Source organism: Scyliorhinus torazame, chromosome 6 (genome assembly GCF_047496885.1).
Source record: "Scyliorhinus torazame isolate Kashiwa2021f chromosome 6, sScyTor2.1, whole genome shotgun sequence".
Lineage (NCBI taxonomy): Eukaryota > Metazoa > Chordata > Chondrichthyes > Carcharhiniformes > Scyliorhinidae > Scyliorhinus > Scyliorhinus torazame.
In genome coordinates, this window is record NC_092712.1 from 209,424,488 (window position 1) to 209,700,842 (window position 276,355).

A 276,355-nucleotide genomic window follows, 5' to 3' on the forward strand; every position below is an offset into this window, starting at 1 on the left:
CAAATGAGGCAACTAATTCCAAACACCCACCACCGTCTGGTGAAGAAATATTTCCTCAGGTCCTCTATAATCCTTTTACAAATCACCTTGAATCTGTGCTCCCTAGTCATTGCCCTCTCCATTAGGGGAAGGGTAACACAGTCTACTCTATCTAGGCCCCTCATAATCTTGTACACCTTAATCCTGTCGACCCTCAGCCGCCTCAGTTGCAAGGAAAATAACCACAGCCGATCTAATCATTCCTCATAGCTGCAATTTTCAGATCCTGACAACATTACTGTAAATTTCTGCACTTTCTCCAGAGCAATTATGTCTTTTCTGTAATGTGGCAACCAGAACTGTACACAAAATTCCAACTGTGCTCTAACCAGCGTTTTATACAATTCCATTGTTTTATACAATTCCAGGGGGTGGATGGGTTGAGGGTTGAGAGGAGGGTGAGTGGGGGTGAGGGTGAGATTGGGTGAGGGTGAGAGCGGGTGAGGACATGAGCGGGTGAGAACAAGAGTGGGTGAGGGCGAGAGTGCATGAGGGTGAGAGTGGGTGAGGATGAGAATGGATAAGAATGGGTTAGATTGAGAGTGGACAACGGTGAGAGTAAGGGTGAGACTGGGTAAGGATGAGAGTGGGTGAGAGTGAGATTGGGTGAGGGTGAGAGTGGGTGAGGATGAGAGTGAGTGAGGGTGAGAGTGGGTGAGGGTGAGAGTGAGTGAGGGTGAGTGGGTGAGAGTGGGTGAGGGTGAGAGTGGGTGAGGATGAGAGTGAGTGAGGGTGAGAGTGGGTGAGGGTGAGAGGGAGTGAGAATGAGTGGTTGAGGATGAGAGTGGGTGAGAATGAGATTGGGTGAGGGTGAGAGTGGGTAAGGGTGAGTGTGGGTGAAGGTGAGAGGGGGTGAGGGTGAGAGGGGGTAAGAATGAGAGTGAATGAGGGTGAGGGTAAGGGTGAGACTGGGTAAGGATGAGAGTGGTTGAGGATGAGAATGGGTGAGAATGAGATTGGATGGGGTGAGAGTGAGTGAGGATGAGAGTGGGTGAGAATGAGAGTCGGTGAGGGTGAGAGTGGGTGCTTTTCAGGGAGTGTGTGTGAGAAGGTGCGCCCATTTCAAATGACAAAAATAAGGTAAGAATTAAAAGTAATTGTTGAATAACAGAGCATATTTATTAGAATAAATGCATACATATAAGACATAGAAACACCTTTTAAGTTTGTTTTTGTATGTTTATACCAATTGTACAATAATGATCATTTCTTGTGGTTTAATTCTTCAAGGGTTGCATTTTACCCTGGTGCACATTGGTGAGCAATCTTGTATTACAGTCAGCACTGATCTGGTTGTATGTTTTGAGAATACTGTTTAGAGATGATCAGATCCAGCTGGTGCCAATACCGGATCTTGGATGTGTCCAGGACACCTGGTGGCATTGCTTGTTCTGAAATAAGGGGCTGGGTTCTCCGCCGGTGGGATGCTCCATTTTGCCGGCAGCCTAGGGGTTTCCCGACAGCGTGGGGCAGCCTCACAATGGGAAACCCCATTGACCAGCCAGTGTAACGGAGCATCCCGTCGGCGGGGTGAAACAGAAATGTGGCATGGCTGGAGAATCCAGCCCAAGATGTTAATTACACAAAGCCAATGGTAGCAACAAAACTTAAGTTGTCAAAACCATTCTGTTTTATTTTTCCCAGGCCATAGAATCTCAGGATTGTTACATCACAGAAGGAGGCCCACAGCCTCCTTGTCTGTGCGAGCTCTCTGTAGGAGCAATTTACTTAATGTCATTCCCCCACCTTCTCTCCCTAGCCCCGCACAATTGTTCCTTTCCTGATAACAATCCAATTTCCTCTTGAATGCCTCAATTGAATCTGCCTCTACCGCATTCCAGATCCTAACCACTTGTATGAAAACATTTTTCCTCATATCACCATTGCTTCTTTGCCAATTACCTTACCTTAAATCGGTGCCCGGTTGTTCTTGAACCTTTAGTCAGCGGGAACATTTTTTCCATATACCTACTCTGTCCAGACCCACTAAGACTTTTAATACCTTTATCAAATCTCCTCTCAAACTCTCTTACCCAAGGAAATTGGATTGGATTTGTTTTATTGTCATGTGTATCGAGGTACAGTGAAAAGTATTGTTCTGCGTACAGTCCAAACAGATCATTCCATACATGAAAAAAACCCATATGACATACATAAATCCACAATGTAAATACATTGGCACAAGCAACAGGTGAGCATCCGGAGTGTAGTACTACACAGTAGAGAAGATGTGTGAAGACATCAGTTCAGTCCATAAGAGTCATTCAGGAGTCTGGTAAAAGTGGGGAAGAAGCTGATTTTGAACCTGTTAGTGCGTGTTCTCAGACTTTTGTATCTTCTGCACGATGGAAGAGTTGGAAGAGTGAGTAAGCCAGGTGGGAGGGGTTGTTGATTACGCCGCACGCTTTCCCAAGGCAGCAGGTGGTTTACGTAGAGTCAATGTATGGGAGGCAGGTTTGTATGATGGACTGGGCTGTGTTCACGCCTCTCTGTAGTTTCTTACGGTCTTGGGCCGAGCAGTTGCCATACCAGGCTGTGATGCAGGTGGATAGGATGCTTTCTATGGCGCATCTGTAAAATTGGTAAGAGTCAATGCGGACATGCCGAATTTCCTTAGTTTCCTGAGGACGTATAGGTGCTGCTGTGCTTTCTTGGTCGTAGCGTTGACGTGGGTGGACCGGGGCAGATTGCTGGTGATGTGCACACCGAGGAACTTGAAGCTGTCAACCATCTCCACCTCAGCACCATTGATGCAGACAAGGGTGTGTATGATACTTTGTTTCCTGAAGTCAATGACCAGCTCTTTAGTTTTGCTGACATTGAGGGAGAGATTGTTGCCATTATACCACTCTACTAGGTTCTCTATTTCCCTCCTGTTCTCTGACATTATTGTTTGAGATCCGAACCACTACAGTCATGTCATCAGCAAACTTGTAGATGTTGCTGGGAGCCACATTGTGCCACACAGACATGTGTGTATGGGGACTATAGTAGGGGGCTAAGTATGCAGCCTTGTGGGGCCCCGGTATTGGGGACTATCGTGGAGGTGGTGTTTTTGTTTGTCCTTGCTGATTGTGGTCTATGGGTCAGGAAGTCGAAATTTCAGTTGCAGAGTGAGGAGCCAAGTTCCAGGTTTTGGAGCCTTGAAATGAGCTTGGCTGGGATTATTGTGTTGAAGTCAGAGCTGTAGTCAATGAATAGGAGTCTGACGTAGGAGTCCTTGTTGTTGAGATGCTCCAGGGATGAGTGTAGGACCAGGAAGATGTCATTTGCTGTGGACCGGTTGTGGCAATATGTGAATTGCAGTGGATCAAGGCATTCTGGAAGTGTGGAATTGATGTGTCTCATGATGAACCTTCCGAAGCACTTCGTAATGATCAATGTGAAGGCCAATGGATGGTAGTCGTTGAGGCACGAGACCTGGTTCTTCTTTGACACCGATATGATGGTGGTCTTCTTGAAGCAGGTGAGAACCTCAGAACAGATTAAGGAGAGATTGAAGATGCCCGTGAACACATCCGCCTATTGGTCTGCGCAGGATCTGAGTGGGACCAGGGACCCCATCAGGACCGTCGCTTTCCAAGGGTTCAGTGTCAAGAAGACAGATCTAAGTTCGGAAGCTGTGATGATAGGTATGGGTATGTCCAAGGCTGCTAGGGCAGTTGACAACGGTTTGTTGGTTTGCTGTTCAAACCGAGCATAGAATACATTGAGTTCATTGGGGAGGGGTGCGCTGCTGCCAAAGATTCTACCAGCTTTGCTTTGTAGCCCTTTAAGTTGTTTGAGCCTTGCCACAACTGATGCGAGTATGTGACATTAGTCCGTGACTCTAGTTTAGTCTGGTATTGTCTATTGGCATCCCTGATGACTTTCCGGAGGTTGTACCTGGATTTCTTGTATAGGTCAGGGGCCTGTCTTGAACGCCTCAGACCTGGCCTTCAGTAGTGAGCGAATGTCCTGGTTAAACCATAGTTTCCGGTTGGGGAACGTACATACAATCAGTTCCAACTTCTCCCAAGTTACCTACGTCACTAAAGTTCCGCATCCCTGAGAGTATTCTTGTGAATTGTTCCAGCAACCTCTCTCGACCTTCACATTTCTCCTAAAGTGTGGCACCCAGAAATGGATGCAATTCTCCAGTTGAGGCTGAACCAGTGTTCCATACAGATATAACATAACGTCCTTGCTGTTACACTCTATGACCCTAGTGATAAAGTCTAGGCTGCTGCATACTTCATTAAACATTCTATCAAATTTTCCTGCCACTTTGAATGATTTATGCACATATACACCCATGCCCCTTTGCTACTGCACTCTCTTTAAAATTGTGCCTGCGAATTTACATTGGGCTGGATTCTCCCAAAATGGGACTATGCCCCACACCGGTGTAAAAACGGTGGAGTTTTACTCCAGAAATTCCGATAAACAAGTTGAGCTAATTCAATGCCCTGCAGGTGGCCAGCAGGGACCCGGAGTGAATCTCGCAGCTTTAGCTGCGAATACGGCCTCCAGCGGCCGCGCCGAGCTCTGTGGCGGACTCGGACTGCGGAGCCAGACATAAAACTGAGTCCCCCTCCCGGTCAGCCACGCACCCGAGCATCTAACCACGCGGATCTAATCCCCGGCCACCTATAAGGGCCCCCCCAGTGTCCGATCCCCCTGCCCCCGACCAGGGCGGCCTCGGACAGTGTAAATCACAGCTGTATTGCATAATTTATATGTACTGAAAACAGATATTTAGTGGATCAAGTTGTAGAAATATGAGTTCCTGTATTTTAATTGAGTCTGCCGTTGTTCGCAAGTTTATCACATTTTGATATGCTCTAGTCTAGTGCATTGCAGTGATCGTTAATCTATTATGGAACATTAAGGTTTGTCATACATATACTGAAGTAGGAACACCACAAAAATAGTCATAACGAATAACCAGGGATTTATTGCTTACTGCAGTATAATTGCAACAATGGTTGGCATTTGTTTCACTTCAGTTGAAATATTACTAGTGGACAAAAGATTGCTGAATCATAGAACATACAGTGCAGGAGGCCATTCGGCCCATCGGTCCTTGGAAAGAGCACCCTACTTATGCCCACGCCTCCACCCTACCCCCATAACCCGATCTAACCTTTTGGACGCGAAGGGACAATGTAGCATGGACAATCCACCTAACCTGCACAGCTTTGGACTGTGGGAGGAAACCGGAGCACCCCGAGGGAACCCATGCAGACATGGGGAGAAAGTGCAAACTTTGAGTTTAACTCAAACAAATAAATGGTGGAACCAAGTAAATGGACACATTTATTTTAAAGAGGAATAATCAACTGTAACAATTGAGGAAAATATTCCATTAAAGTGCATATAGCCAAGTTGTTAAAATGTTAACATCATACAACTAAATCCTGTGAAGTATAATCTTGGTATTGTATATAACTGACTTGAGAGGAACACGTTGCCTACCATACCTCCAGCACAGCTCCGGGCATCTCTGATCCTGAGGCTAAGTGTTGACGCCGTCGTAAACGCCATCGCGTTTCCTGATGGCGTCAACGTGGACTCAGGATCAGCAATTCTGGCCCCCACAGAGGGCCAGCACGGCACTGGAGTGACCCACGCCACTCCAGCTGCTGATCCCAGCATCAACTGGGCGCCGCGGGGTCCGTGCATGTGCAGTGGCACCAGCACCAACGCATGCATGCGCAGTGGCACCGGCGCAACCTTCTCTACGCCGGCCCCGACGCAACATGGCATGGGGCTACAGGGGCCGGCGCAGAAGAAAGGAGGCCCCCAGCCCGAGAGGCCGGCCCGCCGATTGGTGGGCCCCGATCGTGGGCCAGGCTACAGTGAAGGCCCCCCCCCCCCCCGGCTGACGCCACTTTGCGGAGAATCGCGTCCTGGCGTCGGGCGGCATGGCGTGATTCGCACCGGCCACAGTGATTCTCTGGCCCGGCCCCGGGCTGAGAGAATCCCGCCCAATATCTCTTGGAATAATAGACTGGAATTAATCTCAGATAATTTTTTCTTGAAAATATGATAGAGAGAAACAAAGTTGGCAACATAGTTAATAAATTATTAATTTTAAGATTGGGCTTTTTGGTCAGACAAGCCAACTCCTTTCTCAAAGATCAATCCCAGCCTTTATCTCTCAATTTCTTGTCTGTAATTTTGTACAAGTTATAAAACCTCAAATTGTGCCTGAGTTCACTTCAGCAAAGTTATTTTTCTTTCCCTATCCCTAAGATAACACTAAATTGGCCATTAATGTTGTGTGGTTTTTTTGCATTTCATTTTTGACATTATCTTAGTATGTTCCTATGCCTCTAAAGATAAATTCTGATTTCACACAAAAAGGTTGATGTGCAAGATGTTAGCTGCATACAAACTGTGAGGCAACGAGGTATCTTCTTTCCTCACAACCACAATCAAACCTATTTGGTTGAATGGTTCCATAAACAAAGAATAATATAGCACAGGAGCAGGCCCTTCAGCCCTCCAAGCCGATGCCGACCATGATACCTGCCTAAACTTAAACCGTCTGCACTTACGGAGTCGGTATCCTTCCATTCCCACCCTATTCATATATTTGTCAAGTCCTTTCAGTTATTATTTCAGGTTTTTTATAATTGATGCTTCAAAAATAATCTGAACTGAGTGAAATTGGTGACGTTATAAACATTCATTGTACAACAAAAATGCATGGTTTTGTATGTTTCATTTTTCAATTGTCTGCTGTTCCCATTTGACAAAAGTACAGTCTTGGTGTAGAACTGTAGCTGTTCAAAGAAAAATAAAACTTGAGACCACACCAAGAAAATAAAGTGAAGAATCCAAATTTCATAGTTGGAGAGCTGAAAAAAAACTAATTTGTATTTGGCTCTCAAGTTCAGGTTTAAACTCCAAAAATGATCAAACCTCATTTGAGTTACTTGGTTGATTATAATCTCGATCTTCCGAGCCAATGGTTCAGATTGTGTTGGTCCGCTGAGTAAGGCTTTTGTTTTGCTTATCTTCTTAAAAATAATTATTGTATCCCTATTCCCAAATGAATTTTATAATATAAAGAAGCAACGCACACTAGTACACTATGTGTTAAGCTGCTTTTCAGTTTAATCAGCTAACTCCTTTAAAAAAAATCCTTGCTGTGGGATTCCTGGCTTATGCTTACAAACTGGAGTGTTTATCTGAACTAAAATAGTAACTCAGCTGTGCCGTTTTAGTGCAATTCCCTGTCATGCCAGCATGTCAGCACTAAGTGTTCAGTGAGAATGACTGGCTTCTCGCCCTCTGACAATACAATATGGTTTCAACATTCTGTTCAAAACAATCTTGGTTCCAGCAGGGACAGGGCACAGGCAACTTTGATATTCCCAGTCACTTTAATACCATAACCCATAGATTCTAATATCCACTCAACCTGTCATGTCCTATTGGACTGACTCTCTAGTGGTTTAAATATTAGTAAGGACTTGTCACTGCCTTTTAAGAATGACTCATCCTTTCATGAGAAATGGTGAAGCTCATTTATGTGGAAAGCCAGCTGCTGACAAGAGGTTGTTGAAGAAATATCCTAGCAGGCAATATAGATTAAAATGGTTATGTCAGGTTGACAAACAATTTTTTTCTGTTTTGTTTTATCTTATTCTACATCATTTGATTTGATACAAGTTGGAATGTTTATGAAAATAATGTAAATCTGGCATATAATTGAAAGGACATAACTTTTCAGGAATGATCCATACCAAACATTAGTAGTAGGGATATATCTATATCACCACAAATTCTCTTGTTTGTTTCATGTGTTGCTAATTACACAGAATGAATCCTGTTGCAGTCGGTTAGATAGGAAATAAGGCTCTGTATCTATGAAATATACTTATAAGTAAAATACATTTAGAATAACGTGCTTTGAACAAATACACAATACAGACAGTTCCTCTTAAATTAAATATAATTTCCAAACAGAAAATTTAATTTTAACTGAGATCCTTCTAACATTCCCTTCAATTGTTATCGTTTGAAAAAATGAATAGTCATAATCACTATTGAATTGTTTCCATTTAAAGTGAGCTGCAGTGCAGAACACAGAATTAAAGCAACATTTGAAAGTCATAAGTAAGAAATAGAAATTCCTATGTGTAATTGCTATTGGTAGGGGATAAAACATCATTGCTGGCTGTTGCTATTTAAGCCTTATGGGTTTTGTCATTCAATTATGGGTGAATAATGATACAAGTGACAGGACAAAGGGATCCATGATCACTGGAGGTCCCTGCAGCTGAAAAATATCCATCTGAGTTGAGCTGTTTTCTTTTAACACTAGTGGGGCGAGGAGGGGAGGAGTGTGTGTAAATGCAGATAACTTGCTGTTATTAGGAATGTTTATAAGTGACAGACTGTATTTATATGCAAACATGCACATGCCAAGGAGCAAGGGCAAGACACCTATATATTTTTTTCCTGGGTGTACAGTACTGTGTTTGACAAATCAGACTTTGGCCGCGTTTTTCCGGCCTCGTTGCACTCTCGTTCGAGCAAACCGAGGCCGGTGAATAGCGAGAGACGCAGAAAACAAGAACAGCGCCAGTACCCAAACAGTTTGTGATGCAACTGGCCTGTTCCCGTAGGCGAAATCGGGATCCCGCCGTAGTGTGGCGAGAAACCTATTAGCACCACTGAAACCCTATTTCCATACAATTAACGGGAGACACCCTTTATCCAACAGCCTTCCGTCATTCAGAGGCCTCCCCAGCAAGTGCTCACGCTGGCGGCGATTAAAATGGTTATGTCAGGTTGACAAAAACGTGAATCTGGCGGAAAGGCTTCTGTGGGGACCTTGTCCATGCCTGTCCACCCACCAACCACTCAAAACCCCCACCGACTGCTGAGGCCTCTGGCCATGCGGCTGAAGGTTATTGCTAATAGGGAATTGGCAATTGTGGTTAAGTGAGCACTTCACACAACCCAAGTGGATTCCCATGGGTGGGTGGACCATGTTGCAATGTGGGAGTCATTTCCTAGCATCCCAATCACACCTTGATGCCTGAACTCTGCAGGAGACAGCATCACACATGCAGCCACCGAGATCCGAACACCCGTGGGATGGGACACAGCTCCGGGGTCAGGTCCACGGCCGGAGGGTGGGTGAGTGCCATGGGGAGGGGACCCGCGCCAGGTCCAGGTGACGTTATGACTGGGTGTCCGGGGTACAGGGTTTGGGGTCCGGTTAGGGGAGCCCGCTGCAGCCAGGTCTGCGTGGGAAGGGCGTTCCAGGTGGGAGGGGAGGGGGGATCAAAGGGAGAATGGAGGGTCCCGGAGTGGGAGCTGTGGTGATATGTTGGTGAATGATACTGTACATAGTTAATATTGCGACTTCAACATGCTGGTGGCATCAGACCTTGGTCACCTGATGTGGGACACTCGGCAGTTGGTGATAGGATGTACAACATAACAGCTATTTGTCAGTCTAACACCCTCCCCCAATGCCTTACAGATATTGAACGCTATGGCAGGGAGTTTGGATCTAGAATTTGCCTTAGTCGTGCTGCTGACAGTCTGGGGGTCAGATGCCAGAGATGCAGCAGCAGCAGCATCTGCAGATGCACGAGGCGGCAACCCATGAGCCGGACCCAGCCCCAGACCCTGAGGACCTTCCCGCCATCAGGCCAGAGGGGGAGGCCCACGACGGCACAGGGTGTACAGGCGTCACTGGAGGCTCCGCCTCACCAAGGAGCCGGTGTGCCATGTCCTCGCGGACTTGTACCACATGGAGGAGGAGGACACCTGCTCCCAGTGGTCATCAAGTTCACCGCAGCCTTCAGCTTTTACTACCGGACCATTCCAGGGCTTGAGAGGGGACCTGTGTGGTATCTCACAGGCCACAGCCCACAGGTGCATCCAACAGGTCACGGATGCCCTGTCTGCCCAGGCGGAAAACTACATGGACCAAGCACAGCACGATGCCCGGGCAGCAGGTTTCTCCGCCATTGCCGGGATGCCCCAGGTCCAGGGGTAATAGATGCCGCACATGTTGCCCTGTGCTCATCGGGCTATCTGGGGGTGCCCGATGTTAATAGAAAGGGGTTCCACTCCCTGAACATACAGCTCCTGTGCAACCACCAGATGAAGATAATGCATGTGTGTGCATGCTTCCAAAGGGAGTGTCCCCAACAGCTACATCCTGGGACAGTCACACATCCCCGCCCTCTTCGAACTGCACCCCAGGATGGGCAGCTGGCTCTCGCGGGATAAGGGGTACCCGCTGAGGGCCTGGCTAGTGATGTTAGTACTGAGGCCGGAGACCAAAGCGGACACCTGTACAACAAAGTCCATGTGGCCGCCAGGCTGTGATTGAGCGGAACATTGGATTCCACAAGATGCAGTTCCGATGCCTCAACCGCTCCAGTGGTACACTCTAGTACACCACCCGGAGGGTTGCCCGCTTCGTGGTGGTCTGCTGTGCCCTCCACAACCTGGCACAGCAGCGGGACTACGAGCTGGAGGTTGGTGATGAGGAACATGTGGCCATCGAGGGGGAGGAGGAGGAGGAGGAGCGTTGCTCTCTTTGGTTGGCTCTGAATATGGCGATCAATATGGTCACCTTCCTTAATCCTAATTATGTTTGCTCTAGAGTCGCCTGGTATCTTTCGATACTGCCACAAGTTTCAAACCCGAATACTGATCAAAAGAGCCAATACACCAGTTAGTTAGTTCAAAGTCAATACTATTTATTTACACACACAGTAATATCTACTCATGCACGAAATACTACAGACTAAACTATCACTACTGCTAAAGCCTGTACTTAGCTTCGGGTGCCCACTCAGTCAGAGGAACAATGGCCGTTGTTCAGTTCTGAGGCTGCTGAGGTCGAAGCGGTAGAGGGGAAACAGCTAAGGTCGTCCGTTTGGTAGCGAGCGTTGACCTTGGACTTACTTGCTTCTGGTGCAGCTGGTGGACGGGTCTCTCCGCTGTAAGAGCCAAGTCCAAGAGAGCGATTATCTCTTGGGGCCTTCTTCTTATACCTGAAGGGGGCTTCGCGCGTTTTGGGCGGGCCTTGAACTTGGCCCCAATCAATTGGACCGCATTTTGATCATCTGCATTGATCCTGACTAATGAAGGGGTGGGTGCCCTGATGGCTGGGCGTGTCCTAGGTGGCTGTTGGCCTGCTTTGTTTTCTGCTTTCGGTTTGGGGAACTGGCGCTGCGAGGTCTGGAGTCAGATCGGTTACTTAAGTATCTCCCTTTGTTCCCGGAGATGGGCCATCCATATGCTAATGGGCCTACAGTTTCAGTCTTGTCTGGGAGCTACGGCTCCAATATGCAGACAGGCTCTGTGCCTGCTTGCTTTGTTAACATTGTCCATTTTTCTCTGCAATCTTTGCAAATGTCCATTTTGTATTCTGGAAGTGGCCATCCCAGGTGGCTACACACCCTCCTTGTGATCCTCAATGCAAAGCGTGAAGGATCAAATAACCGCGTTGTCTTCATTCTCCTCCCAAGTTGGGCACCCGTAAGCACTTCATGGGCTCTACACTGCTCTGTCCTATGAATTGCAACTTTTACCTAAATTATTTATGTACATACATCATTATAAAATCCTACGGGGCGCTATGACATTCAGGCATGCATTACAAAATTAAAAATACTGAAACCTCTAACTATCCTTAACTAACTATCCTGACACAAACAATCAAAAGAATTTAAAACTTTTTAAACTGTACCAATAGCAGCAACACAGGTCTCTCTGGCTTGGCAGTCAAGCACAGAGTTTTACATTTCTTTCTATTGGAACGAACAAAACAGACACAAAAAACACAGATGCACTTCAATTTACTTAAAGGGGTTGGGGGGTTTGTTGAAGTCTGAAAATAGGGGATCTGAGGGTGTATATCGGAGTGCGAGTGCGGGAGGCCTTCGGTAACTATCTCGGGGTTTAGTGTATGGCAGGGGTGGGAAACATTTATGGCCTGCGTGGTAGGGGTCAGGGGCGTAGTGTCTGCACGCAACTGGACAGATCCCGCTAAGATCCAACTGTAAAGCATGATGGTTGTCTTCATCTTTCCTTCTTTCTGTCTTCTTCTTTTCTTCTTCTGAGGTTCCGAAGTTCTATGGACACAAGCATAATATCTGTTATTATCTTGCTTAAGATCTCGTATGTCTGTCTGTCCGTTCTCTTATTGCCAATTACCCATTATAATTGGTCACCATCTGTGACTCCCTCATTTTTTTTTTATAAACCAAATATTTTGGACAAGACATCCGAGAAAAAACTGACACAGTGCGAGCCGTCTCGCAGCCTGTACGATCTACCATCCCAGTGTTCAAGGATGTAAATAGCATTTGGAAACAACCTAAGGGTTGCCATAAAGAAACAAAAAGTTTTGAACTAAAGTGCCAAAATGGGTTGCGTATGGGCCGCGGCGGGTAAGAATGGGTGGAATCTCCGGGTAGGACGGTGACCAGTGCCGTGTGTGCTCTATCCGAGCATAGCTGACCAGAGGGGAGTCCTCGGGCAGGGCGGGGACCAGTGCCGTTTCTCCACTGCCTGAGCGGCCGGCAAGAACGGTAAGAGTTTGTGGTCGTCGTGGGGGCTACCTCTTATGATTACCTTCGAATCAGAGGAGTAGCTATGATTGGTTGTCCGCGGATAAACTTGTTCCATTAACTGCCATTGGGTGTTAAAAGAGTGGTGGCGTGGGGCCATGAAAACGTTAAATTAACAAACAACATTTAACATTCATAGTAACAAACAAACATACATAACAAACATGGTGCAGGTTCCATCAGAAACAACACCGTAACTCTCCATCGGTTCCTTTTTACCATCATCTGGACACCTCATTGCTCAATAACGAACGGAGTCGCAGAGGGATTTGTTTGGTGGGAGTCAGACTCTATGTCATCATCTTCTCCCGGCTGCTATACTCTTGACTGGAGTAGGTGCGCTAAAGCTGATTGGGGCAAACTGGGGTCCATCTCATCATTCTGGATGAGCCTGAACGAATTGTCTCGGTGCCAGAATCTTGTGTCGAGTTTGGAGCTGCTAGGTTTTAATCCATAATCGTCGGGCGGTGGGTCTGGGTCAGGGGCTTTAATGTACGTTATCTTGAAGGGGTCGCTGGAATCATGTTCGGAATCGCTGGGAGTGGGGTATGGTGCAGGGGTATAATCGTAGCATGGTGTGCTGGGGTTGTCGTTATCGCTGTCGCTGCTGTTTGATGGAAGGGATGGTGGAGTCGTGCCTCTGGGGGTGGAGTCAAAGTTGTGTCTGAGGATGGGCTGGACTGGTTGGGGGAGGGTAGGAATACGTCATTTGTGGGCAGGGCATACTCACCTGCTGCTGCAAGCGAGATGTGGTGTACAAGGTTGTTCTGCAAGCCATAAGCCTTAAGCTGGTTTATGTGAAACCACGCAGACTTACCATTGGGATGTGTGATCTTGTATACAGAGGGGCTGACTTTGTCAGAGATGGAGTGCGGTCTGGAAAATTTGGGGGAAAGGAATGAACTGGGGTTGTATAGGGATAGCATCACTTGCTGCCCTACTGCAAACCTGGTGGCGTGTACCGTTTTATCAAAGCAAGCCTTGGTGACTTAGCTGGGCTTTTCTTGCATATCTGTCCAGATTGTTCTGGGCACAGATTAAGCAATTCTCGATGTAATGAGTAACATAGGCTTTTAAGTCAGGCTACCAACAGAGAGGTCTGAGGTGGGTTAGGGTGGGTTCAATGCCCTGGTGTCCATGATTGTCATTGAACTGACAAATAATTTGGTTCCTGTCCTGGCTGAGGACTACATAAATGCCGTCTTGTGTGGTTATCGCGTTTTTAAACTTATCATAAGGGGCTGGGAAGTTGCCGTTTAAAATTTCCCTGGGTGATGGTGAGAGGGGCTGGGAGGAAGCAGTCAGTACAGGGATCCCCTGTGGTCGTTCCCCTTAGTAACAAGTATACCACTTTGGATACTGTTGGGGGGGACAACCTACCAGGGGTAAGCCATGGGGTTCAGGTCTCTAGCACAGAGTCTGTCCCTGTTGCTCAGAAGGGAAGGGGGGAGAGGAGTAGAGCATTAGTCATTGGAGACTCCATAGTTAGGGGGATAGATAGGAGATTCTGTGGGAACGAGAGAGACTCGCAGTTGGTGTGTTGCCTCCCAGGTGCCAGGGTGCGTGATGTCTCGGATCGTGTTTTCGGGATCCTTAAGGGGGAGGGGGAGCAGCCCCATGTCGTGGTCCACATAGGTACCAACGACATAGGTAGGAAAAGGGATAGGGATGTAAGGCAGGAATTCAGGGAGCTAGGGTGGAAACTTAGATCTAGGACAAACAGAGTTATTATCTCTGGGTTGTTACCCATGCCACGTGATAGCGAGACGAGGAATAGGGAGAGCGAGGAGTTGAACACGTGGCTACAGGGATGGTGCAGGAGGGAGGGGTTCAGATTTCTGGATAATTGGGGCTCATTCTGGGGTCGGTGGGACCTCTACAAATGGGATGGTCTACACCTGGACCAGAGGGGTACCAATATCCTGCGGGGGAAATTTGCTAATGCTCTTCGGGAGGATTTAAACTAGTTCAGTAGGGGCTTGGGAACCAGAATTGTAGCTCCAGTATACAGGAGGTTGAGAGCAGTGAGGTCATGAGTAAGGTTTCAAAGTTGCAGGAGTGTACCGGCAGGCAGGAAGGTGGTTTAAAGTGTGTCTTCTTCAATGCCAGGAGCATCCGGAATAAGGTGGGTGGACTTGCGGCATGGGTTGATACCTGGGACTTCGATGTTGTGGCCATTTCGGAGACATGGAAAAGCAGGGACAGGAATGGTTGTTGCAGGTGCCAGGGTTTAGATATTTCAGTAAGCGCAGGGAAGGTGGTAAAAGAGGGGGCGGGGTAGCATTGTTAGTCAAGGACAGTATTACGGTGGCAGAAAGGACGTTTGATGAGGACCCATCTACTGAGGTAGTATGGGCTGAGGTTAGAAACAGGAAAGGAGAGGTCACCCTGTTAGGGGTTTTCTATAGGCCTCCGAAAAGTTCCAGAGATGTAGAGGAAAGGATTGCAAAGATGATTCTGGATAGGAGCGAAAGCAACGGGATAGTTGTTATGGGGGACTTTAACTTTCCAAATATTGACTGGAAACGCCATAGTTCGAGTACTTTAGATGGGTCCGTTTTTGTCCAATGTGTGCAGGAGGGTTTCCTGACACAGTATGTAGATAGGCCAACGAGAGGCGTGGCCATGTTGGATTTGGTACTGGGTAATGAACCAGGACAGGTGTTAGATTTGGAGGTAGGTGAGCACTTTGGTGATAGTGACCACAATTCGATTACGTTTACTTTAGTGATGGAAAGGGATAGGTATATACCGCTGGGCAAGAGTTATATCTGGGGGAAAGGCAACTGTGATGCTGTGAAAGTCAATATTTTCGCTTCTGTGAGAGAAAAGTTCAACACACTCGTTAAGACAGAATAACTAGCTTTATTTTCGAAAACAACTGCTTGCAGTAATGGCTGAAACCTGGGGCGAAATTCTCCGTTATCGGCGGAAACTCCGCCGATCGGCGCAAAAAACGGCGCAAATCCCACTTGCGTCACGTCATAAAAATGGGCCGATAGTCTGCGGCCCGAAATGGGCTAGCAGCGACGTAACGGGATCCGCGCTTGCGCAGTGGTTCACGCCGTGCAGCGTCATACGCGCTGCACGGCGTGACGGCTCATAAGGCCGCGCAGCTCCCCCCCACCCGACCGGAACATCCGACCGCAACACCCGACTTGATGGCTGGCCGTCGCTCAGCCCCGAGGTTCGAGTCACGCGATGTGGAGGCGCTCCTGGACGCGGTGGAGCAGAGGAGGGACGCCCTGTATCCCGGGCACGGCCGCAGAGTTGCCCCACGCCACAGCCGGCGTCTGTGGAGGGAGGTGGCAGAGGCCGTCACCGCTGTGGCCCTAACACCACGGACAGGCACCCAGTGCCACAAGAAGGTGAACGACCTCGTCAGAGCAGGCAGGGTGAGCCTCCCCATATCCCCCCCTCCCCATATCCCCCATATCCCCCCTCCCCCATATCCCCCCTCCCCCATATCCCCCCTCCCCCATATCCCCCATATCCCCCCTCCCCCATATCCCCCCCTCCCCCATATCCCCCCTCCCCCATATCCCCCATATCCCCCCTCCCCCATAGCCCCCCTCCCCCATATCCCCCCCTCCCCCATATCCCCCATATCCCCCCTCCCCCATATCCCCCCTCCCCCATATTCCCCCCTCCCCCATATCCCCCCTCCCCCATATCCCCCCTCCCCATATCCCCCCCTCCCCCATATCCCCCCTCCCCCATATCCCCCATATCCCCCCTCCCCCATATCCCCCCCTCCCCCATATCCCCCCTCCCCCATATCTCCCCTCCCCCATATCCCCCCTCCCCCATATCCCCCCTCCCCCATATCCCCCCTCCCCATATCCCCCATATCCCCCCTCCCCCATATCCCCCCTCCCCCATATCCCCCATATCCCCCTCCCCCATATCCCCCATATCCCCCCTCCCCCATATCCCCCCTCCCCCATATCCCCCATATCCCCCCTCCCCCATATCCCCCCTCCCCATATCCCCCCTCCCCCATATCCCCATATCCCCCCTCCCCCATATCCCCCCTCCCCCATATCCCCCATATTCCCCCCTCCCCCATATCCCCCCTCCCCCATATCCCCCCTCCCCCATATCCCCCCTCCCCCATATCCCCCCTCCCCCATATCCCCCCTCCCCCATATCCCCCCTCCCCCATATCCCCCCTCCCCCATATCCCCATATCCCCCCTCCCCCATATCCCCCATATTCCCCCCTCCCCCATATCCCCCCTCCCCCATATCCCCCCTCCCCCATATCCCCCCTCCCCCATATCCCCCCTCCCCCATATCCCCCCCTCCCCCATATCCCCCCCTCCCCATATCCCCCCTCCCCCATATCCCCCATATCCCCAAGTGAATCCAGCCCTAACCTTAACCTCTGCAATGCACGCGCAACCGATGGCGTGCATTCATATACCTGTCTAACACTGTTGCCTTTTACCCCTGCCACCACCCCCCCCCCCCCACAGGAGAAGCGCGCACACAACAATAGGGAGCATGTGAGGACTGGAGGAGGGCCCGCTGATGAGAGGCCACTGACCATACACGAGGAAAGGGCCCTGGAACTGGCTGGCGGACCTGAGGACCGGGAGGTTGCTAATGCAGAGGTCGGGGCCCCACGAGCAAGTGAGCCACCAACAGCCCGTCCTCATATCCCCCCTCCCCTATATCCCCCTCCCCCGTATCACCTGATCACTGCCTGATGTCTAACCATGCATGCTTCATTGTGTATCGCAGGACCAAACGTCCAGGCACCCATCCCCGCAGATGCACACCGCCCGCAGGATGCCCCTCGGAGACCACAGGAGACGGAGAGACCCGCACCCTCCAGCATGCGATGCCCGCAGGATGCCCCTCGGAGACCACGGGAGACGGAGAGACCCGCACCCTCCAGCATGCGACGCCCGCAGGATGCCCCTCGGAGACCACAGGAGACGGAGAGACCCGCACCCTCCAGCATGCGACGCCCGCAGGATGCCCCTCGGAGACCACGGGAGACGGAGAGACCTGGAGCAACAGGGAGACGACACCCCCGTCACGTGCGGGAGCGACCACCCAGCGATGAGGGGGGCAGCCACAGGCCCCCGTCACATCCGAGCCAGGACACCACTACCCAGGACACCACTATCCAGGACACCCCTACCCGGGACACCACTACCCAGGACACCCCTACCCGGGACAGCACTACCCGGGACAGCACTACCCGGGACAGCACTACCCAGGACACCCCTACCCGGGAAGACGAAATACCGGACAGTGATTCAGAGTGGATGGGTGGAGGCGAACCCCCACCCCAAAGTGCCATGGACTCAGAGTGGGACGAAGAGCACGACACAACGCCACTGCTGTCACCAACACCCTCCACCATCGCAGAAACACTCACCACGGTTGGGCACTTTAGTGATGAGGCGTCTGGTACACTCACTGGTGCGCACAACACAGCCGTCCCGGTACAGCAGGTGGAGGTAGGAGCAGCAGAGGGACCGGGCGGTCGGAGGGCAGCCCAGGCCAAGCGAACATCTGCCGCCCAGATGGATCCCGGGTTCCTGCAATTACCACACCCACACATAGATCCGATGCAACCACCGACACGGAGACGAGCGAATAGGGTGACGGGTGGCTTGCGGCGGCTGCGGTCGCAGGTGGAGGAGTCCACCCACGTCCAGGAGCAGGGAGTGGTCCCGGTCATGCGTGCCACCCAGGCTGACACCGCACGGGTGGCGTCCGCGGTGGAGGCAATGGGTGCGACGGTGTCAGACATGGGGAACGGTTTGCGAGGCCTGGGGCCTTCCGTGCAGGCGGCGTCTGTGGCCCAGGAAATGGCTGCCCTCTCACAGGAGGCCATGAGCCAGTGCCAGCGCCAGATGGCAGAGGCGCTCAACGCCATAGCCCAGTCTCAGCAGGCCATGGCCCAGTCTCAGCAGGCCATGGCCCAGTCTCAGCAGGCCATAGCCCAGTCTCTGCAGGCCATGGCCCAGTCTCTGCAGGCCATGGCCCAGTCTCTGCAGGCCATCGCTGAGGGCATTGGTGCCAGTGGCCATGTGCGAGCTGGCGTCGCACTGTCGCAGACAGGGTTCGACAACCCCCTGGGCTCCATGGCTGCAAACCTGCAGACCCCTGTCGATACCAGCACGGGCCTCCAGGACTGGCAGCGCCAGATGTCGGGGGCGCGTCGGATGGCCAGTCCGTTCGCATCCCCCACCCATGTAGAGGCCTGGGGGCCATCGGGCACCCCGAGGGAGGAGGAGGTGGTGTGGTCCGTCCCGGCTCCCTCTGTAGGGGAGGTCCCGGTACACCGCGACACCTCGGACTCCCCCCCTTCCGTCCCAGGTGCATCGGGTGGGCAACGGGCAGGACAGGCTGGCAGCTCGCCATCCCAGTCGCCCGGGCCGCAGCCTGGCCCATCTAGGCCAGGACGCCTCAGGAAACGGCCGCCAAAGGGATCCGGTGTCAGAGGGCAGGAATCACAGGAGTCCACCTCCAGTTCTGCTGTACCGTTTGGGGAACCACGTAGACGTAGTCAAAGGGCCCGTAGGGCCAAACAATTAGACACTGAGTAAGTTGGCACGGGTGCAGGGCACAGATGAGTTTTAGGGGCTAGGGCACGTGCATGAACTCCTTTGGTTATTAAAGTCAATGTTACACCTACCGAAGCTGCCTTTGTGCTCTGTCCAAAGTGTGCGGGCGTGTCATGTACGTTGAGCGCAAGTGTGTGTGTGACGGGTGGTCTTACCTCAGCCCCAGGCGAGTCTGCCCCCTTCCCCCTGGGCCGCCATCAACATCCCCCGGGCAGAGGACGGGACCGTGCGCTGCAGTGTCACAGCCGCATGCAGGGATGGTCCGGGTGGATGGTGGTACTGTGGCCATGGGTCAGACATAGTCCAACGATGTAGAGCCAGGAGCTCATCGGAGGCGGGTTGTCATCATCCTCCATGGCCTGCGATAGACACGCGTCCACCCGCAACTGGGTGAGCCCGGCCCGTTGTGCCGCCGGTGGATCGGCAATTGGGGATGGGGGGGTGGTGTGCATGCGGGTGGGGTGTGTGGGGTTGGGGAGGGGGGTGAGGGTGCTGGGTGGGTGGATGGGTGGGGGGTGTGGGTGGTCGGCTGTTGTCATGGTGTGCGGTCTGTGGCCATACTACCCGATTCCCACGCCCATCTAGTCAGTGAAGCGGGCGTCTATCAGTCTGTCCCGTGCCCGCTGGGCCAGCCGGTAACGGTGGACAGCCACCCGCCTGTGTCTACCCCGTCTGCCCTGACCATTGCCCCCATCCCCCTCATCTGGGGAGGACTGTGACTCTTCCTGCTGCTCCTCCACTCCGCCCTCCTCTGCCTGCGGCACATCGCCCCTCTGCTGGGCTATGTTGTGCAGGACGCAGCACACCACAATGATGCGGCCGACCCTATCTGACCGATACTGGAGGGCGCCCCCAGAGAGGTCCAGGCACCTGAAACGCATCTTCAGCACGCCAAAGCACCTCTCGATCACTCCCCTTGTCGCTACATGGGCATCATTGTAGCGGTTCTCCGCCTCATTGCGTGGCCTCCGTATAGGCGTCATCAGCCACGATCGCAATCGGTAGCCCCTGTCGCCCAGCAACCAGCCCCTCAGCCGGGGATGGCGTCCCTCGTACATGCCGGGGATGGATGACCGCGACAACACGAATGAGTCGTGTACACTGCCTGGGTGACGGGCGCAGACGTGCAGGATCATCATGCGGTGGTCGCAGACCACCTGTACGTTCATTGAATAGGTCCCCTTCCTATTAGTGAACACGGCCCTGTTCTCTGCAGGTGGCCGCACGGCGACGTGCATCCCATCGATCGCGCCCTGGACCATGGGGAACCCGGCAACGGCAGAGAAGCCCACGGCCCGGGCATCTTGGCTGGCCCGGTCCACGGGGAAGCGGATGTAGCGGTGCGCCATGGCATAAAGGGCATCTGTCACTGCCCGGATGCACCGATGCACCGATGTCTGCGATATGCCGGACAGGTCCCCACTCGGTGCCTGGAATGACCCCGTTGCATAAAAGTTCAGGGCCACCGTAACCTTGACGGACACGGGGAGAGGGTGTCCCCCGCCAGTGCCACGCGGTGACAGGTGTGCCAGCAGGTGGCAGATGTGTGCCACGGTTTCCCGGCTCATCCGGAGTCTCCTCCTGCATTCCCGGTCCGTGAGGTCCTGGTATGACTGCCGGGGCCGGTACACACGGGGCGCCCTCGGGTGCCTCCGTTGCCGTGGGGCCACGACGTCCTCCTCCCCCTCCTCGTCCTGTCGGTCAGGTGTCCCTCCAGCCTGGGCAGCTGCCGCCTGCCCCTCTGCGGCAGCCTGCGCCGCCTCTCTGGCACGCTCCTCCTCCTCCTCCTCCTCCTCCTCATCCAGGGCAACATAGACATGAGCGGCTGCCACCACGGCGGCCAACATCGCTGGATGGTCTGAAAACATGACGGCCTGGTGGGGGGGAGGGGATCGACGACATGTCATCATTGCCCATATCCCCTCCTCCCCCCAGCCAGGTGGCATGGACCGCATGGGTCCAACTGTTGGAGGCTGGCACCTGGCCAGGTGGACCAACTCATTTGCCCTCCCATCACCCACCCCGGCACGGACCCCCTCCCCAACCCCCAACCTCCACCCCAGCACGGACCCCCCCCCAACCTCCACCCCGGCACGGACCCCCTCCCCAACCCCCAACCTCCACCCCAGCACGGACCCCCCCCCCAACCTCCACCCCGGCACGGACCCCCTCCCCAACCCCCAACCTCCACCCCAGCACGGACCCCCCCCCCCCAACCTCCACCCCGGCACGGACCCCCTCCCCAACCTCCACCCCGGCACGGACCCCCTCCCCAACCTCCACCCCAGCACGGACCCCCCCCCCCAACCTCCACCCCGGCACGGACCCCCCCCAACCCCCAACATCCACCCCAGCACGGACCCCCCCCCAACCTCCACCCCAGCACGGACCCCCCCCCCCCAACCTCCACCCCGGCACGGACCTCCTCCCCAACCCCCAACCTCCACCCCAGCACGGACCCCCCCCAACCCCCAACCTCCACCCCAGCACGGACCCCCCCCCAACCTCCACCCCAGCACGGACACCCCCCAACCTCCACCCCGGCACAGACCTCCCCCCCAACCTCCACCCCAGCACAGACCCCCCCCCCAACCTCCACCCCGGCACGGACCCCCCCCAACCCCCAACATCCACCCCAGCACGGACCCCCCCCCCAACCTCCACCCCAGCACGGACCCCCCCCCCCCAAACTCCACCCCGGCACGGACCCCCTCCCCAACCCCCAACCTCCACCCCAGCACGGACCACCCCCCCAACCTCCACCCCAGCATGGACCCCCCCCCCCCCAATCTCCACCCCGGCACGGACCCCCCCCCAACCTCCACCCCGGCACGGACCCCCTCCCCAACCCCCAACCTCCACCCCAGCACGGACCCCCCCCAACCCCCAACCTCCACCCCAGCACGGACCCCCCCCAACCTCCACCCCAGCACGGACACCCCCCAACCTCCACCCCGGCACGGACCTCCCCCCGAACCTCCACCCCAGCACGGACCCCCCCCCAACCTCCACCCCGGCACGGACCCCACCCCCAACCTCCACCCCAGCACGGACCCCCCCCCCAACCTCCACCCCAGCACGGACCCCCCCCCAACCTCCACCCCAGCACGGACCCCCCCCAACCCCCAACATCCACCCCAGCACGGACCACCCCCCTAACCTCCACCCCAGCACGGACCCCCCCCCCAACCTCCACCCCAGCACGGACCCCCTCCCGGCACTCCCCCGGAGCCCAGCCTACTCTAACCACCCCCCTCCCCCCGCCGCACACACACACACACAAGCCGAGACACACCTCTCCTCACGCAATCAGTCTGCGGCAACGCCATTTCCTGCCCAGAGCCAACCCCCAGGCCGTCACTCACCTCCTCGCTGGTCGGCGTGAGCCTGGAGCACCGGGTCACGCCGATGAAAAGGAGGTTCAATTCACGTCGACGTGAACGGTCATCACGTCGACGGGACTTCGGCCCATCCGGAAGGGAGAATATCGGCAGGCCGAAAATCGGCTGCCTTGCGCAGACCCGTGACATTCTCCGCGGCAGCGGCGCCATTAACGCCCCGCCGACTTTTCTCCCTTCGGAGACTTCGGCGGGGGCGGGATTCACGGCGGCCAACGGCCATTCTCCGACCCGGCGGGGGGTCGGAGAATGACGCCCCTGAAGTCAGAGGGTGTCAACAAAATTGCTCAGTCTGTCACAAGTTCCGCGCTTTGCGGAGAATTAAGTTAATATTTATACATTAACTTTATCAAGATAATGTGACAACGGTATGGTCAGGAGTTTAATCGGAAATACAAACAGAAGCAAAGACCAGACCATGTTTGGTCATATCACTCATACCATTATTTAGTCCTCGGAGGGAACATTGAAAGGTCAGAATAGATTTGTTTCTTCCTGAACATTTCTTTGTTTTAACTTTCTACGGCCCTGGGTTATGACGAGTTAGTTTTATCAGGAGTTGCCGAGGTCCGGTGTTTTGGAATGGCTCGACCTTCGCTGATCTTTTCAGACTTCAAGTTATGCAGAGTTGCCTATGGCCATACAGCACTGAAAATGGTTAGGGCAGCATTCTTTACCTGGGCCGGGGGAGCTGGAATGAGTAGTTTCAGTCTATCTGGTATTGTCTCAAACCTTTTGACCAGTCTTCCCATTGACCAGTTTTCCCATCATGCCATTACTTAATTCGTACCATATCACAAGATGAGGCAAGACTTAGGATGCATCGGATGGACAGGAAAACTGCAGGGGATGAGCACAATGAAAATGTGGAGCTTGTTCAAGGAACAGCTACTGCGTGTCCTTGATAAGTATGTACCTGTCAGGCAGGGAGGAAGTGGCCGAGCAAGGGAACCGTGGTTTACTAAAGCAGTCGAAACACTTGTCAAGAGGAAGAAGGAGGCTTATGTAAAGATGAGACATGAAGGTTCAGTTAGGGCGCTCGAGAGTTGCAAGCAAGCTAGGAAGGACCTAAAGAGAGAGCTGAGAAGAGCCAGGAGGGGACATGAGAAGTCTTTGGCAGGTAGGATCAAGGATAACCCTAAAGCTTTCTATAGATATGTCAGGAATAAACGAATGACTCGGGTAAGAGTGGGGCCAGTCAAGGACAGTAGTGGGAAGTTGTGCTTGGATTCCGAGGAGATAGGAGAGGTGCTAAATGAATATTTTTCGTCAGTATTCACACAGGAAAAAGACTATGTTGTCGAGGAGAATACTGAGATTCAGGCTACTAGACTAGAAGGGCTTGAGGTTCATAAGATGGAGGTGTTAGCAATTCTGGAAAGTGTGAAAATAGATAGGTCCCCTGGGCCTGATGGAATTTATCCTAGGGTTCTCTGGAAAGCTAGGGAGGAGATTGCTGAGCCTTTGGCTTTGATCTTTAAGTCATCTTTGTCTACAGGAATAGTGCCAGAAGACTGGAGGATAGCAAATGTTGTCCCCTTGTTCAAGAAGGGGAGTAGAGACAACCCCAGTAACTATAGACCAGTGAGCTTTATTTCTGTTGTGGACAAAATCTTGGAAAGGTTTATAAGAGATAGGATGTATAATTATCTGGAAAAAAATAATTTGATTAGAGATAGTCAACACGGTTTTGTGAAGGGTAGGTCGTGCCTCACAAACCTTATTGAGTTCTTTGAGAAGGTGACCAAACAGGTGGATGAGGGTAAAGCAGTTGACGTGGTGTATATGGATTTCAGTAAAGCGTTTGATAAGGTTCCCCACGGTAGGCTACTGCAGAAAATACGGAGGCATGGGATTCAGGGTGATTTAGCAGTTTGGATCAGAAATTGGCTAGCTGGAAGAAGACAAAGGGTGGTGGTTGATGGGAAATGTTCAGACTGGAGTCCAGTTACTAGTGGTGTACCACAAGGATCTGTTTTGGGGCCACTGCTGTTTGTCATTTTTATAAATGACCTGGAGGAGGGCGTAGAAGGATGGGTGAGTAAATTTGCAGATGACACAAAAGTCGGTGGAGTTGTGGACAGTGCGGACGGATGTTACAAGTTACAGAGGGACATAGATAAGCTGCAGCACTGGGCTGAGAGGTGGCAAATGGAGTTTAATGCAGAAAAGTGTGAGGTGATTCATTTTGGAAGGAATAACAGAAAGACAGAGTATTGGGCTAATGGTAAGATTCTTGGCAGGGTGGATGAGCAGAGAGATCTTGGTGTCCATGTACATAGATCCCTTTGGGGCAGCACGGTAGCCTTGTGGATAGCACAATTGCTTCACAGCTCCAGGGTCCCAGGTTCGATTCCGGCTTGGGTCACTGTCTGTGCGGAGTCTGTACATCCTCCCCGTGTGTGCGTGGGTTTCCTCCGGGTGCTCCGGTTTCCTCCCACAGTCCAAAGATGTGCAGGTTAGGTGGATTGGCCATGATAAATTGCCCTTAGTGTCCAAAATTGTCCTTAGTGTTGGGTGGGGTTACTGGGTTAGGGGGATAGGGTGGCTGTGTTGACCTTGGGTAGGGTGCTCTTTCCAAGAGCCGGTGCAGACTCGATGGGCTGAATGGCCTCCTTCTGCACTGTAAATTCTATGAAGGTTGCCAACCAGGTTGAGACGGTTGTTAAGAAGGCATACAGTGTGTTAGCTTTTATTGGTAGAGGGATTGAGTTTCAGAGCCATGAGGTCATGTTGCAGCTGTACAAAACTCTGGTACGGCCACATTTGGAGTATTGCGTGCAATTCTGGTTGCCGCATTATAGGAAGGATGTGGAAGCATTGGAAAGGGTGCAGAGGAGATTTACCAGAATGTTGCCTGGTATGGAGGGAAGATCTTATGAGGAAAGGCTGAGGGACTTGAGGCTGTTTTCATTAGAGAGAAGAAGGTTAAGAGGTGACTTAATTGATGCATACAAGATGATCAGAGGATTGGATTGGGTGGACAGTGAGAGCCTTCTTCCTCGGATGGTGATGTCTAGCACGAGGGGACATAGCCGTAAATTGAGGGAAGATAGATATAAGGCAGATGTCAGAGGTAGGTTCTTTACTCAGAGAGTAGTGAGGACATGGAATGCCCTGCCTGCAACAGTAGTGGACTCGCCAACACTAAGGGTATTCAAATGGTCATTGGATAGACACATGGACGATAAGGGAATAGTGTAGATGGGCTTTAGAGTGGTTTCACAGGTCGACGCAACATCGAGGGCCGAAGGGCCTGTACTGCACTGTAATATTCTATGTTCTATGTTCTAAATTTATCACACGCATCCCGTAATTGGGTTACGGTTAATGGGGTCGTGTACAGGAAATCTGGGTCTCCTTCTGTTGTGGCCCTGCGCTGTGTGGTTACAGGGTTCATAGGGGTGTGTTCTGCCTGTGCAGTCGGGGGTTGGGGTGCTTTTCGTTTCTGGGGTTTTTCCTGTATACATGTTCCATGTACATATCTGTGGGCAATCTCATTTAACTCCTGCCAATCGGGGACGTTTTCCTGGTCTAACTGGTGTCCAAACGTGCTCTGAAACCCATTCTGAACAGAAAGCAGAGATTGCAATTCTGCAATTTGCTTCCAGCACTTAGCGTGATCTACCGAGCTCTGCCTTTGTTCCGTCGTGGAAGTGTGGAGTGCACATTGGGCTGCTTTTAAGTCGTTGCACTGTTTCTGCAACTGCTCAACCTGTTGTTCAGTTTCCTGTCTTACCAAGACCGCGTGTTGCGTGTCTTGATAGGCCTTATCATATTGGGTCTGAAAACTACTCAAATGGGCGAGACAAGACTGGTGTGCCCGCTTGGCATCAGCCGCCTCCTTGTCCCTCGCCGCTAACTGATCTCTCAATTCCCTGTTCTCCTTCTCAAATTCGCTCACATCTCCTTCACTATTCCTGTCTCTCTCTTCAAACTCTCTATGGAGTGTCCTAACGACCTCCTCTGTGCCTCGCAATTGTGCCAAGCAGGACACGATTGCCATCGGCTTGCAAGCTTTCCCCAAGCTCTTCTTATGGATCTCTGTCGGGTTCTCCCACCAAGTGTGCCCTATACGTCCGGGACCTGTTTCATCATTGGCACAGAATTCACTCCAAAGGGGCCGTCCTTTCCCTTTGAGATATTTTCTGATCTCTTCTTCCCATACGGCACACTGTCCTACTCTAATGGTCGCTGCGACCTCGAATTCCTGGGGTTTCATAAGGCGTTCCATTGCCTTCATTGCCATTTTCTCTATCTCTGGGTTCTCTACTGAATTTGGAACAGGGGGTGGTAAAGTGGTGATGTAAACACGGGTACGGCTTATGCTAATTTCCAGCCTACAAAACTCCCGACAGTTTTACACAACAAAATCTCTCAGGTTTACCTTATATTCCTGTTAGTACGCATGCGTTAACACACTTCCGAATCTTGGAGGTTTGATCAGTATCGTTCTTATACTTGAGGTTTTTCTGTTTCCAATTGGATGCAAATTCAAATTTGGGTTCTCTCGGAGTGACTAGGCCACTTCTAGGTCGAGTCCCATCTGGGTCGCCAGTAAATGTTGCTCTCTTTGGTTGGCTCTGAATATGGTGGTCAATATGGTCGCCTTCCTTAATCCTAATTATATTTGCTCTGGAATCGCCAGGTATCTTTCGATACCGCCACAAGGTTCAAACCCGAATACTGATCAAAAGAGCCAATACACCAGTTAGTTAGTTCAAAGTCAATACTATTTATTTACACACAGTAATATCTACTCATGCACGAAATACTACAGACTAAACTACTGCTAAAGACTATACTTAGCTTCAGGCGCCCACTCAGTCAGAGGAACAATGGCCGTTGTTCGGATCTGAGGCTGCTGGGGTCGAAGCGATAGAGGGGAAACAGCTAAGGTCGTCCATCTGGTAGCGAGCGTTGACCTTGGACTTACTTGCTTCTGGTGCAGCTGGTGGACGGGTCTCTCCGCTGTGAGAGCCAAGTCCAAGAGAGCGATACTCTCTTGGGCCTTCTTCTTATACCTGAAGGGGGCTTCGTGCGCTTTTGGGCGGGCCTTGAACTTGGCCCCAATTAATTGGACCGCATTTTGATCATCCGCATTGATCCTGACGAATAAAAGGGTGGGTGCCCTGATGGCTGGGCGTGTCCTAGTTGGCCGTTGTCCTGCTTTGTTTTCTGCTTTCGGTTTGGGGAACTGGCGCTGCGAGGTCTGGAGCCAGATCGGTTACTTAAGTATCTCCCTTTGTTCCCGGAGATGGGCCATCCATACGCTAATGGGCCTTCAGTTTCAGTCTTGTCTGGGAGCTACGGCTCCAATATGTAGACAGGCTCTGTGCCTGCTTGTTTTCTGAACATTGTCCATTTTTCCCTGCAATCTTTGCAAATGTCCATTTTGTATTCTGGAAGTGGCCACCCCAGATGGCTGCAGGAGGACGAAGGTGAGGTGGCGCTGGCCCAGCAGGGGCTGGAGGACGAGGCCAGGGAGGAACCTGAGGATCAGCCCGCAGGGTCAGGGAGGCCTTCATACTCGCCCTCTTCACACAGGACATGGCCTGGTCTGTCATCCCGCTACTCCCGTTTCCCACTCTCCCAGGGTATGTGTTCATAGAATCATGGAATGTACAGTGCAGAAGGAGGCTATTTGGCCCATTGAGTGCGCACCAGCCCTTGGAAAGAGCACCCCACCCAAGCCCACACCTTCACCCTATCCCCATAACACAGCAACCCCACCCAACCTTTCTGGACATTAAGGGCAATTTAGCATGGACAATCCACCTAACCTGTACATCTAGACTGTGGGAGGAAACTGGAGCACCCGGAGGAAACCCACGCAGACACGGGGAGAACGTGCAGACTCTGCACAGACAGTGATCCAAACCAGGAATCGAACCTAGGACCCTGGAACTGTGAATCAGCTGTGCTAACCACTATGCTATTGTGCTGCCCCCACTATGCTACCGTGCTGCCCTGGAATGTTACATCACTCCAGGATGCTGGGACTGTCGGCACCTTCAGCGGGTCACGAACGAGGGCAGAGGGGTGATGAAAATACTAATAATAATCTTTATTATTGTCACAAGTAGTCTTACATTATCACTGCAATTAAGTTACTGTGAAAAGCCCCGAGTCGCCATATTCCGGCGCCTGTAATGGGAACACAGTGGGAGAATTCAGAATGTCCAATTACCTAACAACACAGTGGAATGCCTGGAGAGATGGGCCAAGGGTTGGGAGGTCAGGCTGCATTGTGGAAGAAAGTGACAGAGGCGTCATACTGGTTGTGCTCAAGAGTGCTTATTGTGTTTTACAATTCCCCACTCTGCCGAATGTGCCGCCTTCCCCACTCACCCCCACCCCCCTCACCCCATCCCCTACCCCCCCACCCTCCACCCCTCCCCTACTGTCCCCACCCCTTCCCCCGGTGCCCTCAGTGATCCTCGACGTGCCTGGCACTCCTAGCTCTACCACTACGTCTAGGTTGCCCCCAGGAAGCACAACTGAGATGGAGGCAGCCAGCTGTTTACGTTGCATCCTCTGGAGGCTCTGGGGCCGGAGGGCCCTGGCTCATTTGCCGGCGGCACCTGCACAGCCGTACTGCCCTATCCCGTGTGCTGGCTGTGAGATGCGGCCTCATCAGAGGGGTGGAACTCAGGGCAGCTGGTGACCAGCGCGCTATTCCATGGGACGGGTCTGGTTGGCACCCGGTGCCCCTCCTCCCGCTCAGTGCCCAAAGGGCCCTGGGGTTCACCTTGGGACAGAAAGACATGTGGTTTGGGCCCCGGCCGACCCCACATCATCTGGCTTTGCCAGCCCTGGCGGTTCCCCAAGGCCCGCACCATAGTGTCGACACCCTCGGCGATGCTTGTCAATGACTGGGACATGCTCTGCAGTGCCTCGGCAATGCCCACCTGCAACTGGGACAAGCTTCACATCGCCTCAGCCATGCCCACCTTGATGTGTTATGTACTCTGGGATAACACAGGCTGCAACTTGATGCAGCTTTGACCAAAAGATACTCCAGACTTTGAAGTAAGTTCAATGTGGTTTATTGAACGATTAGCACAGTTCTCTATGAGTTCGACTCTCCTGCTAATCTTGCTGTAGTAACTCAGTCTAACTAACCAGTCTGCTCTCAGCCACGTCGTGGGTGTGATGCTTCTGATCTGCCCCTGTGCTTCTCTCTGAGTGTCGCCTGTGGAAAGAGGAAGAGCATGTGTGCCCTGTCCTTTTATATGGGTTGCCCCCTTGTGGTCGTGTCACCTCTGGGTGTCTTGACTGCCCATTGGTCGTGTCCTATTCCAAGTGTTCATTAGTTGTATGTCTGCATGTCACAACATCTCCGGTGCTCCCTCTAGTGTTTACTTAGTTGTATTGTATTTACATTAACCCCTTGTGTATTTACAGTGATGCATATCACCACACATCTGACAGCGGAACAAGCTCCGCAGCGCCTCAGCAATGCCCACCTGCAACTGGGACAAGCTCCGCAGCGCCTCGGCTATGCCCATCTGATAGGGGGACAAGTCAAGCAGAACCTTATCAAGGTCTGCTTGATACTGGGTGATATCCCCCAGCGAGTCGGACATTCTTTCGAGACTCACAGCCATTGCCGACGCCAACTTCACGACGTCTTGGACACCTCCAATAATGCTGCTGGCGTCATGCACCAGGCTCTCCACTGCAGTCGCAGTGTTGGCCTTGGTGCCACACATTGCCGGCGACATCTCCTGCACCCATAGCCTGTGGGACCCCTCCAGGCGACCATGGACCTGCTGGAGTGTCACTGACATTTCCCTCTGAATGTTCCAGCTGCACCATAACGCCTCCATCAGCTCCGGGTACCTCTGTACCACAGGCTCAGCATCAGGCTGGGACCGAGCAGGTTCCTGGGATCCAGCAGACCTCCAAATGCTGTCTTGCCTGGGGGTTCCTGCCACCACCTGATGTGCATCATCAGCTGTGTGATGCTCACCAGATTGTTCCTCAGAAGTCTGACCACTAGCATTTCCCTCCGAGGAGCGTGTATCTGCGCTGGTGGAGGGTGGGGATGACAGTTGTGACGCAACTATTATGGTGGCATCCTCAGAGCTCTCCTCTGCGTTGGTCTCATGGGAGGCTGGAGAGGGTGCCACCCGGGATGGGCTGGCACCATCGGCTGGAGGATCTGTGGGAGATTGAACATGTGGTCAGTGGGAGTGATGGGTCAGTCAGTAAGACAATAACAACTCACGTGTGACAGTTCCTCTGGCTGGGGCCCGGTGATTCCTCACCTCTGCGGCGTCCACCAGCCTCCGCTTTGGTGACTGCTTTGTCCTCGGCTGCCCCAATGACCTCCAGGGCACGCTCCTCGAAGGAGGTGAGGATTCTTACGTCCGGCATGCACTGCCAGTCTGAACCCTCCCCAGGCGATTGTGGGAGAGCTTTTCCTGAGGAGACACAGAGAGGGCATCATTAGCCACATATGTGGTTCACAGTGGTGTGAGGGGGATGTGACGGAAGGGTTGGGGAGTTGAAGGGGGAGGGAGGTGGAGGGAGGGTTGGGGGTCGCATGGAGAATTGGGGATGGATGCTCGCGTGGGGGCGGAGAGGTCTTGGGGGGGAGGGTCTACTCACTCGTGCTGCCCGGTGTAGAGCGTTGACCTATTTCCTGCACTGGAGGCCAGTCCTCCTGGTCACACGCCCAGTGCTCACCGCCGCCTCCACCTCATCCCAGGCAGCACGGGCTACCCTATGGCTGACCCTCCGGGACCCTCGAAGGAACAGAACATCCCTCCTGGCCACCAATGCAACTAGGAACCTCCCCAGATGTGCATCTCCGAATATTGGAGCCGGCCTCCTCAGTGCCATTGTTGCAAGCTGAATGGGATTGGCTGGGCAAGTGTTGCTTAATGCTGTTCAACCTTGTTAGCGGGAGGCTGGCGACCGCGGTGCCGGTGAATCGGTTAGCGAGCCTTCATTTGCGACAAGAAGCTCGTGGGGCCTCGTTAAGTGGACCAATTAACGACCAATAACGTTGCCAGCCTCGTCAGGCCAAATCCCAGGAAACTCATGGCAGTTCCCGCTCGCTACCACAGTTAGAAAGTTTTCCGAAGAATCGCACCCTTTGTCTTTATGCCATAGCCCCTACCATTAGCAGCAGCACTGTGATACGTATAAGATTTTACTACAGTTTCTAGTATTTCTTTTGTCTTGCTTATTAGAGTGGGAGGCCTCAGGTTCCCCAGGTACAGGTACCATGTAGTCAGGTAGAATAGAGAAAAGAATTTCCCTGGATTTGCTAATGCTAGTTTCTACGTAGACCTGGGTGGGATTCTCCAGTCTGCCAGCCATAGGTTTCTTGGCTGTGCATCATTCGCTGGTGGCAGGATTCTATCTTTCCACCGATTGTCAACAGGATTTCTCATTATAACCATCCCATGCTGTCAAAAACCCGTTGGCGGGACTGCGTTTCAGACGGGAAAATTGAATCGCAATGACTGGAGAATTCCGACCTATCGTAAATGAAATACAAGGGGAGAGATTCTCTGTTTGTGAGACAATGGGCTGGATTCTCTGTCGGCCCCTCCCCGCTGGCAGCAGAATCGGGGTTCACGCCCGCGCGTCAGGGGGATGATGTAAATGGGTCTTGATGAGCCATTTGCATCCACTTAGCAGGCCCAGCACCCTATTCCCCGGCCCTCTGGGCCAAGAATCACATGCGTGGGGATTTCTACATGTCTTACCAAACATGAGCTTGACGTGGTGGTCCTCGCGGTGGGCCAAGGGGGGTAACCCCGAAGATCCATCCGAGGACCATCTTCCCCGCCAAAATGCATAACCTGCCCTCCCCTCCTCTACCAGAACTCCCCCTAACCCTCCCCCCCCTTAAAACGGGAGACCCCCATCCAAATTTATGCACACCGAGGAATACTGGGCAGGATTCTGTTTCAGAGGCTAAGTATAGACCCTGGAACTGAATTGGTGGACTTCTATGGCGTCAGAACTTGGCCGCAGGATTGGAGAATCCTGGCCAGGATATCCCAAAGCACTTTACAGCCAATGAAGTGTACGTTAACAATATGGGGCGCGATTCAGTGGACTGAAGTTAAAGTCTGCTGAACACCAGGTTTAGCGGGATGTTTCTTGGCGGCTGCAGCGCAGAGCAACATCCTGCTATCCAATGGCACTTTGCCATTGTCTTTGGCCTTGGGAGTTTCTTCCCACCGAGGCTGCACTTCGAGGGATTTCCTGCTGACGAGCTGAGCTTCGCCAGCAGAAAGGTTCCTTGTAAATTGGGGCGCCATTTTGTATGGCAGCCCCGATCTTTCCCACTCCCTTTCAGGCCCCCCCCCATCAGGGTGACACTGCCAGTGTGCCAGGCTGGCAGTGCCACGATGCCCGGTTACCAGAGTGCCACTCTGCCCTGTCCCCAACTATCCAGAGGTCTCCAATGGCCTTGGAGACTCCCCCAATGCCGTTATGCCTCTTCCATGTTTACGTGGACCAGTACTAAATGGCACCCTGGCGAGGTCTCTCAGATGTGACTGGTGAACCTGGGCGCTGGGTGAATACAGCGTCCGGGTATTTAAATGAGCCGTTAAGCTCATTTCAATATTCATATCTGGATCTCACTCAGCGAGGGTAAGGTCCAGATCGCAGCTGGGGAAGCGAGTCGGGTAGCTTGCAATTGGCCTGGCACCCAGCACGGAGCTCGATTTGGGGCTTACATGCGATTCACACTTGCGCACAGACACAATGGGGTCGCTGAATCACGCCCAGAGTCACTGTTATAATGTAGGAAATGTGGCAACTGATTTTGGCTCGGAAAGGTCCCACAAAGAGAAAGGGATACCAGGGAGAACTCCCTCCTCTTCTCAGAAATGATGTCATGGAATCTTTCAAATCCATCTGAGATTGCAGTTTAACACTCAATTTAGTGCAACACACCCTGCAGTAAAGCTTCAGTCCAGACTTTATGCACAAATCTCTGGAGTGGAACTCACAACCTTCTAACTCAGAGGTGAGAGCGCTACTAATTATGCCACTGTTGACACCATACTTCACTTATTATACTTCACTAGCTAATTATCACATCAGGAAACCTGAACAATATCTAATGAGATGCTGCAAAACCTTTGCTGTAATGCTGTCACATTAATCAGGAAGCTACCAGGATGTTGGATTTGAAGTTACAGTCCATGAATCTTTGAACATCCACAATATCAATGTAATTATCCGTCTTATTACATCTTGCCAGTCCTACAACCCTCTGAGATATTTACGTTGCTCTATTTCCAGCCTCTTGAGCATTCCCGGTGATAATTGCTCTGGTGACCGAGCCTCCAGCTGCCTGCACCATAAACTTTGGAATTCCCTTCAAACACCTCTCCGTCTCTCTCCCTCATTCCCTCCTTTAAGAAAATGTTTAAAACCTATTGTTTGACCAAGCTTTTGGTCATCTGCCATAATATCTCCTTACGTGGCTTGGTGTCAAATCTTGTTTAATAGTGCCTCTGTGAAATTCCTTACAAGTTTTATTACATTAAAGGTGCTATATAAATACAAGGTGTCGTTGTTTTCATACAGATAAGTCAAGTAACTGAATATAATGTTTAAAGTATGTTTAAGACATATGAGGACAATCTGTGATCTGGGCAAGTAGTCAAACAGATTTAATAGTGGTGTTCAAAAGCATGAATGGTATTGATTGGACAAATAAGAAGAAACTGATTGTAGTGGTGTCATAATATACACCAGTATATCATGGTGCAGACACACACACTGATGGACACACAGCAAGACCAATCAACACACACAATACCGCAGCCAATCACCAGTTAGAGCACACTCACTATAAAGACAGAGGGCATCAGTTTTCCCGCTCATTCGGGATGCAGCCTCTCAGAAGGACAGAGCTTACAGCTTACAGCACAGATCTTCACCATGTGCTGAGTGCATAGACTGGTTAGGACAGGCATAGGTCTTTAGTTTAATCTAACATCGTGTTAACCCATAGTGAAAGTATGTTCAACAGTTTCTAGCTTAATAAAATAGTGTGGTACTATTTTACGTGTTGGTGGCCTGTATGTGTTCCACGGATCCAGAGCACCCAACACATCATGGTACCAGTAGTTGAGGGATGTTAGAATTTCTTAGGCCTACCTGTAAGTGATCTGCCTTCCACCAGCATACAGCCATCCTGCAAAATGGACAGCGTCCCCCCGCCGCCACCGCTCCGCATCACCGGTAACCTAGGGGCCAACTGGAAGATATTCAAACAACGCTTCCAGCTCTACCTTGAAGCCACAGACCGGGAAGCTGCCTCAGACACCAGGAAGATCGCTCTCTTCCTATCCACAGCCGGGGAACATGCCATCCACATTTTCAATTCTCTCACCTTTGCTGATGGTGAAGTTAAATCAAAATTCAAGACGGTCCACCTTAAGTTTGACAGTCACTGCGACATCTAGGTGAATGAAAGTTACGAGCGCTATGTATTCCAACATCGTTTGCAGGGTAAGGATGAACTTTTCCAGTCCTTTCTCACCCACCTCCGCATCCTTGCGCAGTCCTGTAATTACAGGTCCACCTCCGATTCCATGATACGCGACCTGTGGCTCCGCCCATTTAAAGCGGCAATGTCCTGCCAAATCCCGACGATGCCTGAGATGTGGCAAACTTGGCCACTATGCTGCTTTATGCAGATCAGCTCAGCCTGCCAACTCTCATCGCTCCAGCCAGCCTCGCAGGAATTTCCGGGCCATTCAACCCACAGTCACCGAGCCCGATTCGGACCTGCTACTCGATATTGACACTGAGGACCTGAAGGCGCCTTTTCGAGTCGGTAATATTACAAAAAACAGGGTGTCCCCGAAGCAAAGAATCCAGCCTCTACCGGTATACAGCATCGATCCGGACGATGAGTGGTGTGCCACCCTTAAGGTCAACCGGTCCCAAATACGATTCCGCCTGGACACCGGTGCCTCCGCCATTGAAAATGTGGAGGTCAGACCGCGCAATGAGATTGACTTTCGTGTCAAACCAGCCATCCTGCCATCAGCCTGCCAGCTATTAGATTATAATGACAATGCCATTGCTGCCAGCGGCTCATGCCAACTTGAAGTGACGCACAGGTCACGCAAAGCCATCCTTCCCTTTGAAATTGTGGGCTCGTCGAAAGCCTCCCTGCTTGGCACGCAGGGGTGCAAGCTGTTGAACCTAGTTCAGAGAGTCCACTCTCTCTCTCCTGCTGACGCATCTGCCTTTCAGGACACTGACTTCAGGGCGCAGCTCGACGCTATTATCAACCAGTACCACAACGTCTTCGAGGGCATGGGCACGCTCCCCTACACCTACAAGATTTTATTAAAACCGAATGCCACGCCTGTGGTGCACGCACCTCGCAGGGTCCCAGCACCCCTCAAGGACCGCCTCAAGCAGCAGCTGCAGGACCTCCAGGACCAAGGAGTGATTCCAAAGTCACAGAACCGACCGACTGGGTCAGTTCCATGGTATGTGTAAAAAAGCCTTCCGGCGAATTGAGAATTTGCATTGATCCCAAGGATCTCAATCGCAATACTATGAGAGAGTACTGTCCAATTCCCAAGCGCGAAGAGCTCACATGTGAGATGGCTCGCGCCAAGCTCTTTACCAAACTCGACACCTCAAAAGGATTCTGGCAAATCCAGCTCGATAAATCCAGCAGGAAACTCTGCACGTTTAACACCCCCTTCGGAAGATATTGTTACAACAGGATGCCGTTTGGGATCATCTCTGCATCAGAAGTGTTCCATAGGATTATGGAACAAATGATGGAAGGTATTGAAGGTGTTCGCGTCTATGTCGATGACATAATCATCTGGTCCACCACCCTGCAGGAGCATGTTAGTCGCCTCCAGCGCGTATTCAGACGTATACATGAGCATGGCCTCCGCCTCAACAGGGCCAAATGCTCTTTTGGTCAGACAGAAATTAAGTTCCTCGGGGACCACATCTCCCAATTGGGTGTGCAGCCGGATGCGGACAAGGTAGCTGCCATCACAGCTATGAAAACACCAGAGGACAAGAAGGCGGCCCTCCGATTTCTGGGCATGGTCAACTTTTTAGGGAAATTCATCCCTAACCTCGCCTCTCATACCACGGCTCTCAGGAACTTGGTCAGGAAGATTACAGACTTCCAATGGCTCCCTGCCCACGAGCGCAAATGGAGGGAACTCAAGGCAAAACTGACCACGGACCCGGTCTTAGCCTTCTTTGATCCAGCAAAGGAGACCAAAATTTTGACCGATGCCAGTCAATCAGCATTGGGGCAGTGCTCCTTCAACGTGATGAGGCCTCATCATGGGCCCCGTTGCATATGCGTCAGGTGTGATGACCCCCACGGAGCAGCGCTACGCGCAGATAGAAAAGGAGTGCCTGGGCCTTCTGACCAGTGTTGTTAAATTTCACGATTATGTCTACGGACTTCCTCAGTTCACCATCGAGACCAACCATCGCCCGCTGGTCAATATAATACAGAAAGACTTGAACGACATGACGCCGCTCCTCCAGCGTATTCTTCTCAAGCTCCGGCGATACACCTTCCAGCTGGTATATACCCCAGGCAAGGACTTCATCATTGCTGACGCTCTCTCCAGGTCAGTCAACACTTCATGTGACCCAGCGGGATTTGTCTGCCAGGTTGATGCACATGTGGCATTCGCTGCCTCCAATCTACCTGCCTCGGATGAACGCCTTGTCCAAATTCGCCGCAAGACGGCGGCTGACCCCTTACTACAGCGTGTCATGCGCCACCTAACAGACGGGTGGCTCAAGGGCCAATGCCCTCAATTCTATAATGTCAGAGATGATCTGGCGGTAGTAGACGGGGTTCTTCTTAAACAGGACCCCATTGTCATCCCGCATAGCATGCGGCAGCTTGTCCTGGAACAACTACACGAGGGCCACCTTGGCGTGGAAAAGTGCCGCCGGTGGCCCGATAGGCAGTGTACTGGCCCGACATTAATGAGGACATAGCCAACACAGTGCCCAACTGCCCCACTTGTCAGCGCTTCCAGCCGGCCCAACCACATTAGACCCTGCAGCCCCATGAGTTGGTCACGTCACCATGGACCAAGGTAGGCATCGACCTGTTCCACGCGCTGGGTAGAGACTATGTCCTGATCGTGGACTACTTTTCAAATTACCCGGAGGTGATACGGTTGCACGACCTCACCTCGTCTGCAGTCATTCGTGCATGTAAAGAAACCTTTGCTCGACACGGCATCCCGCTCACGGTTATGTCGGACAATGGCCACTGCTTCGCCAGCCAAGCATGGTCCAACTTTGCCAGGTGGTACAATTTTGCCCATGTGACGTCCAGTCCCCTGCACCCCCAATCCAACGGCAAAGCAGAGAAGGGAGTACATATCGTCAAACGGCTCCTATGCAAGGCTGCCGATGCTGGGTCTGATTTCTATTTTGCCTTGCTGGCCTATCGCTACGCCCCACTGTCCACTGGCCTGTCGCCAGCCCAATTACTCATAAATCGCACCCTGAGGACGACAGTGCCGTCCATCCATGTCCCAGACCTCGACCACGTTCCGGTCCTTCGCCGGACGCAGCTGTCTCGTGCACAGCACAAGGCGGCTCATGGCTCCCGTGCAGCTGGTCTCCCTGCTCTGGCTCCAGATGACAACGTCCATGTCCATCTTCTGGATGGTGGCTGGTCTGCAACCGCTGTTGTCCTTCGGCAGGTGGCCACCCGCTCGTTCCTGGTTCGTCTACCGCATGGCTCTATTCTGCGCCGCAATCGATACGCCCTTCGTCTCGTTCCACGCTCGCCACGTGATCCTCCAGTGTCGCCTTGCCCTCCTGCTGACCCTGCCACGGACTATGCAGAGCTCCCTGTCACTCTGCCTCCCCCTGACTTTGACGCAGTCCATCCCGCTCCTGAACCGGCGGCTCTTGACCCACCTTTGAGGTTGTCAACCAGAATTCGTCGTCAACCTCAGAGACTAAATTTATAAACTTTTTGAATTTATGGACTCTCTGAATTGTTTCGTTGCTTTGTTTGATCGTTTCCCTGGTTTGTATATAGTGTTGATCTCGTTACTCTTGTTGCACACTGCTTCTCTGCACCAGGCACCTTCCCATGTAAATAGCTTAGTTCTCATGTACATAGTCCTGTAAATATGTCTTTGTACCCCACACGTAGTTAGGAACATTATCACCACACATTATTTATTGCCACAAACATACATTTTTTTATAAAAGAGGGGATGTCATAATATACACCAGTATATCATGGTGCAGACACACACACTGATGGACACACAGCAAGACCAATCAACACACACAACACCGCAGCCAATCACCAGTTAGAGCACTCACTATAAAGACAGAGGGCATCAGTTTTCCCGCTCATTCGGGATGCAGCCTCTCAGAAGGACAGAGCTTACAGCTTACAGCACAGATCTTCACCACGTGCTGAGTGCATAGACTGGTTAGGACAGGCATAGGTCTTTAGTTTAATCTAATATCGTGTTCACCCACAGTGAAAGAATGTTCAACAGTTTCTAGCTTTATAAAATAGTGTTGTACTATTTTAAGTGTTGGTGGCCTGTATGTGTTCCACGGATCCAGAGCACCCAACACATCAGGTGGCAGACGAGTCATCAGCCAGAGAATACAGATTTAAGGCAATTATCCCACTGATGGTCTCCATAAGCAACCTCAGTGACCTTTCAGCAAGTCCTTCCATCTCGATGGACGGAGCTGGCAAATTGTGCATTCTAAATACTGGCATGCATTCCCAAGGGTGGATGGGAAAATAGAAACCCTATGGCTCAGTTGGTGGCACTCTTGCCTCTGAGTCAGATAGTTCCAGCTTAAAACCCTGCTCCAGGGCATCAGCGCAAAATTCCCCTTGCATTACTGAGGGATTGCTGAACTGCCAGAGGTGTTGGGCGCGATTGAACGGAAATGAAAGAGTCCCGTATCGAGCGCGTTTAGCTGGATGTTTCCTAGCGCCTCTAATGCTGATAAAGACCCTGCTTTTGAACGGGGTTTTGATTCATTTTGGAGCCTCAGCAGGGAACGCGCCACCGAGGCTGCACTTAGTCCCATTTCCTACACTGAGGAGCTCTGCTCACCAGTGCAGGAAGTGATTGGGTCACCATTTTAAAATGGCACCCCAATCTCTAAACCCCCCAATGCGATCCCTGGACCCCCCCTCCACCCCCCCCCTCCCCTCCCCTCCCCCCCCCCCCCCCCCAATGCCCCAACTCTCCACTCAGGAGGTCATCAAGCCCCCACACCCACCTAATAAGGGCAGGGAACCCCTGGGCCCCTTCCCTGGCATGGGAAAAATGCCAGCTGGACACCTTGGAACAGCCACCACCACTTGGGCACCCAGGGTGGCACCCAGATGGCACTGCCAGGGAGACAGGCTGGCAGTGTCAGGATACCCAGGTGGCATCAGGGGTACCTGGGTACCACCCTGCCCGGAGCCCAGCCACCCAGAGGCCCCAATGTGCCGGAGAACCCCCTATGTACCGGTACATCTGATCCCCATTTGTGCAGACCACTACCCAGTACTGAGCGGTGCTCACTTGGGGTCTCCAAGGCGTGGGAGTTTGATCCTGCGCCTTGGGTAACTACAGCTAATGCATATCAAAGTGCTGCTTACTGCAGCATTTTCATATGCAGATTAGCCAGATCTGGATCCCACCCATTGTGGATCCCGATAGATCTCACACAAGGCATGGCAAGCCGGGAAATACTTTTCCAGGGTGGTGGCGTTTGCGGTGGTGGTGGCGATGGTGGTGGGATTCAAAAAACCTGAGGTGGGAGGCTACTCCATGAACAGAGGTGTGGCAGGAGTAAGCTGCAGAGGTGCCATCATCACCAGGCGCTGCCGGTCCTGAAGACCAGCCCTCGTCTGAACCATAGCCTCGATGCCCTCACTGAAACTGGGTCATGTTCCTCAGTGTCTGCCATTGCCTCAGTCATGTCCCTCTGGGATTGTGACATGGCCCTCTGTAACAGACTAAGGTCAGTCAGCGCTTGACCAATGCTCTTGTTGCCCTCAGCCATGATCCTTTGTGAATGCGCCAAGCTCTGGAACACAGTAGCAATGTCCATCTGCATGTCCGTGAGTGACTGGGCTCTCATTTCCTGCGCCTTAGCCATGGACATCACAGAGTGCCCCAAGACTTGGATATCCTGACACATGGCCCGGTGTCTTACCCCAGCCCTTCCACTGTAGACGTCACTTTTTCAGTGTTTGCCTGGGTGCTCGGCATTGTCAGCATTGTCTCCTGTGCCTGAAAGCAGTTGGGCCCCTCCAGCTGTACTTGCTGTAGCTGGAAAGTTGCTGATACTCCTCCTGTAGATCCTGGCTCTGCTTCTGCATCTGCAACAGTGATGGGATGATCTTTCCCAGAAGTGCAACATCTGTCTGGGTGACAGCTGTTCCATGGGATCGGGCAGCCTTCAACTGTCTGCTCCCTTGGGAGTCCCTGCCTTTACCCGGTGTACTGCAGCATATGTGTACTGCTCACCAGAGGGTTACCCAGGAGCCTGATCGTTAACATTACCCATCAAGGTGATAGTCTCTGCGATGGTGGATGGTGCAGGTGAAAGCAGAGCTGAGACGTTGGTGTCTTCCCCGGAGTTATGCTCTGAAGTTGTCTGAGAGCCTGGATGGGAGGCAGCAACCCCGGACGGCCTGATCTCATGTCAAACAAAAGACATTGGGTGAGATCTTGGGAAGGACTGGTCTGTGGGAGAGGAATGACTCACTTACTATAGGGACATTTGTAATGGATTGGACTCTGACTTGTTTGGAGCATACTGAACTCCATTGCAATCAGTGCCCTCTCCTCAACCTCCCCCGCAAATTGCAGTGCTCTTTATTTGAAGGGGCATGGACCCAAATATCTAGGATGCCCCCTCTTGTCCTCAGGTGCTCCAGGTGATTATGGGCTGTTTTATCCTTGGGGACACAAAAAACGATATAGTGAGACACTGGGAGGTGAGCTTTATGAGGGGTTTGTCGCTGGTGGCATGTGTGCAATGTTCCTGACCAAAGAAGATAATACATATGTCGGGGATTTGAAGAGAGTGTGTTGTAAGGGAGTTGCAGGAAGCTGGGTGTTGTTGGCCTCTCGGAGATTGAGGGCAGATGTGAGGAGTGAGGGAAGGGAGTGATGCCAGGGACACAGACGCGATTCCTCACCCCGAGCTGCTCTAGAGTTGTTCATCTTCTTGCAGCATTACATGCCAGTCCTCTTGGTGAAGCTGGCATCCCAGGCCTTGTTCAGAATGGCGAGCTTGAGTCACCTCCCAACCCTCCTCTCCTCAACGGAGTCCAGCATTTGGTCAATCTCTGACTCCAGGAGCCTTGAAGCTGATCTTTTAGCAGCCATCTTCTTTGCTGGAATTACAGTTTATGGTGAGTGGAGCGCTTAAAAGCTGCTCCAGCTTGCCAGGTTCTGAGCGCAATTCCTGACCGCAGCAAATCACTCCTGCAGAGCCGAGAATCAGGCGGGCTGCACATGGGCAGCGTGCTGGCCCATTTGCATCACATGAATTTCTTCTGGCCGGCATTCCTAGCAGAATCGTGCAGTTCCTGCGATTCTAGATTGGCGGCAGCACTTAGTACGGAGAATTCAGCCCCCTATATACCACATTAGCTGTATTGTCCTCATCAACCCTTTCTCTTACCTTATTAAAAAAACTCAATCAAGGTGGCTTAATAAAATTTGCTTTTACCAAATCCACACTTGTCAAAATCACTGTTAATTTAGTCACGGATTATCATTTTGAAAAGCATTCCCACTACCAAGGTTAAACTGACTGACCTGTAGCTGTTGGGTTTATCCTTACACCCCTGTTTCAACAGGTGTGTAACACTTGCAATTCCCCAGTCCCCTGGCACCACACCCATATCGAAGGAGAAATGGAAGATTATGGCCAGTAACTCCACAATTTCTATCCTTACTTCACTTCGCAATCCAAGGTGTATTCCATCCATACTTGGTAACTTTTCTGCTTTAAGTACAGCCAGACTTTCCAGTATCTGGTCTTCATCAATTTTTAGCCCATCCAGGATCTCAACTAGGAGGTGGTTGAGATGCCTTCTCTCTGACTGTAGCTTTAGCAGTATCTTCTTCTTGGTAAGGAACGTTCAATGAGAAGGTTTCCTTTATGATCCATAATCAGCCCACGTCTCCTCTTACTACCCATCCCATGGTTGTGTGCCAGTCAAAGACTTTTGGATTCTCTTTTAGGGTGACAATAGCTATAATCTATTCTTATATGCTGTCCTTACCCCTCTTTTCTCCCTTTTCTGAACTTCTTAATACCAGTCTGCTTCTCACCTATTTTATCAACCGATCTTCAATACTCCCTATTTTTCTGTTTCATTGTACTCTAACTTTACCATCATCCAGGGAGCATTGGTTTGGTTGCCCAAATTTTCTCCCTCATGAGAATTTATTGAGACCATCTCCTCTTGAAACACTGTCATTGCTCATCTACATTTTTGACTCCCAATCTTTCATTCCAAATTACTCTGGCCAGATCTGTTCTCACGCTGCTGAAATTGGTCCTCCTCTAAGTAAGTTTATTCTAAAGTGCTCTTTGTCTTTTTTCATAGCTACCTAATGTTTTGGATACTTTAATCACTGTTCCCTAAATGTTCCCCAGTTTCACAGGACCCACTAGAACCAAGCATTCCCCAGAACCAAATCCAGCATTGCCATCTTTCTCTTTGGACCAAAAACTTGCTGATCAAGAAAGTTCTCCTGAACACACTTTGAAAATGCTTCCTCCGCTCTGCCCTTTACAATATTATTATCCCAGTGAACATCAGGATATTCAAAGTTCCACAATTATCACCACTGTATAGTTCTTACACCTCTCGACATTTCCCTCCAAATTTGCTCCTCTCTATCCCACTAGTTGGTGGCCTTTGAAATACACCCAGTATTGTACTGATAGCCCTATTGTTTCTTAAATCTAACCAAACAGCTTATTTATAGAATCCTCCAAGACATTCACCCTCTCCAGCATTGCATCAAAGAGACCAATAAAATTGAAGTCTGTGGGGATCAGGGGGGAGACATAGCTAACATACAGGCAGATAGTTTTGATTGTTGAAGGCTTATCATCTCAACTTAAGAACATTGCAGCTGGAGATCCTCAGAGTGGTGTCCTTGTCCCAACCATCATAAACTTCTTCATAAATGACCTTCCCTCCATCATAAGGTCAGAAGAGGGTATGTTCGGTGATGATTGAATGGTTTTCAATATAGTTAGATGTGTCACCATATTACATCATAACACTAACTTGACCTAACACTTGAATAACTAGTTAGTTTCACCTCAGTTTAGCATAAGGGAATGTGTCTTAGCGATTTCTTGCATTCTCCTTCCAAGATAACAGAAACTGTTGCAGCTGTATCAATAATGTATGTCGGAATCTCTCCTAATTTCATTTCTATTGTGCATGCTGGAACGATGAGCGCGATTCTCCGCTCCCGCGCCGGTTGGGCGAATCGCCTGGGTCGCCAAATTTTCCCGCGACGCCGGTCCGACGCCCTCCCGCGATTCTCCCAAGCGGCGAGAACGGCCCCGTCGGGTTCTGCGCAGCGCAGGCCGGAGAATCGCCCGAGACACCCAAAATGGCGATTCTCCAGCACCCCTGCTATTCTCAGGCCCGGATGGGCCGAGCGGCCAGCCCAAAACGGCGGGTTCCCCCCGGTGCCGTCCACACCTGGTCGCTGCTAGCGGGAACAGTGCGGGAACGCTGGGGGGGGGCGGCCTGCGGGAGCGGGGGGGGGGATCCTGCACCGGGGGGGCCTGAAATGGGGTCTGACCCGCGATCGGTGCCCACCGATTGTCGGGCCGGCCTCTCTGAAGGAGGACCTCCTTTCTTCCGCAGCCCCGCAAGATCCGTCTTACATCTTCTTGCGGGCGGACTCGGAGAGGACGGCAACCACGCATGCGCGGGTTGGCGACGGCCAACCCGCACATGCGCGGGTGATGCCAGTTATGTGGCGCCAGCCGCGTCATGTATGCGGCGCCGCCTTTATGCGGCGCCAAGGCCTGGCGCGTGTAAATGACACGGCGCCGCTCCTAGCCCATTATCGGGCCCTGAATCGGTCGGGATAGGGGCCGTTTCGCGCCATCGTGAACCTCGACGGCGTTCACGACGGCGCAAAAACTCTGCCTCCATTTCGGAAAATCCCGCCCACTATCTTCAGCCTTAATTTCATCTTTCATCTGCTGTTTCACTTGTTCTCTAAATGAGTACAACTCTTGATCTTCCACTTTGATAACATCAAGTTCGATTCCCAAACCTATCATTTGCGTGTTCCAGGATTTCTACGCCCGTGAACCAGCTTTTGAACTGCCACAACCATATCCTGGTGCATTGCTGTGACCTGGTGCTTTGTTGCAACTTGGAGCATTACTGTTTCCTCAACTCCAGCATCTGGATGTGACTGACTTTCCCACTGCTTTAACTTGAACCATGGCACTTAGATTGTTGGTGGCTACTCTGGCAACAGGAACATTTAAATTTCTGACTTTGAGGTTGCAAAATTGGCTCCTAACATTTGGCGGATCCCCTCTGTAACCTCAGGAAAATAATTCTTGAGTATTTACAACTATCTCTTCCTGCCATATCCATGGCCGTGGCCTCATCACTGGCCTCCTTCCACGTCAGCTTATTGCCTATATTCAAAAACTGGGCCTGGATTTTATTGTTCTTTAGGCCTCCTACAAAGTATCTCTAAGGTTGATTTCTAAGGTTGCACCTGATTTTTAAGTTTGCACCATACCCACAGTGATGAGAGTTTCTTGAACTCAAGAATGTAATCTGCAAGCCTCACTTGACAGTGTTTCCTTTGGAGGAATACAACTTTCAGTGCAATTTCATTCTTACTTGTGCCATAACAGGAGTCCAGAAACTCATTAATTTCAGCATATTCCACAGTACTGGGGCCTCTTGGACAACACTAGTTAAACACTACATCAAAAGGATCCAGGCTCTACAATCACCAGCAATCTGTCACTTCATACTGAAATCAACATACAGATTTCAAAAGCTGCAGCTGTTATGTTCAAGCCGAGTAGGAGAGTCAGGAACAACAGTAACCTGATGGAGAATGTTAAACTGCAAGTCTTCCAAGCTAGTAGCCTCAGCGTATTCCTCTACTGCGGGCAACATACGCTAGGGAGAAGAAAAGGCATTCTACCTTTGCTGTCTTAGATGTATCTTCGGCATCTTTTGGTGTGTCAAGGTCACTAACTCAGAAGTCCTGGAGCATGCTAATTCTGTCAGCATACACTTATTGCTAAGCTAACGATGTCTGTTCGCCATATTTTTCAGCAGATGGATGAGGGTCAAATACCCAACATCTTGTATGGTTAACAGGCCACTGGGTCACATCCTTCTTGATGTGCATATCTCTGCAGAAGAGCACCTGCAAACATGATGTGAAGATAGCAGACATTGGCAACAGAAAATTGGAAGTTAGCAGCCAATGTTGCGACATCTGGAAGCTGAGTATTTGAAGGGGCATTGGAAGGGGTGAGGAGAAACAAACAGCTCAGCTGGCTAAGAAGAGGGCCTATCAAAAACAGAGGCCAGTAAACCTTCCACTTCTCAGGACACTAATCTGCAGCAAGTACAGTAGAGAAAGCCATGCCAGAGTGGGGCACCTGAGCCACACCAGATGATGTTTAACACAGAGTTGCCAACCACAACACAAAGAATGAGAGAGAAGGCTGCCAGGCTGTCTTGTTTTTTTAAATGACCCGTTTATGTATTGCCTGATCTTGGTTATTATACTCGTTATTGCATCTGCCTTATTTGGTTCTATTCATTATTTCACTCATGACCAAGTTAGCTTGTATACACGAGTCTAGTGGTTATTTTTTCACTTGAGGTTACAGAAAAGCAGGGCGAGTACTCCTCCAGTTCCCCAGTAAGCAATTCACCAAGATTAAAGTTTAATTGTGAAACATGGGCGTACTAACCTTTGTAAGATGTGTAACAAAAATACAACATTTACTTCAGGAGAGACCCTGTCTGCTTATTGTCATTTCTGTCTGGATGAAAACATTAAAAAAGCCTTTGGAGAGGAAAGAAAAACCTGACTGTTGACCCTTTCGCCACAATTTCTGATGAGGGTTCTCACCCAAAATGTTAATTGTTTTTCAATTTTCAACTACTAATATACATTTCTAGAATTTTGTGTTGGTTGCTACTAACTTTAACTCGACTCTATTTTTCAAATTCCAGTCTATACTACTCTCAACTTGAATATTTTATGTGTCTTATATTCGTAACAATACACAATGAAACTGTATGTCATGCACCTAATAAGTATTTGTGTTTTGATCTTACCTGTGGAATGAGTGTGATCAAAGAAATGGCGAGGGTAGGATAGGAAACCACCATTACACTAGTGTCATGTGAGAGTACCTTTAAGAAATGGGTGTTTAAGAAATGTATCTTTAAGAAATGGGTGTTTATCAGTGATGTCAGAGTCTGGGTGGAGCTGGGCTGTCTGTCAGCTTTTTACTTTTGTTTTAGGCTGTTTGCTGCAGGATGTGTTTTAGTTTCATTTTCAGTGTTGCAGCTGAAGCCAGACAAAGCAGGTGTACTGCTGTTCCCTCTGCTATGAAAAGGTTATCGCTTGATCATTTGGTGAATTCAGAATTATAAATGTTTTCTGTAGTGAATGTAAACCTGATGTGCTTCTGTTAAAAGGTGTTTCTTTTGTCTTCTGGATGTTGTTTGGCAAGTTATTAAGGATTACTTAATGTTGTATTCTTTGGAGTTGTATTTGAATTAATGGTTGCTAAGATGTTCACTGTATGTTTTAAAAAGGTTAACTTGAGTTCATAGAATAAACATTGTTTTGCTTTAAAAAATACTTTTCCATTTCTGCTGTACCACACCTGTAGAGTGGGCTGTGTGCTCCCCATACCACAATGTATGAATGAAAAGTTGTGGGTCAGGTGAACTCCATGATACACTTTGGGGTTCTCTAAACCCTGACCCATAACAAATTGGGGGCTCGAGGGGGATAAAAGTCTATCGATTGGATTGGCTTAATGAACTTAAAGACTGTGAGGGGTGAGCATATTGTGGTTGCTTTTCAGGTGTGGTATTCCAGTTTAAGAGGATGTGTTGTGGACAATGGCTCTTTCAGAGGCTCTGAAGTTTTGGGGGGTGAGACGGTCACACGCAGTACCTTACGGACAGAGACTAAAAGCAGACTGTTAGATTTGGCAAAAACATTGCAGTTAACATTTCCTGACAAAATGCAACAAGATGAGGTAATTATGGCGGTGGCTATAGATTTAACGTTGCCTGAGATACAGTTTGATTCATTGGAAATGGCAAAATTCAGTTACAAGTTAAACAAATGGAACATGAGAAAGAATTAAAGCAGCTTGAATACGAAAGAGATAGAGAGGAAAAAGAAAAGGAGAGAGAAGAAAGGAGAAAAGGAAGAAAAGCCCTAGCAGAACAAAAAGAAAGAGAAAGGGAGATACAGATCAGGGAAAAAGATAAAGAGAGAGAGTTTGAACTTCAGAAAATGGCCATGAAACATGACAGTCAGTTAAAATTGGCGGATGTAAAGGGAAATATACAGTTGGAGGATAATGATGAGGATAATGAGAAAGAGCGTCAAAGTCGAAGGCTTGGTGGGGATCTATTTAAATATGTCCACACAGTGCCAAGGTTTGATGAGAAGGAGGTAGAAGCCTTTTTCATTTCATTTGAGAAGGTAGCTAAACAAATGAAATGGCCACAGGACATGTGGGTATTACTGATTCAAACAAAGCTAATAGGTAGGGCTAGTGAAGTGTTTGCATCACTACCGGAGGAGGTATCTGGGACGTGTGAGGAGGTGAAAAAAACCACCTTAGGTGCATATGAACAAGTGTCTGAAGCCTACAGACAAAGGTTTAGAAATTTAAGGAAAGAATTTGGTCAAACATACATGGAGTTTGAAAGGATCAAACAGAATAATTTTGATAGGTGGATAAGGGCTTTCAAAATAGACCAAACGTATGAAGCTCTCAGAGAAATTATACTTTTTGGAGGCGTTTAAAAATTCAATTCCTGATGTAGTGAGAACTCATGTGGAAGAGCAGAGGGTTAAAACTGCGAGATTAGCAGCAGAAATGGCAGATGATTATGAATTAGTTCATAAATCAAAGCTTGGTTTCCGACATCAGTTTCAGCCTGTGAGGGATAGAAACTGGGGACATGAGAAATACTCAAGCGGTAAAGGTAAAGGTGATCTGATGGGAGATAATAAGGAGAGTGTACCTCAGACTAAAAAAGAAATCCAGGACGGTGGAAAAGAAATGAAAAATATCAAATATTTTCACTGTCATAAACTAAGCCATGTAAGGTCACAGTGTTGCTGGTTGAAGAAAAGCACTGGGAAGGCTGATGTGGTAAAACAGGATAAGACAGTGGGGTTTATTAAAGTGGTAAAGGAAAGCCCAAGTGAAACAAAAGGGGTGCAAAAGATTGTACAGTCTGATCAAAAGGTGATTGATAAGAAGGTGCCAGATCTCTTTAAAGAATTTACTTGTGTGGGTAAAGTTTACTCATGTGTATCAGGAGGAACAGGTAAAGAAGTCACAATTTTAAGAGATATGGGAGCTAGTCAATCTTTAATGGTAAGAGATGAGGAGTTATGTAGTCTGGGAAGAATGTGGCCAGAAATGGTGGTAATATGTGGAATTCAGGGTGAGAGGAGTAGTGTTCAATTATATAAAGTAAGGTTGGAAAGTCCAGTGAAGAGTGGTGAAGTGGTAGTAGGAGTAATAGAGAATCTATCTTGTCCAGGAATACTGTTTATCTTGGGTAATGATATAGCTGGATTGCAGGTGGGAGTGATGCCTACTGTGGTTGATAAGCCAGTGGAAAATCAGACAACTGAAGTGTTGGAAGGACGAATATCCTGGATTTTTCCGAATTGTGTAGTAACAAGGTCGCAAAGTCACAGGTTAAGACAAGAGGAGAAATCAGAGAGTGAAGATAAAGGTGAAGTGCAATTATCAGAAATGATTTTTGATCAGATGGTTGGAAAAGAACAGGTGGAGGATGAGGTGGCTATTTTTAGTTCAGGAAAATTGGCGGAGTTACAACAGAAAGATATAGAACTAAATGAAAAATGAAATGAAATGAAAATGAAAATGAAAATCGCTTATTGTCACAAGTAGGCTTCAAATGAAGTTACTGTGAAAAGCCCCTAGTCGCCACATTCCGGCGCCTGTTCGGGGAGGCTGGTACGGGAATCAAAACGGATGTATCAGAAAGCATATACGGAAGAGGAATCTGAGTGTATACCAGAGTGTTATTACCGTAAAAGTGATGTCTTGATGAGGAAATGGAGACCTTTATTTATGCAGGCGGAGTGGGCCGTGTGCTCCCCATACCACAATCTATTAAAAGTTGTGGGTCAGGTGAACTCCATGATACACTTTGGGGTTCTCTAAACCCTGGCCCATAACACTAGTAACTGAAACTTTGTGTGATGTGGTACCCTGACCACAGTGACGGTTGTGTTGTCCTTACTTTAGTGCTCAGCCAAGCTGTAGCGGCAAAATTTGATGCCAAATTTTGTCATTACCTTTTTTCGTTCAATCACAGGTTATGACATATTTGGCAAGGCCAGCATTTATCACACATCAATAATTGCCCTTAAGATGTAATTGTGAGCTGTGTTCAAGAATACAGATGAATGGTCTGCTAGACCATTTCAGAGATAACCACATTGCTGTGGTTCAGGAGGACAGATTTCCTTTTGCGGGAAACAGGTAGGTTTTTACAACAATCTGGTAGTTTCGGCGTTACCATTATGTTAGAGACTAAATGTTTAGTCTCTACTGAGGGCGGGAATGAAGGTGGCAGTTGTGGAGTATCACATCTCTGGCATGTGTGCCAGTCGTCTCACTCCATCACGATAAGGAGGCAGAAGAGACACCTGCTCACAAGCAGACGGTGGCCTATTAAGCTAATTACAAATAATAGTTGATGTGTTATGTACTCTGGGATAACACAGGCTGCAACTCGATGCAGCTTTGACCAAAAGATACTCCAGACTTTGAAGTAAGTTCAATGTGATTTATTGAACCATTAGCACAGTTCTCTATGAGTTCGACTCTCCTGCTAATCTTGCTATAGTAACTCAGTCTAACTAACCAGTCTGCTCTAAGCCACGTGGTGGGTGTGATGCTTCTGATCTGCCCCTGTCCTACTCTCTAAGTGTCGCCTGTGGAAAGAGACAGAGCGTGTGTGACCTGTCCTTATATATGGGTTGTGTAATGTGGTCGGATCACCTCTGGGTGTCTTGACTGCCCATTGGTCGTGTCCTATTCTATGTGTTCATTAGCTGTATGTCTGCATGTCATGACGTCTCTGGTGCTCCCTCTAGTGTTTACTTAGTTGTAGTGTATTTACATTAACCGCTTGTGTATTTGCAGTGATGCATATCACCACATACCCCCTTTTTTTGTGTTCCATATTTTCTGTACAGTGTTAAAGAAAAATTGAACTAAAACAGGTAAATAAGTAATGACATGTACAAGTTATGATGACTGTGATGACGATACAAGATCAAAGAATAGTTATGATGACTTTGAGGATTATACAATACCAAATAATAGTTATGATGACGTTGAGGGTTATACAATACCAAATAATAGTTATGAGTCCAAAGTTCATGAATTTACACGGTCGAGTGGCTTTCTTGTGCTGTTATGAAAGTGTCAATGTTGATGTTGTCATTCCCTTGTGAACGCCGTCAGTGTCCTGGTGTGTACGTAACCAAATCAGGAGTTGTTCAAATGGTCAAATCACTTCATTGTCTGAGGTGGACTCTTTTCTTTTTATGCTTGTGGTAGCAATTCTTGATGGCATCGTTCCTGAAAGCTGCTTTGCTTGTCCGTAGTGTAGCAAACGTGAATTGGTAAGATGCGTTGACATGCCATGGTATGTTTGCACTCTCGCCATTGTTCTGAGCTGAGCAGTAACATTGTCCTTCATGGGCAGTGTTGTACCATGTTGTAGTAGTTGTTGTTCTATTGTTGTTGTCATTGGTGTTATTAACGTGCTTGTTGTATTTGTTGCCTCTGGTACGCTTCTTGGTGTTGTCTTTGTTGTTGTTTTTGTAGGTTTTGCTGTTGTGTTTGTTGCGCTCAATGACCACACCGAGTGGAGAATTCGAGTCCTTCACAAAGTTACTTGTGTCAGTGTCCTTTGTGGCATCTGCTGTTTCATTGAGCGTGCTGTCTCTGATTCCTCGGTGCTCCCCATCAGGAGTCATGTCCGGTTCACTGAAATCATTTTTGGCTTGTCGATGTTCCCCGTCTGGAGCCCTTTCTGGTTCATCTGAATCACCTTTGGTTTCTTGATGCTCCCCGTCTGGAGTCATTTCAGGTTCTTGTGGAGAGGCTCGAGTAGATGAGGTTTGAATTAACGTGGTGTCAATGGAGCCACTAGTAGCCTCACTTTGATTGTCGAGTGCCTCTGTATATACTAGCTGAAATCTGTCAGTCTCGCTGAGATGTCGCACATCTTGGATGGGAATTGTCGCACATACAGCGGGTAGACCATCAGCGTCTTCTTGACGGTTAGATGAGCTGGGTGGACTGTCAGAATCTTCTTCTGGTGGCTCAAGTAATCTGGGTAGACTGTCATAGTCTTTTTGTTGTTCACATGAGCGTGGTAGACTGTCATAGTTGTCTTACTGTGTACTTGTTGCAAGTCTGCTACGCTCGTCTGCTGCTGGTTGCTCAGATAAGGTTGCTAGACCTTCATGGTCTTGTTCATGCAAGGACTGTGCTCTGGAGTCTTGCGTTGCTTCCATCGTGGAGTCTGTCAACGAGCTCGCTGTGGAGGCTTGTATCGTTCTCTCTGTGGAGTATGGCATCGTTCCCTGTGTGGAGTCGTGCAGTGGTCTCGCTGTGGAGTCGATCTGTGTGCTCCCAACGGAGTCGTGCAGTGATCTCGCTGTGGAGTCTTTCTGTGGACTCTGTGTAGAGACGTGCAGTGGGCTCGCTGTGGAGTCTGTCATCGCTTTCTGTGAGGAGTCGGGGACTCTTTGTGGTGCGTGGACCACTCTCTTGGCGTCAGGCCGCTCTCTGTGGTCTTGTACCATTCTCTGTCTCTTGGCGTCAGGCCACAGCAAAATTCTGTACTCATGGGTCGGGATGTCATCTATGCTGGGCTGAGGATCCTCAAATCCGAAGAACTCATCCATGATTGAGTAGGATGCTTCAACATACAACACATCTCGTTGCGGTTTGGATTTGGTACGAAGGTCGCGACGTCCAATGATGAAATCATCGTCTGAGTCGTAGTCTTCAAGGACTAAATCATTGCTTAGGGTGATGATAACTGCTTGTTGCAGGGTTCTGCGGAGGTTACTTTCAGCTACTGGTCGAAGTTCAGGCATTGTGCCGTCGTTCCAGGTGAAAGGATTGTGTTTTCTGGCTTAAATTTTTTTTCCCCCTATTTTCGGGCATTTTCCCCTTTAAGTGGGCGTGGTCCGGGGCCTCTGACGTCATGACGCTTGTGACGTAGAGTGTAGGAATGGATTGTCCATGCGCAGATCTGTAGCCATCTGGGAAGGCCACTTCCAGAATACAAAATCGCAAAGAATGAAACTATAGGTCAATTAGCATATTGATGGCCCATCTCCGGGAACAAAGGAAAGACACTCAAGCAACTGATACTGTTTCAAACATCCCGGCGCCAGTTCCCCAACCGAAAAGCACAAACAAAGCAAGGCCAACGGCCACCTAAGACACGCCCAGCCATCAGGGCACACACCCCTTTATTGGTCAAGATAAATACCAGTGATCGAGAAGCGGCCCAATTAATTGGGGCCAAGTTTAAGGCCCGCCTAAAAGCGCGCAAAGCTCTCCGGGTATAAGAAGGAACACCCACGAGAGAATCACTCTCCTGGATTTGGCTCTCAAAGCGGAGAGACCCATCAACCGGCTGCACCAGAAGCAAGGAAGTCCAAGGTCAACGCTCGCTACCAGACGGAAGACCTTAGCTGTTCTCCTGTACCTCTTCGAACCCAACAACCTCAGATCCGAACAATGGCCATTGTTCCTCTGACTGAGTGGGCACCCAAAGCTAAGTATAGGCGTTAGTAGTTTAGTTTGTAGTACTTTGTGCATGAGTAGATATTGTGTGTAAATAAATAGTATTGACTTTGAACTAACTAACTGGTGTATTGGCTCTTTGATCAGTATTCGGGTTTGAACCTTGTGGCTGTATCGAGAGATACCAGGCAACTCTAAAGCAAACATAATTAGGATTAAGGAAGGTGACCATATTGACCGCCATATTTAGAACCAGAGAACCAGAGAAACAGAGCAACAGATCGTTTTTCCTTCACTGTGCGCTCTTTTCGCAACTGCGCATGTGCGGCTTCTCGCGCATGCGCAAAACACTGTTTCTGCTTTTCGCATCTTCTCGGGAACTGCGCATGTGTGGCTGCTTGCGCAAGATGGCTGCCAATCAAAATTGCTGTTTGCTTCTGTTGCAAGCCTACCTTTGCCTCGTGATGAGTATCGGCGCTAGTTTTACCGATTTCTGTTGTGTTCACCTCACAGTAGTTTTCAAACTTGTCCAGGACTCTCTGGAAGTCTCTCTTGTCCTGCCCTTTGGAGTACTTGAAGGAGTTGAAGATTTCTGTTGCACTTTCACCCGCAATGGTGAGTACATCTATCTTCTCAGCATCGGCCACGCCATCTAGGTTGGATGCTACCATGTAAATCTCAAATCTCTGCTTGAATGCACGCCAGTTGGCATTGAGATTGCCTTGGTCCCTGAGCTGCTGAGGAACCGGAATCTCGATCATCTTGCCTGGGTGCTGTTGCTGGTAGTCATGGATCTTGCTGAGTTGAACTATATAGATTCTACAGACACTACCGATACCATGATGTGTTATGTACTCTGGGATAACACAGGCTGCAACTCGATGCAGCTTTGACCAAAAGATACTCCAGATTTTGAAGTACAATGTGATTTATTGAACTATTAGCACAGTTCTCTATGAGTTCGACTCTCCTGCTAATCTTGCTATAGTAACTCAGTCTAACTAACCAGTCTGCTCTAAGCCACGTGGTAGGTGTGATGCTTCTGATCTGCCCCTGTCCTACTCACTAAGTGTCGCCTGTGGAAAGAGACAGAGCATGTGTGCCCTGTCCTTATATATGGGTTGTGTAATGCCCCCTTGTGGTAGTGTCACCTCTGGGTGTCTTGACTGCCCATTGGTCGTGTCCTATTCTATGTGTTCATTAGCTGTATGCCTGCATGTCATGACGTCTCTGGTGCTCCGTCTAGTGTTTACTTAGTCGTAGTGTATTTACATTAACCCCTTGTGTATTTACAGTGATGCATATCACCACAATAGTAGCCTTTTTAAAGTTTATATTTGTAAACGTTAGAGGAATGGGACCTCCCATTTTGAAGCACCTTCTCTCACTTGCCTGTCATGGCACCCTGCTGCTTATTTCGAGCTGAAGAACTTCCTATTGGGCTTCCAAATTTGGGTGCCCACCCACTGTCCTTAATTGAGCAGTGAGCTCACCCTCTGGCCGCTTATTGGCTTATTCAGGGAAAATCGCAGATGAGTGACTATTTCCCACACAGTTCAAATTGAGTTCCAGTGGAGCCTTACAGCAGGGTTCAGCCTACAGAAAAATCCTGCCCTAGATTTTTATTCCATATTTATTTAATAATTTTTAATTTTTAATTCTGCAGCCGCGAAAGTGGGATCTGAACTCATATCTCCAGATCATTAATCCAGGCTATTGACTTACTAGTCCAGTAATATGACCACTATGCTAGGGTAACCCTGTCCTCTTACTGTCTTAAGCAATCAAAAGCAGCTCTGATAAAATTCCTACTTTCACTGGAATACCTGACCATCTAGATTTAAAATGTCAGGAAGTGCTGGGATCAGGTGAGGAGAGGTTTCCCCAATTGGCTCCCCAAATTCTCCTTTTTTATTTGACCACAACATGTTTTTTGAAAAGGTCATACATGTCATTCAATGTGCGGTTAACTGTTTATCATAAAAAACTCAATCAAACAGGTTTCCTTGAGTGTTAAAAAAGGCAATGGGCAGAATTTGCCATTCCTTCACACCAGCGGTCATGCTGCAGTGATTGGAGATTTGGCTGAGCGCCAAATTCTTTGTTCCCCTAGCAGCTATAGTGGGGAACACTGGGATCCGAGAATTCAAGCCAAGATTTTATTGAAGCTTTTATTGTACTTAACCTGGTCTAAAGAAAATAATAAAATACTCTCCTACTTTGGCACACAGTTATCCCACCCAACAAGCAACCCCCCCTCGCCCCCCCCGCCTTATGTCGCGCGAATGTAACTTGCCACTTGTCAGCCCAAGCCTGGATAGTGTTCAGGACTTGCTGAATCTGGACATGGACTGCTTCATTATCTGAGGAGTCGCAAATGGTGCTGAACATTGTGCCGTCATCTGCGAACATCCCCACTTCTGACCTTATGATGGAAAGGAGGTCAATGATGAAGCAATTGAAGATGGTTGGGCCTAGGATACTTCCCTGAGGAACTCATGCAGTGATGCCCTGGAGTTGAGATGATTAACCTCCAACCATCTTCCTTTGTGCCAAATTTGACTCCAACTAGCGGAGAGTTTCCCCCCTGATTACCATTGACTCCAGTTTAGCTCAGGCTCCTTGATGCCATTCTCGGTCAAATATTGCCTTGATTCATACAATTTACAGTGCAGAAGGAGGCCGTTCGGCCCATCAAGTCTGCACCTTCTCTTGGAAAGAGCACTCTACCCAAGGTCCACACCTCCACCCTATCTCCATAACCCAGTAATCCCACCTAACACTAAGGGCAATTTTGGACACTAAGGGCAATTTATCATGGCCAATCCACCTAACCCGCACATTTTTGGACTGTGGGAGGAAACCGGAGCACCCAGAGGAAACACACGGGGAGGATGTGCAGACTCTGCACAGATAGTGACCCAAGCCGGAATCGAACCTGGGACCCTGGAGCTGTGAAGCAATTGTGCTATCCACAATGCTACCATGCTGCCCTTGATGTGAAGGGCAGTCACTCTCACATCAGGTATTCAGCTCTGTGGTCATGTTTGAACCAAGATTGTAATGAGGTCAGGAGCTGAGTGACCCTAGCGGAACCCAAACTGAGCATCCGTGAACAGATTATTGCTGAGTAAGTGCCGCTTGATAGCACTGTTAATGACTCCTTCCATCACTTTTCTGATGATGGAGAAGACTGATAGGATGGTAATTGGCTGGGTTGGATTTGTCCCGTTTCTTGTGCACGGGGGACACCTGAAATGAAATGAAATGAACATCGCTTGTCACGAGTAGGCTTCAAATGAAGTTACTGTGAAAAGCCCCTAGTCGCCACATTCCAGCACCTGTTCGGGGAGGCTGGTACAGGAATTGAACCGTGCTGCTGGTCTGCCTTGGTCTGCTTTAAAAGCCAGCGATTTAGCTCAGTGAGCTAAACCAGCCCCTAAACCAACCACCTGAGGAATTTTCCATATTGCTAGATAGCTGCCAGTGTTGTAGCTGTACTGGCACAGCTTGGCTAGGGGTGTGGCAAGTTCTGGAGCACAAGTCTTAAGTATTATTGCCAGGATATTGTCAGGGCCCATAGCCTTTGCAGTATCCAGTGCCTTCAGCCATTTCTTTAAATCATGTGGATTGAATCGTATTGGCTGAAGACTGACATCTGTGATGCTGGGGACCTCCGGAGGAGACCGAGATGGAACAGTCACTCAGCACTTCTGGCTGAGGATTGCTGCGAATGCCTCAACCGTATCTTTTGCACATAAGTGGTAGGCTCCTCCATCATTGAGGAGGGGATATTTGTGGAGCTTCCACCTCCAGTGAATTGTTTAATTGTCCACCACCATACACGGCTGAATGTGGCCGGACCACAGATCTTAGATCTGATGCGTTCGTTGTGAAATTGCTTAGCTCTGACTATTACTTGCTGCTTATGCTGTTTGGCACACAAGTAGTCCTGTGTTGTAGCTTCATCAGGTCGACACCTCCTTTTTCGGTATGCCTGTTGTTGCTCCTGACATGCTCTCTTGCACTCTTCATTGAACCAGGGTTGATCCCCAGTCTTGGTGGTAATGATAGAGTGGGGGATATGCCAGGTCATGAGGTTGCAGATTGTGGTTGAATACAATTCTGCAGCTGCTGATGGCCCATAGCGCCTCATGGTTGCCCAGTCTTGAGTTGCTAGATCTGTTCGAAGTCCATCCCATTTAGCATGGTGGTAGTGCCACACAATGCAATAGAAGGCACCCTCAATGTAAAGACGGGCTTTGTCTCCACAAGGAATGTGCAGTGGTCACTTCTACCGATAGTGTCATAGACAGATGCATCTGCAGCAGATTGGTGAGGATGAGGTCAAGTATGTTTTCCCCTCTTGTTGGTTCCGTCACCATCTGCTGCAGTCCCAGCCTAGCAGCTATGTCCTTTAGGACCTGGCCACCTCGGTCTGCGGTGGTACTACCAAGCCACTCTTGGTGATGGACATTGAAGTCCCCCATCTAGAGTATATTCTGCACCCTCGTCATCCTCAGTGCTTCCTCCAAGCGGTGTTCAACATGGAGGAGTACTGATTCATCAGCTGATGGTGGCCAGTGCATGGTAACCAGCAGGAGGTTTCCTTACCCATGTTTAACCTGAAGCCATGAGACTTCATGGGGTCCATACTCGATGTTGAGGTCTCCCAGGGCTACTCCTTCCTGACTGTATACCACTGTGCCGCCACCTCTGCTGTTTAGTGATAGTGGTGTCTGGGACATAGTGGTGTAAGGTGTGATTCTGTGAGTATAACTATGTCAGGCTGTTGCTTAATTAGTCTGTGAGACAGCTCTCCCAACTTTGGCACAAGCCCCCAGATGATAGTAAGGAGGACTTTGCAGGGTCGGGTTTGCCGTTGTCGTTTCCGGTGCCTGATTTGATGCCGGGTGGTCCGTCCAGTTTCATTCCGTTTTTGTGTTTTTTGTAATGAAAAGGACATTAGTGAGCCAGATGGGTCTTTACAACAGTCAACAATGGCTTCATGGTCATCATTTGACTTTTAATTCCAGATTTTGTATTGAGTTTAAATTCCATCACCTGGATCCCCAGATCATTATCCTGGATCTCTGGATTACTAGTCCAGCAACAATACCACTGCGCCACCACCTCCCCATTACAGAGTGGGGAAGGATAGATTAAGAAAGTTAGAGACCATTGAAATTAAAGGGGTATAGAGTTCATACAGGTTGAAAGCTTGACTGGCTTCAGGCTGAACTTGATAGTCCTGATGCTTAAAGCTTCAAGATAATTTAACGATGCAGACAGAAGGTGAGGTACCCTCAATAATGACGCTTAGAGATTAAACTGTGAAGAAGGCTTTATTAGACTAATAACTATGCTAAAGCTAGAGACGAGAGCTGACTGTTACACAGACCATGAGGCAGCCCTTTATGTATGGCTCCCAGATGGGCTGAGCCAGAGGCGGAGTCCCCAGGGTTCCAAGCCCGGTCTTAAAGGGGACATTACCTTACATGATGATAAGGCAGTAACTGTTCATCACATTCACCCCCTGTTTAAAAAAGAGTCCGGCGGGGGTGAAGTGCCATCATAGGTCCATCCGTCTCGGTGGCCGGATCGTCCTCCTCGACCTCCTCAAGTCGGGCGGTGGTGCGGCGGGCACGGACGTCCCGGTTGAGGGCACATCCGGGAGCACAGCGGTCGGAGCTTCGGTCCGGGTCGGGGCAGGGGAACTAGGCAGGGCCGGGGGTAGCGGCGCCGGCGGGGTGCGTAAAGGGTGTGCAAGGTAGGGGCTCACCAACGGGTGGTAGGGCCGGAAGGGGGGGTGTTGTAGGGGAGCGGCGCGGGAAGGAGCGTCTGTGGTGGAGGATCCAGCGGGTGCCAGATCCCGGAGGGAAACCGTATCTTGCCTGCCGTCGGAGTACTCCACGTAGGCGTAACTGGGGTTGGTGTGGAGCAGTCGGACCTTTTCAACTAGGGGGTCCGTTTTATGACTTCTCGCGTGCCTCCGGAGAAGAACAGGTCCCAGAGCCATCAGCCAAGGTGGAAGCGAGACCCCGGAGGTAGACTTCCTGGGAAAGAGAAACAATCGGTTGTGAGGGGTCTCACTCGTGGCCGTGCAGAGGAGTGACCTAATGGAGTGTACGGCATCGGGTAGGACCTTCTGCCAGCGGGTGGTTGGGAGATTTCTCGACCACAGGGCCAGAAGGACAGCCTTCCACACTGTCGTGTTCTCCCTCTCCACCTGGCCATTTCCCCGCGGGTTATAACTGCTCGTTCTGCTTGAGGCGATGCCTTTGTTGAGCAGATACTGACGCAGTACATCGCTCATGAACAATGTACCCCGGTCGCTGTGGATATAAGCGGGGAAACCGAACAGGGTGAAGATGCTGTGCAGTGCCTTAATCACCGTGGCTGAGGTCATGTCGGGGCAGGGAATGGCGAATGGGAAACGGGAGAACTCATCAATCACGGTGAGGAAATAGGCATAACGGTTGGCGGACGGGAGGGGCCCCTTGAAGTCCACGCTCAGTCGCTCAAAGGGGCCCGAGGCCTTCACGAGCCAAACCTTGTCTGGCCGATAGAAGTGCGGTTTGCACTCCGCCAGACTTGGCAGGCCCTGACCATGGCCTTGACCTCCTTGGTTGAGTAAGGTAGGTTGCGGGACTTGATGAAATGGACGAGCCGGGTAACCCCCGGGTGGCAGAGGTCATTGTGGATGGCTTGCAGGCGGTCCTCCTGCGCGTTGGCGCATGTGCCGCGGGACAGGGCATCTGGGGGCTCGTTGAGCTTCCCTGGACAATACTTGATATCATACGAGTAGGTGGAGAGTTCGATCCTCCACCTCAAAACTTTATTGTTTTTTATTTTGCCCCATTGCGTGTTATCGAACATATAGGCGACCGACAGTTGGTCGGGGACGAGGGTAAACCTCCTACCGGCTAGGTAGTGTCTCCAGCACCGTACAGCCTCTACAATGGCTTGTGCCTCCTTTTCGACTGCAGAGTGTCGAACCTCGGAGGCGGTGAGGGTTCGGGAGAAGAACGCTACTGGTCTGCCTCCTTGATTGAGGGTAGCAGCCAAGGCGATGTCTGATGCATCGCTCTCTACCTGGAAAGGGATGGTTTCGTCCACCACGTGCATGGCGGCCTTGATGATGTCGGCCTTGATGCGGTTGAAGGCCAATTGAGCCTCAGCCGAGAGGGGAAAAGTGGTGGTCTTTAGGAGTGGGCGGGCTTTGTCCGCATACTTGGGGACCCACTGGGCGTAATAGGAGAAAAGCCCCAAGCACCGTTTGAGGGCCTTGAGGCTGCGGGGGAGAGGGAGTTCCTTAAATGGGGCGCATGCGGTCGGGGTCAGGACCTAGGACTCCGTCTTCCACGACATAGCCGAGGATGGCCAGCCGGGTGGTGTGGAAAACACATTTGCCCTCGTTATAGAACATAGAACAATACAGCGCAGTACAGGCCCTTCGGCCCACGATGTTGCACCGAAACAAAAGCCATCTAACCTACACTATGCCATTATCATCCATATGTTTATCCAATAAACTTTTAAATGCCCTCAATGTTGGCGAGTTCACTACTGTAGCAGGTAGGGCATTCCACGGCCTCACTACTCTTTGCGTAAAGAACCTCCCTCTGACCTCTGTCCTATATCTATTACCCCTCAGTTTAAAGTTATGTCCCCTCGTGCCAGCCATATCCATCCGCGGGAGAAGGCTCTCACTGACCACCCTATCCAACCCCCTGATCATTTTGTATGCCTCTATTAAGTCTCCTCTTAACCTTCTTCTCTCCAACGAAAACAACCTCAAGTCCATCAGCCTTTCCTCATAAGATTTTCCCTCCATACCAGGCAACATCCTGGTAAATCTCCTCTGCACCCGCTCCAAAGCCTCCACGTCCTTCCTATAATGCGGTGACCAGAACTGTACGCAATACTCCAAATGCGGCCGTACCAGAGTTCTGTACAGCTGCAACATGACCTCCCGACTCCGGAACTCAATCCCTCTACCAATAAAGGCCAACACTCCATAGGCCTTCTTCACAACCCTATCAACCTGGGTGGCAACTTTCAGGGATCTATGTACATGGACACCTAGATCCCTCTGCTCATCCACACTTTCAAGAACTTTACCATTAGCCAAATATTCCGCATTCCTGTTATTCCTTCCAAAGTGAATCACCTCACACTTCTCTACATTAAACTCCATTTGCCACCTCTCAGCCCAGCTCTGCAGCTTATCTATATCCCTCTGTAACCTGCTACATCCTTCCACACTATCGACAATACCACCGACTTTAGTATCGTCTGCAAATTTACTCACCCACCCTTCTGCGCCTTCCTCTAGGTCATTGATAAAAATGACAAACAGCAACGGTTATGGGTCAGGTTAAGGGCTCAGGCGGTCTGGAGGAACTTTTTGAGGTTAGCGTCATGGTCCTGCTGATCATGACCGCAGATGGTGACATTGTCCAAGTACGGGTATGTAGCCCGCAAACCGTACTGGTCCACCATTTGGTCCATCGCCCTTTGAAAGGCGGAGACCCCATTTGTGACACCAAAGGGACCCTGAGGAAGTGGAAGAGCCGGCCGGCTGCTTCGAAGGCAGTATAGGGGCGGTCTTTAGGTTGGATGGGGAGCTGGTGGTAGGCGGATTTGAGGTCAACCGTGGAAAAGATTCGGTATTGGGCGATCCGATTTACCATTTCCGTGATGCGAGGAAGCGGGTACGCATCAAGCTGCGTGAATCGGTTTATGGTCTGGCTATAATCCATGACCATCCGTTTCTTCTCCCCGGACCGGACTACCACCACTTGCGCTCTCCAAGGGCTGTTGCTAGCCTCGATGACCCCCTCTCCCAGTAAACGCTGGACCTCTGACTTGATAAAAGCCATATCTTGGGCACTGTAGCGCCGGCTCCTGGTGGCGACAGGCTTACAGTCAGGAGTGAGGTTCACGAATAGCGAAGGGGGTGCGACTTTCAGTGTCGCAAGGCAGCATACGTGAGGGGGGGGCAAGGGTCCGCCGAACTTCAGTGTCAGGCTTCGGTGGCTGCACTGGAAATCCAGTCCGAGCAGCAGGGGGGCACAGAGGTGAGGGAGGATATAAAATTTGAAACGGGTGTATTTGGCACCTTGGATCGAGAGATCCACAATACAGTACCCCGTGATTTGTACCGAGTGGGACTCAGATGCGAGGGCTATGGTTTGAGATGCGGGATGGGTGCGTAGGGAGCAGCGCCTTACCGTTTCAGGGTGGATAAAGCTCTCCATGCTCCCGGAGTTGAAGAGACATGCAGTGTCGTGCCCGTTGACCTGGACCTGCATCATGGAGTTCTGCAGGTGTTTTGGCCGAGTTTGATCGAGGGTGATCGCACCCAGTCCTCAGCCGAGTCGGACTCGTAAAATGGCCGCCGCCGCCGGCTGCGTGTGTCGGGTCGAGAAGATGGCCACCGACAAGATGGCCGCTTCCATGATTCGCACGAGGCTGATGACGCGTCAGAAGAGGGCGTGTCGGGTCGGTGTGCAGCAGCATCGCGAGGCCTGCGGGCCCGAGAGCCTGATTTTCGGGCCGGCTGTTCTTTGTTTTTCTGGCCCCTGGGTCTGGCCAGGCAGACCCTCGCAAAGTGCCCTTTATTCCCGCAGTTGCTGCAGATCGCGGAGTGGGCTGGGCAGCGTGGGCGTGCGTGCTGGCCCTGCCCGCTGAAGTAGCATGGTGTGCCCCCATGGTGAGCGGGTCGCCGCGTGGCGCAGGCCTGTAATACGGTTGAGTCTGAGGAAGGCCGGGGGGGGGCTGGCAGAGTCCGCCGGGTACGTACCCAAGTTATGTCGGGCCACCGCCAGCGAGGAGGCGAGTGTTAGCGTCTCCTGGAGGTCGTTTGCCCCATTTTCGAGCAGCCGCTGCCGGGTGTAGGTCGAGCGGATGCCGGACACGAAAGCGTCCCTGATGTGCAGGTTCATATGGACTTCCCCTGTCACATCCTGATGGTCACAGTCCCTGGCAAGCGCTGTGAGTTTTTCAACAAACTCGTCGAGTGATTCCCCCGAGCGATGCCGACAGGTAGAGAGCAGATGCCGAGCGTGCACCTCATTGATGGGTTTGACAAACCACTTGCGGAGCAACTCGATCACCTCATCATAAGTCATCGCCTTTTCGAGCGTGGCGGAGATTCTGTGACTCACCCGGACCTGGAGTAGACGCAGCTTCCGTGGCCCCAGGATGGGAGTCTCTGCAGAGTCCAGGTAGGCCTCGAAGCACCACAGCCAGTATTTAAAAATTTCCTTCGCCTCTGGCGTTCGTGCTTCCAGATTGAGCTTCTCTGGTTTTAGGCCTGCGTCCATCCTGAATCTAGTTTAGTCTAATAAATTGAGGTACCCTCAATAATGACGCTTAGAGATTAAACTGTAAAGAAGCCTTTATTAGACTAATAACTATGCTAGAGCTCGAGACGAGAGCTGACTGTTACACAGACCATGAGGCAGCCCTTTATGTATGGCTCCCAGATGGGTGGAGCCAGAGGCAGAGTCCCCAGGGTTCCAAGCCCGGTCTTAAAGGGGACATCACCTTACATGATGATAAGGCAGTAACTGTTCATCACAGAAGGTCTATCTGTTCTTCTGGAAAGATTAGTGCTGGGTTGACTTTTTCCAAAAAGCTCTGTCTGCAGAACCTGGATTAGTCTCAATCAGCAGACAGGGTTTAAAAACTTGCAGGTTGGGGAAAGGGAGAGAGAAGGAGGAACCAACTCAGATTCTTGTTCCTTGAGCATCTTGGCTGCTTATCCTGTTCTGCAGAGAAAGTAGGTACTAAAAGATTGGGTTGTCACATGATTTTCCCTTTCCAGCTGCCCAGGGATTCAAATGAAGTCATAGCCAGTGTATTCCAATTGCAGCTTGACTAATTCATGTCTTGATATCCCTCTTTCAGCCAGGTTCCATTGTCCAAGAGGTGATGTCTAATAGATTGACTCCAGTTTCCAGGTGAGTGGATTAAGTGTAGTTCCATCACATTCCTCTGAGGTCATTGCCACTGCTGGGCTTTTGCAGAGGGTAGATTCCAACACAAATAGTATTAGAATGTGTAAGGTACGGTTTTGCTAGCTGTGCATCTATATTTGGCTGTGGGCTCAAGTGACTGGAATGCAGATTTAGGGCGCAATCCAAAGGAAAAGTTTCTACGTGTAGTAGCAAGCGAGAATTGTCGGGTGCTTCCCGATGGCGAGATCGCTACCGGTATCTAATGCCAATTGGAGCAGGTAATGATGCTCCAGAGACTTCATGTGAGAAATGACCGTCCCGCTTGCTGATTTGCTTGGACCACACCAAGCAGCTCCCCATTAGTTAGGGGGGTAGCTCTTAAACTGATACCGCAGAGCAAACCTGAAGCCGCACACAGCCATGCCACCGCGCAAATCAGCTCCACATTTTGGAGATGCCGACCTGACCAGACTGTTGGACACGGTGGAGTACAGACGGGATACCCTATTCCTACAAGGGGATGCACAAACCGCATCTGTTTCCCAGCACACCCTGGCACCCACCAGCAGCGGTGCCCATGTCTGTCCCCTGCTCTAGCACCCCCCCTCCTCACCCCACCAGCCCCTCCTGCCACAATGCATTTGGCTCACAATGCCCTTTCTGTTCCCGCAGGAGAAGTTGGCCCATAACAGATGGGAAAGTGCCCAGACAGGCGGCAGGGTGCCGGACATCAGAGTCCTCACCCCCTAGAAGGAAGGGGCCCTGGAGGTTGCGGGGGTGACCGAGGACAGAGCGGTCACAGACGCTGAGCTTGGTCTGCACCGCAGAGGTGAGTATCCACCGGCCCCCATCCAGATGACCTGCCACACGTGAGTTGTTCATGCCAGACTTAATGAAACTTCCCTCTCTCTGACCACATGTTGATTCTCCCACAGGATCTCCATCCAATGGTGCCGGCCAAACCCCGATTCCCCCGCCCACCCGCAGCAGCCCCTCCGTTCCAAGGTGACCCCCAGGACCTTACGGGCACCAACCGGGAGGAAGGAGCGCAGAGGGCCGACCCAGAGCCTCCTTACAGGCAGACAACGGCAGTCACCAGCTCTCCTGAGTCCCCTCCGTGCTGACAGTCCTATTTTATCATGCACTTCCAAGTACTCCGCGATCTCGTCTTTAATAATGGACTAACAGTGGCACATCTCGAGGTCAATGGGCGGAACAGGGTGGCACAGCAAGGCTTATGCCACCAGCAAATCGGCCAGGGCCCTCCGGTCCCAGGCCCTCTACAGGACGCCCGCCGGGGCATCAAAGGCCACAGGGTACAGTAAGCAGCACCTGCCTCCATCACTGATGTGTATCCTGAGGACACAGCTAGACATAGCGGCAGAGTGCAGAGGACTAAGCAGATACAGGATCATTGAGAGGGCACTGGAGGGGGCAGGAGGGGTGGCACAATCAGAAGCTGGAGACAGTTAGGTTCACCATTGTACACCATAAAAACACGTTACACCCGATACACAAGGGCTGGGATTCTCCCATCGGGCGGCTAAGTGTCGACACCGGCGTAAAAACGGGAGTGTTTTACTCTGGCGTCGACGCCCATTCCGGGACTCCATTCTGCGGCCCACAGGGAGCTAGCACGGCGCTGGAGCAGCCCACGCCACTCCAGCTGCCGATCCCAGCGTGAACCCAGCGCCGCGGGGTCCGTGCATGCGCAGTTGGGCCGGCGCCAACTAGCACATGCGCAGTGGCCATCTTCCCCGCGCCGGCCCCGACGCCAAATGGCGCAGGGCTACAGGAACCGGCGTGGAGGAAAGGAGGCCCCCAGTCAGAGAGGCCAGCCCGCCGGGGTCGGATCCCCCTCTCCCCCCCATCACAAGCCGCCCCCGGACCTTTCAACGTCGAGGTCCCGCCGGCCCAGAGGTTGTTAGAACGGCGCCGGCGGAACTCGGATTTTTTGTGACAGCCGCTCGGCCCATCTCCGCTCTGCGGAGAATTGGGTCCCGGCTTCGGGGTGGCGTGGTGCAATTCGCGCGGCACCGCACCGATTCTCCGACCCGGCGGGGTGTCGAAGAATTCCGCCCGTGAAGCCTCTGTCACATTATTCCGCACTGGGCCGGCCTGCACTCCCCTCCCCAAGTTGCCCTCCACCCTCCCCAGCCCCAGTTCCCCGGGCTGGGTGGTCCTAAATCTACCCCTACCCCGCCAAGACATACCAAATGCAGGTGATGGGTGTGAGTGCCCTGCCAACAGACAGACAGGAGTCAAACTATGGCATAGATTGAGGAGCACCAGAGCTCAACTCACAATGGGTTATCATAAGCTTCCTGACTTCATGAGGGAAGACACCAGTGGGATGCCAGAGCTCCAGGAGAATCACGGGGCAGAGGTGAGTGTAGTGGCCATCAATAAGGAGAAGGTTCTGGGGAAACGGAAAGGTGAAGGTGGATAAATCATCTGGCACGGATGGACTACACCCCAGGGTTCTAAAAGAGATAGCTGAGGAGATTATTGAGGCATTAGTGGTGATCTTTCAGGAATCACAGGAGGCAGGAAGGGTCCAGAGGACTAGAAGTGGCTAATGTAACACCGCTGTTTAAGAAGGGAGGGAGGCAGAAGACGGGAAATTATAGGCCGATTAGCCTGACTTCGGTTACTGGTAAGATTTTAGAGTCCATTGTTAAAGACGAGATCGCGGAGTACTTGGAAGTGCATGATAAAATAGTACTGAGGGAGGTCATGTCCGACAAATCTGTTAGAGTTCGTTGAGGAGGTAACAAGCAAGTTAGACAAAGGAGAACCAGTGGAAATGATTTATTTACATTTCCAGAAGGCCTTTGGCAAGGTGCCGCATAGGAGACTGTTAAATAAGTTAAGAGCCCATGGTGTTAAGGGTAAGATCCTGGCATGGATAGAGGATTGGCTGACTGGCAGAAGGCAGAGTGTAGGGATAAAGGGATCTTTTTCAGGGTGGCAGTCGGTGACTAGTGGTGTGTCTCGCGGATCGGTGCTGGGACCACAACTTTTCACAATATACATTAATGATCTGGAAGAAGGAACTGAGGGCACTGTTGCTAGGTTTGCAGATTATACAAAGATCTGTAGAGGGACAGGTAATATTGAGGAAGTAGGGAGGCTGCAGAAGGACTTGGACAGGTAGAGGAGTGGGCAAAGAAGTGGCAGATGGAATACAATGTGGAAAAGTGTGAGGTTATGCACTTTGGAAGGAGGAATAGAGGCATAGATATTTTCTAAATGGGGAAATGCTTAGGAAATCAAAAGCACAAAGAGACCTGTTCAAGACTCTCTTAAGGTAAACGTGCAGGTTCAGTTGGCAGATAGGAAGGCAAATGCAATGTTACCATTCATGTCGAGAGGGCTAGAATACAAGACCAGGGATGTACTTCTGAGGCTGCATAATGGTATGGTCAGACAGCATTTAGAGTATTGTGAGCAGTTTTGGGCCCCGTATCTAAGGAAGGATGTGCTGGCCTTGGAAAGGGTCCAGAGGAGGTTCACAAGAATGATCCCTGGAATGAAGAGCTTGTCGTATGAGGAACGTTGAGGACTCTGGGTCTGTACTCGTTGGGAGTTTAGAAGGATGAGGGGGGATCTTATTGAAACTTACAGGATATTGCCTGGCCTGGATAGAGTGGGCATGGAGAGGATATTTCCAATTGTAGGAAAAACTCGAACCAAAGGACACAATCTCAGACTAAAGGGACGATCCTTTAAAACAGAGATGAGGAGGAATTTCTTCAACCAAAGGGTGGTGAAGCTGTGGAATTCTTTGCCACAGAAGGTTGTGGAGGTCAAATCACTGAGTGTCTTTAAAATAGGTACTTGATTGATAAGGGGATCAGGAGTTATGGAGAGAAGGCAGGAGAATGGGGATGAGAAAAATATCAGCCATGATTGAATGGCGGAGCAGACTCGATGGGCCAAGTGGTCTAATTCTGCTCCTATGTCTTATGGCCTTGAAGAGTGACCCATTGACAGTGACAACACAGACCCATCATCCTGGAGTGATGTAACACGGATCCTGGGAGGGTGGGCACACGGTCTGTGGGAAGGGGGGAGGGGGTGAGATGAAGGATAAAGCCACATCCTATGAGAAGCAGGCAAGGATGGGGGCCTCCCTGGTCCACCGGGCATGCAGGACCCTTGCCAGAACCGCCTGTCCTCCATCCTCCGGCTCCCACAGGTCCTCCCCGGGCTTGGCCTCCAGGACCTCCTGGTCCTACTCCCCTTCGTCCTTCCCCTCAGATGAGGCCACATGTTCCTCCTCCTCCACCATGTCGCCCTGCTGCTGTGCCAGGTAATGGAGGGCACAGCAAACCACCACAAAGCGAATGCCCCTCCAGGGGGTGTACTGCAGTGCACCCACCAGAGTGGTCGAGGCATCAGAATTGCACTTTGAGCAGTCTGATACTCCGCTCAGTGACAGCTCAGGTGGTCACATTATTGTGTTGTTACGGGCCAGGGTTTAGAAAACTCCAAAGTATATCATGGAGTTTACCTAACCCACAGCTTTTAATAGATTTTAGGGTCCACTCTCCAAGTGTTTTTAAATCAAAACAATGTTTATTCCATGAACCCAGTTAACATTTTACAAACACATGGTAAACATCTTTTCAACCACCAACACACGTAACCCAACACATGCAATACTCTATAGGTAACCCTTAATACCTTTCCGAGCAACATCCATAAGTTAAACCCTTTTCTAACAAAGACAGCATGTTTAAATTCTCTGCAGAAACAGGTATTACTTTGAATGATCAAGTGAGCTGAAGACATTCTTTAGAGAGATCATTACACATCTGCTTGCTTTAAATACAGCTCTCCAACTCTGAAAACGAAACCAAAACAGAGCCACAACGCAGCTTTTCAGCTCAAAACGAAAGTAAAAGCAGATAGACAGCCCAGGTCCACCACACACTGACATCACATATTTGATAAACACCCATTTCTTAAAGGTACATCCACCTGACACCTCCCCCCCCACAAGAAAAAATAAATAAACCATCAACGTTAAGAGGGTTTCATTTTTCACCTTTTCACTTTCCTTGAAGAAATACTGACAGTGGGTATACGTTTTCTTTTTAACAAAACAAAACACGCAAACATTTATAATAACATAGTCCATTTTAGTTCTTCTTCCTCCAACTGGAATCCCTCTTGCTTGACAGTCTCTTTGGACAAGAAGGTCTCTGCATGATCCATCCATTTCTCTATGCCTTTGCTTGAGACCAGTACAGACATAGTGGGTTTGTACCGCCACCTGCTGGTTGGAGGTCACACCACCAGCCATTCCATAATATTGCTTGTAGGCATATCACCAATTCCCCTTCCTCAGAAAACATTATTGTTTGTTTGTTTACAACCACTATTACTATTTTAACGTGATATGTTTGTGGTAGTATGTATTGGGGGTCATGTGGGACTGGAAGCCCTAATGTCATTGGCTGACAGATCCCAGGTCCTGGTTGGCCGTTGACCTCAAGCTCCGCCCTGAAGGCGGAGTATAAGAAGCCGGAGTCTTCCCCCGCAGGCCAGTTTACTATCGAGCTGCGGGGGAACAGACACGCTTAATAAATTGTAGTGCACAAAGACTCCATGAGACGACCTCCTCCACGCAAACCCCCAGTACGCCTACGTGGAGTACCCCGACGGCTGACAGGGCACGGTCTCCCTGCGGGATCTGGCGCCCGCCGGCAACACGCACCCCCCCCCGACACCATCAACCCAACCGCCCCCCTTCCTGCCACCGCCGCACCCCGCGACCGCCCCCTTCCCAGGAGGATCGGTCCCCCTCCCCTTTGCACCGACAGCTGAAACCGTACGGCTCCTGGAGGCGACAACACTGGTACAAGCACCACCACCACCGCCGGGGCCGAGGCGATCGACACGGACAACCAGACCGCCCGACCGACTCGTGGCGTCGATGTAAAACAAAGATGGACTGTTCAAAGAACATTTTGCTTTTCTTTCCTATACCCTCTGTAAATAGTTGCAACAGGACAAAATTGTCCAATACTGTATTGCCATGTGAATATTCTATCCTCCCAGGACCAGCCCTGTAAACCCTTACCACCATACGAAGCATCACCCCGCCGGGTTCATTTTTGACAAGGGGTGAATGTGGTAGTATGTATTGGGGGTCATGTGGGACTGGAAGCCCTAATGTCATTGGCTGACAGATCCCGGGTCCTGGTTGGCCGTTGACCTCAAGCTCCGCCCTGAAGGCGGAGTATAAGAAGCCGGAGTCTTCCCCCGCAGGCCAGTTTACTATCGAGCTGCGGGGGAACAGACACGCTTAATAAAGCCTCATCAACTTCACTCTATTCGTCTCATGGAGTCTTTGTGCGCTACAATGTTCAACAATGTGAATACGTTTAACTTGGGTGTCCATAAACATGATATGCCTGGTCAGTGCCCATCTCTATCGTACAGTTCATTGTGCCTCCCTCACGGAATCATTCCTGTGATTATCTGGGCGTTTGCCAGCCTTTTCAAAGATTGGTTTACATGCCGGCCTCTTACATCGTCTCCTCTTTACTCTGTGCCTTTGGAAGGCATGCATCCATGTTTGCCACGCGTGCATTGGATTGGATTGGATTTGTTTATTGTCACGTGTACCGAGGTACAGTGAAAAGTATTTTTCTGCGAGCAGCTCAACAGATCATTAAGTACATGGGAAGAAAAGGAAATAAAAGAAAATACATAATAGGGCAACACAACATATACAATGTAACTACATAAGCACTGGCATCGGATGAAGCATACAGGGTGTAATGTTAATGAGGTCAGTCCATAAGAGGGTCATTTAGGAGTCTGGTGACAGTGGGGAAGAAGCTGTTTTTGAGTCTGTTCGTGCGTGTTCTCAGACTTCTGTATCTCCTGCCCGATGGAAGAAGTTGGAAGAGTGAGTAAGCCGGGTGGGTGGGATCTTTGATTATGCTGTCCGCTTTCCCCAAGCAGCGGGAGGTGTAGACGGAGTCAATGGATGGGAGGCAGGTTCGTGTGATGGACTGGGCGGTGTTCACGACTCTCTGAAGTTTCTTGTGGTCCTGGGCCGAGCAGTTGCCATACCAGGCTGTGATGCAGCCCGATAGGATGCTTTCTGTGGTGCATCTGTAAAAGTTGGTAAGGGTTAATGTGGACATGCCGAATTTCCTTAGTTTCCTGAGGAAGTATAGGTGCTGTTGTGCTTTCTAGGTGGTAGTGTCGACGTGGGTGGACCAGGACAAATTTTTGGAGATGTGCACTCCTAGGAATTTGAAACTGCTAACCATTTCCACCTCGGCCCCGTTGATGCTGACAGGGATGTGTACAGTACTTTGCTTCCTGAAGTCAATGACCAGCTCTTTGGTTTTGCTGACATTGAGGGAGAGATTGCTGTCGCTACACCACTCCACTAGGTTCTCTATCTCCCGCCTGTATTCGGACTCGTCGTTATTCGAGATCCGGCCCACTATGGTCGTATCGTCAGCAAACTTGGAGATGGAGTTGGAACGAAGTTTTGCCACGCAGTCGTGTGTGTTCAGGGAGTAGAGTAGGGGGCTAAGTATGCAGCCTTGCAGGGCCCCGGTGTGGAGGACTATTGTGGAGGAGGTGTTGTTGTTCATTCTTACTGATTGTGGTCTGTTGGTCAGAAAATCGAGGATCCAGTTGCAGAGTGGGGAGCCAAGTCCTAGGTTTTGGAGCTTTGATATGAGCTTGGCTGGGATTATGGTGTTGAAGGCGGAGCTGTAGTCAATAAATAGGAGTCTGATGTAGGAGTCCTTGTTTTTGAGATGCTCTAGGGTTGAGTGTAGGGCCAGGGAAATGGCGTCTGATGTGGACCGGTTGCAGCGGTATGCAAATTGCAGTGGATCAAGGCGTTCTGGGAGTATGGAGGTGATGCGCTTCATGTTCAACCTCTCGAAGCACTTCATTACGACTGAAGTCAGGGCCACTGGACAGTAGTCATTGAGGCACGCAGCCTGGTTCTTCTTTGGTACCGGTATGATGGTGGTCTTCTTGAAGCAGGTGGGGACCTCGGAGTGGAGTAGGGACAGGTTAAAGATGTCCGCGAATACCTCTGCCAGCTGGTCCGCGCAGGCTCTGAGTGCACGACCAGGGATCCAGTCCGGGCCCGTCGCCTTCCGAGGGTTCACGTTCAGGAAGGCCAATCTGACTTCGGAAGCTGTGATGGTGGGTATGGGTGAATTACGGGCTGCTGGGGCACTCGACGGCGGATTATTGGTTACCTGCTCGAACCGAGCATAGAATGCATTGAGAAAGCAAGGCGCCCCAACACTCTGGTGAGGCCGCAGAAGCGGATGTGGTCACACAAGCCAGTAATGATGGGTCGGTGACACAGGATCCACCTGAGAATCCGCAGACCTCTGAGTACAGGGTGCAGACCAGCATCATCAGCTCCTTTCTTTTCCTCTTTTTGCCACGAGGCTGTTTGCTGCTTCTCTCTGTGTTTACTTTTTCTTTTGTCTCTGGTCTGTCAGTCATGCCCTCATCTTCTTTTTTACTTTTGTCAGTGGGATGAGCTAGCTGGTTTAGCACAGTGGGCTAAACAGCTGACTTGTAATGCAGAACAAGGCCAGCAGCGCGGGTTCAATTCCCATACCGGCCTCCCCGAACAGGCGCCAGAATGTGGCGACTAGGGGCTTTTCACATTAACTTCATTGAAGCCTACTTGTGACAATAAGCGACTATTATTAATATTAGCTCTCCAAGTCTTCTCCTCTTTCTTCTTCTTGCTCTGACAATGGGTTTATGAATGTTTTGTGTTTGTGTTGAGGTTTGGCAGCCTCTGGTTCGGTGCTGGTCTGCACCCTGTACTCGGAGGTCTGCGGATTCTCAGGTGGATCCTGAGTCACCGACCCGTCATCACTGGCTTGTGTGACCACGTCCACTTCTGCGGCCTCACCGGAGTGATGGGGCGCCTTGCTTTCTGATGCCTGGGTGGAGGTCAGAACTACGGCAACAGGTGCTGCCCCTTCTTGGTTTACTGTAGCATCGCTCAATGGCTCTTCTTCACTGGATATTATGATGCTGACACTCTCTGGTCGTGATGTTCGAGGCGTTGGGTCATCATGGTCTCGTTCGGGAATGTATGGGTGATCCGTTAAGCTGCATAGCGAGATTGTCATCAGCTCCTCCGCTGTTTCACTCACGGAGTTGTCAATCTCTTCAACATCAGAGTTGCTATCATCGTATTCATCATCGATGTCTTCCCATTCATTCTCAGCGTCCTCTAGAACCTGGGACCAACTACAGGAACCATTTCAGAGGCCTAGAACGAGTCACCACGTACTTCTGGAGCAAGCTTCTTCAAGATTGGACAATGTCCTCTGATTCTAGCTTGGTCAGCGGCTGGTCCTCCGTGGTATCAGCAGCTTCGATTTGTTTTTATTTTGGAGTGCGCCATCTCCAAGTTCCCGTTCTTCTCAGTGTCCAGCATGGTCTGGACGGCCCCCATGACCACCTCGCCATTGCGTCCAAACCATCAGAGTTGCGTTTATTGTGCCTTTTCATTGAGCGCGTCTTTGCTCCTGCGAAAAAGATCTACAAACAGTTCATACTGGTCTTTATCTGCCTCACCTTCCATGCCATTACTTTCTGTGTCCTCGTTGAAGTCTTTGAACATATATTCATAGTACTCATATATTCATAGTACTCATCATCAGATTCAGCATCGTCTGCAATGATTTAACCTGTAAAATATAACATTGCTCACGGAATTATGTGTTCACGCAGGAGGTCGCCAAGTTCAAAGTCAGCATTGAGTGTGGCTGACGAACTTTGGCTCAATATTCAACGTTGAGGAATTTCAGGGGGACTGAAGAAATTAAAGAACAACTCATTTGGTACAGTTTTTGTAACTGTTCTGTGAGGATTTCGGCCTGTGTTTCAGTTTAGTTTGAATTGTTTTCAACGTTACATTTTTGCCCTCCCTCCAGTTGATCGTACAGCCTGTGCACCCTATGACTTCTGGTTCATCAAGGAATGATTCAAGCGGCCGTGAATCCAGCTGATATACTTTTGTGATCGCCCCATTTGTGAAATACTCATTGGGCTTGAACTTAAACTCCAGAGTGAAGCTCCACGGCTTCTCATGCCCTGTCCGTTTAACATTCACATCTTGTAGATACTTTAATACAGGCTCGTCATGCTCCTGTATCATGCCACTGAGCACATGCTCGTTCTCGAAGACTGTTAACTTCAACAGTCCATCTCTTTGTCTTATTTCTCGTCCTCCGTCTGGATTTCTTCTGAATCCACATCAACCGTGCACACTCTAATATTTTAGAGGGATCGGTAGTATTCAGCTGGCCACCCGTCTTCTGGAACACTCAGTAGCTCAATTAAGTTCAAGGATTCACATGATTCCACTCCTACGACGGACTCAAACTGCATGTTCTCCGCGTGTCTGCGTGGGTTTCCTCCAGTTGCTCCTGTTTCCTCCCACAAGTCCCGAAAGACGTGCTGTTAGGTGAATTGGACATTCTGAATTCTCCCTCAGTGTACCCGAACAGGTGCCGTAGTGTGGCGACTAGGGGATTTTCACAGTAACCTCATTGTAGTGTTAATGTAAGCCTACTTGTGACACTGATGAAGATTATTCTTATTATGTTCATATCAACAATATGAAACAGTAACTTGTACCTCATGTCGTCTACGGAGAGCTCAAGTTCACATGAACTGAAAGTCTCTATTGTTTTTGTTCCGTAGTACACCGGCAGCCCAGGCCGATCAGTGATTTTCAGCTGCGTGTTCAGCTTGTGCAAAGCTGACCGACTGAGGAGGTTATGCCTCATTTTAGTGTCAAAGTTGCATTGTAATAATGAGTTGTTCAGGAACACCATCAATTTCCACCTGGTTTTAATGATTTCCGGAGAGTTCTTATTAGCATTGGTCTTCTTTGAAATTGTGTTTTCATCTTTTGGATCGTACTCTTCTGGTCCTTGGTTGCGATGAGATCGATGAAAAACTGTTTGTCGGTATTTATTTCATCAACCACATTTACTGCTTTTATATGGTCCATTGAAGGATGCGCAAAACATTGTTTTGCAAAATACCCAATACAGCCACACCTGGAACAGACCTTTCCAAAGGCCAGCCATGGCGAGCGCCACACTTTTGGCACAAGATGGCGGCGGCGGCTCATCTCGGCAGCTTAAAATGGCTGCCCACAGTGAGACCATATTTCTTCATGACGTGCGGCAGAGCACTAATGGCGCTGGGGTCTTCCTCTGAGCTGGTGCCAAACTTTTTCGAGCAGAGTGTGCTGAATTGCTTGCAGCTATCTTGTCTGACAAATCTTTATTGCTTGTTCCAGTACCAAATCTTCCTCCCGTAGCAACCTCTCATGGAGCTTATCATTAGCTACACCACAAACAATTTGGTCACGGATGAGCGAAGATTTCAGACTACTGAAGTTGCATGACTGGGCCTTCAGCTTCAAGTCCGTGACAAAACTGTTGAATGATTCACCAGGTTTTGGGGTACACATACGTTACATGCAGCTCTCAAACAAATCATTTTTCTGGGGGGAGGAATGCTGATCAAAATACCAAATGATTTTATCGTATCTCTTGCTAACCTCCGCATTGTCGAATGCAAATGTATTGTAGTTCAATTGCTTGTGGACATGCCATCATTAGCAACAATGCTAACGCCTTTCATCAGGCTGTGCTTGCAGGCCTAGGACCAAAACATAGAGGTTGATCTGCTGCTTCAAGAGCCACCAGTTTTAGTCTACATTACCGAATATCTGAAGCTGGTGGGGGCTTTCAGTCCTTCCATCGCGCGCTCCAGCGTCTTCTCATGCATTGAGTCGCTAAAGGCCGCAGTTCACCAGATCGGTCTTTCTGCCAAGTTTTAACATTGTCACTGCTGTCACTATCTTCAAATCTTCAGCACTCTCGTACCATGTTGTGTTCGGTGTTCGATGTCTAGCAAGGAATCTACCAAACGACTTGAGACTTGTCCAAACCAGGATCTTTATTAAATCACACATGTAATCATTTTCTTATTGTAATCATTGTAACGATCTGTTGCAGAGCAAGTTATCATGGAGTTTCTTTGTACTGCTCTGGAACTACCCCAATGCATGTCTGACCTCTTGTATGTCTTATAACCATCAGAGGATCACTGGATGTGCCCCCACTTACATCTGAGTATCTTGTCACATGACTAATGCCTTGAGATCACATGGTGGATCTGTACCGCCACCTGCTGGTTGGAGGTTGCACCAGCAGCCATTCTATAATATTGCTTACAGGCATATCACCACACACATGAGCCCCGTACACCAGGTCTCTGCAACGGTCTCCGGCTTCCGTCATTGCCAGGACCTGAGCGAGTACCCCTTATCCCCCAAGAGCCAACCCGTCATCCTGTGGTGTTCCTCAGTGATGCCGGGGATCTCCAGGATGTAGCTGTAATTCTCTGAGAAGCGTGCAAACGCTGTCTAGTCCTCCAAGTCTCATTCTCACCCAGGGATACATACACTGATGGAAAGAGAAGAAGGATAGGAGCTTCACTTCTTACTGAGAAGCAGTTGTTGGGTAGGAGGGGCCAGGCAGGGTCTTCAGCCCAGGAGGGGCCCAGAGAAATAAAGTCACCAACCTTGCTCTCCTCATGGTGTTGCTACGCCCTCCTGCCTCATTCTCTTTCCACAGGCAGAGAAGCCTCTAGTCTGTGGGCCCTAAGACTCTGTAGATTGTAATTAGCAGTCCCGGCCTCTGATTCCTCCCTTAATGTTGCAGTCAGCAGGCACTTGTGAACAATCAGGCAGTTCTCAAATCTAGTCCCAGGCCAAGCCCAGTCCCACGGCCTAGCCTGCAGACTCGTCCCTCTCCTTCCCTTTACATTTTCTTTTCCTCACCTCGAAGCAGCAATCGCAGAAAAGGAAGGGAATCAGTAGCAAGCAAACAAACTCGTGGTAAAGGAATCTCCAACCACCAGCAGGAGCAAGCAGCAAACACAACCTGCAGCTGGGAAGTGCTCACATAACTAACATTGGCAATTTCCTATTCGCAATAGCCTTCAGCTGTGTAGCCAGAGGCAGCCATGGTTAGGGGGAGTTAAAGTGACCTGCACCATATTACCACGGACAGAACTCTGTCCTGGGGATGTTCGGTGGGACGGACAGGCAGCAGCTGTGGTTGTCCCTGGACTCACGGGCGCTGAGCCCATCACCCCTCAGCCCAGGGACAACCCCTGCACCCTCCCCAACCCCCACCCCCCGCCAGGCTGATTGCTTATTTTTTGAAGATGGCTACTCATCTCCTCTGATCCCCACAGCGACAGGATCTGGATCTCACCAATGGGAGCGGCCAGTTAGATCAGAAACTGATCGGCAGGGTTTCCGATTTGGCCGCTCCCGCGATTTAACCGGCTCGTGTGGATTCACACCCGGCCCTTAGTCTCTTTTTAAAAACTAAATCAATTAGGGGTAATATGATGCAGGTCACTTTAATTCCCTCTGACCACGGTGGCCTCTGGCTACATAGCTGAAGCTTATTGCTAATAGGAAATTGCCAATGTTAGTTATGTGAGCACTTCCCAGCTGCAGGTTGTGCCGATTCAAAAATCATCATTTGAGATAAAGTAGCTTTTCATGACAGAAGGAATAACGCATAAATTAATTGAGTAAGTGGAACTGGCTAACATATAGAGTGAATCACGTGAAAAACAGAGAAGCCAGATAAATATAATCAGGGAGAAAGGAATAGATCTATATATTAAAAGTGTGTGATTAAGTAAGATGGAAGGAGGTTCCAGTTGAGCATACGAGCATAAACATTGGGGTATTTTGATTGTGTTGAATGACTTGTTTCTGTGCTGTAAAGTTCCATGTGATCTGATGTAATAAATATTGTTTTAGGAATCAACATAAATCTGAATATCAGGTTACAGCTACAGTACCAATTTTTCCATTTGACTTTTGATTATGGCCCTATTGTTGTGACAGATTCAATTTCAAAGTGGACCTACTCAGTCAGGTCTGTGTTTTCCTTAATTTGTGGTGTATTAGCTGCCTTTTTATCAACCAGCACTGTCAACACAGGTGTTCAACACCACTCTGCTTCCACAGTCCAATCCCTAATAATTCTTGCAAAGTTTCTGCATCGTCTCCACAACTACACTTCAAACATACTTCATTGACTGTAACACAGTTTGAGAAGTCCCGGGGTTGGGGAAGGTGCTATATAAATACAAGTCTGTTTTATTTTATCTCCATATACTGATGCTAAATGCAAATATGGGTATTGACAGCTGGTGCTCTGGTGAGCATTGCCTTTTCTAATCTTAAATGTTGACATAGTTCCTGCCTCAAGCACTAAACCTGGGAATGAATTTCACAGCCTCACAACCCTCTGTGTGAAAAAGTTTCTCCTGCCCTCGGTTCTAAATCTGTTACAGTTAATCTTATATCTATAGCCCACAGTTTTCAACCACTCAATTACTAGAAACTAGTTCTCTTTTTATCTATCCTGTCTCATCCTATCATCATTTTAAAAACTGCAATTTAATTGCCCTATTATCTGTGCAGATCTAATGAAAAAAGTATTTTCAAGTCTACCTTTACTCTGTATTTATATTTCGTGTCAAACAACATCCTCTTGATTTTGTGTTAAAACCTCCGTGTCCCTCTTAAAGCCGAAAGATAAGTGCCAAGCCAATTTTTCCATGGAGTTTCAGTTACTGTCAGATTGCCACTCTGCCCCTATTTTCTCACTTTGCACTGGACTCCACATTTCTCACCTGGACCTCCGAACCGGCGTCTCCTCAAACATGCAGAGCTTACTTGTTCTCGGAGTCCTTCCTTTGCAGTGTAGGAACATCAGGGCTTTCCTTGCCCCAGTTTATATTGCTCACTGCCCCTCTCTCTCTCACCTCCCCCACTTTGTGTTGTTCTTTCTCTCCCTTTCTCGCTCAGTCTTGTTCCTTCTCTCTCCCTTCTTTACTTTTTGTTTCTCTTGCTCCTTCCCTACACAGTTTGTGATTTTTTTTTCTCACTCTCTTTCTTCCTCTCCCGGTTGAGTTGCTCTGCCTCTCTCCTTCCGTCACCAATTTGTGTTTCTCCCTCTCTTGGTTGCATTGTTCTCCCTCTCTCCCTTCCTTTCCATGTTTTGTCTTCTCTCTTTTATCCTCCTAAAATGTTTATCTTCCATTCTTGTGCAGATGGCTATCAAATATCCGTTAATGTTAAGTTCAGGTATTGCTGTAAAATAATTATTTCCATTTCCTCCATTCTCCAGCTCCCATACCCTGCACATTGCAATTGATGTATTTTAATATTTGTGTTTTATAACATTACTTTGTTACTTACACCTTTGTCCTCAAGTTAGCCCAATTTCATTTCAGTCTTTTTCTTTTTTATAACTTGTCCATTTACTGTATCCCTAACCCCTACTATTTTCTTTTGTCAGTATATTAACAACTTGCATGGTCAAATATAGCCCATATTTACCGAATAGTCCCCAGAATTCCTATTTTCTCCACAGGCAGGTAGAGTTTCATATGTGCTTAAGACATGGGCTGGACACTTCCAGGTGCGGCGATGACCAGCTAAGTCGCACGTTTCGGCAGCTCCCAGTGGAACGGACTTTTGGGCTCTTAATAGGAGCCCCATCGGCAATTTTAACGGCAAATAACACTGTGCGGTAATCCAGAAGGGAATCCACCCGGACACGGATAGAAAAAAGAAAGGAAAGTTGGGGGTATACTACAGGCCTCCCAACAGCCAGCGGGAGATAGAGGAGCAGATAGGTAGACAGATTTTGGAAAAGAGTACAAACAACAGGGTTGTGGTGATGGGAGACTTCAACTTCCCCAATATTGACTGGGACTCACTTAGTGCCAGGGGCTTAGACGGGGCGGAGTTTGTAAGGAGCATCCAGGAGGGCTTCTTAAAACAATATGTAGACAGTCCAACTAGGGAAGGGGCGGTACTGGACCTGGTATTGGGGAATGAGCCCGGCCAGGTGGTAGATGTTTCAGTAGGGGAGCATTTCGGTAACAGTGACCACAATTCAGTAAGTTTTAAAGTACTGGTGGACAAGGATAAGAGTGGTCCGAGGATGAATGTGCTAAATTGGGGGAAGGCTAATTATAACAATATTAGGCGGGAACTGAAGAACATAGATTGGGGGCGGATGTTTGAGGGCAAATCAACATCTGACATGTGGGAGGCTTTCAAGTGTCAGTTGAAAGGAATACAGGACCGGCATGTTCCTGTGAGGAAGAAAGATAAATACGGCAATTTTCGGGAACCTTGGATGACGAGTGATATTGTAGGCCTCGTCAAAAAGAAAAAGGAGGCATTTGTCAGGGCTAAAAGGCTGGGAACAGACGAAGCCTGCGTGGAATATAAGGAAAGTAGGAAGGAACTTAAGCAAGGAGTCAGGAGGGCTAGAAGGGGTCACGAAAAGTCATTGGCAAATAGGGTTAAGGAAAATCCCAAGGCTTTTTACACGTCCATAAAAAGCAAGAGGGTAGCCAGGGAAAGGGTTGGCCCACTGAAGGATAGGCAAGGGAATCTATCTGTGGAGCCAGAGGAAATGGGCGAGGTACTAAATGAATACTTTGCATCAGTATTCACCAAAGAGAAGGAATTGGTAGATGTTGCGTCTGGAGAAGGGGGTGTAGATAGCCTGGGTCACATTGTGATCCAAAAAGACGAGGTGTTGGGTGTCTTAAAAAATATTAAGGTAGATAAGTCCCCAGGGCCTGATGGGATCTACCCCAGAATACTGAAGGAGGCTGGAGAGGAAATTGCTGAGGCCTTGACAGAAATCTTCGGATCCTCGCTGTCTTCAGGGGATGTCCCGGAGGACTGGAGAATAGCCAATGTTGTTCCTCTGTTTAAGAAGGGTAGCAAGGATAATCCCGGGAACTACAGGCCGGTGAGCCTTACTTCAGTGGTAGGGAAATTACTGGAGAGAATTCTTCGAGACAGGATCTACTCCCATTTGGAAGCAAATGGACGAATTAGTGAGAGGCAGCACGGTTTTGTGAAGGGGAGGTCGTGTCTCACTAACTTGATAGAGTTTTTTGAGGCAGTCACTAAGATGATTGATGCAGGTAGGGCAGTAGATGTTGTCTATATGGACTTCAGTAAGGCCTTTGACAAGGTCCCTCATGGTAGACTAGTACAAAAGGTGAAGTCACACGGGATCAGGGGTGAGCTGGCAAGGTGGATACAGAACTGGCTAGGCCATAGAAGGCAGAGAGTAGCAATGGAGGGATGCTTTTCTAATTGGAGGGCTGTGACCAGTGGTGTTCCACAGGGATCAGTGCTGGGACCTTTGCTCTTTGTAGTATATATAAATGATTTGGAGGAAAATGTAACTGGTCTGATTAGTAAGTTTGCAGACGACACATAGGTTGGTGGAATTGCGGATAGCGATGAGGACTGTCGGAGGATACAGCAGGATTTAGATTGTCTGGAGACTTGGGCGGAGAGATGGCAGATGGAGTTTAATCCAGACAAATGTGAGGTAATGCATTTTGGAAGGTCTAATGCAGGTAGGGAATATACAGTGAATGGTAGAACCCTCAAGAGTATTGAAAGTCAAAGAGATCTAGGAGTACAGGTCCACAGGTCATTGAAAGGGGCAACACAGGTGGAGAAGGTAGTCAAGAAGGCATACGGCATGCTTGCCTTCATTGGCCGGGGCATTGAGTATAAGAATTGGCAAGTCATGTTGCAGCTGTATAGAACCTTAGTTAGGCCACACTTGGAGTATACTGTTCAATTCTGGTCGCCACACTACCAGAAGGATGTGGAGGCTTTAGAGAGGGTGCAGAAGAGATTTACCAGAATGTTGCCTGGTATGGAGGGCATTAGCTATGAGGAGCGATTGAATAAACTCGGTTTGTTCTCACTGGAACGAAGGAGGTTGAGGGGAGACCTGATAGAGGTCTACAAATTATGAGGGGCATAGACAGAGTGGATAGTCAGAGGCTTTTCCCCAGGGTAGAGGGGTCAATTACTAGGGGGCATAGGTTTAAGGTGAGAGGGGCAAGGTTTAGAGTAGATGTACGAGGCAAGTTTTTTATGCAGAGGGTAGTGGGTGCCTGGAACTCGCTACCGGAGGAGGTAGTGGAAGCAGGGACGATAGGGACATTTAAGGGGCATCTTGACAAATATATGAATAGGATGGGAATAGAAGGATACGGACCCAGGAAGTGTAGAAGATTGTAGTTTAGTCGGGCAGCATGGTCGGCACGGGCTTGGAGGGCCGAAGGGCCTGTTCCTGTGCTGTACATTTCTTTGTTCTTTGTTCTTTGAAAGTAGCCGGATTGCGGTGGATCCTCAAGAGCAGCGGCCAGGAAGGCAGGCACAAAGCAAGATGGCGTCGGGAGAAGGCAGTTTAATATGGGGCCCTGACCAACATGAGTTCCTGCGGCGTTGCGTAGATGAACTCAAAAAGGAGATGAAGAAGGAGCTGTTGGCCCCGATATTACAAGCGATTGAGGGGCTAAAGGAGGAGCAAAAGACCCAGGAACAGGAGCTTCGGGTCGTGAAGGCAAAGGCTGCTGAGAATGAGGACGACATACAGGGCCTGGTGGTGAAAACGGAGATCCACGAGGCACAACACAAAAGATGTGTGGAAAGGCTGGAGGTGCTGGAGAACAATGCGAGGAGGAAGAACTTAAGGATTCTTGGTCTTCCCGAAGGTGCAGAAGGGGCGGACGTCGGGGCATATGTGAGCACGATGCTGCATTCGTTAATGGGATCGGAGGCCCCGACGGGTCCGCTGGAGGTGGAGGGAGCCTATCGAGTTATGGCGCGAAGACCGAGGGCTGGAGAAACTCCTCGAGCAATAGTTGTGAGATTTCTCCGATACAAGGACAGAGAGATGGTCCTCAGATGGGCCAAGAAAACTCGGAACAGTAGGTGGGAGAATGCGGTGATCCGCGTGTATCAAGATTGGAGTGCGGAGGTGGCGAGAAGGAGGGCAAGCTTTAATCGGGCCAAGGCGGTGTTGCATAAAAGGAAGGTCAAATTCGGAATGTTGCAGCCGGCGAAACTGTGGGTCACATCTAGGGAAACACCACTATTTCGAAACGGCAGACGAAGCGTGGACATTTATTGTCGAGGAGAAGCTGGAGTGAGCGGGCCAGAAGAAAAAGAACGTTTGGGGCAAAAGGGGGGGGGGGTGAATTTGTGGGATGAAGGGGGGAAAAGGGGGAAGAGAAGACTTCCCAGATTGTTAAACCTGCAACCCTGTAACTTCTCTCTCTTCCCCATGTCATGGGGGAGGGGGTGAGGGAGGATGAGGAGCTGTGGGCGCCGGCCATTGGGGGCGGGGCCAAAAGGGGAAGCACGGGCTTTGTTCCCGCGCTATGGTAATCACGGCGGGAACTGGGAAGCAGGAAGGAGGGGGCCTCGCACAGTGTGAGCCGAGGTCACGGGGGGAAGGCGAGGTCGGCCAGAGTTTGCTGACTTCTGGGAGCAACATGGGGGGTGCAATTACGCTAGCTTGGGATCTAGCGGGGGGGGGGGTTAACTGGGTTGCTGCTGCTGGGGAGAAGGGGGAGCTGGTATGGGAGGGGGGGGGGGTCGGGGCGGGGGGGCGCCGCCTGGGGGGGATACAGCTACGTGGGAACCGGGTGAGGAGCTGGATTGAAAAAGGAAATGGCTAGTCGTCAAGGGGGGGGGGGGGGGGGGGGGGGGGTAAAGAGCCCCCCAACCCGGTTGATCACATGGAATGTGAGAGGGCTGAACGGGCCGATTAAGAGGGCACGGGTACTCGCACACCTAAAGAAACTTAAGGCAGATGTGGTTATGCTTCAGGAGACGCATCTGAAGCTGACAGACCAGGTTAGACTTCGCAAAGGATGGGCGGGGCAGGTGTTTCATTCGGGGCTGGATGCAAAAAACAAGGGGGTGGCCATAATAGTGGGGAAGCAGGTAATGTTTGAGGCAAAGACTATAGTGGGGGCAGATACGTGATGGTGAGTGGCAAACTGCAAGGGGAGGCGGTGGTATTGGTGAACGTGTATGCCCCGAACTGGGATGATGCCAATTTTATGAGGCGTATGTTAGGACGCATCCCGGACCTAGAGGCGGGAAAGTTGGTAATGCGTGGAGACTTTAATACGGTGCTGGACCCAGGGCTGGACAGATCGAGGTCCAGGACCGGAAGGAGGCCGGCTGCAGCTAGGGTGCTTAAGGATTTTATGGTGCAGATGGGTGGAGTAGATCCCTGGAGATTTAGTAGACCTAGGAGTAAGGAGTTTTCGTTTTTCTCCTATGTACATAAAGTATTTTCACGAATAGATTTTTTTGTTTTGGGAAGGGCACTGATCCCAAAGGTGACGGGGACGGAGTACACGGCTATAGCCATCTCGGATCATGCTCCACACTGGGTGGACCTGGAGATAGGGGAAGAAAAACAACAGCTTCCACCCTGGAGAATGGACATGGGATTACTGGCAGATGAGGGGGTGTGTTTAAGGGTGAGGGGGTGTATTGAAAGGTACCTGGAAATTAATGATAATGGGGAGGTCCAGGCGGGAGTGGTCTGGGAGGCACTGAAGGCAGTGGTTAGAGGGGAGCTGATATCTATTAGGGCACATAAAGGAAAGCAGGAGGGTAGGGAAAGGGAGCGGCTGTTGAAAGAACTGCTGAGGGTGGACAGACAATACGCGGAGGCACCGGAGGAGGGACTATACAGGGAAAGGCAAAGGCTACATATAGAGTTTGACTTGTTGACTACGGGTAAGGCAGAGGCACAATGGAGGAAGGCACAGGTTGTACAGTACGAATATGGGGAGAAGGCGAGTAGGTTGTTGGCCCACCAACTGAGGAAAAGGGGAGCAGCGAGGGAGATAGGGGGGGTGAGAGATGAGGAGGGGGAGATGGAGCGGGGAGCGGAGAGAGTGAATGGAGTGTTCAAGGCATTTTATGAAAGATTATATGAAGCGCAGCCCCCGGACGGGAAGGAGAGAATGATGTGCTTTCTGGATCAGCTGGAATTTCCTAAGGTGGAGGAACAGGAGAGAGTGGGGCTGGGAGCACAGATTGAGACGGAGGAAGTAGTGAAAGGGATTGGAAGCATGCAGGCGGGGAAGGCCCCGGGACCAGACGGATTCCCAGTTGAATTCTATAAGATATATTTGGACTTGCTGGCCCCGCTACTAATGAGAACCTTTAATGAGGCGAAGGAAAGGGGGCAGCTGCCCCCGACTATGTCAGAGGCAACGATATCGCTCCTCCTAAAGAAGGAAAAAGACCCGCTGCAATGCGGGTCATACAGGCCCATTTCCCTCCTGAATGTGGGTGCTAAGATCCTGGCCAAGGTAATGGCAATGAGGATAGAGGATTGTGTCCCGGGGGTGGTCCATGAGGACCAAACTGGGTTTGTGAAGGGGAGACAGCTAAATACAAATATACGGAGGCTGCTAGGGGTAATGATGATGCCCCCACCAGAGGGGGAAGAGGAGATAGTGGTGGCGATGGATGCCGAGAAAGCATTTGATAGAGTGGAGTGGGATTATTTGTGGGAGGTGTTGAGATTTGGCTTTGGGGACGGGTATATCAGGTGGGTACAGTTGCTGTATAGGGCCCCGATGGCGAGCATGGTCACGAATGGACGTGGGTCTGCGTATTTTCGGTTCCATAGAGGGACGAGGCAGGGATGTCCTCTGTCCCCGTTATTGTTTGCACTGGCGATTGAACCCCTGGCCATGGCACTGAGGGGTTCCAGGAAGTGGAGGGGAGTACTTAGGGGGGGGAGAAGAACACCGGGTATCTCTATATGCCGACGATTTGTTGCTATATGTGGCGGACCCGGCGGAGGGGATGCCAGAGATAATGCGGATACTTGGGGAGTTTGGGGATTTTTCAGGGTATAAACTGAACATGGGGAAAAGTGAGTTATTTGTGGTGCACCCGGGGGAGCAGAGCAGAGAGATAGAGGATTTACCGTTGAGGAAGGTAACAAGGGACTTCCGGTACCTGGGGATCCAGATAGCCAAGAATTGGGGTACATTACATAGGCTTAATTTAACACGGTTGGCGGAACAGATGGAGGAGGATTTCAAGAGATGGGACATGGTGTCCTTGTCATTGGCAGGTAGGGTGCAGGCGGTTAAAATGGTGGTCCTCCCGAGATTCCTTTTTGTGTTCCAGTGCCTCCCGGTGGTGATCACGAAGGCTTTTTTCAAAAGAATTGAGAAGAGCATTATGAGTTTTGTGTGGGCTGGGAAAACCCCGAGAGTGAGGCGGGGATTCTTGCAGCGTAGTAGGGACAGGTGGGGGCTGGCACTACCGAGCCTAAGTGAGTACTACTGGGCCGCCAATGTTTCAATGGTGTGTAAGTGGATGGGAGAAGGGGAGGGAGTGGCGTGGAAGAGAATGGAGAGGGCGTCCTGCAAGGGGACTAGCCTGCAAGCAATGGTGACGGCGCCGTTGCCGTTCTCACCAAAGAAATACTCCACAAGCCCGGTGGTGGTGGCTACATTGAGAATTTGGGGGCAGTGGAGACGGCATAGGGGAGGGACGGGTGCTTCGGTGCGGTCCCCGATAAGAAACAATCATAGGTTCGTTCCGGGGAGAATGGATGGGGGATTTGGAGCATGGCAAAGAGCTGGGGTAGTACAATTAAGAGATCTATTTGTAGATGGGACGTTTGCGAGTTTGGGAGCGCTGATGGAGAAATATGGGTTGCCCCAAGGGAATGCATTTCGGTATATGCAATTGAGGGCTTTTGTGAGGCAACAGGCGAGGGAATTCCCGCAGCTCCCGACGCAGGAAGTGCAGGATAGAGTGATCTCAGAGACATGGGTGGGGGACGGTAAGGTAGCGGACATATACAGGGAGATGAGGGACGAGGGGGAGATCATGGTAGATGAGCTGAAAGGGAAATGGGAAGAAGAACTGGGGGAGGAGATTGAGGAGGGGCTGTGGGCGGATGCCCTACGTAGGGTAAACTCATCGTCCTCGTGTGCCAGGCTAAGCCTGATACAATTTAAGGTGCTACACAGGGCGCATATGACTGGAACACGGCTTAGTAAATGTTTTGGGGTAGAGGATAGGTGTGCGAGATGCTCGAGAGGCCCAGCGAATCACACCCACATGTTCTGGTCATGCCCGGTACTACAGGGGTTCTGGGTGGGGGTGGCAAAGGTGCTTTCGAAGGTGGTGGGGGTCCAGGTCGAACCAAGCTGGGGGTTGGCTATATTTGGGGTTGCAGAAGAGCCGGGAGTGCAGGAGGCGAGAGAGGCTGACGTGTTGGCCTTTGCGTCCCTTGTAGCCCGGCGCAGGATATTGTTAATGTGGAAGGAAGCTAAGCCCCCGGGGGTGGAGACCTGGATAAACGATATGGCAGGGTTCAGAAAGTTAGAACGGATGAAGTTTGTGTTAAGGGGTTCGGCTCAGGGGTTCACCAGGCGGTGGCAACCGTTCGTCGACTACCTCACAGAGAGATAGAGGGAATGGAAAAGAAGTAGATAACAGCAGCAACCCAGGGGGGAGGGGGGGGGGGGGGGGGGAGGAATCGGACGGACTCTCAGGGATGTTATTGTACATGTATAGGTATTTGGTATATGTAATTGTATATTGGACTGTTGGACTGTAATTTTGGAGAGTATTTATTTTGGACAAGGCAGTTACCATTTAGTTTTGTTTTTCTTTTGTTTTTGTTTATATATATTATTTATTTATTTGTTTAAAACTGGCCACGGCTATTTATATTGCTTTATTGTTGTGTAAAAGACACACTACGTATTGTAATGTTTGGCCAAAAAACTCGAATAAAATATATTTTTTTAAAAAAGACATGGGCTGGATTATCAATTTGGATCAGGAACTAAAAATGGGCACCAGTTCCAGATCCCAATCCCACATGGTGTACTAAGGGCACGTCCACTGGGATTTGAAAGTTATTGTTCAAACAGGTGTAACTGTTTTTAACAGTGATCTGAGTAATAACAATTTATGAAGAACGGATCTGGCCCTGAAAATATAATATATTTGTAGAGTGTTGATAAATGTCATCAATAAGATAAATTAGTTTTAATTATTAATTTAAGTTTTTCACAAAATTTCACATCTACTCCCTTCCTATGTGCATGACCCAAACTTTATATTACTCTTTGTAAATTGTTGGTTAAATAATTTGATTTTAGTGCTTTTAAATTTCCAGGTTGGCGAGCTACAAGAATCCTTTAGTGTGATTGGTGGCTCCTTCAGCTTGATGACATCACTGCAGCTCCACATTGGACATCTCCATTGAAGAACATTACAATCTACTACACAGTAAGAGGGGGTAAAGGTCTTGCCACTTAGATTGCTGAATCTCTCAGCAAGGCATTCTTTCGGGTCAATGCCTGAACTGATTAATTGAATGCAAAATCTAGGCCCATCAGTTCTGACATTTTTACTGTGATATAAACTTGCATTTAATTAGGTTTTGTTATTCATTGCAGGAAATAGGGGTTGCCCAGGTACATTTATTTTAAGCACCGCTTTTTGTTGTCTCTGGAAAAGAAAAAAAATATTGTAAACTGCAAAAGTGGCCTCTTATGCCTTTAAGTGGGAAAAAAACAGTAGCATAGTGGTTAGCAGTGTCCCCGGTTCGATTGAAACAGGAAAGGAGAAAACAAAACAGTTAAATTTGATAAATATAGGCCGAGATTCTCCAAAAATGCGGCTAAGTGCTGACGCCGGCGTACATATCGGAGTGTTTCATGCCGGCGTCAATGGGCCTCTTGGCTCAGCGATTCCGTGGCCCACAGGGGGCCAGCACGGCACCAGAGTACTCCGCGCTGCTCCAGCTATTGTGCGCAGCCCTGCACTGCTGGCCGCGGGTCCGTGCATGCACGTGGCTGCCGCTTCTGTGCTGGCGCCGCGCAACATGGCGAAGCCACACAGCGGGCCAGCGCGGAAGAAGGTAGGTCACCAATTGGTGGCCCCCGATCGTGGGCCTGGCTGTCGTGGAGGCCGCCCCCCCCGGAGACTGTTCCCCCGCCCCCCACCAGGATGGCCACCACAGCTGCGACGCCGAGCTCCCGCCGGGTGGAACCATACGTGAACCATGCCGGCGAGAACCCGGCCGGTCGACCGCGGAGAATCGCCGTGGGGGCCTCTTTCAACGGTGCCCGACTGCCGCTGCGCGACTGGCGCTGCGTCGACCGCGCGCACGACTGCCGTTGATTCTCCGGCGATCGGAAATCGCGTCCCGGGGTCGGACCTGATCGCGGGTCTGAGGCCCCATTCTCCGCGGCGAGCGCCATTTGGCGCGGAGGCTCGAAGAATCCCGGCCACAATATCTAAATTGAGATTAATAAAATAAAATTATTTACTTACTGGAACTTCTTACTACTCTAGTTAAATGCTCCTGCTTGACAAATCTTTTTTCACTTGTTTCCAAACACATCATGCAATAATTTACATTGCATCAATTGCATCAGTGTGCCCATAAAATATGGTTACTTTAGCTCTTTTCCTCACAAAGATTTTTTTTTAAATTCTTCTTTCTCGCTGAGTCTTTCTTTCAATTGTAAAAATAAATACACGTCACTTCTCAGAAAACAGAACACAAAATGTAGATATATTATCACTAAACCACTATTCTAACACTTTGGTCAGTAAAAGACTTTCTTGTCGGAGAATTGCTTCGCCCAGAGCCTTGTGTACAAAAATAGAAGAAGTGGAAACAAATACTAAATCATTGATGTTGAGCAATTTCAAATTCCAGGAAACCTTTGTTATGCTTTACTTTGGGGAATGAGAGGTGCCAGTTAATCGAATATGTTGGTTAACTAAGGTGTGATGTGAATTTTGCATTTTCATCCAATCAGAAAGCTCCAGAATGATCACCTTGGTTTTCCGTGGGGATGCTGAGACCAGAGCAACTATCTCCATGAAAAAAATAGATCTGCCAGTACCTGACCTCAGAATTTTGGTGAACAGAGAATTCCAGTTGGTACAATAGCAGATAACAAAAAATGTAACTTTAGTAGCCCAGGTTAATTAGGGTGAGAGTTTGGATCAATTAGAATTAGATTCATATTTTTCTCTTTGGAGGTGAAGACTGAACTAAATCGATACCTCAAAATCAGAACATACCTCTAGTTCCAAGGGAATCAGACTACAAACCCACTTGATCTGAGAAAATTTTGAATCCATATTGAGTCTCGAAGATGTTGAAATCCACATCGAGCCTCAAATTTAAAAAAACGAAATTCAAACCTCCAGTTAATAGCTGAAAGGATAACATGACAAGATTTCACATTTTAAAACTTTTACTTGTAATATCAGAATAAAAGCACTATTGACTAAACACTAATTTTGTAGAAAAAGTATACTTTAAACAACATAACAGATTTTCCCCCTTTTACTTTTAGCACAAATGGAAAATCACCACTTCACAGATATACTTTACATTTTCCTTGTAGCCATCTGTGATGGCTACTTACAAAGGAAACATGGATACTCGCAAAGACTCAAGGGAAATATGGCCAATACAGGATTCAGGCAAACTCAGAGCCTAAATGTATATTTGCTAACAGGGAACCAGACACTATCGAAACCCCTAGCCGATTTGCATTCTAATTGCCCATTTCCCCAGGACAAAGGACTGGTACTCAAGTATCAGATACAATTCCAGGCACATTGGCGCCACTCCCTTCACCCAGGAAGCCCAAACTGCCAAGGTCAATGACTGCTCATGACACGCCCAGTCATTAAGGCATCCGCCCTTTTATCGGCTCAAGTCGAAGGCAGTGATCGAAACTTGCTGAATTATTGGGTCCAAAGCTAAGGACCGCCCAAAAGAGCGTGAAACCCCAAAGGATAAAGAGAGACACTGCCATGTGTTCGATCTCTTTTGGCCCTGGCACACCGGCACATCTTCGGCCCGGCCTATACCTGAAGCCAACTGCAGCACCACGACCAGAAGCAAGTTCAAGATCAAAGATCGGTACCAGATGGATGAGCCCAGCAGAACCAAAGTTACATCTCCAGACCCAGCCACTCCAGATCCGAACAAAGGTCTTGTTCCTCTGCCAAAGCCGGGTGCCTGAAGTTAAGTACAGGTTGTTGTAGTGTTAGGTATAATTTAGCTTGTAGTGTTTTTATGTTGCATGTGTGAGTTAACCTTGTGTGTAAATAAACCATTATTGAACTTGAACTAACTGACTGGTTGTTGGGTCTTTGATCAATATCTGGTTGAACCTTGTGGTGGTATCATTTGATACCTGGCTACTCTGAAAAGCAATATCATCATTATTAATTGGCAACATTCTTGGCGATGCTGGTGGGATAGTATCCCACTCAGTATTAAAAAGGGCAACATTATTGGTGCCTCCAGTGCAAAAAGGACAACATCCTTTCAGTAGACATTCAATTCTCCTAGAATCAGTTCAGAATTAATCTCAGCTCCCTAGGGTTTATTTCCTTTTTTAAAAGTGTATTTTTATTCAGCAAACTTTCAACAATTTTACAATACAAAACCCAACAAAAACCTCCCAGTCCCCCAAGCACCTCCCCCTCAACAGTCAACGGTAACCAACTCCTGAAAGTACATGATGAACAAACCCCAACAGTTGTAGAACCCACCAGTCGCACCCCCCCTACCCCGGCCTCAGTGCAAACTTCACCTTTTCCAGGGTCAAAAACTCCAGCAGGTCCGCTCGCCACAAGGTGGAGAAGTTGACCTCCACCCCAATCTGACCCGCCTACGAGCAATAAGCGAGGCGAAGGCTAAAACTTTTCCCCAGCATCTGCTGCAGCTCCGGCCGGTCCGACACACCGAATATGGCTTCTAGGGGAATGGGCTCCGCGTCTACATGTAAATCCCCCAAAATAGTGCTGAACACCATCCTCCAAAACAGGACCAGAACATATGCACATGGTTCACAGGGGCCCTCCCACACCGCTCACAGACTTCATCCACCCTCTCTAACAGCTAGCTCATCCTTGATTTTGTATGATGTACACTACCTTCAGCTTATCAGCCCCAGCCTCGCACATAAAGTCGAGGCATTTACCCTCCGTAGCACCTCACACACAGATCCTCCCCAACATTACCCCAACTCTTCTTCTCACTTCACCTTAACCCCACCCCACCAAGGACACCCCATCATCCTCCAAAATCCTCCCGTAAATCGCTGAGACATGTCCCGTCTCCAACTCACACCCCTGCTCCCACTCCCAGAGGCGAGACCACAAAATACTCACTTTCCCTAAATTCCGTTTGTACACTGAAAACGTACCAAAACTCCAGAGCAACCCCGTTATACTCCCCACCAAAGTGCTCGACTCTGAAATCTACATGAAATCATCTGCATATAAGGACACCTTATGTTCCACCCCCCCCCCCCCCCGCCTCCGTTATCACCTTCCACAACCCTGAGATCCTCAGCCTAGAACCAAGAGCTCTATAGCCAATGCAAACAGAAAGGGGGACATGGGCATCCCGGCATCGTACCCAAATGTAAAGCAAAATACCTTGAGTTCATATTGTTTGTGCGCACGCTCACCATCGGCTCCTTATATAGCAGCTGCACCCACGCCACAAACTTTGGCCCAATCCTAAATTTCTCCAGTACCATCAAGTAACTCCACTCCACCTGATCAGACGCCTTCGCCACATCTAACGCCACTACTACCTCCGTCTCCCTCCCATCTGCCAGAGAAAGCACCACGTTCAACAACCTCCTCACATTCAAGGACAACTGTCTTCCCTTTAGGAACCCCGTCTGATCCTCCCCAATCACCTTTCCGGGACACCCTTCCAACCTTAATACCAACACCATTGCCAATATCTTGGAATCTACATTCAGCAAAATATGGGCCAATACAACCCACATCCACCTAATCCTTGTCCTTCTTTAACTACAGCGAGATGGAAGCCTGCCCCATTGTGACAAGACACCCCGACCCATCGTGTCCTCAAACATTCTGACCATCAATGGCGCAGTATCCTTAAATCTTTCATAAAATTCAACTGGAAACCCATCGGGTGTGTCATGTGAATATGCTTAAAAGGTATTTTGAAAGGGAAGGAGAGAAAAAGGAGGAGGTTTTAATGAGTCCAACTCAAAGTGACGAACCAAATCCAGATGACTGTGAATTTGACGTACCTCAAATTAAATTGGAAAACGAGGATGTTCTTAAAAATTTGGATAAATTGTTGAGTTACCTTCCAGAGGAAAAACAAACTGACCTGAAAGAGTTATTGATATCATATGGGCAAGTTTGTGAAGATAAATTGGGAAGTAGTAAAATGGCTATACATGATGTAGATGTGGGCAATGCTGTTCCTATCAAACAACATCCATATAGACTTAATCCTTTAAAATTGGCACAGGTAAACAGAGAGTAGATGTGGGAAATGCTGGTCCAATGAAACACCATCCATACAGACTTAACCCTTTAAAATTGGCACAGGTTAACAAAGAGATTGCGAATATGCTTACAAATGGTATGAAAGAGAAAATGCTGGAAAATCTCAGCAAGTCTGGCAGCATCTTGCGTGTATTGTTTTTTGAAACGAAAAGTATATTTACTGTGTGCATTTCGTAAAGGATAGTGAAAAGGTGAAAAATGAAGCCATCTTGATGTTTATGGTTTATTTTTTTTTCTTGGGGGGGGGGGGAAGTGTCATGAGAATGTCGCTTTAAGAAATGTTTGGCTGCTCATATTACTGCGTTTGGGTGGAGCTGGGCTGTCTGTCAGCTTTTTACTTTCATTTTAGGCTGTTTGCTGCAGGGTGTGTTTTAGTTTTGTTTTCAGTGTTGGAGCTGAAGCCAGACAGAGCAGGTGCACTGATGATCTTTGCCATGAAAAGACTATCTCTTGATCATTTGGTGAATTCAGCATTATAAATGTTCTCAGTAGTGAATGTAAACTTAATGTGCTTCTGTTAAAAGGTGTTTCTTTTGTCTTCTGGATGTTGTTTGGGAAGTTATTAAGGATTACTTAGTGTTGTATTCTTTGGGGGTTGTATTTGAATTGATGGTTGCTAAGATGTTCACTGAATGTTTTAAAAAGGTTAACTTAAGTTCATAGAATAAGCATTGTTTTGCTTTAAAAAATACTTTTCCATTTCTGCTGTACCACACCTGTAGAGTAGGCCGTGTGCTCCCCATACCACAATCTATTAAAAGTTGTGGGTCAGGTGGACTCCATGATACACTTTGGGGTTCTCTAAACCCTGGCCCATAACACTATCTTACTCTTCTTTATAGCTTTTTTAGTAGCTTTCTGTTGCCCCCTAAAGATTTCCCAGCGCTCTAGTCTCCCACTAATCTTTGCCACTTTGTATGCTTTTTCCTTCAATTTGATACTCTCCCTTATTTCCTTAGATGTCCATGGTTGATTTTCCCTCTTTCTACCGTCCTTCCTTTTTGTTGGTATCAACCTTTGCTGAGCACTGTGAAAAATCGCTAAGAATGTTCTCCACTGTTCCTCAACTGTTTCACCATAAAGTCTTTCCTCCCAGTCTACCTTAGCTAGCTCTTCTCTCATCCCATTGTAATCTCCTTTGTTTAAGCACAAAACACTAGTGTTTGATTTTACCTTCTCACCCTCCATCTGTATTTTAAATTCCACCATATTGTGATCGCTCCTTCCGAGAGGATCCCTAACTATGAGATCATTAATCAATCCTGTAATCCTGTCTTATTACACAGGACCAGATCTAGGACCGCTTGTTCCCTTGTAGGTTCCATTACATACTGTTCTAGGAAACTATCGTGGCTGCATTCTATAAACTCCTCCTCACGGCTGCCTTGACCGACCTGGTTAAACCAATCGACATGTAGATTAAAATCCCCTATAACTGCTGTAACATTTCCACATGCATCAGTTATTTCTTTGTTTGTTGCCTGCCCCACCATAATGTTACTATTTGGTGGCCTATCAACTACTCCTATCAGTGACTTTTTTGCCTTACTATTCCTGATTTCCACCCAAATGGATTCAACTTTATCCTTTACTGCCTTTTGTTCCTGTCCCTGTTTTACTACATTCCGACTTCCTGCATCGGTTCCCATCCCCATGCCACATTAGTTTAAACACTCCCCAACCGCTCTAGCAAATAGCCCCACTAGGACATCAGTTCAAGTCCTGCCCAGGTGTAACCCGTCCAGTTTGTACAGGTCCCACCTCCCCCAGAACCTGTCCCAATGCCCCAGGAATCTGAAACCCTCTCCCGACACCATCCCTTCAGCCACGTATTCATAAGAACATAAGAACTAGGAGCAGGAGTAGGCCATCTGGCCCCTCGAGCCTGCTCCACCATTCAATGAGATCATGGCTGATCTTTTGTGAACTCAGCTCCACATTCCGGCCTGAACACCATAACCCTTAATTCTTCAAAAAACTATCTATCTTTATCTTAAAAACATTTAATGAAGGAGCCTCTACTGCTTCACTGGGCAAGGAATTCCATAGATTCACAACCCTTTGGGTGAATAAGTTCCTCCTAAACTCAGTCCTAAATCTACTTCCCCTTATTTTGAGGCTATGCCCCCTAGTTCTGCTTTCACCCGCCAGTGGAAACAACCTGCCCGCATCTATCCTATCTATTCCCTTCATAGTCTTATATGTTTCTATAAGATCCCCCCTCATCCTTCTAAATTCCAATGAGTACAGTCCCAGTCTACTCAACCTCTCCTCGTAATTAACCTAGTGAATCTCCTCTGCATACCCTCCAGTGCCAGTACGTCCTTTCTCAAGTAAGGAGACCAAAACTGAACACAATACTTCATTCTATATATCCTGTCATTTCTACGCTCACTAGCATGTGGCACCGGTAGTAATCCTGAGATCACTACCTTCGAGGTCCGATTTCTTAACTTCCTTCTTAGATCTCTGTATTCTGCTTTTAGGACCTCATCACTTTTTTTACCTATGTCGTTTGTACCGATGTGTACCACGACCACTGGCTGTTCATCCTCCCGCTCCAGAATGTCCTGTACCCGCTCCGAGACATCCTTGACCCTAGCCCCAGGGAGGCAACATACCATCCTGGAGTCTCATTTGCGGCCACATAAACGCCTGTCTATTCCCCTTACAATTGAATCCCCTATAACTATTGTAACTGTCACACTTATCACCCCTTCCCTCTGCAACAGAACCAACCGTGGTGCCACGAGTTTGGCTGTTGCTGTTTTCCCATGAGAGGCCATTCCCCTCAACAGTATCCAAAGCGGTATATCTGTTCTGCAGGGGAATGGCCACAAAAGATTCCTGCACTACATGCCTCGCTCTCTTGCTCTGTCTGATGGTCACCCATTCCCTTTCTGCCTGCGGAGTCTGAGCCTGCGATGTGACCACCTCTCTATACGTGTTATCCACGATGCTCTCCGACTCGCGGATGCTCCAGCCCTGAAACTCGAGCTCCCAGGAGCTGTAACTGGAGACACTTCCTGCACACATGCTGACCCTGGGGACTGGAACTGTCCCCATCCAGCCACATGGAGCAAGAGGAGCAGACCACACCTTGGAGCTGTCCTGCCATGATTTATTCCTTTAAATTAAACTTTTGAAATTAAATTTGAGAAAAGTGTTTTTGTGTCGGATTATATCCAATCTCCTGTATACTATTTAATTAGCTTTATCCCTGAGTATTTATCTTCCTTGATCTGACAAAAAATTAAATAGTTAAAGAAGAGGAATCCATCTGTGTGATGTGTTGTGTATGGCCACACACCAACTGCACATAGAGAAAGTGTAACTCCTTTAAGTTCATGGAATAGTCAAGCTCATGTGACGGACACTACACAGTGTGCATGCAGTCAATAGCACTTAGCATAATGGGGGAGCCTACAATCCATAGAAATCCTTGTACTCTCAGCTCGTTTGTCTATGGCAAGTGAGAATGATTCCATTCCTCTCCCCAGCAACTGTCTCAGGCTGAACCACAATTTCCGCACCATTGATATTGTATTTGACTCCAAGATAAGCTTTTGCTTATATATCCATGCCATTACTAAGACAGTTACTTCCATCCCTATAACATCACCTGATTCCGACCCTGCACCAATAATCATGTTGTGTTTTATGCCTCAGAGAATACAGAGATGACACACTAGTTTCTATGTGTGGTGATGAAACCCTTATCCATGCAATTATTACCCCGAGACTAGACTATTCCATTTCTCGCCTGGTAAAAACATACCTTCAATACTCCACCCTCTAAAATTAACCTCAAACTAAACTCGGCTACCCATTTTGTAACTTGTACCAAGAGTTATGTTCATCCCTTAGCCTGTGTTTGCTGATCTACATTGGCGGCTGATTGAGCAACACCTACATTTTATAATTTTCCTCATTTCCAAATTCCTCCTTCGCCTCTAGCCTGTCCGATCACTGTAATCTCCTCCAGGTCCAGAACCCTCCGAGATACCTGCTCTCATCTAATTCTGGCGTCTTGTACATCCCTGATGTTAATTGCACTACCATTGGTGGATGTAGCTTCAGCTTCTGAGGGCTTAAAGTCTGGAATTCCCTGCCTAAGCTTTCCTCCTTGAAGATTTGCATCAAACCCACCTCTGTGACCAAAGGTTTTGATTGTCTGCCTTAATGTGTCCTTAAGTGTCTAGTAAAATGGTACCACACAGCCAAATTAAGTTCCCATTGTGTGGTGGCTCTGAGATAATGCAACAAGATGCTTAGATGTAAGTATTCACTTATGCTTTAGTGCATGTCGTGTTCATCCATTATGTCTGTGCATGTGGACCTGCATCGGCACCAGGTTTGGCAATCGTGCCTTATCCACCACTATCCCTTCCTTCTCTGTCAGTTCCTTCAGCCCAACAAATTTTTGATTGATTGATTGATTGACTGACTGATTTATTGCCACATGTACCGAAGTACAGTGAAAAGCATTTTTCTGCGGCCAAGGGAACGTACACAGTAGACAAAAAGAATAATCAATAAAGTACATCGATAAACAGTGATAGGCTACAGTGCAGAACAAGGGCCAAACAAAGCAAATGCACGAGCAAGAGCAGCATAGAGTGTTGTGAATACTGTTCTTACAGGAAACAGATCAGTCCGAGGGGGAGTCATTGAGGTTAGTAGCTGTGGGGGAGAAGCTGTCCCTATGTCTGGATGTGCGGCTCTTCAGACTTTTGTATCTTCTGCCTGATGAAAGGGTCTGGAAGAAGGCAAAGCCTGGGTGTGAGGGATCACTGACAGTGCTGTCTGCCTTTCTGAGGCAGCGGGAGGTGTAGGCAGAATCAATGGGAGGGTGGCAAGCTTGTGTGATGCGTTGGACTGAGTTCACCACACTCTGCAGTTTCTTGCGATCTTGGACTGAGCAGTTACCATACGAAGCTGTGATGCAGCTGGATAGGATGCTCTCTATGGCACATCTGTAGAAGTTTGTGAGAGTCGATGCAGACATGCCAAACATCTTTAGCTTCCGTAGTAAGTAGACACGTTTTGGGGCTTTCTTGACTGTTGCACCAAGGTGAGTGGACCAGGACAAACTGTTGGTGATGGTGATCCCCAGGAACTTATAGCTATCGACCGTCTCCACTTCGAAGCCATTGATGTACACGGGGTGAGGGGGGGGGGGTGGTGTCATGCTACGCTTCCTGAAGTCGATGATCAGTTCCTTGACCTTTCCAACATTTAGAGAGAGGTTGTTTTCAGGAGCTGTGGTCTATGAACAGCAGTCTGACTTAGGTGTCCTTGTTGTCAAGGTGTTCGAGTGTTGATTGTAGGGCCAGGGAGATATCTGCACTGGACCGGTTGCGGCGATAGGCGTACTGCAATGGATTGAGACCCTCTGGGAGATTGTCGTTGATCCGCCTCATAACTAGCCGCTCAAAGCATTCCATGATAACAGATGTCTATAGTTTGAATCTACAGTTCTCCAACTCTGGCCTCTTGCACATCCCTAGTTTTGATTGCTTCACATTGGTGGCAGTACCTTCAGCTGTCCAGCCTGTAAGCTCTCGATTTTTTTCTCCCCAAGACCCCTCCGTATCGTGATATCGCTCTGCTCATTGCGGATGCTCCTTAAATCCTCGCTCTTCGACAAAGCTATATATCTCATTCTGAGGCTCATTGTTAAAATTTGTTTGACAAATGACATATGAAGCACCTTGAGATGGGTCACGACATTAAAGGCGCTATGTAATGCTTGTTTTATTGTTGGCTGAGGTTTTACAGGTCCCATTTGTAAAATGACACAACCCTTTTAAAAGGCCTGAATGATCCTGTACTTATTGTATGTCAAATATGAAGTATTGTTTATTTGAGCTGCATCACCTTTTGTAGAAAAACATCCTAATTTATATTTATTTGTTCATTGCAGTTTCTACCAATAATTTATTAATAAGGCAGAGTAAAGCTTCAGGGACTAATTAAAGTTTAATTTACAACTTCATGCAGATCATTTTTTGACTGATGCTGTTATGCATGAAGAAGCATACAAATGTTTATTTAAAAAGTCACATGCAAATTCCCACTTTGAAGATTAGGTGTATTTATAACAATTTCCAGTCAACATTGCATTTGTGGGATTTTGCAGCTCTTGGGATGAATTTTAGTGGGGGGGGGGGGGGGGGGATTGCTCACCCCCTCCTGGTAGGAAAGTCAGTCTTCAGCCATCTGAATTTAAAATGTCCCGCAGCAATGATACACTGGGAGCAGCCTCAACAAACTGAGAGTGGGACTTACGTCCCCAGGAAAAGGAAGTCCTGCCCTCAAGAACAGAGTGATCCCAGCACAGCCAGCACTCAGTCGTGCCACAGCTGTGACTACAAGGAGTCCTGAGAAGGAAGAACATGGGTTTGCAGGTAAGCCCAGGGTGCTTGGTTTTGTTCCATCTTCACCTGTCCAATGTATCATAGTGGTGGCAGTAGAATAAGACCCTTAACTGCCCATTAATTGGTTAAGGGTCTCAATAGGCCTAAGGGTGTGCAAGCTGGCTGATACCTTACCCACCCACAATATTATGGGGACAGCACAGGAGGTAGGTGGGAAGGCAGTGAGCTGCCCGCTCATAATATTTGAGGTGCCTCCCGGCCTCCATATATGCTGGTAGGGAGCTGTAAAATTCCCTCTCCACATTTGAAAACACTTTAATCGTATTTTAACAATATTGTAGTTACTTTAATACTTTCTACCCAAAGTTATAACTTAAAAGATAAAAGGTGAGAGTTTAATGGACCCCGCAGTGGTAAATATATAGGCTGGAGGGTAAAATCCTATCTGGATACTTATCAGTTTTCTCGAACCATTCCAACCTGCCTGATGATATTTCAGATTTAAAGGACAGACATTACACCCAGTTGCCAAGGATATCATAGTCCAATGACGTTACATGAATCACAATACAATTTGAATTCAAAACTGTTGAAATGCTGCCCAGTAAGACGTGGTGGCACTGGTCAATGAGAGTTACTGAGGGCTAGATTTTTGCCACGGAGATGGGAAAAGAGCCAAGTCTGTTTCTGTGTCGGAAACCGACATCTGGTTGGAAACTGACTGAAGATCAAATTTTCTCATAAAGGGGGCCTTAACCCTCTTTGGGTTTCTTGTCCAATTAAAGCTAGAGAGGGCAGGAACGGAGGCAGGTCAAATGAAGTCAGGAACTCATCTCGGCACTCCATGACAGCATCACTGAGGTTGCTGATTGTCCTGAGGGAGAGAGTTTATGCCAAACTCTTTCACTGCACCACAGGGAAGCAAGATGCCTGGCACTCATGAGAGAGTGACAAGAGGTCACTTGTCATGCAACAGGCCGGGACTCCTCTGTTCTGCATCATCTCTCTCTCTGCCTCCAATTCCTCCTCCTTTTTCTCCAATGAAAGTGAAAATTGCTTGTCACAAGTAGGCTTCAAATAAAGTTACTGTGAAAAGCCCCTAGTCGCCACATTCCGGCACCTGTTCGGAGAGGCTGGTACAGGAATTGAACCGTGCTGCTGGCCTGCTTTCAAAGCCAGCGATTTAGGCCCGGTGAGAGCCACGTTACGGAGAGTGGAGCAGACCACCACGATGACCGAGACTCTTGCAGGAGGGTATTGTGGGGCTCAACCGGACCCCAACAAGCACAGGACCCAGTGTCCTGTGAGCCTGAGATGCCCCATAAGTTATGAATTTGATGTTGTTTACCTTTTGCAGAGCGAGCATGTCAACTGGGTGATGCACCGATGTGCAACTGCTTGTGAGATGCCCCAGTGGTTCTCAGTGACAGATATCTGTGACTATCTATCTAGAGAGATGCTGTCTACTTTGGCACTGCTTCTCAGTAACATACATGCTTCTGCACCTCTGCTTATAGATCCTGTGCTCAAGTAGTGGCTCCTTTTCCTTCATGCCCCTCTCTTCTGGCTTCCAGATGTCTGATGCTCGGTACTTCCAATGCAGGCTGCTGCTCCTCATCTCCAATGGACTCTATTTCTGAGGGTCCAGCGCCCATTTTCAGCTTCACTCTCAGCTGGAGTCCAGACAACTGTGCCAAATCACAGAAAGAACCATTCCTATAATGGGGCAGCACGGTAGCACAGGGGGCAGCACGGTAGCACAAGTGGATAGCACTGTGGCTTCACAGCACCAGGGTCCCAGGTTCGATTCCCCGCTGGGTCACTGTCTGTGCGGAGTCTGCACATTCTCCCCGTGTCTGCGTGGGTTTCCTCCGGGTGCTCCGGTTTCCTCCCACTGTCCAAAGATGTGCAGGTTAGGTGGATTGGCCGTGATAAATTGCCCTTAGTGTCCAAAAAGGTTTGGAGGGGTTATTGGGTTACGGGGATAGGGTGGAAGAGAGGGCTTAAGTGGGTCGGTGCAGACTCGATGGGCCGAATGGCCTCCTTCTGCACTGTATGTTTTATGTATAATCACTTAAACATGTCAATCAAGCAAAGTCAATATTTGTCTCCAGCTGTCAAAACAGAACCCCACTGAGATAATCTTTTTAGGAGTCTGGGGCTTTCGGCCAAGCTTGGGTGCAGTCCCAGTTTTATTAAACATACTGTGCATGTCATTGAATATAAATATATACTTAAAAGGTACTACTTCTAAAATGATCTAATAACGGTTGATAGATTCAAATGTGTTACAGTTCTGAACTCAGCATCTTAGGCCTTTACAATCCAAATACTCATTACAAACAGCAAATTTGTATACGTTTCTCGTTCTCATTCCACATGGCAATGCACAATGTTTGGTATCGCCTAATAATATAGAAATTAAAATGGAGCTCCATTAAGCGGGAATTTAATAGACTTATTCTTAATCAATTACGTTAATTTCAAGGAGTTATTTTTCTGTAGATCTGTACATGTGTTACCTTATTGAAAGTTTCACTAATACCCAGGGGACCAGGGAAGGGGAGAGACGAGCTTCCACTGAAGAGGGCGGAAAGTTTTCGGTACCTAGGGATCCAGGTGGCCAGGAGCTGGAGGGCCCTACACAAGCTCAACTTGATGAGGCTGGTGGAGCAGATGGAGGAGGAGTTTAAAAGGTGGGATATGCTGCCACTCTCCCTGGCGGGTAGGGTACAGTCGGTGAAGATGACGGTGCTCCCGAAGTTCCGTTTTATATTCCAGTGCCTCCCCATCCTGATCCCCAGGGCATTTTTTAAGCGGGTCAGCAGGAGCATCATGGGGTTTGTATGGGTGAAAAAGACCCCGAGGGTGAGAAGGGTGTTCTGGAACGGAGCAGGGACAGAGGAGGGCTAGCGTAGCCTAATCTGTGTGGGTACTACTGGGCTGCCAATGTGGCGATGATACGCAAGTGGGTAATGGAGGGGGAGGGGGCGGCGTGGAAGAGGTTGGAGATGGCGTCCTGTGTGGGCACGAGCCTGAGAGCGCTGGTGATGGCACCGCAGCCGCTCCTGGCGACAAGGTACACCACGAGTCCAGTGGTGGCGGCGACCCTCAAAATTTAGGGGCAGTGGAGACGCCACAGGGGGGAGGCAGAGGCTTCGGTGTGGTCCCCGATCCGAGAGAACCATCGGTTTGTCCCGGGGAGAACGGATAGGGGGGGTTCCTGAGCTGGCACAGGGCAGGTACTAGAAGGATGGGGGTTCTGTTTATAGATGGGACGTTTGCGAGCCTTGGGGCATTGGAGGAAAAATTCGGGCTCCCCCCCGGAAATGCCTTCAGGTACATGTAGGTAAGGGCGTTTGTAAGGCGGCAGGTGAGGGAATTTCTGCCGCTACCAGCACGTGGGATCCAGGATAGGGTGCTCTCAGGGGTGTGGTTTGGAGAAGGCAAGGTCTTGGCGATCTACCAGGAGATGCAGGAGGAGGAGGAGACCTCGGTGGAGGAGCTGAAAGGTAAATGGGAGAAGGAGCTGGGGGAGGAGATAGACGAGGGTACGTGGGCGGACGCCCTGGGTAGGGTAAATTCTTCCTCCTCTTGCGCCAGGTTTAGCCTAGTACAATTTAAGGTTCTGCACAGGGCGCACATTACTGGGGCAAAGCTGAGTCGTTTTTTTGGAGTAGAGGACGGGTGTGTCAGGTGTTCGGGGAGCCCAGCAAATCACACCCACATGTTCTGGGCGTGCCCAGCGCTCGATGAGTTCTAGAGGGGTGTTGAGAGGACGGTGTCTAAGGTGGTAAACACCCGGGTTAAGCCGAGTTGGGGGCTCGCACTATTTGGGGTATCGGACGAGCAGGGAGTGCAGGAGGCGAAAGAGGCCGGTATTCTGGCCTTTGGGTCCCTGGTAGCCCGGCGGAGGATTCTGCCACAGTGGAAGGATGCGAGGGAGGCCCCCAAGCGTGGAAACCTGGATCAGCGACATGGCAGGGTTCATTAAATTGGAGAGGGTAAAATTTGCCTTAAGAGGATCTGTGCAAGGGTTCTTCAGGCAGTGGCAACCGTTCCTAGATTTTCTAGCGGAGCGTTAGGAGATGGACAGCAGCAGCAGCGACCCAGGGGTGGGGGGGGTTTGTGTTTACTACTGTGTTTATTATCGTTTAATAGGGGCTTGTATATTGGGGGAATACGTGACATAGCTATAAGATGTTTAGTTATGTGTTCTTTGTTTTTTCTTATTTCTGTAAGGGGAGGGGTTTGTTGAAAATATGTTAAAATTTGAATAAAAATATTTAAAAAAAAAGAAAGTTTCACTAATTATTTATAATTGTTATTCCAGTGAGTGAAACTTTTAGAGGGAAAAATTAATTTGTGCAGCATCGCTAATGTTGATTCCTCAGGCGGAAGACAGCACCACAGGGCTCTACCTCACTGACATTAGTGGAGAGATCTGTGGATTGTACAGGTAGTGATCCCCAGCACATTCTGACCTTGGGAAATTGACATAGTCTGTGTAATGTTGCTTGAAGCCGTGCTCTGTGAACAAATTATTCCCCTTTACTTATAAATCTATTTTTTATGCAGTACATTTCCTTCCTTCCAGTCAATCCAAACGTTTCTCTTTGCATAGTGAATTGCTTATCCTGCATTTGTTAAAACTAATTAAAGTTCTCTGTGGTATATACTAGTATATCTTTAAATTAGGTTCATTGAAGTGATTAAACTTACCATTGCTTTAAGGGAAGCCCTGGCTCAATAGCCTGATAGAGCTTTAAATTGACTTACTTCTGAGTTCAACAATCAAAGGCCAAAGTTCACTATTAGTACAATATAAAGAGAAATCACTAGCAGTATAATTTTAGCGGACTGTGGAACAGTCTGATTAACCCTTTCCAGCAACGCTCACAGCCCAAGTGTGCACCAGCTTTCAGGTAAATCCAGATCACATTTAATTATTGGATAGGTAATAGACTCACCAGGTAGCTCATTGATATCTAACGTGCAGAAGGTTGTTATTGAAGAAAATTAATCTAAATGGGACCTGGTCATAAATGGAGTTTCACAGGTTCTGGGTTGGGATTGTTGCTGTTCCTCATTTTTATTAATTATTTAGATGTGGACGTAACTGGAATAGTTCATGAAAAAATGCACACCAGTGAATAGACAATTTAGGAGAGTGAACCCATATGTGGCAGCTTTAAATATGAACAAATGCATGTCATGAATTTGTGGTTGGAAGATTATACAGGGATACATATGGATTAAGGATCAAGAGTAAAGAAAGAGTTTGCACTTATATAGCACCTTTCACAACCTCAGGGCATCCCATAACACATTACAGAGTAGTATTTCATCACTCGCCAAAGGTACATAAGCAGTATTGAGTCACTAAAGTAAAATCATGTAGAGTTTTGGTTGTATCAATCGGAACACTAGTTGCAAAACAAAGAGTGCTTTATTTCGGCTGTATGAAACTTTGGTAAGTGCAGTCAAAGTATTGTATTGAGTTTTAGTCGCTACACACGGTGATAGATAAAGATCTGCAGAAGGTGGAGAGAAGATCAATATGAGAAGTTATGGTCCACTGAGTGTCCTGGAGCTTTTCTTGACTGCATTAATGAATCCAGTCAAAGTTTCTCTGTGTTTTTTACTTTGATATCGGTCCATCAATCATGCAGGCCAGAACCACCGTGAATCTTGTCTTCTCATGTCCTGTCATTTTCACTACTGTTTCCAAACCTTTCCACAATTTGGCTGCTGGACATATTGAAATTCGATCATGAACGCTTCATCTATGTTGCTGGTGAATTTAGTGGGTACTCATGTTTTCTGAAGGAAACTGGAAATTTTGGCATCAAGGTCTCTTGGTAGTCTCTGAGCAATTATGGCCTTCTGTTTCATTTTATAAAGCGACTAGGCCAACTAACGTTTTTGATTACCCCGAGCCGCTATTGGTCTGTTAATGCCAAACATGACAATACATTGTTGAAGGCATCCATCGTGGCTCTTCAGCCCTCCGCCATCTTGCAATAATAACAATAGAGTGCAGCTTATTAATGGGGGACATATTCATATCCCATATAATCAAGGAGATCAAGAGGCCTGTGAGGAACAACCACACTGCAGTTATTCTAGGGGGTCTAATATCAATAGTTCAACCTTTGGAGCTGTCCTTCAACAAACCATTCTAGGATCATTTCTGTGCCAAGTGGAACAGGTAGATGGTTGGCAGAGGAAAAAACCTTCAATAAAGAATGGAAATATGCATGCTGCCCTGCTTGGTGTTTTATGTAATTTTATCATCAAATCATATTAGTATACAAAATGTCATCAGATTGTCCAAAAAAATTCAGAATATCCACTTCAGTGGATAGAGAGGAAGATGATTTGTTGTGGGGGGATGATTTTGAAAACAAAAGCACCAAGTCTGATCCATAGTGGGATCCTTTTGACGATGCCATAGCCATAACACCATAAAACATAGGAGTCTGCTCCTCCATTCAATCATGGCTGAAACGTTTCTCATCCCCATTCTCCTGCCTTCTCCCCATAATCCTTGATCCCAAAGTGGTTCAGAATGAATTCAATTAACCCTTTGCGTTGGATACCAAAGGCAATCAGCCAGATTCTCCATTCCTGAGACTAAGTGTTGACCGGCCGGGCAGGATTTGTGGAGTTCTGAGACAGCAAAACTGGCGCCCCACCTGGACTGATTCAACACCGGCACCACATGGAACACAATCAATTTCACTGAGAAAAGATATGGGATTCATCGGGTCCGGGATTGGCACTCAGGAGGATGACAGGCTGAAGCCGCTTAGACACACTTCACTCCCCACACACACCACCCCAGCCAACAAGTTGGCAGCATGATGCGCGGCCCCGAGATTCACCGACACAGAACTGGAGACCCTGCTGGATGCCGAGCAGAAGTGGCGGATGACCCTGTACCTCAGGGTGGGAAGTAAGCTGCCAGCAGCAGCCGTTCGCCGGGCATGGACACAGATGGCAGAGATGGTCAGTGCCGTGAGCAACACCGCCCAGCAGTGCCAGAAAGAAGTGCACAACCCGGTCAGGGTGAGTAGACAGCACTGTGCCCCTAGCACCAGCCCCCGTCCCACACACCCGTAACCCTACCCCCCACCATCCGGAGGGTGGTCGATCCCCACACTGTACCATATGCCAGCACCCATACCTGACACCATGGCTGGGTGCCCTGGCCACTGAAGCCATAAGCTACCCACCCCCTGGGCTGCAAGCGTCGGACTGTTTAACACTGCGCTTTTTCGGTGTTCCCACTCGCTCCCCGCAGAAGGTCACACACAACCGGCGGGAGCTGGAGAAGACTGGAAGGGGACCGCTGGACCTGTGGCCGCTCACTGCAGCAGAACAGAGGGCACTGGACGTGGTCGGCAAGCCTGAGGAAAGCGATGTCACCAGGGTGGAGGTCAGCATTGGGCTAGGAAGTGAGGTTCTGCGGAGTTGCGGTTCCCCGTGGCACATGTGACCCCCGCCAACCTCACACCCATACCACCCCCACACCCCTGTTCCACCACCTACCCCACCACACCCACTCTCCCCGCCTCATGATGCAATCTTGCGTTGTCTTGTACGAGCTGCTGGTGATGGGGGGGGGTCCACCTGGTGTCCCCGCTCCGACCGCAGCTACAGGCAGGACCCCAGGTGCCACGCAGCGACGGGACGACACCAACGCGGACGGGAGCCATCGACCTGCATCCCAGGACTCCCCGGAGCTCGAGTCCAGGGATGACACTGATTTCCCATCATAGCTATCTCCAACGCCCTCCACCATCCCAGAGACACTCACCTCTTGGGCACTTTAGTAAGGAGGCTCTTGGGACATTATCTGGTGCACACCGCATACATTCTGTTACAGCAGGTGGTGGTAGGAACTCCCGAGGGGGCGGCCGTCCAGATGGAATTCTAACCCACCCTTTGCTGCTGAGGACACTGTGATGTACTAACAATGTGTTGATCATATGATCAACAAGGAGGGGATTGTAGAAGGGACTTTAGTTGGCGGATTAGTTGCCTTGATATCCTGTATTCCTTCTTAACTGGCTGCCTGACTATATTTTATGGCAATAGGCACTTGGCAAAGCATGATGGATATATTAGCTTTATTTCAGTCATGAAGTTCTGCATGTAATAGGCAGAAGGTCAGACTATGTAAACAAGTCTTACAACACCAGGTTAAAGTCCAACAGGTTTGCTTCGATGTCACTAGCTTTCGGAGTGCTGCTCCTTCCTCAGGTGAGGAAGGAGCAGCGCTCCGAAAGCTAGTGACATTGAATCAAACCTGTTGGACTTTAACCTGGTGTTGTAAGACTTCTTACTGTGCTCACCCTAGTCCAACGCCGGCATCTCCACATTATGTAAACAAGTGCATAGCTGCACATTTTGCTGACAGTAGACAATTATTATTGTTCTTAGGCTAGGAATTCAAGGCCTGTTGTTTAACGCTGCTCGCTTTTCTGTCTCTGGGCTTATCAAAGGAATGCCTCGTTTTTCTAAATATTGCTTATTGAACCATATAAAGTACTGCTATACTCTTGTAAGGTGGGGACGATTAGAAGTACTGTGGTCACTCTAACTCCCTCCACGAACTTCGTGTTAAATAAAGGACCTTTGCGAAAACTCGAAGTGCTGACTATTTTTTCCTCAACAATTCATTGAAGCTCGCAACAGTCCCTGAAGAGCTCAAGTAGTGGTGGTAAAGACCGGGGAGAAGCATAGGATGGTCATCAACTACAGTCATACCATCGACAGGTTTACGCAGCTGGACGAGTACCCTCTTCCCCGCATATTCGACCTGGCAAACAGGATCGCCCATTACAAGGTCTTCTCCACGGTGGATCTTAAGTCCGCCTACCACCAGCTCCCCATTCGCAGTAGTGACCGCATATACACTGCCTTTGAGGCAGATGGGCGGCTCTATCACTTCTTAAGGGTTCCCTTTGGTGTCACCAACGGGGTCTCGGTCTTCCAGCGCGAGATGGACCGAATGGTTGATCGGTACGGTTTACGGGCAACATTCCCGTATCTCGATGTCACCATCCGCAGCCACGACCAGCAGGACCACGACACCAACCTCCGAAAATTCCTCCAGACCACAAAGTTCCTTAACCTTACATATAATAAGGATAAATGCGTGTTTAGCACCGATCGCCTAGCCATCCTCGGCTACGTAGTGCGAAATGGAGTTACAGGCCCCGACCCTGAACGCATGCACCTCCTTATGGAGTTCCCCCTCTCTCAATGCTCCAAGGCCCTGAAGCGCTGCCTAGGGCTTTTCTCTTACTATGCCCAGTGGGTCCCCAACTATGCGGACAAGGCCCGTCCCCTGATCCAATCCACAGCTTTACCCCTGTCGATAGAGGCCCGCCAGGCCTTCAGCCGCATCAAAGCAGACATTGCAAAGGCCACGATGCACGCCATCGACGAGTCCCTCCCCTTCCAGGTCGAGAGCGACGCGTCTGACGTAGCTCTGGCGGCCACCCTCAACCAAGCGGGCAGACTCGTGGCCTTCTTCTCACGTATCCTCCATGCTTCCGAAATCCGCCACTCCTCAGTTGAAAAGGAGGCCCAGGCCATAGTAGAAGCTGTGCGACATTGGAGGCATTACCTGGCCGGCAGGAGATTCACTCTCCTCACTGACCAACGGTCGGTTGCTTTCATGTTCGATAATGCACAGCGGGGCAAGATAAAAAACGATAAGATCTTGCGGTGGAGGATCGAACTCTCCACCTACAACTACGAGATTTTGTCTCGTCCCGGGAACCTAAACGAGCCTCCTGATGCCCTGTCCCGCGGCACATGTGCCAACACACAAGTGGACCTCCTCCGGGACCCTCCACGAGGACCTCTGCCACCCGGGGTGTCACTCGCTTTTTCCACTTTATCAAGACCCGCAACCTGCCCTACTCCATCGAGGAGGTCAGGACAGCCACCAGGGACTGCCAAATCTGCGCGGAGTGCAAACCGCACTTCTATCGGCCAGAGAAAGCGCACCTGATAAAGGCTTCCCGTCCCTTTGAACGCCTCAGCATGGACTTCAAAGGCCCCCTCCCCTCCACCGACCGCAACACGCACTTCCTGAATGTGATTGACGAGTACTCCCGGTTCCCATTCGCCATCCCTTGCCCCGACATGACCGCAACCACCGTCATCAAGGCCCTCCATAGCATCTCTGCACTGTTCGGGTTCCCCGCTTACGTATAGTGATAGGGGATCCTCCTTTATGAGCGACTAACTGCGTCAATTCCTGCTCAGCAAGGGCATCGCCTCGAGCAGGACGACCAGTTACAACCCCCGGGGTAATGGACAGGTAGAGAGAGAGAACGGAACGGTCTGGAAGACCATTCTACTGGCCCTACGGGCCAGGAATCTCCCAGTCTCCCGCTGGCAGGAAGTCCTCTTGGATGCCCTCCACTCCATCTGGTCACTGCTTTGTACCATAACCAACCATACACCTCACGAACATCTCCTTGTCTTCCCCAAGAAGTCCTCCTCTGGGACCTCGCTCCCGGCCTGGTTGGCAGCTCCCGGACCCATCCTGCTCCGAAAACACGTGCGGGCACACAAGCTCCCTCCCACCAGTGCACCTTACAGGAGGATCGGTCCTTCCGCCGGCCCCGTCTAGGCCCCCCCCACCCACCGATGCACTCCGCACACGCTCCCTTCCCAGGTCAACCGTTTTTCCCACCAGCGCCGTCTGGGGTGTCGAAGCTGCCACGGAGATCAACTGATTGCTTCATTTTAAAGTGTATAGTTAATTATGAATCAGAAATTGTAAATAGTAAACAGAATTGTAAATAGTTACAAAACGCTGTACGGAGGTATTACGGTACCTCCATAACTATAATTTCTACCACGTTACTAGTTGTAATATCAGGCCACTATCCCCGCCGGACTCTTTTTTAACAGGGGGTGAATGTGGTAGTCTATGTAGAGGTATTACGATACCTGGTAATGCTGGAACACTATTAGTAGATATTGTATGTTTCCGATTGGTCAAGCTGTATGGTAGCTCCGCCCTGCAAGGCGGGGTATAAGAGACAGTGATGCCCCAGCAGCCTTCATTTTGTACCTGAGCTACTGGGGGAAATATCTAGCTTATTAAAGCCTTCAGTTGGACTACAACCTCGCTTTAGTGGTCATTGATCGTGCATCAGGGAGTTAGGCTGGAAGTTAAAAGCCAGGACAGGCAGAGTTGTCATCTCTGGTTTGTTGCCGGTGCCACGTGATAGCGAGGCTAGGAATAGGGAGAGAGTGCAGTTGAACACGTGGCTGCAGGAATGGTGTAGGAGGGAGGGCTTCAGGTATTCGGATAATGGATAGCACAATTGCTTCACAGCTCCAGGGTCCCAGGTTCGATTCCCTGCTTGGGTCACTGTCTGTGCGGAGTCTGCACATCCTCCCCGTGTGTGCGTGAGTTTCCTCCGGGTGTTCCGGTTTCCTCCCACAGTCCAAAGATGTGCAGGTTAGGTGGATTGGCCATGCTAAATTGCCCTTAGTGTCCAAAATTGCCCTTAGTGTTGGGTGGGGTTACTGGGTTATGGGGATAGGGTGGAAGTGTTGACCGTGGGTAGGGTGCTCTTTCCAAGAGCCGGTGTAGACTCGATGGGCCGAATGGCCTCCTTCTGCACTGTAAATTCTATGTCTATGTAAATTGGAGCGCATTCTGGGGAAGGTGGGAACTGTACAAGCAGGACGGGTTACATCTGAACCAGAGGGGCACCAATATCCTGGGAGGAAAGTTTTCTAGTACTCCGGGGAGGGTTCAAACTAATTTGGCAGGGGAATGGGAACCGGATTTGTAGTCCAGCAACTAAGGTAGCCGATGTTCAGAACGTCAAAGCATGTAGTGAGGCAGTGGGGAAGGTAACACTAACAAAGGAGAGTACTTGCAGGTACGAAGATGGGTTGAATCATAGATTATCATAGAATTTACAGTGCAGGAGGCCATTCGGCCCATCAAGTCTGCACCGGCTCTTGGGAAAGAGCACCCTACCCAAGTTCAGCACCTCCACCCTATCCCCATAACCCAGTAACCCCACCCAACACTAAGGGCAATTTATCATGACCAATCCACCTAACCCGCACATCTTTGGACTGTGGGAGGAAACCCACGCACACACGGGGAGGATGTGCAGACTCCGCACAGTGCGTATACTTCAATGCAAGAAGCATCAGGAATAAGGTGGTGAACTTAGGGCATGGATCGGTACTTGGGACTACAATGTGGTGGCCATCACGGAAACTTGGATGGAAGAGGGGCAGAAATGGTTGTTGGAGGTTCCTGGTTATAGATGTTTCAATAAGATTAGGGAGGGTGGTAAACGAAGTGGGGGGGGGGGGGGGGGAGTGGCATTGTTAATTAGAGATAGTATAACAGCTGCAGAAAGGCAGTTCGAGGAGGATCTGCCTACTGAGGTAGTATGGGTTGAAATCAGAAATAGGAAAGGAACAGTCGCCTTGTTGGGAGCTTTCTATAGGCCCCCCAATAGCAGCAGAGATGTGGAGGAACAGATTGGGAAACAGATTTTGGAAATATGCAGAAGTCACAGGGTAGTAGTCATGGGTGACTTCAACTTCCCAAATATTGAGTGGAAACTCTTTAGATCAAATAGTTTGGATGGGGTAGTGTTTGTGCAGTGTGTCCAGGAAGCTGTTCTGACACAGTATGTGTCACAGCGGGGAGGCTATATTGGATTTGGTACTTGGTAATGAACCAGGGCAAGTGATTTGTTCGTGGGGGAGCATTTTGGAGATAGTGACCACAATTCTGTGACTTTCACTTTAGTAATGGAGAGGGATAGGTGCGTGCAACAGGGCAAGGTTTACAATTGGGGGAAGCGTAAATACAATGCTGTCAGACAAGAACTGAAGTGCATAAGTTGGGAACATAGACTGCCAGAGGACACAATTGAAATGTGGAACTTGTTCAAGGAACAGATACTACGTGTCCTTGATATGCATGTGCCTGTCTGGCAGGGAAGACATGGTCGAGTGAGGAAACCATGGTGGACAAGAGAGGTTGAATGTCTTGTTAAGGGGAAGAAGGAGACTTATGTAAGGCTGAGGAAACAAGGTTCAGACAGGACGCTGGAGGGATATGAGATAGCCAGGAGGGAACTGAAGGGATTAGGAGAGCTAAGAGAGGGCATGAAAAATCTTTGGTGGATAGGATTAGGAAAACCTCAAGGCCTTTTACACATATGTGAGAAATATGAGAATGACTAGAGCGAGGGTAGGTCCAATCAAGGACAGTAGCGGGAGATTGTGTATTGAGTATTTAAGAAAGAGAGGGGCCATATTGTTGTAGAGGGCAGTGTGAAATAGACTGGTAAGCTCGAGGAGATACTTGTTATGAAGGAAGATGTGTTGGGCATTTTGAAAAACTTGAGGACAGACAAGTCCCCTGGGCCTGACGGGATATATCCAAGGATTCTACGGGAAGCAAGAGATGAAATTGCAGAGCCGTTGGCAATGATCTTTTCGTCCTCACTGTCAACAGGGGTGGTACCAGGGGATTGGAGAGTGGCGAATGTCGTGCCCCTGTTCAAAAAAGGGAACAGGGGTAACCCTGGGAATTACAGTCCAGTTAGTCTTACTTCGGTGGTAGGCGAAGTAATGGAAAGGGTACTGAGGGATAGAATTTCTGAGCATCTGGAAAGACACTGCTTGCTTAAGGATAGTCAGCACGGATTTGTGAGGGGTAGGTCTTGCCTCACAAGTCTTATTGAATTCTTTGAGGAGGTGACCAAGCACGTGGATGAAGGTAAAGCAGTGGATGTAGTGTACATGGATTTTAGTAAGGCATTTGATAAGATTCCCCATGGTAGGCTTATGCAGAAAGTAAGGAGGCATGGGATAGTGGAAAATTTGGCCAGTTGGATAACGAACTGGCTAACCGGTAGAAGTCAGAGTGGTGGTGGATGGCAAATATTCAGCCTGGAGCCCAGTTACCAGTGGTGTACCACAGGGATCAGTTCTAGGTCTGTTTGTGATTTTCATTAATGACTTGGATGAGGGAGTTGAAGGGTGGGTCAGTAAATTTGCAGACGATACGAAGATTGGTGGAGTTGTGGATAATGAGGAGGGCTGTTGTCGGCTGCAAAGAGACATAGATAGGATGCAGGGCTGGGCTGAGAAGCGGCAGATGGAGTTTAACCCTGAAAAGTGTGAGGTTGTCCATTTTGGAAGGACAAATATGAATACGGAATACAGGGTTCTTGGCAATGTGGAGGAGCAGAGAGATCTTGGGGTCTATGTTCATAGATCTTTGAAAGTTGCCACTCAAGTGGGTAGAGCTGTGAAGAAGGCCTACGGTGTGCTAGCGTTCATTAGCAGAGGGATTGAATTTAAGGGCCGTGAGGTGATGATGCAGCTGTACAAAACCTTTGTTAGGCCACATTTGGAGTACTGTATGCAGTTCTGGTCACTTTGTTTTAGGAAGGATGTGGAAGCTTTGGAAAAGGTGCAAAGGAGATTTACAAGGATGTTGCCTGGAATGGAGAGTAGGTCTTATGAGGAAAGGTTGAGGGTGCTAGGCCTTTTCTCTTTAGAACAGAGAAGGATGAGGGGAGACTTGATAAGAGGTTTATAAGATGATCAAGGGAATAGATAGAGTAGACAGTCAGAAATGTTTTCCCCGGGTAGAACCAACCATTATAAGGGGACATAAATTTAAGGTGAATGGTGGAAGATATAGAGGGGAAGTCTGAGGTAGGTTCTTTACCCAGAGAGTAGTGGGGACATGGAATGCACTGCCTGTGGAAGTTGTTGAGTCGGAAACATTAGGGACCTTCAAGCGGCTATTGGATAGGTACATGGCTTACGGTAGAATAATGGGGTGTAGATTAATTTGTTCTTAATCTAGGACAAAAGTTTGGCACAACATCATGGGCTGAAGGGCCTGTTCTCTGCTGTATTTTCTCCCTACATAGTTCTGAAGTTCCAACCTGCTTCAAGAAGACCACCATCATACCAGTGCCAAAGAAGAACCAGTCAACGCGCTTCAGTGACTACTGTCCAGTGGCCTTGACATCGATCATTATGAAGTGCTTCGAGAGGTTGGTCATGAGTCACATCAACTCCATACTCCCAGAATGCCTTGACAGACTGCAAGTCGCATACTGCCACAACTGGTCCCTCTCCCTGGCCCGACACTCATCCCTGGAGCATCTCGACAACAAGGACTCCTATGTCAGACTCCTATTGATTGACTACAGCTCTGTCTTCAACACCATAATCCCAGCCAAACTCCTATCAAAGCTCCAAAACCTAGGACTTGTCTCCTTCCTCTACAACTGGATCCTCAACTTCTAGACACACAGACCACAATCAGTAAGGATAAACAACAACACCTCCTCCATGATAGTTCTCAATACCAGAGCCCCGCAAGGCTGCGTAGTTAGCCCCCTACTATACTCCCTATACATACAGGTTTGCTGATGACAGGACCATACTGGGTCAGATCTCAAACAACGATGAGTCAGAGTACAGGAGGGAGATAGAGAACTTAGTGGAGTGATGTAACATCAACAATCTCTCCCTCAATGCCAGCAAAACTAAAGAGCTGGCGTGACTTCATACACACCCCTGGCTGCATCAATGGTGCCGAGGGGGAGGTGGTTGACAGCTTCAAATTTCCAAGTGTGCACATCACCAACAATCTGTCCTGGTCCACCCACGTCAACGCTACGACGAAGAAAGCACAACAGCGCCTATACTTTCTCAGGAAACTAAGGAAATTCAACATGTCCATATTGACTCTTACCAACTTTTACAGATGCACCAAAGAAAGCATCCTATCTGGCTGCATCACAGCCTGGTATGGCAACTGCTCGACCCAAGACCAGAAGAAACTACAGAGAGTCGTGAACACAGCCCAGTCCATCACGCAAACCCGTCTCTCACCCATTGGTTCTATCTACACCTCCCGCTGCCTTGGGAAATCGGGCAGCAAAACCAAAGACACCTCCCACCCACGGTATTCACTCTTCCAACTTCTTCCATTGGGCAGGAGATACAAAAGTATGAGAACACTAACAAATTCAAAAACAGCTTCTTTCCCGCTGTTATCAGACTCCTGAATGGCCCTCGTATGGACTGATCTGATCTCTTCAAACATCTACTCTACTGAATAGTTCTGCATGCCTGTATGCTTCACCCAATGCTTGTGTCGATGTATTTACATTGTGTTGTATGTCACATGTTTTTTTCATGTATGGAATGATCTGTCTGGACTGTACGCAGAACAATACTTTTCACTGTTCCTCGGTACGCATGACAATAAAACAAATCCAAATAGAGGAGTGCAAGTCACTTCCAGTTTGAGGGGAGGAGTCCAGTTACACATGGACCGATTCAAGATAATTAACTTGGAACACTTTGTGATAGTGGCCAACTTTGGAGGGTTGGGCCCCAGCTTTTTGTAGCATAACCCAAACCAGCAATAAACATTATCCAAACACCAACGTGTTGACTCAATGCCACGTAATCTCATCAATGGTATGGGTGAGTGCAAAGGATTAAAGACGACACACAAGATGTCCAAGCTACAGAAGAAGGTTAAACCGTAATTTCCTCGAGATGGCAATCAGCATCAGATTACCACTCTGTGCCCAATTACTTCGGTGAAAGGTCTTCCCTGCCTGTCTCGCCTGACCTTCCAAATGAGGCTGGGTGAGGTCCAGGCAGCGCAGTGTCCTCAAGAGCCCAGTGTTGCAGTCCAGCAGAGTCAGATTGAAGGATGACATACTCCCTTTTGCATGGCACTAGCTGCCGTAAACCAAGTAAGTTTAAAAATAGACTGAAACTGACAGGTCCATATGGAGAATAGATAGGATTTTGGGGATGGGAAGAATTGGATGTCGGGATGGGGGGGGGGGGGGGGGGGGGGGGGCATGTTCGATATCGGTGGGTGGGACTGGACATTGTGGTGGGTCGGACATGGGGAGGGGTGTCAGACATGGCTGGGGAAGGAGGTTGGTTGGACATCAGGTGTTGGACCTTGGGGGGCTGAGGGGATCGACTCTTGACGACATTGCGGCAGGGGTCAGGTCAGACCTGCAAGGTGGGGGTCAGTCGGATCAGGGGGGAATCATATGGGGAGCAGCTGGGTGATACTGTTGTGGGGGTAGTCAGGGAGTGGGGGGGAATCCCCTAGAGGCTTGGGGGTATGGGGAGAGACCTGTGGGAGGTGGGGTATTCAATGGGTGGGAAGTCCACTGAGGGGTCAGAGGTGTAATGAAGACCGATGAAGGGGGTAGTCGGCGGCGAGGGTGGGGGGGGGGTGCGGGAATGGGAGCGTCACCTGGGAAGTTGGGGTTGTGAGGGGAGTCCTATAGTGGGGCCAGTCTGTTTCTTTACAATAATTACCAGAAGTCATAAAAGATTTCATTCTTCGAACTTTTCCTTGATAACAATTTGTGTAAAACAGCCAGAAACATCCAAAGTTTGACATTTAAATTGCATTTTCAGATGATTCCCAGGGCAACACAATTGTACAGAGGAAGTTAGCACTTCTGGGCAATTTCTGTTCAAACCCTTATCTTTAAACACTGGAGAGGTATTTCTCAGCACATCTTTGGGGTACCCCGCAAATCCGATGCTGGACCGCTTGGAAGTTATGGCACATAATATAATTATTCACAAAATAGCCCTGAATCAATGCTATATTTTTAAGAACACCTCATTCTGGAACACGGATTTCATATCCATTTAAAATCTAGTGTTTTTTAATAAACAATTTTTAAATTAATTTACAGGATGTGGGCATCCCTAGTTGTCCTTCAGAAGGTGGTGGTGAATTGCCTTCTTGAACCACTGCAGTCCCTGAGGTGTAGGTACACCGACTGTGTTGTTACAGATGGAGTTCCAAGATTTTGTCCCAGCGACAGTGAAGGAACAGCAAGTGAGCTACTTGGAGGGGAACCTCCAGGTATTGGGGTTCCCAGGTATCTGCTGCTCTTGTCCTTCTAAATGGTTGTGGTCGTGGGTTTGGAAGGTGCTGTCAAAGGAACTTTGACAAGTTACTGCAGTGCATCTTGTAGATGGTACACAAGGCTGCCACTTTTCATCGGTGGTGGTGGGTTTGAATGTTTGTGGAAGGGGGGAGAAATCATGTGGGTTGCTTTGTCCTGGATGGTGTTGAGCTTCCTGGGTGTTGTTGGAGTTGCACTCATCCAGGCAAGTGGAGAGTATTCCTTGACATCACGTGGAGTGAATCATATTGGCTGAAGACTGACATCTGTGATGCTGGGGACCTCCAGAGGAGACCGAGATGGAACAGTCACTCAGCACTTCTGGCTGAAGGTTGTTGCGAATGCCTCAGCCTTGTCTTTTGCATATATGTGCTGGGTTCCTCCATTATTGAGGATGGGACTATTTGTCGAGCCTCCTCCTGCAGTGAGTTGTTTAATTGTCCACCACCATTCGCGGCTTGATGTGGTTGGACTAGAGCTTAGATCTGATGCGTTCATTGTGGAATCGCTTAGCTCTGTCTATTACTTGCTGCTTATGCTGTTTGGCACACAAGTAGTCCTGTGTTGTAGCTTCACCAGGTTGACACCTAATTTTTCGGTATGCTTGATGTTGCTCCTGGCATGCCCTCCTGCACTCTTCATTGAACCAGGGTTGATCCCTGGCTTGGTGGTAATGGTAGAGTGGGGTGTTTGGCAAACATTCTCTATTTTGTGCTTCATTCCTATCCCTGCAGCTGCTTTGCAGGAAAGCTGCTTGTGATTGGGTAGAAGCAAGGATTGCTCACAAGCAACAGCTTCTGCAGCAGACCAGCAGAAAATGTCCAGGCATGAATCTCTCCTCTAATAATCTCTGCCAAGCTCCCCAAAACAAGAAGAAAGAGTAAAATACATATTTTAGAGAAGCAAACATTGAATTGTTACTGCAACAAAATACCTGATTTGCCTGTTAAACTTTTATCCATTTGAAGTGAGACTTACTTGTATCAGGGTTAAAACTGTCACACTCATCACTGCAAAGAAAGCAAGTGCTTTACAGCAGTGAATGAAGCATTTTGGCCCATTATGTCAGTGCTGGTTCTTTGCTGCAATTCAAAATGAAACCCACTACTTTGCTGTCTTACATTAGCTCTGTAACTTCCACTGCTTCAAATTATTATTATTTTTAACTTTTCTCTGAATTGAGGTAATGATATTTGCCTCAATATACTCCTATTAGCAAAACATTCACTGTTTCAACAATTCTAAGAAAGAAATATCTCCCAGCATCCATCTCCATCCAAATTCAGATCATCATATCTACCGGTATGAATTTCAAGGCCTCAGGCCTTGAAATTAGATGAGCCTATTGATAACTTTGTAACAAGATAAAAAAATAGCTATAAAATGTAAACATAAGGACACAGACAAAAGGCTGAGTGATCAACTAATTTGGGGTTCTGCACACCTTGACGTGCAAAAAATGCTAATCGAGGAGGACAAGCACACAATATCATAGACTGCCTACACTGCTTGAGCACATTAAGCCACAAGCAGACAAATGAAGACATTAACTACCCAAATGACTAGCCTTTAGTTAAGCCAAGAGAAAGGCAACAGGGTTGATGCAGTGCAGCAGCAATGAAATAATGTACAACAAAAAGAGCGAAAAATGTGTAGCAGCTGTGGATAACCCCATGAATTCGCAGATATAAGGGAAAGTCGCACATTAAAAATCAAGCTCCAGAACTCGTGGAAAGGCCAATCACCAGGCAGAACAAAGGGAGATGGTAGTAGACAAGACACCAGAGCAGGAAATTAGGGCAACTGGACAAGAACTGAAATCTGGAAGATCACGGTTAGTCTGAGAACAGACTAGGGATAGGAACCATACAACTGTATGTAATGGCTAGACGTGATCATTCCCAGAGAAAAGAAATTCACCCAATTCAGATCAGGAAGAGGGTGGGCAAAAAGCCCACAATGCTAAATCTGACGGTGAAAATTATTACTGGACCACAGAATAACACCACCCCACACAGATTATACCAGGAGATCTTTCCTGAAAATTTGGAAGAAAATGGTTCTTCAAAGAAAGATGTTCTAAAACCGAACAATGTCATGCTAACATCTTGGGCTGAATCTTCGTTTTATTTTTTCTGTGTCAGTTTCAGCGAGAAAACCGGCATGTAGATCTCCAATTGGACAGCTGGGGTTTTCGCTCCAGATTCTCTGGCACTCTGTATTTAAATTAGGTTCCTGCTCGTTCTTCAAAGCAGCAATCGGCACAGCAGCAGATATCCAGTGTAGATGAAAAAGATCATGACCAGTATCTACATGAAGTCACACAGAACCAGGAATTCTGGGATCAAGTTAAATGCAGACAAATGCATTGTGAAAGTGACAAAATGCCAGTTCTTCGGAATGGTGTACTAACACCTGACGGAATCAAGCCAAGATCTGAATGAATCATGGCTATCTCTGCGATGGAAAGTCGAGATGAGGAGAGAATTAAGACATTTCCTTGGCTTGATCCAATACATGAGCTCCCACATACGGTACTGTTGCTCATTTTCAATCCCAACAGCATCGCTAAAACTGTTGCTAATATTAATGATAATGTTGGTGAACGACAAGCCTTCCCTTATATCGATCAAATGACCACACAACCAGTTAGTTAGTTCAAAAGATGGTTTATTTACATACACAAGAGTTACCTTGACATGCAAACACAATATCTACTACGAGTTAAACTACACCTATCATCTACGATAACCTATATTTAACTTCAGGGCGACCGGCACTGTGCAAATGGATATGGCCTTTATCTGGATTTCACTTGGCTGGTTCGAAGAAAGTGGCTCTGACTCTGCTGGGCTCATCCGTCAGGTAGCCATCGTTGGTCTTGAACTTGGCTGGCTGTTCCTGCTACAGTTGGCAGGCACAGGCAGGATCCAAAAGAGACAGAACACATGGCTGTGCTCTCTTTTATCCCTCTGGGATTTTGCGCTCTTTGGGGCGGTCCTTAACCTTGGACCCAATAGTTCAACAGGGCTCTGATCACTGTCTTCGATTTCAGCCAATAAAGGGGCGGGTGCCTTGATGGCTGGCCGGGTCCTTAGCAGTCATTGACCTTGGCAGTTCGGCTCTCTGAGTAAAGGGAGTGGCGCCAATCAGTCTGTGGCTGTACCGGTTTCTTGATTGGAGTTCAATTGTCCTGGAAAATGGGCCATTGAAATGTAAACGAGCGGGGGTTTCGATCAGGTCTCGTTACCCTTGTTTCAAATACAGATAAGCTCTGTATCTGTCTGAGTCCTGGGTTGGCCATAATTCCCATGGGTCCTTTGCAGGTGGCCATCTTAGATGGCTACAGTATGTATCAGAGCACACAGCAAATCTGCAGGTGCTGATGAAAGAAGATGTGAGTACCAGTGGTCAGAATCACATAGCAGGAATTTCAACAAACTCAAAAAGTTAAAATGCCAGGAAACAAGTCTGTTATATTACAACAGAAATAAACTTGTCACTATGCAAATGGATGCTTCTACAAAAGGAATGGAAACAGTCCTGGTACAAGAGGAAAGATCAATAGCATTTGCATCCAAAACTCTAACCTCAGCCTGGACCATATCTGTCAACATAAAAAGAGAGCGTTTGGCAGTTGTGTACGTGTGACAAGTTCCATGCATATCTCTGTGAGAAAATGATCATCCTCCACTAGAGCAGACTTACAAGAAAAATCTGTGTAAAGCAGCAGCAAGACTACGAAGGTTACTCTTCTTCAGTTATGATTTTGCTCTGAAATACAAGCCAGGAATAGAAATGGTGCTGGCAGATACCCTACCTTGGTTGTCACCAAAGGAAAAATATATATCTAGGTTTAAAGATTAATCACCTAGTGAATGTAACACCACTGAAATTGAGTCAAATTAGAGTTGAGACCAGCAAAGATGAGGACCAAGACGCTATTGCAGCAAAAGATCCAAAGATGGCCTTATAAGATACAGTAAACACATATGGCAGTATTGATCCATCTGAGATGACATCTCACTGGAAGATGGTGTCCTGCTAGTCAGATCCTGGATAATCTTACCCAAAAGAATGCAGAACATGGGAATGGATAAGTGTAAACTCAAAGCTGGATCAGCTGTGTACTGGATAGGTATCTACAAAGACATTGAAAATTTGGTGTCTTCGTTGAATGCAAGCCAGAAGTACAGAAACACACAGCAGAAAGAGACAATAGCTACTGAAGTACCACCCGGACCATGGCATACTGTGGGAACCACTTTATTCACACACAAGAAAGAATGGTCTCATAGTCAGTCCTACTCAAAGTTTCCTTTTATCTGGAATATGAAAAACTTGAGGGCCGCAACAATCCTCTCGGTTTTACAAGTTATGTTTGCTGAGCAATGGATTCCTGAAAGATTAATATGTGATAATGGCACCCAGCTCACATCCTGGGAAATTAATGAATTCGCTGAGCAGTCCGAGTTCAACATCATCACCCCATAACCCTCAAGGATATGGGTTTATAGAAAGACAGATCCAGATGGTCAAAATAATCCTTATGCAATGTGGAGAGACAAAGGAAGACAAACCTTGCCTTACCATAAGACCATAATTGTCACTTTGATCCACACCTCTCATGGCTGACACGAAATCACCTGCAAATTTTCTGAATGGAAGAAAATCTAACACTACTCTGCCAAGCAAAGTACATCCTCCAAGTGATGAGGAGGAAGTGAGACACTGAAGCAAATGAGAGGTAAGAATTTCAACAAACATGCTAAATCCCTGCCGCACAGCACCAGGGAACCGGGTTCACGAGTGACTGACTGTCTGGAGTTTGCACTTTCTCCCCGTGTCTGCAGGGTTTCCTCCGGTGCTCTGGTTTCCTCCCAGTCCAAAGATGGGGAGGTTAGGTGGATTGGCAATACTAAATTACCCCTTAGTGTTCAAAGATGTATAGGTTAGCTTATGAGGTTGCGGGGATGAGGTAGATGAGTGGGCCTAGGTGCAGTGCTCTTTTGGAGGGTTGGTGCAGACCCAATGGGCCGAATGGCCTACTTCTGCACTGCAGCTATTCTGATAATTCGTAAATAAATTAAGAGAAACAGAGTCCACATTCGACCTGCACCAGAGTTGTCAGCGCAGACCCAATGGTTGAAGGGCCTTTTTTGCACTGTACGAATCTGTCATTCAAATGGCAGAACAGGCTTGAAGGGCCGAATGGTCTCCCCCTGTTCCTATGTTTCTATGTATCTACAGCAATACATTTTATTTGGAGGACGTGAGCGGATTTGAAGAACTTGTTCAACATGCGAACAGGTTCAGCCAGATGGAGGAGGGTGGTGGTGGATGGAGATTGATCAGACCTCTGCTCAAGAAAAATGCAGACAGCCCTCAGACTGTCCTGGTAAGGGTAAAGTTGTTGAAAGATAGGACATCCATGGTGAAGATAAGGTAGTTATAGTTAGGGCCAGGAATTTGGAAATTCATAGAATCCGTGCAGTACAGAAAGAGGCCATTCGGCCCATCAAGTCTGCACGAACCCTCTGAGAGAGCCCCTTACCTAGGCGCACTCCTGGAAACCCATAACCCCATCTAACCTTTGAGCACAAGTGACAATTTTACCATAGTCAATCCACTTAACCTCGACTTTGTTCAGCTTCCCTTTTATTACTTTTCCCAACCCCTTTCTCTTTGCTTTTCACAATAACTTCATACTTATGACAATGAAAGGTTAGATATATTATATACAAATCTTGTTCCACAGCTGCTGCCAGACCTGCTGAGAATTTCCAGCACCTGCAGTATTTAGAACATTACAGCGCAGTACAGGCCCTTAGGCCCTCGATGTTGCGCCAACCTGTGAAACCACTCTAAAGCCCATCTACACTATTCCCTTATCGTCCATATGTCTATCCAATGACCATTTGAATGCCCTTAATGTTGGCGAGTCCACTACTGTTACAGGCAGGGCATTCCACGCCCTTACTACTCTCTGAGTAAAGAACCTACCTCTGACATCTGTCTTATGTCTATCTCCCCTCAATTTAAAGCTATGTCCCCTCGTGCTGGACATCACCATTCGAGGAAAAAGGCTCTCACTGTCCACCCTATCTAATCCTCTGATCATCTTGCATGCCTCAATTAAGTCACCTGTTAACCTTCTTCTCTTAAATTTGGATTTTGCTCCATATTAGCTGTGTTTACCCTTCTCGAGCAGTATTTCTCAGGCTGCTGCCCCCCAAATTCCCCGGCACAAGGTCGATGTTACACCTCAGCAGAGTTTTCACCATGCTGGCGGATGAAAGGCAGCTGGAAGCTCGGGCACAACAATCTGGGGAGAGAGGGGGCCACCATTAAATTAAAATGAAAATCTTGGTCACCTCCACAGGTTAAAATTAACTCGAACATTTGTTTTTTTTAAACGCAGCGGAATCGGAAAACAGCCACAAGACCTCACTGGCTCGCAGCGCTCGCGCACATCACCCGCTTCTGCGCCAACGTTCAGAACGCCGGAAGTGTGGCGCGCGGTTGCCAGGGTGAAAGGTGAAGGGGGCGGGGCCTGTCGGCACGGAAGCAACGATGGAACCCGCCAGTCAAGGTAAAGTCGGAGTGGCGGGCCGGGCCGCATGTTAACGCCCAGGTTAACCCTCAGCCCATCAGGAGAAGGGGATTAATTCTCATTCGGTTCACGATGGATAAGTGCCACATTGTCCTGTTACAGCATTAAGGATAAGTGTAGCTCCGGAATTCTGAATGTCAATCCCGGGCATCAGGGCCAAAGCAGAGTCCTGTTGGACTTGAAAAGTTAACTCAACGTCTCTCTCCACAGATAACGCCTGATCTGCTGGGTTTTCCCAGCATTTACTGTTTTTTTTTTAAATTTCAGGGCATCAAATGTATGCTGTCAAGGAACACAGCACCCATGCTCAGCTCTTCATCTCCTACCTCCCGGACTGTACTTGGCTCTTCCATTACCCCCCATCCCCTCCACTCGGTACCTCACGTGCCCCTCCCCCATGCCCCTTGGGATGCACCCCCCCCCCCTTGCACCACGTAGGTGTGCCCCTCCCCATGCCACTCGGGGATGTGCCCCATGCCCCCCAAACCCCCACCTTTGAACCTTGGGGGCACCCCCCCCTTGCACCAGATTGAGAGGAGGTTTGATATAGGTGTTCAAAATCTTGAGGTCTGCACAGAGTAGATGGGGAGAAACTGTTCTCATTGATTGAAGAGTGCAGACGCAAGAGGGCCCCAATTAAAGGTCATTGGCAAAAGAACCAAAGGCAGTATGAGACTTTTTTTATCCAATTAACTTGGGACATGGAAACGGGAGCGGGTCATTCAGCCCTTCGAGTTTGCTCTGCCATGCAACAATACCATAACTGATCTGGTTAGCATCTGGAATCAACTGTTGGAGAATGTGTTAAGAGGTAAATTCAATGGTGACATTCAAAAGGAAATTGGATAATTATCTGAAAAAAGAATTGTGGGCTACGAGAAAAACCTGGGGAGCTGCTCACGCAGAGGACAGAGACAAGATGGGTCAAATGGCCCCTGTCCTGTAACCTCTCTGATTCTATTATGTAACATTTACCATTTAAAATGTGAACTACATCACTATTATTCCCGCTTCTACTCTGAGCTAAAGATGTGCTATGTTATTACTCATTTATGGCAGCATTAGCTTGTTGAAACTAGGTTTTTCCAAGTTTCCTTTTTTAACTGGGGAATTTTGTTGAATTCATAGAACATACAGTGCAGAAGGAGGCCATTCGACCCATCGAATCTGCACCGACCCACTTCAGCCCTCACTTCCACCCTAACCCTATAACCCCTCCTAACCTTTTTTGGACACTAAGGGCAATTTAGCATAGCCAATCCACTTAACCTGCATGTCTTTGGACTGTGGGAGGAAACTGGAGCACCCGGAGGAAACCCACGCAGACACTGGGAGAATGTGCAGATTCCGCACAGGCAGTGACCCAGCGGGGAATCGAACCTGGGACCCTGGCGCTGATTCAGTAACATCATAAGTCTTAATCAAGTCTTTGTAGTCTTAAGTAGGTTAACTGTATGTATTTGTCAACTACAAGAATTATCTACAAAAGTATGGTAAAGGGTTCAAGCTCGTAGTTGTCTCCATGCTTGTGCACATGGCTCTTGTCTAATACTAAACTGACCCTGAGTGTGGGCCATGTATTCTCTTACATCACTGTGAGCGGTACTGTACTCAGTACCATGTTAATACTACAGGTCAGTGTTTTCAAACTAATTTTCCCGGGGCCCACTTTTACAAACTGACTGACCATGCGATATCCATGCTGGCTGGACTTCGCGAACCATGCTGGCTGACCTTCGCGACCTATACCGGTCAACCTTTGTGATCCAAGCTGGCTGACTTTCGTGACCCACTCCGGCTGACTTTCGTGACACACCATTTTCGCTTACCTTTAGTGCGACAGGTGAGCCTGCTTAGTCCTCACGATTTTGTTTGCTTTGATATTTAATGTTACATTTCTGCTAAGGACTTCAGCTGATGATTCAAGTTCTCACTGTATCCTCTGAAAAAAAAATCAAGAGGTTTGTCCTCGAACTCGCCATGTCTTCAAATGCCTTTGAACTTTTGAGGTTTTTAAACTTTAATTTGCCAGTACTTCCCTACATATAACACACACGGGCTTTACATCCTGATTTGCAATGGCAAAATTAACAATGCCATAACTCAAGAAATCGTCTTTACACTGCTGTGTTCCCGATTTCAGTTTCTTAAATGAGCTGTATCCAGAGCTCGGAGCTTTGGATACAGCTCACACCAGCACTGCCTTGTCATGCCGTGGACTCTCCTGCTAAAATCTCCAGCAGATTCAATTGTGAGATCCTCCCTGTTTCTGTCTCTGGGTCTCTCTTCCTTACTACAAAATGACCCATCTTCAGTTCTTCTCACAACCGATGTGACTGCCACAACCAATTGCTTCATGACCCTGCTGACAACTGCCTGTGACCCACCCAGGGATTACAACCCTCAGTTTGAAAACCCTGCTGTAGGTGCTGGACCCTGATACTACACTTCTCCTCCTCCTCCAACTCCTCCTCCTCCTCTCCCCCCCCCCCCCCCCCCCCACCGCATGTCTTCATCCAATGTCTTTCAAGTTATTCTAATTTATTCCCATGTATTTACATTGTTATTACGACACCACCTCCCCCATCCAAGTCTCAGAGTACATAACATAAAGCAGCCTTTTGGAGTGCAGCTGAGGAAACTGAGTGCAGACTTGCAGTATGGTGAGTGGTGGAGTTTAAAGTGTTAATTTTGTTCTTACATTTTTTTTTTGAAATCTACTCTAGCCTCCAATTAGCAGTAACTGGAAATTACTGTTAAATCAGCTAAGTTCCAATTTTCTTGCAGGAGCATCACAGTAACACAGTGGTCAACACTGTTGCTTCACAGCATCAGGGACCCGGGTTCGATTCCCGGCTTGGGGCACTGTCTGTGCGCTGTCTGCAAGTTCTCTCTGCGTGGGTTTCCTCCGGGTGCTCCGATTTCCTCTCACAAGTCCTAAAAGATGTGCTGTTAGGTGAATTGGACATTCTGAATTCTCCCCCTGTGTACCCGAACAGGTGTCGTAGTGTGGCAACTGGTGAATTTTCACAGTAACTTCATTGCAGCGTTAATATAAGCCTACTTGTGACACTAATAAAGATTATTATTAATATTATTATTAGACTGGGTGGGGCGGCACAGTGACGCAGTGGTTAGCACTGCTGCTTCACGGCGCTGAGTACCCGGGCTCGATTCCGGCCCCGGGTCACTGTCCGTGTGGAGTTTGCACATTCTCCCTGTGTCTGAGTCGGTCTCACCCGTCACAACCCAAAGATGTGCAGGGTAGGTGAATTGGACATGCTAAATTGCCCCTTAATTGGAAAAATTGAATTGGGTACTCTAAATTTATATTTTTTAAAAAGATGCTTTCAGTCCCATTTCCTGAACTACTAGCTCTACTCGCCAGTGCAAGAAGAGATCGGGGAACCATTTTTAAATGTTGCCCCAATCTTTAGAGCCCCACCACAGCCTCCAGACCCCCCACCCCCACAACACACCTATGAGGAGGTCCTCGAGACTCCCACATCCCACTTCAAGGGGAGGGCACCCCTAGGCGCCATCTCTGGCGCCAGCAAAATGCCACCTTGGCACTGCCAGCCTGGATGAGGCGTTCATAGAAAGAGAACAACGAACGTCTCAGGACCAGGCCCTTCAGCCCAACCAGCCTACATCGATCCAGATTCCTTATTTAGACTTACCACCTATTGTCCAAACGATCTGTATCCCTCCATTCCCTGCCCGTTCATGTGTCTATCAAGATACATCTTAAACTTTGCTATCGTGTCTGCCTCCACTGCGTCCACTGGCAAAGCATCCCAGGCATCCACCACCCTCTGCGTAAAAATCTTTCCTTGTATATCTCCCCTAAACTTTCCCCCTCTCACCGTGAACCTGTGCCCCCTTGTAATTGAGTCTTCCACCCTGGGAAAAAGCTTCTGACTATTCACCCTGTTTATACCTCTGGTAATTTTGTAGACCTCAATCAAGTCTCTCTTCGGCCTCCGTCTTTACAATGTAAACAATCCTAGTTTATTCACCTCTCAGAGCCAACACCTTCCAGACCAGGGAAAATCCTGATAAACCTTCTTTGCACTCTCTCCAAAGCATCCACGTGCTTCTGGTAGTGTGACGACCAGAACTGCACGCAATATTCCAAATGTGGCCTGGTAAAGTTTTATACAACTGTAACATGACCTTCCAACTCTTGTACTTAATGTCCTGGCTGATGAAGGCAAGCATGCCGTATGCCTTCTTGACCACCTTATCCACCTGCATTGCCACTTTCATGGAACTATAGATCTGAACGGCCAGATCCCTCTGTATGTCAATGCTCCTGAGGGTTCTGCCATTTTACTGTATAATTCCCATCTGAATTTGATCCTCCAAAATGCATCACCTCGCATTTGTCCGGATTGAATGCCATCTGCCATTTCTCTGTCCAACTCTCCCATCTATCTATATTCTGCTATATTCTCTTGACAGTCCCCTTCACTCTTTGCAACTCCACCTATTTTGGTATCATGTGCAAACTTGCTAATCAGACCATCTACAGTTTCCTCCAGACAATTTATATATATATATATATATATATATATATTACAAACTACAGTGGTCCCAGCACTGATTCCTGTGGAACACCACTAGTTATAGATCTCCATTCTGAAAAGCTCCCTTCCACTGTTGATCTCTGTCTCCTATTGCCAAGCCAATTCTTTATTCATCTAGCCAGCACATCCCGAATGCCATGCGACTTTACCTTTTATACCAGTCTGCCATGAGGGACCTTGCCAAGCGCCTTACTAAAGTCCTTGTAGACGTCATCCACAGCCTTTCCCTCACCAATTAATTTTGTCACCTCAAAAAACACATTAGACATGGCTTTCCCCGCACAAAACCATGATGCCTATCATGAACATGTCCATTCGCTTCCAAATATGAATAAATCCTCTCCTTCGGTATCTTCTCCAACAGATTCTCTGCCACTGACATTAGGCTCACCGGTCTATAATTACCTTCCCTTCTTAAACAGGGACAAAATTGGCTATTCTCCAGTCCTCTGGAACCTCGCCTGTGGTCATAGATGATGCAAAGACATCTGTTAAGGCCCCAGCTATTTCCTCTCTTGCTTCCCACAGTAACCTAGGATATATCCCATCCGGCCCAGGGGTCTTGTTTACCTGAATACATGTACGATATGCAACACTTCCTTCTTCATTATGCTGACATATCCCATCCCTAATGTCGACATCCGTCATGTCCCTCTCCATTTGGTCAATACTGATGCAAAGCACTCATTAAGGATCTCGCCTACTTTCTCTGACTCCACGCATAACTTCCCTCCTTTTTCCTTGAGTGGACATACTCTTTCCCTAGCTACCCTCTTGCTCCTTATATATGTATAAAAGGCCTTCTGATTTTCCTTGACCCTGCTTGCCAGTGATATTTCATGGCCTCTTTTAACCCTCCTAACTCCCCGTTTGAGTTTGTTCCTACTTTCCCTATGTTCTTCAAAAGCTTTGTCTGTTTTGATTGCTTAGACTTATGTATGCTTCCTTTTCTTTTTAACTAGTCTTATAATTTCCCCTGTCATCCATGGTTCCCTAATCGTGCCATTTCTGTCCTTCATTTCGCCTGTCCTGCATTCTAGTCAACTTTCTTTAAAAGACTCCCTCATATCAAATGTGGATTTACCATCAAACAGCCGCTCCCAATTCACATTCTCCAGCTCTTGCCGAGTTTTGGTGTCGTTTGCCTTCCCCCAATTTAGCACCCTCACTCGAGGGCACTCTTGTCCTTATCCATAAGTATTCGAAAACTTACGGAATTATGATCACTATTCCAAAATGTTCCCGACCCAAACTTTGGTCACCTGCTTTTGAGATAGTTTCTGCGAGTAGCATGTTCCAGAACCAACCAGAGGGCAGTTTATATTCGACTTAGTATTGTGTAATGCGAGCACTCAGCAAAAAGGCGGGGGTCAGACTATGGCATAGATTGCTGTTGACGTAGGGCACTCTCAGACAGCCCAATGACCGCAAGGCGACATGCATGCCATCTATTAGTCCCTGGACCGAGGGAATCCCGCCGATGGCGAAAAATCCTGTTGCCCGGGCATCTTGTTGAGCCTGGTCTCTGTCAAAGTTTATATAGTTCGCTGCCCGGGCAAACAAGGTATCCATCACTTCAGGATGTGGGGCGGGCCCCTGCACATAGGCCATTTTCTCGAGTCTCTGTTGACATGCTGCCGCTGCCTCCTCTGGCGTCTGGCTGCCTGGCCTATGAGTAGCACCATGAAGGCAGCTTCCGCAGGGTCCAAGATATTATTCATTGTGTGTAATATCTGTAGGGAATTGGAGAGGGTGAGAGACTGACAACCAGCGGTGTACACCATCCTGGGACCCTCCATTTCCTCCATTGCTCCCCCCTCCCCCCAATCTCCTATTGCTCCTTCCTCCTCCATTCCCCCATTGCTACCCTCCCCCAACCCCCCATTGCTCCCTCCTCTTCCATTTCCCCTCTCCCATTCCCCCATTGCTCCCATTCCCCAATTGCTCCCCCTCTCCCCCCCCACCCCCCCATTCACCCTTTCCCCACTACACCCCAGCCCTATTCCCCCATTGCTCCCCCCCAACATCCCGTGCATTCCGACACGCCCTGCCCATGCACGGCCAGCCACAGTGGGGCCCCTGCTCACAGGACCCCACACCTTGTACCCCAGACACCTGGGTAACGTTACCTGGACCGGGCGCTGGTGCCCTGCCCTGTGTACACACTCACTCTGTCGCCAAAATTTATCCGGTGCTGTGTCCCAGCCCCTTGGTGTTCGGATGTTGGCAGTGGTTGCCTCCCGCAGCGTTCAGGCACAGTGTTCAGGCATCACGGTATGTTTGGGAAGTTGTTTGGGTTAGGAGGGGTTATTGGGTTACGGGGATAGGGTGGAAGTGAGGGCTTATGTGGGTCGGTGTAGTCTTGATGGGCCGAATGGCCTATTTCTGCACTGTATGTTCTACGTTCTAAACAATGACTCCCACATGGTGCATGGCACGCCTAACCATGGGAATCCACTTGGGTTGTGTGAAGTGCTCACTTGACCACGATTGCCAATTCCCAATTAGGAACAGCATTCAGCCACATGGCCAGAGGCCTCCGCGGTCAGGGGGAGTTATGGTTGATTGGTGGAGCTAGCAGGCTGCAGCTGGGCTTGCTTCAGGAACGGGAACACAAGATCCAGAGGTTGGCATGGCGGACCCGTGAGCGCTGAGACACCCATTCTCCCCTAACCTAAACCATGGGCAGCCACTCACCTGCTCTGCAACCTGCCCTTCCACCCACCGATGACGACCCACCCAACCGAGGCCAGCCTGCGGGGGTTCCCCCACTCCCCTCCAAGCACCAGGGCAGCAACGCCAGTGCCCCGGGCTTATTGCCCAGTAGCGAAGATGGCTGCTCATCTCCTCGTGTCCCTGCAGCAGTCCTTCCACCGGCTTCACATTTTTAAAAAGGTGTACCAATCGACACCTGCGTGACTACATGCTGGGGAGGCCCTTAAATTGGGGGTCGCTCCCGTTAATTGTATGGAGATGTGATTAAGTGGTGATTATTGGTTTATCGCCACACTGCAGCGGGATCCTTATTTCGCCAACAGGGGTGGGCCAGTTAGATCACAAACAGATCAGCGCCTTGCACAGTTCACGATTTTGGCCTCTTCCGCGATCTAACAGCCTTGTCGTACACTTGCTTAAGCGCATTGCGGCCATTAAATCACGGCCAAAGATTTAGCTCATCCATGTTAGGTCTGCAGATTCTGCACTCTGCGAATTGAAGCTGAACTTCCAAGAGATTCTTTTTTAATTCACTCATTGGATCTGGGTATTGCTGGCTAGGCCTGCATTTATTGCACATCCCTGAATTTGCCATCTTGAACCGTTGCAGTCTGTGTGGTGTAGGTACACCCACTGTGCTGTTAGGGAGAGACTTCCAGGATTTTGTCCAAGTGACAGTGAAGGAACACTGACATATTTCCAAGTCAGATGGTGTGTAGCTTGGAGGGGAACTTTCAGGTGATGGTTTTCTCATGCATCTGCTGCCGTTCTTCTAGATGGTAGCAGTCGTAGGTTTGGAAGCTGCTGTCTGAGGTCACTTGGCAGGTTTCTGGAATGCATCTTGGATATAGTATACACTGTTGCCAGTGCATCAATGGCAGAGGGAGTAAATATTTGTGGGTGGGGTGCTAATGGCACCTTCTGCAGTGAGGAATTTTAAATTTCTGCCTTCAGCTTTCAAGCCGTTCTTTGGAGCTTCTCCCTCGCAAGTTTCCTCTGCCCATCTTCTACTTTAGTTTTATATCAGGTCATAATGCTTTGAATTTTTTGCAAAATTTTAGTTTTTCTCCGCATTTTTTGCGAAGTTTTGGTTTTTCCATTCTCTGCTACTGTGTTGTAAAGATGTTGGATACCATTTGGTAGATCTTAATGTATTTGAATGATTAGAATTCCTACAGTGCAGAAGGAGGTCATTCGGCCCATCGAGACTGTACCAACCTGCTGAAAGAGCACCTTAACTAGGCCCACTCCCCGGCCCTATCCCTGAAACCTCACCTAACCTGCACATATTTGGGCTGTGGAAGGAAACCGGAGCACCTGTAGGAAACCCACGCAGACACTGGGAGAATGTGCAAACTCCTCACAGACAGTCATTCAAGGTCAGAATTGAACCTGTGTCCCTGGAAAATCTTCGGTGGGTTAACTGTATGAATTCACTAACTACAAGAACCATGTACATACACACCATGAAGGGTTCAAACTAAGAGTTTTCCCCATGCTTGCTTGTGCATACGGCTCAGTCCAACACCAGACTGACCACTTGCTGTAGGTCATGTGTTCTCTTAACCCCTCAATGTGTGGGTAGTACTGTACTCAGTCCCACGTTAACCCTACGTTTGCCAGACCTTTTATACTACAAATATAATGCCTCAGGTTACTTACTATTCCATTGCACCAGCATATCTCAGGTACCTGACCATTATTGTGCAAGCCTTGGTGTTTTATATTTAATTTCCCTCTCGTGCATCACAGTAGAATCTTAGCCTTTCCTGTATAAAATTTATCCAGATTCAATTTGCAGTAAAGGTAGCTAGATCGCATTTGGGAGGTAAAGCCCTGGATGTCCCACCTCCCTGGATTTCCCACCTCCGCATCCACCCTGCTATTCCCCAACCCTCAACAAGCCTCTCATCCAGGGACACTAAAACCAATGGAAATGTTCCTATAGTTACCCTGGCTGATATCTGTAAAGACCATTGATTGAACCTACGACCTTGCTGAGTAACCCCATGGTCTACTGTGCTAATGAAGAAAATAGATTTATTTTTATCAGTGGTAAAGGGGAAGTACACTACTGGAGCAGCTTACAAACTGTGCCTTCCAACCGTAGTTCCAGCAGTTTTGAGCATTCTTACCTTTTAGTTGATTGACTATTCTCGTCATATGGAAATTAGTGAGGGACAGGGTTGAAGGTTTAATTTAATTTAATGGTTTCTGAATATCAAACATCCATTCTGACTGAACAAAATCCTGCAAGACCTGCTTGGCAATGTTAATCAATTAGAGAGACATGTACAAATTTACTCATTTGCAAGTAAATTGCTGAGCTTACTTTTATAACCAAAGTGACTGCACATCAAATGAATTGTGACTGTGAGGCACCTTGGGATGTTCTGAGGATGCAAAAGGCCCTATGTAAATGAAATTTCCTTATTTCAGATATCCCCGCCTTGGGGAAAATATATCCTGTCCACTAGATGTCATTCCAGAGATCAGGAATGCCTTCCTTAAGGCAGTGTTTTTCAAACTATTTTTCCCGGGACCCACTTTTTCCAACCAGCTGACCTTCGCAACCCATGCTGGCTGACCTTCGCGACACAGTCAGCGTTCGCTTACCTTTAATGTGAAAGTGGAGCCTGCTTGGTCCTCACGATTTAACTTGAATCAGATTCAAAGGAGCAGAGGGCAACATACATATTAGTTGCAGACTTCACCTGTTTCCTTTGTGCCTTCTTCATCTTTATGAAATTGGAAAATCCAACCTTATACATTTAGGTTGTCGTGAAGGGCAGTAGCAACAAAATGCTTGTTTTACTCAGAACTAGATACTACTGGGAGATGCTGCTCCAGACTGCTGACAGCCTCCTGGGCTTTTGGCTTGTTTTTAATGTGGTATCACAGGTCAGGTATAGCAGCGTAGTCTTTTAATTTGGAGTCAGCTGTAAGTTAATAACTGACTCGGATCTCAACATCAAAAGGAATTTTTCACCCACCACTTCTCTTTCAAAATCTGAAACTTCTCCTTTCAGTTGCCTGTACTTCCCTGTATATAACACACATGGCTTTGCATCCTTATTTGCATTGGCACAATTGACAAAACCATACCACAAGAAATCATCTTTCTACTGCTTTGTTCCCGAGTTAATTTTCTTCTTTACAGGCTGCTAATCAGAGGCTCTGGAGCTCTGTGCAGAGCTAACACTGGCACTGCTCTGTCCTACCCTGGACTCTTCACAGCATGGTTGGCACGGTAGCACAGTGGTTAGCACTGTTGCTTCACAGCACCAGGGTCCTAGGTTCAATTCCCGGTTTGGGTCACTGTCTGTGCGGAGTCTGCATGTTCTCCCTGTGTCTGCATGGGTTTCCTCCGGGTGCTCCGGTTTCCTCCCACAAGTCCCGAAAGACGTGCTGTTAGGTCATTTTAATTTTCTCTCTGTGCACCTGAACAGGCGCCAGAATGTGGCACCTAGGGACTTTTCACAGTAACTTCATTGCAGTAGAACATAGAACATTACAGCGCAGTACAGGCCCTTCGGCCCTCGATGTTGCGCCCACTAGGCTCACGTGCATCTGTGATTTGCCATTTTATAATACTGCCACAGGTTGATCTGTGCAGTGAATTTTATGATCTTGCATGGGAACAGTATTTTAAGAGAACAATGTTATAAATAATGCTTATGGATTAAAGCTGCTGTGCTTGTGATAGATGCTTCACTAGGAATGAGGGAACTGGCCGTTTATCAAAGATTGATGGGAAGGCACATTCTTAAATAATTAAATGTGTTTTAATCAATTTTAGTTTTTTTATTATTACCTCCAAACTTATCCATGTTGTGGATACAGTTTATATTGGTCATATAAAAAGGTACCCGTGCTGCTGACCACGCTCTGCATCACAAACCAGCTGCCTAGCCAACTGAGCTAAACTGGCCCACAATTATATTGGACATATAATACAAATTAGATTACTGTATATTGGTAAAAAGTGAATGACTGTGAGTGACTTAATACAGGAATATTTATGCTTGCAAATTGCAGCAAAAGTTAACAAACTCATGATTCGATGTTGTACAGTGAACCAGAATTTGCTTTGATTATGATTTTTCAGGTATCTAATTTTCGCAAACATCCCTGTTGTGGGTGATATTACTGTGTTGTATACCAGAGATCAACTTTGGAACATGTGTTGCATGTTAGGCTTTGATGTGGTATAAAGTGACTTGAGATGAGAATTTCACTTTGCAAATAAAGTGCTTCTCAAATTACATTTTACAAATGTTGGAAAATGTTTGGAGAAAAATGGAAGTAGGGAAAGGGGAAGGATCAACAGATGCACCAATCAGAGAGGGCAAGTAAGTGGTTTGAATGACCTACAAACTATATAATTGAAGACAATTAGATGATATAAAAGATCATCATGTGAAGTGGACCAGGCACAAAAGGGCAAAAATTACTGGAGGGTGAAAAGATGAAAAAGGACCACATGAGGAAAACATGGAAAAATAGAAGAGGGAAAGAAAAAGCTGCAAATACAGCAGGTTTTTTTTGTATTCATTCATGGGATGTGGGCATTGTTGGCAAGGCCACATTTATTGCACATCCCTAGTCTCCCTGAGCTGTAGCTGGACATTTGTGAATAGCTGCTGTTCTTGTGCTGGTGCTGCCAAGGTGGCATTGAGTCAGAAAGACCAGGATTCTGAGCTAGCAGTGATAAACGAATAGTGATATATGTACCAGTCATGATAGATTGTGTCTTAAAAAGCTGTGGTGTTTCATTGATATTGCGATTGCTGTCCTTCTCCATGTTAGAGGTCTGCGCAGTGCTATTGAAGTCAGTTGGTGAGTTGCTGTACGGCATTTTAGAAATGCGGCACTTGTGCAACCTTAATGGAGGGAATCAATATCGAGTCCACTGCCAAGAACTTGGGGACTAGGCAAATGAAGGTACCGCCCTATTCCTGCAACCCAACCCGAAGGGGCAATTTAGCACGGCAAATCCACCTAACCTGCACATCTTTACATAGAACATAACAGTGCAGTACAGGCCCTTCGGCCCTCGATGTTGCGCCGACCTGTGAAACCACTCTAAAGCCCATCTACACTAGTCCCTTATCGTCCATATGTCTATCCAATGACCATTTGAATACCCTTAGTGTTGGCGAGTCCACTACTGTTACAGGCAGGGCATTCCACACCCTTACTACTCTCTGAGTAAAGAACCTACCTCTGACATCTGTCTTATATCTATCTCCCCTCAATTTGAAGCTCTGTCCCCTCGTGTTAGACATCACCATCCGAGGAAAAAGGCTCTCACTGTCCACCCTATCCAATCCTCTGATCATCTTGTATGCCTCAATTAAGTCACCTCTTAACCTTCTCTCTAGCGAAAACAGCCTCAAGTCCCTCAGCCTTTCCTCATAAGATCTTCCCTCCATACCAGGCAACATTCTGGTAAATCTCCTCTGCACCCTTTGCAATGATTCCACATCCTTCCTATAATGCGGCGACCAGAATTGCACGCAATACTCCAAATGTGGCCGCATCAGAGTTTTGTACAGCTGCAACATGACCTCATGGCTCCGAAACTCAATCCCTCTACCAATAAAAGCTAACACACCGTACGCCTTCTTAACAACCCTTTCTACCTGAGTGGCAACTTTCAGGGATCTATGTACATGGACACCGAGATCTCTCTGCTCATCCACACTGCCAAGATTCTTATCATTAGCCCAGTACTCTGTCTTCCTGTTATTCCTTCCAAAATGAATCACGTCACACTTTTCTGCATTAAACTCCATTTGCCACCTCTCAGCCCAACGCTGCAGCTTATCTATGTCCTTCTGTAACTTGTAACATCCTTCCGCACTGTCCACAACTCCACCAACTTTAGTGTCATCTGCAAATTTACTCACCCATCCTTCTACGCCTTCCTCCAGGCCATTTATAAAAATGACAAACAGCAGTGGCCACAAAACAGATCCTTGTGGACTAGTAACTGGACTTCAGTCTGAACACTTCCCATCAACCACCACCCTTTGTCTTCTTCCAGCTAGCCAATTTCTGATCCAAACTGCTAAATCTCCCTGAATCCCATGCTTCCGTATTTTCTGCAGTAGCCTACCGTGGGGAACCTTATCAAACGCTTTACTGAAATCCATATACACCACATCAACTGCTTTACCCTCATCCACCTGTTTGGTCACCTTCTCAAAGAACTCAATAAGGTTTGTGAGGCACGACCTACCCTTCACGAAACCGTGTTGGCTATGTCTAATCAAGTTATTCCTTTCCAGATGATTATACACCCTATCTCTTATAAACCTTTCCAAGATTTTGCCCACAACAGAAGTAAGGCTCACTGGTCTATAGTTACCAGGGTTGTCTCGACTCCCCTTCTTGAACAAGGGGACAACATTTGCTATCCTCCAGTCTTCTGGCACTATTCCTGTTGACAAAGATGACTTAAAGATCAAAGCCAAAGGCTCAGAAATCTCCTGCCTACCTTCCCAGAGAATCCTAGGATAAATCCCATCCGGCCCAGGGGACTTATCTATTTTCACACTTTCCAGAATTGTTAACACCTCCTCCTTATGAACCTCAAGCCCTTCTAGTATAGTAGCCTGAATCTCCGTATTCTCCTCGACAACATTGTCTTTTTCCTGTGTGAATACTGACGAAAAATATTCATTTAGCACCTCTCCTATCTCCTCGGACTCCAAGCAAAACTTCCCACTACTGTCCTTGACTGGCCCTACTCTTACCCTCATCATTCTTTTATTCCTGACATATCTATAGAAAGCTTTAGGGTTATCCTTGATCCTACCTGCCAAAGACTTCTCATGTCCCCTCCTGGCTCTTCTTAGCTCTCTCTTTAGGTCCTTCCTAGCTAACTTGTAACTCTCGAGCGCCCTTACTGAACCTTCCGTGTCTCATCTTTACATAAGCCTCCTTCTTCCTCTTGTCAAGTATTTTGACTGCCTTAGTAAACCACGGTTCCCTTGCTCGACCACTTCCTCCCTGCCTGACAGGTACATACTTATCAAGGACACGCAGTAGCTGTTCCTTGAACAAGCTCCACATTTCCATTGTGCCCATCCCCTACAGTTTTCCTCTCCATCTGATGCATCCTAAGTCTTGCCTCATCACATCATAATTGCCTTTCCCCCAGATATAAGTCTTGCCCTGCGGTATATACCTATCCCTTTCCATCACTAAAGTAAACGTAATCGAATTGTGGTCACTATCACCAAAGTGCTCACCTACCTCCAAATCTAACACCTGTCCTGGTTCATTACCCAGTACCAAATCCAATACGGCCTCGCCTCTCGTTGGCCTATCTACATACTGTGTCACGAAACCCTCCTGCGCACATTGGACAAAAACGGGCCCATCTAAAGTACTCAAACTATAGCGTTTCCAGTCAATATTTGGAAAGTTAAAGTCCCCCATAACATGTTGCTTTCGCTCCTATCCAGAATCACCTTTGCAATCCTTTCCTCTACATCTCTGGAACTTTTCGGAGGCCTATAGAAAACCCCTAACAGGGTGACCTCTCCTTTCCTGTTTCTAACCTCAGCCCATACTACCTCAACCGACAAGTCCTCATCAAACGTCCTTTCTGCCACCGTAATACTGTCCTTGATTAACAATGCCACCCCTCCCCCTCTTTTACCACCTTCCCTGAGCTTACTGAAATATCTAAACCCCGGCACCTGCAACAACCATTCCTGTCCCTGCTCTATCCATGTCTCCGAAATGGCCACAACAGGTACCTACCCATGGTCTTTGGACTGTGGGAGGAATCCAGAGCACCCAGAGGAAACCCACGCAGACGCGGGCAGAATGTACAAACTTCACACAGAGAGTTACCCGAGGTTGGAATGAAACCTGGTTCCCTGGCACTGTGAGGCAGTAGTGCTAACCACTGTGCCACCGTGGTGCCCCAATCTGTGACCTACAGCCGTTCATTTGAACAAGTAATACGATTTTAAAGAGGTCTCTTTCTGTCTAACATTTTAATCTAAGGTAATATGAGAACCGTATATGTACTTTGTCTTCATTGGGATATGCCGTTGAAGGTACTTGTGCAGGGAGGTGGGACTCATAATCTATCACCTGCTTTGTAACTTTCTTAAATGGTCTTCATTCATGAGTCAGACTAAATAGTGATGTTAGTGGTATTTTCAGTCATGGACAGGATCATTGCTGACCCTAACTTGCCCTTGCCTAATGTTCACGTACTCGTATTTTTAGGAGTCAGTAGAAGCGAACATTGTTATTTTTTCTGCTCTTTCCATCTCATGGAAACTGGGGCCAGTTGTACTGCCTCCAGTTCACTCAGCTCAGAGCAGGAATTGAATCTAGGACACACCAGACCAGTAGCACAAAATTGGTTGCATTGATTCAGAGTGCATTTATTCAGCGTGCGATTGAAGGAATCTTTTTGCTCATTTGCTGGTTGTTCTTTACTAAAATCCAGTACTAAACCATAAAGCTTGACAATGAAAATTATAGCTTTTTTTACATATCACTTTTCCACTGAATAATGTTGCACGTTGCTTTTGTGTAGTTTTTCATTGAAGGGACAATGCTATAATTTGTTTCACATTGCATCCCAAAAAACTGATATCTATAAATATTGTAAATTGTACTACATTCAAAATGTTAAATTATCTTGTTTCAATGCTACATTCAGGATATTTTGGTGTGTATGTATGAATGGAGAGTGGTTCAGATGTGATAACCTTCTTCCACACCCTCACTTCTCCACATAGTTAATTATTCTGTTACTAATCAATATAGTTTGTTGTTGCATGTATTCTTTAAACAAGTTGCAACATCCCATCTTTTATTGTGATATGCATTATGCAAGAACCAACATATTTAAATTGCAGAAAGTAAAACATAAGGCTTCATTTACACATCAAAGCTAAAATTTAGTTCTTGCACCTTGAGCCTTATTTCTTATATTCCATATTTTTATTCACTGTCAATATTAGAGTTCTACAGTAATTAGTACAGTGTAAAATCATAAGCAAAAACAATAGCTTATAGAGTAGATAGGAAGAGAATGTCATATGCTGTCGAATGTCATATGCTGTCAAATCTCCTTGGAGCATCCACAGTTTCTCCATATTCTATTCCAAATTTATGATGACAGCTTGCTATGTTGGTAATTTAGCCGATAGCTTTGTTTGTGAATCAATTCATTGGAAGTGAGGGGATTAATGTATTTGACTATTACATGCCAGTTAAGAGTCTGAAATTTCTGAACATGCATCTTAATAAGGATCCATCAGCATCGAAAGTAAACTGTTTGCTGTTAGTGAATTAGATTTAGGAATTTAGTTATCATTTTAAGCACCACTCTTAATATTTTCTATTGAGAATGTTAGAATTGGATAAAAGTTACAAATAGTAAAACTCAAATGTCAGTTAATCTTATTGCAGTGCTCCATTAAGAAACTTGTGTGTTCTCTTCAGCTATTAACATGTTTTAAAGCAGGTTCTACTGAGTTAGACATTTTCATTATAAATATATTATGTGCAAGGATACATTTGAATAAATTGAATGTTTTTCATTTCAGTAGCTTGCACTAGATACATATTTGATGCAGAGCACAAATAAGTTGTTCAGTCTTATCTTTGCACCTTCCCTCCAGGGAAGTAGTGTTCTGAGAAGATTCATAGAAAGCTGTGTGTGTGACTAACGTAGAGCGAAAGGCTGAATAGGCTTCGTGATAAGACCTGGTGCTTGCTGAGTTAGTGACAGTTTGATGGAAAGTCAGATCACTGGTGTCAATAAAAGCCACAGGAAACTCTGTGTCTATATTTAAAACTACTTTTTGGCAATGTCTTAAAATCTGTGGTAAAATTACTAACTTGTGTTCCCAAGTTGATGCTGTGAAAGCAGCACTTAGCGCATTTGTGAAGCACTCCCTTTAGTTGATTGCTGCTGCCTCTGACATTGATCTGTGGCACCTTCGGGAATTGATCGTAGGCGAGGATTGTTCCAGAATATCAAGTTATTATTGTCATGGCTTATGTTGCAGCAGTTAATATACTATTCTACTTTGGCGATCTGGCAAAAGGCTTATCACCATGTCATTATAGTTATTGACAGTCTTTGAACAGGAAATACATATTTTTTCAAATGTTTTTTAATGGCACAGCATCAAATGCATTGGAACGTAAGAACATCTAGGTTCAGTTTTTTTCATGGAGCAAGTGGCTAGGGGCTGGAATCCACTGCCTGAGAGTGTGGTGGAGGCAGGTTCAATCGATGCTTTCAAAAATTAATTAGATGATTATTTGAAAAGACTTAATTTCAGGGTGATGAAGAGAGGGCACTAGGTGAACTGCTCGTTCAGAGAGCTGGTGCAGACCCAATGGGCCGAATGGCCTCCTGTGTTGTAACAATTCAATGATTTTGTGAACAATCCCCCTGGCAATATATGGGTTTATTCAAATGTATTGTGAATGAGAACATTGGCTGTGAATTCTTGATGTCATTGCAACAAGACCTCTTGGTGTCTTATGAATTGGTGTTCAACACTAAATGTAGTTATTGTACCTTGTGTCTCAATTACTCTGTTTGAACAGTATATACTTCTGCAGTAATTAGCACAGTGCACAAACATGGACAGATAAAATAAATTCACTGTTCATTTACCCTGTTATAGTTTGTTGAAATATGCTGTGCATAAATTGGCTGCTCCATCACAACAGTGGTTGCACTTCAAGAAGTATTTTTTGGCAATGAAGTGCTATCCTGACAAGGGGACAGGCAATATGCAGTGCAAATTGCCCTTTACAGTACCCAATCTGCTACCTGTATTCACCTGAACTCTTTCAGGCCTGAATTTTGTGTGAGGCGTGTTCTCGTGGCAAATCTCTTTTTTTGTTATTTGCTTTCTGATTTGGTAAATATAGCAGCATGTTTTTGTTGCTTGTCTCCATGCCCTTGCACATTTTTTCATTAGCTAATAATTAGTTACTAATTTATTCTATTTGTGAGGAAATCTGAACCTATTCTTCGGGCAGCCCCTCGGGATCAAGGATGACTCGCTTCAATTCCGGTTCGATGGGTCCTCAGATGACCGATGACTGATAAACCCAATGCACGATCTGTAGACTCTGCCATAGGCCAGGCAGCTGGTCCTTGTAGGGACGAGCAAATGAGTTATTTGAAGTTTGTGTGCTCTCTCCAATGCCACGACTTTGCTTCTGTCTCTCTACACATTGTTCCTTCCCAAATGAACGTTCTCCATCTTGGTTGGCCATAGGTCAGGGACTCTCATGAGTCAATGGGGAGGTTTGACCACTTCTGGATTGCTTTGAGGACATCCTTAAAGCATTTATACTGTCCTCCTGGAAGTGTCCTGCTGTAACCTAGTTCTGATTTGAGAACAGTTGATTTGGGAGTCTGATGTCAGGCATATGAACAACATATCCTGCCCAATCGAGCTGATTTTGTGTGATTAGCACATTCATGCCGGGCAAGTTGGTTTTGAAGAAGACCCTGCTATTGCACCGTGTTTCTTACTAACAGATTTGGAGGATCTTGCGAAGGCACTGCTGATGATACTTCTCCAGTGCTTTGAGGGAGGTTATCCAAGTCTCCAAAGCTTATAGAAACGTGGGGATAGCTGCTGTCCGGTAAACCATGACCTATACTCTTGGGTTTGAGACGCTGGCCATCAAACGCTCTCTTCTTCAGTCAAAAGACTAAGCTGGCACATTTAGTTATGTTGTCCATGTTTGACTCTGTTGAGAAGAGGCTCCCAAGGTATGGGAAATGGTCCATGTTTTCCAGGATCTTGCCACTGATCGTAATCAATGGGAGAATGTGTACTGTGGGAGTTAGTTCGAAAAGGACTATGGTTTTTCAGGTGTTCAGGGAAAAGCCCATTTTGCAATGTGCTTTGGAGAAGGAGTCAACATTTTTTGAGCCCCAGCTTCTGAAGTGAGCTCAGACACAAACGTCATCTGCTTACTGCAACTCAATTACTGAGGTTGGAATGATTTAGGTTTTGGGTTGAAGGTGGTGTAGATTGAACAGTTTGCCACCTGTTGTGTAAACTGTCTCCATGCCTGTGTGTAATTTGTTGGAGGTGAGGTGCAATATTGGAGATGGTGAAGAGAATTGGTGCAATGATGCAGCCTTGTTTGACTCCAGCCCTCACCTGAGATGGGCTCTTTGGTTGTTCCATTGGTGAGGAGTACAGCATGCGTGTCATCATGGAGTAGGCAGAGGATGGTGAAAAATCTCTGAGGGCAGCCAAGTTTGAGGAGGATTCTTCATAAGCCTTTAAGATTGACAGGCTCAAAGGCTTTTGTAAGGTACGGTTGAAAAAAATCAGCAGTTAGGCTGTTTTATACATTTTTCTTAGATTTGCCACCCAGTTAGGATCGTGTATGTGATGCTCCTTGATTGTCAAAAACAGCATTGGCAATTTGGAAAGAGCTCTTCAGCCACTGGAAGGAGCCAATTCAGGCGGATCCTCATAATGATCTTCTCTGTGGCAGACAGCAAGGAGACTCTTTGTAGTTATAGCAATAGGACTTGTCTTCTTGAATATTAAACTCACCAAATTCCAACTTAAATAATTATTCTTCATAAAATTACTTTGATCCTTACATTGTTATGTAAATATTCTGAAAATGTCTTGCATGAGGCTGAACATTTAGCTTCATTGAGGATTGTCAAAATCTATTTTTAACTAAAATGTGGATCTGCTTCAGAACAAGATGTGCAAGATATTCAGCACTGAGAAAGGTGAAAATTTGATTAAAAGCGATGATTAAGTGACAACAAACTAAGTTCTATGAAATGTTTCTGCAGGGCACTGATCCTCTCGTTAACTTTTACAATTATAGAAAATGATGGCATGGTGCCCAATATTCACAAGAGCTAACAGCATTTGTCATAAAGATATTCCAAATACAGTTAATTTATTCTTTAATATCTTAATAAACATCCATCAAGTAATATCACCAATGATGATGTTCCATTTATATAATTGTTTGGATCATGTTTAAATTAATTCCAGAACATTAGAAGGGTACAGACTGTTAAATGATAAAATTAATGTTTATGGATTTTTGTTTTAATATTCGCTAAGTGAATTTGGTAGTATTGGCGATTGGAACTGCAATTTAAAAAGAGGATCAAATTTAACTGTATTTTTAATGTTTTCTGGAAATGCACAAGAGACAGACTAACATTTAAACAGGATCTTGAATGAAGTTCAGGTAGTCACCTGATGAAATGTTTGTGTCTTCATCTTTCATATTTTTACCAACCTCCTTTTTTGCATTTCTAGCATTTTCTGTTTATCAGATTTCCATTTTCAATCAATATATTAATTACTTATTGTTTCTAACTAGTCAGTTACTTTTGACATAGAATTTACAGTGCAGAAGGAGGCCATTCGGCCCATCGAGTCTGCACCGGCTCTTGGAAAGAGCACCCTACCAAAGGTCCAAACCTCCACCCTATCCCCATAACCCAGTAACCCCACCTAATCCCCATAACCCAGTAACCCCACCCTACACTGAGGGCAATTTTGGACACTAAGGGCAATTTATCATGGCCAATCCGCCTAACCTGCACATCTTTGGACTGTGGGAGGAAACCGGAGCACCCGGAGGAAACCCACGCACACACGGGGAGGATGTGCAGACTCCGCACAGACAGTGACCCAAGCCGGGAATCGAACCTGGGACCCTGGAGCTGTGAAGCAATTGTGCTAACCACCATGCTACCGTGCTGCCCTAAAAGGAGGGAAGAGTCTATGGGTTGTTATCAGTAGAACCTTTAGTTTAAACCAATAGATTGAGTGACAAGATACCAAGTTGTTCCCTTTAACAAGGTCCTACCCTGGTGATGACTGTTTCAAAGTTGTGTCTGAAGTAGCCGGTTACTTTTCTGTTTGCGACAGTCTTCTGTTTTTGAACCCCAATAAACAACCCTAACATTTAATTTATTCGCACTGAAGTAAGGATTTGTTTGTCTATCATATCTACTGGACTTTAAGGATATGTTACATGAACAGTCTAAATTAAAATATATTTACCCTTGCTATGAATAATAAACAATTAACTGCGAGCAGCATCAATGCAAACACAAACCCTTTGCTCCGAGTCTTTACACTGTAACTGCAGCCTATACCATTTTGGTTACTTAAAACCAAGCAACGTAAATTGTACACAAATTAGTTTTCTAAAAGAAAAGAAAATCTGGAAGGTTCTTTTTCAATTTTTTTTCCTGTGGACCAACAACCGTTGCATTTACATATTTGACGACTGAATAGAAATTAATTTTGAATTATTCTTTAGACACATTCTTTAGACATGCGAGACATAAATTTTGAGTTCACACTAGCTGTCCACAGGATCGGCAGCGCAAGCGCAAAATTCCTCAAGAATGAGGAAGCTCATGGGGCAGCACGGTGGCGCAGTGGGTAGCAGTGCTGCCTTATGGCGCCGAGGTCCCAGGTTCGATCCCGGCTCTGGGTCACCCTCCATGTGAAGCTTGCACATTCTCCCCGTGTTTGCGTGTGTTTTGCCCCCACAACCCAAAGTAGGTGGATTGGCTACGCTAAATTGCCCCTTAATTGGAAAAAATGAATTGGATACTCTAAATTTATTTTTTTTAAAGAATCCGGAAGCTCAATTCTTGCCTGGGAGACTGTATTTCCTGATTTTCCCCGCCCCGCGCCAGTGAGGTCACCTCATTTTAACAGTTTGGTATCAATGTAAATATTAATAGTCCCCCCCCCCCCCGCCCCCCACCACCACCACCACATGATCCCTCCTCACTAAATATTCATACCTTGCTTATATGACATGATGTCAGCAAGGATCACAACAGTTGTGGCCAGACGTATGGTGAAGGGATCACCCCAGGGGTGGAAAAATAAACATAGCCCCGCAGGAGGGGCGGGAGAGAGTGGGACATCCCCGGGCAGTGCCTTGACACTTCCCCGGTACAGGTGGTGAGTGCCAACATGTGCTGGGGGCAGTGCCAGGGGTGGGCTCTAGTGGGAACGCTATGGAGGGGTGTGCCTTGATAAGGAGGGAGGGGGAGCAGACACTTGACTGTGAGTGGGGTGGTGTCGGCTATACTTCTGCGGTGTTATTGGGAGGATGGGATGGTGGCGAGGATTTCCAGGGGCGTGGCATGGGGAGCCTCCTATAGTTCTGTAATGGGGTTTGGGAGCTGTTAGGCTGCAGCGCCTTTTAAAGCTGGCGCCCCAATCCCTAGAGCTGGTTGCTGGCTCTATGAGGCTCCAGGCTGCCAGAGTGATGGTAAATCACGCCCACTTACTTTTCTCTTTCCAAGAGACTCAGTATTTGGAGAGAGAACTGGTCTGTGCAACTGGAGAGTTACACGTCAGTTTTCAGTCTGAGCCAGACACTTGCTAAATTCTGGTAAGATTCCACCCACAATAAGACATTAAATAACTGTAAGTTAGATTCCTTTCTGTCCTTCCTTATTTTCTCTCTTCATTTCTTATTTAAATGCTTAATATTGTAAACCATTGCACAATGCTTCAGAGGAACAAAAACCGTGCACTTGAAGGAGAAAAGCAAGGCGACCAAAGGCATACTTGAGCAGAATATAATAATCTTTTTATAATAATCTTTATTAGTGTCACAAGTAGATTTATATTAACATGCAATGAAGTTACTGTGAAAAGCCCCTAGTTGCCAGACTCTGGCGTCTCTTCGGGTACACAGAGGGAGAATTCAGAATGTCCAATTTACCTAACAAGCACGTCTTTTGGGACTTGCGGGAGGAAACCAGAACACCTGGAGGAAACCCACGCAGACACGGGGAGAACGTGCCGACTCCGCACAGACAATGACCCAAGCCGGGAATCGAACCAGGGTCCCTGGTGCTGTAAAGCCTCAGTGCTAACCACTGTGCCGCCAAGGGGATGGAGCTAGAACAGCAGAGGAGCTATTTGTAGGAGAGTATTAGATGAAGGTTCTTACTCAAAGAATATTTTTTCCCTGCCACATTCAGTTTTGACTAATTGCCCTTTCCTTTTTTAAAATGGTCTGAGATCATTATATTGCCTTCTGCATGGATCAACATTATGTACACCATTTATGTGCAATGAAAATGCTTGCTAACAGCATATCACCAGTTTTGCTTAAATATGGAATTTTGTAAACAATAAGCTGAATCAAAACTGCCATTGGTAATGGATGAATATAATAGTTGCTCTGTGGGTTTTTTCACCGGTTTTTGGTGACCTTGAATTTATGTTTGCATTCTTTGACATGAAATGTACAACATTACAATCATTCAGGGTTTTTTCTCCTCTTTCCCAATTTCTAAATTAGATGCATTACACTCTCATTTCTTAAGTTTGAATTCATTCAGTGCCTTTTATATTCCACAAATGTGCTGACGCTTTGTTAAGCTCTGGCTCTTGAATTATGCCATTGTATCCAATTATCCGGAGTTTTATTACAGTTTTATTAGGGATGCTTCTTTAAAATTCTACTTTCCGTTATAATGACCGAGTATAAGATGTCCCTTGCCCAGTGGGTTAGTCAGCCATACAAGAATGACCTTGGTCTACACTTGTTACCTGACCTCATCATGGCAGTTAAAATGCTAAATCACATCAGCGACCAAGGTTTGTGGATCGAAAACCAGTGAGAGTCCCCATTCTTAATTGCTCTCTCCTTTAGAAACCAGGCAGGTACTCACTGGATCAGCACAGGATCAGGTTCACATTGTTAGACATATTATGAATGTGTTAAAAGATTAATATTGGTTTTAAACAAATCTTAATGTTTTCTGAGAAAGGGGGATGTGGTGATATGCCTGTAAGCAATATCATAGATGGCTGGAGGTGCGACCTCCAACCAGCAGGTGGCAGTACAGACACAGCATGCGGTCTCAAGACAGTGGTCATGTGACAAGGCACTCCAATATTAGTGGGGGCACATCCGGCCATCAGCAGATCAGTAAGACGTGCAAGTGAACAGTCGTGCTAGGTGTAGTTCCAGAGGAGTACAAAGAAACTCCATGATAACTTGCTCTGTAACAGATCGCTATCTTACCACGTGTGATTCATAAAGATCCTGGTTTGGACAAGTCGTTTGGTAGATTCCTTGCTCGACATCGCGAACGCCAAACACAACAGATATAATGCACCTTGCATTTAATATTCTGTCAGTTCACCCTGTCTAAACATGTGCAAAAAATGACCACTCGGTTGTGATGCCAAAAGGTAGTTATGGCTATGAATCATTCCAACATCAGTGTCTTAAGCAAAATGGGGAGAAAATTGGGTGGATAAAGTATACTCTATCAAAAAATGCCCTGAAATATTAAAATTATTTATAATAGGGTAATATTAGGCAAAACATTGGTATCTTGTGTTTGAGGGTTGAGGTCACTAGCTTAAGAAAATGGACCAAATTTTGAAGGGGTGAAAGCATCTTTCAGAGTCTGCCTTTCTTGCGCCCTTCAGCTGGAATGTATGATTTGTGCTATAACTTGCTAGGAGTGTGAACTAAATGTGGTGTGACGAGGGCAATAAAGCATCAGGGACCCTGGTGAATGAACTAACAGTGTCAATCTCCTGAAGTAATGAGGTTGAAGGATTAAAGTTGAGATTGACAGACACAAAAATGAGTGAAGGCGTCCAAGGCGTCGCGCAGTTGGTGACGTCCATGCCTGAGAATCTCGGCAGAATGTCTGACTCGCTGAGAGATGTCACCCAGGCTGATGTTGATGAGGTTTTGCGGGACATGGCCCGCTCTTAGATGAGAATGGCAGAGGTGCTGCGGAGCTTGTCCCAGTCGTAGATGGGCAGTGCCGAGGCCCTGCAGAACATGGCCCAGTCACTGAGGAGCATCGCCGAGGATGTCGACACGATGATGCAGGCATTGTGGAGCCGCCAGGGCTGGCAAGCAAGATGATGCAAGGGCAGCCGGGACTCTAGCCAGCTGCCCCTCCATCCCAAGGTGTACACCAGAACCCTATGAGCACTGACCGGGAAGAGGGGGTCCTGGGTGCCAATCCGGACGCCTACCATGGAGTGGCGATTGTGGTCGTCAGCTCCCCTGAGTTGCACACCTCTACTGATTAATGTGTGATACAATTCCTCACTCTCCCGGCGGTACCGCCCCACCCCCACCAGTGCCCTCAATGATCCTCGATGTGCTTTGCGTTCCTAGCTCTACCGCTACATCTAGGTGTGCCCCCCGGGGATGCTGAGGCTGCATCTCACAGTCAGCATCCGGAACGGGGGGGGGGGGGGGATGTACCGCCTACAAGTGAGCGGGGGCCCTCCAGCCCCAGAGGTCCCCGAGGACTCCCGCCAACGCATTAAAGGCCACAGGACGAGGTAAGCAGCTGGCTGCCTCCACCTATTGATGTGCACCCGGGAGAGTGAGGAATTGTATCGCACATTAATCACCCTTGTGCACAACCAGTATGACACCTATGTCATTTTCTTCCACAATGCTGGCCTACCTCCGAACCCTTGGCTCATCTCACCAGGCATCCCATCCCATCCCCCCACCTCCCCTCCTGCACACTGCATGCATGTGATGGGTGCAAGCGAGAACTCAGCAGACAGGCGGGGGTCAGACAATGGCATATATTGAGGAACACTGGCGCTCAGCTCCCTGCAGGTTATCATCACCTCCCTGCCCTTGACTGTGACCCGCTGATGGTGCCAACACAGTCTCAGCACCCTGGAATGATGGGAGGGTGGGAAATAGGGGTGGGGTATGGGTAAGATAGCGATGAGGAATCAGGCGAGTAGGAGGGTCTCCCTGGCACCCCCGGGCTTGCCGAACACTCGCCGTCGCCTTTCCTGCAGCCTCCGGCTTGGCCTCCGGTTCCTCCCTGGGCTCGTCCTCCAGCCCTTGCTGGTCCGACACAGCCTCATCACCCTTGTCCCTCTTCTCCCCCTCGGAGATGGGCACATGTTTCTCATAACTAACTTCCATCCCGTCGCCCCGCTGTTGTGCGAGGTTGTGGGTGGCACAGCAGACCACCACAAAGCGGGCGATCCTCCTGCGGGTGTACTTGAGTGCAGCACCGGAGTGGTCGAGGCAACGGTCCCGAATCTTGAGGAGTCCGATGCACTGCTCTGTGACAGCCTGTTGCACCCGACTCCTCAAGATGCGGGTTGCATGAGCCTCGTTATACTGGGTCTCAGCTTCGATCTCTGGCCTCCGCACTGGCGTGATCAACCATGTCCTCAGCTTAACCCCCAGAGCCAGGGGTCGTCCTCGAAGAGGCCAGGGATGACCGACTGCCCAGGATGTAGCTGTCGTGGACCACCCTGGGAAGCATGCACACGTGCATAATCTTCATGTGGTGGTCGCACCGAGCTGTATGTTCAGGGAGTGGAACTCCTTTCTGTTAGTGTAGGGCACCCCCAGATGGCCCGGTGAGCGCAGGACAATATGCGTGGCATCCCCTGGACCTGGGGCATCCTGGCAATGGCAGGAGAAACCATCCTGTTGGGCTTGGTCAATATTATTGTTGATGATGTAGTTTTCTGCCAGGACAAACAGGACATCCATAATCTATTGGGTACACCTGTGGGTTGTGGCCTGTGAGATGCCACACAGGTCCCCTGGAAGGATTCTGTAGCATACAAATTCAGGGCTGAGGAGACCTTGACGGCCACCAGAGGCCTCAGCAGTCGGGGAGGATTGTGGTGGTTGATGGGGCCGACGGGGAGGGACAAGGTTTGCCCCCAGAATGGATACACGTGTGTATGCACCACGTTTATGTAAACCACCCTCATAATTAAACCCTTTAAGCCCCAGTATCACTCTGAAGAATCTGTGCTGTACTTCTCCAAGATCATTATATCTTTCTTGAGATGTGGGGCGGGATTCTCTCAGCCCGGGGCCGGGCCGGAGAATCCCCGCGGCCGGCGCGATTCGCGCCCCGACGCCAGGACGCGATTCTCCACAGAGCGGAGAATCGGAGGCATTGGCGGGGCGTGGTCGGTGTGGCGCCGGTCGGAGCCCGCTCTAGACGGCCCACACGCCGATTCTCTGCCCGGGATGGCGGGACCTTGCCGTGGAATGGTCCGCGGGCGGCCTGTGGGTGGGGGGATGGGGGGGGGGATCGACCCCGGGGTGTTCCTCCATTGTGACCTGGCCCGCGATCAGGGCCCACCGATCCGCGCCAGCCCCTGCAGCCCTACGCCATGTTGCGTTGGAGCCAGCGTGGAGAAGGGAGCCACTGCGCATGCGCGCATTGGCGCTGGTGCCACTGCACATGTACGGACCCCAGTTAACGCCGGGATCACCAGCTGGAGCAGCGTGGGTCGCTCTAGTGCCATAGGGGCCAGAATTACTGATCCTGAGGCCATGTTGATGCTGTCGAGAAACGTTACGGCGTCAACACGTAGCCTCAGGATCAGAGATTCCCGCCCCCGTGCCTAAAACTGGTTGCAGTACTCCAGATGGGGTTTAACCAAGGCTTTGCACAACCTAGGTATCACTTCCTGCTTCTGATTTCCTGTTCACTTGAGATAATACCCAGCATACCATTAGTACCGGGCAGCACGGTAGCATTGTGGATAGCACAATTGCTTCACAGCTCCAGGGTCCCAGGTTCGATTCCCGGCTTGGGTCACTGTCTGTGCGGAGTCTGCACGTCCTCCCCTTGTGTGCGTGGGTTTCCTCCGGGTGCTCCGGTTTCCTCCCACAGTCCAAAGATGTGCAGGTTAGGTGGATTGGCCATGATAAATTGCCCTTAGTATCCAAAATTGCCCTTAGTGTTGGGTTGGGTTATGGGGATAGGGTGGAGGTGTGGACCTTGGGTAGGGTGCTCTTTCCAAGAGCCGGTGCAGACTCGATGGGCTGAATGGCCTCCTTCTGCGCTGTAAATTCTATGATAACCTTTGTGATTACTTTTTGTAGCATACGCAAGCTTTTAGTGATTTATGTACAAGGACACATAAATTCCTTTGCTCTTTCACAGCTTCCAGACTCTCAGCCTTAAGAAAATATTTGTCATTCTCCGACCCCACGCTTCCCCACATTGAACACCACCTGCCATAATTTTTCCCACACACTTTGTCCTTTTGCCTGCCAAACTTTTGTGCCATCTGCAACATTGGATCTCCAGCTCTATCTCCTTTCATTCAAATCATTCCTAAATACAGTGAAAAAGCTGCAGCCGCAACTCACCAATCAGAAAATAGTCCCTCTAGCCCTTCTCTCTTGTCTCCTACCTCCCAGTTAATTACTGCCCAATCACAAAGTTACCTAGTTTTTTGCACCCATTTTTTCTAATCTTTTGTGTGAATCTTTTATCAAATGCCTTCTCGCAGCTCATGTAGACAACATGTATATACACTTCCCTATCCATCATATTAGTGACTATCTCAAAAATATTCAAGTCAATTAGTCAGACATGATCTGCCTTCAAAAATCCACAATAACTCTCTTTGATCAGCTAATATTTATCCAAGAGCTCATTAACTGTTTCCGATCGTGATTAGTAACTTCCCCTACAGTTAATTTTAAACGGTTAGATTTGTAGTTAGTTACACTGTTTCTCCTCTCCATCTTAAATAATGGTGTAACTTTTGCCATCTTCTAATTGAAGAGCACAATCCCTGAAGCTGGACCACTTTGAAAATTTATGACTAATACATCTGCAATTTATTTACCTATTTATTTTGCTGTTGGCTTTGATATATTGTTTCTGACTTCTCTGTGTATTCCCTTTTTGCAACAGTTCTGTAAGCCTCTTTTAGCTTATTACAGGGTCGCTTACCTCATTTATTGACATGATTACTTATCTATTTTTAAGGGTATTTATTGGTTTTACCCAAATAATTTTGTTAATATTTCCAAATGTTTGTAAGTTTACTGTTTGACAGTTTTACCCAGTTTACTATGGTCAATTCGCTTCTAAGAAAATTAAATTAAACCTTTGGTTGTGGCTCTCTTTTCTTCCCCTCCAAGAAAAAAGTAAGATCCAATTTGGTTATAATGTAGTCACTGTGCATAAGGTGTTCCCTAATTGTCAGATTGTCCACAAATTCTGGTTCACTGTGTGCTACTAATTTTTTTATGGCCTGTTTTCCTTGTCGGTTCCAAAGCATATTTGGCCAGACTTTATGGTCAGCAGTGTATGTTATACTTGCGTTCCCTATAGACTTCATGAGCTTTCGCATGGAGGTTCTGTCAAACAACTACCCAAAAAGTGGAACACCATCTACAGAGCACCTGAGACCTTGTCAATGATCAAGTAACGAACCTTAATGATCAGATCAAAGAATTATTTGTGAGCACCCTCTGGCCTGAATGCTTATTTCTACCACAAAATCTGGCCTGTTGTTAGAAAACTCCCCAAAATGTTATTTCTAAAATTGCCATTACATTACTTTAACTGTTCTGATTTCCCCAGTCTAAAAATGAAAATGTCCCATTATAACTAAATTTTCTGTTGCTACATTTCACATATTTTTTACTTGCATGTCTGTCCCCCGCCCCCCCCCACCACCCACTATATCATTACTATCAGGATGTCTAGACCACCAGAAATTTTCATTCTCCATTATTCCTTAATATCTAGTCCAAAATGTTTTCACTGCCTGGCCACCATTACAAAAAAATCCTGCTTTCAACTCATCAATATTGTTGTTGCTCCCCCTTTCCTCATTTTATTGTGCTTTCTAAAGATCCTGTAGCTTGGAATATTTCGTTCTCAAACATGCCTTTTTTTTGCCAGGTCCCTGTAAAAGCTAATACAACATACACATAGCTGAATTTGTCCTTCTTTCTACTTGTTCTGTTTTGCTACATGACTCCATTACAGAATTCCTATCTGGGTAACTGACCTCATCCTGTCTATTTGTCCTGCTGCTCTTTTTCTCTCACATTTTGACACCGTATGGATTTCCCCACCCCTTGCCCCCACACCTTTAACTTGTTTAAATCTTTCACCACTGCCCTTATATATGCTTCCCACAGGGACATCTCCAGTTCAGGTGAAGGCCATCCCATTTATACAGCCTTCTCTTAGCCCTAAAAATTACCACAATGTGTCAGGAATCTAAAACCCTCCCTTGCATACCATCCTTCGAGTCGTTCATTGACAATCCTAACCTTTTATCTTACTGCCTGGTCTATACTAGGTTTAAGGCCCTGGAGCTTTAGCTTCTTAATCTAGAATTTAGATCCTTGACATCTTTTTTGCTGAACTCCAACTTATACTTATCTTTGTCATTGGTTGTCAATGTTGGCAGAAAAGACAGTGGTTCAACAATGGGCAGCCTTCAAAGGAGAAGTATTGCAGGAAATTTCAAAGTATATTCCCTTGAAGGGGAAAGGTAGGACAAATAAATCCAGAGCGCCCTGGATGATGAAAGAGATACAGGTGAAGATGAACAGAAAGAAGTACATGTACGACAGATATCAGGTAGAAAATACAATGGAGAATCAGGCTGAATTTAGAAAGACCAAAGGGGAAGTGAAACAACGAACAAGAAAATCAAAAGAGAGCATGAAAAGAGACTGGCAGCTAACATAAAAGGGAATCACAAGGTCTAAAAGCATATAAATAATACAACGGAGGTGAAAGAAAGTGTAGGGCTAATTAGAGATTTAAAAAAGGGTACTTGCACATGGAGGCAAGAAAAATAGCAGAAACATTAAATAAGTACTTTGCATCTCTCTTTACAAAGGAAGAAGCTGCTTCCCAGACAGAGGTAAGAGTGCAGGTAACTGGTACACAATAATTTGTAATCAGGAAGGAGGAGGTTTTAGAAAGGCAATCTTAATTGTAAAATAGATAAAGTGCCAGGAATGGATTAGATGCATCCAAGGTTACTTAGGGAAGTGAGAGTGAAACTTTGCAGAGGCAGTAGTGCTAATTTTCCAATCTTCCTTAGACACTGGGTGGTGCCAGAGGACTGAATAATTGTGAATGTCTCACACTTGTTCAAAATGGACTGTAAGAATAAAGCCTGCAAAACAAACTTCCAATATCTTAATCAGCACATCTAAATGTTAGGGAAAATCCCAGCAATCGTCCCCTTTCTGCCAACTACTCACTAAGTTACTAAAGTTACCACTTTTATATCTTCCAGAGGTGAATCTACTTCGACATGTGGAGAAAGATGTCCTCATCCCCAAAATGGTGAGAGAGAAGGCCAAAGAACTCTGTTCAAATACGGTGGAAGGTAATGATTTATCTTGTCTTATTGTGTGCTTTGCCTGACGTCAGCCCTTGGCTCATTGTTTGCTGATGCTTCATCCTGAGCCATTTTCTTGGCAATGTTTTGCCAGTTGCCACTCTCTGGCAGGGCAAGGCAACAGGTCCCAGGTCAACGTCAGCTGGAACAGGAATCAAACCCATGCTATTCGCGTTATTTTGAATCACAAGCTAGCCATCCAACCAACTGAGCTAACCAGACCCCCCAATGATTTATCCTTTAGCAGTATTCCTGCAGTTGTGTTAGATGTATGCAGTGTATTCAAACAGTAACACTTGTGAAGAAAGGTGTAATATTCATTATATTACTGTGATTCAACACTACATTATTCAGCAACAACATTAAAAAGTTGTATGACCAAGTTTATAAATGCATGCTGTGATGTGATACTGAGCCATACGGATCCAGTCCCTGATATGTGGAGCTAGCTGCTCTCAACCAGAGTGGCAGTCAGAACATTATATCATTGTCTTGGCGGGTGGGAGGGGATGAGGAGAGAAATCAGCCAGGATTCCCATTCCTGAACACTAGTAATCCTTTTTGGAAGTGTTAGTAGGATTATAATTCTGCAGTTACGAACTGGCTTGCCAAACATCATTCTTGCACAACTGTAGGGTGCCTCTGGTATCCATTGTACCATTTTTGGACTGGCACCAATTTTACAACTGGGGAAACCATACACAGGTTTCAATTTCTAGGTGTCAGGTGGCACATGCTCTTTTTTAAAAAAAAAAGTAAATCTTTAGTATATTAATGCACTTCCAAACTTTTTGGATAAGACATTATACTTAAATATGTTCCACATATGCACTCCGGGGCGGGGGCTAATCCTGCATACCCATTTCCTGGCACCATTAAACTCTGGAATTTACCAGTCGATGAACAATCACTAACCCTCTCTGTCCACCCTCTAGGTTGTCCACTAACTTGTGCGCAAGGCCCCTATCATCCATGATATTGTGAAATATCCACAATATAACTGTCCTGGCCTCATCATAGATGATGGCACCTTGCCCCTTACTGAATTCTCTGTGCTTATCTATACCTTCCGTTACATGCTCGCACTCAAACTGCCATGTTGGCGGTGTGGCCATGGTCACCACATCTCACCTTTGGGTATCCCAATACTTCTCTGGCACTTTCTACTTATTTGAGCACCTCTCTGTGTTGCACACCTTTAAAATGCTCATTTTGTACCAAAACTGTATGCAGTACTCCAGGTGTATCCTCATCAAGGCCCTGTACTGTTGTAGCAATCCTTCACTACTTTTATACTCCATTCCCCTTGCAATAAAGACTAAAATTCCATTTGCCTTCCTAATTATTCACTGTACCTGCATGCTTTTTACGATTTGTGCATGAGGATACCCAGATCTGACTGCATTCCGTGGTTTCACTTCATCTAACTAATCTGCTTTTCCATTCTTCCTACCAAAGAGGACAACATCAAATTTTCCCACAGATATACTCAATCTAAATTTTAGCCCACTCACTTAATCTATTTCCCTTTGCAGACCAATATTGTACTTGTCAGAACTTGCTTCCTGACGTATTTGTGACATTAGCAAATTTGACTACAGTACATTCTGTCCCCTCATTCACGTCATTGGGATAGATTGTAATTAATTGATTTCCCAGCACTAATCACTGTGGCACCCCACGAGTTACAGTTTTACTGCCTGAAAATGACCCATTTATCCTTACTTTGTTTTTTGTTAGTTATCTAAACCCCTATTCATACTCGTTAATTACCCCCAACGCCATGTGTAGTTATCTTTGTGGAAACTCATTGAATGCCTACTGGAAATCCAAGTACTCTGCATCTAATGGTTCCCTTTAATCCACCTTGTTACATCGGAAGTAAATTTATTTTGTTTCGCAAATACAATTTCCCTTTTATAAAAGCATGTTGAAGCCAAGTGGATAATGGGGATCTTGTAGATGTAGTATATCTGGACTTGCAGAAGGCATTTGCTAAGGTGCCGCACAAAAGGTGTATTCACAAGGTGAGATCACATGGGATTAGGGGTAACCTATTAGCTTGGATAGAAGACTGGCTGACGGACAGGAGACAGAGTGGGGATAAATGGGCCTTTTTCTGGATGGCAAGATGTAACTAATGGGTACCACAGGGTTCGGTCCTTGGACCCCAGCTATTTACAATCTATATTAATGACTTGGATACAGGGATAGAAGGTACTATAGTCAAATTTGCAAATGACACAAAAATAGGTGGGATAGTAAGTTGCAATGAGGAAATAAGAAATTTACAAATGGATATAGATTGGTTAGGTGAATGGGCCAAAATTTGGCAGATGGAGTTTAACGCGGATAAGTGTGTGGTTATCCAGTTTGGTCGTAAAATTGGAAAGGCAACGTATTTTCTAAATGGAGAGAAACTTCAGATATGCAAACTGACTACTGCACCATGGTACATTCAAGTGAGGGAGTAAAATGGAATGTTGAAGCAGTAGGAAACCATATAATGTAACGGAATTGGTGGTTTTACAGCTCGATATTTTTGAGACATACCCTAACTGGAACTGAAACAGAAACTTCAGCTAACTGAAAAGAGAAACTGAACCCTCAGGCATAAACCTCAATTGAAACCAGATAAGATCCACATGGTGCTGCACAGACAGGCTGAAGAAGACGGAGGCTAGATCCAGGCCCCAGGAAAAGGCAAAATACCCAGTTGTTTCAGTTCTGTTACTTGAAGATGGCACTGGTGGATCCACGCCATGTAGAGTTTGAAGAGCAAAGTTGAGGAGGTTCTGCAGACATGTGCCATTTTTAAAAAATTTGTTAAAATTGCAATTAAGGGGCAATTTAGCATTGCCAATTCACCTATTCTGCACATCTTCGGGCTGTAGGGGTGAGACCCACGCAGAACGCAGGGAATGTGCAAACTCCTGACGTTCAGTGACCCGGTGCCAGGATCGAACCCTGGGTCCTTGGCGCCATGGGGCAGCAGTGCTAACCACTCCAGCCTGACATGTGCCATTTTGGTCAACACCATGGCTGTGGAACTTGGATTGATTAGGTGCTGCTGTTGGCTGATGATCAGGCTAAATCCTCAAAGAAAAGGAGTTGGAATTTTACCGGGAGAAAGTTCAGAGCTTTGAAGGGCCCTGTGGCCATATTTAGTATCATATTTGGACTGCTTAGTAGGAGTCAGGGGATCAGGCTGTTCTCCATGGGACTTGTGCTTCAGAACAAGCCCACCCCAGCTAAGCCGTTCCAGTACAACTACAAATTCTGGCATCTACTTGCTGGTGTGGCACAGTGGTTAGCACTGCTGCCTCACAGCTCCAGGGACCCCAGTTCAATTCCGTCCTCGGGTGACTCTCTGTGTGTAGTTTGCACTTTCTCCCCGTGTCTGCGGGAGGACACGGGGAGAAAGTGCAAACTACACACAAGCGGGTGCTCCGCTTTCCTCCCACAGTCCAAAGAATTGCAGGTTAGGTGGATTGGCCATGCTAAATTGCCCCTTCGAGTTCAAAAGGTTAGGTGGTGTTGCAGGGATAAGGTGGAGGTGTGGGCTTAAGTAGTGTGCTCTATCCAAGGGCCAGTGCAGACTGGATGGGCCGAATGGCCTCCTTCTGCACTGTAAATCTCTGATTCTATGGTTATATAATACTTTGCTATGTAGAAATCACAAAGAAGAACAAACCTACCTGGCCAATTACCATTCCATCAGTTTACTCTCGATCATCAACAAAGGCATGGCAGGTGTCATCAATAATGCTATCAAATTAGCACTTCCACTGCAAGAACATGTTAACTGACGTACAGTTTGGATCCCACCAGAGCCACTCAGGACTGACCACATTACAGCCTTGATCCAAACATGGGCAAAAGAGCTGAACTTCAGACATGAGGCGAGAGTCACTGCCCTTAACATTAAGGCAGTATTTTGACTGAGTTCTGCATCAAGGAACACTTAATTTGAAAATTCAAGTCAACGGAATCCAGGGAAAACTCTCCACTGGGTGGAGTCATACAAGGAAGTTGGTTGTGGTTATCGGGAGGTCAATCATCTCAATCTCGGAACATCCTGAAGGAGTTCTTCAGGGCGAACCATCTTCAGCTGCTTCATTAATAACCTTCCTTCCATCATAAGGTCAGAAGTGGGGATGTTTGCGGATGACTGCACAATGTTCAGCACCATTCGCGACTCCTCAGATAATGAAGCTGTCCATGTCCAAATACAGCAAGACCTGGACAATATCCAGGCTTGGGCTGACAAGTGGCAAGTTACATTCGTGCCACACAAGTGCCAGGCAATGACCATCTCGCATAAGAGAGGATCTAACCATTGCCCCTTGACATTCAATGGCATTACCATCACTAAATCCCTCACAATCAACATCCTGGGGGGGTTACCATTGATCAGAAACTGAACTGGACTAGCCATATTAATACTGTGGCTACCAGGGCAGGTCAAAGGCTAGGAAACCTACGGCAAGTATCTCACCTCCTGACCCCCCCAAAGTCTGTCCACCAGCTACACGGCGCAAGTCAGGAATGTAATAGAATGCTCTCCACTTGCCTGGATGAGTGCAGCTCCAACAACACTCAAGAAGCTCGGCACCATCCAGGACAAAGCAGCCGCTTGATTGCTCCCCCTTCCACAAACATTCAAATCTTCCACCATTGACGAACAGTGGCAGCTGTGTGTACCATCTACAAGATGCACTGCAGTACCTCACCAAGGTTCGTTAGACAGTACCTTCCAAACCCACGACCATCTAGGAGGACAAGATCAGCAGATACCTGAGAAACCCACCACCGGTAGGTTCCTCTCCAAGTCACTCACCACACTGACTTGAAAATATATCGCCGCCGTTCCTTCACTGTCGCTGGGGCAAAATCCTGGTACTCCCTCCCGAACAGCAGACTGGGTGTACGTACACCTCCAGGCCTGCAGTGGTTCAAGAAGGCAACTCACCACCACCTTCTGAAGGACAACTAGGGATGGGTAATAAATGCTGGCCTAACCAGCGACACCCACATCCTGTAAATACAATTTTTAAAAGTATGTGGCTCCCCATCTCCATTGTTTACACTGGAACTTCTGTACCAGCACCGACAATACTAAATTCACCTCTACATGTCTAGCCTAGCATGTAAGTCATATCTACTGGAAAATTGAATGACCCAGCACCAGTCTTAAACTTGCCGACTCCTCTGTGAAAGAATACACTTTGGACTTTGATTCTGGACTCTGAACTCAGGAAGAAGGAACTGAGGGCACTGTTGCTAAGTTTGCAGATGATGCAAAGATATGCAGAGGGACAGTTAATATTGAGGAAGTTGGGGGCTTCAGAAGGACTTGGACAGGCTAGGAGAGTGGGCAAAGACCTGGCAGATGGAATACAATGTGGAAAAGTGTGAAGTTATGCATTTTGGTAGGAAGAATGGAGACAGAAACTATTTTCTAAATGGGGAAATGCTTCGGAAATCAGAAGCACAAAGGGACTTGGGAGTCTTTGTTCACGATTCTTTTAAGATTAACGTGCAGGTTCAGTCGGCAGTTAAGAAGGCAAATGCAATGTTAGCAATGTTGCTGCGCTCCTTTTGCATTTGAGTGGGTGTAAGATAAGCTAACCCTTTTAGTTCATGCTATCTCGAGTTTGCTGTGGGTCTATTAATAGGGAGTTGGATGACATCAAAACTGAGAGTTTGGGAAATACACCACTTATAAATGGGGAAATGAAGATAACACCTTTCTGTTTACAGATTAGTGAGGAGATGAGAAGTCAGGACTGTTTAAATTCAACCCCCTCCTGTCCATAGCAATACTATTGAGAATTCCAAAGACCTGAGGCAGTCCTTAATAAGCAGCTTCTGATGGCGCCGTCTAACACTTATGAAATATGGGTTAAGGTTAACATTAAGTTGAATGCTAAATGCAAAATGTGACTAGATTTAAAAAATAAATTATCCCTCAAAACACATAGGTTTCCCTCACTCATCATATTCCCGAGTTGCATATGCTGTTGCTTTCATGCTACTTAGGCCATCACCGTTGTGCATGCTGATCTATATTGATTTTGGATCTATCAACATTTTGATTTTAAAATTCCTGTCTTAGTGTTCAATTCCTGCCTGCCCCTCCCTATCTCTTTAACCTCCTTCAGCCCTCCAAGAACTCTGCATTCTTTCAATTCTTAACTCTTCCCCTCTCCCATTGTCCTGTAAGTGATGGCAATGTCTTCAGCCACACTGGCCCTGGTCTCTGGAACTTTTCACTAAGACTCTCCACGTTTTCACCTCTCTCTCTGACTTGCACCCTCATTTAAAATGGACCATGGACTTCTTTAACCAAGCTTTTGGTCACCCATCCTAATATCTCATTATTTCATAGATTATCATAGAATTTACAGTGCAGAAGGAGGCCATTCGGCCCATCGAGTCTGCACCGGCTCTTGGAAAGAGCACCCTACCCAAGGTCAACACCTCCGCCCTATCCCCATAACCCAGTAACCCCACCCAACACTAACGGCAATTTTGGACACTAAGGGCAATTTATCATGGCCAATCCACCTAACCCGCACATCTTTGGACTTTGGATTTGTTTTGGTTTCAAGTTTTATTTGATAAGGTCCCTGTGAAGTGAAATGACTTTGGGGGGTGAAGGTTAACAGTGCTATATAAATTCAATTTTTTGATGCTTTTGTCATACATTCAACATTTCCCACATGGATATATCCCACTAGATTGATTGGAAATATAACGGGATTATTTATGTTGTGGTAACCCATTGAAAAAAAATCTATCATTTTTGACATTTTCTAGTTTCTTGTTATGTTTTCTTTTTTTCCTGGAAATCACAGAGAGAACTATTTGCAGCCTAAGATGAGACGAGCTCTGCTATTGTTATTTTCCTTAGTGGCCAGTTAGAATTAAAATTATCAAAGGGTATATGGTCATTATCACATTACTGTTAGTGGGAACAATTTGGCTGTAGCATTTCCTACATTACAACAGTGACTGTGCATCAAAAGTGCTTCATTGAGTGCAAAATGCATTGAGATGTCCATTAGATGTGAAAGATGTAATGTAAATAATTGCACTGTAAAGTCTGTTCAGTTGGTTAAAATAAAATAAAAACATGCTGAAACGTTCCATTTGATAAAACTCTAAACTGAAAACCTTGCCTCAAAGGAGGGTTAATATTTAAAATGAGAGGCACTTCAACAGATTCTACGGCCGCGATCAAACCCAAACTCACCTATAAGGGAGCCCTCGGATCCCCCTTCCCCCCCCCGCACCCCACCTCACGCAGGCACGGCATCCCGGGCCCAATCCCTGGTGCAGACACAATGCCAGCCTGGCACCTTGGCACAAATAGTCATAGAAACACTTCAAGGGTCCAATTAAAATGGCTAAATTTGATGTTTGTACAGATCTCTTAGAACAATACAAACTAGTACTGTTCCTCACTTACACTTCACCCACCATCCACCCAACCACTGTCTCACCTTGAGCACTTAGACCTATTTCCCCAAAGAATATCTCCCCACTCCTCCACCAATCACAGGATTGCTCTCCACCTCACAAGAGCTTTCTTTATGCTTACTTTGGATATGGTCTCAAAGTAGGCATTAAAAAAAATGTCAATCCTCATTTCCCATACTGCATTGATTTAGAAGCTGTAGTGGGATTCACACGCTCTAACCAGGAAAGGCAAATAAAATGACTTTTATTCAAAGGAAGGAGCAATTACTGATATCAAAGACCTTTAGTTTCTAAGGAACATTTAACTCTGGCTGATGTTGATTTTGACTTGATCTAATTTGTTGGCATTAATTAGTTTCTTTGCAATGCAGACAGTTGGTGTTCACAGTCATAGCTGGGGTAGTAGCCTAATTAGGATTGAGGTAGGAGGACAAAACTAGGTAAAGTGTTAACCTTTACTCCTTCACAGAACCCCAGCTGGTAAAGTCCAAAAAGACCATATGCAGTTGTTTCATATTAAGCTTGTTCTAATGAATACATATCAGTAGCTTTTAGCCACACCTTTAACAAGCTGCCTGCTTTGTAATATAATTCATTTTTCTCATTTAACCCTGTTATAATACTCTAACATTGGTTGTAAGCTTTTCTGCTTTTTTTTAAAAAAGGACATGAAAAATAGTTGTATCTTAATACAATTATTGGATAAAAGAACCTGCTATAGGTGTGCAGAAAACGAAACGGTAATGGTAAAACACGGCATCATGGTACAACACGGCATCATGGTGTAATTCATTAGAACATTGACATACTGTGTTTTGGAGTAGTAGGACATTCATACTGTCAATTCCCTCCAGGTGTAAGTTTACATAAATGCATTGCAATGAAATAGTGTCAAGCAGATAAGTGAGTTCTCCCAGTGAGCCAGAGAGAAGACAGAGCCAGGAGTGAGACACAGCAAAGAGTGAGTTTGGGAATTTGAATCGAGGAGGGAATTGAATTGAATTGAATTGAATCAGTAAGGCAGCTCCTTTTAAATTTCAGGAGTTTAAATTAATTTAAATTAAGCTAGTATTGTGCAGTGTAGGTTAACAAGGGCTGCCCCACCCACTCACATAACTGGTTGGCAGTTAAGTGTCAGTCACTTTAATCTACTTTGATCTAAAAGCAGGTGGGGGAGGGGAGTCAATTCAGGACAGTTTAAAAAGAGCCACTTGTAAACTCATTCCCAGTGAGCCAGAGAGAAGACAGAGCCAGGAGTGAGACACAGCAAAGAGTGAGTTTGGGAATTTGAATCGAGGTGGGAATTGAATTGAATTCAATTGGATCCAAAAGGTGTGGCTGAAGTGCCTTTAGAAAAGGAGTGCTGGAAGCAAACAGAGTGTATCTGAGTTTGGGTAAGGCTGAGTTCGGGTAAGAGGTGAGTGAGGGCTGTGTTTTTTTGGAGTTTGGTGTTTGGGGTTGAGTTTCCCCCCCAAAAAAACCCAATTGATTAAGTAAATTAATTAACTGGTTAAGGGAATTTGGTGCTCATCTCAAGGAGGTGCCGAGAAGCAGACCTGTGAGGGAGTCTCGGGAGCAATTACATCACAGCCAGCAGGTAAGTGATTGGCTTGTGACTGGTAAGTGATTTTTAAAATCTTTTCTCTCTTTGACTTTCTCTTAGCCGTGTAGTGTAGTTCAAATTTAACTTCAGGTTTAAGTCATGGCAGGAGAGCTCAGACCCGTGTCATGCTCCTCTTGTGAGATGTGGCAATTCAGGGACCCTTCCGGTGTCCCTGACTCCTTCATCTGCAAGAAGTGTGTCCAACTGCAGCTCCTGTTAGACCGCTTGACGGCTCTGGAGCTGCGGATGGACTCATTTTGGAGCATCTGTGATGCTGAGGAAGTTGTGGATAGCACATTCGGTGAGTTGGTCACACCGCAGATTAAAATTACTGAGGCAGATAGGGAATGGGTGACCAACAGACAGAGGAAGGGTAGGAAGGCAGTGCAGGGATCCCCTGCAGTCATCTCCCTCCAAAACAGATTTACCGTTTTGGAAACTGTTGGGGGAGATGGCTCACCAGGGGAAGGTGGCAGCAGCCAGGTTCATGGCACCGTGGCTGGCTCTGCTGCACAGAAGGGCGGGAAAAAGAGTGGCAGAGCTATAGTGATAGGGGATTCAATTGTAAGGGGAATAGACCGGCGTTTCTGCGGACGCAAACGAGAATCCAGGTTGGTATGTTGCCTCCCTGGTGCAAGGGTCAAGGATGTCTCGGAGCGGCTGCAGGGCATTCTGGAGGGAGAGGGTGAACAGCCAGCTGTTGTGGTGCATATAGGCACCAACGATATATGTAAAAAACGGGATGAGGTCCTACAAGCTGAATTTAGGGAGTTAGGAGTTGAACTAAAAAGTAGGACCTCAAAGGTAGTAATCTCAGGATTGCTACCAGTGCCACGTGATAGTCAGAGTAGGAATGACAGGATAGCTAGGATGAATACGTGGCTTGAGAGATGGTGCAAGAGGGAGGGTTTCAAATTCCTGGGACATTGGGACCGGTTCTGGGGGAGGTGGGACCTGTACAAATCGGACGGTCTGCATCTGAGTGGGACCGGAACCAATGTTCTCGGGGGTGTGTTTGCGAGGAGAGTTGGGGAGGGTTTAAACTAATGTGGCAGGGGGATGGGAACCGATGTAGGAAGTCAGTGGGGACGGAAACAAAAGGCAGGAAGGGAGAGTGTGTAAAGCATGACCAGAGAAAGCAGGGCAGAGAGCAAGGAAAGTCCACATTAAACTGCATTTATTTCAATGCAAGGGGCCTGACGGGCAAAGCGGATGAACTCAGGGCATGGATGGGCACATGGGACTGGGATATTATAGCTATGACTGAAACATGGCTATGGGAGGGGCAGGACTGGCAGCTCAATGTTCCGGGGTACAGATGCTATGGAAAGGATAGAACAGGAGGTAAGAGAGGAGGGGGAGTGGCGTTTTTGATTAGGGAGAACATCACGGCAGTACTTAGAGGGGATATATCCGAGGGTTCGCCCACTGAGTTTATATGGGTGGAACTGAAAAATAAGAAGGGAGAGATCACCTTGATAGGACTGTACTACAGGCCCCCAAATAGTCAGCGGGAAATTGAGGAGCAAATATGTCAGGAGATTACAGATAGCTGCAAGAAAAATAGGGTGGTAATAGTAGGGGACTTTAACTTTCCCAACATTGACTGGGACAGCCATAGCATTAGGGGCTTGGATGGAGGGAAATTTGTTGAGTGTATTCAGGAGGAATTTCTCATTCAGTATGTGGATGGACCGACTAGAGAGGGGGCAAAACTTGACCTCGTCTTGGGAAATAAGGAAGGGCAAGTGACAGAAGTGTTAGTGAGGGATCATTTTGGGACAAGTGACCATAACTCCATTAGTTGTAAGATAGCTATGGAGAATGATAGGTCTGGCCCAAGAGTTAAAATTCTTAATTGGGGCAAGGCCAATTTTGATGGTATCAGACAGGAACTTTCAGAGGTAGATTGGGGGAGACTGTTGGCAGGCAAAGGGACAGCTGGTAAATGGGAGGCTTTTAAAAATGAGTTAACCAGGGTTCAGGGTAAGCACATTCCCTTTAGAGTGAAGGGCAAGGCTGGTAGAAGTAGGGAACCCTGGATGACTCGAGATATTGAGACTCTGGTCAAAAAGAAGAAGGAGGCATATGACGTACATAAACAACTGGGATCAAGTGGATCCCTTAAAGAGTATAGAGATTGTCGAAATAGAGTTAAGAGGTAAATCAGGAGGGCAAAAAGGGGACATGAAATTGCTTTGGCAAATAATGCAAAGGAGAATCCAAAGAGCTTCTACAGATACATAAAGGGAAAAAGAGTAACTAGGGACAGAGTAGGGCCTATTAAGGATCAACAAGGACATCTATGTACAGAGCCACAAGAGTTGGGTGTGATCCTGAATGAATATTTCTCATCGGTATTCACGGTGGAGAAAGGCATGGATGTTAGGAAACTAAGGGAAATAAATAGTGATGTCTTGAGAAGTGTGCATATTACAGAGGAGGAGGTGCTGGAAGTCTTAAAGCGCATCAAGGTAGATAAATCCCCGGGACCTGATGAAATGTATCCCAGGATGTTGTGGGAGGCTAGGGAGGAAATTGCGGGTCGCCTAACAGAGATATTTGAATCATCGACAGCCACAGGTAAGGTGCCTGAAGATTGGAGAGTAGCGAATGTTGTGCCCTTGTTTAAGAAGGGCAGCAGGGAAAAGCCTGGGAACTACAGACCGGTGAGCCTAACGTCTGTAGTAGGTACGTGGGAGAAGGTATTCTGAGAGACAGGATCTACAAGCATTTAGAGAGGCAAGGACTGATTCGGGGCAGTCAGCACGGCTTTGTGCGTAGAAAATCATGTCTCACAAATTTGATTGAGCTTTTTGAGGGGGTGACCAAGAAGGTAGATGAGGGCAGTGCAGTAGACGTTGTCTACATGGACTTTAGCAAAGCCTTTGACAAGGTACCGCATGGTAGGTTGTTGCAGAAGGTTAAAGCTCACGGGATCCAGGGTGAGGTTGCCAATTGGATTCAAAATTGGCTGGACGACAGAAGACAGAGGGTGGTTGTAGAGGGTTGTTTTTCAAACTGGAGGCCTGTGACCAGTGGTGTGCCTCAGGGATCGGTGCTGGGTCCACTGTTATTTGTGATTTATATTAATGATTTGGATGAAAATTTAGGAGGCATGGTTAGTAAGTTTGCAGATGACACCAAGATTGGTGGCACAGTGGATAGTGAAGAAGGTTATCTAGGATTGCAACGGGATCTTGATCAATTAGGCCAGTGGGCCGACGAATGGCAGATGGAGTTTAATTTAGATAAATGTGAGGTGATGCATTTTGGCAGATCAAATCAGGCCAGGACCTACTCAGTTAATGGTATGGCGTTGGGGAGAGTTCTAGAACAAAGAGATCTAGGAGTACAGGTTCATAGCTCCTTGAAGGTGGAGTCGCAGGTGGACAGGGTGGTGAAGAAGGCATTCGGCATGCTTGGTTTCATTGGTCAGAACATTGGATACAGGAGTTGGGACGTCTTGTTGAAGTTGTACAAGACATTGGTACGGCCACACTTGGAATACTGTGTGCAGTTCTGGTCACCCTATTATAGAAAGGATATTATTAAACTAGAAAGAGTGCAGAAAAGATTTACTAGGATGTTACCGGGACTTGATGGTTTGAGTTATAAGGAGAGGCTGGATAGACTGGGACTTTTTTCCCTGGAGCGTAGGAGGCTTAGGGGTGAACTTATAGAGGTCTATAAAATAATGGAGTACAAAGTCTTACAACACCAGGTTAAAGTCCAACAGGTTTGTTTCGATGTCACTAGCTTTCGGAGCGCTGCTCCTTCCTCGGGTGAATGAAGAGGTATGTTCCAGAAACACACACATAGACAATAAGGGCTCATGAGTTGGCTATACAATAAAATAAACTACTGTGTTTTCCGAGTAACAGAAATCATAACATAATTATTGTAAAGTAGTCGCTGCTTTAGCTCATTACCAATTATTTATTTTTGTAGAATGCATTTTTCTCTTTTCATGTGACTTCAAAATATTAAATTTCTGGTCATTTAATTCTGTTCAATTCATTCTGGTGAGGGATAGAGAAAAGAAGCATGTGCTTTTCCATAACTACTGTTGATAATCTATTACTATTACTTGGCCATGAGCCATGCAGAGAGAGCAGGCTGCTCCCCAGAAAAAGATCAACCAGCCTGAAACTGCAAAGTAGACACATATTACCCATGTGGCCAGATATTCCTGCACTTTTTTTTTTATTCAAAGGATGTGGGCTTTGCTGGTTAGGCCAGCATTTATAGCTCACCCCTAACTGCCTAAGAAGATGGTGATGAGCTGTCTCCTTGAACTGCTGCAGTCCATTTGGTGTGGGTACACCCACAGCACTTCTTGAGAAAGAGGTCCAGGATCTGGACCCAGCGGCAGTATAGGAATGTTGATATATTTCCAAGTCACGATAGTGTGTGGCTTGGAGGGGAACCTCTAGGTGGTGGTCTTCCCAGGTGTCTGCTGCCCTTCTAGATTGTAGTTGTGGATGTGGAAGGTTCTGTCGAAGGAACCTTTGTGAGGTCCTACAGTGCATCATAGCGATGGTATACACTGCTGCAACTGTGTGTTAGTGGTGGAGGGATTGAATGTTTGTGGATGGGGTGTCAATCAAGCGGGCTGCTTTGCCCTGGATAGTGCCAAGCTTCTTGAGTGCTGTTGGAGCTACATTGGTTCAGGCAAGTGGGGGCGGCACGGTAACACAGTGGTTAGCACTGTTGCTCCACAGCACCAGGATCCCAGGTTCGATTCCCGGCTTGGGTCACTGTCTGTGCAGAATCGCCACGTTCTCCCCGTGTCTGCGTAGATTTCCTCCAGGTGCTTCGGTTTCCTCCCACAAATCCCGAAAGATGTGCTTGTTAGGTGAATTGGACGTTCTGAATTCTCCCTCTGTGTACCTGAATGTGGTGCCGGAATGTGGCGACTGGGGGATTTTCACAGTAACGTCATTGCAGTGTTAATGTAAACCTACTTGTGACAATAATAAAGATTATTATTATTCCATCACATTCCTGACTTGTACTTTGTAGATGGTGGACAGGCAATCGTGGAGTCAGGTGAGTTACTTGCTGCAGGATTCCTAGCCTCTGACCTGCTCTTGTAGCCAATGTCTTTATTTGGCTAGTACAGTTAAGTTTCTGGTTAATGATAACTCCCAGAAAGTAAAGTTGTTTGATATAATGAGTAAAAATACCTCAAAATTGGGAAAAGATATTAACTTATGACGAAGGTAATGGAGGAGAGTGTGTGTAGGGGGTCGGGATTGAAGGCGCTAGTGACAGCGCCGCTCCCGACGGTTCCGGGAAGTACTCAGGGAGTCCGGTAATAATAGCTTCATTGAGAATTTGGAGGCAATTTCGCCAACACTTCGGGTTGGGGGCAGGGTCAAGGGAAATGCTGATTCGGGGGAACCATAGATTTGAGCCAGGGAAGTGGGATAGAAATTTTCAGAGATGGGAGGAGAAAAGAATTAGAACACTAAAAGATTTATTTCTTGGGGTTGTTTGCGGGACTGAAGGAGCTGGGAGCGAAGTATGGGCTGGAGCAGGGGGAAATATTTAGATACATGCAGGTTCGAGACTTTGCCAGAAAGGAGATACAGAGCTTCCCAGTAGAGCCGGCTTCCACATTGCTGGAGGAGGTGCTGACGACAGGGGGACTGGAGAAGGGGGTAGTATCGGCGGTTTACGGGGCTATATTGGAGGAGGAGAAGGCGTCGCTGGAAGGGATCAAGGCAAAATGGGAGGAAGAGTTGGAAGAGGGTATGGAGGAGGGGTTCTGGTGTGAGGTGCTCCGGAGGGTGAACGCCTCCACCTCGTGTGCGAGGTTGGGGCTGGTGCAGCTGAAGGTGGTGTATAGAGCACACCTTACAAGAGCGAGGATGAGCTGGCTCTTTGAGGGGGTAGAAGATGTGTGTGAACGTTGCGGGGGGGGGGGGCCCGCAAACCACGTTCATATGTTTTGGTCCTGTCCAAAACTGGAGGATTACTGGAAGGAGATGTTTAGGGTAATCTCTAAAGTGGTGCACGTGAAACTGGACCTGGGCCTGTAAGTTTTTCGGGCAGCACCACCACCTATAAGGACTGTAAAATGCTGGTTGGCCATTTTAAATGGTAGAAGTGGCCACGTTTGGCTGCAGAAACTGGCTGTTTCTCCCAGCAGGCTCAGCCCCCAGTCGAATTCACAAACGGTCAGAGCCCAGACGGGCTGCTGATTAGATTAACTGAAACACAAAGGGAGCAGACGGCATCACCAGACCAGAATAAACCTATGTACAACGCCACCCGTCTCCGGGTGACCAGCTCAAAACCGGTCCCCACTACGCTGGGGCCAGTCGTCCGTCTGGTCCAACCCTCTGGTCCGGACTTCCTTGGGCCGAGGGGCCTGACTGCCCCTTGCCTCCCCCTCCCCTAAGGGGTTCTGGAATCCCCTTCCGCTCCCTGCGGAGACTGGGCTACTTGTGGCCGCACTCGGCAGTGCTCCACGGTTCCCACCTTCCCCCCGGGCCCTTTTACTGCGGGATCGGGCCCCAGGTGCCATGTGTGAGGGAGACCACCTTACCGGGGGCTTGGAGACCCTACCGCTCCTACGTCCCTTCAATGGTTCCCAAACCAGAGGCGACACCTCCATCTCCTCTGCCTCCACTACTTCTGCCTCCTTGAGGCAGTTTATTCGACCGGTGAGTGGGTGTTCGGGTATTTTAAAGTTACCCGGGTTGGGTGCTTGTATCACCGTCTGCCTCACAGTGGTCGTTACATCTGGTGCTGCCAGGCGGGGACAGCACATTGTCACCCGTTGGGTAACGGTGGGGTCGGGTATTTCCCCTACTGTTTTCACCTCCTAAGGGGGCTTTCTCACTCACTTCCCCCTTCCTCCTTTTCTTCCTGCTCTTACTGGCCCTGGTGGGGTCGAAGAGCTTTCACTGGTTTACGTGGTACCATCTTACCTTTCGGGGAAGCTGTACAGCGTACACCATGGGGCTGGCTTTATCCACTATACTGTACGGTCCCGCGTACAGTGGCTCAAAGGTTCCTACCCGTGCAAAATTGCAGACCATCACCTGCTCCCCTGTGGCCCACTCGTGAGTTGTGCGGGGCTCCAGCAGCAGCCTGTTTCTGCAGTGCTGGGCCCCCATGTTACTGGCTGCCTGCCAGTGAACCTGCTTCAGCTGTTTTAGCAGCTGTTTGGCAAATTTGTCCCTGCTTACCTCCCTGAGCTGTCCCTCTGTCAGGGCAGGTACCATGACACGCATCGGGGTCCTCGTGACTCGCCCGGTCATGAGCTTGTGTGGGGCATACCCTGTACTCCTGGACTGACTAGCCCGGATCCCCATAAGCACTAAGGGCAGAACTTCCACCTACCGGTTGGGAGAGTCGCCGGTTTCCTTCCGCAACCTCTCCTTTATGGTGTGGTTCAGCCTCTCTACAGGGCCCGAGGACTGGGGGTTATATGCCACTTGGCCCTAATGCCCAGGACCTTAAGAGTTGCCTGCATAACCTGCCCCGTGAAGTGACTCCCCTGGTCCGACTCCACAAACTGTGGGAGTCCCCACCTGGAGAACACCTCTCTGGCTAGTATTTTTGCCGTACCCACAGCGGTGGCTGTTCGGCAAGGGAAGGCCTCCACCCATTTGGAAAACACATCCACAAGTACGAGGCAGTACCTGTACCCCACCGAGGCGGTGGGAAGGGGCCCGATGTAGTCAATTTGTATCGACTGCCATGGTCCTTCCACCCTCCGGATGTGTCCCAGGGAAACCCTCCTTTTCTGGGGATTAGGATTGTTGGTGGCACATACCAGACAGCTCGTGCAGAAGTTGCGGACGTCTTCCCGGAGGCCAGGCCACCATCCCACACTCTCTACCCGCTGCCAGGTGGTTTCGGGACCAGGGTGTCCCGCTCCGGGGCTCTCGTGTGCCATCTCTATAAACTCCCTCCTGTGCTGGGACGGCACTACCCATTGGTCCCCTCTGAAGAGCATGCCTTCCTTCACGGTCATGTTCTTCTACCCATAGGGACCCTCTACCCTTTCTTGTCTGCCTAGGGCTGCTAAAACGGTTTTTAACTTGGGGTCCTGTGCCCGAACTGGGGCCAAGGTCACTCCTGGATCCCCTCTCCGGGGCTGTCCCCTGACTGCTACCACCTGTCCTTCCCCATATGGATCCCACACTACCCCGTTCCTAGCCCCCTCTCTGGCCAGAAGGTCTGCCTTCTGGTTCCCCTCACGTCGTGGCTCTGTCTTGGAGTGGGCCTTTACTTTATGTATGTATCTATCGCCGCCCTCCCCTACAGCAGCCACGATCCTCTCCCACAGAGGTTTGGTGCTGAGGGGTTTCCCGTCCGACGAGGTGTACCCTCGGCGGGACCAGATAGCTAGGTGCTCCGTGCATGAGTTGCACGTGAACATGCACAAATGGTGTATGGAGTGGGGAAACGCTCGGGATGGGTAACCACATACATAACGGCGGCCAGTTCTGCCTGCTGGGCGCTCAGTGTGTGTGGGAGCTTGAGGGCCAGGGCTATCTCTGTCTCGGGGTCCCAGATCCCGCAACCCGTGAACCTGGTGCCCTCCGATACGGAACTGGATCCGTCTACATAGATTTCCCTACCCATGGGGTGCAGCCCTGCCCGAAAACTGAAACCTACCTCCCATACCCCCTCTACGGAACAATGGTGTGGTTCCCCTGGGTATACTAAGTTGGCTGCAAGCTGTGGCTCACTCAGCCCCTTCACCCGTACAGCCACCTGGGACAACAGGAGAGTCCACCAGGTGATCCTTGCACTACTGACCGTGCCGTCTTTAATTCAGCCGTTTAGTAACATCTGGGTTGGGGTATGGTGGGTCAGGAGAGTGATGGGTGACATTCTGATGATAAACCTGCACCCGTTTTACTGCTCGGTATGTGGCTAGCAGGTGTCGCTCACAATTGGAGTATGCCCGCTCCACTTCTGTGAGGACTCGGGAGGAATACACCACGGGCCTAAGCTTGCCATGCCGTTTCTGGAGGAGTCCAGCGCTCAGGCCATCACTGCCTGCCGCTACCTCCAGGAAAAATTCCTCCCTGGGGTCAATGGCTCCCAGAACTGGGGCCTTCTGCAAGTCCTGTTTGAGTTGGACAAATGCCGACTCATACTTGCTATTCCACCCCCTTGTGCAGCTGCCTGAGCAGAGACGCTGCAGTCGCGGCATAGTCTTCCATTAAATCACGGCAGTAGCCTGTGCCTCCCAAAAAGGACCGGACCCCCCTAACACCCACCAGGACTGGGAGTTCCTGCACTGCCTGCCTCCTGGCCGCATCTATCCCTTTCTCTCCAGCCCTAAGGGTTAAACCCAGGAACTTGACCTCCCTCAACCCGATCTGGGCTTTCTTGGGGTTAACCTTTAATCCTCCCTTACGGAGTAACCCCAACAACTCATCTATCAGGGGCCCATGTTCCTCGCTACTGCCTGTGAACAGCAATATGTCGTCCACGTACTGGACCAGTCTCTGGGGCTCACTGAATTCCTTCAGACATTCAGCCATACACTGATGGAAAATACTGGGGCTATTGTGAAACCCCTGTGGGAGACAGCTCCACGTATATTGCTGGCCCTTGAAAGTGAACGCGAACTTGTATTGGTGCTCCTGCCTGACCGGCATGGACCAAAACCCATTGGAAATATCTAGCACTGTAAAAACAGAGGCTGACGCTGGGATTTCCCCAAACAAGTCCGCTACGGCTGCCACTGTTGGGGCGCATGCCGGAATGTTTTTATTGAGGACTCTGTAGTCCACTGTTGCCCTCCAGGAATTATCTGGCTTCCTCACCGGCCAGAGTGGGGAGTTCACGTGGGTGGCAATTGGCCTCAAAATACCTTGCCCAACCAGTGAGCTCAGGGCTACCTCTAAATCTGCCTCCGCTTCCTGGGGGAAACTATACTGTTTCTGGGGTCGGGACATGGGGTCCCCATCTATTGTGACCTCTGTCCCAGTGACCCTCCCACAATCGTGCTTGTGGGTCGCAAAGGCGGCTAAATTCTTCTTCACATACCCCCTATATTCCTCCGAGGTATTCTCTATCGAGGCTGTTGCTAACTTTTGGTTGGTTCAATTGGCTCTGTTTTATAACCTTTGCTCTCGAGTCGCCAGGTATCTTTATGATACCGCCACGAGGTTAAAGTTCAAGTAATGATCAATAACTCAATACACCGATTAGTAAGATTCAAATCAAAGCACATTTATTATACACAGTAATCGCTACTCATACGTAAATTCTACTTCTAAGCTACTTCTACAACTAACAGGCCTATACTTAGCTTCGGACTGGCCCACCAGGTCAGGGGAACAAATGGCCTTTCGTTCGGGTTCTGAATCTGCGGGATTCTAATTTGGTACGGATTGGTAGCTAGGAGCGCCTATCTCGTAGCGAGCGTTGACTTCAGACTTGCTGGATATCGGCAGCAGCTGCACCACTCACGGTCAAAGTTTGGTTCGCGTTGCTGAGTGACCCGGTCAAGAAGAACGATTTGAACTTGGGGGCTTAACTTTATAGTCCCCAGGGGCTCCCCGCCTTTCGGGGCGGACCCTGTACCTGGTTCCAAGTGATTGGACTTCGTTCTAATCGCTTGGTTCGATTTCTCCAATACTGGAGCGGTTCCCTGATCGATGGGTGGTCTTGAGGTGTCCGTTAACCTCTTTTGTGTTGGCTCCTGCTGGCGCCGGGGAGTCTGGCTTGGCTTTGTTTGTCCCAAATGTTGCGATTGTTCCCGGGGATAGCTCATTAGTATGTAGATGGCTGCTACATTATTATGCAGATGGCTGCTTGTATCGATGCTGTCTGGGCTTTTGCAGAGTTTAATACACAGTAACTTGCACCTGCTAGTTTCTGCCTGTGTTGGCTGAATTTCCCTTCAGCCTTTGCTGTTCTCCATTTTAAATCGGGAGTTGGCCAACCCAGGTGGCTACAGGGCCTCTAAATCATACCCCTCGTTGGGTTTTACCACACATGGGGGCCCCCTCTCTTGTGCCCTCTCTATTACCATTACCTCCTTTTCAGCCCTCTCCCCTGCTATGCCCCACAAACAGTGGTTCCTCAGGTCCACCAGGACCTGGTGAGCCACTATAGAATCGGCGCCTAGGATCCCCCTGTTCCCAACTCATCAGGACGCATTTCCACCGCGCCTGGAGTGTCCCTAACTTAATGGACAAGGGAACGGAGAAAAAGCCAGTCTTCTCGTTCTCCGTAAAGCCGACAAGACTGTAGGGCGCCCCGCTGGATGGAGGGGATGCTCGGGGATTGTCCATGTGGACAATGGTACTGGAAGCACCTGTGTCCAGCAGGTAACTCCCGACCACATCCTGGACCTCCATCCTGACCCAGGGTCTCCTGTATGGGCCATACTCTAACGAGCATAAGAAGGTGGGCTGCTTTGCTGGTAGTCATAAGGGTGCTTGGGGTGCGGGCACGGGCGGGACTTGGCCTGTTGCCATCGCCACCTGCCCGGACCCTGCTGCCTTTGTCTGTAGATAGGCTAGCAGATCTTTCACGTCGATAGACCCCGGGGTTGATCTCCTACCACCGGGGTCTGGGTCTCTCCTGTTGGAGCCCTTTCCTCGCTACTCGGGTTTCTACACTCCCTCCTGAAGTGCCCGGGCTTCCCACACCCATAGCACACCGGCCTCCGGCCTGAGTTCCAGCTGCCTTCCTGCTTCCACTCCCTCCTAGGGAGGGGTGCCGGTGCGACCGCCTGCACCTTGCCCTTATGGGGCTTTTCCTCACTTCTCTCCCCGTTGCGATACGCAAGGGTGAGTTTCCTTATTACCTCCGCCTCGTTAAGGTTGGGGTCCAGCAGGTCGCACCAATGCTTGGCCTTTGCCCTAACTCGCAGAAGGCAGTTAGCCACGAGAGTCTTCAGCCAGTGGGCTGTCCTCTCGTCCAGATGTTGCCTGTCTAAGGGAGTCGCACACGCTCCCTCGTATACTGTCCACAGCCTGTCTGAAAACACATCCGGGGACTCAGCGACTTGCTGTTTCATCTCCCCCACCCTCATGAAGGGACTACCTTGATTTAACCCCATGGCCTCCAGAACCGCTGTCTGTGCCGCTGCCCATGTGGCAGGTCTTCCCCCTTCCCTGGAGGTCACTGCCTTACGTAGGTACGAATCCAGGGTCATCAAAAGTAGCTTTACCCGTTCTGTGTCATCACAATCATTAATGTCGGCTGCCTATTGCACCTCCATAAAATGTAACGATGGGTCTTCCGCCCTGGTCAGTCTTGGGATGTGGGTTACCATCCCCCTGAGCGCGTGTGCCCCATGGGGAATTATTATATTGCTCTCTTATCGGTCCCCTTGCGTCCCCTCCCACCGGGGGACCATACTTTCTTTGTCTAACCGGGCACATCTGCCCCACCTGGGGCTGTTGCCCCCCTACCTCATCGGCATCCGGCTCTCCCTCCATGCTTGGTAGCCCCACCACTCCGGGGTGTGCTATCCATGTCGGAGACGCCACAACCTGGGGATACTCCACTGACCCCCCCTTGGACCCGTCCCTCCCTGGACATCCTGAACCCTACCTGCCGACCCGGACACATTACCGGCGTCTCAAACAGCAGTCTGTCCCCTTTCCCAAAGGAATGGTGCGCTATACCTGGCGGACACGCCGCCACCTGGGGGTACCCCGTTGATCCCCTTGGACCTGCCACTCTCTGGACAACCCGAACCCCACCTGCCGACCCAGGCGCATTTCCGGCGCCTCAGGAGGCGGTCTATTCCCCTTAGCGCCCGGGGAATCATCCGCTGCGAGGAGCCCTCTGCCCCTAAGAGATCCTCCTAGACCTACCAGGTGCACCCGTCCCTTGACCTTGGACAAAGTCTCCTCCAGCTCTTCTATCCATGCCTGGCACGGCCCATGCTCACAGTCACCTAACCCGTCGCAAGCCACCCTGTATGCTGCCTGGATGTCCCTGAACCTCCCTTCCAGCTCCCTGTACCTCTGCGCACCTTGAGCCAGGAGTTCCTTGGCCTCCCGTTCCCTCTCTTTTGCCTCAATTACCTGGCATTGGAGGAATTCCTTTTCGTATCAGTGTGACTCGCTAGCTTGTAGGATGCACTGCCTCGCATCAGTTAATTCATTAAATAACAGTTCCTCTGCTCTAGCGCTGTCCCCCGTGCTGGTCCTAACTTCTCTCAACTCTCCCTCCAGTACAGCAATTCTCCTTTCCATTTTGGCTACCTGCTGGGACAGGCAGGCTAGCCAAACTGCCTTTTCCAACCCTTTAGTGTATTCCTTGCTCTCTGTCCATGCAGCCGCAGCCGTTACGGGCTGCTCTGCATTGATTAGTGCTATCACCCATGTCTTGGTGAGGTTAATCTTTTTCCATAAGTATGAGGAGATTCTCTCCTCCATCTTACTTCTTTCTCTCACCCCCTCTGATAAGTCACATATCCCAGACCACTGGAGTCCTGCCGTGGTCGCCATTGTAGCGGGCTCCCTCTTTTTAACTCCACTCACTGGCTTATTTGGTTCTCCGTTGCCCAAACCCCACCAATGCCCGAGTGATTCTCTCTCTCTCTCGCCGGTGGAACAATGGCCACCTTGCGCCTACTTCACTTGAGTAGTGCCCCCCAAGAGAGAGAAAAGGAAAACTGCTGCCTATCCACTACCTGGCAGCCTTTCCTGAGTGGACGGGTTCGAATCGCCCAGAGTGCCCTCGGTTCTCGACTCCGGAATTATGGTAAGGGATATTTAAATTCTGACCCGACCAGGGATAACTGATGAGAAAATGAAAGAGCAAGATGGACTCCAATCGAGTTCAAATCCTATATCTTTTATTAACCACCAAGATTAAACCTCATCAACACCAGAAAACAACATGTAGGTACCTTATACTCTCTAAACTATGACTATGGGAATAAGAACTAAACGGACACAACGTAAATTCTAACTGTAAAGAGTATTAGCAATGTATTCCGCTATGAAAGGTTCATGCACTCACCATTCCCACAAAGCCTCAACTGCTATGTTACCCTTGGGAACTTCACGAATTACTCGGAAATACTCACAATCCTGGATTATAAATTACTCAGTTGAGTCGACCTTGACCTTCTGGGCTGGCTGCGTGCTGTAAAAAAACTGCTGTCTGTAACTCGGTCCAGGAGAGTCCGAAGAGAAAGAGAGTTGCCCTGCGGGTCCGAAGAGAAAAGAGAGCGAAATGGCTGCCAAGCCACACTTTTTAAAGTTCAGATTTCAAAAAGTCCCGTGAGCTCCGCCCCCACCGGCAATTGCAAGAACAATGGTCCTGGATTGCTATCCGCCTCAGTGATAGCACAGTCTATTGAAATTACAAACGGCTGAGACTGCCCTGCCCAGTATGAATGGGCCCCATCGATGTTCCTAATCACTTTACCGGGGCTTACAGATTGCTTTCCCATCATGGAGATGGGTTTCTCATTACTGCTGGATAGCCCCATTATTGTGTCTATTGTATCTTATCCAGGTCCATTGTGGTTGGTATCGATCTTCCAATCGCGATGCGGGTCTGGTCTGGTGATGTCATCTGCTCCCTTTGTGTTTTAGTTAATCTAATCAGCAGCCCGTCTGGGCTCTGACCGTTTGTGAATTCGACTGGGGGCTGAGCCTGCTGGGAGAAACAGCCAGTTTCTGCAGCCAAACGTGGCCACTTCTACCATTTAAAATGGCCAATGTGCGTTTTACAGTCCTTATAGGTGTTGGTGTTGCCCGAAAAACTTACAAACCCTCAGGAGGCCATATTCGGGATGTTGGACCAGCCGGGGTTGGAAACGGGCGCGAAGGCAGATTGTGTAGCCTTCGCCTCGTTGATCGCCCAAAAGCGGATCGTGTTAGGGTGGAGATCAACCTCTCCACCCTGTGCCCTTGCGTGGCGTGGGACCTGCTGGAATTCTTAACGCTTGAAAAAGTCAAATTTGAACTGAGGGGAAGGATGGAGGAGTTCTCGAATTCATGGGCGTTATTCATTATGCACTTTTGGGAATTGGATCACATCGAACATTAGGGGGGTTGGGGGGAGGGGGTCTGCGTGTGTAAATGGTGACTATGGGTGATTCCTGATTCCTTTTTGTTATTTGTTTATGTTAACATGCGGGCCAATGTCTGGGGCTTGGTGGGAGGATGGGATCGTTGTTATTGATATGGGGATTGAAATTACATTCGTTACTGCTCATTGTTTATTGTTGGGTGTAAATTTGGGAGAAAATGTGGAAAAGGAGGAGAATAAGAAAATATTTTTTAAAAACTTATGACTAAGGTGCAGGAGTACACCATTTGGCCCTTCGAGTCTGCTCCATCATGCAACAAGATCATGGCTGATCCGGTCATGGTCTCATCTCCATTTTCTTGTCTACCTCCCATAACCCTTCATTCCCTTGTCTGTCCAACTCTTCCTTGAATACATGTAATGACCCAGCCTCCACTGCTCTCTGGGGAAAAGAATTCCATACACTAATGCCTGTCTGAGAGAAATATGTTCTCATCTCCGTTTTAAAAAGGAGACCTTGTATTCTTAAACTGTCTCCCCAAGTTCTACAGTCCCACGAGTCTCCTTGGGATCTTATATATTTTAATAAGACCACCTCTGATTTTTCTGAACTCTAATGAGTATAGATCCAACATGTTCAACCTTTCTTCATAGGATAAGCCCTCCATCCCAGAAATGAGTCAAGTGAACCTTCTCTGCACTGCTTTAATGCAATTATATACTTTCAAATCAGGAGACCAACACAGTGTTGCAGATGTGATCTCACCAATGCCCTGTAAAGCTGCAGTAAAACTTACATACTTTTATATTCCATTCCATTTGCCTTCCTAATCACCTGCATATTAATTTTTTGTGTACCAGGATATTCTGATCCCTCTGTACCACCGGGTTCTGCAATCTCTCCAATCTTAAATAGTTCTGGTGGCTCGAGACATACACTGGTGGCTTCCAGTAATAAACAAAGAGGTTTATTGGTGAAATACGAAGGCAATTAGATAACAAGCACAGAACACTGTACAACAGGCCTTTACACTTCAGCTGCCTGGTCCACACTGCCCAGGATCCTACTCCCAGGACCTACACAAACTCACCATTGGCTGGGGTTTGCGTGTTCCCGTGCAACTGGCTCTCAGCTGGTCACGTGGTCCGTGGAGCCCACTGCCTTAAAGGGACGACGTTACCATAATAGTGTACTGCTTTTCCATTCTTCCTGCCAAAGTGGACAAGTTCACATTTACCCGCATCAGCCAAATTTCAGCCCACTCCCTTGAGCTAACTATTTCCCTTTGCAGACCTCCTACCTCCTCTTGCCAACTTACTTTCCTACCTATCTTGGTGTCATCTGCAAATTTAGTAGTCTGAAGTTATCCTTGTACATGCATTCAGTTGCATCTAACTAATTAATTAATTTGACTATCTTAGCAAATGGAAGAAATGCATATTGGAGTGGTCAGTCTGTTTGTGCTTTCTATAGGATTAAGAAGGAGCAATAAATCTCGGCCAGTCTTGATTTTGTGTATATTTGGTCATTGGCTTGTTTCTTTGTCGAGTGGAAAAATGCAAAGTATGGAGGTAGCTAAAGAAGTATAAATATTTTTACTCTCCTTTTCTGCTGAAGGTGCACAGTTCTAAACACAACCAGAGCAATGATTTGTATAGGTTTAGCATTAGATATTCACTTTTGTACCCAAACAATACTTTTTAAAAAAAAATGATGATTCTGATTTATTTGTGAAGATCACTGCCGAATGACTAATGTCGAGCAGTCGCAGAGCTTTGACGACGCATGATGGCGATGATAAGAATGAGTTTACAATGGAATTATTTGAGTTTACAATGGAATTATTTAAATTACTAATGCTCAGGGATGAAAAGATCAGTCAGTAATATTTGATTTGCTTCATAACAACAGAGCAAGGAAACTTAAGTACATTGGTAAGGAGGAGATTCACACAGAATATAAAAAATATATTACTGCACTGATAGGGGTGTTGGTTTTTGAAATAGCTTGCCAAGGGACTTTTGTAAGGTAAGGAGCATCAATCTCTTCAAAATAAAAAAGGGCAACCCTTAGGACACCTGAATCCATGACTTAATTGTCCTTGAGACTTTCTACACCTGAAAATCCATCCAATGTTTGGGCCAGCGCTGCCATTTCCCGGGAGACTGAATTTTTCAGGTCCAATGGAGATGGGTTGAACAAGATGGGTTATATGGGGCTGGGAAAATAGCGGGGAACTGAATGGGGTGGGGAATTTGGGACTGGGAAAAAAGCGGGGAATCTATGCTTGGAGGTCGAAGGGTTGTTCCTGTGCTGTATTGTTCTATGTCAGGATTGCTCCGCAACAAATTCCTGCTCCCAGGGAACTATCCCGGTGAGGACTGGGAACTAGGTTTTCTGCCTGCTCCAGAGAGGCTGGCAGCCACTTCGTGCAAATAAGTTCCAACTTGGGGATCATTTTGAGTGGTGCAGGTGTTTTATCGACATTGGAGTTGCATCAAGCCATCTACAGCAGCTGCAAGCTCAAACTGAGGTGTCTCCTGGCTGCAGGCCATTAAACCCAATGGCTTTGTGCCCAACGACAGGGCTGACAATAAATGAATGAAAGGCCTGACAATAAATAGGCCTTTGGAGGAGTTTCCCCTCCAGTAAGATAACTATCAGCTTCAATCCTCTTTAATTCATCATGTTTTTATACGCAGGCAACCAAAGACACTTCGTATTTAGGCACCCTTGTATTCAACTGCCTGCCTCAGCAGCGTCCACTCTCATGGTAATGCCGCCAGCTTGACATCGCTACATGCCCACTGGGCCTGCATCTGAAACCCATCCACCATGATTAATATGATGGAGAGTGCAGAGGCAGCCATTTGGAAGATCCCAGGTATGGGGGGAACATGGGCAGCCTCGAAAACCCTATTTGGGCCCAACATTTGAGTCCCTCCATTGACCAGAAAATCCAGCCCTCTGTCTGTTATCCTTCCTCCTCTTAGGATTGTTTCTCTCTTCTCCTAAACAGTAAACTACCTCCTCTTCTCTTGGGTAGGCCCTTGGGATCAAGGATGACTTGCTTCCACTCCGGCTCAGTAGTTTCTGGGATGGCTGAGAAGTCCTATCTGCAGACTGCCACATGCAGGACAGGTGGTATTTGGAGGATCTGGTGGATAAAGTATTTGGAAATTTATATGCTCTCTCTGAAGCCTGTACTTGACCTCTGTTGGTTTCTGATGAAGCCTCTTCTTGTGTTTGTTGCCGTCCTGAATGAACGTTCTCTATTTTGGTTGGCCACAAGCCAGGGATCCATGAGTCGGTGGTGATGCTTGCCCACTTCAGGGATGCTTTGAGGATATCCATAAAGCATTTCTGGTCCTCTTGGGAGTCTCCTATCACAATTGAGTTCTCAGTACAGCGGATGATTCAGGAAAGTAGTTCAGGAGACTAGTGTCAGGCATACAAACAACATGTCTTACCCAGCAGAACTGTTTTTTTAGTGATTAGGGCATCGATGCTGGACATGTAATCTTGGGAAAAGATGCTGTTGCTGGACCACCTTTCTTGCCATCAGATGTAGAGGATTTTGCAATGGCATCACTTGTGGCACTTGTCTCGTGCTGAAGCGCCTGCTGTAGGTGTCCAGTTCGCTGTCTGTTCTGTAAAGTATCCCTCACCTGTGAGTAACTTGCTGGAGGTGAGATGCAATATTACATTGAAAAAAATGGTGAAGAGAGTTGATGCAAATAATACTGCCTTGTTTGACTTAAGATAGGCTTTCTGATGGTTCTGCTGGCATGGATCACAGCATCATGTCATTGTGGAATTTTTGAGGCCAGCCAAATATGTGGAGGATACTTCATGAGCCTTTGAAGACTTGTGAGGTTGAAAAAGAACATGTACAGCGGTTGGTGCTGCTCCTTGTATTTGTTTTGTATTTGCCGCCCAGTGTAGATTTAAGGGCGCGATCCAACAGCCACACTGTGCCCGAAAATCAGCGTGGTGCAATGTGGCCGATAAAAGCCAGGAGATCTCACTCTCGGGATCTATTCGGCTGCAACACCTCACAAGATCTTTTTTTAAATATATTTAGAGTACTCAAGTCTTTTTTTTCCAATTAAGGAGCAATTTAGCGTGGCCAATTCAGCTACCCTGCACATCTTGGGTGAGACCCACGCAGTCACGGGGATAATGTGCAAACTCCTCGAGGACTGGGCCGGGGCCGAACCTGGGCCCTCAGCACTGTGAGGCAGCAATGCAAACCACCTTGCCACTGTGCCGCCCTCCTTACACAACCTCACGCGATCTCACGAGACGTTGCGATGTGAATGGGCGGGATCACTTGGCAAATCTGCATATTAGAGGGAGACAGCTACTCTCACTCTAAAATGCAGTTTCCCAAGGTTTGGGGATTTATTCCATTTGCCTCAGAGACAAATGGGGACCAGACAGAATGGCATGCGTGGGAGTCTCCCAGGGGATCGGAGGTCCCCAGGTGCATGCCCTTTGGGCAGGGTGGTGCCCTGGCACTGCTGGTGCCACCCAGGCATCCATCTGACAGTTCATCCGGGTGCCAGCCTAGCGCCGCCAATGTGCCCAGATGGCACAGCCAGCTGGCAGGGGCACTGCCAGGGTACAAGGTTGGCGCTGGCAAGGTGCCACGCTGACATTTTCCGCACGATCAGGCCAGGGCTGCCCTGCATGGGGGGGGGATGCAGTGGGGGGCGTGGACACCCTCATAGTGTGTTGTGACTGGGGTGGGGGGGGGGTCAGGGGTCTTGTCGAGGGCTCCAGAGATCGGGACCCCATTTAAAAATTACATCCCGATCTCTTGCTGCATTGAAGAGTTCCAGCGAGCTGAGCTCCTCCGTGCACAAAATGGGGCTGTGTGTGGCCTCAGCAGCACGTTCCCCGTCTCGGCCCCCGATCTAACCCTAGTGACATTTGATAGCGTTGTTTCTTGGTGCTGCGAACGCTTGGAAAGACGCAGATAAATGTACTCTCTACGGGACTTTGTTCCCATTTAGTTAAATCGCGCTCCATCTCTGGTGATTTGATTTGATTTGATTTATTATCACATGTACTGGAGTACAGTGAAAAGTATTTTTCTGCGGCCGAGGGAACGTACGCAGTACGTACATAGTAGACAAAAGAATAATCAACAGAGAACATTGACAAATGGTACATCGACAAACAGTGATTGGTTACAGTGTGGAACAAGGGGCCAACCAAAGCAAATACATGAGCAAGAACATAGGGCATCGTGAATAGTGTTCTTACAGGGAACAGATCAGTCCGAGAGGGAGTCGTTGCGGAGTCTAGTAGCTGTGGGGAAGGAGCTGTACCTATGTCTGGATGTGCAGGTCTTCAGACTTCTGTACCTTCTGCCTGATGGAAGGGTCTGGAGGAAGGCAATGCCTGGGTGGGAGGGGTCTCTGATAATGCTGTTGTTTGCCTTCCTCAGGCAGCGGAAGGTGTATACAGAATCAATGTGGAGGTGGCAAGCGTTGGGCTGAGTTCACCACACTCTGCAGTTTCTAGCGATCTTCTCAATGGATGAAAATCCCATTGTGACTCTGGAGGGAACTCTTTGGCCACTGGGAGCAGATGGTTGAAGAGGATCCTAGCAATGATCTTCCCTGTGGCAGACAGCAGCGAGTCTCCCTTGTACTTACTGCAGTTAGACTTGTCTCCCTTTCTTAATATAGTCATGATTACAACGCTCTGAGATCCCCAGCATGCATTTGTCTTCCCAGGTTCGAGAGATGAGGCTGTGCAGCCATGTCAAGAGTATATGTCTGCCGTTTCTCAGGAATTCCAGTTGCTCCAGAGCGTGTTGTTGTTGTTCAGCTGTTGAACAGTAAATACACATATAGAGCACTACACTCTGTATACTTCCTCTCATCCCTCAGCACTGTAGAACTCCTTACTTCCCTCAGTCATTCCTGCTTCCAACTTTCTCAAGTTTTAAAACGTAAACAGGCTGCCATTTCAAAGAACTTGTTTAATTTTTCACCTTTGTAATTTTCAGCTTCATTATTGTCCCTTTGAATGGATCTTAGCATATCAGATGCCTTTGCATGGTGAACAGAAGCAAACTCTGGGCCAGAATCTAGGGCAGGAAGGAGAACAGGGGGTGCCTCCATCAGAAGTCCTTTTCTTAGGTTGGGCGCCCCCAGATGCACGCAAGCACACATACTGCCTTGAATTAGTCTCCGGTGTCCGTTTGCAATTCCACTTCATTCCACTACGGCTCTTGTCCCTGCAGGAACTGGAGATATGCCGGCCAATCAAATTGACTGACATCTCTCTCAGGTAGGACGTCCTACTGAGTGAGGGGCAGAAGTCCTGCCTGCAGCCGTTTCACGTTCATTCGAGTGTGAAATGCTGCAGGACACTTGGAGTCGGCAGGGATGTGTTCCCTGCCAACTCTTTGTAGGTAGGAAGCAAGACAAAAATTTCAGGCCCCAGTTTCCTGAAACCCTGATCCAAAGTTAGTGAAGCTAATCATTGTAATCATAGAACTCCTACAGTTCAGAAGGAGGCTATTCGGCCCATCGTGTCTGCACCGGCCCTTGGAAAGAGCACCCTACTTAAGCCCACATCTCCACCCTATCCCCGTAACCCTACCTAACCTTTTGGACACTAAGGGGCAATTTAGCGTGGCCAATCCACCTAACTTTACACTGTAGAAGGAATCCGGAGCACCCGGAGGAAACCCACGCAGACATGGAGAGAAAGGGCAAACTCCACATAGACAGTAACCCGAGGCTGGAATCGAACTCGGGTCCTTGGAGCTGTGAGGCAGCAGTGCCATCCACTGCCACCTTGCCATTGGATAAAAGCAAATGACTGTGGATGCTGGAATCTGAAACGAAAGAGAAAATGCTGGAAAATCTCAGCAAGTCTGGCAGCATCTGTAGGGAGAGAAAAGAGCTAACGTTTCGAGTCCGATGACTCTTTGACAAAGAGTCATCGGACTCGAAACGTTAGCTCTTTTCTCTCCCTACAGATGCTGCCAGACTTGCTGAGATTTTCCAGCATTTTCTCTTTCGCCACCTTGCCATCCTTGGCTGAAATCTGTTAATTTGTGCTGAATAGAAATTTTACTTAATCTTTTATCTGTACAGTTAGAACTAAAGCATAATTACACCTCACAACCAAGGCTGCAGTCAGTACAGCTTTGACAAAGAGTCATCCAAACTCGAAACGTTAGCTCCCTTTTCTCTCCACAGATGCTGTCAGACCTGCTGAGATTGCCCAGAATTTTCTGTTTTTGTTTCAGATTCCAGCATCCACAGTAATTTGCTTTTATCTTATAAGCAGTAAGCACAGCTTTACTTTATCTAAATGGAGAAACCAAAATTGGGTACAAAGTTTGGGAATTGAGAAGTTTTCTAATGAATCGTGCGGCCTTTTGTACTAGAAACAATGCTATTTATGACACAGCTGTGTGGATGAATTAAAGATTAAAATTGCGACTAACGGGGGTTATGCACCTTCATCGTTTTCAGAATTTATGTCCTCTGTGTTATCTTGGCCAAAGGGCTAAATCAGGTGCAAAATAAGTGCTGTGCTAATAAAGCTAGCCTATTTGGAAGTCTGGAATTGGTATACAATTTTGGTCATGCATAAAATCTTGGTCCTCTTCGGTTACCATAATTTGAACTTGCCTGGAGGTGTTAAACTAGACATCTGCAGGTTTAGCACTCAAGTGATGATCAGACATAATTTTGCGCAGCACGATCAAAAAGGCAACAGGTCCATCAGCAAAAAAACGGCTTCATTGAAAACAAAGCAAGGGATGGTCTGAGACTGCAATAAACAGAGATGGTTAGGACACCATCTTGAGTTATATTCTATCGTCACCGAGAAAGCTCTAAGCACCATGTCTGCCTGTCGTGGCAGAGGTATCGCGAAGAATTAGAAAAACTATTGACTACCTTGCGAAGGACAAAGCTCTCGGTGCTGATGCTATACCATTTGAACTCCCCAAGCACTGGAAGCTGGAATACCTGAAGTGGCACAGTGGTTCGCACAATTGCTTCACAGTTCCAGGGTCCCAGGTTCGATTCCTGCCTTGGGTCACTGTCTGTGCAGAGTCTGCACGTTCTCTTCGTGTCTGCTTGGGCTTCCTCCGGGTGCTCCGGTGTCCTCCCACAGCCCAAAGATGTGCAGGTTCGGTGGATTGGTCATGCTAAATTGCCCTTAATGTCCAAAAAGGTTAGGTTGGGTTACTGGGTTACAGGGATAGGGTGGACGTGTGGGCTTGGGTGGGGTGCTCTTTACAAGGACCGGTGCAGAGTCGATGGGCCAAATGGCCTCCTTCGGCACTGTAAATTCCATGATAATCTATGGTCTGCACAAACTTCTATCATTGCTGGAGGGAGGGCACAGTGTCCCTGGATATGATGCAAAGATGATGACTCTGTATAGGGGCTGGTTTAGCACAGTGGGCTAAAGAGCTGGCTTGTAAAGCAGAACAATGCCAGCAGCGCGGATTCAATTCCGGTAACAGCCTCCCCGAACTGGAGCTCAAATGTGACGACTAGCGGCTTTTCACAGTAACTTCATTTGAAGCTTCCTTGTGACAATAAGCGATTTTCATTTTATGACTGCAAATATTGCTGTTGAGGCATCTCCCTACTCAACATCATGAGAAAAGTATTTTCCCATGTTGCCCTTGTCAAACTATGGATCGTAGCTGAACGCATCGATCCCGAATCCCAGTGTGGTATCAGAACTGGAAGATCCACAGTTGACATGATCTCCGGCAGCTGCAAAATGTCGTGAATGAAGGAGACTGCTATATATTGTGTTCGTTGATCTCATCCAGGCATTTGACCATGTGAGCAGAGTCCATTTAAGCTGCCGAAGAAAATTGGCTGCCTGCCAAAGCTGCTCAATGTGCTATTCTCTTTCCATGACATGACTATTACGACCTATTAGAACATAGAACATAGAAAATACAGCACAGAACAGGCCCTTCGGCCCACGATGTTGTGCCGAACCTTTGTCCTAGATTAATCATAGATTATCATTGAATCTACAGTGCAGAAGGAGGCCATTCGGCCCCCTGAGTCTGCACCAGCTCTTGGAAAGAGCACCCTACCCAATCTCAACACCTCCACCCAACACCAAGGGCAATTTGGACATTAAGGGCAATTTATCATTGGCCAATTCACCTAACCCGCACATCTTTGGACTGTGGGAGGAAACCGGAGCACCCGGAGGAAACCCACGCAGACACGGGGAGGACGTGCAGACTCCACACAGACAATGACCCAAGCCGAAATCGAACCTGGGACCATGGATCTGTGAAGCAATTGTGCTATCCACAATGCTACCGTGCTGCCCTTAAGAACAAATAAATCTACACTATATAATTTTCCCGTAATCCATGTACCTATCCAACAGCTGCTTGAAGGTCACTAATGTTTCTGACTCAACTACTTCCACAGGCAGTGCATTCCATGCCCCCACTACTCTCTGGGTAAAGAACCTACCTCTGATATCCCTCCTATATCTTCCACCTTGCACCTTAAATTTATGTCCCCTTGTAATGGTGTGTTCCACCTGGGGAAAAAGTCTCTGACTGTCTACTCTATCTATTCCCCTGATCATCTTATAAACCTCTATCAAGTCGCCCCTCATCCTTCTCCGCTCTAATGAGAAAAGGCCTAGCACCCTCAACCTTTCCTCGTAAGACCTACTCTCCATTCCAGGCAACATCCTGGTAAATCTTCTTTGCACCTTTTCCAGAGCTTCCACATCCTTCCTAAAATGAGGCGACCAGAACTGTACACAGTACTCCAAATGTGGCCTTACCAAAGTTTTGTACAGCTGCATCATCACCTCACGGCTCTTAAATTCAATCCCTCTGTTAATGAACACGAGCACACCATAGGCCTTCTTCACAGCTCTATCCACTTGAGTGGCAACTTTCAAAGATGTATGAACATAGACCCCAAGGTCTCTCTGCTCCTCCACAATGCCAAGAACTCTACCGTTAACCCTGTATTCCGCATTCATATTTGTCCTTCCAAAATGGACAACCTCACACTTTTCAGGGTTAAACTCCATCTGCCACTTCTCAGCCCAGCTCTGCATCCTATCTATGTCTCTTTGCAGCCGACAACAGCCCTCCTTACTATCCACAACTCCACCAATCTTCGTATCGTCTGCAAATTTACTGACCCACCCTTCAACTCCCTCATCCAAGTCATTAATGAAAATCACAAACAGCAGAGGACCCAGAACTGATCCCTGTGGTACGCCACTGGTAACTGGGATCCAGGCTGAATATTTGCCATCCACCACCACTCTCTGACTTCTATCGGTTAGCCAGTTCGTTATCCAACTGGCCAAATTTCCCACTATCCCATGCCTCCTTACTTTGTGCAGAAGCCTACCATGGGGAACTTTATCAAATGCCTTACTAAAATCCATGTACACTACATCCACTGCTTTACCTTCATCCACATGCTTGGTCACCTCCTCAAAGAATTCAATAAGATTTGTAAGGCAAGACCTACCCCTCACAAATCCGTGCTGACTATCCCTAATCAAGCAGTGTCTTTCCAGATGCTCAGAAATCCTATCCTTCAGTACCCTTTCCATTACTTTGCCTACCACCGAAGTAAGACTAACTGGCCTGTAATTCCCAGGGTTATCCCTAGTTCCTTTTTTGAACAGGGGCACGACATTCGCCACTCTCCAATCCCCTGGTACCACCCCTGTTGACAGTGAGGACGAAAAGATAATTGCCAACGGCTCTGCAATTTCATCTCTTGCTTCCCATAGAATCCTTGGATATAACCCGTCAGGCCCGGGGGACTTGTCTATCCTCAAGTTTTTCAAAATGCCCAACACATCTTCCTTCCTAACAAGTATTTCCTCGAGCTTACCAATCTGTTTCACACTGTCCTCTCCAACAATATCGCCCCTCTCATTTGTAAATACAGAAGAAAAGTACTCGTTCAAGACCTCTCCTATCTCTTCAGACTCAATACACAATCTCCCGCTACTGTCCTTGATCGGACCTACCCTCGCTCTAGTCATTCTCATATTTCTCACATATGTGTAAAAGGCCTTGGGGTTTTCTTTGATCCTACCCGCCAAAGATTGTTCATGCCCTCTCTTAGCTCTCCTAATCCCTTTCTTCAGTTCCCTCCTGGCTATCTTGTATCCCTCCAATGCCCTGTCTGAACCTTGTTTCCTCAGCCTTACATAAATCACCTTTTTCCTCTTAACAAGACATTCAACCTCTCTTGTCAACCATGGTTCCCTCACTCGACCATCTCTTCCCTGCCTGACAGGGACATACATATCAAGGACACGTAGCACCTGTTCCTTGAACAAGTTCCACATTTCACTTGTGTCCTTCCCTGCCAGCCTATGTTCCCAACTTATGCACTTCAATTCTTGTCTGACAACATCGTATTTACCCTTCCCCCAATTGTAAACCTTGCCCTGTTGCACGTACCTATCCCTCTCCATTACTAAAGTGAAAGTCACAGAATTGTGGTCACTATCTCCAAAATGCTCCCCCACTAACAAATCCATCACTTGCCCTGGTTCATTACCCAGTACTAAATCCAATATTGCCCCTCCTCTGGTTGGACAATCGACATACTGTGTTAGAAAAGCTTCCTGGACACACTGCACAAACACCACCCCATCCAAACTATTTGATCTAAAGAGTTTCCACTCAATATTTGGGAAGTTAAAGTCGCCCATGACTACCACCCTATGACTTCTGCACCTTTCCAAAATCTGTTTCCCAATCTGTTCCTCCACATCTCTGCTACTATTGGGGGGGCCTATAGAAAACTCCTAACAAGGTGACTGCTCCTTTCCTATTTCTGACTTCAACCCATACTACCTCAATAGGGTGATACTCCTCGAACTGCCTTTCTGCAGCTGTTATACTATCTCTAATTAATAATGCCACCCCCCCACCTCTTTTACCACCCTCCCTAATCTTATTGAAACATCTATAACCAGGGACCTCCAACAACCATTTCTGCCCCTCTTCTATCCAAGTTTCCGTGATGGCCACCACATCGTAGTCCCAAGTACCGATCCATGCCTTAAGTTCACCCACCTTATTCCTGATGCTTCTTGCGTTGAAGTATACACACTTCAACCCATCTCCGTGCCTGCAAATACTCTCCTTTGTCAGTGTTCCCTTCCCCACTGCCTCATTACATGCTTTGGCGTCCTGAATATCGGCTACCTTAGTTGCTGGACTACAAATCCGGTTCCCATTCCCCTGCCTATTAAGGTCAGCTATGATTACCTTGGGGTCAAACAGTATTGTGTTCTGGCATTGCTGCTGTTGTACGCCTTCAGGTCATCTGCAGAGTGTTTCTAATTACATACCAGAACTGACGGAAAGTTGTTTAGCTTTGCATCCATAAATTCCAAGCCAAAGGTGCTTCAAGGCTTCATCAGAGTTGCGGTATGCTGATGATGTTGCACTAGCATTTCATATCGAAGAACATCTGCAGTGGCCAATGAACAGGCTCCCTCATGCCTGTAAAGTAGTTTGTTTGATCAGAAAACAAATGTCATGGTCCAGAATGTTGTCCTATCACCATTTATCAGCATTGACAATGTGACGCTGGAGGTTGTTTTTTTTTTTTAAAAGTATGTTTATTCAAATTTTTCCAACAAGGTTTTTTAACAAACAAGCCCCCCCCCCATAACAAAAAGAAGAAAGAACACAAACACCACAATCAAAAATAATAAACTCCTTCTACATTGGGTTTCTCCCACATATATTAGCCCCCCCCCCATGTGACATTCAAGAGTACCCTTGGGGACCCCCCCCCACCTGCCCAAATACCCCCCCAAAAGAGACCCCCCCCCGGGTTGCTGCTGCTGCTGACCTCCTCCTAGCGCACAGCGAGATAGTCTAGGAACGGTTGCCACCGCCTGAAGAACCCCTGCACAGACCCTCGTAAGGCAAACTTTATCCTCTCCAGCTTAATGAACCCTGCCATGTCATTTATCCAGGCTTCCACACTGGGGGGCTTCGCGTCCTTCCATAATAACAAGATCCTCCGCCGGGCTACCAGGGACGCAAAGGCCAGGATATCGGCCTCTTTCGCCTCCTGCACTCCCGGTTCGTCCGTTACCCCAAATAATGCCAACCCCCAACTCGGCTTGACCTGGACTTTCACCACCTTGGACATAGTCCTCGCAAGACCCCTCCAAAACCCCTCCAGTGTCTGGCACGACCAGAACATGTGGACGTGATTTGCCGGACTCCCCGAGCACCTCCCACATCTGTCCTCCACCCCAAAGAACCTACTCATCCTCGCCCCTGTCATATGCGCTCTGTGAACAACCTTGAATTGTATTAGGCTGAGCCTGGCGCAAGAGGAGGAAGAATTAACCCTACTCAGGGCATCACCCATAGACCCTCATCAATCTCCTCCCCAAGCTCCTCCTCCCACTTGCCCTTTAGCTCCTCTACCGAAACCTCCTCTTCTTTCATCTATTGCAGGGTGTAGGAATCTATAATTTATGGGATCTTAACCTGTCGAACTACGCCAAGTTTGGAGAAAGCTTAGTTGATGAATCAAAGTCCTGGCGCAATACGACAAGTTGTAATATTTGTAATATTTGGACTATCCAAGTTGTTTGATTCCTTGTATTATTCGACTGTGTATAGTTGAAGGAATTTATATCATCTCTGCTATTCAGTTATCAGTAGCACTTTGCGAATACTGGAACTCAGCAGAAATTTGCAGTATAAACTTCTCAGGTGCCAAAAAGAATTGTTTTATTTGTAGTCGCTTGATTACAATTTGAAAGTCATTTAAAAGGCAATTCGTAGACAATTCGAAGCTTTCAGAGAATTACAGACATTATCTTTCTTTGCTTAGGCAGACAGCTCGAAAGTAACTTTTAAAAGGTCAAAGTCTGGCAATGAAACATGAAGAGAGAGAGAAAGCTAAACTCAAACTCAAAGTCAAAAGTGGACTAACATCACTGACACAGACTGGTAGACTGACAGAACCCCCCAAAAACAAAACTAAAATGGAGACTATAATCAAAGGCAACACAAAGGCATCTCCTCAACACACACACCCAAAGACAATACACTTTCATATCTGTCTTAAGTCATCTAATTACACCCCAATATAATCCTAATTGGTTTGGGTTAGACTCAAACACATTTGATTTGATGGCAAGCCGTCCATCTTCAATGTGCAACATCAGCTTTTTAATTGTATCATGTCTACATGTTATGGAATGTGACATTTTGCTAATCTTTTAGCTGGCTTGGCTAATGTAACAATTGAGACTTCATATCGAGAATATATATATATGATTCAATGCTCTTACAAACTGCATTGGACTCTTGCCACCTAGTTGCCATGGAACTCAGTCCTTGGCCTTGACAATTAGCACAAGCAGTGTCAAATTGTCTTGCAACTGTGCTGCTATAATCTTATAATGGAATTTTATGCTGTTTCATGTATCATATTGAAGTCCTGAATTTATGTGTGCTGAAATTCTCATTTTTAAAAATGAGTACTAAAACAGCTATCTTTTACCTATACTAGTTGTATTTGAAATACCTGGCTTCTACACAGGGTCTCCCTCTCCCTTGCCTCATTGAAAGTTCTCACTAACAACGGGCCTAGCAGGTCCACATATTTCCTATAAAACCCAACCGGGAACCCATCTGGCCCCGGGGCCTTCCCCGCCTGCATGTTCCCCAATCCTTTAACCAGCTCCTCCAACCCAGTTGGCGCCCCTAAACCAGCCACCTCCTGCTCCTCCACCCTCGGGAACCTCAGTTGATCCAAAAATCGTCGCATCCCCTCTTCCCCCGCTGGGGGCTCAGATCTGTACAGCTCCTCATAGAAGTCCTTAAATACCTCATTTACTCTCACCGCACCGTATTCCCCCTGCTATCCTTAACTCCACCTATCTCCCTCGCTGCCACCCTCTTACGGAGCTGGTGTGCTAGCATCCGGCTCGCCTTCTCCCCATACTCGTACGTCGCCCCCTGTGCTTTCCTCCACTGTGCCTCTGCTTTCCCTGTGGTCAACAGGTCAAACTCCGTCTGGAGGCTTCGCCGCTCCCTAAGTAGTCCCTCCTCGGGGGCCTCTGCATATCTCCTGTCCACCCTTAAGATCTCCCCCACCAACCTCTCCCTCTCCCTGCCCTCTCTCTTCTCCCTGTGGGCCCTAATGGAGATTAACTCTCCCCTGACCACCGCCTTCAACACCTCCCAGACTACCCCCACCTGCACCTCTCCGTTCTCATTGGCCTCCAAGTATCTCTCAATGCACTCCCGCACACCTCCTCATTCAGCAGTAATCCCACATCAAGACGCCACAGCGGGCGCTGGTCCCTCTCCTCTTCTAACTGCAGCTCCACTCAGTGCGAGGCGTGGTCTGAGATGGCTATGGCCGAATACCCCATTCCTTCCACTTTCGGGATTCGCGCCCTACTCAAAACAAAAAAATCTATCCGGGAGTAGGCTCTATGTACATGGGAAAAGAATGAGAATTCCCTGGCCACCCGGCATCATCCCAGTTCGGGGCGTATACGTTTACCAGTACCACCCACACCCCCTGAAACCTACCGCTCACCATCACGTATCGACCCCCATTATCCACTACAATATTCTTGGCCTCAAACGACACCCGCTTCCCCACCAGTATTGCAACCCCTCTGTCCTTCGCACCCATCCCCGAATGGAATACCTGTCCTACCCATCCCTTTCTCAACCTGACCTGGCCTGCCACCTTCAAATGTGTTTCCTGAAGCATGACCACGTCTGCCTTCAGTCCCTTTAAGTGCGTGAACACTCGGGCCCTCTTAACCGGCCCATTCAGGCCCCTCACATTCCAAGTCATCAGCCGGATTGGGGGGGCTTCTCACCCCCCCGCCCCCCCCCCCCGCCGACTAGCCATCTCCTTTTCTAGGTCAGTCACGTGCCCGCACCCTCCAGTCCACCAGACAGCAAACCCCCACCCCGAACACCTCTCCTATTTCCAGTTCCCCACTGGCCAATGCAGCAACAACCCTATACCCCCTCGCCCCACTAGATCCATATCTAGCTCTTTTGCTCCCCCCATAACACTCCCGTAAGTCAACTGACTCCTGCTGACCCCAGCCTCTCCCGTCTTCCCATCGACCCCCCCCAGTGTGGGAAATCCCCCTCCCCCTCCTCCCTAGCAGTCTGTGTGCGCTCCTCCGACCCCCACCGCCGTCCTTCCCTAGCGCGGGAAAAAGCCCGCGCTTTTCTGAGCCGGCCCCGCCCCCTCTGGCGCAGCTCCTTTTGCAGCCTTATCTCAATTCCCCCATCCCCGGGCCTCCCCTCCCTCCAACACCGGCGCCCACACACTCCCACAGTCTCCCCATCAAATCCCTTCACCCATCCCCATCCAGCACCCAACCAAGGGGACATTCCCTACACGTAGTTAAAACCATATATACAGCAAACATCCCCCCCCACAACAACAAACCCTCAATTTGAGTCCAACTTTTCAGTCTGTATAAAGCTCCAAGCCTCCTCAGGCGTTTCAAAATAGTGGTGCCGATCTTGGAATGTGACCACAATCGCTCTGGCTGCAGCATACCGAACTTCACCCCCTTCCGATGGAGCACCGCCTTGGCCCGATTAAAGCCAGCTCTCTTCTTGGCCACCTCTGCACTCCAGCCCTGGTAGATTCGGATCTCCGTGTTCTCCCAGCTGCTGCTCCGCTCTTTCTTGGCCCATCTCAGGACACACTCGCTATCCATAAAGCGGTGAAACCTCACCACTACAGCCCTTGGCGGCTCGTTGGCCTTGGGTCTCCTTGCCAGGACCAGATGAGCCCCATCTAGCTCCAGGGGCCTCGGGAAAGCTCCCGCGCCCATCAGCGAATTGAGCATCGTGCTTACATATGCCCCAGTATCGGGCCCCTCAACTCCTTCAGGGAGATCCAGAATCCGGAGATTCTTCCTTCTTGACCTATTCTCCAGGTCCTCAAATCTTTCCGCCCACCTCTTATGAAGTGCCTCATGTGCCTCCACCTTCACCGCCAGGCCCAAGATCTCATCCTCGATCTCCGAGGCTTTCTGCCGTACCTCCTGGATCGCCGCCCCCCGGGCCCTCTGGGTCTCCACTAGCTTCTCAATTGGCGCCAGCATTTCTGTCTTCAGCTCCTCAAAGCAGTGTTTAAGAAACTCCTGCTGCTCCTGCGACCACTGCGCCCATGCTGCTTGGTCCAAAATTGCCCTTAGTGTTGGTGTTTCGGACTTCACAGCTCCCGCAGCAAGTGAATATGAAATAGTCTCTTTATGAAATCTCTTTAAGTAACCAGGCTTACTTAAAAAAACTGGTTGCTGTTAGGTGAGGATGAAAGAGCAAGCTTCAACCACCAAAGTGCCTGCAGACTTTTTTTAGTGAATGCTGTTACAGTCCTGTTAAGGATCTGGAATTCACTTTAATTATCCACTGTGTTCCAGCTATATTCCGAGGTAAGGTTCTGTGGAGGTCCATTAGCCTATCATTTCTTTGGCTATGCGACCCTCCATCTTTTCTTTACATACCTCACAATTGTGGATGCCTCTGCTGCTTTATCAGGTTGCCTGCAGATACCCAACTACCTTACCACAGTTTTCCAAGCTAACTCTGATGATTGCATTTTGAAACAAGGCTCTCCAGGGACTGTAGACTTCTTACATCAGCTGCAAATTGGAGCAAATCTTGCAGCTCATTTTCCTAATTAAATCCAAACTGAGAGCCCCACCCGCATTCCACATGGAGAACAATTAAGGGGCTGGTTTGGCACAGGGCTAAATCGCTGGCTTTGAAAGCAGACCAAGGCAGGCCAGCAGCACGGTTCAATTCCCGCACCAGCCTACCCGAACAGGTGCCGGAATGTGGCGACTAGGGGCTTTTCACAGTAACTTCATTTGAAGCCTACTTGTGACAATAGGCGATTTTCATTTTTTCATTAAATTAGTATTTTCTCTGCCTGAAGTGCAGGACTAACTAGTCTCTTCTTGGCTCTCAATTTGATGAGTTGCAGTAGATACCAAAGCAAAGCTGCCTTTGCCCGCTACCAAATTGAATTGCCTGCTTCGGTCAGCAAACACACAGTACATAAACAAAAGAATCTTCTTCCACCACAGCCCATCTCTATGACTGTGTGGCTTGCTTTGGGATGGTTCAGATAGAAAGGCAAATAGATTATTTTACCTTTAGTAGAATGTTTTGTTCTGTAACCCATATGAATAATTTATATTACTAATGGAGTTTTGCAAACCCCTCTCCCAGAAGCGGTGTTAAGTAACACTCTTTATAACCTGGTTTTACCTGGTTTTGATCTGGGAATTGAATACATAATTGAAATATTTTATTGAAGTAAGCATAAACTATTGACTCCATTACAAGCCCAGAGTTCGATCATTAATTTTACATTTTTACCTCCGACGTTGTAAGATAAACATAGGTTAGCTTTCAACTGTAATTAACTCCAGCTTGTTTGAAGTGTATTTACTTGAGATGCCAACCAATTTCTTAACCAGATCTCCTGTTTATCTAGTTATTCTTTTAATTCCTAAAACTGTTATATTCTAAAACATATTAATTATGAACTAGATATTCACAACAATACTCGCAGGCATTTAAAGAGGCAATCAGGGGAGGAGCGATGGTGCAATGGTTAGCACTGCTGTCTCACAGCGCCGAGGACCCGGGTTCAATCCTGACCCTGGGTCACTGTCCATGTGGAGTATGCACATTCTCCCCGTGTCTGCGTGGGTCTCACCCCCACAACCCAGGGTAGGTCAATTAGCCACGCTAAATTTCTACTTAATTTGGGGGGGGGGGGGGGGGGTGGAGATTGGGTTTTAAAAATAAAGTGGCAATCAGCTTCCAGGTGGCTATTCTCAGTGCATTTGTTAACTCCTTTACCAAGGTGGCGTCTTGCACGGAATGTGGATTGAATCGGCATTTCAGCTCAATTCTTGGCCACTTTAGAAACTGTTCAGAGCCTGAACTAGCTGCCTGAAGTCATGCCCAATATATCTCCAAATATACATGTGTCCTGCATGGCATCATATCTAGTCAGCTCTGATTCTGGCGGCTCATCAGCATCTTTTAGAAAGAAAATCTATTTTTAATCATTTTGAATGTAGACCCTTGGGACACGATCTTCCGGCCACGTCCTGCCTGAAGGTGGCGCTTCGCGGCCGGTAGATGCTGGGAGAGACCTCTTCCAGGGTCGCCCGAGACATCGCAATCTGGATCCTGCCCATTGTGGGCGAGATAAGTATTTGGCAAATCTGCAAATTAGAGTGAGTAGCTGGTCTCACTCAAATATTCAGATCGCCTGATCTACCTGAGGTGTTGGGATCTCTAACCCCTTTGACTCGGAGACTTCTGTTGCGAGCGCCATTCAGTACTGGCCCCCACAAATAGGGACTTGGCGGGACAGCACTTTGAGGGGGGGGTCTCCCAGGGTGGTTGGCCTCTGGGCAGGATGGCACTGCTGGTACCGCCTGGGTACCTTGCGACTGCCAGCCTATAAGCCAAGCGCACGGCAGTGCCAGGCCGGCAGGGCCAACGTGCCAGAGTGTCATTGTGCTGTGCAGGGGATCAGGCCCAGGGGTGCTCTGCCCGTGTGAGATGGGGGGGGAGGGGGAGGCTGGGACCCCCTTATAGATGAGTGGGTGCTTTGGGGGGTCGGGGGGATGGTTGCCATTTACAAATGGCGTCCTGATCTCCTCTGGCATGCAAAGCTCCTCAGTGCAGGAAGCAGGACTAGTGCGGCCTTGGCGGGGTGTTCCCTGCGTCCTGGATTGCAACAGAATCCCATTTGATAGCATGACCTTCCTCGGCGCTGCGAGGTGAAACACCTGGCTAAATGCACGACACAGGACTCTGTTGCAATTCTGTTAGATCACACCCTTTGTCATAATTTTCCAGTTTTCACAAATGGAATGAGTGAAATTTGACAATACAATCCCCTAAATGTCGCTCAAAAAACTCAATTTTTTACAAATGGAATTTGACTTATTTACTTACCATAAACCATTGACACTGATCATTGGTAATTATTTGTTTTACTGTTCTTGTTCCTGCAATGAGTTAGGATTGCACTTTCCATTGTTTTGTTTTCTCTGCTATTCCTGGATGCAAAAACTGGCTGCAAACCTTTTTGATAAATTCCAAACTTTCTTGGTCTGAAGAAGGACAGTTATTTTTGTTTTTACAGAGTGGTGATCCTAAGAGCAGAAAGGCCAGCGGTTCCTATTTTAGAATTACTATATTTATAAATAGGGGAACTAAGTCTGAGTACTGTGACTTTTTTATGATTTTGATCTAGGTGAGCCACATCACAATACAGAATTTAGTATATTTTCTGTACTGAGAACAGTGTATTTTAGAAGATTTTAAAAAACAATTCTGACTCATAATTTGTCCGATAGATCTAGCAAAAGCATTCTGGTATATTAGATACTGGATTCTGCTCTCCCAGATAACCGTAATCTTTGAATAACAAAAGAAACACTGAATATGTTGCCAGTTTTTATCCAGTTGATTGAGATAGACATGTAGCTGTGTGTGGTTAGAAAATCATTTAAATGTTGAGTGTAAAGTATCATATACCAGCTTTGTGTTAAATATATATAATTTTTAAGATGTACATGAATTTTGCATTTTCGATATTAATTTCAGTAAATCATACAGTATTTAATTGCTGAATGTAAGGCACAGTTCAGAAATTGAAGAACACAAACAAATGAACCTCAATTGCCATCTAGAGGCAAAAAAACATAATAGCAGGTTCTATGCCAAATTATATTGGTAGATTATTAATAATAATAATCATTTATTGTCAAAAATAGGCTTCAATGAAGTTACTGTGAAAAGCCCCTAGTCGCCACATTCCGGCACCTGTTCGGGGAGGCCGGTACGGGAATTGAACCCGCGTTGCTGGCCTTGTTCTGCATTACAAGTCAGCTGTTTAGCCCACTGTGCTAAACCAGCCCCTATTAACTAGCACATCATCATTGCTTTTAAAAATAAATGTGTTTTAAATTAGCTTAAAATGTTTTATGGGAAGGGAATAAAAACAGATAGCATAAAGATAGAATTATCGAGTCTGCACCGACCCTCCGAAAGAGCACCTGACCGAGGCAACTCCCCCAGCCTATCCCAGTAATCCCACCTAGCCTTTGGACGCTAAGAGGAAATTTACCATGGCCAATCCACCTACTGCAGATCTTTGGATTGTGGGAGGAAACCGGAGCACCCGGAATAAACCCACACAATCATGGGGAGAATGTGCAAACTCCGTACAGACAATCGTCCGAGTTTGGAATCGAAGCCGGCTCCCTGGCACTGTGAGGCGCAGTGCTAACCACTGTACCACCATCTCACTCTCTAGGCGATTAAATAGCAGTTCTGACATCATGAATGGTTTATATACCAGTGAGTCGAGATGAGTTTTACACAGCAGTTTTTTTTTTAAATACACATACAAGATTGTGATTTAAGACTTGGTATTTTGGAAGATGAGAGATAAAGTTAGCGGAGGTGGTAAGTGGCTTCCAGGTAATTTTACAGATAGGAAAGATTGTCCAAGGGTGGGTTAACCCTTTGTCCTGCAGGTTAGGTGGATTGGTCACGCTAAAATAAGTGTGCAAAAAGGGTAGGAGGCGTTATTGGGTTAGGGGGATAGGTGGATGTGAGGGCTTAAGTGGGTCGGTGCAGACTCGATGGGCCGAATGGCCTCCTTCTGCACTATATGTTCGATGTTCTAGACAATGGTGGGTGGGGGAACTTAAGAGGGGGAGAAACATTATAACCTGGAGCTTATGCTCTGTTGCTGTACCTATACTTGCCACAGAGAGCAGGTCTGCAGCTGCAAGTGATGGTGGAAATTTTATCATTTATTGAAAAGACAAAACTAATTGTTCAAAGAGAAAAAACGTTGAATCTAAGGCCTAGTTTGCACTGATATGCGCATTGTGTAATCATGTAACATGTGCATTTATGATATACAGGAAATCGCCAACCTTTACCTCAGAAGGAAATGTTGGTGTTGTCAGAAAGTAATGATGAGCATTGTTTGGTGTTCCAATATTGCCATTTTAGAAAAACACTAAGTGGAAATGTACCGAATTTTAGTTTACAGAATGTGATTTTCTTTGGGGTTTTTAAAACCCGATGTTATCTTAAAATGGACAGGAACTTTATACTTTGTGACGTACAATATATAATTGATTTCCCCCCCCCCCCGCTCCCTCAAAGTACATGAGCTTGCATATTTTGTGGATAAACATCTTTCCTGATTATTCCAGACTATTGAAATTTCTTTATTTGGGAAAACTCTGACTATAAAGTAGTGATTGTTTAAAAAGATATTAAAGATATGAAATATATTTAAAAATCACATTTTCTGTTTAAATTTGAAATCTTCTGTCTTCATTATTCTTATGTCCCCGAGTACCGGGAGCCACTATGTGCTCCGAGCCCCCCGGCGTGGTCATCACATCTGGCTTCTAGTGGTGAAAAACAATGCTGATTCTCACTGGCTCTATGTTGCGCCAGTGAATGGGATAATACCGGAAACCAGGAGAATCCGGCTTCGAACAGTCCCAGGCTATTTATATCATGATTTAAATAGTGCTAATAATTTTTTTAGTATAATAATCTTTATTAGTGTCACAACTCGGCTTACATTAACACAGCAATGAAGTTACTGTGAAAACCCCTAGTCGCCACATTCCGGAGCCTGTTTGGGTACACAGAGGGAGAATTCAGAATGTCCAATTCACCTAACAGCACATCTTTCGAGACTTGTGGGAGAAAACCGGAACACCCGGAGGAACCCGTGCAGACACGAGGAGAACGTGCAGACTCTGCACAGACAGTGACCCAAGCCGGGAATCGAACCTGGGACCCTGGCGCTGTGAAGCGACTACTAACCACTGTGCTACAGTGCCGCCCATTCTGATTCACACCCAGCGAGGCGCAAATTCTTTTTCAGGGCTCTGCCACAATTCGCTCGACATAGCAGGATTTGTGCAGGGCACAATGTGGTCGGAGAATCAGCGCCAAGCATTTTGCTAAAGGATGAAAGATAATCATGTGGGGAAACAATAGAAAATACATTAAATTATTTTAAGCAATGCGAAGAAGTATAATGTTTCTCCCCCTCTTAAGTTCCCCCACCCACCATTTATTATTTTCGGTTGTGTTTCAGTATTAAACTGATTTCTGAGACAATTCATATGTGAATTTGCACTTGTAAAGGAAGTGTTAATCTTGAATTGGTTTAGGTCAAAGGTAGTTTAAACCACAGTAAGTAGAGACGTACACAATTCAAGTTTTAATCCTTAAATTTGGGCATGTAATGTATGATGGTGCAAAGTTTAAGAATATCTATCAGAAGCTGTTGATTTGTAAAAGTTCCACTTGAATTTAACACTGGTAAATTTATCCAGACAAGCACTTAAAGTAAGAGTATGAATGCAATACACGCCAGGAATGTTGCCACTTACAAAATATTTTTCTTACCGAGTGTAACCATCAACGTTCCAGCCTACTTTGATGCCTTTCTCGCCCTTTCCTTACCAAACCCTGACTGAGGAACAATGTATGAACCAGCTCCAAAATGCAACCTTTTACATAGTAGGGTGGAACTGCTGCTACATGGCTGTGAAAAAGGTTAAGTAAGCACTTGTACTTTTCAAAGTTATTTAAATTGAGTTGTAAAATTATTCCCACCCAGATTGATCAGTATCCTTTCTCAGGATAAAATTAGTTGAAAAATTAATACATTGTTTTTCAATATTTCCACCACCTAGTTTTCTTTTAGTTTTGAAATTCTCTTTTGAATGCATTGTAGTAAACGTGCTCCTGAAAATAAATCAGTGCAGTTTCTGCCATTATCCATAGAATATTAATTCGTTTTTTAGGAAGCTAGAATGGTTGATAACTATGAAGCTGCCTTATTTACATGAAATTTATTTATCATAAGCACTGTTGGATTCATTATTAATTTTCTGCATTGGTTCTTTGTATGATGAATGTGGTAACTTAATTCTGTTTTTCTATTAAATCAAATTAATCTGTTCTGGTCTTTCATTCTATTTCAAATTAGTCTTCAGTCTTGTAATAAGAAGCTTTATGCATGCTATGATAAGTTGAAAAAGAAAGCACCATTCAAGCCATACCAAACAGGCAGATATTATTATTTGTTAATTTAAAAGCGAGATCAGAAATATCCTTTTCTACTTGACTGGAGAGCTGATTTAGTTTGAATATCTTCTTGTTCCTCATCAGGTGAGAATTAATACATTTGGAGTATTAGATATTCAGTGATGTTAACTGAACCTTGATCAATCTGGAAGCTATGATTGTCATGGCATTGTAAATGTCAAATAGCTTCTGCTGTGTAGTATGTAATAATCATCCATGTGTTAGTACCATTCAGGCCAGCACTAACCTTTTCGATTGTGTTTCTTCACTGAGTGTCAAGTTACTTCGAACTTAGCAGATAAACTTTTCTTTTAAAAATATTCTGGAACTTCATTGAAAGCTATTGTCAATTTAAATCTTTTCACTGAAGTGTCCAGCATTTGAAGACTTGTGGGATCAACAACAACAAACTTTTATTTTAATACTTCTTGTTTACAGTCTCTAGTTACAGTAAACAGGTGAACTCCAAATATATGGTATGCATTGTAAATTAGTAACTCCCTATTAGCTGCAATTACATTTCCACTGTTATTGACTTGTTCCCTGCTTCATTATCAAGTGACTTCCAAGGTTTCAGTGTAGTAATGGGAATATTGTGTTGGTATTTTTTGTGACCTGTTTAGACGCTATTTGATAGCATTGACAGTAGCAGTACAAACTTTCTCCGATGAGATAATGTTGAAATACAAAATTTAATGGAAGCACGTAGCTAATGTTATGAACTAGAAATATTTATTCATTTATCATTGCAAACCACATTTTGGTGAATGAAGCATCAATGTGTTTTTATTTAGAGAGCATCAAATGGAAACATTTTACATTAAACGTGTACCTAAATTATTTGCAGAATTTGATATTTTGAATAAACTCTTTTGTTTGGTACACTTATTTTGCCCCCCCTCTCGCATCATTAAAATTCATTTTGATGAATCAGTAGGGTAAAAAGACATGAGGTACATTTCTAATTGTGAGCAATTATGACTTTGTTTAGTAAGAAATTACATAAAATATTCTAAATAAAAAAAATCTCTTCTGCCATGTGATATTTCATTGGGATGCCCCTAGCCTCTTGACTACTGATTACCATTTGTTAATGAGCTTGTTTTACAATGATTGTTCCAAAGCCACCATCTGATGGATTAAGCAGACCCGTAATAGAGAAGAAGTGAAATGAGTAATTAAAGCAGCAGGGTGTTTATATGCTGCAGCATGCAGCCTTTTTTAAGGAGACATTGATTATTATTTTCTTTTTGTAGCTTGGAGCCATTTTATCATGTTTTAATGATCTGAAGCTCATTGGGTGACCAGCTTCTATACAGTTTTGGTTATGTACTAACAGGCAGTGCCTTCTGTAGCTGGAGAGTGAATGCATTGTGTCTTGAATCTTGTTTGGTGATGCAAGCACAGCTCCTACAATCAAGACTGGGGTGGGTGGGTGGAGGTCCAGTTCCACTTAACAAGCAAAAAGGACCTCCTGTCGTGTGGAGGTTTTGCTATGAAGAGCTTTCAAAAGACAGGATCATTACTGAAGGTTTCACAGCATTCTGGTGTCACTGATGGGAATAAGAATTAAGTTGTTAGTTCAATAACATACTGCATTTTGAGATTCTCCAATCCCATGTTTGAAATAACTATTAATTTTGATTAAAACTGGTACTTCATTTTAAGTACTTGTGCAACACAATATACCAAGCATTCTAAACATAAAGTGATATTTCCAAGAGTCTACACTTTTGAGATATCTGCTTCTTTCTGACAAATTTCTGACACCCATTTATGGTGGATGGTTTAATCAACAGGGAATGAGTCTGCCAGGCTGCTGCACAAAACCATTTAGTACTCGCTCCCTGTCAGTAATGCAACAAATAGTCACTCACTAATGCTGTGTCCTATCCTTCAATGTGTGAAATTGGTAGTGGTGGGGCAGGAGTTCAGTCTTTTTTTAAAACTTTCACCCAGACTGCAGTCTTTTCTCGGTGATACAGCAGGCACAATGGGCGGGGGGGGGGGGGGATTTTCTGCACCCCCCGCGGTGTGTAAGGTCCCGCCGTTGTCAATGGGATTTCCCATTGAATCCACCCTCCATCGCCAGGAACCTGCATTCACAGTTAAATTCACAAGTAGAGTCATAGCACTGGTGTAAATTGGCTAGGCAAGACTGCCAATGAATCGTCTGCGGTAACCACGTCCTTTTGCAGTCTCTGCCTTGGCAAAGCAGTAGTTTATGTTACAGATTAAAAGCAACATGAAAAGTGTGTCGAGTTTCTTGAATATTTAGAAACCACTCAAAATATGGCTTTATGCATTTTTTTAATATACTGAATATTTGGCTCCATTTGCTGCTGTTGATAAGATTTCAAATGGAAGAAAGAAAGCCTTCCTTTGGAGAGGAGCTTTGACCCCAGAATGCCCCAGTGCTTTATAGCAAATTAAATACTTTTGGAGTGTACTCGCTGTCATGTAGCAATGTAATGTCGTTGTTAACCCCAATTGTCTTAATGCTGATGAATTCCTAATCCAATGAAGTAATTATCTTCCCCGTATTGGAAGATTTCAGCATCAAAACTTAAGCTTGGGACTGCTGTAAGTGAGATCGTTGAGGCCAACATATTTCCCTAATTGCACTGAAGTTTTCCCTTTATTCCTGAATTGCAAATTATGTGTGCCGAAGCTCTTTTCTAAATTAGTAGATCACAGTTTGGTATGTAGAACTTTAAGTGCACTTCTTTTCTCCCATGCTGTTATGGTTAACGAATCGAACAACATGACCTCAGAGTTTATTTCTAGATTTGAGAGGCTACTGAGTCACAGCAACTGTAGTGTTCTTTCTGAAAAATGTAATGATGAAAGTTGAAGCAATGAATTGAATTTTATTCACAATTCGAGATGGTTAATGTTTGGGGTGATGCCTGTAACCCAAATTGTCAGTGTGTATTTGTGCAAGCATTTTGGTTGACATTATGGACCTGTCTCCAGGACCTCTCCTGCCTTTATCACCCGCTTCATTTCTCTCTGGAACCTTGTCTTCTGCCTTCCTGTCACTCTGTCATGTCATCTTTCGGGCGCAATCTGATGAAAAAGAGTCTGCTCTGGGCATTCCCAGTGCTTGTAGCAGAGGGAATGATCCCGCTATCTAATGGCACTTTGTTTTTGTTTTCAGGCCTCAGCCGGGAGGCCCCACCAAGGCCACACTCCATCGCGTTTCCAGCACTGAAGAGCACCGCTCATCGGTGCAGGAGAGATCAGGACACCCATCTCTCGATCCCCGGAACCCCCCCTCACCTGTTGGGGGATCCTTGAACCCCACCTCATATGCCATCTGGGCACCTTGGCACTGCTAGCCTGGCACCCTAGCAGTGCCCCTGCCAACCTGGGGCACTCTGGTAGTGCCAGGGTGGTTCCCAAGTTGCACTGCCAGGCTGGCAGTGCCAAGGTGGCTTCAGCAATGCCAGGATGCCACCCTGCCCAGATACAAACCACCCAAGGGCCTGTGAGCATCTGGGAGACCCACCCCCCAAGTGCCATTCCGCCTGGTCCCCGTTTGTGGGGACCAGTGCTAAACGCCGCTCGGCTCGGGTCTCCTCGGTGAGGCCCAGAGATCCTGACACTCGGTTAGGTCTGGCGTTGGCAGATAATTCTGAAAGCCTGGGTCCTGCCCATTGTGGGCTGGATCCAGGTCTTGTTTGATCTTGTGAGGTGTAATGATCATCGGGAAACCCTGAAGAGGCCTTTCGCGGGGTCTACCAGCCGAGGCCCGACCCGATTCCGGAGGGACGTGGTCTGTAAATTGCGCCCTTTATATCTGTTCTTGGGTACTTTGTATCCTTCCTACTCTCCTGCTGTTGATCCAATCTTGAATGCTCCATGATTAAACCGATGTGCCTCTCGAGCCATTCTCCAAAGCACCCATCCAGGGAGCTGTTTCTGATTCGTTGTGAGCTGCTACACAAAAAACTTACTCACTTATTGACCTTCCCATCCAACACCCATCTGACTTTCTTCCCATCTCACGCAAATTATCCTTACTGCTGTCTTAAAATTTGATTGTTGCTCAACAGATAACCTTGTTTCTGCTGTTCCCTCGAAATGTCCATTCACTTGCGAACAATGCCTTTATAACTATGGGTAATCATATTGGCATCCTGTCACTGAATGACATTTGGCAACACCTTTTCTTTAGTGAGGCCTCCCTGCGTGTCTCACCATCAGCCGCCACTGTAAATGTTGCGGTGGAGGTTGTGGCCCTTAGCATCAAAGCACAGCTTGGGTCTGTCAGCAGTTCCTCTACCATTGTTGTTTCTTTCAAATACCTCACCTTGTTCTAAGCCTCTTGCTTCTTCAGAATTCTTGTTCTATTACACCTCTAACCAACAAGCCCTGACACCAGTTTCTAATAGAGATGTTGTCACTCCTCTCCTCCTCCAGCCTCTCCTTCTGAGCAATTCCTCAACTTCCTTGGTTCCAATACCATTTGAATTCACCTATTCTGTCCTAATTTTACTGTGCTTTCTGAACAAATTTCTCCATTAATTTCTCCTTCAGAAAGCCTGCAGAGACTCAATGGGCCAAACAGCCTTCTGTGCTGTAACCGTTCTATGGTTCCGTGGCATTAACTCACCAACCCATATGTATGGTTACCCCATTGATCAGGTGGTGAGGAAGTGCTCCGAAAGCTAGTGATTCGAAACAAACCTGTTGGATTTTAACCTGGTGTTGTAAGACTTTAAAATTGACTCTTGTCAGCCTCTTATCCTTCACATGCCTAAAGGTCCTGTGCTCTCACTGTTGCCTAAAATCTAGCACAGCCATCCTTGTCTACTCCAATTGGTTTGTGTGTCCCAGTGAAATCAATTTCAAGGTCCTTGTTTTCAGAACTCGCCACTCTGCCTCATTTGGTTAATCTTTTTCAGCCGCACAAATCCTTTCCCACTGTTCCTTTCAAAACATTTTTAAAAGCTGTTCTTTGATTGTGCCTTTTGCCTTTGCCTAAATGTGTTTATTTAATGTTTGGTGTTCACCTCTGTTCTCCCTTGTAAAAGCTGATCTGTGAATTTACGTGAGAAGTTGTGGTGGTTGCAGGTCAACCATCTCAGCCCTGGGATATCACTGCAGGAGTTCCTCGGGGTAGTGTCCTCGGCCCAACCATCTTCAGCTGCTTCATTAATGACCTCCTTCCATCATAAGGTCAGAAGTGGGGATGTTTGCGAATGACTGCATAATGTTCAGCATCAGGGGTTATGGGGAGAAGGCAGGAGAATGTTAGACGTTTTAGTTGCTGTGATATGAAGAGTCTAAAGTTCTGTTCCTTTTTCACAAACACACATTTATTTCCTTCCAACAGCCTTTGCACACATCTCTCACTATACATCACCTGACAGGCCAACTGAAGCCCCTTTACACATCAGTGTCAATTAATGGATACTTAACATAAATGAGACAACTTATTGCAATGTCTCTTAACCCATTACTTAACAGAGAATGGGGATGATAAAAATATCAGCCATGATTGAATGGCGGAGCAGACTCGATGGGCCGAGTGGCCTAATTCTGCCTCTATGTCTTATGGTCTTAACATTCACGACTCCTCAGATAATGAAGCAGTCCATGTCCAAATGCAGCAAGACCTGGACAATATCCAGGCTTGGGCTGACAAGTGGCAAGTTACATTTACGCCACATAAGTGCCGGGCAATGACCATCTCCTACAAGAGAGGATCTAACCATCACCCCATGACATTCAATGGCATTACCATTGCTGAATCCTCCGCAACCAACATCCTGGGGGGGGGTTACCATTGATCTGAAACTGAACTAGCCACGTTAATACTGTAGCTACCAGGGCAGGTCAAAGGCTAGGAATCCTACAGTGAGGAACTCTCCTCCTGACCCCCCCCCCCCCCCCAAACATTCAAACCTTCCCCCACCGACAAACAGTGGCAGCCTTGTGTACCATTTACAAGATGCACTGCAGTAACTCACCAAGGTTCCTTAGCATCTTCCAAACCCACGACCACTACCATCTAGAAGGACAAGAGCAGCAAATACCTGGGAACCCCACCATCTGGAGGTTCCCCTCCAAGTCACTCACCATCCCGACTTGGAAATATATCGCCGTTCCTTCACTTGTCGGTGGGACAAAATCCTGGAACTCCCTCCCTAACAGTGCACCTACACCTGAAGGACTGCAGCAGTTCAAGAACGCAACTCATACCACCTTCTGAAGGGCAACCAGGGATGGGCAATAAATGCTGGCCTAACCAGTGACGCCCAAATCCCATAAATTAATTTTTTTAAAGTACTAAATTATTTGTGGACTTACAAATCCACTACATCTTCTTCCTTTGTCTTGTACAGCACTGTAACCAGGATCAATGGGAATGCAGTTCATATAATGTTCGTGAGGGATCTGAACTTCATGTAGTTGTGCTAGATTTCCAAGGTTCCTAATGAATACAAAACTTTGGTTTAGTGTTGCATTTTTTGTTCACATTTATACTCTGCCAGACTATTTTAGTAAACAGACGGATAGTTCATTTGCTGAAGTATCCAGTGACTTCTTAATGCAAAAAAATCAGAATATAACATTTTCCCTTATAAAGGAAGAAGATTTTTCCCATCATTGTAAATAATTTACTTGTTGATTGATATTTTTAAACTGACGTGCAGGAAATTAATTCTTGTCAAATTGTTACCTTGCATGTGAAATAAATTTCATACTTCACACATTTGAAATGTAAATTGTGAACTTTTCTGGCCCATGCATGTTAAATATTGTATTTTAAATTGGGGATTTGTGTTATTAAATTTGAGACCTTCTAAAAATCAAATGGCTCAACTGGTGTGCTTTGCAGCTCACAGTTTTGAGTTATATAGTCAGTTACGAATGAGGCCTAAAGTAAAAATGGGAAATTTATTTTGTATAGTTTTTGCCCTTAGTGTTGGGTGGGATTACTGGGTTATGGGGATAGGGTGGAGGTGTTGACCTTGGGTAGGGTGCTCTTTCCAAGAGCCGGTGCAGACTCGATGGGCCGAATGGCCTCCTTCTGCACTGTAAATTCTATGATAATCTATTTTACAATGTAATTAACAGGCCTGTAATTAACAGTAAATGACATTAGGGGGCAATAGAATTGACGAATGTCCCTCATCTGTATCCCGGTGTGAGAACTTTATCCTTTGGGGTACTAACTGAATTGAGTTTCCTTTTGCGTGTAATTTTGGTAGAAAATTACTGTATGGGCTGCTAATCTTTGCTTTCCTCCATCCCTTTGAAAATGCAGGGGGGAAAAGCAAACCTTGCTGAGATATGGTTCCCTGAGGTTGGTGGCCCTTTGGTATCTCCAGGTTGCCATTCTTCATGTGCAACTCTAGGCAGTGAGTGTGGATTTTAGTGTGGACACTCTTAACAGGAGCTTTTCTCCTGGTGGGATGAATTCTACAGACTCGTTGAGAGAAAAGTCTTGATTGGTCAAATGAGCTCTCTTTTTCCATGGTGCGGCCATCGAAAGGAGAGGACAAGCAAAAGAAAATTGACAAGAAATTTGGTCTGCTCTGTTTATTACTCCTCCATCTGTTTCAATGCCAGAGGCCGAGAATAGGCTGTCTGTCTTGTTCGGGTAAATATGGATGAGAGTAAGAGAAGAATAAGGAGGAAGGAAGCAAGAGGAAGAATTTAGTAAATGACATGGAAACTACAGGATTTGTTCAAGTTCTTTATCAATCAGGATTGGCAGCAATTAATTTGTTAGAGTTTAAATTGGATTAGCACGCAATGTGTAATCTTGGTAATTGGTTTGCAGTCTTGTTGCATCTTCCCAGCAAACAAATTATCAGATTACTGAAAAAGTCTAATTAAAATCTTCTTGTTAAACAAGTGACAAAACATTGATAATAGCTAATTTAAGGCTTAAAATCTACTGTTGGCATATGCAAAGTAGAGTATTAAATAGGTCATTAAAAATGTACAATATTGTCTTTTTGAGCATGAAAATTGAATCCGATTGGTAAATCCATGCTAGTGTGCATACTTGCACAAATACTGGACTGGAACAAATATGCTAAAGCAGTGATGGTGAAGGTACATTTATGTAATTATTCTTGTTAATTCAAAGTTGTTTTTGCTTGAAACATCATTTGAATTATTCAGTAGTTCAAGTTAAGCAATGTTGAAAAAACAGTGCAGGAGTTTTTTTTACACAATCCCAATTTGAGTTAACGGATAATTCAAATTATGTAAATTTTGTGCTTTATGAGCGGTGACTTGTGATTTTTTAACTGACCACAAAAATTGACTTAATGCATTTCCCAGCAAAATAATTGATACTAAAAATACAAAGCTAAATTCAGATTTTGCATTTGATTGAACTAATATTAAAATTAATTATGTATTTTCATTTATTAAAGCATACAAAGGTCTAGTGTGATCTTTAAGCAGGAAGGTTGGTGAGGGCTGTGGGGGTATTGCCATGGTAGTGGCCATTGCTGCTGGGAGACACCTCTGTGGGCCACAGAATGTCCAATTAGAAGGGTCCCCTCCCCCTTGATCACATAGGATATCTTATAGGATATCTTATACAGATTACTGAGAGGTCTAGACAGAGTGGACGTGGAGAGGATGTTTCCACTCGTAGGAAAAACTACAACCTGAGAGCACAGCCTCAGACTGAAGGTACGATCCTTTAAAACAGAGATGAGGAAGAATTTATTGAGCCAGAGGATGGTGAATCTACGGAACTCATTGCCGCAGAAGGCTGTGAAGGCCAAGTCATTGCATGTCTTTAAGACAGAGATAGATAGGTTCTTGATTAATATGGGGGCTCAGGGGTTATGGGGAGAAGGCAGAAGAATGGGGATGAGAAAATATCAGCCATGATTGAATGGCGGAGCAGACTCGATGGGCCAAGTGGCCTAATTCTGCTCCAATGTCTTATGGTCTTATGGATTACCAGGTGCTCCACCCATCCATTGCTGGTAAATTGACAGCAGTGGTGAGAAGAGACCTTATGTGGTACTTTAAGTGGTACCATGGTTCTCTGGGTGGGAGTATGCAGTTGCTGGCAGAATGCCATTGCGACAGAAAGACAAAGGGCACTCCACCCCCATGCTCCCTCACAATGTTTAGGTCTCCCCCCCCCCCACACTTCCTATACCCCCCTCCTGCAGGCCCCAGAAAACATGGTCCAAAGTTTGCAGTGTTCGCTGTAAGAGGAATGCATAAAATCATTATTCAATTTGAATTCATTAATAAACTCACTATTGCTGAAAATATATAATTTTGTCAGTGTTTTTCTTCTTGCACTCATCAGGGCATTTTGCAAGAATACAAATCCAAGGGAGACAAATTTATACTGTATCAGAAGAGAGTGCTGATTAATTGGCAAGTGGACTCTGGTCAGTAGATGTATTACCATGGAGAATGCACCAGTTGAACAGGGCCGTGCATGAGGGATATGCTGTTTGATATGGTTCACCAGTCTTTGGGATGTGCCGCCTATATACCTAGCATCGTATTGTCAAAGTTTTTAATCTTGCACTCATCAGGACAATTTACAAAACCCACAACACAAAGTTCAACATTAGATGTGATCCCACGATTGGACAAAATTTGTTAAATATTCATCATTGTGCTAAGAATTACGCTGACAACCAATTTAAGATTGTCAGTCGGGCTCACAATGTGGCGCTTTTGAGTGTATTGGAAGCTACGTACATTAATACACAGGGCTCTGTTCTTTGCAGACAGAAAGAATATGTGCACACATTGTGCCTGTTTCAACTAAACAAAATATGTGACAGCCATTTGCTGGTTCATTCCTCAGGACAAGGCCTTGACTAATCACAGTCAGACTGCCTGGTTTAATTTTAAACAATGCTTGGCAGTTAACTGTCCCTCACTAACTGGTCCGAATATAAAGAACAGCGGAGTATGAGTGAAAGATTAATCAGGAGAAGGAAATTCAAGTACAAGAGAAAGCTAGCTAGGAATGCAAAAACAGATAGCAAGAGTTTCTATAGGTATCTAAACAGGAAAAAGTAAGTAAAGTGAGTGCTGACCTCTGGAGAGTGAGAATGGGAAGTTAATTGTAGATATCCAAGAAATGGTGGATGTAATGAACAGATATTTTTCTTCTGTCTTCACTGTAGAAGATACAAGAAACATTTCAGTATTAGCTGTAAATTGAGAGTTGGAGAGGAGAGAGGAACTTGGTAAAATTACAATCACTAGGGAAGTAATACTGAGCAAACCGATGAGCTGGGGGCTGTCAGGTCTCCTTTCATCCTCAGGTCTCACCCAGCATACTCTTTTCACTCTCACCAGCCCACCTGTCTTCAGACCGTTAAGGATGCCAGCAGCCCAGTCTAACAACCTCAAGAAGAAGTATGTTCCTAAATTCAACCATCTTTTCCCCATCCGGGCCCATCACCTGCAAAAACCCATGCCCCATTAAGACATCTACCCACCATCCTTGGAGCCTTTATCCATCCCCTTCCAGTAAATGATGTGGTATTCCAATGACACTTGTTTGTGAACTTTTCATGCAGGATTTTCAGTGTGCAAATTCCCTCCCCTCAGTCTTCCTTCTGCCTTCTATTGTTTGTCGTCTTCTTCCACCTCCTTGCCCCTCTGCTGCCGGCAATAGGAGTTGGGTCCAGTGGGAAAAATGAGTTTGGGGTGGGGGCCATGGAGGAGATAAAGAAACGAGAAAGATGTAAGGGTCTAGTGCAGGGGGAGCCGTAGAAGGTATTTGGCTGGGAGATGGGAGGGAAATGGCAGATGATTGAATAATCTTAATAACAAAGAAGTCCACAAGCTCCTCACACTTATTGGAACTAAAATTGGAGGAGATGATAGAGATGTTTAAGAATATGGTTTATATTAGGGAGAAAAAGCTGGGGTTATCTTTGTATTCCTGGACGAAAATGGAACAATGAAGTAGAATAGTTTTGGTTGACAAGCAAGGCCCAATCGTACTTTAATGGCCTAGAGAATGAAGGGCTAAACCAGTTGTCCGCCACACCCATTCAAGTCTCCAACTTTTAAACTTATAGGAGTGGAGATGAAGGCTGAACCTAGAGGAATGGTGAGAATGAGTAATAATTTCAACAGGAAATAGGGCATCAAAGGTGGAGGTGAGGGTATTTTTGAGCAGATCAGTAGCTGCAGAAATGTTGTGTTGGATAAAGAGCCAAAAGGATAAAGAGCCAAAACCTATGGGATTTTGAAAATTTAAGTTGTAAGTGAATTGTTTATTAATAGTCGCCCATCAAAAACATTGGCTTGTTTGGGCAAAAGATATTGGGCGGGATTCTCCGGTCTCGTCCATGGCAGGATCCGTCATGAGCGAGAATGGAAAACTTGGCGTTCCAGCCAAAACTCCATTCGCTCAGCGGCACTGGAAAATCCCAGCTGCAGCCGAGGATGGAAGGTTTCAGCCATTAAATGTGCTCAGGGCTTCTGTCCCTGTTTTATCACAGGATAAATTCAGCAACCTTCTGCATTGTGTTGAAAAGAAAAAGCATTTGCAATAAGAATGTTTACATAATTGGAAACAGAGTTAATGGGGCTATTACCATTTGTAGTAGGTAAACCGAGTAATATTTCAGTATGCAACTGTACATTAATTTTGAATTCCTTAATTTGGTATTTCAGAGCTAATCACATTCTATTTTACAGGTTTAGCATTCTGAACTGAAAAGTAACTTGGGCAGGCAACCTCATTTTAAGTCCAGTGTTCTCTAAGCACTTGGATATTTCTGTTTTAAGTGCGCCTTTTGTGCCCCTAAAAATTTCAACTAAATCATGGCAGAATGTTTAATTTTACTTCTCCTTTCAAGAATAGGAGACTAACCTGAGCAGCAAGATTGTTTTAGTCCCTTTTAAGAATTTCCATTGCAAAAAGTCAGCTGTAGAAATTGCTTGTTGGAATTAGTGCAGTAGCTTGTTTCACTGCGAATGAAAATTACTTTATTTATTAGATTGAAGAATTTGCCAACAAACTTTCAGATCTTTCTTGAATGGCTACTGCAGTTATTTGCAATACAAGTTCCAGAATTTTAAAATAGTTATTGGGGGTAGGCAGGAATGCGGGACTAAAGTTACAACCAGGTCAGCCATGATCTTATTGATTGGCAGAGCAGGGACCAAGTGGCTTCCTCCTGCTCTTCGTTTGGTCGTATGTAAAATGTTAGGCCGTTCATAATCCATTTAAATAGCCTTGGTAAAGGGCCATCTGGACTCGAAACGTTAGCTCGTTTCTCTCCTTACAGCTGCCAGACCTGCTGAGATTTTCCAGCACTTTCCCTTTTGATATTTAAATAGCTTGATTGATAAAGGTAGAAGATGAAAAGGAATTCTTGAAATAGGTACGGTTATGTTAACTGTAATCCAGGGAGGTAGATAAAATCCCATTTGAGACGATCCCATCAATTTTTGCTACTTTGGTGCCTGCACAATGATTTATTCAATGAGAGAATTAAGAACTCTAAAGTTATGTGATGCACAGAACATTGCTACAATATCTAGTTCCTATGAGTAATTTGGATTAATAATTTATTTGACACAACAGTTCCAAGGTGAATGTTTTTGTTTTATTCTGGGCTGTTATGAGGATTTGATTAGTATAATGCTGAGTGGGTATTGCCATGTTGATGGCTGTCACTACTCAGAATTTAAAGAATAGTACTTTATCGTCTTGAATTTCATGTTACTTTTCTTTCTTGTACTGCTTCCCATTGTTTATTTCCTCTTTTTTTTTTTTTCTTTCACCATTTCCTTTCTTAATTTTCTCCCTTATCTGGCCATATGGCAATAGAGGTTATAACGTCATTTGAGTGATGCTGTGTAGTATGGGTAGATTCTAGTTTCATTACTTTGAAGCAGCTAAGTCTCAGCACCAACAAATGACAGATAATAGCACACTGTTAAAGTGCATTGAGTTACTGCCCTAGTAACCACTATTACAGCTATCTAACACTTTGGTGAAGTTCTTTCAAACCACAGTCTCCAGGTAATGTTGTATTGTTTGTTGGTGCTGAATGAAGACTGATAGTAATATATCTGTATGTATGTTCTTAATTGACCAAATGCTGTTGTAAAATAGCTAAACCAAACAGGTGCTTTCCTTGAATTAGTTATTGCTCCAAATCAGGACTTATTCCCTTCTGGGTTAGTTTAGATGGTGAAGAACTACACCATGACATAATTTGACTGGATTTCAATCTTTTATCAGTCATTTGATCAATCAACCTCTTTAAGGGATCCAACCATATCACAATGTGTGTCTGTGTAAGGTTAACACCTTCATTTATGTCTTTGGTAATATTCACAAGAACGAATGCATTAATAATATTTGGTTGACTGAATTCTTGTGTCATTACAGCCTTTACTAAATGCTGCCAGGAAGAGGGCCTTTTAATGGTTGTAAAATGCAGAAAAGAAAATGCTGCACTGAAGGAATGTCTTACTTACTAGTGAGTATTATACAACACCATGAAGATCAATGTTAAACAATATATCGAGCCCTGCATCAATGTGAGTTCCCACCATAGCCAGTATATATGTTGCATTTCGTGCACTTGCATCCAAGTCTGTATTGCTCTTTAAATTCTGCATTATATTCTGGGGAAAACAGTCAAGGAAATATAATGAAGTATTAAGAAAAGGATGTAGACCAGGTAGACAGGAGATATGCAGAAGATAGGGACCCAGCGCAGTTGGAAAAGAGTAAGGAACTACAGGCGAGCTTTGACCGACTACCAGGAAGGCGATACGCCAATTGAGGCGAGGCAGTTCACGAGCATGGAGAGAAGGCAGGCCTTATGTTGGCGGGTCAGCTCCGTAGAGAGGCTGCGGCAAGGGAAATTGTCCAGGTGCGGGACAGGGCAGGGAAGTTGGGGTAGCTCCAGATCAGATTAACAAGGTCTTTAAGGAATTCTATGAGAGGTCGTACAGGTCAGAGCCACCTGGGGAAGACCGGGAGATGCTGGAATTTCTAGATGGGCTGGAGTACCCGAGGCTAGGGGAGGGGGGACAGGGCTACATTAGAGGGGGTGATAATGGAGCAGGAGATAAAAGATGCGATTGGGAGGATGCAGTCGGGGAAGGTGGCAGGGCCGGATGGGTTCCTGGTGGAATATAATTTAAAAATGCAAAAATAAGCTGGGACCGCTGATGGTGGGGATGTTTGAGGAGGCGATAGGGAAGGGGGTGTTACCACAAACTTTGGGGCAGGCATCGATTTTCCTGTTACTTAAGAATGATAAGGATCTGACGGAGTGTGGGTCGTATAGGCCCATATCACTTTTAAACATGGATGCAAAGATATTGGCGAAGGTACTGGCAGGTAGGCTGAGGAGTGCCTCCTGAAGGTGATAGCTGAAGATCAGATGGGGTTTGTGAGAGGGTGGCAGCTCTTTTCGAACATTAGGAGGGTATTGAACGTGGTTATGGTACCGGCAGAGGAGAAGGAAACAGAAGTGGTTGTGGCATTGGCTGAGAAAGCGTTTGACCGGGTTGAATGGGGGTACTTGATGGCAGTTCTAGAGCTGTTTGGAATTGGATCCAGGTTTGTGTACTGGATAAAGCTATTATATAAGGAGCCGAGGGCCAGCATCCCACTTTACGACCCCAAGGGAATCATAAAGCTGGTGCAGTTCAGCTCCTGCAGGAGAACATAGTCTCCCAAACGGAGAACTCCATCCAGGATAGGACACTGATGCATGAATCATTAGCTTGAGAAACCATTCCTCCAGACTGAGTTTATTTCAAATTGAAATGAATCCAGATAGCCTGTGTCATGATATGCAACCAATGAACGCTCAGAATAGGACACAACCAATGGGCAGTCAGGACACTCAGAGGTGGCATCACCACAAACACCGCATGACATTCGCAACACTATAAAAGGGGTGAGGCACTCGCACCCTGCCTCTTTCCACAGACAGACATCTGGAGAGTTAGACAGGGTTGATCAGCAACATCACACCCCACCACCTGGCTTAGAGCAAGCTGATACAGTTAGACTGAGTTACTACAGTTAGATTAGCAGAGAGTTCTCATTTGAGAACTGTGTTAATAGTTCAATAAACACGTTGAACTCATTTCAGAGTCTGGAGCATCCTTTAGTTAAGACTGCATCAAGTAGAAGCTTGTGTTATCCGAAGCAGGATAACACAACAGCCTACATTCTGGAGTTGATATTGGGTGCAATGTAGCCTGCAGAATACAGTATGATCTGGAGTATCACTAACTGGATGTATATCAAATAATCCCTGGAGTTGAGAGGCAGTTACACTTTTCAGTGACTGCACTGAGTTCCACTCTAGAAGTCACTCTTCTTGTGATGATATCAGGAAGTATCAGTTTCTTCAAAAATAAGCTTTCTTCAAAACAAAGTTGCAGAATAGAACTTTACTAAGAACCTTGCAAACTAATTTGATTTCAGGATTGATAAATCAGAAATCCTAAGATCTGGACAATTGCATCTCTTCATTCCGCTGGATACGAATGCAACAGAAGCACGTGCAGCCTCCAAAGTTAGAAAGGTTCCTTAGCCTGCTAAACGTCAGATGCTAAAGAGCATCCCAGCCCCAGTAATTTCAGATCTTCACACTCATCTGTTCAACTTATACTTTACATATTCCCAGAAGAGAGTGCCAAAGATCCAGAAGAATCCCAGCGTTACCCAGAAAGAGGTCTGCATTCTCCAAAGAGATCTTTAGGACCCAGCAGGTCTTTCCCCAATGAGAACCGGCCAAAGAGCTCTCCCCTCAGTTGATCTCTGCTTTAGAGACAAAATGGATCAAATTTGGCCATCTTCTTTGAAAACCAGATTGTCCCCTTCTCCACTGGCAAATGTTGCTGTTACCAACTTAGTCAGTATTTTTCCCTCGAATTCAACAATGCTTTGCAGAATCTGGCATGAAGCAACCACAAAAATGCGGTCGACTCTCGGCTGTCCTCTGAAAAAGCCTAGCAAGCCCTCAGTTGTATTAAACTGCAACAGAAAGTCAAATAAGAATTAGGCTTGATAGACCACATGACATCAACCTAGGCTCTGGAAATTCACACGGCAAACCCTGCCCGGAAGCCCCAGCAAATTCCTCCTCATTGCATCTGGGGATGCTTTAAAATTAGGAGACTTTTCCACAGTCTCGCGAGGCACAGCCTGACCTAGTCAGACTCATAGTGGAAAGTATTATTCTAATATCCCAGACACCTCCATCATCATCCCTTTGTTATGTCCTCTCCCATCAGCAGGACAGACTCATCAGAGCTGGTAACACAATGATAAACATTTGGAATGGAGCAGTCCTGGGAGCTCTCAACATTGACTCTGGACCCCATAAAATTTCATGGCTACCTGTCAAAGATGGGAAAGGAAATCTCTTGCTGACTACCACTGATTTCCCTCCCTCAGCATATGAATCATGCCCTTTCATGTTGAGCGCCATTTAGAAGAAGGACTGATGGGTGGCACAGTGGTTAGCACTGGGACTGCGCCGCTGAGGACCCGGGTTTGAATTCTGGCCCTGGGTCACTGTCCGTGTGGAGTTTGCACATTCTCCCCATGTCTGCGTGGGTTTCACCCTCACAACCCAAAGATGTGCAGGTTAGGTGGATTGGCCACGCTAAATTGCTCCTTAATTGGGAAAAACAAATTATTGGGTAATCTAAATTTTTTAAAAAAGGACTGAGGGTCGCAAGGATACAGAATGTACTTTGGATGGGTCTACATTGTCTATCACCAAGAGTGGTTTAGTAGCACCATTGCTGACCTAATTGGCAAGTTAGCAGGGCATATTTGCCAGACTGGGCCTGGGGCACAACAGAGGGGGAAAAAACCTTATCAGATTATCTGTGGCCATCATCAGCAGCAGCAGAATATATTTTCCCATTTATCTGTAACCTTACGATTTAACATATCCCTCACATCTACCATTGCCACCAAGCCAAGGGACCAGCCTTGGTTCAAGGAGGCATAGGCAGCACCAGGCATACCTAAATAAAATGAGGTACCCTCATACCAATTTAGTGAAGCTACAACACAGGACTACGTGTATGTTAAACACCAGAAAAGTAGCATGTTATTGACAGAGCACAGAGACCCCATAATGGATCAGATCAAAGTCTCCAGTCCTTCCACATCCAGTCAAATAAGCAACTAATGGGAAGAAAAGGTGCTCCATGGACATTCCCATCCTCAGTTATGGGGAAGCTCAGTATGTCAATGTAAAAGATAAGGCTGAAGCGTTTGCAAACATTTTCATGTGTAAGTGCCTCTCGAGGTCCCCACACCCACAGATGCCAATCTTTAGCCAATTTGAGTCACTCCACATAATATCAGGAAATGGCTAAGCATAGTGGATGCAGCAAAAGCTATGCGCCTCAACATCTTGGCTGTAGTGCTGAAGACGTGTGCTCAAGGATTAGCTGCGTCTTTCACCAAGTTGTTTCAATACAGCTACAACATCCAACCAACAAAGTGGAAAATTACTGAGGTATGTTCTGTCCACCAAAAGGAGGAGTAATCAAATCTACTTGCTGTCCCATCAGTCTATTCTCACCCATCAGCAAAATGATGGAAGATGTTGACAGTGCTATGAAGCAACACTTACACAATAATAACCTGCTCACTGATGAAGTTTGGGGTCTGCCAGACCTCAATTACATTGGTCCAACTACAGACAAAAAAGTTGAATTCCCGAGATGAGGGTGACTGCCCTTGACATCAAAGCATTTGACCAAATGTAGCATCAAGAAACCAAGTAAAATTTAAGTCAGTAAGAATCAGGGGGAAAACTATCCACTGGCTGGAGTTATAACTAACACAGGATAGATGGATGGTTGGAGGCCAATCATCTTGGTTTCTAGACATCACTGGAGGAGTCCCTGGGAGTAGCATCCAAAGCCCAACCATCTTCAGCAGCTTCATCAATGAATTCCCTTCATCATAACATCAGAAGTGGAAATGTTCAGTGATGATTGCAGGGTGTTCAGTTCCATTTGCAATTCCTTCGATAATAGTGAAGTCCTTGTCCACCTACAATAAGAAGTGGGAAACATTCAGGCTTGGACAAGTAAGTGGCAAGTAATAAGTGTGCCACACCAACTCTTAACAAGGGATAATCTAACTAAACCCTCTTGAGACTCAACGGCATTACCATTGCTAAATCATCAACATAACGGGAGTTACCATTGACTAGAAATTCCCCCCCCCACACACACACACACACACACACATCAGAAGCTGTTAATTCTTTGTGAGCTGCTAACCTCATGGACAGGATTTTTAAGGTGGTGGGATTTCCTGCACTGCCACCAAAAACGATCATGATGATATTCTCCCCCACTCCAGCAGGCTGCCCCAATGCCAGCCAATGCTCTGCGAAGCATTAATTGGCCAGGTGTGAGTGTCCTGCCTTATCTGGGGAGGAAATCCTGTCTGTAAGACCCACTAGCCGATCTGACTGGCAGCCTTCTGGCCCCAGCAGTGCCACCGGGACTTGTGATCACTATTAGGGCAGCATGCAGCCCCTGATAAAGAACCAGGAACTAGATGACAGGTAGGTTGGGACCAGAAGAGGAAATGGGGCAGTTGAGAGGTGAGGAGGATAAGTCAGGGCAATGGGGTTAGTTGCATAGGCCAGATGGGTAAGGGGCACTCAGGTGAGAGTTGCACAGGGGACGGTGGAGCTCTCTTTGGAGGGGGAAATGGGGATGTCTGGCCTGTGATCAGAAAAGGAGGCTCCATGAAGAAGGCACACCACCCCTTTCCCATCCAAGACCCATGCAGGCTAACATGCTGGGTTTCCCACGCATTGATTGCCGTTCTCCTTCTGGCAGCCACAAAGCTGAGGCCAGGTGCGAAGTGGCCCTTAAGTGACCGGGTCAGGGCGGGAGGGTGTGATGTGGGAAAGGCACCCATAGAATTTTATGGGGCTCCTTGCCTAAAAACATGCCCATAGGAGATCATAAAGTTCTGCCCCATGACTCCCCAAATCCTGTTCATTATCTACAAGGCACAAGTCAGGAGTATAACAGAATAGTCTCCACTTGGCTGGATGAGTGCAGCTCCAACAACACTCAAAAAGCTTGACACCACCCAGGACAAAGCAGCCCGCTTTATTGGCACCCCACCTACCACCTTGCTCACAGCGCCAGTTGATGGATCTCTGTGTCTATTCGGAAGCCTGGATATCCGTTATCCCTTCTCAGTTCCCAAATAACAGAGGTCAAGTCTGTGCTTTTTGGCAAAGTCCACTTGAACTTTATTTGTCAGCTGTGCCACTGGTAAGCTTATTTTAAATACAACATTTAGGAAGTTCTGACTCGCCCTGCAGCAAGCTAGTCAGATTAATTATCTTTAGCGAATACAGTACAGTTGAGTTTTCATTCGATTACAGATCGTGGTAATTCTTCAAATCATAATACACAGGATAACATAACTAAGTGATTTAAACAAAAGAAAGATGGCGATTAGCAAGCAGCAAAGAAATAGGTTTCAGAAATATGGATAGGGTGATTCCGGAATGAGCCTTTCCATCTCGGTAAGTGATTCTGAAGGAGATTATTATCTTCAGGTCTGGCCTTCTTTTTACTTCTGATTGGCTTTAACTAATTTATAATTCACTCACTTCGGCCAAACTGTCTGTCTATCAATTTAAGAGATATATGTATTTAAATATATTGGTGCCAATTTCTCATTCCATCGCTTCCCAATTTAATTAGAAAAACACAGTTTTCGTTGAGAAATTATCAGCCCTAGACTGGCTGTTACTATAAAAACGGGACTACTTGTACTGGACAGCCGCCCAGTTTTTAACCATACAATGGGGCCTATTAGCTAGTTGACGTCACTGGCCTTGCAGTCTCAAGCAACTTGCAAAATATACCTAAAAATTAAAGAGTATTATCTGGATTAAGCCTTAGTGGATTCCCAGCTATTGTTGCACGGAAGTAATGCTTAATATGATTATAGTTAATTATTCTTAATGAGTTCTCAATTAAACCTCTCTCATCTTCCCTTACTGTCATGGTTATAGCTGATTAGAAAAGTCAATTTCTATCACACCTATCAACATTCACTCCCTCTACTATTGGCACACAGTGGCAGCAGTGCATGATCTACAAGATGCACTGCAGCAACTCACCAAAATGACAGCACTTTCCAAAACAATGAACCTTAGCAATGAGAATAAGGACAGCAGGTGCACCTGCAAATTCCCCACCGAGTCATACACCAACCTGGAAATATATCATCATTCCTTCACTGCCTACTGCCGTTGCAGCAAAATAACAACTATAAATATAAACTCAATCTCCAGATGGTATTCTGGGAAACCTGGCAACCATACTTGCCATTCTGCAACAGCCAACATGTTATTGGCTGGGGAAATGTGCTTGAGCAAATAGGCTAACAAATGTTGGTGAGCTGTGTTAGAGGGCAGAGGCCAAAGCAGATGTGGGGAGATAGTCAGATCATAATATCGGGAACTGAAGACTGGCACCCACTCTTAGTAGCCCACTCAGCTTAAATCCCTCACCCCCTGGGAAGGAGACCTCCTCAGGAAAGGGAGAGACGGCGACTATTTGGTTGGACCTACCTCTGGTACCTGATGCAACTGAGCCACAGAGATTAAGAACAAATGCATTGCTTCAATCCATAAACCTCCATTGTTTCCAATGCAAGAACTGAAATCTTCATGCGTCAAATTGTCACTTAGTGTCCAAAGGTCTGTCGGTTAGGTTGTGGGATGGGGCAGTAGAGTTGGCCGAGGTAGAATGCTCTTTTGGAGGATCAGTGCAAACTCAATGGGCTGAATGGCCTCCTGCACTAGAGATTCTATGAATGTCGTCCAACCATAAGCTTGGTATTATTAAAATGAAAAATGGAATCACAAGATAAGCATGGATGTAAACACTTGAAATTTTAATTTAAGTACAAGATTTGAGGGCTTTGATGTAAAGTTTAGCTAAAGCCGGGCTTAGTTCAGAGTCTCTTCTCTTTGCAAACTATGAGGGACCTAAGTGCATTGAGTTTGGTTAACTCAGTTCAGTTTCCAGGAGACATCCCTCTTTACTAAACTCATTGACCTGCGGCTAGTTTGGATCTTCAGAATTAAGGTGGTGTGTAGCAGCAAACTCCTTCTGAATTAAATCTAGTACTTTAATCTGAGCAGGCCAAAGTCATCTATTTTGTATGATGGCAATGTCTGATGATGTATTTTTGAGTCGCAGCTCACCTGTTGTAGGACTTTATTTTTGAAACATAATTGCTTTAAAAATAAGCTTTCCTCCTGAACAGTGAAGCACCCCATTGATCGTTTCCAGTTTTGTACATATCTGTCACATTTCCTGTCACACCACAATGTCATTTTCATTTCATGCACCAGACTTATTGAGAATAACTGCTGAAATATGGCCACCCACGTACTGTAGATAAAAAATGGATGAGATTGTACAGAGTACTTTAAATACAAATTATTGCATCAAAGATGGACTTTCCCCCTACCTGTCAAGTTTTTGCTGGATTCAAATTCATGCCCCACATGTGAAGGGACTGTTCTTTTCGAGGGACACACCCAGTCCTCATGAAGGATGGATTTGATAATATCAGTCTTTCTTCTCATAACGATTGGAAAATAAATTGAAGAATAATTTCACTTTATATCAAAAATCTAAAATAATAAATATAACATTCATGGAGTATTTTTTCCTTTATTTCCCTCGCATGGTAAACAAAGATCTGTACAAGGGTACTCCGGCAATTCCCTAAGTGTGAGAAAGGACATGTGTCTTCCCTTCTTATCTAACCTTGCTGAGATAGATGATCATTACTGATGTGTTGGTTGTTCTGGATCACATACAGGTCACCAACACTTGAAATAGTGCAACACTATTTTATTGAATCAATAACTGTTTAAACATACTTAGACTGTGGGTTAATACAATACTAGCTTTAACGAAAGACCTCTGCCTTGTCCTAACCAGTCGATGCACTCAGCACATGGTGAATGTCTGTGTTGCAGGCTGTGAGCTCTGTCCTCCTAGCTAGCTGCAACTGGAATGAGCGGGAACTCTGATGCTCCCTGTCTTTATAGTGCGTGGGCTCTCACTGGTGATTGGCTGCGGTGTTGTGTATGTTGATTGGTCCCACTGTGTGTCCATCAGTGTTTGTCTGCACCATGATATACTGGTGTCTATTATGACATCCCCCCTTTTATAAAAATGTATCTGTGTGGCAATAAATAGTGTATAGTGCATGTTCCTGACTACGTGTGTGCGAAATATTTACAGGACTATGTACATAAAAACTAAGCTATTTACATGGGAAGGTGCCTGGTGCAGAAAAAAAAACTGTGTGTCACAAGAATAACGCGATGCACACTATATACAAACCACTTGAACGATTAAACGGAAGAACAGAACAAATCAGAAAGTCCATAAGTCCACAAAGTTCACAAATTACATCTCTGAGGTGGGCGACGAATTCTGGTTGACCGCCTCAAGGGTGGGCCGGGAGCCGCCGGCTGAGGAGCGGGCTGGACTGCGTCAGAGTGAGGAGGATGCAGAGTGACCGGAATCTCTGCATAGTCCAGGTCAGGGTCAACAGGAGGGCATGGCAATGATGGAGGATCACGTAGCCAGTGCGGAACGAGACGAAGGGCACATCGATTGCGGATCAGAATGGAGCCATCCGGTAGACGAACTAGGAACGAGCGGGGAGCCACCTGCCGAAGAACCACAGCGGTTGCAAACCCGCCACCATCCGGAAGATGAATGCGGACATTGTCACCTGGAGCCAGAGCAGGGAGATCAGCTGCACGGGGGTCATGAGCCGCCTTATGCTGTGCACGAGACAGTTGCATTCGTTGAAGGACCGGAACGTGGTCGAGGTCTGGGACATGAATGGACGGCACAGTCGTCCTCAGGGTGCGGCCCATGAGCAGCTGGGCTGGCGACAGGCCACTGGACAGTGGGGCCGAGCGATAGGCCAGCATGGCGAGGTAGAAATCGGATCCAGCATCGGCAGCCTTGCAGAGGAGCCGTTTGACTATGTGGACGCCCTTCTCCACTTTGCCATTGGATTGGGGGTACAGGGGACTGGATGTCACATGCACAAAGTTGGACCTCCTGGCAAAGTTGGACCATTCCTGGTTTGCGAAGCAGGGGCCATTGTCTGACATCACAGTGAGTGGGATGCCGTGTCGAGCAAAGGTGTCCTTACAGGCACGGATGACTGCAGGCGATGTGATGTCGTGTAAATGTACCACCTCCGGGTAGTTTGAAAAGTAGTCTACAATCAGGACATAGTCCCTGCTCAGCGCGTGGAACAGGTCAATGCCGACCTTGGACCAAGGGGACGTGATCAACTCATGGGGCTGTAGGGTCTCATGTGGTTGGGCCGGCTGGAAGCACTGGCAAGTGGGGCAGTTGAGCACTGTGTTGGCGATGTCGCCATTGATGCCGGGTCACTACACTGCCTCTTGGGCCCGTCGGCGGCACTTCTCCACGCCAAGCTGGCCCTCGTGTAGCTGTTCCAAGACGAGCTGGCACATGCTGTGCGGGATGACAATGCAGTCCAGTTTCAGGAGAACACCATCGACTACTGCCAGATCATCTCTGATGTTGTAGAACTGCGGGCATTGGCCCTTGAGCCACCCGTCTGTTAGATGGCGCATGACACGCTGTAGCAAAGGGTCAGCCACCGTCTCGCAGTGAATTTGGACGAGGCGTTCAACCGTGGCAGGTAGATTAGAGGCCACATGGGCGTCAACCTGGCAGACGCATCCCGCTGGGTCACACTGCCCTGAAGAGAACGTCGGCAATGATTAGGTCTTTGCCCGGGGTGTATACCAGCTTGAAGTCGTATCGCCGCAGCTTGAGCAGAATGCGCTGGACGCGAGGCATCATGTCGTTCAAATCTTTCTGTATTATATTGACCAGCGGGCGATGGTCGGTCTCGACGGTGAATTGGGGAAGGCCGTACACATAATCATGAAACTTGACGACACCGGTCAACAGGCCCAGGCACTCCTTTTCTATCTGCGCGTAGCGCTGTTCCGTGGGGGTCATGGCGCGTGATGCATATGCAACGGGGGCCCATGATGAGGCCTCATCGCGTTGCAGGATTGGCTGGCATCAGTCAAAATTTTTGTCTCTTTCGCTGGATCAAAAAAGGCTAAGACCGGGACAGTGGTGAGTTTGATTTTGAGTTCTCTCCATTTCCGCTCGTGGGCAGGAAGCCATTGGAAGTCTGTCGTCTTCCTGACCAGGTTCCTGAGAGCCGTGGTATGAGGCGAGGTTAGGAATGAACTTCCCTCGGAAGTTGACCATGCCCAGAAATCGGAGGACCGCCTTCTTGTCCTCTCCGTTTTCATGGCTGTGATAGCAGCCACCTTGTCCGCATCCGGCCGCACACCCAACTGGGAGATGTGGTCCCCTAGGAACTTAAGTTCCGTCTGACCAAAGGTGCATTTGGCTCTGTTGAGGCATAGGCCCTGCTCCCGTATGCGTTTGAACACGCGCTGGAGGCGACTGACATGCCCCTGCGGGGTGGTGGACCAAATGATTATGTCGTCGACATAGACGTGAACACCTTCAATGCCTTCCATTATTTGTTCCATGATCCTGTGGAACACTTCTGAAGCCGATATGATCCCAAACGGCATCGTGTTGTAACAATATCTGTCAAAGGGGGTGTTAAAGGAACACAGTTTCCTGCTGGATTTGTCGAGCTGGATTTGCTAGAATCCTTTCGAGGCGTCAGGTTTGGTGAAGAGCTTGGCGCGAGCCATCTCGCATGTGATCTCTTCGCGCTTGGGAATTGGATGATGCTCCCTCATGATATTGCGATTCAGATCATTGGGATCAATGCAAATTCTCAGCTCGCCGGAAGGCTTTTTTACGCATACCATGAAACTGACCCAGTCGGTTGGTCCCGTAACTCTTGAGATCACTCCTTGGTCTTGAAGGTCCTACAGCTGCTGCTTGAGGTGGTCCTTGAGGGGTGCTGGGACTCTGTGAGGTGCATGCACCGCAGGCGTGGCGTTCTGTTTGAGTAGGATGTTGTAAGTATATGGGAGCGTGCCCATGCCTTCGAAGATGTCGCGGTGCTGGTCGATGATGGTGTCGAGTTGTGCCCTGAAATCAGCGTCCTGGAAGGCAGGCGTGTCATCAGGAGAGAGAGAGTGAACTCTTTGAACGAGGTTCAACAGCTTGCACGCCTGTGCGCCAAGCAGGGAGTCCTTCGAGGAGCCCACAATCTCGAAAGGAAGGATGGCTTTCCGTGACTTGTGCGTCACTTCAAGTTGGCACGAGCCGGTAGCAGGAATGATGTTGCCATTGTAGTCCAATAGCTGGCAGGCCGATGGAAGGATGGCTGGTTTGACACAAAGGCTTTGGAAAGCAGACCACGCCATGAGATTGGCGGAGGCACCAGTGTCCAGGCGGAATCGTATTTGGGATCGGTTGACTGTCAGGGTGGCACACCACTCATCGTCTGGATCGATGGGCAGCACGGTAGCATAGTGGTTAGCACAATTGCTTCATAGCTCCAGGATCCCAGGTTCGATTCCCGGTTTGGGTCACTGTCTGTGCGGATTCTGTACCTTCTCCCGTGTGTGCGTAGGTTTCCTCCTCGTGCTCCGGTTTCCTCCCACAGTCCAAAGATATGCCGGTTAGGTGGATTGGCCATGCTAAATTGCCCTTAGTGTCCAAAATTGCCCTTAGTGTTGCGTGGAGTTACTGGGTTATGGGGATAGGGTGGGGGTTTGGGCTTGGGTGAGTACTCTGTCCAAGAGCCGGTGCAGACTCGATGGGCCGAATGGCCTCCTTCTGCACTGTAAATTCTGTGAAAATTCTGTGATGCTGTATACCGACAGCAGCTGGTGTCTTTGCTTCGGGGACAGCCTGTTTTTCGTTACAACACCAACTTGAAAAGGCGCCTTCGGGTCCTCGGTGTCACTGCTGTGTGGGAGGTCCGCATCGGACTCGGTGACCGTGGGTTGAATTGCCTGAACATTCCTGCGAGGCTGGCTGAAGCGATGGGAGTTGGCAGGCTGAGCTGCTCGACATAAGGCAGCATAGTGGCCAAGTCTTCCACATTGTAGACATTGTCGAGATTTTGCGGGGCATTGCCGCTTTAAATGGGCGGAGCCACAGTTGCCGCACGTCGTGACATCAGTACGTTCGCTGCGCCACCGCGCATGTGCGGTCGTGCGTGATGCGCGCCTGCGCATGACGTTCCTCAACGTCGCCGTCCCCTCGTTTGGTGCGTACAAGCGCAAAATGGCCACCCTCATCCAGGCTGAGGCCCTGGGGGTGCTCAATCACCGCCTCGTGGGGACCTTGCCGCACCGTTTCAGCCGCTTGTATATGGGAATACTGACTCGTGGCGTTTTCATGTAAGATACAGGTCTCGATGGCGGTCGCTAGGGTGAGTTGCTTTACTTTGAGGAGCTGCTGATGTAGGGGGTCCGACTGAACACCGAAAACGATCTGGTCGCGTATCATGGAGTCGGTGGTGGGCCCGTAGCTGTAAGATTGCATAAGGATGCGGAGGTGCGTGAGAAAGGATTGGAAAGGTTCATCCTTACCCTGCAAACGCTGCTGGAACACGTAGCGTTCAAAACTTTCATTCACCTCTATGCTGCCGTGGGTGTCAAAGGAGGACCGTCTTGAACTTCGTCTTATCTTCATCATCTGCGAAGGTAAGAAAATGTGGATGGCATGGTCCCCGGCCGTGGAGAGGAGAAGAGCAATCTTTCTGGTGTCCGAGACGCCCTCACTGTCAGTGGCTTCAAGGAATAGCTGGAAGCGCTGTTTGAAAATCTTCCAGTTGGCCCCGAGGTTGCCAGCGATGCGGAGCGGCGGCGGGCTGATGTTGTCCATGCTGCAGGATGACGGAATGCTGGCGGAAGGCAGATCACGTGCAGGTAGGTCTAAGAAGTGCCAGTATCCCACCACACCAAGTATCATGATGTGTTGGGTGTTCTGGATCACATACAGGGCACCAACACTTGAAATAGTGCAATACTATTTTATTGAATCATTAACTGTTTAACATACTTAGACTGTGGGTTAATACGATACTAGCATTAACTAAAGATCTCTGCCTTGTCCTAACCAGTCGATGCACTCAGCACATGGTGAATGTCTGTGTTACAGGCTGTGAGCTCTGTCCTCCTAGCTAGCTGCAACTCGAATGAGCGGGAACTCTGATGCCCCCTGTCTTTATAGTGTGTGCTGTCACTGGTGATTGGCTGCGGTGTTGTGTATGTTGATTGGTCCCACTGTGTGTCCATCAGTGTGTGTCTGCACCATGATATACTGGTGTATATTATGACAATTACTGGGTTTCAAATGCTGCAACCTGATCCGGAATCCATCGTAATCGAGCTGTGATATTTCTAATGTTGACTAACATGAATATGCGAGTCATTGAAATATTAATTTAAAATTCTATCAATTAAAAATTGTAATTTACTTGGGTGTAGAGTGTGGAAATTTTCCTGATAGTGAGAGTTCTGATTTGGGGGGGGCAATTTTAGCAATTAAAAATTTCAGTTCTACTTAACTGTACTAGAATTTTCCCAGAATTTGGCTGTATACACATACCCACTGCCACTGTGAGAACTGTTCACTAAGGGATTAGTTTACATTAGTCAGCTCAGAAATTTATTTCAGTTGTCAAATATAGCAATACAGATTAGCAGTGAGAAGAGTAAACAATTTGGCCTGGATTTTGCCTGAGAGATAATGGTGAGGCTATCTGTACTGACCAATAATAGGCAGTAATTTGGACAGCAATTTCCAGCACCCACAAATGCAGTTAAATGTGGAAATCCAGAAGTATCTGTCCTAGTTGCCCTGATCCTCCATAAACTATTCTATCACAGTATTTCACCAAGAGAGTTATCATTGAAACACGCAAAGACCATGAAGTTGTACATACTGAACATGGCAGATAAAGTTAAAGCTTGTCTATTCAAGTGTCAATGAATGTTTAATAGTCTGGATAATTTTAATTACTGCCAAAACAAAACATGTTCTCCGGAACTGAAAATTAGCTTTTACATCTGTGGAGTCTCACTCCTTCAGATTTTAATTGTTGTTTGAAATATAAAATATTTTTTAAATGTTATTATCTCTTAATCCCTACTTTTTTACACCTCTATTTTGCTTTCTCTACATGACTTCATTGAACTAAATATTCTAACTTTCATTTCCTAATTCTGCATGCTACTGTAAAGATTCTTCAATCTGATTAGTTGACAGGGCACATCATTCCTTGCCCGTTCACATGGCTTCCAAGACCCCCATAGCCGGTGCCAGACTGTTAAAGTTCTTTTTCTGACAAAATAAATAGGTGGCACGGTAGCACAGTTGTTAGCACTGTTGCTTCACAGTGCCAGGGGCCCAGGTTCAATTCCTGGCTTAGTCACTGTCTGTGCGGAATCAGCACTTTCCTCCCGTGTCTGCATGGGTTTCCTCCGGTGTTCCAGTTTCCTCCCATAAGTCCCGAAAGACGTCCTGTTAGGTGAATTGGACATTCTGAATTCTCCCTCCGTGTACCCGAACAAGCGTCGGACCGGCGACTAGGAATTTTCACAGTAACTTAATTGCAGTGTTAATGTAAGCCTACATGTGACACTAATAAAGGTTATTATAAGGACAGCATGGTGGCACAGTGGTTAGCACTGCTGCATTACAGCTCCAGGGTCCCGGGTTCAATTCCAGTCTCGGGTGATTGTGGAGTTTGCACTTTCTCCCTGTGTCTGCATGGGTTTCCTCCGGATGCTCTGGTTTCCTTCCACAAGCCCAAAGATGTGCAGGTTAGGTGGATCGGCCATGTTAAATTGCCCCTTAGTGTCAAAAATAAAGTTAAATGGGGTTACTGGGTTACGGGATAGGGTGGAGGTGTGCACTTAAGTAGGGTGCCCTTTCCAAGGGCCAGTGCAGACTTGATGGGCCGAATGACCTCCTCCTGCACAGTAGGGATCCTATGATTCTATGAAATAAATATTTGAAACACAGAAAGATCAGAATAATGTTCCCCATTAGGATTTTGTTCTTCACTAACAAAGATTATTTTGCCACTTTTTTTCCCCACATTTACTTTATGCTGCTGTTTTACTTAATATATATCCTGCTGAATACATATTTATATGTATTCAGTCAAGCAGCCTCATGGTTAAAAATATTGAATTTGTAAGTCCTGGGAAGTTCTGAAATTTTATGTGAAGATTTTTAAAGATAAAAGGTGTGAGAAATGAAACAGCTTTAAGACTTGTAAAAAGGTTAACCAGGTGTGAGACATTAAATAGAAAATGTATGAAATTACTATTGTCTGCAAATGGCCAGAAAAGAGTAACTTTCACTTTGCGTACAGAACTGAGCGAAGGAGTCTTGCATGTACCAAAACAAATGTCGAGTGTGATGCAACTTTGATATGGTGTGAAACCAGACTTTATTTTTCTCTTAGTCTGGTCAAACCTCTGTTTCTATCAAAATCAGATATTTATATTTACAACCAGTCCTTATTTTTGCAAAAAAAATATCTTTTCATCATACGCTGAATTCTCTGCATCCTGTTGCCAGCATTGAGAATTGCGATCGGGCGGAGAATAGCACGGAAGTGAAAACTCGAGATTTGCTCCCGGCGCCGAATCCGTCGCTGGCGCTGGCGGGGTGAGCGAAGTTTACATCCTGCGCCGATGGGGTCATGCAAAACCATTGATTGCATGGATTTACCAGGTTGGACACTTCATGCTCCACCCCTCCATGCTGCTCCACCACTCTCGGGCAGAAGTGAATAAGCAGGGATAGGGCTATTGAGGGGAGGAGGGGGTGCGAGAGGCTAAAGGAATCCTCAAATATTGTTGCAATTGCTGGGGCTGGTCGCCTGGGCTGGAGGGAGTAGCAGGGAACGATTTGGGTGTCAAGTCCATGGACTCGGGATGTCCCCCCTGGGATCGGGGTGGCCTGGTTCAGATATCTATTGCTGCAGAATGTGATTTAAACGCGCCCCTTTGGTGCTACTTAGAGGTTCATGCTGATTCATACTGCTGAGTGCTCACTGTGTCCTGAAAATGTTCAGAGAGCCTCTGGTGATGTGAGAATCCGCCCAGGCTGTCCTTTTGGAAACCCTCATACCCAAGTGAGTGAGGCTAAGCTCAATCGTTGAGCCACCAGGTGTTGGCTCAGAAATGCAGCACCACTCAGAGGAAGGAAGGGAATAGCAGTGCTCGCCCCAACCAAAAGACACCTGGACCATGGCCTTTGGAACCCCCCAGGCACACTGCCCCTCTCAGGGCAGAGGCCTCACTAGTGACCCCCACTCGGGATCACCGGCTGTCTCCTCCTGTCGAGGCTGGCAGCAATCTCTGCCTCTGCCACCTCCTCCCAGTCACTTTTCGGAAGGGCGGGATTGAGTGTGCGGCCCACAAGATGTGCTGTTGGGTTTTGGACATACTGAATTCTCCCTCCGTGTACCCGAACAGGCGCCGAAATGTGACGATTGGGATGGCGGGAGGGAGGGGGAGCAGGTATTCTCTAAGTAATCATCATTGGATTCTTTTGCGCTTATTCGGGTTCCAGAGGTTATACCACCCGCTTGGCTGGAAATTGCTTCCAATTCAGTCCGGCAGAGTGCGCCCCCAACAAAAGTTTTGCAAATCTCCTATTTAAATACCAATTTAATTAGACTGTAAATGAAGATCAAAGTTGACTGCCATATAATATCTTGTTTGATCAAATTTTCTTAAAATAGCTTCTACATTCGGAGAATGCTGAGTTAAGGTATTGAAAAGTGATCAGTAATTTTAACACTTGCCTTACATGGGGATGGTTTTTTTTAACCAGTTTATTTTATTTCCTGTTCAAACACAGTAAGCAGAAATGTTAATTACACATTGACTTTATGCAAGTAGTGTAGACCATAATTTTTGAAAATTCAGTAATTGTTTTTGTTAGTTCTGTCACTCATCCAAAGAGGAAAGGCAATATTCTCCTCATACAACTCATGATTTAGAAAATCTTTCAGCACATTTTAAATTTAATCATGGCATGATGACTGCTTAAAAAGACAGACATTTTAGAAACTTGGGCCGGAATTTACCGGCTGATCACGTCAGCGGCGCACCCCCATCTCGGGTTTCCTGGCGAAAAGGGGTGCACTCAATGGAAAATCCCATTGTCAACGACGGGACCCAAAGATCCCGCTAGCGGGCTGCCTCTGCCGCTGAAAAGCACCGGGTTACGCAGAAATTCCCACCCTTGATCTTTCACCAGTCCAAGTCCATTTTCACTTCAACCTAAATATGGTATGATCTACCGGGTAAATCCCATGGGACTCACCATTAAAATGTACACACTTTTTCACTTTGTGAAGTATTAAAAATGTGTGTAACATTGTAAAATACAAATATGGATATTATGAATAAAGAAGTGCAATATAATGGGCTACATTTTGGTGCAGCAGGGTATGTAATGGTGCCAGCCATCAATTCTACTTGCCCATGGACATTTGTATCTTGACTGAAATTTGCTTGGAACATTGGAAGTGAGCTAATAACAACAATAAAAGCATCTGGGACCTGAGAGAACATGGAACACAATCTCCTTAACCAATCACATTAAAGGCTAGAGAAAGAAGGGGCGCAAGGACTGAGAAAGATGTGTAAACTAGAATAGGTGAATTCAATGTTAAATCAAGAAAAATAAAGAGGAGGAAGGAAAGGTGGGAGAACATTTTTAAAGTTAAATTAATATTTTTTTTGTCTTCAACAATTAAGCACGAAGGATTGAGAATTCGTACTTATAATAGTTCATTTTCAATGCCATAGAGGTTGAATGGCAGTGATTAACATTTACAGCGCAATTAAAATGGTACTTACACTTGAAATGGCAAGAGTTAATTTACTGTGGCGAGTTTAGTTTACCTATTGCTCTATCGCAGCCACTTTGTGCAATTTAATGCATGTCCATGTTGAGGCAGAAAGCAAGATGCTGTTTTCAGAGGCTAACAATGTATCGGTGCAACCCGGACAGCGATTATTTGATATCCGATTTAACCACATTTAAAGTATCTAAATTGCATTGAAAAACAGCTGTACTGTTTACTCATAAATAACGGAAAAGTTCCATTAGCTTCATCCTATTTTGAAATCAAAATCTGGGCCATTATTTGTGCATGTAAGGCACAACGCTGAGTCCAAATACAGGTGCTAATGATACGTGTTTATAACTAATTTGCAGGAATTCAGATGTAATATGCCTTGATATTTAAACGCCCATTTATTGCCATAGTGTGTTACATCCATTCAGGATATAGCATATCCGTACAATAGCATATACCTCTGAGTGTCATAAATGTTTGATTTTAATTAACATACACACATGTAAACTGTTAAAAGGAAAATACATTTCCTAACATTTTGACTACTGGATTCTGATACAGCAGAATCTTATCCTCTTTTCCACAGTCAGATTGCTGGTATTCTTAGTTTTGAAGGTTAGTGTTTGACCATTGGTGACCAATCTACCTCTATGGCACTGAATGAACAATTACAAGTGTGAATTCTCAAATGTCTGCTAATTTCCAAAGTACCTGGAAAACGTTATTTTTAATAAAATAGAAAAACATTTTTGGTGCTGCCTGGAGACAATAAAGTGCTTGTAAAAAGGTAATTCTTGTTCACGGTATGTTTCAAATGTTTTATTTTGGTTTATTTTTCCATTATATTTTACTACAAATTAGTGTTGTGCTAAATTAATGTTGTTTGTCTTGTTCTTTTAAGTTATAAAGATTCAGCATTATATGAAGAATGTAAACAGGAATATCTGAAGGAGAGGGAAGAATTCCGTCAAACTGGCATTCCTTCTAAGAAAAGACAGCAGAAAGTACCAAGCAGCATGTAGCCGAGTGCCTGTTCAAGAAAGGAGAACTGACAGAGGGAACATATACATGAAACCTGGTAATCGTGAAATGAAGAATGAGTCGTCATGTTTGAGAAACACAATTTACAAATCTCATTTAATTGCTGCATTAAACCAGATTGATCTTTTATACATTTTGTTAATTGTGGAATTGAACCTATTATCGGTGCTTTTTCAGATTTTATAGAGTGAGAGTCTCACATTTGTTTTGTTTGTTGCATGCAGGATCCCTCGATTATAGATTTAGGCATGTGATTCTGCCAGTTAAATGTCTGAATATGTTAATCAGTGGATTATCCAACTATGCTGCAGAATAAAGTAAATCTTTATTGATCCATTTATTGAACAAAAAACTGCTTTATTTTAACTTTTTGACGCAGGTATATTTAGTTACTGAGATTTTTTTCTTACCTTGAATTAAGTTGGGAATTGATATCATGGTAACATTGTGAACAGAAGGTTGATGTTGAGAATCTTCTGGCTACAGCTGCTGAATTGATTGCTGTGCTTTGGAAAACTCATCTTGGCAGTACAGTTTTCAATTTTGTCCACAATGGAAATTATATGATTCCTTGAATTAACCAAACATTGGTCACCGCTTGCATGAAAGTCAGGTGGTAAATGGACTTGTACCATATGATTATCAAAGTCCAACTTGAGGTGCTGTTTAACGCAGTCCTTGCTAGGACTGTAATTTGTTTCCTTGGCCATAATAAGAGCACCTGAAAATTATTACGAACTCTCTCTGACATAAATTCGATCTTGAACAGATAACCCAGTCTAATGTTGAATTGTATTTGCTTTACAAATCTAATGGGTATTTGGGTGAGAATAAAATGTTACCACTGTGTATGCCAGCTTGGGTTAAAGGCAGGTTACTGTGGTAGATCTCAAATTGCCTGACAAAAATAAAAGACTAACACAATAAGCCCTAAAGCAAAACATGGGTTGTTGTGCAGCCATAAAGTTACATTATCCACCAGCAGAGAGAGGCACACACATGTTTCCTGAGGTAAGTTAATATAAATGATGTTGGGTGTACCTCTGGCGAAACTTGAATATAGATACTGGACGCGATTCTGGAGCAGCGGACCTCCGCTGGCAGCGGGATCCTCTGTCCCGGCAACAGGCAAATGTGGACACCCCAAGCCATCGGGAAATCTGCAAGCAGTGGCTGGCAATCCCCTCCTAGGTACATAGAATCCCTGTAGTACAGAGGGAGACCATTCGGCTCATCGAGTCTGCACTGGCGCTTGGACAGAGCACTCTATTTTAGCTCACGCCTCCACCCTATCCCCGTAACCCAGTAACCCCACCTAACCTTCTTGACACTAAGTTGCAATTTAGCATGGTCAATCCACCAAATCTGCACATCCTTGGCCTGTGGTAGGAAACCAGGGCACCTGGAGGAAACCCACGTAAACACGAGGAGAAAGTGCAAACTCCACACAGTCACCCAAGGGCGGGATTGAACCTGGTCCCTGGAGCTGTGAGGCAGCAGTGCTAACCACTGTGCCGCACGAAGGCAAGACTTTTTGAAAACCTTTACAGACACCCAGCCACTGAACACTGCCCAACAAGGTAAGCAGTTAATAAGTTATTTTGGTGGTAATTTCTACCAAATAATTTGAAGGTATCTCTCAACCACAGCATCAGTCCAGATTGGCATCATCATGCTCGGTTAGGTGACAGCTATGCCCACTGGGAACAATGACAAGTAGCAGGCCGAAGAATTACAAAACAGGTATCTCATGCTCCTGGATTTTCCTATTATGAAACAGGACCTCAACATTCATTGAGTTCACTGCAGAAAGGCTGGCATTAACTTCACTAAATGCAATGACACAAACTCCCAACTCCTTCACGGTTCATCATGACAGGTGATGATGCCCGCCAGTCTTTCCTCCTTGGTGACCCTAGGCACCAGTTTGCCACCTGGTCCTCTTATAACAACACTCCATCTACTAGCCCGTCACACTTCTCTTTCAGTAAGGACATCTGCAATTCCCCTAACACATGCCACCTATCCTGCACAGACCCAAAGCACTTGACCATTGCAATATCCTCACCCCCTGCACCACCTCCACATGCCTCACTGCACGTATCTCATCACAATTGCCATAGGCACCTCAACTGACAGCCTTATCCTCGCACACACAACCTTCCACCCCTTTAGCTTTTTTCTTTCCTACATTCTGTAATTCTAGCCTGCAGATCCACTGCTGGAACAGAAATCTGCAATGAGGTGATACCATACTGAGGAAACAAAGGAGGGGGTTTTGTGGCCATACATCTAACAGAGGATGAAATGTAAGTAAAGGATGAAGAAGAACAACTGAGCTATAAAGCCAACAGTCTGTAGCCACTCCGTTCACCTCTGTCCCAAAACCAAACGCCAACTTGCTTGCTCCTTGGTGCTACTTGTTCCCCTTTCCAGTATTGCTTTGGGATGAGATATAGAGGGACAGTGGTGCATCATGCACCCAGTGGAATGGCAACAGTTCAACTCTATTGGCCTCATGGTTCCAGGTCTTTTGGCAGCTGTACACACCAGAGCTCTGGCTGTCCCACTCAAAGTGCCTCATCAGCATATGGTGGGGGTGAGACCAGGCTACACAGGACATGCTGCAGGGATACAGACAGCAGCAACTCACTCTCTGGAGCCAGTTGCCATGAGCTGAGGCCTACCTCAGTCCTATAATCCTTTCGTACAACCTGAGCAGCCAACTACCTCTTACATCACCAGCACTTAGATCCAGCCTAGGATAGGCATGATGAAGGCACACTTATTCATGAGGGGGAGGCCAATATAGAAAGTCACATCATTGCCCAATTTAATTTTTCTTTAAATAAAAAAAATGTTATGTTTGAAATGCACTGTTCCGTTGTCTTATGCATTGTTTCATATGCTAGTGATAGTCTTTCAGGAAAGGGAGCTTTCATTTAGTGTGCACATAGTTAACACAGGTGATGCTCCATGATGAAGTCCAATTGGGCAAATGAAACCTGATGCAGCGTGGTACCTACTGGGCCCCATACTCCACCATTATGGCTGATTCTTCTGGCAAAGGAACATTGCACATAGCCTTAACACATTGCTGCTGCAGCTCCTCCTCCATCCTGATGGATTTAAATGGTGAGCCCGTGGGAAAGCCACTCCTTGTCTGAAGTTAGTCTGAGTTTGGGTTTAGGGGTGGGGAAAGTCACAATCTCAAAAAGACGATTTGTTTTTGTCACCAGTTTAAGGGAGGGTTTTACAATCAAAGTGCATCAAATTTGTCCAATGTGTGTAAGAGTTACAAAGCCACATTTGTCTACAAGTCTGGAAGAGCTGGGGGCGACTTAAAAGCCCAACAGTAATTCTGCAATCTATGGCAGCTGCATGGAGTGTTCAGTCTGTTCTGAGTGATAAATTTACACTTAAATAACACCTCCATGTGAAATCTAAGCTTTCACACTAACACCCGTGATAACATTTCCAAAAGTATTCACAGGTGAAATTTGATGTTTTTTTAAATGCATATTTTATTTTAATAAATGTAATTCTGGGTTGAATCAGTGGCACAAATAAACTAAAAATAGTGAATTATTTTGAAGTATTTGCATTTGTTCTGGTCATTAATGCTGACAATTTGATGATTAATTGACTTGCAAGCTGCTTAATTTTCCCTTCTCAAGTTATGCTTCTAACTTTAATATGTACAGCTATGCCACTGCATACTAAATGTGAGAAAGCAACAGTATGGCTTGCGCTGGCCTAGGCAGATTGCACATTAAAACTGTAAAAAGTCAGATCTGCAAAACAACCTTTTAACATTCAGCAGCTTTCTGCAAAATGTACTAGAGGTAAGCAATGACATGATAAATGCTTCAGAATTTGCCCACAAATTTTACTTACAGCTTATAAACATGAAGAATTCTACATTTTTTAATTAGATCTTGGCAGAAAATGTTTCAATTCAATCTGTGTACATTTGCTGACATGAGTCACTGAACCTCAGTAATTCATTGTGTGTGAATCACTGAGGCATTTCTGAAAGAGGTGATGAGGTGTGTTATAAATGGAAGCCTGTTTTATGTGGAATTGTGCAAGATGAGGTGGATTTTCCTCTTCAGTGTCTGTGTCATAATCTGGTGGAGTACATCACCTGTCTATAATAGAACTGCCTAATTTTCATTTTCATTTCAATGGGATGAAATCCAAGCGCCCGATCTGCACTGCTCGATTACTTCCATGTAGACATAAATCTACCACAATGCTTCTTTGAGTCATCCTTTGAAAGGAATATGTCATTGGCAACATTGATTAAAAATAAAATGTGCCTTGCTGTATTTGGTTTCTTGTTTTAGTCAGTTTTATCAAAATTAATGTCATTCCCTTTGCTATTTGTAGCAAAGTAGGTAATTCCCCTTTGAATAATGAACATTGGTGGCATGCTGCAGATACAGTTAAACAGTAGGTGGGCAAACAGTGAATTATTTTCACATAAGGAAAACAAATTCACAAATGTGATTCAGGATTGGCCATACTCGAACTCTAGTCCGTGAAGTAACTCTTGCCAGCATGGAACTCTTTGGTTCATGAATCACATGATCTATATCGAAGCAAACAGACTGGAAAAGATGACTGGAAAGACAGATAATCCTCAAGCAAGTGCAGCTCTATGGTATTTGTTAATGTTGGCAGTTCTACAAAATCTGCATCTCTGTTTATCAGGGACATCCTGAGAGGCTGAGTTTTCATGTGTTATGAGTATCCTTGGTTTATTGGCGCATTAATGCACAAGGGTATGGGACTGAGCCAGGTCCTGCACTGTGGTTGACATCCTGTTATCCCTCCTTATGTTTGGAACATTCCCTTGTCTAAAGGAACAGCCATTTCTCTTCTTTATATAGCTGTGGGTATGTGCCAAAGGAATACAGATCTATGGTGCCCTGGTCCTTCTTATCCTGAGATCTGCTGGTAGTTTTTCCATTTCCTTTTGTCCTGTGTTGATCAGGTTGTTGGGATGTGCTGACCGAACTGACTATAGTCCAATTGATAGCTGCTGCTGGTCTTCTCTGTATGAATGTGGGGATTGATGATAGCTCTGTACTGTGCCTGAGGGTGGGGTTATGTTGCACTTTGTGGTAAATGTAAAATATCCTCAGAGGAGTAGAGATCGCTCGAACTTTATATATTTTTATTATTATGGTGGGGTTAAAGAATCCTTGATTGGCTCCTGCCAGGGTAGATGGGTCTGATATTCAAGGGGAGAGGGGTCACAATGTGTCATTGGTGTCGCTGGAGTTGAGGGAGTTACGTTCTGGTGTGCGCCCGAAAATGTTATGAAGAACTTATCCTGAACTCTCGAGGACGTTGCGAGCAATCGCCACAGGGGAAGCTGTGCACCTTTTTACATGTTTCTTTTTAAATTGATTTACAGGCTGTGGGTGTCACTGGTTAGGCCAGGATTTATTGCCCATCCCTAGGTGTCCTTCAGAAGGTGGTGATGAGTTGCCTTCTTGAACTGCTGCTGTCCTTCAGGTGTAGGTACACCCACTGTGCTGTTAGGGAAGGAGTTCAGGGCATTGCCCCAGCGACAGTGAAGGAACGGCAATATATTTCCAAGTCGGGAGGGTGAGTGACTTGGAGGGGAACCTCCAGGTGCAGTGATGTCCTGTAGTTGAGATGATTGACCTCCAACCACCACAACCGTCTTCCTTTGTGCCAGGTATGACTCCAACCAGCTGAGAGCTTTCCCCCTGATTCCCATTGACTCCAGTTTTGCTTGGGTTCCTTGGTGCCATATTTGGCCGGTCAAATGCTGCCTTGATGTGAAGGACAGTCACTCTCACCTCGCCTGTCATTAATCTTTTTTTCATCCTTTTCTCCTTTATTCTCTGGTGGTCCATGTAGAGGCACCAATTTGAGTCTATTAAGTTGTATTGGATCATCCTTATTGCTGCTCTGTACCCCTCTGTGTTCATGCATGTTGAGACATTGTTGCAGTGCTCTACCATTCCTCTGGTTTTGTTGTGTGTTTGTTAAAATGAAAAACTTCAATAAAAATACTTTTAAAAAAAATCTGCACCCCCCCAGAGCAAATAGCTTTTTTCTGCATTTGATGTTCTATGCCGAGTAGACAAGTGGTTAGGATAAGGTTAAGACTGCAACACCAAATTGCTAGTTTATAACTTAAGACCTCCAGGATTATACCAGGAGCGCCAGAGCTACGCCTACAGCAAACCAAAATGTCCTCAAAATATTAACAGCAAAGCTTAAAACTGCTGCTCCCTGTATCCTCCCATGGCTTTGCAGTGCCACCTTAGCATGTTAGCACTGCCAGGGCTTCAGTGCCAAGGTTCCCATGTTCCAGGTGGCCACCTTGACCTGCTCCTGACCACCCAGGGGCCTCTGATACCCTGGGAGACCCTCTGGGTGTCGTTCCACCAGGACCAGTACTGAATGGTACCCAACTGGGGCCTGCTTGGGGAGGCCCGTAGATGCCAGAAAACTGGTAGATCCCAAGTGAGCACGCCTAAGTAGGATTAACCCTGCTTAGACGTGAACGGCCTGGTCACGACCATTATGGGCGTGATCCTAATTCCTATGCCTTGCGAGATCTAGGTGGATCTTGCGAGGCGTACTGGCTGCTGGAAACCCCACTGGAGCTGGCCGCATCTGGCCAAGCGGCGTGTCCATTCCAGTGCAGCGGGGCCGGTAGATTGCACCCAAATGTCCATTTTTTCCCTCTAATTTGGTTAGTTTTTTTTAAGCTGTGTTTTGAAATCAGCTCTGTTATACACACAGAATTGTAGAACGAGGAACATAGGAAAAGGATAAGGCCATTCAGCCCCTCAGGCCTGCACTGCCAGTCAAGGAGATCATGACTGATCTGTGCCCTAACTCCATATACCTGCCTTTGGCTTAACAAAAAATTATCTATCTCAGATTTAGGGCATGATTCAGCCAAAATGTTTGTAAGTGTAGTAGCGAGCAGGAACTAGCATGAGCTTACGATCACTCAGTCCGGAGATCATCACTGCAATACAAAGTTAATTGGTCCACTTATGGAGTCTCCACGGGCTTCACACCACAAATGAAGGCTCGCGAGGTTATTCGCCGGGACCGTACTCGGCAGCCAGCCGCTAACAAGGCCGGGCAGCACTTAAACAGCACTTGCACAGCCAGCCCCACTCAGTTCGCAGCCATGGCACTGAGACGCCCAACCCCAAGAATTGGAGATGCAGACCTGGGGAGGCGATGGAGGCCAGGAGAGATGTCCTGTTCCCCCAAGGGTCGCGGAGGGTGACCCAAGGGCAGACAGTGATGCCTGGGATGAAGTCCCAGGTCCTGAATCCCAGTGGAACCCCTTCCTGTTCTCGTAGGGCACTCCCAGATAGCCCGGCCCATGCTAAACGACATGCATGCAATCTATCAGCCCCTGTACCTGGGGCATTCTGGCGATGGCTGAGAATCCTGCTGCCCGGGCAAACAGGGCATCCATGACCTGTCGGATGCACCTGTGTGCTGTAGCCTGGGAGATGCCATTCACGCCCCCCACTCGAGCCCTGAAATAATCCAGAGGTGTAAACATTCAGGGCTCGGTAACCTTGAGGGCCACCAGGCGCGGGTGTCCTCCTCCACGTGGTGCAAAGTCCGCGAGGACATGGCACAGGTGCCACACCATCTCCTTGTTGAGACGGAGCCTCCTGAGGCACGCGCTGTCCGTCATCTGCTCGAATGACCAGTGACGTTTCTACACCTTGAGCCATCGCGGGCCTCCCCCTCTGGGTCTCACCCTGGCCTGATGGGCAGCTAGGTGTTCAGGGTGTGGAGCAAGGCACTGCACGTGGGCCGCAGCCTCAAGTCTCTGTCGACGCTGCTGCCACCGCCATCTCTGGTGCCTGGCCGCCCAGCAGCACCACTAGAACAAGTTCCACGGGGTGCAAAATACCATCCATACCGCTCAATATCTGTAAGGAATTAGGAGTGTGTGTTAGACTGACAAATAGCAGTGGCTTCCACCTCGGGACCCTCCATTCCCCCATTTATTTCCCTTCTCCCCCCCCCCCCCAGAATGCCCTGCCGATGCACACCCAGCCGCAGCGGGGGCCCCCGCTCACTGGACCCGAGACCAGATGTTGGCCGCACTGTTCGGGCAGAATGAGCAGGCATCACGGTCTGATTGGGATACGAGGCAATGACTCCTACATGCTACATGGCATGCCTACTCGTGGGAATCCACTTGGGAGTTGTGAAGCGCTCACTTAACTCCGATTGACAATTCCTTATTAGCAATATCCTTCAGTCGCACGGCCAAAGGCCTCCGCAGTCAGTGGTGATTATGGGTGGGCGGTGGGGCAGACAGGCAGGGGAAGGGGTTGCTCCCAAGAACAGGTACACTTGATCCAGGTGTTGGCATTGCAGAGTCCCAAGGTGTTGCTCCCCCCAGCAGAGCACCTCCATCCACCCCCCCTCCAGCTCCGCCCCCCTTCCCCATGGCAGACCACCCCAGTCGAGGGTGTGTCCCCCCACCCCGACGTGCACAAGGGCAGCAAGCTCAGTGCCCCCGGTCTCTTTGCCTGTGAGTGATAATTGCTACTCACCTCTTGAGTCCCCACAGCAGCTCTTCTGCCAGGTTCACGTTTTTCAAAAGGAGTACTAATCGGCACCAGTGTGACCGCTTGCTGGGGAGGCGGCTAGATCACAGGAGGCCGTTGGATATGGGGTGGCTCCCGTTAATATGTGGAAATAGGGCTTAAGTGGTGATAATTGGTTTCTCGCCATGTTACGGCAAAATCCCAATTTTGCCTACAGAAGCGTGCCCGTTGCATGGCAGGCGGTTTGACGGCCGGCGCGGTTCTAGTTGTTGGCCTCTCTCGCCATTCACTGGCCTCGTCGCGCTCTCATTCAAGTGCAGCAAGGCCACTGAATCGCGCCCTTAAAATTAGCAACTGATCTGGCATCAATTGCCATTTGTGGAAGAGACCCAAACCATTCCCAACCTATGTGTGTAGAAGTGTTTCCTAACATCTCTCCTGTATGGTGTGGCCCTAATTTTTAGATGGTGGACTCGAGTTCTAGAATCTCCAACCAGTGGAAACAGTTTATGTTTATCTGTCTTTTCCTGTTAATATCTTGGAAGACTTTGATCAGATCACCCCTTAATGTTGAATTCTAGAGAAACAGACCTCATAACTCAACTTCTGAAGTCCAGGTACTGGCTGGAATTCTCCAGCTGTTGAGGATCCCCGGTCTCGCCGGCAGCACATTCCCGCCCATCGGTTTGCCAGCAGCATGGCTTCAGTGGGAAAACCCATTGAAAAGTGGCGGGATTAAAGAATCCTGTGGGCAGCGAGCAAGGCACCACCAAGAAACACGTGGCTGGGGTACCGGAGACTCCAGACCATCATTTTTGTAAACCTACGTTGTACTCCCTCCAAGGCCAAAATCTCCTTCCCAAGATGTGGTGCCCAGATCTGCTCACAGTACTCCAAGTGGGGTCTGAACAAGGTTTTGTAAAGCTGAAGCATAACCTCTGCCTCCTTATACTCCAGTCCTCGAGATAAAAAGACCAGCATTCCATTAGCCTTCTTCATTACTTTCTGCACTTGTTCGTAGCATTTTACAGATCTATGCACCTGAACCTCCAGGTCTCTTTGGACATCCACTGAATTTAGCTTCATCCCATCTAGAAAGTACGCTGATCTATGCATTTTTGGTCCAAAATGGATAACCTCTCACTTGCATTGAAATCTATCTGCCACAGTTTTGTCCATTCACCTAGTCTATTAATATCCCTTTGTAATTTTATGCTGTCATCTACAATGCCACCCAACTTTATGTCATCAGCAAATCTGGACAAATGACTTTCCATGCTCTTAACCAAGTCGTTAATGAATAATGTGAACAATTTCAGATTGGGGGAATTAGCTCAAATGGTAGAGAGCTTGCTTAGCATGTGAGAGGTAGTGGGATCAATGCCCACATTCTCCACTTTCATTTGGGCAGCACGGTAGCATTGTGGATAGCACAATTGCTTCACAGCTCCAGGGTCCCAGGTTTGATTCCGGCTTAGGTCACTCTGTGCGGAGTCTGCACATCCTCCCCGTGTGTGCGTGGGTTTCCTCCGGGTGCCTCCCACAGTCCAAAGTTGTGCAGGTTAGGTGGATTGTCCATGCCCTTAGTGTCCAAAATTGCCCTTAGTGTTGGGTGGGGTTACTGGGTTATGGGGATAGGGTGGAGATGTTGACCTTGGGTAGGGTGCTCTTTCCAAGAGCCGGTGCAGACTCGATGGGCCGAATGGCCTCCTTCTGCACTGTAAATTCTATGATAATCTATGAATTTAGGCCTTAACACAACCCTGTGGGACACTACCCGTCACATCCTGATAATTTGAGTACCTACTCATCCCTACGTTCTGTCGCCTGCCACTCAACCAATTTCTCAGTCAAGTCAGTCATGTGCCCTCCATTCCATCGGTTTTACCTTAGTTAACTGTCTCTTCTGTGAGACTTTATCAACTGCCTTCTGAAAGTCCATATACACAACATCCATAGAGATTCCCCTGTCCACTATTAGTTATCTCTTCAAAAGATTCAATGAGGTTTGTCAGACATGGAGCTGGATTCTCCCTCTCACCACGCCACATTTCTGCCTCGAACCACCGGCGGGATTCTCCGTTATGCTCGCTGCTCGCCGGTCAATGGGGTTTTCCATTGTGGGACAGCCCCACGCATTCGGGAAACCCCGGGCGCCGGCAAAACGGAGAATCCCGCCGGCGGAGAATCCCACCCCAAATCTATCCATCATGGATCCATGCTGGCTCACCCCGATTGACTGAAAATTTTCAAGTTGTTCAGTTATCCTAATCTTGATTCTAGACTCCAACATTTCCCTAAATCACTTTTAAATTATCAAGTGATCTGGACACCTTTTAACATGCAGAGAGAGAGAGACAAGAGAAACCTTCTTTGTCTGAATCCAGCTTCCAACTGTGTAAAACGAAAGTAAAACTCAGAGCCACAGCCAGCTCCGAGCTCAAAACGGAAGTAAAACCCAGAGCCACAGCCCAGTTCCACCCACACAATGACATCACTGAAGCCATTTGATAAGACACACATTTCTTAGAGGGACACTCCCATGACACAAGTGATGGCATTTTTATTAAGAAAGTCTTATTAATGCACTCAGACAGTTCTAGAATGATCAGACACAGTCTAGCATGAAAGAAAAATTGTGTTTGACAAATTTATTAGAATTTGTGATGGTTTAATTAGTTAAATAGATATCGTGACCCAGTCGATGTCATACACCTGGATTTCCAAAATACATTCAATGTGGTTCCAAACAAAAGGTTAATACACAAGAAACGGGTTCATGGAATTGGGGGTAATATATCAATATGGATGGAGGATTGGTTAATCGTGGCATGTTGGCACAGTGGTTAGCACAGCTGCCTCACGGAGCCAGGGACCCAGGTTTGAATCCAGCCTGGGTGATAGTCTGGGTGGATTTGCACCTTCTCCCTGTGTTTACGTGGGCTCCCTCGGGTGCTCCGGTTTCCTCCCACAATCCAAACATGTGCAGGTTCGGTGGATTAGCCATGCTAACAATTGCCCTTTAGTGTCCACAGATGTGCAGGTTAGGTGGGGTTTCAGGGCTAGGAAGGGGGGAGGGGGCCTAGGTCGGGTGCTCTTTCAGAGGTTGGTGCAGAGTCGATGGGCTAAATGGTCTCTGTCTGCACTGTAGGCATACTATGGATAATAGATAGGAAGCAGAAAGTACGCATAAATAGGGCATTTTCAAGTTGGCAGGCCATAACTAGTGGAGTGCCACAAGTATCAGTGCTGGGTATTTACAATCTATCTTAATGACTTAGAAAAGTCACTGCTGATGATACAAAACTAGGTGGAAATAAGCTGTGAAGACACAAAGGGGCTGCAAAAAGATATAAACATGTAAAGTGAATGGGAAACATGGAGGCAGAGGAAGTATAAGATGGAGAAGTGTGGAGTTATTAGCAATTAGGAAGGTGAATGACATGTTGGTCTTTATTGCAAGGGGCTGCAGTACCAGAACCAGGAATTCTTGTTACAATCATATGGGACTTGGGTAAGGCCACACCTTACTGTGTGCAGTTTGATCTCCATATCTAAGGAAGCACATATTTGCCTTGGAGGTGGACCAGTGAAAGTTCACAAAGATTGGTTCCTGTAAGAGGGTTGACACATGATGAGAGGCTGAGTAAATTGGGTCTTTACTTCCTGGAGTTGGAAAGAATGAGAGGTGATCTCATTGAAATATATAAGATTTTGAAAGTGTACTGGAAGCAGATTCAATTGTGACTATCAAAAGGGAATTGGATAAGCAGCTGAAGAGAAAAGGTTTGCAAGGCTATGGGGAAATGGCAGGGGAATGGGATTACCTAAGTCACTTGCAGACAGATAGCACAAGGTGGTTGAGGGAGGACAGGATTGTCAGGTAAAAGTTCCATGATTTAGATGTTTCAGGTGAGATAGAGGGGGATGTAAAAGGGGTGGGGGGGGGGTGCACTGCTGGTTAAGGAGAATATCTCGCTGTACTGTGGGCGGACATCTCAGAGGGCTCATGCAGCAAGGCAATATGGGTAGAGCTCAGGAATAGGAAGGGTGCAGTTACAATGTTGAGGGTTTACTGCAGGTCTCCCAACAGCCAGCGGGAGATAGAGGAACAGATATATAGACAGATTTTGGAAAGGTGTAAAAGCAACAGGGTTGTTGTGGTGGTTGATTTTAACTTCCCCTATACTGACTGGGACTCACTTAGTGCTAGGGGCTTGGATGGGGCAGAGTTTGTAAGGAGCATCCAGGAGGGTTTCTTGAAACAGTATGTAAATAGTCTAACGAGGGAAGGGGCCGTACCGACCTGGTATTGGGGAATGAGCCTGCCCAGGTGGTCGAAGTTTCAGTAGGGGAGCATTTCAAGAACAGTGACCATAATTCAGTAAGTTTTAAGGTACTGTTGGATAAAGATAAGGGGCGGGATTCTCCCCTCCCCTTCAGGGGCTAGGCCGGTGCTGGCAGGATGGATGCCATGCCAGCCGGCGCCGAAGGGCTTGGCACCATGCCAACTGGCGCCAAAGGGCCCCCGCCAGCCGGCGCGAGTTGGCGCATGCACTGGAGCGCCAGCGTGTGCTGGCGTCATCCCAGCGCATGCGCAGGGGGGGGTTCTCCGCACCGGCCATGGCGGAGGGAAAGAGTGCCCCACGGCACAAGCCCGCCCGCGGATCGGTGGGCCCCGATCGCAGGCCAGGCCACTGTAGCCCCCCCCTTCCGGGGCCAGATCCCCCCGCGCCCCCGCGCCCCCCCCCCCGAGGACTCTGCAGGCCGCCTGCAGAGCCAGGTCCCGCTGGTACGAACCTAGTGTATTTTACGCCGGCGGAACCCGCTGAAAAATGGGTGGCCACTCGGCCCATCGCGGGCCGGAGAATCGCCTGGGGGGCTGCTGCCAATGGCCCCAGACCGACGCGGTGTGATTCCCGACCCATCGAAAAACCGGCACCAGAGAATCCGGCAGCCGGCGGCGGAGCGGGATTCACGCCGCCCCCCCCCGGCAATTCTCCGACGCAGCTGAGGAGAGTTTCCTCCATTTTCTATCTCTGAGCAAGCAAGCAAAAGGACTGTGAAGAACTGAAGATGGATCATTTTACACAAAGAAAGAATGAAATCGGGAACAAAGCAGTGTAAAGATGATTCCTTGAGGTAAGGCTTTATTAAATGTGCCAATGCCAATCAGGATGCAAAGTCTATGTGTGTTATATGCAGGGAAGTACTGGCAAGTTAAAGTTTCAAACCCTCAAAACATCAAAAGCGTTTGAAGAGTAAGCATGGCGAGTTCGAGGACAAACATCTTGATTTTTTCAAACTGCAGTGAGAACTTAAATCATCAGCTGGTATCATTATCAGAAATGTAATATTGAATCACAAAGCAAGTGAGGTTGTGAGGACCAAGCAGGCTCACCTGTCACATTAAAGGTAAGTGAAAATAGTGAGTCCCGAAGGTCGGCCAGATTGGGTCCCGAAGGTCGGCCAGATTGGGTCCCGAAGGTCGGCCAGAGTGGGTCCCGAAGGTCGGCCAGAGTGGGTCCCGAAGGTCGGCCAGAGTGGGTCCCGAAGGTCGGCCAGAGTGGGTCCCGAAGGTCGGCCAGAGTGGGTCCCGAAGGTCGGCCAGAGTGGGTCCCGAAGGTCGGCCAGAGTGGGTCCTGAAGGTAAGCCAGGGTGGGTCCTGAAGGTCGGCCAGAGTGGGTCCTGAAGGTCGGCCAGAGTGGGTCCTGAAGGTCGGCCAGAGTGGGTCCTGAAGGTCGGCCAGAGTGGGTCCTGAAGGTAAGCCAGGGTGGGTCCTGAAGGTCAGCCAGAGTGGGTCCTGAAGGTCGGCCAGAGTGGGTCCTGAAGGTAAGCCAGGGTGGGTCCTGAAGGTCAGCCAGAGTGGGTCCTGAAGGTCGGCCAGAGTGGGTCCTGAAGGTCGGCCAGAGTGGGTCCTGAAGGTAAGCCAGGGTGGGTCCTGAAGGTCGGCCAGAGTGGGTCCTGAAGGTCAGCCAGGGTGGGTCCTGAAGGTCAGCCAGAGTGGGTCCTGAAGGTAAGCCAGGGTGGGTCCTGAAGGTCAGCCACAGTGGTTCCTGAAGGTCAGCCAGGGTGGGTCCTGAAGGTCGGCCAGAGTGGGCCCTGAAGGTCAGCCACAGTGGTTCCTGAAGGTAGGCCGGAGTGCATCCTGAAGGTCGGCCAGAGTGGGTCCCGAAGGTCAGCCAGAGTGGGTCCTGAAGGTCAGCCAGAGTGGATCCTGAAGGTAGGCCGGAGTGCATCCTGAAGGTCGGCCAGAGTGGGTCCCGAAGGTCAGCCAGAGTGGATCCTGAAGGTCGGCCGGAGTGGATCCTGAAGGTCGGCCGGCGTGAATTCCGACGGTTGGCCGGTGTGGGTCCTGAAGGTTGGCCGGTGTGAGTTCCGAAGGTCGGCCGGCGCGTGTCGCAAATGTCGGCCGATATGGGTTGTGAAGGTCGGCCAGGGTAGATCCCGAAGGTCGGGAAATAAAGTTTGAAAAATACTGATCTAGAACGCAGGGATGTAACCTCAGGATAAGGGATCGAATAGTCAAGACTTGGATGAGGAGAAATGCCTTCACTTAAAAAGATTGTGAATCTTTAGAATTATTGAGCGGGATTTCCCCTCTAGCCCACTGGGTTTCATGATGGGTGTGACTGGAAAATTCAGAGGGAGGTCAAAAAACAGAAAGCTAGCGGTGGGAGAACAGTTTGGAATTTTCCCCTCATCACCTTCACGGAGGGCTGATTGCAGGGCATCTTTCCCGCTGATCGAAGACGGGAAAGCTATTTGCATGTATTCCCATCTCATGAATGCTCATTCAAAATGCTACTTGTTAGAAACACAAAGACCCTTTCAATCTAGCGCCATGTCAGTGGGAAATTAGACTGGTCTGAAACATGTTTGGAAATAAGTAGCCTCCAGCTGTCGGCCTTCACTTCATTCCTGCCTTTGAGGTGAGTGTAATACTCAAAGCCCACCTGAAACAGCGCCACTCTGGGTTCTCACCAAAGTCAGTGAGACGCTACACTGGTGGGGTGTAAGGTTTCTCTCCACACTGTCTTCCTCCATTGTCTAAGAGGGTGTTATCTGGGGGCTCAGGCAGACAAGTCACAGACCAGAATTGTGACCGAGGGTCAGTGGGCAATGATGGGGTTGGGGGGAGGGGAAGTCGATGGCAGGCAGAAAGAAGGCCCAAGGTCAGAAAGCTGGAGCCCAACATTGAAGATTGGAACGCAGACAATGTCGAGGAATGGTCACAGAACGGCATGAGTTGGAGGGGATGCACACAGACTCCAGAATATGAGAGGTTGTGTTACTGTGGCACAAGAGGATAGGGCTTGTACAGGAGCTCTTGCAGCTGTGGGTAGGGAAAGGCTTACGCATGAGGGAGTAGTTACAGAGATACTCATGGAGGGGTGGGCGGTGAAGGGACACTGCAGTAAAGAAGGACTGGGAGAGCTTATTGAAAAGCAGTCATAGGGCGGGATTCTTCGTTAGTTGACGCCGAAATCAGGAAACGCGATCAAGCGGAGAATAGCTTACGACGCCAAAATCGGGGCAGGTGCCGATTTGATGCTAAATCGCGATTCACCGTCACCTCGAAAATGGTGTCAGAGCATTTCACTCTGCACGTACAGTAGACACCATTTGCATTTCATTCGCGGGCCAAACCCGGTATTCTCCAGGGCCTCCGATAGGCCAAGTTCCCGACAGCATGGTTCACTTGTGCTTTTAAAAATTGTGAAACCGGCGTGGTGGCTGCTGAGGGAGAGAAAGAGGAGGTAGGATCCGGAGAGGAGTGACTATGGGCTGCCGGACTAGACACTGGCCATGCTGGCTGGGGTGGGGGGCCACTGCCTAGGCCGGGGAGGGGGAGGAAATGGGGGAACAGGCCAAGTGGCCAGGGTGACTTCCCCACCGCCACGGGACTGGGGTGGTGCTCAGGCACGGACTGCCAGTACGGCGGCCATCTTGCTGCGCATCCACTGACCACCCACGTTGGCCCCTGTTCTGGCCTGTGTCACCAGCCATATGGGTGTCCCCACCCTCCCCCCTACTTCCCCAATGTCCCTGCTCCCCACCCGACCGCCACACACTGCCGGCCCACCCAGGCAACACCCAGAGTAGCCCCTGGCAAGGGCAGTGCCAGCCAACGGTACCCCTGGCATCAGGGACGGGCACCAGGCCAGAGGCCCCCATGGTTCCAGCCACTGACAGGGCCAGAGGTGAGGGGATGAGGGGGGGGGGGGGGGGTGGAGAGATGCAGCAGCGGATCCTGCAGTGCCAACCGAGGCCACCGTGTAGCCCGGCTTTGACAAAGGGTCATCTTGACTCGAAACGTTTGCTCTTTTCTTTCATACAGATGCTGCCAGACCTGCTTAGATTTTCCAGCATTTTCTCTTTGGTTTCAGATTCCAGCATCCGAAGTAATTTGTTTTTATCCAGTGTAGCCCGGTGGACCTGGTTGGGTATGGGGACACGCACGATGCTAATGCGTTGACTTTTCACACCCTGCAGACAATGGATATTTGAATTCAACCAACAATGGTGGCCTGCCTGCTCGCCGCTGCAGCCCTGGGGGATGCCCTGCGGCTGTATGAGTGGGACCTGCTCGAGGAGGAGGAGGAAGATGCAGCAGCAGAGCATGCTGCAGTGGGGAGTGCAACAGAAGGGCAGGTGGCAGCCGCCCAGGTTGGAGAGCTGGCTGCTCAATAGGCCGAGGAGGAGGAGATGCCAAGGAGGCGCCACATGAGTCCTCGTGTGTACTGGCAGCGCCTTTCATTGAGGACCTCCAGTGACGGTCGCCGTGGTGACCTGTTGAATCCTCCACAACATCGCGCAGCAAAAGGGCGATGTGTTCGAGGCCAAGTCTGCGGGGGAGGGGGGGCTGGCCAGGACATGGAGCCTAGGCAGGCACGGGTAGTCGCGCGACATGTGCGCCAGGGCCAACGTGAACGGGGTGCTCTGATCTCTTCCAGGTTCACCGACTAGGAGGAGGGGTAGAGGGGGGCGAGACTGGCCAGGGGCACGGACACCGCATCCCAACCACACACCTCACTTCCCACCCTGGCCACCTTCCCTCATGCAACTTCTTCCGTGATACATACCTGCCGCACTACAGGGTGCGTGCCCTGGGTTGGCAGTAACAGTGGGTCTGGTCCATGGGATGGAGGATGATGACAACCCGCTCTACCATGAGTTCTGGTGCTCCGCATTGTATGAAAACTTCTGACTCCTGCCCACGGTAGCACTTCCCACCTTGCGCCTGGCTGATGCCAGCATGCGAGCTGGCCATTCCGTCACATGGTCCTATCGAACTCCTGGGGTGGCGGCGGCAGGGACTGTCCGGGGAGGGGGGGAGCACAGGCCACCCACAGGGTCCGCTCCATTCCCCCGTGCCCCCTCAATGTCCGGCCATTCCCCTCCAGACTAGCCCACCCCTCACACCCATCAGACAGAGCACCGAGGCAGATAGTAACAGAGGTAACAGGTGTCTATTGTCAACAAATATATACATCTGTGCCCTAGCCCCTATAACTGAACTGTGCCCTGCACCCGTGCCAACTTAACTGGTGGCTACTTTTCTGGCCTTACTGGCCCTAACCCTCCGTCCAGATGGCTACCCACATGGTACAGCAGGAGTGGAGGTGGGCTGGTGTGATTCCCGCCCTGAGACCTGGGTCCCTGTTAGCGGGTATCTTCCGGGGCGACTGGGCCTGGATGGGCCCGGCTGCTGCTTGGGTGCCCCAGGTGGCCTAGTGCTGCCTTGTTCTGCCTGCTGCCCACCAGATGAACCAGGGACAGGAGGGGGGAGTTTGAGGTGCTGTGATGTTCCGGCACCTTCCCTGCGAGAGATGTTGTCAATTTGCATCGGAGACGTCAATAATGTTGTCCTTTTTGATATTGAGTGATATTGCTTTTCAGAGTCGCCAGGTATCAAATAATACCACCACAAGTTTCAACCAGATATTGATCAAAGACCCAACAACCAGTCAGTTAGTTCAAGTTCAATAATAGTTTATTTACACACAAGATTAACTCACACATGCAACATAAAAACACAACAAGCTAAATTATACCTAACACTACAACAACCTGTACTTAACTTCAGGCACCCGGCTTTGGCAGAGGAACAAGACCTTTGTTCGGATCTGGAGTGGCTGGGTCTGGAGATGTAACTTTGGTTCTGCTGGGCTCACCTGTCTGGTAGCGATCGTTGATCTTGAACTTGCTTCTGGTCGTGGTGCTGCAGTTGGCTTCAGGTATAGGCCGGGCCGAAGAGTGCCGGTGTGCCAGGGCTAAAAGAGATGGAACACATGGCAGTGTCTCTCTTTATCCTTTGGGATTTTGCACTCTTTTGGGCGAACCTTAGCTTTGGACCCAATAATTCGGCAGGCTTCGATTACTGCCTTTGATTTGAGCCAATAAAGGGGCGGGTGCCTTGATGGCTGGGCGTGTCATGAGCGGTCATTGACCTTGGCAGTTTGGGCTTCCTGGGTGAAGGGAGTGGCGCCAATGTGCCTGGAATTGTATCTGATACTTGAGTACCAGTCCTTTGTCCTGGGGAAATGGGTCATTGGAATGCAAATCGGCTAGGGGTTCGATACTGTCTGGTTCTCTGTTAGCAAATATACATATAGGCTCTGAGTTTGCCTGAATCCTGTATTGGCCATATTTCCCTTGAGTCTTTGCAAGTATCCATGTTTCCTTTGTGAGTGGCCATCCCAGATGGCTACAGTCCGTCCTCTTGATCCTAAACGCGAAGCGTGGTGGATCACAATACTGATCCTTCATCTGTTCTTTGGTGTGCCGGCTACCCTCGGTCAAGGACAGGTCCTACACTACTCTGTCCTATGTATTGGAGCATTTAGCTAAGTTTTTAATACATCACACATTCAGAAATTCTAAAGGGGCACTATAACATTTCATCATTCATTTAACTTCTTTACACAAGGGGAACCTCTAACTGTCCTTACCTAAACTACACTCATGCTGCTGGCAAATAACCAAAAAGAACTTGTATTACAGTACAAAAATATTAAACAATGGCAGCATCACATTCCTACTTAACTTATTACATTTACCAAAACGCAAACTTTATTTATAAGAAAAGGGTTCACAAAGAGTGTGGGGTCTGTTGAAGTCCAACAAAAGGGGCTCTGAGTGTATATATCGGGGAGCGGGAGGCTCTCCTTCGCCATTTTCGAAGTCTAAGTGTCTGAACGACCCTGCAGAGTATTGCAATAACTAATGGGGCTTCTAGCACGTATGAGAGGGAATACCATTTTATGATGTTATCGCACCATGTGGGGGTATCAGTGTTTATTTTCATGGGAGGTGTGGTGTCCGGCCTAGGGGTATCGTGTGGTATGGTTGTGTTTAGAGCCAATGTGGTGTGGGTTACAGGGGCCGTCGACGCGCGCAACTGTAGTGATTCAACGATGATCATATTAGAGGTCATCAGTTCTGTCTTCATCTTGTCTTTTTGTTCCTTGTATCTTTGTATATTCCTGGGGGTGCAAGCATAATATCTGTTATTACCTTTGTTTAATATCTCATTTGTCTGTCTGTTTCTCCTGAATATCAATTTCCCATTAGAATTGTCACCATGTGTGACTCCCTCAATTTTTTTGAAAACCAACCATTTTGGAGACAAGACATCCGAAACAACATTCTGTCAAAGGGCAGCTTGTGGTCGACGCGATGAGTGGGAGGACAATTTCTCCGTCCAGCGCCGAGGTAGATTTTGTAGAAGCAGCAAATTTTGTTTCAACCAAGTGTGTTGAATATGTAAATAGCAGTTGGGGTTAGCGACCGAAGGGTTCCCGGAAACCAAAGTTGAGTGCAGAGACTGTGACAAAGAGCATTCTTTAAACCACACGCAAAAAGAACGGATCAGGGGAAACAAAGACCTGCCAGAGACAGAAAATAATTTTTTTTTAAATTTCCAAATCAGTGATGGGGGGAGCCGTGGCAGGGCAAGAATGGGTGGAATCCCCAGGTAGGGCGGTGATCAGTGCCGTTGCTCCACTGTGTGGGTGACCTTACATGTGCGGAAAGAGTTTGTAACATATGGACTACGACAATGTGCAGACGAGTAATCATGACTGCATCAAGAAATGTAGTGGACGGGTGACATTAACAAAACATCCGAGACCGGAACAATAGAGTGTATCAAGAAATTCGAGAAAGATAGCCGGGCAGGCTCCATTAGAAAATAGGACACCGTAAATCTCAATCGGTTCCTTTTTCTCATCACCTGGACACCTCAGGGTTCCATATCAAAAAGCGTCGTAAAAGGGTTACCATAATGGGAGTCAGACTCTGAGTCATCACCATCTCCCAGTTGCCAAACCCTTGTCTGGCGTTTTTGTGCCGTAGCTGTGTGGGCCGTCGTGGGATCCGAATCGTCGTTCCGTATCAATCAACAAGAGTTATCGCGGTGCCAATGGGGAATTCTTTGGTCAGAAGGGGCGGTAGCTGCAAAGGGTAAATTTCTATCGTCGGGCGGTGGTGGTGGCTCTGTAAGGGGATATGAGGGGCCAAACGTATCTTGGTCGGGGTTCCTGGGGCTGGAGTGACTGGAGCCTGGGCGGTTGTGCCATTGGTCGTTGATTTCAAACAAGTCTGGAGCGCTGTCGCTATCGTCCGAATCAAGTTTAAGGTGGAAAGTCGTTCCTGGGGGCGGGGACAAGGTCGGGTCTGTGGACATGCTGTCCTGGCTGGGGGAGGGTCGGACTAGGTTGTCAGTGGGTGGGGCGTAGTCGTCTGCTATTGCCAGGGAAACATGGTGTGAGTGTCTGCACTGGGTTCCATAAACCTTAAGTTGGTTGATATGAAACCATCCTGACTTTCCATTAGGATACATTATTTTATATACTGCGGGGCTTACTTTATCTGAAATCAGGTAGGGTCCTGCAAATTTAGGGGAGAGGAATGAACTGGGGTTATATAGGGAAACCATCACCTGCTGACTGACTGTATACTCTACTGGTGTACTGTTTTATCAAAGCAGGCCTTACCCTGCTTTTTCCTAGTGCCTAGTCGGACAGCTGCAGCGTGCTGGGCTGCCTTGACATTTTCCATTACCTGTTCAACTGCTTTTTCATGGGTGAGGGCGGTGATTGTGGGGCTTGCCAAATCAAGTCCTAATAAATATTCAGTTCCTTTCATGGGTCGTCCGGTCATAAGGGTGTGGGGGGTGAAACCTGTGGAACTTGATACCATGTTCCAAATAAACATAAGTGCAAATGGGAGAACTGTGTCCCATGTAGTGTTGTGCTGTTGCACCATTTTCATGATAGTCGCTTTCAGGGTTCTGTTCGTACGTTCCACAATGCCGCTGGATTGTGGGTGATAGGCAATCGGGAATTTTTGTTTTATCCCAAAAATCATAAAAATGTTCTGCATCACTCTTCCTGTAAAATGCGAACCTTGGTCCGATTCAATGCTGCGGAGGAGTCCCCAGTGTGTAAATATTTGCTGTGTTAAAATCTTGGCTGTTGCCTTAGCCATGTTTGTCCTGGAGGGAAATGCTTCCACCCATTTTGTGAAGGTGTCGATCACCACCAACACATATTTAAAACCATTTCTTCAGGGGGGAGGGGACCAATATAATCTAGCTGTAAATTCATCCATGGGCCATTAACAGGGCGGGTGTGTCTTAACTGACCTTTTCTGGCGTACCTGTCTGGATTATTTTGAGCGCAAATTAAACAATTTTCAATATAATGCGTGACGTCTGCTTTTAAATCGGGCCACCAGCATAAGGGTCTTAAGTGGGCAATGGTGGTTTCTATCCCCTGACGTCCGTGTCCATCATGAAATTGACAAATAATCTGGTTCCTGTCCTGGGTGGGGACCACATAAATTCCATTCTTTAATACAATTCCGTCCTGTACCGTCAGTGTGTCCCTGAATTTGTCGTAGGGGGCTGGGAAGTTACCGTTTAAAATTTGCTGAAGAGTGTCGTCTGCCTTTTGGGCCTGTGCTAAATCTTGGATATTCGTCTGTGAGACCTGGACTTCGTGTTCTGGGGCACTCTCGGGGGGTTGCCAAAAGTGACTGTGTCGTGATCCTGCCTTTGCTGGGGCATCTGCTTTTACGTTACCGGGTGGGGACGAACGATGATGGCTTCTGACTTTTATTATGCCATATTTGCGGTCTTTAGCTGTTTCAAGAATGTGCTTCAGTAATGGCGCTGAGGGTAGGGGTTTACTGTCGGTGGATATGAGTCCTCTAGATTCCCACAGGGGCAGGAATTCCGTCAAACTGTTACGGACATATAAACTGTCCGAATATATATCTGCGGGGGTCGGGAAAGAATCTGGGTGCTGCACTATGTATGCGATAGCTGCTAACTCGGCTGCCTGCAATCCTAAATGTCTGGTAATTTTAGCGATATCTCCTCTAATGCGCAGCCCTGCGCGTCTTCCACATATATCCACATCCTGTAATCCGTTTTCCATTATCAACAGTGGAGGAGCCATCTACATAAGTTTTTAAAGATTTATCCGTGGGCTGGGTTCTCTGCGGTCTGATGCCTGCTTTTGTGGATAGCGATTTAGGAATAAAGGATCCTGTGTTGTGCCTGTCTGCGATGATTTTACACTCATGTGGGGTTCCTTCATACTGCAGATTATCTGCTAGAAATGTGTGTATCTTTTTCTTTTTTAGTGTGATGTCCCTTCCTTGTAAGAGTAGGGTCCAGCGCGCTGCTCTAATCTGGCTAATTGAGCTGTCCTTTAACCTACCATCTAACAGTAGTTGCGTTGGGGTGTGCTCGGTTAAAATCGTTATGGGGTAGAGGCCTGTGATGTATGCGAAGTACTGAACAGCCCAAAAAAATACGAGCAAGTGCCTTTCGCAGGCTGAAAATCCTTGGTCCAAAACTCGTGAGGCATAGGCTACGGGTGCTAGATGATCGTGCCTTTCTTGGAGCAGTGCGGCCGATAGGGTTCGGTCGGTGGTCGCTACTTCTGTGGCGTATGGGTAGTGTGGGTCTGGTACTTGCAAAGCGGGGGCTGTACCTAGGGCGCATTTTAATGTATAAATGGCATCCGTATGCTGTGGAAGCCATTCCCAAGTGGCGTTCTTTTTTAGGAGCTCGGAAAGTGGGGCTGCTTTGGTAGCGAAACCGTCTATATGGTTCCTACAGTAACCAACCAGTCCTAAAAATGATCGGAGTGCAGTGACATTATGGGGCAAGGGCAATTTAACAATCGAATCGATCCGTTTTTGCTCTATCTCTCTTTTTCCGTGCGTGATGACTGTGCCTAAATAAAAGACCTTTTCTTTTCGGATTTGGGCCTTTTTCAGGTTGACTTTACATCCAATTGAGTGTAGGAGACCTAATAATTCGGAAAGAAGCGAAATGTGCTCTTCCTTGGTATCAGTTTGTAGGAGCAAATCGTCCACATACTGAATGAGGCTTTCGGGTTGGGAAAATTTGGATAATCCATTTGCCAATTGTCGGTGGAAAATGGAGGGGGTGTTGTGGAAACCTTGCGGAAGTCATGTCCACGTATATTGCTGTCCTTGGAACGTGAAGACTAATTTATATTGGCAATTCTTATCTAATGGAATGGACCAGAAGCCATTGCTAATGTCCAGTACCGTAAAATACCTTGACTGTAGTCCCTGCTTTTGCAATGTCTCGGGTCTCATGGCAACGGTGGGGGCTGCTAATGGAGTTACTTTGAGTTCTCTGTAATCGATGGTCAGTCTCCATGAACCGTGTGGTTTCCGACCGGTCCAAATTGGGGCATTGTTTGTTGAGGCTACGGGCTGAGTTACACCTAAGGGGCTGTTTAGCACAGGGCTAAATCGCTGGCTTTGAAAGCAGACCTAAGGCAAGCCAGCAGCACGGTTCAATTCCCGTAACAGCCTCCCCGAACAGGCGCTGGAATGTGGCGACTAGGGGCTTTTCACAGTAACTTCATTGAAGCCTACTTGTGACAATACGTGATTTTCATTTCATTTCATTTTTTCATTGGTCTTACAAACTTTGAATTGCTTTTACAATTTCTCCCTCGGCTTGCTGTGGGAACCGTATTGTTTCTGGGGCTTGGGATTGGGTCCTGTAATGGTGACTATTCCCGGAATTTTTCCACAATCGTGCTTGTGCTGGGCGAAGGATGCTTTGTGTTTCCTTAGGAACTCTCTAATTGTCCTATCTGTACTAATGGCTTGCGGATCAAACCAATAGTCAGCTACTGAGCAGATTCTGTGTTCGTACTCTCCTACTGTGAGCGTGGCGGGGGCTCTCTCTGTTCTAGCCATTTTCCAAACACACTTATTCACGGGGTCAAAGGAAAGGTGTGTGAACTCATGAAGTCGATCCCTAAAATGTGTTCTGCTGTTCGGGGCAAATCTACTAAAACAACGGGGTGCATGACCCCTGGGCTACTCCATGGGAGGGAGGTCCCGTAAGGCTCCTCCAACACCTGCCAATGCCAGTCCTGAAGGCCCGCTCTGGTCTCGGCCAGGGTCTGCATGCTGGCGGCCATGGAGCACAGGGAGTGGACAATCTTCATCTGGTACTGCACCACCATCTTCTGGGTTTGTGTCACATCAGCCAATAACTGCGCCATTTCCCCCTGGGACTGGGCTACCTTCCTCTGTGTCTGTGCCACATTGGCCAGCGCCTGAGCAATGCCGCCGACCTTCCCAGCCATGGCCTGCTGTGACTGGGCCATGCTCAGGAGCGCCGCCGTGATTTCCAGGTGGCTCTGGGACATGGCTGGCAGTCAGGTGACAACCCTGTCCTGGGCCTCGGCCAGCACCTGCACAGAATGCCCTAGGCCTTGGGCACGCTGAGCCATAACCAAAATTGTCGCCCCCAATGCCTCCACCGCGGACGCCACAAGTGTGGTGTTGGCCTGGGTGGCACACATGGTCGACACCACCTCCTGCTCCTGCACGCGGTTGGACTCCTCCACCTGCACCTGCAGGTACTGGATGCTCGCCGACAGCCCCTCATATAGTCCCTGGCTCTGCGGCTGCAATCGATGGGACTGTCCGTTCCAGAAGCCAACTGTGTGTGGTGCGCTCCAGAGGGCGCCCCAGGAGCCTCTTTACTAACATGCCAACCGAGGTGAGTGTCTCTGGGATGGTGGAGAGTGTTAGAGACAGCTGTGACGGGAAGTCAGTGTCATCCTCCCACCCGAGCTCTCGGGTGTCCTGAGTCTCGGCGGAGAGCTGGTGTCCGAGCAGCTCCCATCACTGCTCGGCTCACGGGGGGCTCCGACTGTGCACTGGCTGGGGGTGGGAGGCGCCAAATGGACCCATCACATCTCCAGCAGGTCGTCCCAAGACATAACGTATGATTTGTCCGGGGGTGGTGTGGGTGAGCGTGGTTGTTTGGGGTGTTGTAGGGTGTGGGTGAGGGTGGTGTGGGGAGAGAGTGTTGGTGGGGGCGAGAATGGTGTGGGGGTGGTGTAGGCGAGGGTGTGGGTGAGGGTGGTGTGGGGGAGGTGTAGGATGTTTTTTAAAATATATATATTTATTAATGTTTTTTAACAAAACAAAACAATTTTTTCCCCTTACAAACAATAAACCCCTCCACCCCGTAACAGAAAAGCACAAAATCGCCCTAAGCAAGATATATACATGGGAAGATGATATATTTACAGAGCTTTATACACTGGCTCTCGCCCGTTCGTGCCAGTTTCCCCCACCCTCCATGTTATCCCCTGCTCGTCCGTCCCCTCAAACAATCTCTCGTTCCCCCCTCCCCCCCCCCGAGGGTTGCTGCTGCTGCTGACCGACCTTCCTCTAACGCTCCGTGAGATAGTCTAGGAACGGTTGCCACCGCTTGTAGAACTCCTGAGCAGACCCCCTTAAGGCAAACCTAATCCTTTCCAACTTTATGAACCCAGCCATGTCGTTTGTCCAGGCCTCCACGCTAGGTGGCTTCGCCTCCTTCCACATTAGCAAGATCCTTTGCCGGGCTACTAGGGACGCAAAGGCCAGAATGCCGGCCTCTTTCGCCTCCTGCACTCCCGGCTCGTCCACTACTCCAAATATTGCTAGCCCCCAGCTCGGCTTGACCCGGACTTTCACCACCTGAGATATTGCTCCCGCCACTCCTCTCCAGAACCCCTTCAGTGCCGGGCATGACCAAAACATATGGACATGGTTCGCAGGGCTCCCTGGGCACCTTCCACATCTGTCCTCTACCCCAAAGAACCTACTCTACCTCGCCCCCATCAAGTGCGCTCTGTGAACCACCTTAAATTGTATCAGGCTGAGCCTGGCACATGAGGAGGAGGAATTGACCCTACCTAGGGCATCAGCCCACAGACCTTCCTCGATCTCCTCCCCCAGCTCCTCCTCCCATTTACCCTTCAACTCTTCTGCTAGCGCTTCCCCCTCTTCTTTCATCTCTTGGTGTATTGCCGAAACCTTGCCCTCCCCGACCCATACACCCGAGATCACCCTGTCTTGAATTTCCTGTGTCGGGAGCAGCGGGAATTCCCTGACCTGTCACCTCACAAAAGCCCTCATCTGCATATATCTGAATGCATTTCCCGGGGGTAGCTCAAACTTCTCCTCCAGTGCCCCTAGGCTCGCAGATGTCCCGTCGATGAACAGGTCCCCCATTCTTCTAATCCCCGCCCGATGCCAGCTCTGGAACCCCCCGTCCATCTTTCCCGGGACAAACCGGTGGTTACCCCTGATCGGGGACCACACCGAGGCTCCCACTGCACCCCTATGCCGTCTCCACTGGCCCCAGATCCTTAACGTTGCCGCCACCACCGGGCTCGTGGTGTACTTTGATGGCGAGAGCTGCAACGGTGCCGTCACCAGCGCCCCCAAGGTCGTTCCTTTGCAGGACGCCATCTCCATCCTCTTCCATGCCACCCCCTCTCCCTCCATAACCCACTTACGGATCATCGCCACGTTTGCTGCCCAGTAGTAGCTCCCTAGGTTTGGCAGCACCAGTCCTCCTCGGTCCCTACTGCGCTCCAGGAACCCTCTCCTTACCCTCGGGGTTTTGTTCGCCCACACAAACCCCATAATACTCCTACCTACTCTCTTGAAAAAGCCTTTGGAGATCACGATGGGAAGGCACTGGAACACAAACAAAAACCTCGGAAGGACCACCATTTTTACCGACTGCACTCTACCCGCCAATGAGAGCGGCAACATTTCCCATCTTTTGAAGTCCACCTCCATTTGGTCCACCAACCTCGTCAGATTCAGTTTGTGTAGGGCCCCCCAGCTCCTGGCTATATGGATCCCTAGATACCAAAAACTCCCCTCCGCCCTCCTCAGCGGTAGGTCCCCTATCCCTCTTTCTTGGTCCCCTGCCTGTAGTACAAAAAGCTCGCTCTCCCCTACATTGAGCTTATAGCCCGAGAACTCCCCAAACTCCCTCAAAGTCTGCATGACCTCCACCATCCCCTCCATTGGGTCCGCCACGTACAGCAGCAGGTCGTCCGCATATAGCGACACCCGATGCTCTTCCCCCCCGCGGACCACCCCCCTCCATTTATTAGACTCCCTCAGTGATATGGTCAAGGGTTCGATCGCCGATGCAAACAACAGGGGGGACGGGGGCACCCCTGCCTCGTCCCTTGGTACAGTCGAAAGTACTCCGACCTCCGCCGGTTCGTCACTACACTCGACATCGGGGCTCTGTAAAGGAGCTTAACCCAATTGATAAACCCTACCCCGAACCCAAACCTACGCAGCACCTCCCAGAGGTACTCCCACTCTACTCGGTCAAAGGCCTTCTCCGCGTCCATGGCTGCCACTATCTCCGCCTCTCCCTCCTCCGATGGCATCATTATCATGTTTCAGAGCCGCCGCACATTCGTATTTAATTGCCTGCCCTTTACAAATCCCGTCTGGTCCTCATGTATCACCCCCGGGACACAGTCCTCAATCCTCGTGGCCAGCACTTTTGCCAATAGCTTAGCGTCCACATTAAGGAGCGAAATCGGCCTGTACGATCCACATTGCAGTGGGTCCTTGTCTCGCTTCAGAATCAAGGAAATTGTCACCTCCGACATTGTCGGGGGCAGGGACCCCTCCTCTCTTGCCTCGTTAAAGGTCCTCACTAGTAGCGGGACCAACAGGTCCGCATACTTTCTATAGAACTCCACCGGGAACCCGTCCGGCCCCGGGGCCTTCCCCGCCTGCATGCTCCCCAAACCCTTACTCAGCTCCTCCAACCCGATTGGTGCCCCCAAACCAGCCACCTCTTGCTCCTCCACCCTCGGGAACCGCAGTTGGTCCAGGAATCTTCCCATCCCCTCTTCTCCCCCTGGGGGCTGGGATCTGTACAGCTCTTCATAGAAGGCCTTGAATACCTTGTTTATTTCCGTTGCACTCTGGGCCATGGCTCCCCCACCATCTCTGACTCCCCCTATTTCCCTCGCTGCCGCCCTCTTACGGAGCTGGTGTGCCAGCATCCGACTGGCCTTTTCCCCGTACTCGTAGGTCGCCCCCTGCGCCTTCCTCCACTGTGCCTCCGCCTTCCCCATGGTCAACAGGTCAAACTCCGCCTGGAGCCGTCGCCTTTCCCCAAGTAATCTTTCCTCCGGGGCCTCTGCGTATCTCCTGTCCACTCGCAAAATCTCCCCCACTAACCTCTCCCTTTCCCTGCCCTCTGTCTTCTCCCTATGAGCCCTGATGGAGATTAGCTCTCCCCTGATCACCGCCTTCAACGCCTCCCATACCACCCCTACTCGCACCTCCCCATTGTCGTTGGCCTCCAAGTACCTTTCAATACACCCCCTTACCTTACCACACCACCTCATCTGCCAACAGTCCCACATCCAACCGCCACAGCGGGCGTTGGTCCCTCTCCTCTCCCAGCCCCACTTCCACCCAGTGCGGGGCATGGTCCGAAACGGCTATGGCCGAATACTCCGTCCCCTCCACCCTCGGGATGAGCGCCCTGCCCAGCACAAAGAAGTCTATCCGGGAATATGCCTTGTGCACGTGGGAGAAGAAAGAAAATTCCCTGGCCTGCGGTCTTGCAAACCTCCATGGGTCCACTCCCCCCATCTGGTCCATAAACCCCCTGAGCACCCTGGCCGCCGCCGGCCTCTTTCCCGTCCTTGATCTGGAGCGGTCTAGTGCTGGGTCCAGCACTGTGTTAAAGTCCCCTCCCATTATCAGTCCTCCTACCTCCAGGTCCACTACGATAGTCTTGGCCTCAAATGACACATGTTTTCCCACCAGAATTGCCACCCCTCTGTTTTTCGCGTCCAGTCCCGAGTGAAATACCTGTCCTACCCATCCCCTTCTTAACCTGTCCTGGTCCGCCACCTTCAGGTGTGTCTCTTGGAGCATAGCCACGTCTGCCTTCAGTCCCTTCAAATGCACGAACACTCGAGCGCTCTTCACCGGTCCGTTCAGGCCCCTCATGTTCCACGTTATCAGCCGGATTGGAGGGGCTCTCACCCCCCCCCCATGAGTGATGACACATAAAATAACAGTGTCAAACAATCCAACGTATGCAGCCCCGGGGGTGGGTAGCTGGCGGCCTCAGTGGCCAGGGCACCCGGCCAAGGCGACCAGTATGGGTGCCGGCATGTGGGGCAGGTTGGGGATTCGGCCGTCCTACGGGGGATTTGAGAGGGGTCAGGGTTATGGGTGCGTGGGGGGATAGGGATTAGTGCCAGGGGCACAGAGCTGCCTACTCACCCTGGCCGTACTGAGGAGGTCGTGCAGTTTCTTCCGGCACAGCTGGCCGATCCAGGCGACATTGTCCACAGCGCTGACCGCCCCTGCAACCTGCGCCAGGCACGGTGAACAGTGGTGGCTGGCAGCCTTCTTCCTGGGCCGGATACAGGGTCGCCCTACTCTCCTGCACAACATCCAAGAGGGTCTCGAGCTCTTCATCCGTGAACGTTGGTGCCGCTCTCCTTTCAGCCATCTTGTTGGCTGGGATGGTGTGTGTGGGGGGGCAATTGTTTATATGCGGCTGCAGCTTGTCAGCTTCCTGCGTGTCAATCACGGACCCGGTGAATTCCGCTTCGTTTTTCATTAAATCGAGTGTGTTCCACGTGGCACCGGTGTTAGCCCCTTATAGCAGAATTGGTGCAGGTGTGGCGCCAATTTGTCTGTAGTGTAAGTCCACGGATTCTTCATTAGCGTCAACACGATGGGCAGGATTCACCGTTGCCCAACGGCGATAACGTAATCGGCGGTCGGGCGGAGAATCCATTCCAACTCCCAAATCGGGGCCAGTGCCGGCTTGGTGCCAGCCGGCCATGCTCTGTCCCCACGGAAGTGGCATAATAATGTTGCGCGCTGCACGCCGTTGGAATGGCGTTGGCGCGTCACCGGAAGGCCCTCCCGCATTCTCCACCCCCAATGGGCCGAGCGCCCGGCCGCCCGCTTGTCGTGTGGTCTGAGTGGTCAAGAACCTGACGTAGCGGCTGCGGACTGTGTCCAGTGCAACCACACTCGCTCAGGAGCCATGCTGTGAGCGGGGGGTGGGGGGGGGGGGGGGGGGGTCTTCCACGGGGGCTGGGAGGACTGGTGGGGGTGGCAAAGGTCTGCAAGACTCAGAACTCCCTTTACTTTCTCACGGGGTAAATGTTTCTCGTGGGGTTGCGGATGGCGGGTCGGGTCCGCGCACGGTCAGTGCCATGTTGTACAGCTTGACCACTGCAGGTCATCGCCATGCGCATGCTCGACCACAGACCCGGCCATTCTCCAGCCATTGTTGGCACGGGTGCAAGGGGTTTCGCCCGGCGCCACTGCTAGCCCCTTATCAGCCCCAGAATCGGTGAGGATTCAGTGCTGATTTTGGCATCGTAGAATGCCTGCGGGATAGTGCGACATATCTGCTAGATCATGGCGCACCTGGCACCGCGGGGGAATGAGGGAGGACACACGTTCCCAATAGCCGTCAAGGTGATGGTCGCCCTGAACCACTACGCCATGGGGTCCTTCCAGGCACAAAGTGGGGACCTGTTTAAGATCTCACAGAGCTCGGTGCACAGGTGCACCCATGCCGTCACAGATGGCACAATACATCCATTTCAATGTGGACCTAGCCCACAAAGATGCCTGGGCAGCGGGGTTCTCTGCTATCACCGAGATGCCCCGGGCCCCAGGGATGATTAACGGAATGCATGTCATTCTACGATGACAGGCAGATCTTCACAAACTGAAAGGGGTTCCATTCGATGAATATGCAGCTGGTGTGTGAACACCAGATATGCTTCATGCACATCTGCGCCTGATACCCAGGCAGTGTGCACAACACGTTCATCCTGGCACACTCAACGGTTCCTGGCCTGTTTGAGGCACACCTCCAGCTGGGGGTTTGGCTCCTAGCAGTCAGAGGTTATACGCTGCGGTTGTGGCTGATGACGATTCGCTGGAGGCCACAGACCGACACGAAGACCCGCTACAACGACACCCATGCAGCGACCAGGGACACGATCGAGCGGTGCTTCAGCCTCCTGAAGATGTGGTTCAGGTGCTCTGGAGGGGCCCTCCAGTACGAGGTTGTGACGGTCGCCCACATCATGATGGCCTGCTGCGTCCTCCACAACATCGCGCAGCAGAGGGGCGATGTGCTGGAAGAGGAGAATAAACGGCAGGCCTCGTCCGCCGAGGAGGATGCAGGGGAGGGAGAGAATTGGCAGGACATGGGGCCCAAGCAGGCATGGGTGGCCACACAACATGTGCGCACGGCCAAAGTGCACTGGACTCCAGGTTCACCGACTATGTGGGGCGAGGGGGACTGGCTGGGTGCGTGGTCAACGCATTCCACCACTAATCGCACCCCTCCCCGGGCCACCCACCCGCCAGCAACCCCCTCTGTGGTACCTACCTGCCGCACTACGGGGTGTTGTCCCTGGGTTGGCAGTAACAGCGAGCATGGTCCAAGGGGTGGAGGATGATGACAACCCACTCTGCGATGAGCTCTGGTGCCCCGCATCGTTTGACAATGTCTGACTCCTGCCCACAGTAGCACTTTCCACCGTCCACCTGAGTGACCACCCCTGTATGCGAGCTGATCATTCCATCACACGGTCCCATCGAATCCCTGATGTGGGAGAGATGGGGAAGGGGGGGGGGCGATGAGGGAGGGACACCTGGGCAGTGAGCACCATGGCCCCTAAGCCAAGCTCACCTCCAACGTCCATCCATTCCCCCCCCATCCGAGCCCCCACTGCGACCAGCCCACCCCTCACACCCTTCGACAGAGGACCGAGGCAGGTGGTAACATTGTGCACAGGTGAAACAAATATACAGATTTGTGCCCTAGGCCCGATTGCTAAACTGTGCCCTGCACTCCTGCCAACTTAACTGGTGTCTACTTTTCTGGCCTTACAGGCCCTATGGCTACATTTAGGTGGATCCTCAGATGGTACACCAGGAGTGGAGGCGGCCTGCTGTGGTTCTCGCTCTGCGATCTATGTCCCCGTGAGCGGACACCTTCTGGTCTGGATGGCTTGGCTGTTGCTTGGGTGCCCCAGATGGTATGGTGCTGCCCTGTTCTGCCCGTTGCCCACCAGATGCTCCAAGACAGGAGGGGGAGAGTCCGAGGTGCTGCGGTGATCCAGCACCTCCTCTACAGGAGTCACCGGCACAGGCTCCATCACATCCTCCTCTCACAGGGTGCCTGATGGCCCCGGGCTACTGCATGGGACGGGGGTAAGAACGATGCTAACCCTTGAGGCTCCCCCGCCACTTGGCGTTGACAATCCTGAAGGCCGTTGTCACCTCGGCCAGGGTCTGCATGCTCCCGACCATGGAGTAGAGGGAGTGGACCACCTCCGTCTGGGACTTTGCCACATCATCTATTGACTGTGCCACAATCTTCAGCGTCTGTGTCATATGAGCCAGTGACTGCACCATCTCTACCTGTGACTGGGCCACCTCCCTCTGTGTCTGCGTCATGGCAGCCAGCACCTGGGCAATTCGCTGACGCAATTGGACTGCAGGTGCTGGATGCTCGCAGACAACCCCTCATGTAGTCCCTGGCTCTGCGACTGCATCTCCACAATCAAATGGAGTGTCTGTTCCAGAAGCCTGAAACCCGTCTGGATGGCACAGAGTCCCTGGTGTCGGCCTGCCCTCCGACCTTTCACTCCCTCGGGTGTTCCTACCTCCACCTGCTGTACTGGAGCATGTGTGTGATGCGCACCAGATAGTGCCCAGGAGACTCTTCACTAATGTGTCCAACCAAAGTGAGTGTCTCTGGGATGGTGGAGGGTGTTGGAGTCAGCTGTGACGGAAAATCCGTGTCATCCTCGGACTTGAGCTCCGGGGTGTCCTGGGTCTCTGGTCGATGGCTCGCTTCCGTGTTGGTGCCATCGTCGCTGGTCGGCACTTGGGGTTCTGGTCGGGGGTGGGGGCCCTGGTCCATCTCCAGCAGGTCCTGTAAGACGCAAGACAAGATGCATAATTAGACCGTGTGTCAGTTGGGAGTGGGGGAGGTCGGGTGTGTTGGGGAGATGGTGTGTTTGGGAGGGAGAGAGGAGGGGTGGTATTGGTGGTGGAGTGGGTGTGTGGGGGCAGTGTGGGTTGTGTGAGGGCGGTTTGGGGTGAGGGTGGTATGGGTGTGAGGGTGGTCTGAGGGTTGTATGAGGGTGGTGTGGGTGTGACGGTGGTGTGAGGGTGGTGTGGGGGTGAGGGTGGTGTGGGGGGGGGGTAATGACACATGGGTCTTCGGGAGGGTTTGGAATCTTTGCAGAACATTCATTTTTACCACCTGGACCCTCCCTGCCAATGCCAGGTGTAACGTATCCCATCTCCTAGAGTCCTCCTTAACCTCCTCCACTAACTTTGTAAGATTCCATTTGTGAATCGTCACCCACTCCCTTGCCACCTGCACCCCCAAATACCTAAACAAGTCCTTGGCAACACTAAATGACAACACCCCAAGATTGACTCCCCGACCTGCCACATTCACTGGAAACACCTCACTCTTTCCAACATTCAACTTATAGCCCGAGAAGGCTCCGAACCTCTCCAGTATGTCCATAATTCGCCCCATACTCTCCAAGGGTGCAGGTGAATTCAGTGATGGGTCTTCTTGTAATATGTTATATTTCTTTGTTGTCGCAAAAAGAAAAGGCATGGAGATGCCCACACTCCAGATACTTGTGTAACACAATGAGAGGTTTATTAAGAGTGTTGCTCAATACAATCAAGATGGTGATCTTCTCAAAGCCCACGCAAATACTCTGCTGATGTCACAACACATCTCAGGACGGCTAACCAGCAAGAATTTATTCCCAAATTCATAACTCCCCTCCCTTACTTCATTTGTGCAATGACAAAATTAACATTTATACAACAGATCCCCGAGTATGTTATTTCTATAAATGTATACAATTCAATAAGACAGTCTGTGTGGTGGACATCTATTCATTTTTGGTAGAATTCAACGTTCTTGAACTCTGCTACGTGCAACCTCAGAAGGGTCTTCATTCCTTTTTGTAGATGCTACTTCTTGAGTAGTTATTTCAGTATCTGTCACGATAGGCCACAAAAGTCCTCAGAAACAGAATCTGAACTCGTCATTGTCTCTGGTGGAACCTCCTGAGAGGTTTCTGCAAAATCACTTCATGCAGCAAGTAACTGATCATCATGATGCCTGTACGGTGAATGATATTGGACTTGTCTTTGCTCGGATCATAGCTGCTATCTAATTCTCATTGCTGGTGTAATTCCTAGCTAGCAATCTCTCTCCCTAGTTGAATACTCGCTTTTTAGAGATTTTCTCCCTCCTAGCAATTTGTGTTTGTTACTGTTGTTTAACAATCTCTGAAGTATCAGGTGGAGTTAACAAGTCAAACTCTGTTCATAGTTTTCTTTTAAACAGCATTGCCGGTGAACCTTGTGTGGTAGCATATACAGTGTTCCGATAAGATATTAGAAGTTTGTTTACTTTTCTTGATAATGTCCCTGGCCCTTCGATGCTTTGATAGAATGCTTTAATGATTGCAAAAAACGTTCAGCTAATCCATTCATTGCTGGATGATATGGAAATGTTTTAATATGATGTATACTGTTCCCCTTCAAGTAGCCCTCAAATTTCTTCAAAAAAAAAACAGAGTGCCATTATCACTGACAATCTGCTCTGGTGTTCCAAATCTTGCAAATATTTTGACTAGTATTTCAATAGTTTGCTCCATCACTATTGACTTCATTATTGTAACCTCTGGCCATTTTGAGTGTGTGTCCACAATCACTAAGAGCATGTGACCGCCAGTGGACCAGCATAGATACATAGAAGATACAGAGCAAAAGGAGGCCATTTGGCCCATCGAGTCTACACTGACCCACTTAAGCCCTCACTTCCACCCTATCCCCATAACCCACTAACCCCTCCTAACCATTTTGGACACAAAGGGCAATTTATCATGGCCAATCCACCTAACCTGCATGTCTGGACTGTGGGAGGAAACCGGAGCATCCAGAGGAAACCCACGCAGACACGGGGAGAACGTGCAGACTCCGCACAGACAGTGCCCAGTGGGGAATCGAACCTGGGACCCTGGCGCTGTGAAGCCACAGTACTAGCCATGTGTGCATAATAAATAATCTCTGCCATGATTGAGTCGGCCATTCCCATGGATGTAATGGTTGTAATGCCCTTAGTTTTGCACAAAATTGGCATTGCCCAACTTTCTCTTGAATTTGAGCATCTAATCATGGCCACCAAAAATAACTGTGTGGCAATTCCTTTATCCTCACCACGCCAGTATGTCCCTCATGGACTCTACAACATAAGCACAGAGGAATATTCATACAGATTCCCCATAATAAAACTCCATTCTGTACTGTCAATTCAAGTCTTTGTGTGATGTAGGGCTTGAGGTCTGGATTTTTCCTATGAACGCAGCGTTCCTTTTTGAACCAAGTCCATCACCTTCCCATCACTGGATCGGTTCTTGTATATCTTTGAATTAGAGGGGCACACAATCCACAAGTGAGAAATACAAAACATTGACAAAACTTTCTTCAGGGTCATGTTTGACTTGTAACGGCAGTCGTGATAAAATTTCAGCATTTGTATTCTGCTCAGACTTGCGATGCTGGATATCGTGAGTGCCTGCCAACAATATCAATAACCATCTTCGCAATCTAACAACTGCCAAAGAAAGTATATCTTTATATGGCCCAAAGATTGTAGTCAAGGCTCGATCATCTGTCAAAAGGGTAAAAAAACGACCATGAAAATAATGGTGGAACTTTCTTACGCCGAAAATAATGCTCAAAGTTTTGTTTTCTAGTTGAGCGTAATTCATTTCTGCTCTAGTAACATTGAGTGAAGCAAATATCGGCTATTCCTATCCAGAAGGCATAATGTGCGAGACGACTGTACCAACATATAGGGTGAGGCATCGCAAGCAAGTTGCAACTTCATCTTGGGATTAAAATGAACTAACAGCTGACTTGTTAAAGCTTCTTTCACTTCATCGTTTGCATTCTCACAATCTTCTGACCAGGGCCACGCCTATTTGACACATGGAAACATATGCAAAAGCATCAATGGTGTTGCTAAATTCTGCACAGATTTACCATAATTGGTTAGTCTCTCCATCCTGTGCCTCGGCATGGCAGGGAGAACCAGCTGGAGTTTTTGATCCTGGGGAAGGTGACGTTTGCACTGAGGGGGCGAAAGAGGGGCTCTATAATTCTTGGGGTTTGTTTATTATGAACTTTTGGGAGTTGGTTGCTGTTGACTGTTGGGGGTGGGGGGGGGAGGCAGATTGGGGTGGATCTGTTTTATTTTTTATATTGTTGGGGGTGTTTGTTTCTGTTTCTCTTTTGTATAGTGAAAATAATGAAAATATGGCGAATAAAAATATATATTTAAAAATATGTCCATGGCACCCATTTTTGGATCCCAGCTTATAGAGGGCAATTCTCCGAGCCTCGCACCGGGCCAGAGAATCACCGCAACCGCGCCACGTTCACCCCTGATCGCTGCCGGCGGGAACTCTGCACGAAGGGCCGGGGGGCGGCCTGTGGGGCGGGGAAAAGCGATCCTTCACAGGGGGAGGCCTCCGATGGGGTCTGGCCGCGATCGGGGCCCACCGATCGGCAGGCCATCCTCTCCCCCCCCCCAGGGCTACTTTCCTGCGCGGCCGGCCCCTGAACCCCGATGCCATGTTGCGTCGTGGCCGGCGCGCGGAAGAGGTCCCCCGCGGGTTGGCACGGTGCCCATTTGGCGCCGGGAAGGAGGCGTGAACCGCTCCAGCGCCATGCTGGCCCCCTGTGAGGGACAGAATCGGTCATCCCCATGTCCGTTTCGCGCCATCGTGAAACGCTATGGCGTTGACGATGGAGCAAACACTTGGGCTCCATTTGGGAGAATTGCCCCATAATGTCTACATTTCCTCCCTTCACATGTGTTGGAAAGTATGGCACAAGCAATTCCTTGAACAACTAACTGGGAATTCTTTCCAGGCATTTCGGCCTGAGTATATTTCAACTTTTTGCCTGAATAGTGGCCCGCGCAGAGTTAACAGATTTGGAATCCCCGTCCTCCACAGCTCATGTTGGTTCGCCAGGAGCACAGTCCCTGCAGCCCAGACCCCACTCACTTCAACGCAAGCAAGTCTTCCCTAACTGTCGGTCTACTTATAGTTGCTCCTGAAAACTTTTGTTAAACCTTCACATCAGTGGCAGTGCTTCATCCGACGTCTGTATATGTGTGAGTCTAGTCACAAGAATCTTCCATTGTTCCTGATGCCGTACCACAGTTAGTTGGCGAAAATCAAATTTCCGGCAATTCTTCTGTCCCAATCCTCATCGAGAGTTTTCTATCCTGTTATATTTCTTTGTTGCCACAAAGAGAAAAGGCAAGGAGTTGCTCACACTCTGGATTTTTGTAAAACGCGACAAGAGGTTTATTAAGGGAGTTGCTCATCCAATCAAGATGGTGATCTGCTCAAAGCCCACACAAACACTCTGGTGTCATCACTACACATCACGTGATGCAGAAC

The 276,355-nt window shown here is 47.8% G+C and overlaps 1 protein-coding gene across 1 annotated transcript; it reads left to right on the forward strand.

The window, feature by feature from the left end:
* Nucleotides 1-124,974: 124,974 nt before the first annotated feature.
* Nucleotides 124,975-238,185, forward strand: cmc1 (C-x(9)-C motif containing 1). Its single transcript, XM_072509350.1, has 4 exons — nucleotides 124,975-125,068; nucleotides 156,501-156,593; nucleotides 218,287-218,377; nucleotides 237,710-238,185. The coding sequence occupies exons 1-4, from the start codon at nucleotides 125,050-125,052 to the stop codon at nucleotides 237,828-237,830; spliced, it is 324 nt and encodes a 107-aa protein (XP_072365451.1). The 5' UTR covers nucleotides 124,975-125,049; the 3' UTR covers nucleotides 237,831-238,185.
* The last annotated feature ends 38,170 nt before the right edge of the window (nucleotides 238,186-276,355 follow it).

Bases quoted from the DNA above. Each gene is read 5' to 3' on its own strand.
- cmc1 (XM_072509350.1), top strand. The intron at 156,594-218,286 runs GTAATGATTTAT...GTGTCATTACAG, and splicing joins CTGTTCAAATACGGTGGAAG to CCTTTACTAAATGCTGCCAG. The intron at 218,378-237,709 runs GTGAGTATTATA...TGTTCTTTTAAG, and splicing joins AAGGAATGTCTTACTTACTA to TTATAAAGATTCAGCATTAT.